We start from the raw sequence: 288358 nt of genomic DNA on the forward strand, positions 1-288358 counted from the left end.
TTCCAATCACCAGACTTCCTCAGACAGAGGCTGGAAAGCTTTCTTAAAGCTTTTTTCGGTTATAACCCCCTTTGGTGATTTGCTGAAGCCTATGGGCACCATCTTAGAATAATGTTTTTAAAAGTATAAAAATACATAGGATCACTAAGGAAACCAATTATGTTGAAATACCATTATCAGAATATATATTAAAGACACACACACAAGTTCATGGAGGAGAGGTTAAGAACCCTTGGCCACACACTTCTTAGTGATGTCTTCCTATTTAGATATGAGTTGGATTACTGGATGAACTTCTGAGGTTCCTTCCAAAATAGAGATTTTATGATTGAAGGCACTGGAGGTTTTTGAATAGTAGAGTGACATATGATCAGAAGCTAAGCTTTAGGAAGATTAATCTGGCTGCCATGTGCAGGATGAATTGTGGAGACTGATGGCAGAGAGACTGGTTGGGCGTGGCTCCCCACAAAGTTAAGTCAAAGAATAAAAATAGGATCGAACAGTTTCTGTGAAAGTCTGAGAACAAAGGTATTATAATGGTGTGACGTGATAAGTCTCAACTAGGGTAGTGGCATTGTAGGAATGGGAAGTTAGGAATGCATATGATTTTTTTCAAAGGAAGAATCTGGTGGAGGATTAGGGAGATTAATGAATAAAATGTATATTCTGCCTTTTGTTAGTGAGTGGATTTGAAATGAAGATGCTGAAACATATTTTAGACATTAACATTAACAAATATTTATTAGGTGCCTACTATTATGAAAGGCACTGTGCTAGGAAGACAAAAAAGAAATAGTCCGTATTTTCAAAGAGCATACATTCTTCCAGAGGGACACACGTATGAATAATAACTCTAAGACTAAACAATTAGAGGAAGGAGAACATCTTAGCAACTAGAAAGAAGGCTTCATGGAGGAGGTATTATCTAACCTGAGACTTGAAGGAAGACAAGGGTTTTGAGAGGTGAAGATGAAGATGAGATAAGGAAGTAAGTGCTTCTGGGTGCAGAGCCACCAAAGTGGGAGATGGAATATTGGGTTCAGGGAAGAGCTTGTAGCCAGCGTGACTAGACAGTAGAGTGAGAAAAGCTATGAGAATTAGGGCTAAACTGAAGTATAGGTTGTAACCAGTTAATGGTGGGCCTTAAATGCTCTGTCAAAGGGTTTATATTTTATCAGGGATATGATGGGAAACCTCTGAAGATGAGAAATATTGAACTCAAGGTAATGGGAACTTCTAGGTGGAAACAATATACAGGAGGGAATCTAGGACTAGAGCTGTGAGAGGGGAGGACAAGGCTGGTGTAGGTACACATTTGGGAGTCATTGGCAAAGGGGCTAAGTATTGAGATCTATCATTACAATAATACTTCACTTACTTTGAGGTTATACTTCCGGCAATCTCTATCATTCAAAACATAGTTGAGGATCCAGAAATAAGTTTTTTTTAAAAAGCTTCTCAGCAATTAAAATAGCTACCCCAAACCTGGTGCACTAGATTTCCCATGCTTGATTTCCACAGGAAGGCCCTCAGGCCCCCCTTGATTTTCAGAGAATTCACTGACTCATTTTACACAGAATTTTCATAGTATTGTGAAATATTGGTTCCTCAATCCCCATTAGACTAGAATAGAAGCAAAAAATTAGAAGCGTGAAGGCTGCTAGAAGCAGGCAGGCACACTTTTAATGAACATGACCTATCCGGAAGGAGGAGACATAAAAAGTATGTAAGCATTGGTTACTAAAGGCTGTATTGGTATTATGCCAAAAGAACCAGTTGATTTAGTCAATTGTACCAAGTGAACTGGTCAATTAAGTGAAAAATCAGTCAAAATGGTTAATCAGACACTACATATTGGCAGACATTATAGCAACTTACACTTAAATGTACAGCACTTTTGTGGCATATGCAAAGCACTTTCCTCTAAACAATCTTGTGCAGAAGGTGAAATGGATTTAAAGGCAGACTTGCCTTGCTGTCCTGTCTCTGTCGATTACTAGCTAGCTGTATGCCTGATCACGGGAAAGTCACTTGGGTTCTCTGAAATTCAGTCTCTTCATCTGTAAAATGGGACAGTAATACTTATAATACCTACCTCACAGCGTCGTTATGGGGAAAGTTCCTCATTTACCTTAATATGCTATGTATATATGAAATATTATTATCTGCATTTTACAGAGAGGGAAACCGAGGCTCATGAAGGTGAAGACCTGTCCGTGTTCACACAGCCAGTAGTCCAGGACCCAACATCAAATCTTCAGATATCACATCCACTACTCTTTGCATTATCATATTAAGAAGAGGCTAGTGGTAAAAATTGATCCTTAAATCCCTTTAAAAAAAAGAATTGCTTTGAATATGAATTTCTGGGAGAGGCCATTTTTTGGGGTGTGTGTGGGGGGGCAGTGTGTGTGTGTTTCCCTCAGTATGAGTTAGCTGATATATTTAGTTCATTTTCAAGGATTATATGAATACTTTATGGTTATGATTCCATAATAGCAAAACAAATGTTTGAAAACAACTCTCAGCCAATTAATTGGTTGTTTGTTCTCAAACATAGCACCCAAACAGCTGGTCTAATGTTTTTTTTTTTTCCCCCAGGTCAGCAAGGATATATGGCCCATGTCTTCTCCCTCCCTCCCCCATCAATGGGACAAGCAATAGCCATTCTGATAACCCCATAAAGCTAATGGACAAATGAAAACAAACTGGGTTCCCAGTTAAAAACAGTTGTGCATATAAGTCAATACCATTTAATAAAAACAATTCATTCTAGGCCTTCCTTTTTGCTAAATGTCAATGATCTCTTTTCCCTTTGATATAAAATTCAAGGCTGAAATGATGATTCCTAAGCTGACAAACCATCCAAGGCCTCAAAAAGCCATCCCTCACGGAGACTTGGCTGTATTTTTAGAATTCAGCATCCCGAACGAAAGCAGCATGAAAATTCAGATGGATACCGCACCTCATTAGATAACCAAAGTTGTGGTTATCAGAGATCCTTCTCCGTGACTGTAAATAGCCACAGACCTGACAAGCTTGTCTTTAGCGGGTTTTTGAATCATGATAGTAGTTCACTTGTGCAGGCAGACAACTATCTAGCACTTGGAAGATGAATAAAAAACCTTTCTGACCTGAGATTTAGTTAATTAGACTGTGCAATGTTATTCAGCAGGAGAATCATTTTGACACCAACGTTGGAGAGAAATGATTATAGGCAGTAGAGGCCTTGTTCACTTAATCTCAAGGCTGTAAAACGGTAAACACAAACCAGGGTATCATTTCTGTCGGAGAGGTGAAGAGTAGAAAACTATGGCATATATTAAATTATTAGAATGTAATAGAAAGAACCAACTAAATACAAATGTATTTTTTCTCTCCTTTTCTCTTTGTCTCTCTCCTCCTTTTCTGCCCAGCTCTCTAAAACACAGTGACAAGTCTCCTGGAGTTTTTACAGATAGAAAATCTATCCTCTTCTCACCTAGAAATAGACACCTCAAGAGCTACCAGGAAACATAGTTCCCCTCACAGCTTGTCAAGTGCATAGAACTCTCAAAGCTGTGCTAAAGTTGGTATGGCAAGGCTGATATTGCATGATTAGAAGACTAGCTAATTATGGGCACCCCTTCGGTCTTGTTCCAGGCTACACCCTCATACTGTGCTAAACTTTATTGAACCACACTCACGTGTGCTGAAGCACTCATCAAGTGGGGAGACATTCTTTCCCCCTGAGTAAACTTGAAGAGGATTTTCCATTTCCAGGTTTGAGATATTTCTCTGCCCTGTGGGTTTGAGATTTCAGCTCATTGTATGCATGTACACACATACCTCACAATACCCCTATTATTATAACACACCTCTGCTCACCTTTTATAGCTGGGAACTGGGGATGGTTGAGTGATTTGTGGAAAGGTCATGGGAGGATTAAGTTGAAGAACTTCAGTGTATCAGTACATTGAGAGATCACTGTCTTCCCTGTCCTCCAAGGAGTTCTCAAAGTCTATAGCAGTTAAAGGGTAAGCTCTGGAAGGTCCTCCCAAGCTGGAACAGCTTCAGGCATAGGTTCAGGGATGGAGTACATGTCTGGAGTTTGGACCAGCAGAGATGAATTTGGAGAGGTCCTCGCTAGATTGGCTAGAGATAGGTTGCATTTTTCAACCCTGGTAATTCTTGGAAACCATTCACTAAATTCTGGAGGGTTGTGATCTGTATCAGTGGTAGTCACAATGATGCAATTACAGGGTTTTGCCATTTGGCCCAACTCAAATCACTGTAAACATCAAATGAGGTAAATGATGTGAAAGTATACCCTTTGTCTGAATAGGACTAGGGATTTTCTTGAATTGGGAAACTCCCAGGGAGAGATCACTGCCCACCAATATAGATTAGCACATTCTCTCCAATTTGTAACCTTAGAGTTTCCTAAGACACAGAGAAGGTCACTTAGCCAATATGTGCCAGAGCTAAAACTTGAATGCAAGTCTTCTTGAGGCCACTCTTCATCTATTATGCTACACTGCCTCAAAAATATTCTGAAAAACTACAAAGTAAAAATGCAAGAAATATAGCAAGTACATAGGAATAAGGTGCTTCTGGACAAGAACAAAAAGAAGATAGTAACTTTGGAAATGGTAGTAGAGCATTATTGTTAGAGATATGAATATTTGACTTTAAAAATACCCATTTATGAGATAATATACGTACATCACATAGTAGTTACTTAATAAATGCTTGTTGAATTGATTTGAATATTTTTAAAGTGATGAATGGGAAAATTAAAGTCAAACATTATTTCTTGAAGAATGGATGTTTGACCCTGAGAACTAGAACATATTAAGATTATGAAACATGTAGCTAGATTCTCATATTGCATAATCCTGTGGGAAATGAGTCGACTTCTCCCACTGAGTTTAACATGATGAGAAGTCAATTCATTCTATCTTAGCACAGAAATAACAGAGGAAAAAACTGAAAAAGTAGAGAATAATTACATAATGGGGTAGGAGGATGATGTTTTGTGGGGGCAGTCAGGAAGGATTATTCTCTGGTTAAAGAAATTCTACTTTAACGAATATTACCTTTAGTCTCATCAAATCAAAAACAATTTTCTCTGATCCTAGAGACACAGAAATAACATTTTCAAAGCAGCAAATGATAGTCCTTGACTAATAAAGCAGCATTTTCACATCTGATACCTTTTAAATTTGCTTCTTGATAAAATCTTGAGAGAAAGAAAGACTATTTTCTTTTCCATATCAAGATTTCAAAGGTAGATATTGAAATCTAATATGTGGGAGCTGATTCATTCTACTCCTATGAATAGAGTCATGCTTTTTTTTAAAAAAAAAAAAAGGTAAATACTATACCGGAGGAAATAGATTTCACCTTCTCGATTTCACCACAGTCTACTCAAATCCTAGAAATATATTTAGCAGCATCTAATGGTTAATTTCCTTATTTTAAAAATAGTAATCTTTGTGAAGTGTACAATAAAGAAAACAAAAGGTAGTATAAGGCTTTTTTATTTTGAAGATCATCTTTTTAAGTGTTGAATGCTCTTATACACATAATCTGGAATATCCCATATAACATTCTTTATAATCATGTTTATAATCTGTATAGAATTAATCTTGTACCAAAAAATCAAAACATATCATTTTATCAGATTCTCATGGATAATGATCATTAGTTATGCTGCTGTATTCTTAGATATAAACTCATTCATAGCATGTAATTCATTTCCTAGGAATGTCAGTAGACCATAAAAGATTTCCTGAAGACCAGTGGTGTTTTATGAGGTCTAATCCTGGAGCTCTGCACTATGCAGAAATACAAAGACTATGTAATCTGGCCCTCTGTAAGGAGGAAGAAAATGCCTTGCTTAAGAGAAAATTATGTATTGAGAGGTGAGCATGGTATATTACTGTAGAAAGCGTGCTTGGAGGCAGCAAGAGAGATCAGGGTTTGAATCACGAGACTAAGCACTTACAAAACGTGATGTGCCAAGAACTTGGCTAAGCCCTGGAGAAAAATAAAGAGAAACAAAAGACAGTCCCTACAACATGCAAACAAATAGGTACAAAGCTAGATACATATAGGATAAATCAGAGATAATCGACAGAGAGAAGGCACTGGAATTAAGGGGGCTTGGGAAAGGCTTCTTGCATAAGGTGGGATTTTAGCAAGATTTGAAAGAAACTATGGAAGCCATGAATCCCGACTCTGATCCTTATTCACTACATGACTTTAAGTGAGTAGGTCACTTAACTTACTTCTTAACTTTTTTGAGGTTAGATTTCCTCATCTGCAAAATGAGGATAATAGTGCTTGCGATATCTTATTTCATGGTTATTATAAGTAATGGGCTATACAACTGCGAGTTATTATTTTTAAATAGAAAACAGTAGGAACATAATATTTCCCCAGTGGATTTTTCACATCCGTGAGACAACATTGACAAAAAAAGTCATAATACAACTAATACGTGAGGATCGGGAATGTGGGAGAACAGATGTAGGCCTTAGCGGAAGAACAAGTAACTAAGGCCATGAAATACCTTTTCAGTTGCTGTCAGAGTAGTTACCCAGTTCACACTGTCCTAACCATGTTTCTGGGTAACCGTGTTTCTGGGTAGACCATGCAAGTGGGTATCTCTGCAGTCTTATTTCACATCATTTCCCCTTCACGTGCCTTACAGTTCAATAATAAAACTGCCCTGCTAGCTATTTTTGCACATGACATTCCATTTCGTGCCTCTTTTGCATAAGGTATCCCACATCTGGAATGCACTCTTAGAATTCTAGCTTCTTTTAAGGCTTATCTCAGTTTCCACCTCCCACCTAAGGCCTTTTTCTGATCTCCCAAGTTATTAACAATTTTTTCTTCTTAGAATTACTTTATATTTTCTCTCTTGAGTACATGATATATACCACAAGAAGAATCTAAGCTCCTTGAGGGTAGTCACCCCACCTCTTCCCCCCCCTCTCAAAATCTCTGTCATATCCCCAGTGATAGGCTGAGTATCTTTCTAGTAGGTGCTTAGTGAATGTTTGTTTAATTTATTAGGCAGATATGATGTTTATTTTGGAGGAGAGGATTTTTAAAATTATCTTCTCTTAAAATGTAAAACTTGATCACCTCAAAAACTGATTGTCATGAAGAGTGATGCAGGACAACAATGTTGTTAAAGCAAACAATTTTGAAAGCTGTGCAAACTCTGATCAAAGGCAATGACCAACCCCGATTCCAGAAGAATGATGGTAAAACATGTTATCTACTTCCTGACAGAGAAGAGAAGAACTTAGGATTCAGAATGAGAAATAAGTTTTTTGGACATGGCCAATGTGAAAATTTGTTTTAAGTGTGCACAACTGTTGCAAGGATATTATTTTTAAAACTGTTCCATGGTAGGGGGTGTGTAGGAAGGACAGAAAAATCAATTTTGTCACTGAAAAATTTTTATTTTAAAAAATGGTAAAAAAAAAAAAAGTGATATGGCTTGCTATTTCAAGACTCACAAGTATTGAAGACCCTTTGAATGAATGAATAATATAGCAATAACCTTGAATTTTAAAAAGCATATTGGCAGAGCATAAGCTCTGGTAAGGATCTACCTTAGACTACAGGTCCGCTTACAGGCTGCATGTCTGCTGTCTAAGAACTAGCCTATCTAATTGTGGAAGCAGCACTGGCAGCAAGTTTGTCCTCAGGTGACAAATTCTTAGCCATGGTGACTAGTAAAATAGTGGCCCTCGGTTGGTTCTGAGTGGCTCCCTAAAGCTTCTCTAGTGATGGTGGCAGAATAGTAAAAAAGGAGGCATAGTGTACTAAGAATTGTGAATTTTTGACTATTCAAAAACATTGCCTTAACTGTTGGCACTCTAAATGTGAGGTCTTTGTTCAACAAAATGTAAGATAGTGGAAGTAAGTTAGTGGAAGAAATGAATTGTTTCTAAATTGACATTCTCCCTATAAATGAAATCAAAAGATATAAAGAAGTTACAGATAAATGGAAGGATTAAGCAATGAAAGAGACCAAAGGCTTATAGATTATTCTGAAATCTCATACCTAGATATTTTGAATATTTTCCTCAAGAATAAAAACACAGAAAGCAATGGGTATGTCGAGTACTGAATTACAATACACACATACACATACATGTGCACATGCACCCACTCACACACTCATGCATGAAAAGAAAAAGTTTACTTTATCTTGACAGAAAATACCTGATTATTGATGTGGGAATCTCTTCATAACATCTTTCTGTGTTCAAGCAAATAGCAAACAAAAAAGTGAAGATTAAGATCAAGGCAAATTGGAAGAAAAGATAAAGAAAATAAGCTATTGATTCTGAGAACAGCTGAAATGGGAAGTGGATAAAATTTAAGATATTCATTCTAATTATCACCATTTTAAGTGATAAAGTGAAATAATAATAACTGGCTTTATATAGTGATTTACACACATAATCACATCTGAGTTGCACAATTACCCTGGGGCGAGGTAGTGACTATGGATACTATCGTTCCTCTTATTTCTATTAGACAGTTTAAGTGACTTGTCTATGGTCACAAAGCTGATAAATATGAGGTATAGGATGTGAACCCAGGTATTCCTGATTCCAATTCTAGCATTTGATCTACTACCCAATATTATTTCAGTGAGGAGACCAAAAAGATCAGAAAACACTTCAATCAGCAAATACTTAGTCTCCTGCCCACACTAGAGCATCAAACACAGTGCCAATGCGGAGTATGACCTCCTTGGCAAACATTATCCAGGAGTACGATAGAAGACTTCAAGCAATATCACTTCCGCCAAACATCTCAAGAAGTTGTGGAGAGGAAAATGATCCTAAGACATTTGGTGTAAGAACCAACTAAGCCATCTAGGGAGCAAACAGAAAAGGCCAGCCAACAAACAGACAGGAAATGGAACAAATCAGTCAAGTTTCTACAGTCATCAATTTTTACCATAGTGACTTTCACAACTTAGTTCTTAATGTGAGAAAAAGAAAATGACATTTAGGAAAATGAAGCTAGACCTGATATAGAAGAAATCTCCGCTGGATGCGAAACAATTTAAAAGTCATTCAGAGAACATTTTTCAATACATTTTAAAAAGTGGATTGCACTTAGGAAATTTCACAATGCATGAAATAATCTAGTATCGAGAGTTATTTCTTGACCTCAGGTCCTAGAGCTGTTTTCCGACACATAAAGCCATCATTTCAACAGCAGTAATCTCTTGGTGATAAGATGTTGCCATGAATCACGAAACACTCTTAATCTCATAAGCATCCAAATTGTAGGTAATCCAAAGAGTAAGGGAGAAATGAATGGCAGCTATAAAATTGGAATAATAATAACCTCTACCTCCCAGGGATAAAATGACTTAGTGTTTGTAAAGCACTTTGCCAACTTTAAAATGCTATATAAATGCAGGCAGCTAGGTGGCACAGAGGAGAGAGCTCTAGGCCTGGAGTCAGGGAGACTCATCTTCCTGAGTTCAAATTTAGCTTCGGACACTTACTAGCTCTGTGACCCTGGGCAAGTCACTTCACCCCATTTGCCTTAGGCAAACCACTCCACATCTTTGCCAAGGAAACACCAAATAGGGTCACAAAGAGATGGACACAACCACAACAAAAATAGCACATGCTCCGACATGACTTATATGTAAAAAGCAGCATTAAGATATTATCAAGGGGCTAGCATGGTAGGAAAAGGAATAAAAGAAAATAGAAGGATATCCAGAGTATTGTACTGGTATGTACTAAATATCAAAGACACGATGATGATGATGATGACGACAGCATTCATACAGTGCTTTAGGGTTTCCTGAGCATTTCAAAAATATTATCTTATCTGATTTTCACAACAACCCTGGGAGGTAAGTGTTATTATTAGCCTCATTTTACAGAGAAGAAAATTGAGATGGAGCTTAAGTGACTTACTCAGGGACACGGAGTCAGTAAGTGTCTGAGATAGGATCTGAATTCAGTTGACTCCAGGACCAGCGCTCTATCTAATGTACCACCTAGTTACCTTTTCAGAAGACCTTCAAAACATTGGGAACGTGGGATATCTCTTCTGGGGAAGGATAGAGATAGAGATTGAACCTATAATTTCACTGGTAAAAGGAACTCTTAGATAAAGAAGCCTTCCTTGCTAATATAGGTCAGTAATATCTCTGCAACTAATACTCTTAGAGAGCTGCTTAGAGCACTGAGAGGTTAAGTTGCTTGTTCAAGGTCAAAAAGCAGGATCCATCAGAGGTAGGTCTTGGACTCTTGGCTTCCTGGCCCCACAACCAGATCTCTGCCTACTGTTCCACATGGACAAGTATCGCCCAGCAAGAGAAAGCACAGAAAGGTCGTGAGCTGCACTGTTGGAAGAAGTTCTCACAGCAATGATCCATCAAAGTATGGAAGAAATGAGGTAATGAGTAGAAATTTTAAAATCTAAAACAGATTTGCCACATGTATTCTGTTTAATAAAAGATAGCTTCTTTGGGTTAATTGTTAAAGGATGGTTACGGAATCCGTTGGATTCATTGAATGTCAGGGTGGGAAGAGTTCTCAGAGACCATAGAATGTTCAAACTCCTCATTTTACAAGGAGTAAACTACAGACCAAAGAGTGTAAATGACTTTCCCAGGGTCATATCATGAGATAAAGCCAAGTCAGGATTATAAATCTCCTGATGTTCTCTAGGGCAGTCAGCCATGGCTTACCTACTAAATGGCATTTAACCTTTGCAGAAAATGTGGTTAGAGTGAATCCACTGCTTGACAAGTATTTATTAAGCACCTACTATGTATGCAGTACTGGGGATAGAAAGACAAGATTAGAAATAGTTTCTTCTCTCTGGGAGTTTAGAAGTGGACAGATATTTAACTTTTATAGATAAATAAAAACAAGGTATCTTGAGGAGGGCAAGCGTATTAACAACTAGGGGTATCAGGAAAGGCTTCGCATGGGAGGAGGTGCTGCCTGAGGGACTTCTTAAAGAAGGTAAACTTCTGAGAGGTGGAACTGAGGAAGGGTGTGACATTTCAGATGTGATGGAAAGGCACTAAGGTGGGTGACGGAGTGCTAAGTTTAGGAAATAGAAAGCAGGCCAGTTTGGCTAGAACACAGAGTTCATGAAGGGGAGTTATGTGAACCATGTCTGGAAGGGTCTACTGGAGCCAGACTATAATGGATGCCATTTACTTCCATTTTACCAAATGCAACATCTGACTTTTATCAGAGCTGAGGTTCCACCGAAGTCTCATTTAACTGAAAGAAGCCTCTGGTGACTCTGAAGTAAGTTACGCCTTGTCCATGTGACACAGACACTTCATGTCTATGTCTATGCTGAAATTCCTGCTCCCACTATGAGTATAGGAAAACACAGCATGGTTATTTAGAAAAGGCTCCTCTTACATGTTGTGATGGAAGGAGGGTTAGATTTGGAGCCAGAAGACCTGGGTTGGGATCCCAGCTCTGCCACTTACTACTACCTAGGTGATCTTGGATAAGTCCACTTACCGATTTGTCTGTTAGTGACTGCTTTCACTTAAATCAGTCTTGGGTGGGGCCTCTATGGTGATAAAAGTCAGATGTTGCATTTGGTTAAAATGGAAGTAAATGTCATCCATTATGGTCTGGCTCTAACAAACCTTTCCAGATTTAGTTTACATGACTCCCCTTCACATGTACTCTGTGTTTCAACCAAAGTGGTCTGTTTTCTATTCTCTGAACTCGGCATTCCATCTTCTACCTCTAGTGACTTTCCATGATGTCTGGCAAACACCTCTTCCTCACTTCCACTCTTCAGTTTTCTCAACTATAAAATAAAGAGTTTGGACAGATGACCTCTAGGGTCTCTTCCAGCTCTGAATCTATGCTCCTTACTAGAGTATATGTTTGAAGTAATACAAATGTCTGCAGTAATTCATGTCTTTCCCTAGCCCATCTCTGGGTTGACCTCCTTTTATGGCTCTGAATTATATTTGGGCTTCCTATTTAACCCCTGATTGTATTATGGGAAGTAACAAGAATATGGGTCAATCTAGCACAGTTTTAGTAAATAAGAAAAGTACATTTCGCGGTCACCACCACCACTACAAATATTGAACTCCAGTCAAGGACACTTCCTTTTTCCTGTTTCACTCTGTACCGTGTGCCAATATGTACTAACAGTGGCCTCTTCAGTCGGCCTGAAATATTGCATCTCCCTTCACACAAAAATACACCAAGCAGCTGTGTGCCAAGAGGCCTGGAAGGCCTGTGGAGGAACCCAAACAGACATTGACTATGACAGTCCTCACTTTTTAAAACAGCAAGAAAGAATCAGCATCAAAACTGAAGTTAGCCAAGGATGTCATGGATGACAAGGAAAGAAAAGAATTAGAGTCATTCTCAAAGTCTTTTTTTTTTAGTTATATGGGAATTTGAGTTAGCTGCCTACCACATTCATCAGGTTTACATGTGCAGAAAAATTGCTCTCTGCCACCCTTCACTGATCTTTCCTACTCTCATGTTGCTCTCTCTAATTACTTCTATAGAAATGGACTTGCTTCTTTCTAGTTTTCTGCTTGCCTGCTTTCCTATTCATTTCCCCTGATGGAAACAGAGCACCAAAAGGCAGTGTGAATTTCAACAGCTAAAAAACCAGGGACTTTAGTGGGCACAAATTCTACCTCCCAATATGCAAAAATTACAATATGAGAGCCTGCTATTATACGGTGGATCACCAAATGCTGACCTTTTTAGAGATTAAACTGCAACAGAAAAACATTTGTTATTTCAAGGGTAAAAATTGTAGCTGGCTCTCTCTCTGAATTTATGTTAGATGAGAAAACAAAACTTTATCCTGTGGTAGGAGAAACATTGGGGCACTATGGCATAGTCAGTCCTTAAACATTAAGTACCTACTATGTGCCAGGCACTGTGCTAAGTGCTGAGGATATAGAGATAAATCAAAGACATTCCCCCTTGTAAGTATAATCTCATTTAGGAGACAACTTGAAGATAAGTACATAGGAACAAACGATGTGTGGCAAAAATAGGGAATAATCAACAGAAGGATAGCACTAAAACTAGGAAGGATTAGAGAAGACATAGTAGTAGAGGACTGCTTTCTGAGCCAGGAAGGCTTGGTTTCAGTTCTGCCTCTGACACATATTGACTCTGTGACTCGGGGCAAGTCACTTACCCTGGGCAATTCTCTGAGACTGGAGGCTGTAGAGAAAATGCTGACCTATGTGGGTAAAGGGAATTCACTATGTCCATAAAATCACAGGTCTAGTCCCAAGCTCTATAGTCAGCCCAGAAGTCAGTCAATAAGCTTTTATGAAGCACCTACTACTGCTAGGCACTAGGGCCTTTGGGTTTTTCTTGGCAAAGATACTGGAATGATTTGCCATTTCCTTTCCCAACTCATTTTACAGATGAGGAAACTGAGGCAAAAAGGGCTAAGTGACTTGTCCAGGGTCACAGAGCTAGTAAGCCCTGAGCGAGGAAAATATGTTGAACATAAACAAAACAAATCAACAAGAATCTACTACATATGAGGCACTAGGGGCACAAAGAGCAAAATAATAGTCTCTTTATTAAGGGAGATTATGTTCTATTAGGGGAGGGAAATGCACCCGTGTGTGTGTGTGTGTGTGTGTGTGTGTGTGTGTGTGTGTGTGTATTTGGAAATGATGTAATTGGTGGGGAGAGAACTAGCAGCCTGGGAGAAAATCGGGAAGGTCTTTGAATAGAAGGTAGGACTTGATCTGAGCTTAGAAGGATACTAGGGATTTTAATAGATACTGGTAAGGAGGAAGTGCATTCCTGGCATGGAGGACAGCCAACGCAAAAGCAGGGAGATCTGGATTCAAATCTTCTCCCAGGAAAGTCACATGAGATCAAGATTGATTGCCAGTAGAATCCATGAAGGTGAGTCATTTATAATAAGGCTGGAAATACCTTATAACAAGGTTGGAGCCAGTAAGTGAAGAGCTTTAAATGCCAAAAAGGAGTGTGTACCTGAGCCTAGATGAATCAAATTTTTATGTAGTCAAAAAAAGAGAGATGAAATCACATTCATATGCTAGTTGTCTAGTTAAAATGATTAGTTTTCTAAAAGCAACATGTTGCTGATTCAGGTGCATTCCTCAGTCACTTCTAAGATGAAGCATGATTTTATTATTTTTATTTATTTTGTTTTTTGTCAAGGTAAATGCACTTTGCACACTCAGATATGGGTAGATATTTCAACAAGAGAAATGAAGTGCTCAACATTTTCATTACGGAATGGTTTACTACTTAGAGGAATGTATTCAACTTTAAGGAAGTTAGTAGAAGCTCACATTTACATAGACTGTTAAGCTTTAGAAAAGACTTTTCCCACAACAATCCTGAGAGATAGGTATTGAGGTCTTACATCCATTTTACAGATGAAGAAATAAAGGCTCTGGGAGCAGAAAGTGATGCAGCTACTAAATGATGATGCTGAAATCCAAAGGGGCTAACGCAGAGGTGTCAAATACTTGGCCTGGGGTTGCTGGCAACACTCATGAGTTGGGCTAGAACCAGGTTAAAATATAATTGGGAAATACTGAACAAAATAAATAAAATACAATAGAACATACGTAATGTTAACATGTAGTTTTTCTAAGTCAATATGCAACCAGCAGATATACTTAAGAACCATTTTTCAGTCGTGTCCAACTCTTTGTGACCCCATTTGGGGTTTTTTTGGCAAGGATACTGCAGGGGTTTGCTATTTCCTTCTCTAGCTCATTGGATAGATGAGGAAACTGAGGCAAACAGGGTTAAGTGACTTGCCCAGTGTCACACAACTAGTAAGTATCTGAGGCCAGATTTGAATTCAGGAAGATAAGTCTTCCTGACTCCAGGCCCAGTACTCTATCCACTGTGCCACCTAGCTTCCCCCGCTTTTTTTTAAAGTATCTGAGAGGAAATAGGGATAAAGGTCTTCCATTGTTTGGTTCCTATTTTTTGAACACTGGTCAGTTAAGTCGGGAAAAAGCAGCATTGTGCTGTTTTCTTTTTGCCTTCCTTGCACTTCAAGCCATTCTAGCATGAATGCCTCTAGGTGTGGAATAAAGACTTGGATTCAAATTTTGCCTCAGGCAATTCCTTAAGACTTACACTTATCAAGCAAGATTCAATCACAGATCCTTTGAGCATTTCTGACGTTCATTTTGCAAGATCATGTCAAAACCAGCATTTAAAGATATTTCACAATATTTTCCAAAAACTAAGATTTAAAGGTATATACCAGATGATTCAAGTGCTGTATCAATTTTTACCAGATTATGTAAAAACTAAAATTAAAGGTATACACCCCCTCTACCTTCTCCTAAAACACCCAAAGAACCCAAACTCATTAATTCTATCTTTTTGATTGTGAAACTTTCTTAGATAAAAATTTATACTCAAACTTATCTCAAAGTACTATGACATCATGGAATCATATGTTTTCCTCATAAGTGCTAACTTTTGTATAGACATCCATGCTCACATAAACATATGTGCTATACCTATGTCCTATGCTTAATGTGTCTCTCCATATGCCAATAGATATATCCCTGTTAGTTAGCGGGACACCTAGGTAGTGCAGTGGATAGAGTGCCAAGTCTGGAGTCAGGAATACTCCTCTTCCTGAGTTGAAATCTGGCCTTGGATACATACGATACATACTACCTTGCAACCCTAGGCATATGACTTAAGCCTGTTTGCCTCAGTTTCCTCATCTATAAAATGAGATAGAGAAGGAAGTGGCAAACCACTCCAGTATCTCTGCCAAGAAAACCCCAAATGGGGTCACTGAGAGTTGGACATGACTGAACAAGGATTGACCAACCACACAGACAATCCATCAGTAGGAGCCCTGTTCTAAGAATTTTTTTAGTAATAATCATAATTTTACATGAAGCCATTCATACTTCTTGATCTATTCCATAGAGGAAAAAGTGTCAAATGTCATCATGCTAAGGGGTAGAGATTAAAGTTATGAAAGAGTTTTTTTTCACTGTGTGAAGCTAATAACTTCCTTTAATGTGGATCAAAATCCACTGCCTTGCTCTTGTCAGCATCCTGTGCTAAGCAAATGCTCAACTCAGAGTAAGAGATTAGTGTATATACTAATGCTTCTGGCTAGGCAGTTCACCAGCATGGTAGTAGAAGGAAGATGAAAAAGGGGAGAAAAAGGTGAGTAATGGTCATTAGGATCCAGTGCGAACAAAATCATGGATCCTTGGAACATAGACGCATTGAAGAAGAATTCATAACTTCTTTCCATTAATAATTCATCAATATGCACTTTCAGTATTTAATGACATGCAAACTATGCATAGCTCCTCTAAGGTACAAACTTATCTAAAACAAAAGTATAAGCACATGTCAGAACAGACTTACCAGCTCTCTCCTTGAGCTGTTTGTCAGGCAGCACCTGCAAGAAGAAAATCACGGTTTGATTATCTCAAAAATCATACCCCACCCCCAATCATAAATGCCATTAATGGACAACAAAGAAAAAAATCCAAACAAGATTTAATACTCCCAGTCAAATGGCACCCAGAATTTTAAGATTAAGGCCTTCCAAGGGCAGGAGGAGGTCATGACTCTCATGAGTTAAAATCTGATATTATTATCCCAATGGCCCTGGGTAATAGCAGCAGAGTACTCAGTTATAGGGAAGATTGGTCAATGCAATGCAGTGGTGAGGTGACAAGGGATTGCCACCCATGGTTGTAACTGGAAGCATCTGCAAAAAAGACTCATGTGAAAATCCAAGTATGATTTTCTGAAGAAAAGGGGAGATAAACAATAGAAGCCTATTCTTTGGTACAGTCTTCAAAAGTATAGAATATTCTAGATACTTACAATACTGGGTCCAGAGTCAGTAATAGAAGAAATAGTGAACCAAGTGAAATTTGCCTTTGGTGACTCCATTTTTGACACACTTTCCCTCTTTTCTGCCCATCCTTTAAGCTTGCATCTACACACCAACTACAAGTTCCTTTTTGAAGGACAGAATAGTGTCAAGTAAAGGGAAATCAAGTCAAGTCAAGAAGTATGTACCAGATATTAATAATGATGATGATGACAATAACAATAATAATAATAGCTAGCATTTACATTGCACTTTAAGGTTAGCACAACAGCCCTGAGGTAGGAGGTGCTATTACCATTTTACAGATAAGAAAACTGAGGCAGGAAGCAGTCAAGTGGCTTGCTTAGATCACACAGCTAATAAGTGTCTGAGGTGATATTTGAACTCAGGTCTTCATGATTCCAGCACTCTATATCCTGTGCCATCTGGCTACCTAACTAATTAATATAAAGGTTAATTAGTGCTGATGGTTGATAATTCCATTGCATCTAGAGACAACTCAGGAAATTCAAAGAAAGTTGTTTATAAGGATAGTGAAGGATCAGGCCATAAATGGCCACTATATGACCCCATTTATCCCCAGGGGAAGATGGAAGTTTCCCAAAGCCATCTATGGTTCTCCTCTTGGGATCATTTCCTTTTCTTGTCCAGATGGTCAAGAGAAGGGAAGTCAACTATGTTGGGGCTTCAGGTATTTGGGCACTGTTAATAATAGCCATAGGCTCACAAGTATATCTTATGAGGTACAAGCAGCTCTGTAATAATTAAACATTTGAGTTCCCCAAAAGCACTGCGTGCTATGCGAAACCACATAATGAAAACCACAGAGCTTATGGGAAAAATGGGGTTGGGGCACAAAGTTAAAAAACTTCATCAGTAACATATTTAAAAAAATAGGTACATAATAAAAATGACAGTACAGTTTTATATATGTTAAATGGTTAAGAAATACACAGATACTTCAGTAAATAGTGGGCAGCTAGATGGCATTGTGGGTAGAGCACCTGGCCTGGAGTCAGGATGACTTGAGTTCTAATCTAGCCTTAGACACTAGCTGTGTGACCCTGGGCAAGTCACCTAGCCCTGTTTGCCTCAGTTTCCTCATCTGTAAAATGAGCTAGAAGAAGGAAATGGCAAAGTACTCCAGCATCCTTGCCAAGAAAGTCCCAAATGGGGTCATGAAGAGTCAGACACAATGGAAATAGCTGAACAATAACAATAAAACAATAAATTGTGGCCATATTTGGGGCATTGGGCAGACTGTACAAACATGTTGGTCAGGCCATAACTACAAGCTTCCAGAAGAAGCCATGGCTTAAAGAGCTAAAGGGAAGGAGGGGATGGTATGGACCAGAGACAATTAATTTTACCTTGACCTTGACAAAGACCTGAAATTTGCTTGTGGAAGTGGGCATCGGAGTTAGAGATGCAGCTATTGTGAAGTAGTGCATTTTTATGCATTCTCGCTGTTTCTCAAGGAAAAAATTGGGCAAAAGAAAACATGAAATTTGAGTTATGTTCAAAATGTTCCCTAATATATCAACAGCATTGGAACAAATTTACATCTTCAAAATATGCATCATAGCAGAATGTACTGTACTTCTAAGAACACTTAAAAAACAAACAAACCTGATTTCTCTGATTGTTCCCTGGGTTGCTGTCATGACCAAAAGAACAAATCACCTATGATGGCCAGCCTATTGGTGATGAATATCTCCATATTTAGCTAAGCTGGTCCTCTTATATCAGACAGTCTGTCACTAACATAGCCTTTGAGAACTCAGAGTCATCTCAATCAACCAACCAACAAGCATTTATTGAGTGCCTTCAATGTACCAGGCAATGTTCTAAGCAGTGAGGCCCAGAGTAGGACTTTAATGGATGTTCCCCAGCACAGTCTCCAGAATGTTGGGTGGACCTTCAGTGAAGGATTATGGAGCAATACGGACAAAAATTACATAGGATGAGAAGGGGTGGATTGGTTGTGTTCTGAACTCTTAAAAGGTGATCTCACTCACCCACATCAAAGAAATTAGTGATCCATTGAAGTAGGAAAGTACAAGTTGTCTGGTTAAGAGGAAAAGACATGGATCTGTCTAGCAACTCTTATAACCTTGTAATTTCTCTAGTACCATAATAACTGTGAACTTACTGGTTGTCCCCATTTGTCTGAGGATAACACCATTTAGGGAAAGCTACTTTACCAAAGTGCTGTGTAAAGGATGTAACTGTATTTGGGAATAGCTACTTTGGGCAAGGCAGTAACACCAGTTAAGAGGCATGAATGGAATAAGCTCAACATCTGAGTGTATTTTCCTGGGAAGTCTCATCGTTTGAGGCAGCCCAATGATCAATGAAGTGAGTGAAAGCATGAATGACTTTTGACCAAGTCTCAGCAAAAAGCTGTTTCAACACCTGCCAGTCTTGAACTACAAAGAAACCGTTTGTTCATCGCCCAAAGTAGTAAACCATTCTAACAAGAAACAGCAAATAAAACCCCAAGGCAAATAAACTAGATGATAAAGGAGTAATTCATTTTACTATTGGCTATTTGCTTTGCACAATTTCCACCTGCTTGTTTCAAACACAGAGATATATTCAGTAGAGGCCTGAATTCCAATATAATAGCCCATGAAACAGGGAATAAGGCCCAAGTAGAAATGAAGGGGTTATAGTTTTGCCAGGGCAGGGCAAACATAGCTACCAATAAGAGTACATTTCTTTGATGAGAACAAGATATATGAGCATTAAACATATGTAGTGAATCTGGTTCATAATTACAGTCTTGGTCTTTTTATTTTATAACCACATTATTTGACTCAATCCATTTGGAAAAAATTTTTTTACCTAAGAACAGGTGTACATTATGGGTGAATATGTAGACAAAAGGGAAAGATTTAAAATCACTGTAACCTGCAGTTGTAGAATCCAAGGATCCCAGGCTTGAGGAAAAATAAAACAAACCAGTCCAACCGTGGTATCCTCTGCCATTGGAAACTGATCAAGTGACATGAGAGACAACTCATCATCGAATTCATTAACTACTCTCACGAAATTCTCATCATTGACTGAATTTGCCTTGGATTCAAAATTTATATACAGTCTTGCAAAAATTTTAAAAATTGATATCACTGCAAAGACTACATATGTTCTATACTGCCTACATTTTCTACATTGGCTAAAGAGAAGACAATTATCTTTTAGTAGCAAAACTAAAAGTTTCCCTGTTTTCAGTTTCCCTGAAAACAGATAGCTTTATAAAAAGCAAGCCAAGAAAAAAAAAGAATTTTTAAAAAACCCTCAGAATTACTTAAAAACAATCATAGTCTTGTTTCTATTGGCTCTACTCTGATTTCTTTTAGGCCCAAGTTTCATGAAGCAGTGTTTATTTTCATGGCTCAATTGGTATTAATAGTTAAATTCAAATCTATTTGTTCTGACTTGAAAATGTTTGAATTACACCTCTATTTTGAGTGATCATGATTCTAGAAATGTGAGCATACTCTCTACCAACATGGATTATCATTGATCCATGCCTAATCATCCTGATGTCCATATTTTAGCATGGATCATTCAAAGAGTGGGTTCTTGCTCTTCCTGCATCGCAGGGCACCCAAGATAGCAGTCAGTGTAGCTTCCCATCCTTCTGCTCCCTGAATATAGGTCACAACTGCAGCATATTCACATCCACCTTAACCATCTTTCTCTAGTCTTTTGACTATGGAGTTTGGAATGTTTGGAAATCCTTGCCTTCTATGTTTCACTAATACTTTCTACAATGTTGCGGTTGAAGTAGTGGGTTCTTGCAGTTTCCCAAATAAGATTTAGCTCAATCTCCACCTCTGTTCTGGGTCTAGCTCTTTATCCATTCATAGGCTTGTCCAAGGTGCAATTTAATTTAGTAATAATAGTTTTCATCTATGTAGTGTTTTAAGGCTTGGGAAGTACTTTACATACATTATTTCATTCGATCCTCACAGCAATCTTATAAAACAGGTGCTATTATTATCATCCCTCTTTCAGCTATGCAGAAAGAGAGGGACAGAGAGCCTAAGTGACTTGCCCAGGGCCACAAAACCAATAATAAGGTCAGAGAAAAGATTAGAACTCAGCTCTTCCTGCCTATTGACATACTTAATATTATATTTATGAAGTACCTACTATGTTCTAAGAACTGCATTGTGCTAGGAACTATGTACGTAAAGGTAAAAACAAGCACAGTCCTACTTGTCCTTAAAAATCTTAGAGTTTATTAAGGGAGTGAGACACACAAATCGAATACAGGTTATTATAATGACGAAAGTGCCCAGGAACAGAAGCATGACAGACTGGGGAGGGAAGTCCTCATAGAATAAGCGGAACCGAGGGCTGGACCTTGATGTGATCAAAAGTTTTCCAGAGTCCAAGATATGGAGCAAGTCCAATCCAGGCATGTGAGATGATACACATAAATCCACAAAGGCGGGCAGGGAATGACTATTGGTCTGGTTTGTCTGCAATATAGAGTAAGTAAAGGTCATTTAAGCTCTCTGTGCTTCAGTTTCTGTATCTGTAAAATGGGGACAATAATAACGCCTATTTTACATGGCTGCTGGATCAAATGTACTGATACATACAAAGTTCTTTGCAAACCTTAAAGCACTATAAAAATATCAGCTATTATCATTAATATGAATTATAGCTAGAAATCAAGTTGAAGCCAGGCCATGGAAGGCCTTGGAAATAAGGAGACTGTATTTTACACTTTTTTATTATGGGCAGCCCCTGAAGGCTTTTGAGCAGGAGAACAGCAGGATTAGACTTGAGCACTCAGAGAATTACTTTGGCAGTGGTACAAAGGGGAGATCAAAGAGGGGAGAGACCAGAAGGAGGGAGACCACATAGGTCTTTCTAGGTGAGAGTTGAATAAGGAACTGAAAAAAGTGGCAGCAGATGGCAGTGGGTTGCAGAAGAGAAGGAAGGGAGGTAAGAGACAACATCAAGGTAAAACTGACAGGACTTCCTTGGTAACTTAGTGAATGTGAAAGGTAAGGTGTAGATTAGACATCTGCCTCAAAGATAACTCTAAGGTTTAAAGCCTAAGCGACTGGAAGAATGGTGATGTCATCTATTCAAATAGCATTAGGAGAAGAGGGCAGGTTTTAGGGGAAAATGAATTCAGTTTTGGACATGTTAAGTCTTAGTAGTTGACGAAATATCTTATACAATGGCAAAAGGAGGAATCTGAAATAGACATTTTAAGGTGTAAGAGAAGAACCAGGAAGGAGAAGCATTATAGAAGCCAGGGAGGATAGAGTATCAAGAAAGAGAGAGTAATCAGCAGTATCATATGCTGCAGAAAGGTCCAATCTCAAGTTTCCCTCTGCCTTCTCTACATCTCCACCTGGATACCCATAACAACAACAGCAATACTTAGACCTGGAAAGTACCTTAAAATGTCACTGAGTAAAGGCCATTGATTTGGAAAATTAAAAAATCACTGATGACATGGTAGAGTAGTTTACTTAGTAGACTGCAGGGAATGTAGGCCAGGTTGCTAAGGTTTGAGAAGTTAGTGGTGAGAAAATGGAGTGAATGTAGATGACTTTCACTAGGAGTTTGAAAATGAAAGACAGAATCTCAGAATTAAGAAGCAATTTTGGGAGCCACATAGTCCAACCTTTACTTGAACAAGAGTCCCGTCTGCAGTGTTCTGAGTGGTTATTCAATCATTGCTGTAAGTTCTCTAGTAAGGGGGAACCCACTATTTCTAGACATAATGCATTCAACTTTAGGTCACTAATTGTTAGGAGATGTTTCCTTAAACTGAACTGAAATCTGCCTTTCTGCAGCCTTCACTTATTTCTCTTTGTAATGTTCCCTAAGGCCAAGCTGAACAAATTCCAGTTCTCACTTATAAGACAGCACTTCAAATATTTGTAGACATCTATCATATCCATCCTAAGTCTTCTCTTCTCTAGGACAAAAACTCCAAGCTCTTTCAACCAGATCCTCTCACTGCAGTCTCTTAAAGCCCTACTATCCCGGCTATCCCTCATTAGACATACTCTGACTACTGGTGCTTTCCATAAAATACATTTGCCAGAACTGAACGTAGTGCTCAAGATGTGTCTGAGTAGGGCAGACTTTTGTAGGACTCTTTCTTTACTCTTTCTTGTTGTTTGGTTTTGTTGCTCATCCTTCATTCTCGAAGAGGACCAATGACATCAAGAGGGCAATGTCTTGACTTGTATGTGAGCTGGATTTAAGAGAGGCAGAGAGCTGTGCAAAGAAAGGCTTTCTTAATTAAACCTAAGATGACAGTAGTTTTGGGGGGGCTTCCATATTTGCCCTGATTAGTCACATTGAACTTGTAGTTCACTAAAACCCCCTGACTTTTTTTTCCAGATGAACAACTATCTAGCTAGGTTGCCCTCACCTTGTTCCGTGAAGTTGATGTTTTGAACCTAAGTATAAAATTTATTCCTAATATACTTCATCTTCATAGATTTGGCCCAATTTTGAGAACTCTTAACATTTTTTCAGATCTTGACCATTCCGCATTATCATTTGGAAATATGATTAACAAGTCATCTATGTCTTTTCCCCAAGTCATCAATAATGATGTTAATTATTAATTAGCACACAGAGAAGCATAGATCACTGAGACTTTTCATTCCATCTTCCTTGCCAGTTGACAATGACTACACTTTGGACCAGACCATGCTATTAGTGTTGAATCCATATAATAGCATTACTGCCTAGCCCACATCTCTTCATATTTTCCACAAAAATATCATGAAAGATTTTGTCAAATTCTTTGCAAAGATGCACATAAATTGTAACTAACATATTCCCCAAATTTGCCAAATTCTGTCAAAAAAGGAAATGGGGTTAGCATGGTACTACTTTTTCTTGATAAAGCCATTTTGGCTCTTTGTGTTTACTGCTTCTTTTTTCCCATTAAATGTAGTCTTGAGAAAATTTAACATTGTGGATCAATACAAGCAACTAAATTATTTAACTAATTTTAAATGCTCTGAGTATCATAATTTTTCATACACATCCTGTGGTTTCTCACTGGGATGCTACTGCTTCCAAAAAAAAGATCTTCACTATTTCTCTAGTAACACATTCTAAAATCTTGCAAGAAATTGAAATCAAATTCACTGATCTGTAGTTGGGAGTCTCTGCTCCTTTCCCTCTTTTGAAAATTAGCCTACTATTTGCCCTTCTCCAATGCTGTGTCATTCCTTCCAGACTCAAAGATCTTTGTAACAACACTGATGATGAGGGGCAGCTAGGTGGTGCAATGAGTAGAGCACTGGTCCTGGAGTCAGGAGGATCTGAATTCAAATCCGGCCTCAGACCCTTGACACATTTACTAGCTGTGTGACCTTGGACAAGTCACTTAACCCCAATTGCCCCAGACTTCCCCCTTCCAAAAAAAATTAACACAAAGAACACTGATAATGGCTTAGCAAGCACACCTGTCAGCTCCTTTGGAACCCTGTTGATATTCACACTGCTCTTGGTGACTTGAATTCCTTAAGGTCAGCTAGGTACTCATACTATCTCTCTGTTTATCTTGGGTTTCAATTCATCATCAGCTTTGTTCTGTCCTTTCCATTTTAAACATCATTCATCTCGGCAAAGGAAACAAAAGTGAAATTAGACTTGAGTAGTTCTGCCTTCTCTTTGTAACCCATCAATCTTTCTGTAACCCAGAAATCCTATCACTGCTTTGAACCTTTTTTCCTCAATATACCTAAAATGTCTTTTTTTGTTATCCTTAGTATTCCTTACCAACTTCTGCTCATCCTGAATATTTGCATTCCTGACACTAATCTTTCAAGATCATGTCACACATTTACATTTGTCATCCAATAGCTATGCTAACTTCCATCCTGTGAACATGTTTTTTTAAAAATCTCAAATGATTGGTGATATCCCTCTGCACAGACAACATGTCTCTTTTTCTCCTTGTCAGAACGGCTTCTCTTTCTCTAGAATCTCATCCTCGAGAGCTTCTCATCCCTTGTGGGTTATTTCTCCCTCTGGAATTTTTAGGCAATGGGACTTTATTCATCTTTTTTTTGAACTCTCTGCAATCAGCTCTCTTCAAAAGTATAGGTGTGACAGAGTATGCCCAGTTTTTGTCTCCTTCTTAATCATAGATTATGAGATGGACTAGTCACTTCCCTCTAAGGTTTGTTTCCCTCATTTCCACTCCAGCAACCAGTTCCTCTTTGTTGTTTAGAATCAGGTTCACAATAGAAATTCCATTGCTTGCGTCATTTTTTAAAGGGAGTAGTAAAGCATGAGGTATGATTCTAGGGGCTTCTAATGCAATAAACCTCAGAAGTATAGTGAATGAGTCTAAAATGATTTTATTTGATAAGCTATGGCATTTTAATAAGCTCACAACATCTGGGGCTAATAAAAAGATTTTTATATTTTAGAGTTCATCAGTAAAGAAAACATAAAATTCTATAATCCTATAGTGTAACGTAGATTACAGATGGCATGTGATATATTTGGGTGGCTCCATTTCCTTCCTGATTAGTAGATATAAAAAGGGACCACTTTCCCCCCCCCCCCGCTTTTGCTTCTGTTTATATGGTATTGTGAAAACTAAGAAAGCACATTGAAGGAAAACTAAATATTAACTAAACTTAATAATATTCCTTACTATTTTATTTTTTGGCTTCAGTTCAGTCATATCTAATATGACAGAGATCATTCTAAAATAATGACATGAGGAATTTAGCTTCTAGATCAGTATTTTAAGTAACAGCTTTACAAAGCTGCTAAAAGCACAAGGACTTGGGAAACTCATCTCCTCATACATGCCCCAGTAGAGCTATAACTAGGATTTCTGAAAGCTATGGCAAATTCAGTTGGGGTTGGGCAGGGTGGGGGAGTCAAAGATATGACCACTCCCAGGGGTGTGTATGGTTGAAGAAGACTGGAGACAGAGGTCATGGGAGCTGAGGATGTTGAGAAATTGGGAGATCAGGGTGTTCAAAGTAGGGCACTGGTGGGTGTGGGGTGAAGATTATAAGTGGGAACTGAACTTCTTTGAGAGGATGGTTTATAGGTGACGTTCTAAAGGACCTTGATAGGATTGAGCAACTCTAAAGGAGAGGTGGTTGCTGGGTACTGGTGGCTAAGGAAGGATCTGAAAATATCGGTGTAGAACAAGGATTATGCCAGCTCGTTGTGTGTGTTAGAAGCTGTGAGAAAAAGGAGCAACCAGGTTTAAAGCGATGTCATTGAGCACCAGAAGGTAAAAAGAACGTGAGAAGAAGAGAGCTGGGATTACAGTTCGAGAACTGGGTGAAGAGACTTAGGGCCAGAGACATAATATGACTGGTCCCAAGTCATAGTGAATGGTAGAAACAGGTTTCCAATTCAGGTCCTCAACTCTACAACCAGAAGTCTTTCCACTATCTCACAACAAATAAAGACTCAAAATGGCACTCTGACCAAAAACAAACAAACCCTAAACCAAACAAAACCAAAAACTCCCCCAAAATGGGCAACTAGGTGGCATTATGGATGGAGCACCAGTGCGAGAGTCAGGAGGGCCTGAATTCAAACCTGAACTCAGACACTAGCTGTTTGACCCTGGGCAAATCACTTAACCCCTGATTGTCTCCAAAAAAAACCAAAACAAAACAAAAGGGGCACTCAGGAAAAGGAAAGCAGGAGAAGCTAATCAATGGGGAAAGACTAGGGCTAAATGGAATATGCAGCATTACCAGCCAACCCTAACCACCTTTGAAGCTGGTTTCATTGATCATAGACTTAGGACTGGAAGGTTCCTTAAAAATCACCTAGTCTAATTCCCTCATTTTACAGGGAAGGCCTAGAGAGTTGAAATGACATGCCCAATATCATACAAGTAGTGAGTAGCAGAGGCAGGATGCAAATCCAGGTCCTTAAGTATCAAAAACTTGAGCAGAAGTAGACATGCCCAGCAGTTAAGGCCTTCATGTAAGGTGCACCCAGGCATTTTAGAAACCCTGGTATATTAGTGATTTGCCTTCTCTAGTTTCCCTTTCTTCTGCCTTTGTGACTGCCTCTACCATTGCTTCTGGTAGTGCTGTTGATTCTGACCTTCTTGTGTCCCTACATTTAATTTCTGTTTGTCATATTTTCTTCATCCTAGATCCCAGTCTTTGTATTTCTGTTTTCCTTCTGTAAACTTGACCTTGCACTATTCACTGACTCTGATTAGCCCTGTCATATACTGGCTTAACAAGAAGGGTTGGAGCCCCAATCTGAAAGAACTTTTTTTTTCCTATCAGTGTATGCAGTCACTTTGGGCTACCACAATATTTCATAAATGTAGATTGATAATAATAGCTGACACATAGCATGTTAAGATTTGCAAAGCACTTTGCAAACATTATCTTACTTGATCTAAACAACTGTCCTGTAAGGTAAACATTTTTATTACCCTATTTATAAAAAAACTAAGTCTTAGTTTTAGGGGCAGCTTGGTGGCACAGTAGATAGAGTTCTGAGGCTGAAGTCAGGAAGACTCATCTTCCTGATTTCAAATCTGACCTGAGACACTTTTTAGCTATGTGACTCTGAACAAATCACATAACCCTGTTTGCCTCAGCTTCCTCATCTGTAACATAAGCTGGAGAAGGAAATTGGCAAAACCACTCCAGTATCTCTGCTCAGAAAACCCCAGATGGGTCATGAAGAGTCTGACACAACTGAAAGGACTAACCAACAACAAGCCTTAGAGAAATTAAATGACTTGCCCATGGTCACTCAACTAGTAAGCATAGGAGAGTACACACACACACACACACACACACCATTTAAGAGATCTCTTTTTGGAAAGATTGAATATGTTCATGATACAATACAAGGCATAATATACAAAATTATACGGTATAAACCATAAATGCTATAAAAGTTTAGAGAGAAAAAAGTTGATTGGCTCGAGCTTCTTATAAAACATAAATCCTTGCCTTGAAGTTTTCTGTATCAGTGAAATTACAGGTTCAATTCCCATCTATATTTCTTAAGAACCTTAAGAATTTCTTAAAACTGCCGAGTTTTTAGCAGTGTGTGATAAGAATAAATGAAAGGTTCTTCAGTAATCTTTTTGTCTCTGAGAAACATCGATTTATCTTTCTCTTTTCTAAATTCCTATTTTATTTCTATTCAGTTATCACTTAGTGTGTATCAATGATCTGGAGTCAGGAAGACCTGAATTCAAATACTACTTCACATTCTTACCATCCCTCTGACTGCAGGTAAGTTACTTCCCTCAGTTATCTCATTGTGATATAAGGATAAAAATAGCACCTACCTCACAGAGATGTTGTGAGGGTGTCCCAAAAGTCTTGGTGTATAGTGGTATGCTTTACTAGCTTACCACTGAGTTAAGTGAGATAAGGATACCTTATCTATCTATCTTTATGATATATATATATATATATATATGTGTGTGTGTATATTTATATGTATACATACATATATTTGAAATAGTGCTCTGAAAATCTTAAAATGAGGCAGCTAGATGGCTCAGTGGATATAGTGCCAGGCCTGGAGTCAGGAAGAGCTGAGTTCAAATCTGGCCTCAGGCTTCATAGCTGTGTGACCCTGGGCAAGTCACTTAACCCTATTTGCCTCAGTTTCCTCATCTCTAAAAGGAGCTAGAGAAGGAAATGGTAAACTACTCCAGTATCTTTGCCAAGAAAACTCCAAATGGGGCCATAAAGAGTCAGACATACCTGAAATGACTGAACAACAATGACGATACACAATAAAGTGCCATACAAACAGTGCTTGTTAAATTGTTGTTATCTGACTTCAGATTCCACTACTTAGCCAAAAGTACTTTCTCCAAAGATATCACAGGTCTCTTAGCTGCTAAAGCCATCAGTCTACTTCCCTAACAGGGGTCAGGTCACCTAGGACAGTACCCTGGACCTTGTTTTCTTTCCACTCCCTCACTTATGTTGATCTGACCAAATAGCCAGTATGCATCTCAAACTGAGCACGTCCAAAACAGAATTAACGATATTCCACTTTAAATCTTCACTTCCTCCAAACCTCCCTATTTCTTCGGAAATTTAAGAGTCCATCTGTTCTGCCTCCATGCCAGTGCACTGGTTCTCCTTGCCCAGAATGTGCTCCCTCTTCACCTCCACCTCTTAAAATCCTTTGTTTTCTTCAAGGTTCAGCTCAAGTATCACCTTAAACAGATTTTCGTGACCTTCCCAGCTGCTAGTGCCTTCCTTGCTAAAATTTGCTTGTATTTTTAAAATATATCTTTTGTATATATTTATATGTGTACATGTTTTCTCCCTTAATGGAATGTAAATTCCTTGCGGTCAAGAATTGATTCACTTCTGTCTTTTTATTCTTAGCACTCAGCACAAAACCTGACATGTAATTAGTAGGTGCTTAATATAGCTAGGTCGCAACTAGTGTGAGTCTGAATAAGGCTAAATTCAATTCTGTGCAAATTATAAAATACCAGGTCACATTTGATGTGAGTCAAGATTCAAAATTCATTTAATGCAATGTGTATGAGCTAGTGTGGTCAGTCTGTCATAGCCTATTATTATGTCACATGGGCGTGATGTATAGCTGTGTATCATATTACCAACAGTTGTATTAATTTTTTTAAAAAGGAATCTTTGACAAAATAGACAAAAGGAAGAATATTTCAGATGGAAACACTGACAGCACAAAAAAGAAGAGGCTTCTTGTTACATTAGAACAAAAATTTAATGTAATTGAATGACATGACAGTGATCACAGTAACCTTAAAACAGTATGAGACATTGACATACCTGACTCCATGATTTGGAATATTATAAATCATGCAGGTGAAATAAAAGCAAAAGGCAAACTTGCATCAGTTTTTTTGTGGTTTACAAACAAATACAAGGAATAGATTACTAGAATGATAGAAATGAAGAGTCTGTTAGCTATATGGATTGCAATTAAAAATACATTCCTCTTACCAGAGCAGCCATTCAGACAGACAAAGCTTCCAGTTTATTTAAGGCAGTGAAAGAAAATGGAAATGAAGTAGATAGTAAAGAAAGTTTTAATGCAACGATTAGTTGGTTTAATATCTTTAAAAATTGGATTCAAATGCATAATGCTAAAATTACCAGAGGAAGCAACTAGTGAACATGAAGATACAGCATCTATCCTGATATATCCTGATGTCTTGAAGAAAATAATTGAAGAAGGTGGATATACTCATCAACAGATTTTTCATGTGGATGAAACAGCTTTATTATAGAAAAAAATGCCTTCCAGAACTTACATTTCTAAGGAGGAAAGAACTCAACCTGTATTTAAAGTGTCTAAAGATCACCACACACTTTCATTGGGAGGTGATGCAGAAGGGGATTTTAAATGAAAACCAAAGCTTATTTATTGGTTTAGAAATGCTTATGTCTGAGAGGCTATAACCATTGATTACTTCCAGTTCTTTGGCAGTCAAATAAAAGAGCATGGATGACAAAAGCTTTTTTCAAAGACTAGTTTTCAAGTTATTTTAGTCCAGCTATTAACACATATTGCAAGGACAACAATATCACATTTAAAGCATTACTGATTTTAAATAATGACCCAGGTCATTGTATTAGCAATTTTGATTTAAAGAGCTTTCCCATCCATTAATAGGCCATGTGACCTGCTTACGTCACAGGAAGCCTAAGACATATGTGGTAGGAGGAGGTTCCTGACAGGAAAAGGAAGTTATGTCACAGAAATGCTGAGAGAGAGAAAGACAATATGGCTACTGGTGGCTGCTAGTGGCTGCCCTCATGATTGTTAGAACTGAACAGGCTGACTTAGCTGTACAGTGAGTTTGTTTTGGGGAAGACCCCAGTAGGGGGTCTGAGAGGTTTTGGGATGTTGAGGCTCCATGTTGTGATTTTCTGTATTGAATGTTTTGGGTTCCTTGCTGTTATTATGAAGTGGACTGACTTGCTGGGGGAGCTGAGCATTTGGTTATGGAATGTGGTTCTCTGGTGTCTGAATAAATGGTTTACTTCTTCTGCCTTCTACGTGGAGAGTCTTATATACTTTGCGATGCAGAACTACATAGGCATTTTGACAATTATCATCTACGTTGTTATTATTGCCTTACTGTTTCAGTCATCCAACTACACTTGGTTCACTGTGTGAGAATGTGAACATGCAAATTTGTGGAGCCGTGGATAAAGCTCTCCGCATTTACCAAAGTAAGGATGAAGATTTAAAGAAAGAGAAACAGCAATAACTGTATTTCCATCATATCATCAATATAGGGTTATTTAAAGTTTTTTTTTAATTTTGCTTCCTATTACTTTGTGATAAACTTGAATCAGAACTACATATTTCTTACCCTTTATTGTTATATTATTTTAATTATAGATACAAATTATTTTTTAAAAAATTCATTGCATGTTTCAACTGAGTAGGAATAAATGAACAACATATAGTAATAACTTCAAATAGTATGAATTCAAATAACGTGACCACTTCCCAGGATTCAATATTTGCACTAGTTGGGACTTGGCCATAAATGTTTGTTCAATGACTGATTCAGAGGACCACCTTCATTTTAGTCACCCTGGTTCAAAACCTTCAAATTATTCTTGATCACTTCCTTTCCCTAACTGCCCCCCATATTTGGTCAGTTGCAAAGTCCTGTAGAGTCTACCCCATAATACATCACCCATTTGTCCTCTCTTCTGTATTCACATGGCTACTACCTCATAACCTCTCATGTAATAGTCTCTTAATTAGACTCCTTTCTACTTTTTTCTCTCTTTGATCTATCCCACACACATCTGCCCAAATAGGCTTCCTAAAGCATAAATCTGAAGCTGTATCATTCCCTTGCCACTTTCACTGGCTTCATATTACCTCTAGAATAAAATACAAACTCTTCAGTGTAGCATTTAAAGTCCCTTACAACCTACCTCTAATTTACCTTTCCAGACTGACTTTATATTACTCCTTCTAATGTACTCACTGTTCCAGCTGAGCTGGTCCATTTGCTGTTACCTAAACTCTCTAAGACTTGGCAACTGATCAGATATGGGGGGAGGGGTGGTAGTGTTGACAAAGGTGAGTCGGAGATGACACCAGTGTTGCAAACCTGGGTGACTGGAAAGATAGCAATCCCCTAGAAATAACTAGAGAGTTTAGAGGAGTAGCAGGTTAAGGCAAGGGTGGGGAGGGGGCAAGAAGAGATAAGTCTTGTTATGAGCCCTTTGAGTTGCCTGAGGGATGATGGATGGGGGCAAATATTCAGAAATAGTTGGAAATGAGAATGATTAGGGTTGGATATAGAGATCTATAAGTCAACCAGGTAGAGATAGTCATTGAAAAGAGGATAGATGAGATTGGAGAGAGAGGGTATAGAGAAAAGAGCAAAGGGCTAGGATAAGATGTTTAATGTTTCACTGATATATTGGGTTATTTTTTCCCCTCACAAAGCACTACTTTCAAAGTTATTTAAAACCTTGGGCCATTTATTTAAGGCCTCATTCCTTCTGTAAATTCCACTTTTGGTATTAACCCTCATGCCTTAGGCTTGAACTGAATTGGCCTAATACAGGGGAAAGGAAAAGAATCAGGTTACTAAGTTATTTCTGCACAGCTGTGGCAAATATGAGAAGCTGAATGGTCCAAATTCTCAGTCTAGCTCCAGCTCAAATAATTTATATTAGATAAAAAGCTAATCTAGGAAAGAGCCCAAGGTTCCCTAAGAAAGCAAATTGTTCAGAAAGGATTCTTCCCTCACCCAGTGTGCTAAGAAATATTGAAAAGAGTATTTTAAAGGTGATTAAGGCATTGATAGAGAATAATTTTCAATTCTAGTCTGGAAGCCCCAGAAAAGACAGAAAAGGCTAGTGAAGGAGGAAGTAGATAAATAACAATAATCTTCCAAATTTTTTTTTATTATTATTATTGTTGGCAATTGGGAGTTCAGGAGTAATATGGGTCATTGAGAGTCACTGACCACCTTCCTCTTTAAATTCTTTCATCACTAAATTTGAAATCGATTGCCTGCCAACATCTGTTTCAATGTCCTTTTTGTGGAATGAATTACATAAAACTTTGCTATGCAAAAACTTTTGCCCAAAAAGGAGGAAAAAGCGTCCTCCAAAGAAATAGAAGGGAGAAAATTAGGTTAACCAGAGACATTGACTTACAGTAAAAATGTGTTCTTTATGTTCATAGTGTTCTATAGTTTAGAGATAGAAGGTAACTTAGGAGCCATCATCCAAGGGTATGCTGCGTAAATGTTGAACAACTGGCTCTCCAAAACAGCAATGATAACAAAACACTTTTAAGTTTAATATGTATTACTTAACTAATTTAATTAATATTTAATCTTCATTATTAACATTTTCTTCATCATTTTCTTAAGCCTACACAATGAAACAACACAACACAACTACAACAACAAATCCAACCCTGATTTATAGTCATTTGCTGATTTCTGAGCTCACACTGAAAATTAACAATTGGCTCTTTCTAATGCACACCCATGGGTTCATGCCATTTAGTTTTCTAGAAGGGGAAAAACTCCCCTGCCCCTGACCTCCTTCAAGAGAAGGGGACAGGGACTGGATAGGGACTAGAACTGTAACTTAGATGAGATAGGGAACTACCAGGAACTCCTGAGGAAACTCCTTCTACCAACATAGGTCAACATCTTCTTAGCAACTTAATCTCTTAGAGTTGTCTAGAGCAGAGAGGTTATGTATGTGCTTTGCCTGAGGATATGCTCCAGTTTACCAAAGGCAGAACTTGAATCCACCCAGGTCCTTCTGGTTTTGAGGCCAATCCTATGTCCGAGAAAACATGAGGTCTCTTTCATGGAGATGCTGATATATAGTGAAAGGACCAAAGGAGGAACAATCCAGAAAGGAAGAAAAACAAACACGACTGCATATTCACAAAATTAAAGTCATTCCCTGAGTAACTGAAAGAAAGCCATACTTTGGATTTATTTAGTATCCTATCACCTAAGAACTCAATGGATTTTCATACCTATGAACATATTCGTCAACCCTGTATATTCCTGTGCATATTACAGCATTTACAGAGGGAAAAATGGAAGTGGAGAGTGTTTTACAAAACTGACAGAGAGCACACAGTGAATCAGGGGACTGGGGTCTTCCAAATCTTTCGATCATTTCTCAAATTTATCAACACCTTTCTCAAATTAGCAAAGATCAAATTTGACAAGCACTTGTCGGGTATGTTATAATGGGGATTCCTTTTGTGTATGGATTGGATTAGATGGATGCTGAGGTCCCTTCCAGTTCTCAAGTTCTGTGATTCTCTAATCCTTGAAGGTAATGTATGAACTATTTTCTTTTTCAAATCTGGGAGTCATTAGTCAAATAATTTCTTCAGTAGCCACCAATCCCATTCATTCCACTAATACTTTTTGAGTGCCTATTCCCAGAGAGGTACAATAGCTGTTATACTAAGCTTTGGCCCCTACTGCTAGAGTCTTCTTTCTGGGATTACTATACATTATCAGTGTATGTAACTTGTACATACATAGTTGTTTGCATGTTGTCTCTCCCTCATCAGACTGTAAATTTCTTGAAGGCAGAGAACCTGTTTTTTTGCCTTTGCATTCCTGGGGCTTAGCACAGTCTCTGGTACCTACTAAGTGTATAATAAATTCTTGTTGATTAATGGACTGCCCTCAAGGAACTTACATCCTAATAGCTGAGACATACGAGTAATGCAAATTAGAATATAAAATGTGAATGAGAGAAGGACAAAGTGTTAGGAGAGTTCAGAAGAGAGCAAAGTTGCTTTGTCTGGGGGAACCAAGAAAGATTTCCTGGAGAAGGTAGTTAGTACTCTAGTATTTTATTACTCTTCCTTCAAACCAACCAATTGGGCATATTAGCAGTCCCTGTGTTCAGCAAAAACAAAGACTGCAAATCTGACAACCTGGCTGATTTAAATCTAGTCCAAGTAACGTGGTATATATTAATCAATAAATCAACATTTATTCAGCACCTATTATGGGTCAGGCACTGAGCTAAGTTCTAAGGTTACAAAAAGAAGCAAAAGACAGTTCCATCTTCAGCAAGCTTACAACTTAATGGAGGAGAAAACATGCAAACAAACATATACAAAGCAAGCTATATACAGGGTAAATAGGAGACAATTAATGGAGGGAAAGGCACTAGAATTTAGAGGGGTTGGGGCATTTCCTATATCCTGTAGTTTTCAGCTATTGGGATTCCTAAATGACATTTGAACAATTATGGTTGTGACAAGCTTTTACTTATTACAGAGTTTGATAGCTCTAAAATGTTAATTTACACTTTAGAATTTGTTCATGGTGTGATTTTACAGGGTTTAACAGGTTGAGGTGAAATGGAGGTTCCTTAGATTCTGTTTTATTATTTTGCTGTATTTTGTACTTGTTGATTCATTTAAAAACATTCACTGTGTGCTTTCTATTTACAAGCCACTACGCATCCTAAGGGATACAAAGATGAAGGAGCCAGAGTCTTACAAAGAGGCAGAGTAGGTTACAAAAGTATATTTGAAGGGAAAAACTCTTCTTTTATACCTCTATCGCTCTGTTCCTATCTGTCTCTGTCTATCTTTCTCTCTCTCTCCCTGAAATTTCATCAATTTAAGATTCTTTTGGGCTAGCAAGGAATGCCCCTAGAAAAACAGAGAGGGGAAGGGACTATCAATTCTTCAGGCTTTAGGAGTCTGTTTTCCTAGTACTTAACCAAAGCAGGGAAGAGGAGGGTGGGAGGAAGGGGTAGAGAGAGAGACAGACAGAGAGAGAGAGAGAGAAAGAGAGAGAGAGAGAGAGAGAGAGAGAGAGAGAGAGAGAGAGAGAGAGAAAGAGAGAGACTGAGAGTGTGTTTTGAAGAATCAAAGATAGCGAAAAGTGATTCTGGAGTATGGGACACCTTGATAGATGATAGACTTGGGTGGGACTTTGCAGTGTTGAATTTCTAGAGGGTAGCATTAGTGCCCTTGGGAATTAGGAGTAATCAGAAATGGAGGTCACCAAAGAAACTTCCACATCAAAATTTTGCTTAGAACGTGCCCTGACCTCAGGGCCTTAACTCAAAGGGTGAGGTAAGTCTATGGTATGTTTTGTCATATATATAGTCACATGACTATAGACTGTACCTGTGATTTAGCTTTGAATTCTGCCCTTGACATTAACTAGATGTGTGACTATGGTGGCTCATCCCATCCAAGCTAGAAAAGTATCACAAGCATCCAGTTGTGTGCTGTAAGTCTGTGGTTCAAGACAAGTTTAACTACGTTGGGAAGCATTCGTCACCAGGATGCCTAATTTTTCACTTACAGAAACTCTTAAAGACAACCTACCAAGGCACAGAGTGATTGTGAATTGCGAAAGTTGAAATAGGTCATCGAAATCTTGTCGAATTTTGTATCACAGCTGTAGGAATAGTAACTTCTCTTCTCCTAGAAGTCTGTGAACTCCCTAAAGACAGGAATGCTGTTTTACCCATCCATCCACACACACACAACTCCAAAACTTCCATCTTCTTTTCATCCAAGATTTCATAAAATCACAAGACTTGAAGGAAATCTGTTTCCAGTCAGTCCTGCAGTTAAGCCTTCAGAAAAGCCCCCAGGTACTCAACTGTGGTGGAGTCTTATATGACTCCTACATAACAACTTTAGATGTTTTTAGTATGCTTTAAAGCTCAACAGAATCTACAACAAAGAAATGGATAAATGGTACATTATAATATTTAGACCTATTACCTTTTTTAGGCGTCCTGAAATTACTCTAGTCCTGAACTGACTCATTCTAACTGCAGTTAAATCTTGTAATGAGGCATATTATCATAGTTAGGGATAACATAGCTCAGCTTTGGAAGAAGCAAAGTGTTGGGGTGTTCTGGGTTAAATCTGGCCAAAGGATGCTATAACTTCTAATAGATTTGTCTACTGCCTTTCTTGACATACTCCATCATTGTTCCATCTGACACAGATGTCTCCTCCTCATTTGGGACACATTAGGCTGTGAGGTTATATTTGTAGGTGATCCTAAGAAAAGCTTTAGGATAAATGCTTAACCATGAGACATTCTCTTGGCAGGTGGTTGCCAGGTATTCTAAATTCCCACTTGGCTTCCCAAGAGTAGATAGGCAAAGCACATGAATTGAAAAAGTAGAGAGAATGTTTGCCAAGGCCAATTTTTATTCCTTCCCTTTCCATTTACCCAATCAATATGTAACCCTTTTAACCTAACTTTTATATATGACACACATGTGCATTTACATATGTATATATACACATATATTTATGCAGGTATGTATTTATAATTTCTGAATAGAATTTGAATGAGAACCTCAGTGAATAAAATCAGAGTAAACTAACATAATATTTTCCAATTATTTGGAAACAAAAAGTGCAATGTGAATGGTAAGGAAATTCTATGAAAACAGAGAAAAAGGTCTCTGTGAATGCAAAGAGATATTTTTAAGTCCCAAATTCAAGAAGCTTAGCAACAAACCAGAAAGAAAAGATATATTTATGTCCACTGATCCCGAGACTAGAATGGCCAAAAAAATCCTCCAACCCAACATTTTTTTTTCATGAAATAAACTAAATAGTAGACATGGTGATGGGGGCAACAAGTGTCTGCTATTTTCTTTGAGAGAAAATATTTTGAGGGTATGTTTCCTTTAAACCAGGACTGTATCTTTTACTACACTGAGGGGGTAAGAGTAGTTCTTTCCTGAAAAGTGTGTTTGCTATTCTTTAGGCCTTCTAATTCTTCTGTTCATATGCCCCATTAGAAAAAAAAATGTGAGAATGCACATCTATAGACAACCAAAATGGTCCTATGGCTAGGCAGTAGAGAGAGGCAGAAAGCAGACACAAGAAGCATAGATAGGTCTTCTCATTTCAGACCAGATTTGGGGAACTTCCTGAATCCATCTCCAAGTTCAGGGCCAATGTCACTGTAGTAGTTATAGGCTCTACAGGTGAATGTGTTGGTGATTTGCCCTAGCCCTGTCAGTCAAACTCCAATCTAGTCCAATCCAATCCAACAACAATTTGTTAAGTGCCTGCTGATGTGCAAAGCATTGTGCTAGCTACTAGGGAAACAAAGACTCATGAAAAGCAGTCCCCATTCCAAGCTGCTACATTATTTAATGTAATTAGTCCCTGTGGTTGATTCAGGGCTCTTCCTTGAATTGTTACCAGAATCAAGACTATGATTAACTGGGCTTTTGCATTCTTCCTTCTGATGGTCCTTGGGAGAGAAGTGATGAGTCGGTTTGGGAAGTTTGGTAAAGCTGACGAAGGGGTTACCATTTCCCACCCAACTCCCTGAAGGTCAAGGGGGATGGAAAGTCTACTTAAGGAGTTACATGTCAGATTGGCTATAGTGAGTGACTCTCATGGTGATGTTCTCAACAGAATATAACACATGCTTCTCATTTTTCCTAGATTTTTAAACCTAGGAGGGACCTTCTTGAATTCAGGGAATCTAGTATAACTCAGAGGCAGCTAAGTGGTACAGCGGGTAGAGTGCTGGACCTGGAGTCAGAAGGACTTATCTTCTTAAGTTCAAATCTGGCTTCAGATACTACGTGACCCTGGGCAAGTCACTTAACCCTGTATGCCTCAGTTTCCTCAACTATAAAATGAGCTGGAGAAGAAATGGCAAACCACTCCAACATCTGTGCCAAGAAAATCCTAAAGGGGTCATGATGAGTCAGATATGACTAAACAACAAGAAGAATAACTTCTCCATTTCACCAATGAAGGCACTGAGGACCAGAAAAGTCGACAGAATATAAAGGTTCCCAAAGCAGTTTACTGACCTTTATCTTATAAAGCAGGATCATAGGATTTAGACCTAGGAGGGATCTTAAAGGTCATCTATTACAAGCTCCACATTTATACATGAGGTAACTGAGGGTCATGGGGCTAAAGTAATCTGCTAAAAGTCATGATCACAGTTCAGAACTAAAGCATGGGTTGACTGTAACAAAATCAAGTGTTCCTAAGAACCATAGTTCAAATTCTACGGAAAACTCCGTTTTTCAGGGCTCTTGAGGTCCATTTTTTCAACCTGGCTAGTCAAATCACAATACATTGCTCAGAGTAGGTGCTTAACAAACATATATGGATTTAAAATGTCTAGTTAATAAGGGCTCCCTTTCAATCTTCTTCAGTTCCCATGGCTATTAACTTAGTTCCAATCCTCAACATTTCTTTTTTGGATTATTTAGATATTCTTCTTACTGGTCTCCATGGCTCTATTCTTTCCCTTCTCTAATTTATGTCTCACAATTTTAACCAATCAATCTTCCTAATGTAGAAGTCTGATCATGTCACCACTCACACTCCCATTCAAAAATTTTCATTGACTCCCCATTGTTTAGTGAATAAAATAGCCCGACATTTAAGCTTCTATACAATTTGGCTCCAAACTAGATTTCTAACCTTACCATATACTACTTGACATACCACAAAGGCAGTGTGACATAGCGGATGGAGTATAAAATGACCAGGATTCAAATCCTACCTTGGGTGCATTGTTGTTCACTCACTTTTAGTCATGGGCAACTCTTTGACCCCTTTGGGAGTTTTCTGGGCAGAGATACTAGAATGGTTTGCCATTTCCTTCTCCAGCTCATTTTACAGATGAGAAACTGAGGCAAACAGGGTTAAGTGCCTCGACCAGGGTCACACAGCTAGTAAGAGTCTGAGGCCGGATTTGAACTCAGGGAGAGGAGTTTTCCTGATTCCAAGCCCAGTGCTCTATTCAGTGTGCCCTCAAGCTGCAGGTGCATTAGCTTCGTGTTTTGGGCAAATTGCTTAACCTATCCTGGACCTCCTTTTCCTCATTTGCAAAATTCTTATCACGATAACTTCTAAAAAAGTCCTTGCGAAGATAAGATGCGGAGAGTTTTGCAAATCTTAAAGTGCTCCATAAATGTGAATTGTTATCATTTATTATTATTTCCCTTGTGCACTCCGCTTGCCATTTCCACACCCCGCCCTAACTTTTGCTGCCTCTGTGACTTTGCTCACGTGTTGTTCTTTGTGCCAGGACTTGTTTCTCCTCAGTGCGCTACTGAAATTCTTTTCTTTCTACGAGGCCTAGCTCAGGGGCTACCTCCATCATGAAGGCTCCCCAATCTACCAGACTAAAAATTACCTTACGCTTTTCAAATTTCTCATACTACTCTGCTTAGACCTTATCCATGCACATATCATACCGTGTATTATTGTTATTTATAGATTTGTCTTTCCTCTTTAGGAGATCAGACTCTGGAGAGTTCAAATCCCACCTCTGACAAGACTTTGGGCAAGTCATTTAACCCCCTTCCACTTCAGTTTCCTCATCTCTACAATGGAGGTGTTAGGCCTGGTGACCTTTAAGGTCTCTTCCGGCTCTCCATCTTTGCATTTCAAAAGCATAACACATTTCATTTTATATATAGCCAGGTGGTACATTGGATAGAGTGTGGGCCCTGGAGTCAGGAGGACCTGAGTTTAAATCCAGCTTCAGACACTTATTAGCTGTGTGACCTTGAGAAATTTGCTTAACTTCTGCCTGTCTCAGTTTCCTCATCCGTAAAATGGGGATAATAATAGCACCTCCCTCCCCATGTTATTGAGAGGATCAAATGCACGGTGCCTACAATATAGTAGGCCTTATGTAAATTGTATTATTATTATTGTTATCATGTGCTAGGTGCTTAATACATATTTATTGAACTGAATAGCACCAGAGCATCTTGGCAGAGGATAACAATACTGCCACATCGTGCTAACTTGAATTTAGATAATGCTTCACAATGTTCAAAGCACTTTCACATATAGTAAGTGCTATGTCAATGACAGCTATTATTACTCTTCTTACTATTTTTATATCATTTTAATATGCTTAATAACCCTGAGAAATCTTTAGGGAAGTTGTAATCATCCCCACTTCAGAGGGGAGGAAACTGAGGTGGAGAGGCTAAGTTATCTATGCAAGGCCATTCAGTAGGGTGCAGGGAGAACCTCAAACAAAACACAGGCTCCCCCTTGATCATCGTTCCATTCATCTTTCTGCTAGAATACACATCTCCTGAATCCACCTCACAGATGTTGAGGATTAGAAGAAGGAAAGGAACAGTGGTAATAATAACTATCCTTTACGAGGCGTTCTAAAGTTTGTAAGATACTTTGCATATATGATCTCATTTGAGGGAAAGTCTAAAAAACACTCTTGCTTTGAAGCTCTCTCTTCTCTCCGGTGGAATGAATGCCCCGAGACTGGCTTTTCATCAAAGTCATTCCCAGTGGGGCTTGTGAAACAGAACTGCAATATTTGGCCCAACATCTCCTCTTTGTCCTAGGACACCATGCTGTGTCATAGAACATTCAACGCCCTGATAGCCCAAGGTCTGCTAGGAGAGTACTTTCTCTAAAGGCTGGCCTGCATAACCCAAGACAAAAGGCAGCAAAGCTGAGGGAAGAGCCAGCACCTGACTTTTCTGAATGCTTTGCAAGGGCATGTCTGAATCCCAATCTTTCCTGAGATCCTCAGTGCACTCATCCAATTTAAATAAACCTTCCAGCCTTTTCTGTTTGCTGGGCATACACTGCAAATTTGCTTCTAGAGTCAGATGGAAAACTGAATATTCCCTGTGAGGGCCCTTTCCTTCTTTACCTCGGTCATGTGCATGGCTCTGTTTCAGATGCAACTGATGGCCATCGTGTATATATTCACAATATGGTCACATTATCTCACTGCCTTTTGGCTCCTTGGGGGGAAAGCCATGTGATCAACTGATTTTATGCTTATCCGCAATGCAGACAAACATATCATTTTCATTTTTTTTTTCCTGAGCAAGCAAAATGACCTTCCTAGAAACATTCAAGGATTCTTTTGGAGGGCACACTTAAATTCTTCCTGCAGCATTTCTTTTCCAAGGTACTGTGAGACACTTCTAACAGAAAATTGCTATTTTCTGGATGATTGAATTAGTAAACTAAAGATAAAAGACAGAAAGAAAATCTTTTCATTTTAAAGGCTTTTCATAATGAGAGTTATTCAGAGACTGATACATTAAGTGTGCATATGAACTCATTGGTAAATCTACAGACTACAGAAGGAAATTACAAAGTTTAATTACCTTGCCTTTAAGCAAATTATAAAACAAATGGTCCCTTTCCTTCTTTTCTTCCGGTAACCTCTTCTGAATGGTTAATGAAAGTCATTTGAGTGGATGGTCTGAGTTAAGCATGGTTCTTTTGTTAACGTTTGCTTTTTATTCCAGTCAAAGTGTCCACTTTCATTTAGGGCTTCCTTTGCCTTTAGTTCCTAATGGTTTATTTTTCCAAAATTCAACTGAAAGAAGGAGGGTGGGGTGGGGAGCATTTGCTCACAATGACATGCAAGCTCAATGTTTTTCTTGTTGTTGTTGTTGTTTTTTAAATATTGAACCAACCTAAATCCTAAATCACCGAACAATCTATAACAATGGGAAAAGTACACCTGGGCAATTCCTTCAGTGAGTTGTTTTTCTTTCTAATCGATGATAATATAGTCTGATGTGGATGTACCGAAGGGACAGGTGATCACAGACCTGCATGGGAAGGCCAGGTCTGATTTGGAAGAGAAAGTACCTAATACAAATGACCACTGATCCCACGTATCATCTTTCTGCTTCTGAAGTCCAATTGTTCAAAGGTGGGGATGATATATAATTTTATTAAAGGATGTCTTTGGTTCATGGTCTCAAGGTCTGTGGGGATATCAGGTCAGTTCTGCTCTAGTCCTGGGGGTCTCAGGTGAATTTGGGGTAGGACTGAAGTAGCTTTAGGAAACTCTTCTGCGTGTGTCTACATGACTAGAGGGTGTATGGGGTGTGTACAGGAAGGACTAGTATTTTTGGTGTGAGAGCTGTTGAGTCCTCTTCAGGGCTGCTCATCCACTTTTGGTGTCCATCTGGCATTCAACTCTCACCTCTGGCTCCCAGAAGCTGTAGAATGTGCAGTGACCACACCCTGGCAAACTGTGTCTGCAGATGGGCTAAACAGGTTTAGGGTGATTGACAGGTCTCAAACCTGTTGGTGAGTTGGGGGATGTCTACCCAAAGCATGTGAAAACTTTCCCCAGTGGAATGGGCAGAAGAGAACAATTTGTTCCAATGGCCATGAAGGGAGCTGACGCAGGTGCTGTGGAATGCTTAGAACTTGGTCAGACATAGAAGACGCCAAGGTCATCCACTACATACTGGCCAACTGTTGGTTGTTGTAAGTTTTGTCTTGGAAGACTTTTGTCTTGATTGTAGACTTGGAAGCGAGAGTGAGGCTGACAACTTTGGGCAACTCTGCCTTACTTAAATTCAGTTCATGTACAAATAAAGGCATCATCTATGATATTCTTGGTCCTCTTTGAAAATGAAAGACAAATAACAATAACATGACTAGACTTTAAAACAGAAACATAAGGCTCCTAAAATGAAAAATGAGAACCTATAAGGCTAATTATGTCCTTGTGATAAGGGCACAGTCTCTGGGAACCCCTTGAACCCTTGAACTCTCCTTGAATCTTGCCACTCGACCTGGCCTTAGCCTGAGGCTATAACCTTTAAGCCCAAATGCCTACCTTGCCCAGTCCTATTGTCCAGCTGTTTCCCACCCTTAATCCTGTTTCCCATCCTTAATCCTGATCAAAATATCTATACCCTAGCTCCACTAGCCAGCCCTTGATGGGTTGTCATTTCCATATAGCCTTCAGCTATTTCCCCCACCCGGGAGTATGACCTCATCCTTAAGTCCCTCCCTAGACCCCTCCTCTGGTCACCCCAGACCACCCCTCAATCCCTCCCACAACCTTTGTGTATATAATCTCCATCTTGCCTCCATGAAGGCGGTCAGATCCAATCTAGCTCAGACTGATCTGGCCCTTTTTTCTTTACAGGCGCCGCAAGGGGTGGGATCTCTCGGGGCAGGCTTATTTGGCTAACTCTTAATAAACTTTATCTTTCCCTTGGCTGAGAAAGCTTGAGTTGAATTCTTTCAGCAGGACCCGGCGTGTCTGTACTTTGGGGTGTCGAGCACCTCTCACCCCAAACCCTCATCACTTGAACTTAACTTATTGCTAAAAAATTCCCAGGTTCATTCATTTCTTAACTCATTGCACTGAGCCTTATGCAACTCACATTCTAGTTTCAGCAAACTTCCCTTTATCTGCAAACTTTTTAACCAGCACTACTTCTTTGAAATGAAATATGCCCCCACATCTGAAGATGATACATCTATTGCCCCATTCTCCATTGGAGGCCACTCCTCTGACTGCCTACCAGGCTAGTAGGAAGGATGGGTATATTCCTTACTTTAATTGCCTCTTAGAGGCCATTTCCTTTACCATTACCCCTTTTCATGATACCTTCCCTCTCCCAGAACTCTACTGAAAAACAAACTGCTTTCTCAAGGACCCCTGATGACTTACTAATCACCAAAACCAATACTTTTTTCTTTCATTTTTCCTCTTGCATTCTTTCCTTGACCTTCCCTATCAATGACCCAGTCCTCTACACTCTAACCGTGCACTAGCTCTCACATCTGTCTATCCCTTTTTCTCTATTCCCACTGCCTGTACAAGACCTCATTATCACTTGCCTGGATGATTCCAATACTCCACCAAGGGCTATTTCTTCCTCTTCTCTCTTGTCTTTTACCTACCCTTCTTAGCACTGACAGAACAATCTTCCTTAAGCACTGACATATCATGTCACTCTTCTTCACATGATGAATTCCCATGTATCCGATAAAGTCCAATTCAAATCCTATCTTCTCCAAGGATCCTTCCCAAATTTCCCACACTGGTAACAATCTTCTCTAATCTCACATGGAATTCTGTTTGTACCTTTCTATTGCACTTATCAACTAACATTGTTTGTTATAATTACATGTAAGGGTGTGAAACTGGCTCACAAGAACTGATTGTCAAATTTTCAGTGTGAGAATTTACGCTTAGGAAATCAGTGAATGATACAAATCAGAACTTGATTTGTTGTTTTGTTGATTGTCTAGACTTAAGAAAGTGGCAGTGAAAATGTTAATAATACATTTTAAACTTTTAAAAATATGTGCTGTGTACATTCCCCCAACCCTCCCAGGAGAGCAGGTCGTTAAAACATTTACCAGCACACCTTATAGATATGTGTTGTACCATTCTGTTAGACTCTAATTTCCATACACACAAAAGTAAGTGTATCTTTCGTAGCATCTAGCACAGTGATCTCTGTATATAGCAAATGCTGAGTAAATATTGGTTGAATAAATGAATGAATCAAATTTCCCAGGCAAATAAGTTATTTAGTAGATGGCACAGTGGGTAAGAGGGCTAGACTTGGAGTCATGAAGATATGACTGTATTTAAATCCTAACTCAGACACTTATAAACTATGTGACCCTGGGCAAGTCACTTAAATGCCTTTGGCCTCATTTTCCTAATCTGTACAATGGGGCTGATACCTCTTACTTCACAGAGTCATTGTGAAGATAAAATGAAATAACATGAAATAACATATAAGGTTTGCTTCGCAAACCTTAAAGTGCTATATAAATGCTAATTATTGTTATCAAAGTAATTTCTGAATTAATTTTAATTCAATGAAATGTATATAATATATACATATCTATATCTATATCTTGTGTAATAAATGTGTCCCCTATCTCATTTCTAAAAGAAAAAAGTATGTGTGTGTGTGTGTGTGTGTGTGTGTGTGTGTGTTTATAATTCTTTAGGTCCAATTGCCAAGATTCACTATTGCCAAAGTCAAAAAGTTTATGCATTTACTAGCCTCATTCTACAGAACATAGGGAATCATCTTCAAACCACTTTTTTTTTTCTTTTTTTGTTTATTAATTGTGTGAACAGGGGTCTAATACCTTTCCAGAGCTGGATGTTCTGATTTATGTGAATCTGGATCACACTTAAAGCTTTCTGAATAATAAATTCTCTCGCTCTGGCTCATATCCCATGGCCAGGATTTCCCCTGGGTACATCCCATTTTGAATGTGTTGAGGTCCCCAGGAAAAAAGGAAAATGACCCTCAGCTTCCATTCAGGAACTCAGACTAAGAAAACAACTATAGGACAGGCTTTATTTAACTGGTCAAAAATGCAAAGGATTAATGGAGTGCATTCTTTGCCAAAAGAATGATACCTAATAATTTCTTGACTTTCCTTACCAATAATTTCCTCCTTCAAAAGAAAGGAATCCACAATAGGAGATTTTATTTTAGATCTGATTCTCACCATCAAGAAGGAATTGATGGCTAGGGTAGAAACAATGAGAACTTTGGGCAAAAGTGATCTCTCCAACTTAGGATTTGCATTAAAAAAGGAGAAGAATAAAACCTGGGACAAGTCTGTCACATAGCTTAGATTTTGAGAGAGCATATTTAAAGGGTCCAAGGAAAGGCTAATGCAGAAACCAAAATTGTATAAGTCAAGTGAGGCCAGTAGAGGAAGAAAGTTCTAAGGAATAGAATTCAGAAGACCACACCATTGAGAAAGAAAAGCAGGTATTATTTATAGAGACCTATGTACACACCCAGGGATCTCAAGGACCAACTTCAGTTTTAAAAGAAAATATACAGAAGATGGCAGTAAGGACAAGTGACAGAAAATGAATACAGAAACAAGGCATAGTACTATAATAACTCTGACAGCACTGCTAAGCTGATGAAGAAATCTTAAGACATCAAAAAAGTGTTCTTAAAAAAATATGCATTGAGGGCAGCTAGGTGGCTCAGTGAGTAGAGCACCAGCCCTGGAGTCAGGAGGACCTGAGTTCAAATCCAGGCTCAGATACTTGACACATGTACTAGCTGTGTGACCTTGGGCAAGTCACTTAACCCCAATTGCCCTGCCAAAAAGCAAAAAAAAAATATACGCATTGGAGAGAAGCAACATGGTACATTCAGTGGATGGAGAGTTGACCTCAAAGTTAGCAAGCCTTGGATTCAAGACTAGTCTCTAATATATATTGGCTGTGAAATCCTGGGTAAGTCAATTAATCTCTCAATGCCCTAGGGAACCCCCAAAGACTACAACTGGCAGAAATTGCCCAATTGGATTGGTAGAAGGAGTGTCTTCATAGTCAGTTACCTATGTCAATGAAGTTATAGATCTGAGCCATCAAGTGGACCATTGCATTAGGCTAGGGCTAGACAACCTTTCTTTGGTGGGAAGTGGTCAGGGTAGGGTAGGGACTCTTTTTGGGGAATTGTGGGTAATCTTGTACTAGGTGACCATTAGATTGGCAGTATATTATTCATTTGAAATGTGCTGGTCAATACTAGTTGGTAGATGGGGTTGCTAGTTGGAGGCAGATAGGTGGCAAAGTGGACAAAGCACTAGAACTGGAGTCAGTAAGACAACCTTGAGTTCAAAATCTGGCCTCAGAGACTTACTAGCAGTGTGACCCTGGGCAAGTCACTTATTCTCTATCTGCCTTAATCCACTGAAGAAGGAAATGGCAAACTACTCTGGTATCTTGCCAAGAAAACCGCTAGACAGTATTGGCATGCTATGCTTCATGGGGTCACAAAGAGTCAGACACAAGCGAACGACTGAACAACAACTAGTTGCTAGATGGTTCCCAGTGACCCTGAATTTCTGAGAAATCTTGGACTATATTAGGGTTCAAGACAGGGACTTGAACAAGGAAGAGTATATTACAGGGAACCAACAAAGTAGGATTTGGGATGAGTCAGATCTTTAGGACATACTTTCTTCTGCAGCTAGTCTAAGGTAGCAAGGGGCCATCTCTAGTCATCCTGATCTATATCTTGCCACTGGACCCAGATAGCTCTGGAGGAGAAAGGCTGGCGCTTTTGCACAGTCCTCCCTCACTTAAATCCAATTCACTTGCAAATCATGGCATCACTTTCCTGATACTATGGTCCTCTTTGAGAACAAAGGACAAACAACAACAAGGCAGCAAGGTGGTACAGTAGATAGGATGTCAGACTTGGAGTCAAGATGACCCAAGTCCAAATCTTGCCTCAGACACTTGTTAGCTGTGTGACTCTCAACTTCAAGCAATCAAATTCAACTTCCTATCAATCAAATGGGGATAGTAATTGCATTTGCTTTACAGAGTCACTGTGCAGACTGAATGAGATAACATGTACAGCACTTTGTAAACCTCAGTGCTCTGCAACTCCTAACTATTATTAACTCCAGTGAAGTGATTCAGCTATAGGATTTTGACTGGCATGGGGTGAAAGGGCTTGTGGATGGTCTACCTGGAACCATAAAACTCTGGAACTTTCTTTAGCTAATTCCCTGTTTTGGAGGGACCTCATAGTTTCCCTGCTCTATCAGAGTGTCTTCTGGGTTGAGAATTGGTGGAGCTGAGAGAAGATGCCTGTGGATCATTAAGGACCAACTTGGTCCTAACTTATACCTGAAGCTTGGCTTCAGGGACCTCTGAGGTTCTAAAGCAGTACTGGAATCCAGAGGTTTTTCTGGATTGGGGTAGGGGTGGGGCAGGAAGATATGGTTTCAGTGCATGCAGCTCTTTGGGTATTCTCCTCTGCATTACATGAGAATCCCAGCCCCCAGATGCCTCCCTGAGACTAATGAAATTATGTTCTACTTTGACTAAGGAAACCCATTTACTAAATCCCACTAACAATTCAGATGTTCATATATTCAGTCATAATTGGTTATTTTCAAAGTATATTTGGGTAGGTGTATGCACCCACTCATGAAATCAACCTTTTTTTTTCTTTCCAAGCTAACTTTTATAAGTCAAGGATGGTTGATTTTAAATACTAAATATTTCTGAAAAAAGGAAGATACAGACAGTTGGTGTTAGAGATTATGAATTCATTATTATAAGGACTAAATTAAAATAGAGTATGACAAGTGCATTAAGTGCCATGAAAATATAATCTGGGCATAAAGGAACCTAGTGAGTAAGCAGTGGTGGGGAGGAAGGCTGGGGCCTAAAAAATAATTGATAATTAATTTTGAGCAGACTACAAGATACCTGAAAATTGTTACAGTCCACAATTTATGCCAACCCAAGTCATATTTACTTCTTATCTAGGAGGGATGGCTGCACTGTGCTGTTTACTTAAAGGAAGTACATTCCAGCAGTCTTATTAGATACCAGTAATTTCTATCATTAAACATCAGTGGGTAAGAATTATATGATGCAAAATTTTCAATGGAAATTTGCAAGTCTCCCTTCCTCACTGTGCCGAACACTTCCTCAAAGGTTACCATGGGATCCATGGAGAATGGCTTAGTACTCCATGAAATAAGCACCCACTCTTAGCATTTCTGAACCTCAGAAATAAGTTTGAGGGGAGAAGATGTTATTTAAATTCTGTTTTCCTTCCCTTCTTGGAGGGAAGTTGGATACTGGCAGGGAGTATTCTTAACAATCAACCAATCAACACACATTTACCAAGCATCTACTATGGGCCAGGCACTGCAAGGTACAAAGACAAAAAGGAAATAGTACCTGCCCTCGAGGAGCTCAACTTCTCTAAATTCTTGTATTCCAATCTTTACTTTTTTTATTTTTTTGCATGTATGTAGAAATCTTCCATGGGTAGCCAGGCAATCCTGCACAAATCATATGGGACCATTCAAAACCTTTAAAATGAACAGCCTTGATTAGAGGAGTTTATTGGCTCTATCGCATTTCCTATAATGGTTGTTTTGAAAGTTCTCTTCTTTCTTCCTATATGTTTTCCTTACTCCCTCTTTAAGCAGAAAATAAGGTATCTTACTTTACTAAGGTGATTTAAGTCCTCTCGTTTTCTTTTTTCTACTTTACTATTCTTTTCTACATCCTTCCCTCCCTTTCCTCTGGTCTCAGGGGAAGGGATGGTTCTTCTAGACAAAACTAACCTCTGCACCTGTGTCCTCAAACTTGTCCCACAGGACCATGTTTCACCATCCTCCTCCTCTCTCTCCCAAGCATCTTCCATTTCTTCCTTTCTGCTAGATCTTTCCCTTAGCCTACAAACATGATCATTTATCCTCTCGTTAACCTTCCCTTCACTATGCCAGCTTCTCAAGCTATCTTCCTATCTCTTGCTTCCCCTTTATTGCCAAACTTTTAGAAGGAGTAGTCTATTTTTGTTTCCTACATTCCCTCATCATCCGTTCTTCAACTACTTGCAATATGACTTCCATCCCCTTTCTCTAATAATCTGTTTTTGCTTAAGTCCTATTTGGGTGGTGGATTCAGTAAGGCATCAGAGTTGCAGTGGGGGTAGAAGAAATATCTTAACACCACCACTCCTCCTCCCTCCTCCCCCCAAAGAAGGTTAGGCTGGTTTTTCCTTGAAAGTTAATGAGGCCATCCTCAACTTAATTGGATTAGAGAACTAAAGACTGGGGCAGTTGACACTAGGTCACTAAAGTGACACTAAGTCACTTTAGTAAAAATAGCCATGAGGGCTTGAGCTTGGCTCTGAGGCTTAGCTGGTAGACCACAATGGGCAGCTCAGAGGCAGGAAAGATTTCCTAGGCCATAGAGGCAGCTGGTGGCCCAGTATAATGCTGGACCTCGAGTTAGAAAGACCTGACTCTGGGTAAGTCTGGTCTCAGACACCTCCTAGCTGTGTGACCCTGGGCAAGTCATTTAATGTCTATTTGCTCCAGTTTTCTCAACTGTAAAATGGGGATAATAATAGTACCTACATCCCAGGGTTGTTATAAGATCAAATGAAATAACGTTTGTAAAAAAAAGTGCTTAGCACAGTGTATGGCACATGGTAGATGGTATATAAATGCCTATTGCTTTCTCCTGCCCTTCCCTTAAGTTGAATCAATATGAAGTGAACGCTGTTTAATAACCTATAAGTGTCTCATTTCATTCCAATAACAAACCTAAAATACTAGGGTCAGGCTTCCCCTATTATCAGGATTCTCATTTTTTTTTATTCTTCCACAGCATTTAACTGCATGTACCAACTTCTTCTTAGTATTTTCTTACATTGGCTTGCATTGTACTACATTTTAATGGTTTTCCTCCTATCCATCTGACTTTTCCTTCTCTGTCTTCTTTGCTAATTTCTCATGTTCTTTCTATTCTTTAACTATAAGTGTCTCCAAATCTGCCAAGGCTTGACTTGTCATCTCTATGTAAATGACTCCCAAATCTATATCTGGACTCCTGAACTTTCTCCAGCACTTCTATACCATGATGAATATCTCCACCAGGCTGTTCCATTGGAAACTTGATACCAGTTGTTTAGAAGAGGCCCTTTCCTCTCAAAGAGAGGGTGGAAGGAGGCATATAGACAGAAAACACTAGAAGGACTGCCAAGTTCATAAATGCATCTGCTAACAGCAAAGGAAACCAACTCAATTTATCCTTATCTAGCTTATTCATGATTGGTATATTCAGAGGGGCTGAGGCCTATACTAGATTGGCATAGTTGTAAAAATGTCCAGGTTCCTTCATTCTCATGAGGAAATAACACTACCTATCTTAACCATCTCTAGATGATCAAAATTAATCAGTACTTCTGGGAAGGGTCATGTTCATTGGGACCATCCTTTAAGCTACTTCATCTCTTGGCAGTGTATGGACCACTGTAACCCTAGACACTTTTGTGTGTTTACTACAGACAACTTTGTAAGCCCCTCACTTGGCAGTTAAGTTAGCCTTGAAGAAAGGGACTTGAAGAAAGTAATGGAAGCTGGGGCTGAGGGCGGGCCAAGATGGAGAAAGTCCATTTAAGGCAAGGGGGTGGGGTACAGAAATATGGAAGAGGACAATATAAGACAAAGGCTGGAAAAGTAGGTAGGAATATTTGTCTCATGTGTATCATGGGTATTTGTGTACATATCTTCCCCACCCTTAGGTTCCATGAGAGCACTATCTGTGTCTCAAAGAGTACAATCTATTTGTATCTCAGGCATTTCAGGTAACTGCTTTACACATAGCAAATAGTTAGCAAATGTTTGTTGAACTAAAGTAGAATGAGAACAGAATCTTTTCTGAATAGGACCTGTCTCCCCCTTCCCCCTCCCGCCCCCCGCCCCGCCACTCACCTCTCCCCCCAAGCTGTTGTCGTGTGTTTGTCCTTTCTCGAAGAGGACCATGACATCAGGGAGATGCTGACGTGACTTACCAATTGACCTCTATTTGAGTGAGGGAGGGCTGTGCAAGGTCACCAGCCTCACTTTCTCCCCCAGAGCCATCTGGGTCTAGTGGCCTGATATTCACCAGGAAGACTGGAGATGGCCCAGGATGCATTAGGAGACCCTCACCCTGCCAGGCTAAGGTCTTTTCAGGTTCTCAGTTTGAGTGAGGTAATGCCAATTCAGTGAATAGGCCTCTTTGAGAAGTTAAATCAAGGGATGGCCCCTTTAATCAAGAACTCAAAAAAGAGAAAAAAGAAAAATCAAACTGGGAGGGGAAGACCCTTAGGGTTCCTGCCAGATGGCCTAGTAGATAAAATGCTGGGCCCAGAGTCAGGAAGACTGACTTGACTTCCTGAGTTCAAATCTGGCTTCAATCACTTACTAGCCATGTGACCCTGGGCAAGTGACTTAACCCTGTTTGCCTCAGTTTTCCCCCAAGCACTATATACTGGAAGGAGCACTGAATTTGGTGTCAGAAGACCTGGGTTTGATTCCTGGTTCTGCCATTATGTGTCATCAGGTAAGCCACTAGACTTCTTTGGGAATCATTTTCATTATCTGCAAAATGAAGGTGAGGGTGAGTGTGTGTGTAGACTAAATGATGTCTATAACCTTTTCGAACTCCAAGTCTATGATTAAGTAATTTAATTAAAAAGCAATAAGCATCTACTATGTGCAAAGAACCATAGAATCAAGATAAGAAGAAAAAAAAAGAAACAATCATTGTCCTCAAGAAGCCTCTGTTAACCTTATAGAACAAGTAAAAGTAAGGAGAGAGTACTGGTAAAGTATCAAGCTCTCAAAGCCTAAAGTTTGATGCATTACGTTAAATTTTACAAAGGTAAAATAGTGAATGCCCAAATTCCATGATTTTATGTCAATTACAGTAAACCAAGGCTTAGAACTTTCCCCCAAAGCTCCTATTTTGGTAAATTTCCAGTGCATCTCATAAAAAAATTCCTTAAGATTGACTTAAGTGAATGTCCCAAATAAGTAGATGACTAATAATCTTATTACTCTTCAGTTACCTCCAAACTCAAAAGCATTTTAAATGACCAAAGTGAAATAATCCATTATGTCACAAAATATTTTAAGTGAATCGTTTAAAATTCAAAGCAAAAACTACGCTTTTTAAACATATAAGATATTTGAATGCTTTATGCTATTTTTGACTTTCAAAACATGTTTCAGGAAATGAGCAAATTATGCCAGTATGAGTTATATATCCATCGATACCCAGACCAGAAACTTTTAAAAAATCCCCAATAGCTGACCTAGTTGCATAAATTCATTTATAGAGGGAAAATCAGAATTAATTTTTATGAAGGTGGAATGACTTGCATTATAATGTAATCTCCATCCCTGGAAAATTTCCTGTGTCATGTAAGAGCTCTGTGGAAATGGCGGCCTTCCAAGTAATTTCCTGAAAAAAAGTTCAGAAAATGTCCCTTTCTGGGCCATGACTACCATAATTCTCTTTGTCATGCATCAAATGAGATAATGGAAATGGAAGCATTCTGGAAAGCATAAAGCACTATATCCCTGTGAGACATTATGTTTTATTATTATTACTGCTATTGTTGACAAACTACCCTTCTATTTCAAATGGTGCGGGAGCAAGGAACAGCCTAGCAGAGATGTAAGGAAAAGAGGAAGAGAGTCAAAGCAGGCTGATATATGAACTTGCTAATATGTGAACTGTAAATATATGTAAATATAGTTTAAACTAGATAACTGGAGAGTAATTAGGTAAACTGGAGGCAGCTGAACTGCAGAGACTAGAAAGGGAGTTAGTGCTAAAGAAAAATAATTTATTCCAAGCCCAGACCACAATGATACAAATCAGAATTAAAATATTTTTAGAGGTTTCCTCTAGGTCTTTGGGACCAACTAAGACTTAGAGAGGTTCCTGGGGACCACTACAATTTAGAGTACTTTTCTAGGATGGCTTCAGGAGTTAGGATAGCTCCCTAAAGGTCTAACTAAGAAGGGTGTATGTTGTATATACTAAACAGCCAAAACACCACTGATAAGCAAAACAAGAAAACAGATGAGGAGTCTGGCGGCTAGACAGAGGAAAACTGGGAGTTTCTGGTTTGAAAGCCTTGAATTCTGCCTTTAACCTGAGCAGGACAGGAAACCCAGGCTACTATCATATTATGAATGCCTTTTCCAGTAATGTCTGTATGTGGCTTTATACATAAGCCTTCTGCATCAGTCAACACTTATTAGGTATTTACCATGTACCAGTGCTTACTATGTACGCACCACTGTGCTCAGTGCTGGGGATACAAAAAAAGGGGGGAAACAGCTCCCACCCTCAAGGAGCTCACAGTCTACAAGGAGACTCAACATGAAAATAACTTGTGAATATAAGATGCATGGAGGGTAAACTGAAAGTAATCTTAGAGAGAAGGCCCTAGCATTAAGGGGGAATCAGGAAAAGTAAAAGGTGGAATTTTTTAACTGGGATCTGAACAAGTCAGGGAAGCCAGGAGATGGAGAGGAGCACAATGAGTGTCCCAGGCATGGAGGGAGGCCAGTGAAAATGTGGCTGGCCTTGTGTGACAATCATTTGTGAAACCAACAGCATTTTGGAAGATAGGAATGACAATAGCTGACATCTGTACAGCACTTTAAGGTTTGCAAGGCACTGTATGTATGTAATACCCCTGGCAAGTGGGTGCTATTACTATTCCTATTTAATAAATGAGGAAAGTTCAATTATTTGCCCAGGGTCAAACAAGTAGTAAATATCTGAGGTAGTGTTTGAACTCAGGGATTCCTGCTGCCAAGTCCAACACTCCATCCACAAGGCAACCTCACTATGTGCCCATACACAGTCTAATATGTTTTTGGAGAGGTGGATTTGTTTCATGTCTCTGTGTTAGGTTAGTCTGATTACCATAGTGGTCTACAAGAAATAAATCTCAAACTTTAAAAAACATCTAGGCCGAAGGAGATCTAAAGTCCAAATAGTATGATTCTACAAATCAACTTTATGAACATACTGTCCAAAGCAGATGGAAGACATAGTACCAGACAATTAAAGGACTGAGTCATACTCCTCAGGCATGGGAAAAATGTCTGTGGTCTTCTGTGAGGAAAAATGTTCAGGGGCTATGACTTCTACTACACATTAACTGCTGGTGTACTAAAACCCCCAGAAGACCATGGAATTTGTCATCATCTTAATTCCTTCTCGCCAACAATTTATTCTTAGTTTATTGTTGTTTATTTCACCTGCGTGGGTGGAGTGAGGGGAAGGGAAGATGTTGATTTGTAAGCACCATATCCCTATACCAATGAGGCAGCTGGGTGGTGCAGTGGACAGAGAGCCCAGCCTGAAGTCAGGAAGACTCATCTTCCTGAGTTCAAATGTGGCCTCAAGACACTTACTAGCTATGTGACCCTGGGCAAGTCACTTAACCTAGTTTACCTCAGTTTTCTCACCTGCAAAATGAGCTGGAGAAGGAAATGGAAAACCATTTTAGTATCTCTGTCAAGAAAACCCCAAATGGGTTCATGAAGAGTTGGAAATGACTGAATAACAAAATCCCTAAACCCATCATAAAAACTTAATCTCCCTTTTTAGAATATGTCCTTCCATGGAAGAATTCATCCATAATACCCCCTCACACCTCTGAAATAAGACTTCCCTATTTCTTTCTCCCTGTTTCGATCCCTCCCTTTCCCTCTTTACCATTATACTGTGGACACTCTTCTTCCTGAAAAACTATAAGAATTATTTTTCCTTCACTATTAGCCTTTGATTTTATTAAGGTACATTAAATATCCTGCTTTCTTCCTCCCCTTCTCTTTTTTTATACATCCTCCTGTTCTGTTATTTAGCTTGACAATCACTGATTTACCAGTAGAGTGGGGGTGGGGGGAAGGGGAGGTTTAGTCCAGAATGTTTCAGGCCTGTTTCTCCACCATCACCTCTTTATAATATCTTAATGATTTCTCTGTAGCTATTTTCCTGTTATTGTCATCCTTGGTTGCTGTATCTGTTTACCCTTCTTTTACATCTATTGTCTGGGAGAGCTGAGAAATAATAAGTAATTTCTTCAGGTCCAGCTTTCTTTCTTGGAATGTTTCCAATGCCTTTTTTTATTGAATGCCTCTTTTTCATTAATGGTTAGGCTCAAATTTGCTGGGTAGGTCACCTTGGGTTGCATCTTGACTGCCTTTGCTCTTTGGAACACATCACTCTGTTCCCTCCTGCAGTTTCTCATTTAGGTTCTTGGTGTCCTTTATCAGGGAGACAGCTGAAATTGCTTTATTGCTTGCACATAATTACTATTTTGGAGAGGTTTGAGAGGTCATAAGTATTAGAGAAAACATCTAGTCCTCCATCTTGGTCACGTGACTAGGAATATTGATTTCACTCTACAGAAACAGTTCTATTCTATAATAATAACCGACATTTACATACGTTTTAAGATTTGCAAAGCACTCTCCTCACAACATGCCTGCAAGAAGCTGTTTTTAGCCCAAATTTACAGATAAAGAAACGGAAAGATCTGGGAAGTTGAGGGACTGGCCCATGGTCTAATTAGTAAATGACTAAAGCAGGATAAAAACCAGGTCCCTGATTCCAAATCTGGCACTCTATCTACTATTTTACTTTGGGGGAGGGGGTCATCTCCAATCCTCCTGATCTATATCTTGCCACTGGACCCAGACAGCTCTGGAGGACAGAGTGGGACTGGACACTTTGCACAACCCTACCTCACTAAAATCCAAGTCACTTGCAAGTCAAGACATCACCTTCCTAATGTCATGGTCCTCTTCTAGAATGAAGGACAAATGACAACAACAAAACAACTTTGGGGGAAATTGAATAACAAATATTAATTGATTGGAATGGATTGCCAAGATTTTGTGGCATTTTTAGATCTTCTGTCAGTGTTTTAAGGAAGAAAAATCTATGAGCCTTACTTTTTCCCTCTAATTTACCAACTTTTAAACTTCTTGCTATGTTTCTTTGGTGACAAACTCTTAGACTACCATGTACAGTAAAAAATATCAGATGATAATGAATTATTCCTTCTCATTCAAAAACACTTTTGGAATTGTTTAAAATGTTCCAGTCTTGGTTTAGAAGTACATATATCAAGTGGATCTTATACACATAATTCACCTCAATCTTTTTTTAAAATTAATTTATTTTTAGTTTTCAACGTTCACTTTCATAAGAATTTGAATTTCAAATTTTCTCCCCTTCTCCAAGACGGCATGCAGTCTAATATAGCACATTAGTCATGATGTAAAGAAGAATTAGAATTAATGGGAGGAACAAAAGGAAAGAAGATCAAATAGTATGCTTCCATCTACATTCAAACTCCAAAGTTCTTTCTCTGGATGTGGATAGCATTTTCTGTCATGAGTCCTTTGGAGTTGTCTTAGATCCTTGCATTGCTGAGAAGAGCTAAGTCTATCAAAGTCCATCATTGCACAATGTGGCTGTCACTGTGCACAATTCTTCTGGTTCTGCTCATTTCACTCAGCACCAGTTCATATAAGTCCTTACAGGTCTTTCTGAAGTCTACCTGCTCATCATTTCTTATAGCACAATAGTATTCTATTACATTCATATACCACAACTTGTCCAACTATGCCCCAGTTGATGGACATCCTCTCAATTTCCAATTCTTTGCCACCACAGAATATTTTTTGTTTCTGCAGGTCCTTTTCCTGTTTTTATGATGTCTTTGGGATATAGACCTAGAAGTGGAATTGCTGGATCAAGAGTATGCACAGTTTTATAGTCCTTTGGGCATAATTCTAAATTGCTCTCCAGAATGGTTGGAACAGTTCACAACTCCACCAACAAAGCATTAGTGTTCCAATTTTCCCACATCTGTCCAGCATTTATCATTTCCCTATTTTTGTCATGTTAGCCAATCTGGCAGGTGTGATGTGGCACCTCAGAGTTGTTTTGATTTGCATCTCTCTAATCAATAGAGGTTGAGAGCATTTTGGCACGACTATAGATAGCTTTAATTTCTTCATCTGAAAACTGCCTGTTCATATCCTTTGACCATTTATCAATTAGAGAATGATTTGCTTTCTTACAAATTTGACTCAGTTTTCTCTATATTTTAGAAATGAGGTCTTTATCAAAGACATTGGTTATAAAAATTCTTTCCCAGTTTTCTGCTTCTCTCCTAATTTTGGTTTTGTTGGCTTTGTTTGTGCAAAAACTTTTCAATTTAATGTAATCAAATCAATTTTGCATTTCATAATATTCTCTATCTCTTGTTTGGTCACAAATTCTTCCATTGTCTATAGACCTGACAGATAAACTATCCCTTGCTCTCCCAGTTTGCTTATAGTATCATCCTTTCTATCTAAATCGTTTTGACCTTTATATCTACCCATTTCGACTTTATTTTGGTATACGGTGTAAGATGTTGGTCTATGCCTAGTTTCTGCCATACTATTTTCCAATTTTCCCAGCAGTTTTTGTCAAATAGTGAGTTCGTATCCCAGAAACTGTAGTCTTTGGGTTTATAAACAGCAGATTACTATAGTCAGAGTACTGTCTTATGTACCTAACCTATTCCACTTATCCACCACTCTATTTCTTAACCTGTACCAAGAAGTTTTGATGATTGCTGCTTTATAATACAATTTAAGATCTGGTATAACTAGGCCAGCTTCTCTTGCATTTCTTTTCATTAACTCCCTTGACATTCTGGACCTTTTGTTTTTCCAGATAAATCACCTCAATCTTTCACTCATCTTACATTAACAATCTCTCCTTGGGGTCTTTCCCCACAACTGGATTTTGCAAATCATTGGTCTTGTGCTTTAACGTAATCTGGAACATCAAAAGCTAACTAAAAGCTAAATTAGTAGCTTAAGATAGTTACTATTGAGGCTATTTTCCACAAAAGTAAAGAGGGTGTCAAATATGACTGTCTATTTTCTTTCCTTCATCAATTTTCAATAAATTCTTTTAAAATCTCAAATCTCACTCACATGTGTTTCAATTCAAAATAATTCAAACCATTAAGATAGACTAAATTCAGGGGGAAGAAACCATTTACAAAGTGAAAGTGTCCCCATCATGCTTCCTTTGTAAAGTGTTTAAATTGTTCTTTAGTTGAAGATACTCAGTAATTTACTTATTCAGCCACTTTTTAGAACCCAAATTGAATATGCTAATTTTATTCATCTGAACAATGGAACAGTGTATAAAGCCTGGAAAAACAGCAAAGGGTCATGAGGCTAATCACTTCCACTCATTTTTCTTTTCTTTACTCTTTCTGCCTATTTTCTCTGCTCTTATTGTTGAAAAGAGAACTCAGAGAATTAGCAGGCCTCGAATTTGACCTAGCTTTTTCCTTTCCTTCTTAGATGCAAATCCTTTTGGAAGCCATTTTCTAATGTTCTTTTCAAAAGGACCAATAATGTGGAGCTTAATTCAAAACTTTATAATAAGGTATGAATAGATGCTATACAGAGTGGGGGTGTGGCTATTGTTCATTAGAAAATATATGCAAGATATAATACATATGCATATATGTGTATATGTACATGAATACATACAGTGTGTCCTGTTTTAAACGAACGATTTTAATAATCATGAAGACCACCTGCATTTTTATCTCACTGGTAGTCCTGCTCACACCCCCAGTTTGAAAATTTACAAATATTATATATGTATATTTCACTTAGAGATATTATCATCAGATTCTCCACCCCCATAAAGGACTATCAGAAATGCCCAGCAGTCCTCGAGATCAGCATGAGGAATATTACCAGATCAGAAAAGCTGTTTGAAAAATTACTGGGACAAAATATAAATGCAATGCATATTGAATTAGTAGATGCCTCAAAGCTGAGAGAGATAGCTAACACACTAGATAAAATAATTAGGGTCTGAAAGATCTCAGCTGACAGGAATGATGGGCCAAGTTTAATAAGATGAAATATGATTCTTTAAAACTTGGGGGAAAAAAATCCATGATTTCATCACCAGTACAGAAAGAAATTCCTTTGTTAGCACAGAGCAAATGGCTCAAGTGGAGAGACTCCACAGGGGACAGATCAATGGAGATATTGATCAAACATTCAAAGATTTAAAGCTTCAAGAGACCTTGGAAGCCGTCTGGTCTAGCCCCTCACTTTACAAGTAAGGAAACTCAGGCTCAGTGAGGTAGTGACCTACCCAAAATGACAGGTAATAATGATACTGAAAATGACAGCTGACATTGGTACACAATGCTTTAATCATCTTACCATAACATTTGAGCCTTATGACATTCCTATGAGCTAGATACTATTATGATACTCTTCTTTATAAATCAGGGAACTGAGGCCCAGAAAGGTTAAGAGAATTGTCCAGCGTCACCTAGCTGGTGTTTAGCCTTTGAACCTAGGTCTTCCATACTCCACGCCCAGCACTCTAACCAACCCAGCTCCTCTGGTTCCAGTTCCAGTGTTCTTTCCACTAAACCACAAAATGAATCTCAAGAGTTTTGCTTATAACTGGGCTGCAGAAGGGAGAGTAGACTGTGGATAGGCTGAAGAAAAACACTGATAACTTTATTTGAAAAATAAATGTTATTTTTATTGATGCCCTTTGTTTTCATGTTATGCTAATTCTAGTCCGACAAGTCACAGGAAGATTCATCCTACAATGCTCTGTAGCATTGTAAGTAAGAACAATTAAGTAGTGAACATGGTAGTGAACATGGATGGAGTAGGCATTTATTAAGCACCTACTGTGTGAAAGGTACTGTACAAGGACTTTACAATTATTATTTTACAATTTATTATTTTATTTAATCCTCACAACTCTGTCAGGTAGGTGCTACTAAAACCCCCTTTTTACAGTTGAGGAAACTAAGGGAAACTGAGGTTAAGTGACTTGCCCAGCATCACAAAGCTAGTAAATTCTTGAGGCCAGATTCGAACTCAAGTTTTCCTTACTCCAGGTCCAGTGTTCTATCCAACGTGCCACCTAACAGCCTCATGGCAAGAGATTATAGTGTATGTAGTTCAGGGTAATAACAGGGTTAAGGAAAGGTTTTGTTTGTTTTTTTAGTTTTGTTTTTAGAATTTGGAGCATATGAGATCATTTGTAGGCAAAAGAGAAGGAATCAATCAAGAAGAAATTAAAAATACAAGAGGAGGGACAATTGATAGAGTGAAATTTTGGAGGAAGTAAGAAGATAACATAATGAGAATAAAGGAAGAGGGACTAGTTTCAGCAAGGTGGTGGGATACTTCATACAGAAGTGGTAATGCTCATTCTAATCAATGAACTTCTTGGGAACATTCCAACCAATAAACTTCTAGCCTTCTGATATATAGTTCCACCTTGTGAAAAGTTAGTATCCTCCTCGGGGAGTGGGTCATTAGATTTGGACTGAATATCTAATAGCAAATTTAGACACTTCAAATATCACTGTCAGCTCCCTGACTTGCCAAAGCCTCAGCCATTTAAAGCCCTGAGAGAGATTGGTCCCTTCCTGTCCACAGGTCCATTACCTGGGATATGTGGGTGCAGTTAGGACAGCTCTGGGGCAGTAGAATTGTGAGCAAACTCCAGTCAACAAGCCTTGCTCTTTCTGTGATTTCTTCTTGGTTTCTGACTTTAGACTATTTTTTTTTCTAATTTTTGTGGGTCCAGGGACTCATATTAAAAACCTATTGGATTGGTTTTTGGATTAAGCCATTCAGGCCTTTGTGTCAAGAATGACACTTTGGTTAATTCCTATACCCTTTTTGGCTAACCTAGTCAGAAAAATCACACAAAAGCACAGGATGGACAGTTGTCCTTAATTGTTTAACTGCTGTTTACCTAGCTTCTCTTTGACTTTTCCACTCAGACCCTGCAGCTCCAGAACCCTCTTGTTTTATGCAACTCAGCTTTGTTTGTTATGACTTAGCCACCATTTCCTGTACCACAACTCAGAGGCATATCTAGTAGTGTTCCTATCTACCCCTGAGAGTTGGTGATTCGGTTCTTCTTCTCCCATACCAACCTGCAACCTTCTCATTGACAGCCAAAGCATCAACATCTTCTTGGATGCTGCATTGCTGGTCTAGCCCAGTTGCTGCTGGTCTTTGCTGGCTAAGCCAAAGTCCCTGGTTCTTGTTTAGCCCATTGACTCCTGGTTTTCTGACTTAAAGCATGATGCTTTCTCAGGCTTGAGGGGTCACATATTAGGCATTATAAGCCTTGGGCATGGCTCATCAAGGAAGAATGCTGTATAGATTCTTCTCCTACCATTATTACTTGGTAACCTCTGCTCCTTTGAGATCCATATAATACACTTCTACTACCCAATTAAAATCCAGTTAAGTCTTGTCTATAGACCTGATGAGGGCCCAGTCTCTGGGAACCCCCTTGAATCTGGAATACAGTCTCTGGGAGCCTCCTTGAACCATCCTTGAATCTTCCAATTAGATCTGGCCTTCCCCTAAGGCCACAAGCCTCACATTATCATTAGGCCCAAATCTCTACCTAGCCTCGCCCTTTGTTGTTCAGCTACTTCCCACCCTTAATCCCATTACCTCACCTTGCCCTCCTTGGACTTCCCCTCAAGACCCTCCCTAAACCCCTCCTCTGGTCACCCCAGACCACCCCTCAATCCCTCCTACAGTCTCTGTGTATATAATCTCCATCTTGCCTCCATGAAGGTGCTCAGATTCAATCTAATTCAGTAGGTTGAATCTGGCCCCCTTGTGGAAACAGGCGTCACAAGGTGGGGGGGATTTCTTAAGACAGCCCATTGTGGTGAATCCCTAATAAACTTTGTCTTTTCCCTTGGCTGAGAAGGCTTGAGTCGAATTCTTTCGGCAGGACCCGGTGCGTCAATATTTTGGGGTGTCGAGCACCCCTCCACCTTTCACCTCTTCAGACCTACAGGATAATCCCCTTCTTTCCTCAATGAGTTCAGTACCTGGCTCATATCTTTCCTCTTGTACTTCTGTCCTCATCATAGGGAACTTCAACATACATAGTGATACTACCTCAAACAACCCAACCTCCCAATTCTTCAGCCTACTCATTTCTCATGACCTCCTCCTCCCACTTCAGTCATATACAAAGACAGTTATACCCACAAATGTACCACCTCTATGATCATGAACTCTAAAATTTCCTTATCTGATTACAGTCTATTGCCTTTCCATTTCTTACCCTGGCATCTAAAATCAAACCCTTCTCTTTTTTCCCCACCATGTTCCCTTGACCCCTAGTTCTCTCCCAGATCATTATCCCTGCACTAGCCACACTCTCCTTCTTTCTCCATGTTGATCCCTTGGTAAACCAGGTGAACGCTGTCCTCTTGAGTCTCTTGCCCCCTTAACATATTGCTGATTATGCTCTTCCCAGTCTCAACTTTAGATTACTCCCACCATCTGATGCCTTTGCTTCTATAAATGTGTTGCCAAATAAAGGTAAAGAAAATCAAGCAACTGTGTTGACTTGGTCTAATACTAATTTATGTCCTATTATATTAACTGAGTCCTCACTGCTACCAGATAATCCTTCTATATCTTCTCAATTAACACACTTTCTCATTGACTATAGCAGTTCTTCCAACCCTTTTCACTCTTCAAACATGAAACCTCCCGAGGCTTCCCGTACCCCTACCTTCTGAGCTAAGAACCTTGTCTCATATTTTACTAAAAAAAATTGAGCCCATTTGCCAAAAGGGCCCATTCCTCCTTGTTCTATATCCTCTATATCAGATGCCTTCTATCACCATCTCCTCCTTCACCCCTATCTCACACAAAGAGGTAGCCCTTCTCTTTGCCAAGGCAAACCCTTCTACCTGCAAAAGTGATCCCATTCTATCCTGTTTGCTCCAGCAGATTGCCTCCTCTCTCATCTGTACTCTCTCAATTATATTCAATCTCTCCCTACACACTGGCTGTTTTTCTATTGCCTACAAACATGCACTTGATGCTCCCCCCACTCGCCCATTCTCAAAAACCCCTCACTTGATCCATCCATTCCCACTAACTCTCACCCCTTATCTCTTCTGCCTTTTATGGCTAAATTCTTTGAGAAGGCCATCTACAACGTGTCTCCACTTTGTGTCCTGTCATTCTCTTCTTAACCCCTTGCAATTTGGCTGCGGACCTCATCTGACCTCAAAACTACTCTTTTAAAAGGTACCAATGACCTCTTAATTGAAAAATCCAATGGCCTTTTCTCAGTCCTCTTTCTTTTCATCCTCTCTGCAGCTTTTGACACTGTTGACCACCCTCTTCTTCTTACTGCTCTCTTCTCCCTAGGTTTTTAGGACTCTACTGCCCCTATTTGACTGCTTCTTCTCATGCTTTTTTTTTGCTGGATCTTTATCCAGGTCACATCCATTAAGCATGGGTGTACCACATGGCTCTGTCTTGGGTCCTCCTCTTCTCCCTCTATACTATTTTACTTGATGATCTCATCAGCTCCCATGGATTATATCATCTTCTCTAAGCTGATGATTCTCAAATCTACTTACTTAGCCCTAACTTATCTGCTGATCTCCAGCATCTCTAATGGACCATTTGACATCTTGAACTGGATGCCCTGTAGACACGTCCAAAACTGAATCTTTCCTCTCCAAACCTCCCCTCTTCCAAACATCCCTATTACTGTCACCATCCTCTCAGTCCCCCAGGCTCACTCCCTATGTGTCATCCTTGACTCTTCACTATCACTCATCCCCCATATCTAATCTGTTGCAGGGTTTGTTGATTTTGCCTTCATAATATCTCTTATGTTAACTCTTTTCTCTCCTCTGATACTTCCACTATGCTGGTGCAGGCAGGTCCTCATCCCCTCACACGTAGACTACTGCAATAGCCTACTGGCTATTTTGCCTACCATGAGTCTTTCCCCACTCCAGACTATCCTTTATTCAGCTACCAAAGTGATTTTCTTTTTTTTAATTTTTAAATAATTTTTATTTATTTCATTAAGTATTTCCCAGTTACATGTAAAATTGTTTAAACTTTGTTTTTAAATTTTGAGTTCTGAATTTTTCCCTCTCTCCCAACCCTCCCCCCTCTTGAGAAGGCAAGCAATTTGATATAGGTTATACATGTAACTATATGCAAAACATATTTCCATATTAGCCATGTTATGAAGAAAATGCAAACAAAATAAAAAATGAAAATGAAGAAAGTAAAAAAAATAGTATGCTTCACCTGTCTCTGGAAGTAGATAGAATTTCATCATGAGTCCTTTGGAATTGGCTTAGCTCACCGTCTTGATCAAAGTAGCTAAGTCTTTCACAGTCAATCATCCTTAAAATACTGCTGTTACTGTGTACAATGATCTCTAGGTTCTGCTCACTGCACTTTGCGTGAGTCCGTATAAGTCTTCCCAGGTTTTTTTGAAATCATCCTGCTCATCCTTTCTTACACTACAATAGCATCCCATCACAATCCTATACAACTTGTTCAGCCATTCCCTAATTGATGGGCATCCCCTCAATTTCCAATTCTTTGCTACCACAAAAAGAATTGCTATAAATATTTTTGTACAACTAGGTTCTTTCAGTGGGATTTTCTTAAATCACAGGTTTGACCCTCTACTCAGTAAACTCCAGTGACTCCCTATCACCTCTAGGATAAAATACAAAATCCTCTATTTGACAGTCAAAGCCCTTTATAACCTCTCTCTTCCCCATGCCCCCTCCAACCTTTCTAGTCTTTTTACACCCTCGTACCTACTACATACTCTGTGATCCAGTAACACTGACCTCCTCGCTGTTGTGCAAACAAGATGCTCCATATAATGGCTCTAAGCCTTTTCATTGGCTGTCCCTCATGCCTGGAATACTCTCCCTCCTCATCTCTGACTCTTGGCTTTTCTGACTACCTTCAAGTCAAAGCTGAAATTATTCTACAGGAGGCCTTTCCCAAGCCTCTTAATTCCAGTGCTTTCCTCTGTTGATTACTTCTCATTTATCATTGATACAGCTTGTTTATACATAGTTGTTTGTGCGGTATTTCCCCTATTAGACTGTGAGCTCCTTTAAGAGGAGGGACTCTCTTTTTGCCTTTGGATTCCCAGCACTTCACACAAGCCTGGCACATAGTAGGCATGTAATAAATGTTTTTTGACTGAGTGCCAGTTTTCATCCTTCCCACCTGTTTTCTCTGAGGTAGTCTTGCCACTTTTTCCATGGCTTCATGTGCTTAGGGGATAGTAAAGTGGAAAACAAGGGTGATGGAACCACAGGAAAAGTGTGAAGAGAGAGGAGACCTGGGGCAGAATGAGATCAGTTTTTGAGGTCTCAGAGCATACCTATGGCTAGGCTTATCCATGTATTTGTTCTAGCACCTGGAGGTACTTCTAGGATGTGTATGTGGGGAGTGTTTTCCTGTAGATGTCTGGGGTGCCAAGGCTGCTGCCTGAATGACATGTGGCTTGTGCAAATTAGGTGGGCATAATGAAAACTTGGCCAGTACAACTATTATTCAAAGCTATAAATAAAGGCCTGCATATTATAAATGTTTATTCAAAGCAGTGTCCAAAATCATCTATATTTCTCTCAGATGATGAAATCTGTTTAAGCAGAAGCCTATGAACTTTTAAAAATATATGTATTTTGATAACTGTATTTCAGTATATTGGTTTCCTTTGCAATTCTGTATATTTATCTATGGCCTTCACCAGGCTAAAGGGGCCTGTGATATGCAAAAAAGGTTAAGAACTCTCAGTTTGTATATATATATATATATATATATATATATTATATATATATATATGTTTTAGGACTGTTAAGAGTTTGGAACTAGAAGTGAGACAGAACATGAGACATGAGCAACATTTGCTCAAATTGTGTTCTCTAAACTTCTATGATAATTAAGTTCATGTGTGAAGTAGGGTTATTTCTCAATGGAAAAAAAATGAACTCAAGTTGTTCTTGTAGTAGAGAGGCAGCAAAGTTTAATGGAAAGAATGGGATATTTAGAATCAAGAGAACCAGGTTCAACGCTCACTCAAAAATGTACTATTCTCTGAATGTCGGGCAGAATTAATAGCCTCTCTAGGCTTCAGTTTCTTTATCCAATCTAATCAGCATTTTAAGGGCCTGCTCTGTGCAATGTGGCATCATTATAGATGCTACCCATATAGCGAGATACAGAGACAAAATGAAAACCATCCTTGTCCTCAAGGCGCTTCCCTAAAGGATGCATGTATAAGGAGTGGACTGGACTGCTTTAAATCCTATTACCTCATCAAATACAGGTAGCTCAATATTCAATGGAGAAATTATGAAGTTGGGGTCTCTACCACTAAAGGGAACATTCCCATGCATCACCCAGTAGAACTAACTCTGCTGACGCCTTGCTCCCCATTCACCTTCTTCATCATCACCTCTCCCTTTTAAAATCCCTTTTATGTGTTGTTTTCCCCCACTAGAATGAATGCTTCTTGTAGATAGGAACTTTCTCTTTGCTTGTATTTATATTGCCCATGCTTTGCACAGTGCCAGGAACATACTAAGCACTTAATATAAATGCTTTGTCTAATCTAATTTGCCCAGGCTCCCCCTCATTGGAGGTCTTCGAGCAAAGCCTGGATTACCTCTTAGCAGGCATGTTATAGATCCTTTTTTAGGTTTGGGTGGGCCCGGGTGGACCTCTGAGGATCCTTTTATCTCTGCAATTCTGTGACCCCATTGTTTAGGTAGCACATGTACTAATACAGAGAGTTGACATACACACAGACTCCCAAGAGGCCACTACGGCAATGCTTCTTGAATATAGTGCAGGAAGGAGTAATTAGCTAAAACCACTTAAACACACCAGGAAACATACTTACAAATACACACCAAAAAGGTCAGGACTGTACTGGGGTTCCCACGCCAAATCTTCCAAAATCAACAGTATGGCTTGGCTGAGTGTTATCAAAAATGAGTATCTGCACATTCCCTTGCCATGACTCAATGACTCTGTTTCCTGCGCACACTTCCCCTGGCTCTCTGACCCCACATCGGCTTTGGCTTTCACTAGAAGTGATGTCAGACGTTTCAGTTCAGCCTTGTATGGACCATAAATAGTGGTCAGAAAACATGTAAGACTATAACTAAAACTTTAGACCAATTTGTTTTATAACTTTCACTCTTTAGAAATTGTAATAATAGCTTTCATTTTTATATCACCTTCATTTCTGAATATGTCCCTCCCCCTTCCCCTGCCCAGAGAGCTATTCTTTGGAACAAAGATCTAATAAAAAAAAAAAAAAGGAAAAAGGAGTTCAGCAAAACTAGTCAACACATGAACTGAAACTGATCGTAGATGCCATCTCTGCAAAGAAGAAAGATGGATTGATTTTCTCAACTTTTTCCTGGATGACTCCAATTCGTCTTAAAATGATATTGACTAAAGAATAAGGAGAGCTTTATTCTTGCATATTATTTTCTAACATCTATGCCATTAGCATTAATTAAACTTTGTTAGAGTCCTTTGAATCTCAAGTTACACATTATGTGGAATGTCCACTCAAGAATATTGACTAAAGGTTCTCATACATGTGGATACTAAATCTACACTACCAGTCTAGGGCAAAAGGTAGAAAAGTGAAGTTTAAACTAAAGCACAGCAGTATTTAGTGATGGAAATAAACCACAACAGAGAGGAATGGACAAGACTGACAAAAGGTTTCCAAGAGTTGGTGCCATTGAACTTTTCAGGAGAGCAAAGAAGGCAACTACTAGGATGTCGGAAACTTAGGAGAGAAACTTTGATAGGGAAGGGTATTTCTCTCCTAAGGCTCAAGAGCCAGGAGTTCTAGGAGGTCTGGAGCACAGGAAACCTTCAGAGAAGATTTAGGAAACATCTCTCATGCTCTTGGAGGATGGTCTGAAGCCTAGGGGAGAAATCTGTGGAGAAAAAGACATACAAGTAATGCTTCAAAAAAATGCTTCTCCTGTCAGGGGTCTCACACTCAGAGCCAAGTTTGGGAAGGCTAAGATACCTAGCAGCCTTCCCAGACTGGATCTGTCTCTATTAAATACCCCAGAGTATTTCCTTCCTTCCACATAGGATCAGGCCACTGGACTCTGGAGACAAGAACTGGGAGTAATTCAATTAGGCAGAAGAGGGAAGATTAGAATAGGATCAAAGGACCATAGAAATTAAAGTCAGAAAGGGCTTTGTGATTGTTAGTCTAATACCTCCCCATCTCTAAATAAGAAAACTATAAGCCCGAAGATGTGGTTTTCTTGGCTCATAGCATTTAGAACTAGAAGGCATATTAGAAAATACTGAGTAATGACCCATTAATTTTCTAGAAGAAACTGAGACTCAGTGACAGGAAGAGAATGAAATATTGTGTTATTGTTGTTTTTCATCCTTTTTTTTTAAGAGGACCAATGACATCACAGGTGATGCCTTGATTTGAACATGATTTGGATTTGAGTGAGGCAGAGTTGCGAAGAGTCATTGGCCTTACTCTCTTTTCCAGAGTCATCCAAGTCCAGTGGCAGGACAAAAGTCAAGACAACCAATGATGGCACAAGAAACAGTGGATGCCCTTGGCATCTTCAATGCTGACCAAGCTCTAAATGTTCCACAGTGTCTGCTTCAGCCTCCCTCATGGCCTTCGGAATAAAGTGTTATTCTGCCCATGCCCTGTAGGGAGTCTTCACATGCTTGGGGTAGATACGCCCCTAATTCATGGAGTGAGAGGGAGTAAACAAGTCCTGAACTTAGAGTCAAGGGGCTTCAGGTTGAATTCTGTCTCTTCCTGTGTGACCTGAGAAGCAACACTGTGCAATGGCAAGACCACTGGCTCTGGACCTAGAGGTCCTGGGTTCAAGTCCTACCTTTGTTGCTTACTACCTATAAATTCCCTGGTCCTCTGTTTCCTCATCTGGACTAGAACCGAGGGGCTAAATAAGATCCTTCCTTCCCCTCTCCAGGTCTCATTTTCCTCATCTGTAACATGACACCTTGGAACTAGCTGATGTCCCAAAGTCCCTTTAAGCTCACTAAAGCCTATGAAGTGATTTCCCCAAGTCAGAACTATTAAGGTTCACATAGCTTGTCCTTTGTTAGAGGACTTGTAAAATGGTCAGACCCTGAGGGTTAAATCCCACTGGCAGCCTCCCTGTGCTAGTGAGCTAAAAATGATTTTTACAATTTTGTATTTAAAAATGTAAAAAAACATTTTTAGTTCACCTACCATACAAAAATAGAGAGCAGACCAGATTTGGCCTATGGGTGCACATTTGTCAACCCTTGTTTTAAATGTGACTTTGTAATGATTAATGTTAAAATATATATACATACCCCTAAAGAAAATGAGTATGTTGATTTTGTGAAAAAGGGCAGGCAAGGAGAGGGAAAAAGTCCTATACCTTCTCTGTAGGCAAAGCTATTTGGTGAGGAACCTAGATCAAGGAGAGACATGGTGGCTAGCAGATGCCAGTAAGGGGAGCCAGAGAGTCAAACACTGGGTTCGCTCGTGGAAGAGATGTGGGTGGCTAAGGGTGCCATAGGCTTGTGGCACCAAAGGGTGAAATGGAGGAAGGGCAAGGTATATATGGGATGCCTTTTGAATTGCTTAGTGACATTCATTCTATAGCGCCTACCTCTAATATTTCCCAATTTTAAAAAAAAGTTCTAGGCCCCTCCTCTAATATAGGAATATTTCAAATTGACTACATCCTCAGGTGGTGGAAACCAACTCTGTTCAGTTAAGTCTGAGTGGGAGATGGAAGATATAGAGAAGGTTCAGCATTCCTTGGAGCAAGTTCATTATAGTATAATAACTACCATCCCACTTAATTCCATGCTTTGTATTTTTTCCTAAAAATAATTTAAAATAATTAGTTCCTACAACTTTTGTGGTTGTAATCCCTGTTAGCCCCACACTATCAAAATATGTAAATCCTACAAGCTTCCTAATTCAGCACATCTCAATATGTAATTACCTTCTGCTTGTACCCGATGCTAAAGGTGCTTATCAATGTACTTATTCAAGGCAATTACTTGCTCAGTATTAGTTCCTTTTTCTGAACTTCCTTTATATCTGCATATATCAGCACTGTCAAAACATCAATATTTTAAAGACGAATAATTTTAAAAGACTTAAGAACTCCAATCAAAGATACAATCAACCACGATTCCAGAGAACAAATGAAGAACATTGCCCATCTTATTATGGGGAGATGATGGGCTAATAAGCAGAAAGAGAAACACATTTTTGGATGTTGCCAATGTGGAAATTTCTTTTGCTTGATTAGACTCATATAATACAAAGTTTCCTTCTTCCTTCCCTCCCTTCCTCTGTTACTCTCTCCCTCCCTCCCATCCTCCCTCCCTTCCTTTCTTCCTTCCTTCCTTTTCAGTAGGTTTAGTGAGGTAGGAGGGAGGAAAAAAAGTTTGAAAAAATTTTATATATATATATATATAAATATATATACACATACGTATGTGTATTTTAAAAGGATAAAAACATATCAAAATTAAAAGATGTTAAAATTCCCAGTGGCTTAATCCAAGCATGGCAACTCACTCTCTGCCGCACGCAGCACAATGACACACACAAAGAAGTGGTTTTTCAGTAACAGTATGATAAAGATGCTCTAGCAATCTCATCATTGTCCCCATTGATAAATGAACAAAGAAGGCTAGTCTTCTATTTCAAAGGCAAAAAAGGGTTCAATTCTTTGTTCCCATCCTTATTAATGATGATGATGATGATAACAATGACACTTAAGCAGCACTTCATAAACTCCCTTGAAGCTCACAACAAGCCTGTGATTTGGGCACCACAAACATCCTTACCCTTATTTTCCAGATGAGCAAACCAAGGCTCAGAGAAGTCATTGTGCTCACACAGCTACTAAAGAATCATGGTGGGGGGAGGGGCAGTTAGGTGGCACAGTGAATAGAGCACCGGCCCTGGAGTCAGGAGGAACTGAGTTCAAATCTGGCTTCAGACACTTGACACTAGCTCTGTGACCTTGGGCAAGTCACTTAACCCTAATTGCCCTGCCTTCCCCCCCTCCAAAAAATAAAAGAATCAGGTAGGATTCCAAAGTAGGCCAAGCCTGGAGTCCAACACTCTCTCCACTATGCTGTATTGTCTCTTGTATGTTATAAGTCCCGATTTCAGGATAGATTTTGGTTATGGGATGGCACAATCTTTGAGAGGACTTTATTCTCCATTTTGTTGCTGTTTTCCCACAAGCATCAATTTTCCTTACCAAACCCCAAATATATGAGAAACAGATGTCTTCTAAGAGAAAACTGGTCTGGTTTGTTTTAATATGTGGTTCTTCTTTTAAGGGAAGAAAAACAGATCTAAGTTCATATTTACAAATTTAAAGAATACAGACCACATCCCCCTGCTAGATAGGCTGGTCTCAAGTGAGTTTCATCATAACCCAATACTTTCCTCTTTTCTAAGACATTATTGGAATGGCTGTGCTCCCCAAGGTGGACCTGTCACCTGTCACTCATTTTCAATACCTAGGTTGCTAGACGTGCAGATGTGATCAAAGAAACTCAAGAAACTTGTGCACTGTCTGCTTTCACTCCCCACAGAGGAGATGTGCAGTTTGTTCTTTGAATAATAAACGACAGGCACCTTGAGAGCTGCCAGGCTTCAAGACTCATTATGATCCCTGGCCCTAACTTTCTAGCTCCCTGTGAGTGTGACAGGTTTGCCAGCACAAGGAAAAAGTAGCTTCTCAGAGGCTATGCTGAATTACAATCATGTAAAAAATATATCCCATCTTCACTCCAATAGTCAGTGTAAGCTGAGATATTATTATCCCAAGTCCTGGTCAGGAAATTGAGGCATGGGGAAATTTTCGAGAACACAAATGGAGACAGCATGAGTTAGTGGCTGAGTGTTAGATCTGGAGTGAGAGGACCTAGATCTGCCACATAGGACCTGGGTGTCATTTAACCTTTCTAGGTCTCAACTTCCTTATCTGTGAAATGAGGCAATAGGACCAGACTGGACACGAGTTTATACAGTGAAAAGAGACTGGCATTGGGAGTCAGTATGTTACACTTCCTAACTCTCAGTTAACTCACTGGGTCTCTCTGTCTTTCTATTGATTTTCAGTTAATGTACATTGCCTTCCTAATCTATGTGATGTGACCATACGGTCATCAGTTACCATTTCCTCCCTGGATGATCTGCTCCATGGGCCATGCGATTCTTTCCCTCTCAATGGACAAGCTAGGTGTGTCCTGTTCATTTGGAAGGAGGCTAGAATTGAAAATAGATAGATCTGAAAGTGTCAATTTTTCTGAGTGAGTATCTGATTATGAAACTCCCTGTTCCAAAGCAAAACTTCAATTATTTGGAGATGAATGAAGAGACAAGTAATTGGTCTTGATTTTCCTTCACTGGTATAGTTCTGTTGTTAATCCAGTCTGTGAAGACTGCTGAAATAGGTCTATTCACAGTGTGTATGCAGATTTCACTATCCTAATATAACAACGTGCTTTAAAAAATTGGTCAATAAAAGACAACTATGACTCATACTTATTTCAAGGAGAGACATTAGAATAATCCAGCTACTGTCACATTGAAACTCAAGTTTTTTAAGCACTCAATTCTTGCAAAGAGTCAAAAATAGACATTTCCTCTTGAGCCTTAAGGCAATATAAAATATTTACAAGTAATTGGTGATTCTCTGTTGCTGTAAGAATTTCAAATTGTGCTGATAAATTTGAACTCTTTTAGGTATATCTCAATATTTCTGTCAAGGATTGTAATGGAAATGATCCTGGTGAGAGCAAATGTATAAAATTCAAATGTCCTTAATCATTTTACATTCAGTTTTTCAACCACCTTTTTTCTCCAGGCTGAACTCTTCTGAAGAATGCAACATTTTGAAAAATTAACTTTCTCTGCATAGCATCCTGAAGAAGCCATTATGATGCCTTTGGCCAATAAGACCGATAGGGTTATGAGAAAGAAATCCTAGATCAATATGAGCTATAAAAATAAATAACCATGTAGGACAAACCAAAATCCTTTTGTTGAAGGCTTCCAGTGATATTATTTATGGTCATCTAATATTTTATGCAATATCCTGTCAAGGTCAGGAATAGATAGTCACCTTCATTTTATAAAAATGAAATATACAAACTTTAGAATTCTGAAAAAGTTGCAGAGAGAGCATGGCATGAAGATGATAAAGTAGAACGTAAGATCCCAGCACAATGCCTGGTATGTAGGAAGTGCTAAATAGATGCTTTTTGAATAAATGAATCAACAAATGGGTTCTTTGCCTAACAAACATTTTATGCTAAATATATCAGTATACAAGTATATATTTTTAAACAGCAATAAATAGAAGCAAGGAATCAAGATGAGCTGGGGAAATGAAGCCAAAAAAATTCCCTTCCCTTTTCTATGGGTCCACATAGATGAACATTTATTTTCTTACAGCTTCAAGTGTTCACCATGCACAATCTCTAATCTTTGTGCCTTTTAAAAAAAAGCACAAACATTAACAGTTGTATATGTCATCAAAGAAAACTAGCTCACCAAAAAGATTCATATTGTGTGATTCTCTATTTATTACTCCTTTAGATCCAATCAGTAACTGCCTATGTAAGTTCATTCTGCTTTACACCATTGCCACCTCCCCTTTAAAGGTTTTTCTCATATAGTTGAGATAAGGCTACACCGGTGGCTGGCCAAAAACTGATCAATGGCTGCCAAATTTTCACAAAGTGGAGTTAATCATAGCAGACATTCCATCCCTTGCTGGATTATATAGTAGGATAGTAATTCCAGGGGGTATCCTAATCCTAACTCTGGTTCTTAAGCCCATGGGACTTGGGCAGTAAATGTCATTCCTCTGTTCCTTCATTTGTACAGTAAAGACAGTCATATTTTCTGAAGGACAATCAAAGTGACACATCAAGCATGTGGCAGTTTTTAAATACTAACAGTGCCAGACAAGATTTCCTGTCCATTATTAGAGATGGGAAGGACTATTCTAACCTCCCCCCTCAAAGAAAGTGAGAGAGAGAGAGAGAGAGAGTGAGAGAGAGAGAGAGAGAGAGAGAGAGAGAGAGAGAGAGAGAGAGAGAGAGAGAGAGAATTAAAGAAAAAACAACATTCTACAACTTTTTTATACCCCAAGAAGATTTTTTGGCCTTCACATCTCTTTCCACTCTAATAACACCTTCTAGATATGTGTGGGAAAGTAGAAGGAGCACTAGTTATGGAATGACAGGCTACAGGTTCCAATCCTGACTCTGATTCATACTGCCTATGGCGTCTTTGGCAAATCACTTAATTTCCATGGCCTCACGTTCCTTGTCAGTTAAATGAGGATGTCAGACTAAATGGTCTCTGAAGACCCTTTCAGCTCTTGATGGATGAGACTATGAGGTCACTTCCAATTCTGAGCACTGAACATCTTAATAATAATACTTGACATTTATGTCACACTTCAAGGTTTATAAACTGCTTTCTTTATGTTATCTCATTTGATTCAGGAGGTATGGTACTAGGGGTAAGATTATACTTTACAGATGAGGAAACTGGCTCAGAGAGATTAAAGTGAGTTGCCCATAGTAGCAAACTGGTATCAGAAGTGGGCTTTTAAAGCCACGTCTCTCCTGACTACAAGTGCAGTGCTGTTTTCTGCTACTACACTGCCTCTCATCTGACATGGGACTTAACAAACCCATTATTTCATTAGGGGCCCCAGCAATGTTCCTTACTTTATTCTCCAGCCTGCTCTATCTCCCCACCAGCTACCTTGCCCACCTCAGGATGACTCTGCCTGCTTTCCTGTTTAGTGAGTTAATGGCCCTGATTGCCATTTTTTTTGGAAGGGGGAAAGCAAGGCAATCTGGGTTAAGTGACTTACCCAAGATCACACAGCTAGTAAGTGTCAAGCATCTGAAGGCCGCATTTGAACTCAGGTCCTCCTGACTCCAGGGTCGGTGCTCTACTCACTGTGCCACCTAGCTGCCCCACGATTGTCATTTCTTGAGGGACCCCAGGCATGCTACTCACTTCACTCTCAGCTCAACTCACTCTTCAGACTGTGTCAGCTCTGCCTTGTCCCTCCTCCATTATCTCCTTTATGGAGGCACCTAAGTGGCTCAGTGGACAGAGTGCCTGGCCTGGAGTCAGGGAGACTCATCTTCCTGAGTTCAAATCTGGCCTCAGACATTAGCTATGTGACCCTGGGCAAGTGACTTAACCCTCTTTGCCTCAGTTTCCTCATCTGTAAAATAACCTGGAGAAGGAAATGGAAAAAAACACTCCAGTATCTTTACCAAAAGGGGTCACAAAGAGTCAGACAGAACTGAAATGAGTGAACAACAACAACATTAGAGAATAAGGACTTCCCTTTGAGAGTAGGTTTAGAGTAGTCTTGGTTCCTTATACTTGCCACACTCAGTTGACCTCCACCAGGTGACACTACTCATATGAGGAAGTTGGCAAGGTCTGTTCTGAAACATGTTAAGTTTCTAATTCTAGGGGAAAAGGGCCTGTGCTGTGACCAGAGAAAGTACCCACCTGCCCCCCCCCCCGAAAAAAAAGAAGAAAGAAAGAAAGAAAGAAAGAAAGAAAGAAAGAAAGAAAGAAAGAAAGAAAGAAAGAAAGAAAGAAAAACAAAAACCTTAGAATGAGGAAGGTCTTCCCCACTACTCTCTTGGGAGGCCCACTCAGCCACTGTTTTTGCAGCTTTTGGATCTTCTCATTGCACTTGGAAACTCTAGCCAGGCTTCTGAGCTAGTTTCATGTCATGGGTCCCACTGGCAGTCTGGTGAAGCCTGCAGACCCCTTCTCAGAATTATCTTTTTAAAAGCATAAAATAAAGTATAAAAGATTACAAAGAAAATCAATGCATTGAAATATAGTGATAGGTAGATAGATAAAACATATGTGTGTTTTATTTATCTATCCATCCATCCATCCATCCATCCATCTAGCTAGCTATATTTTCTAAAGTTCCATGGACCCAAGATTAAGAACCACTGCTTTAAAGGTGGGCTGGAGAGAACTATAGAATCCCAGATTCTCCGAGTTTGAAGGGACCTCAGAAGCATTCTCGTTCAACCTGTACCTGAAAATCTCCATCTATAACACACTGGACAAGTAGACATCCAGTCTCCACTGCAGGATAGCAGTCAGCAGGGACCTACTCCTTTTCCCATGGCTTCCTATTCTATCTTTCGGTAGCTCTCATTATGAGGAAATTTCCTTACATCAAACCTAAATTTAACTCTTTGCATCTTTCACTTGCTATTCTGACCTCTGGGGTTAAACAGAGTAAATCTAGTTCTGCTTCAATTCACAAGCATTCATTAAATGCATACTGCATTCTGGGCAATGTAACCTTAATACTACTAATAAAAATATTATTACTATTACTTATTATACTTATTATTAGTATTACTTAATACTACTAATAAAAAATACTTCCCTATTCTACACCTCAGTTTCCTTGTCTATAAAAATATTCAATTCTCTCAGAATCTAGGTCCCTTCCTTCCAGCTATGAGCCTATAAACCCATAGGTGCTGGTCATAGAAAGATTAAAAAAATAGAATTATCCTTGGTGTTAAGGAGTTTATAGTCTACTAGGTAGAGGGGGAAAGAGAAACAGGGAATAACGAGTACATAGTCAAAGAAGTGCAAAATATATACAAAATAAATACAAAGTAATTTGGGGGATAGGGACAATACTAACAACTACTGGGGTGAAGTATCAGGAGAGTCTTTGTGTAAGAGAGCGCAAGGTTTCTTGTAAAAAACTCTAAATGCTTCATGATGGCTAGCTTTCCCTATTTTTTTTTCACTGTGCTAGACTACCCTATTTCCTTTAACTTACTTTCATATGACATGACCTTGAGGTCCTTCATATTCTTGGTTGTCCTCTCCTGGACTTGATCCAGTTAATAATGATAATAGTAATGATAGCTAGTATTCATACATGGTTTGCAAAGCACTTTATAAATCTTATCCTTCTTTATCCTCACAACAGCAGTCCTGGGAGATAGGTATTCCCACCTTACAGATGAGGAAACTGAGGCAAACAGAGGTCAAGTGACTTGACAAGGTAACACAGACAGTAAGCATGTGAGACCACATTCGAACTCAAGTCTTCCTGACTCTAGGTCCAGGGCTCTATCCACTGCACCTTGATGCCTAGGAGCAGTATCTTTCCTTGTACGTAGCCCTCAGAACTGAACAATGTATTCCAGATATAGCCTGAGTAGGCTCAGATGATTGCCCCACTTCAAAGCTTCTACTTCCAGACTCAAATTCTGGTCACACAGTATTAGGCAAAGTAGAAATAAGAGACAAGGCACACTACTAGCCTATGAAAACAGATAACCTATCAATCAACAATATAGTGGAGAAAGTACTCCCAACTGTAACAGGCTTCTGAAATCACCAAGGGTGAGGCAATTTATGAGGGTGTGGCTGAATACTATTGTAGGCAGAAATGCAGATTTTACAAATTTACATGGTAGAGTGGATTTAAAGTCAGAAGCTTTGAGTTCAAATATTGGCCCTGCTATTTATTACTTTGTGACAATACTTTCCTACTCTGTGCCTCAGTTTCCTCATCTGTCCATTTCTCAGGATCTTGGTCTCTCCCTTCTAGCTATGAGCCTATAAGCATTTGCGGCCTTGGGAAGGTGTCATTGTTTTCTTACCTGCCATCTAGTTGCTTTCCATGAACGGCTGTGAATGCCTCCAAGTCTTGTAGACTCTTCCTTCTCTTTACTTCTTTTTCTAGTAGTTGATGGAGCCATGGATTTTCAGGCACATATGCCATGAAAAGCCATAGAGAGGGTGATAAATGGTATACGAAGTGGACCCTACTTTCAACTGACTATACCCTCTGCTCTCCAACTACAGTGATTAATGAGAGCAATATATTGAACTATACACAGTATTTCTAATTACAAAAATGAGCTTATGTTAGAAGCAGCAAGGGACATGTTTTATACGCCATCTCAGCATGCTTGAAGACTTATTTACATCTGCCACACAGCTGTTGATAGAACCATAGAATGCTAGAACTAGAAGGGGCCTCTGAGATCATCTTGGGTTAAGGACATAGCTATAACCAATGATGATTTGTTCCCATATCTTGCATAAAGAATGAAAAATACAAATCAAGCCAATTTACGAAAGCATAGCTGGATATTCTAACCAGCAGAAATGTGGGTTTTCTGAATTAATTCTTTCTTATCTTTTGAGGCAAATTTAAGTCTCCCAAGAAGAATTCTTTTGTCACACAAAGAAATTGTTCTACAGTTTTGCAAAGGCATTTAAAAATAACAAGTAATAATGCTCAATTACTCAAGCAAAAAAGAATTTAAAATGAGAAAAGAAACCAATTTTCTTAATCTTTTTGGCAAGCAAGTATACAAAGGATCAATAGTTTTTAAGCTAACCATTTATCCTGAAAAAATAGATTTTTACTTATCCTGAAAAAAATTGATTTTTTCCTGCTCACAGATGAAAATAGAGAATCACTATTTTTCAAAACCTAGCTCAGCACACAGTGTCCTAATGACAAAATGGCATGATAAAAGCCAAAATACTACAAATAGTGCAAAAGCTCATGATTCCCCTTTCCCGGCAGTACCAGGCATAAGGGATGGAGGAGGAGAACCTTGATAAGGTAACATTTAGAGTACTTCAGTGAATATTCACTTGTAGAAACAGATGAAATATGTTCAGCTATTATTTAAATATAGTTAGGCATGCACATACCATATTTGTCCAGGAATATACAATTCAGTACTGGAAGAAACCTTAAAAATCACCTAGCCTATCTCATTTTACAGAGGTAATTGGGGGTTGACACCATCTTCTGCAAAGAATAGCAAGATGCACAAAGAAGAGACTGAGCTAGCAGCAAGGAGTAGGAAAAGATTAGAAAAAAAAATTCTTTGAGAAACGAAAGGTGATATTTTGTCATAATTGCTAAAGGCTGTTACTTTGTAGTCTTCCCCAACCTCTCCAATCCTCCTCCTCCTAACATACACATATGTTGCTTGAGTCTAAGTTCCAGTCTTTTGGTATTTAATTTTTTTCAATCTATTTAGGATCACAGAACTATGCTGGAAGGGACCTTGGAGATCATTTACTCCAATTTCTCATCTTACAGATGAGGAAACTGAAGCTGGTGAGACCTAACAGACGTGTGTAAGGTCACACTGGCAGTAAGCACCAGCAGCAGATTCAAATATAGGTGCTTTGACTTTGGGGCCAGAGTTCTTTCCATTGTACCGTGACAAATCCTTAAATTTTACAGATAAGGAAACTGAGATCAAGAGAGATTAGGTAATTTGCCTGTCTCTATTTTGAGTATAGGAACAAAAAAGAATAGATGATAGCACAGAACTCAGTGACTAATCAGATAGAACACTGTATACACTGGCAAACAAGGTTTGTGTACGGGATGTTTTTTCTTATGTGTTTTTGTCAGATGAACGGGGTTGATCTAGAAGTGGAAAATGATTATGATATAAAGACAAAAAGAATTAACATAATGTATTTTTCTAAAAAGGACAGAAGAAGGTTTGAAGGAAGAAAAAAAGTTTTAAATTTGTTATTTCTTAGTCAACATCTGTTCAGTGACTAATATATGTAAAGCACAGTATTAGGTATCATGGGGAATGGAAAAAAAAATGAGTAAACAATTGATGGAAAACCTCGAAGGCCAGGTAGAAAAATCTGAATTTGATACATTAGGCCATTATAATAGGGTCTGAAGTGGGTGAAGCTATAAGACTGTTCAAGGAAGATTAATTCAGTTTAATTCAACAAATGTTTATTGAACACATACCATGGGTGACACTGTACAGTAAAACATGCCATGGCCTCAAGGAGGTTCCATTTTACTGTGGTATACAACCCACACCTAACTAAGCACAATACAATGTCTACTGAGGAAGGTGAGAGTACTTACTACCAATGGGTCAGAGGAATTCTTCACAGAGATTCTGAGAGGCAGAGATAAGGAGGTGTGAATGTATAGAGACAGAAGAGGGAAGGACAAGTTCAGAAAATAGTGAACAGTTCAGCTGTAGGATGGAGTGGAAGTTTCAGGAGAAACTGAAGTTAGAGAAACTACTTAGGACATTACCACCTACTGTGGTAATAGTACAGACATATGGCATGGGGCTCTGGACTCTACTGCCATGTTGGGAATAGAAAGGAAGCATACTGCTAACTGTGTGTTACCGATTTCCTGAGCAGAGATTTAAAGAACACACTGGCAAATAAGTTACCTGTCATCTACTGGAAAATAATGTTTTTATGACCTCCTGAATCTTTGTCCAAGAAAGCCTTTCTTTTGTTGTTGGTCTTCATGAGATTTCATTTCAGCATACTCCAGAGGTTTCTGTGAGGTTTGAGCTCTGGAAAGAGATTACGTGTGTGTGGAGGGGATAGGGGGTGGGTAGGAGGCCACTCAAGGGCCACTCTCAGGTGGGTAGAAGGGAGAAACCACTGGGAAATACAGCTGGCTCATGCCACAGAACAAGAAGAAAGTGGGGGTGAGTCAGTGGAGAGGGGTAGTAAAGCCTTTTGGTCAGTGGAAAGCGGAGACCATAAAAACTTGACATTAATGTTTCCCAAATTACATGAGAGACTGTGAATGTTGTTGTCAGTGGTGCGATTCCCCTACTGGGAAATCTTAACTTTAAATTGCCTGCCAATCTCTATTTGGTGTGTCCAAGAGGAATCATTTATCACTTTTATGAAGCCACTGAAAGCAAAAGGAGAGAAAACAACTAATTATCAAGAGAGGGAATTGCCCTCATGCTAAATATATAATGAAGAATGCAACAGATTGAAGGCCTGAGGTGCAAAATACAGGTTCTGATGAAATAAATCCAAGACAAGCCCTGGATAGAACATTTTTGTTTGTCTTCCCTCACGAGGGGTAGTGTGTCTTTCCTAAAGACAGCCCCTACTGACACAATGGCTTTTTGCCTGTACTTCTCTAGTGGCAGCCCTTTCCCATCAAGGGCATTTTCAGGACAGTCCACTCATATTCAGGTTAGAATAAAAACAAATAAACAAACAAAATCTATTCCAGCTGGTGTAGATCTACGGGTACCATTATAGACAGGTAGGCAATCATATGTTCTATGCTAATAATGACTTGTTTGCTTTGTGTTTTGTACACTTTAAAGCACTATCTCAATGTGACAGTATTAGGACAGTTTCTTCATCTGTAAAATGGGTAACCCCCTCGCATTGCTGTTTGGAGGTCAGGTGTAAAAACAATAATAATAACTGTCATTTACATAGTGATCTAAAGTTTCAAAAGCATTTCACAGATGTTAGCTCATCTTTTGATCTTCCCAACAACACGGTGAGAGAAACTAGCACTGTCATCAGACAAGGAAACCGTGGCTAAGTCAAATGATTGGCTCAGAGGCACACAGCTGGTAAGTATCGAAGGTGGTTCTTAAAACCCACGTCATTCTGACTCCCGGCACAGAACTCTGTCTACTCTGTGGCACCATGCTGTCTCTCTTAAATGCAACTGCGTGCTTTGAAAATCTCAAAGTGCTATGGAAATGGTTGTTATTATTATGAGTTTTGCTACTTGTAGTTTGGCACAGGTTAACAGGTAAATCAGGCTTTTACAGCTACCTCCAGTTTTTGCTTCCCATTTCTCTTTAATACCCTCTAATCTAATGGCAGAGTTATTTCTCTAAGTATATTTGGTCATCAAGAATTTAAGGTCACAGAATGCTTCATTTACACTTCTCTTACATACTTACTAATTTGTATTATCATTATTTGTGCAGATGTTAGATTCCTAACTAGAATTTTAAGTTTCTTGAGGTGAGTGACTATCTCCTTTCTAAATTTCATATCTTCCTCAGGTGATAACATAGTGCTCTCTAAACAGTAGGTGCTTAATAAATGTTGGTTGACTTGAACTAAATTGAACAAGATGTCTTTTCTGTATGGACCTCGAATACATGCTAAGGTTCTGTGCCAAAAATTCAAAACTTGAATGCACCTGATTCCTAATCTAGAGGTTTTTCTACATGGCAGCCCAATCACAGGAATCTCCCTGGACTAGCCTCTGAATTCCTTCTTGTCTCATTCTCTCCAGCTTTCCTATTTTTTATACTCACAGTTTCTTTATCGGGTCTACCAATCTTCCATTCTGGGTCCCTCCTCTGGAAGCTATTTCTCCCATGTCTATTATCACTAATCATTAAAAAATGTGAATATGAAATTTCACATCTCTAAAACACAATTGCATTTGAATATACTTGTTTCCATCATATTAGAGGTTCTTATTCCATTTATGTTTGGGGATAGGTTTCTTTTTCTATTTTCTTGATTCACAGATACCCAATAAACACCCCCTGGTGCTATCTACTGGGAGTAACCAATTTGCTTTTCTTATTGCTATAAGAATGTCTTATAACTAAAGAAAATGAGCAACTCAGACTGACAGAATAGTTGCAGGCATGCTATTTGTCTCAGAGAAAACAGTTGACTTTGAGGGAAACTGCATCCAACAGGAGTTGGTGCTAGAGGGAGAGAAACAAATGTGGTCCTTATATTCCACAGAGTGCAGTTGAGGTCCCCCAAGAGAATGTAAGGCTAATAAAGGAGATAGTAAAAATCAGTTGTGTTTTTCTTGAAGGAAGTTCATAGTAGGTGTCAATTTAACCCAAGGGAGCAATGGTACTGATTATTTTCCAGAGGCTTGACAGAGACCAATGTCTAAGCATATTTTCTGAAGTGTGGTTTATTTTCCAAGTCACTTAACCTCCCTAGGCCTCATTTGCAAAAAAATGTGTGGGGACAAGTGAAAATAATCTTAAAGGTGCATTCTAGCTCAGTATTCTGTGGTTCATTTTTATACATTTGATTTGTTAAGGACAAATCATTCAACATGCTATACTTACTTTAATGGGTCCCATGACTTAAAATGAACCTTTGGAACACAACCAGTTTTTACTCTGAAGACTCCTTGTATATAAAAATGAAGTCCTGAATTAGAGTAAAAGGGGGAGGAGCCAACACGATGGCTTGAAAGCAGGGAGCTCCCCGCCGAGTCCCTCCAAAAACCTATAAAAAAAAGGCTCTGAACCAATTCTAGAACTGCAGAGCACATAAAATAGCAGAGGAAAGCAGGCTCCAGCCCAGGACAGCCTGGATGGTCTCCAGGTGAGGTCTATCCTGCACGGAGCTGGGAGGGAAGCAGAGTGGAGCAGAGCAGAGCCCAGCGTGGGCGGTGGGACCAACCAGACCAGGAGCCGGGCGGAGCATGCCCTAGCGCCCTGAATCAGTGAGCTGCAGCAGTTACCAGACTTCTCAACCCACAAACACCAAAGACAACAGAGAAGGTTAATGGGAAAAGCTGTGGGAGTAAAAGGAGTTCTTGGTTCGGCTACCAAACTGGGGGGCAGCTGAGGTGGGGCAGCTACAGAAGTACAGCTGCAGTTGCTTTTGGCCCCAGGCCCACCTGGTGGGAGGAATTAAGTGGGAGATCAGAGCAGGAATGAAGAGCCTGCTGAAGATTTAAGCCCAGTCTGGGTTGGGGGTTCTTGGGGAAGGAGGAGTGCTGGTGTGGCAGAACTGGCACATCCCCCCAAGCTTGGAATATAGTTCTCTTAACTCTACAAGCAGTCATACCCCACTGAAAAACTCAAGGGTCAAGTTAGTTGGCTGGGAATACGGCCAGGCAGCGAAAACACTCCCAGATTCAGTCTCAGACTTTGGAATCTTTCTTTGGTGACAAAGAAGACCAAAACATACAGACAGAAGAAGTCAACAAAGTCAAAGAGACTACAACAAAAGCCTCCAAGAAAAACATGAACTGGTCTCAGGCCATGGAAGAGCTACAAAAAGAGTTGGAAAAGCAAGTTAGAGAAGTAGAGGAAAAATTGGGAAGAGAAATGAGAAGGATGTGCGAAAACCATGAAAAACAAGTCAATGACTTGCTAAAGGAGACCCAAAAAAATACTGAAAAATATACTGAAGAAAACAACACCTTAAAAAATAGACTAACTCAAATGGCAAAAGAGCTCCAAAAAGCCAATGAAGAGAAGAATGCCTTGAAAGGCAGAATTAGCCAAATGGAAAAGGAGGTCCAAAAGACCACTGAAGAAAATATTACCTTAAAAATTAGATTGGAGCAAGTGGAAGCTAGTGATTTGATGAGAAATCAAGATATTATAAAACAGAAACAAAGGAATGAAAAAATGGAAGACAATGTGAAATATCTCATTGGAAAAACCATTGACCTGGAAAATAGATCTAGGAGAGATAATTTAAAAATGATTGGACTACCTGAAAGCCATGATCAAAAAAAGAGCCTAGATATCATCTTCCAAGAAATTATCAAGGAGAATTGCCCTGATATTTTAGAGCCACAGGGCAAAACAGAAATTGAAAGAATCCACCAATTGCTTCCTGAAAAATATCCCAAAAAGAAATCTCCTAGGAATATTGTCACCAAATTCCAGAGCTCCCAGGTCAAGGAGAAAATACTGCAAGCAGCCAGAAAGAAACAATTTGAGTATTGTGGAAACACAATCAGAATAATCCAAGATCTAGCAGCTTCTACATTAAGGGACCGAAGGGTTTGGAATATGATATTCCGGAGGTCAATGGAGCTAGGATTAAAACCAAGAATCACCTACCCAGCAAAACTGAGTATCATGTTCCAAGGCAAAATATGGATTTTCAATAAAATAGAGGGCTTTCAAGCTTTCTCAGTGAAAAGACCAGAGCTGAATAGAAAATTTGACTTTCAAAGACAAGAATCAAGAGAAGCATGAAAAGGTAATCAAGAAAAAGAAATTGCAAGGGACTTACTAAAGTAGAACTTTTTGTTTACATTCCTACATGGAAAGATGATGTGTATGATTCATGAGACCTCAGTATTAGGATAGCTGAAGGGAATATTCATATATATATGTTTATGTATATATATGTATATGTGAGTGTGTATGTATGTATATATGTATGTGTGTACATACATACATACATACATATATATATATATATATATATAGAGAGAGAGAGAGAGAGAGAGAGAGAGAGAGAGAGAGAGAGAGAGAGAGGGCGAGAGGGCACAGGGTGAGTTGAAGATGAAGGGAAGATATCTAAAAGAAATAAAATCAAACTAAGGGATGAGAGAGGAATATATCGAGAGAGGGAGACAGGGAGAGATAGAATGGGGTAAATTATCTCGCATAAAAGTGGTAAGAAAAAGCAGTTCTGTAGGAAGAGAAGAGAAGGCAGGTGAGGGGGAATGAGTGAATCTTGCTCTCATCAGATTTGACCTGAGGAGGGAATACCATACATACTCAATTGGGTATCTTACCCCACAGGAAAAAAAGGAGGAAGAAGATAGAAAAAAAGGGGGGATGATAGAAGGGAGGGCAGATGGGGGTGGAGGTAATCAAAAACAAACATGTTCGAAAGGGGACAGGGTCAAGGGAGAAAATTCAATAAAGGGGGATAGGTTAGGAAGGAGCAAAATATAGTTAGTCTTTCACAACATGAGTATCGTGGAAGGGTTATACATAATGATACGCATGTGGCCTATGTTGAATTGCTTGACTTCTTAGGGAGGGTGGGTGGGAAGGGAAGAGGGGAGAGAATTTGAAACTCAAAGTTTTTAAAACAGATGTTCAAAAACAACAAAAAAAAAGTTTTTGCATGCAACTAGAAAATAAGATACACAGGCAATGGGGCATAGAAATTTATCTTGCCCTACAAGAAAGGAAGGGAAAAGGGGATGGGCGGGGAGTGGGGTGACAGAAGGGAGGGCTGAATGGGGAACAGGGCAACAAGAATATATGCCATTTTGGAGTGGGGGGGAGGGTAGAAACGGGGAGAAAATTTGTAATTCAAACTCTTGTGAAAATCAATGCTTGAAAACTAAATATATTAAATAAAAAAAAAAATGAAGTCCTGGAAGAGTACATGATATTGAGAGAATTTCTTTTTCTTTTTGGCCTAGAATGAGAAGTTGAAAGTATCCATTCAGGTGTTATCAGTCTTTGGTCATGGCATGGTTGAGGAATGGGGATGAAGTAGAGTGCAGGGGTAGTATTTGCCAAATTCTCCCCTTCCCTTCTTATCTCTCTCTTATCCTCCAATAATTCCTGAGCAAAAATTCTGGAGGAGTTATGACATTATGATACTGTCTTTCGGGATTCTTAATGCACTAGTTAGTATCTCTTTGGTTTGACACTTGGTCTGGATGACTCTTATAGAGAGTGTGCCCAGGCAGAGATTTTTCAATATAACAAGGTTATAGGACAAGACCTTTGTTTTCATTTTAAAGATATTTTTCCTCTTGAAAGTATAGATAGTACCCCGGTACCATTTTTGGGACTTTGATTATGTCTCCTTCATGGGCTGTAAACCTGCCCTGAATGCTTATCTTTCACCACGTGGAGGATTACTGTATACCATTCTGGCATTTGGGGATGACTATTTGAATTCTGGTTTATATAACACTGAACCCTTGGACTTAACCTTTTAAAGTAGCAGAAGAGAAACAGAGAGAGCTGAGAATGCATAAGGAAAGGAAGAGCCAAGAATAGAAGAAGTTGGGGGAGGGGAGAGAGAAGAGAAAGATGCTATTCACAGATAACAGATTGGGGGAACAGGGGAGGAAAGAAGAGGGTCTTGCTTATTTACATGGCCTTCCCCAGGCAGAAAGAGAACTAGGAATTCTGGAACCTGGGGCAAAGTTGGTGGCAAGGTAGAGGGGAGTGTAGAGGACAGTACAAATTTTTCTTCAGAGGTCCTTTATTGAATATAATTTTGTTGCATTGTGGTCCATAAAATATATGCTTAATAGTTCTGCTTTTCTACATTGTGAGGTTTTTATGCCCTGATACATAATCAATTTTGGTAGAGGTGCTATGCACAGGTTATAGATACATACATACATATATGTGTTTTTATGTGTGTATTTATATACGTATGTATGTATGTATTCCTTTCTACTTCCATTCAATAATCATTAATGTCTATTATATCTAATATTTATAAAATTCTATTTGGGTCCTTAACTTCTTCTTTGTTTATTTTTGGTTAGATTTGTCTAAGTTTGAAATGAGTACATTGAGGTCCCCTGCTATTATCGTTTTAATGTCCTTTTCTCTCTGTAAATCATTTAATTTTTCCTTCAAGTATTTATATGCTATGCCATTTGGTGGAGATATTTAGTATTGATATTTATTGTTTATGTGTTTCTCAGTATGATGTCATTTCCCTACTTATCTCTTTTAATTAAGTCTGTTTTTGCTATTCCCTTGTCTGAGATAATGATTGCTACTCTTGCCTTCTTTACTTTAGCTGAAGCTTTAACAGATTCTAATCTAACCCCTTATTTTACTCTATGGGAATCTTCATGTTTCAAACATGCTTCTTATTGGATTGTGCTTTCCAAACCCTTCTGCTATCCTCTTCCATTTATAGAGGTCTTCACCTTATCCACACTCCCAGTTATGACTGTTAATGCTGTATTTCTTTCCCTTCTATTGTACTTTTTAATTATCTTTCTTTCCTACTCTTCTCTTTACAAACAATGTACTCAGCATCAGTTCTTAAGGTTTAATGCAATTTGTTTCTGCCCCCTTCTCTTTCTCTTGCCCAGAGCCCAATCGCAAGTTTTTATCTCCCCCCCTTTCCTTTTAAACCACCTTTTCCAAACTACTCTCTATGGTTAAAGTATGTTTTGATTATGACTAATCCCCCTCTGAATGGACCCTCCCTCTTATTCTTCCCTTTCCCTCCTGTTTCTCTGTTGAGTGAAAAGTATTTCTGTACTCCAACATGTATATGTCTTCTTCCCTCCTTTGACCAGAATAAAGTGAGGTTCAAGCATTACCCATTCCTCCCCTATTGCAACTCCGCATTCCTTATTTTATAGATGAGGAAAATGACACCCAAAGAGCTTAAGTGATTTGCTCAGGGCCCCGCAGCTAGTAGGTGTCTGAGGCAGAATTTCAACTCAAGGCTTCCTGATTCTGAGAAAAGGGATTGTGATCTATCCATTACACCATGCTGTATCTTATGATACAGATAAGTAAACATGTTCTCTGACTCCAAATACAGCACTCATCACTAAAAGCTTAGTCAATGTAGTCAGTCCTCTTATCTCTGGGTAACACTTTTTAATCTTCTTTCAAAAGGACACAGAAATATTTTCTACTCTCGCAAGGGGAATACACTAATAACATTTTTAAACAACCCTTCCACATAACGAGCAACACTTATTATAGAGTTCTATGTCCAGGGTGCTCAAGAAATAATCATATGCTATCTACCATTTATTCAAATAGCTTTGAAAAGCATTGCAAAATGGTCATCCTGCTTTAGTTGTAAACTTGTTGTTTTTTTTTTTTTCACACCATCTCCCCCCAAAATACTGAATCATTTTTAGTTGTCATCTGGCGCATAACTCTGGCCCCAGCATCTGTGACTCCAAGGTCTTCAGGATTAGGGAATTTATTACAACAGCTGATGCCAGCCAGCCGTTGGAGAGAGAGACAGAGGGAGCTAGTGTAACAAGGAGTGGCTACATGACAAACCAAGAAAAAAAATGGAAACTTCAGGTTTTAGAGCTATGCCCAGGTCAAAAATAGTTTTAAATAATTCAGAGAAATATGCTTGATCAGTAGCTGGGGTGACTTCATGGTCAGACACATCTAGCTATTCAGCCAAGGAATGCAGCTGCTGGCTTGCTGCTGGTTGCTGCATTTTTTTTTTCTCATCCAAACAAACACTGGGGCCATGATGCTGAGCCAGATGCTCTTACACGCACTCCTGGTTCTGTATTGAATTTGCTTTGGCAAATTCTCCCTCTTGCTGTTGAGGAACAAAACTGGACTTAAGTGCTAAGTGTTCAGAACTCTTTATCAAAACATCTATCTTGATCAGTTACTGTTGTGTAAAGATGTGTTGACTGCTGTCTTCTCCCTTCTTTTCCATCCCCATTCCTATTATCTGAGGTCCCATGCTAAATGTATATGACATGGCTGTGGTTCTGTAGGATCTTGTATTTTTACGTGATTAGCATTGTATTTTTCTATATTGTCTTCTCTATAGGATTATGGTTTTGTGTTCCAAGTCCTTCTTTTTATAGATGAGGAAATTAACCTCCGAGAGGTTAACTGATTTGGCTCAAAGTCCCATGGGTAGTAAGTGACAAATAGGGCCAAGATTCAAACCCTGGAGTCCCTACTACACAGCTAGTGCTCTTTTCACTGTATAATCTTTCTGTTGGGGGAAATGATGCATGAAGACTTGAATAAAATATTTAAATAATAGTTCAAGAGAACAACAAAAGATGTCACTGGGCAATGGCAAACTTCCTTGTAGAGTAGAGAGGATAGAGTGCTACAAAATTGGCATGCTCCATATGTGAATACCAGGACACCAAGAGTTTTCTTGCCTTTGATTATTTTATTTTATGGAATTTGACACTAGATGAAAGGTAATGACATAATATCAATAAACAATTATATTTCTGAATGTTTGAGTCAACAAAGAAGATTGATAGCTCTAGGAAAAATCTTGTTAGAAAAGTAGAGTCATGCTTGTGTGATACATGATAGAAAGTGAACAGTTTTCTTTTGGTCTGGACCTGGCCTGTGATTTCGTCCCTCACCTGTGTTGGTTCACAATTTATCAGAAACTTATTGCCTTAGTGAGTTGCCTAGGGGCACCAAAAGCTAAAGATTAGAGTTCCAACCCTAACCCTGTCTAGAATTGCTAATGGTCACAGAGTTTGTATGAGCCACAGGTAAGACTCAAAACCCAATTCTTCTGGACTCCAATACTAGCCATCTACCCACTACCTTATGCTTCCTCTCAAAAGCCCTTCTTATTTGCAAGCACTATCAGTAAATGACACATGTTAAGAATAATAATCTTCAGAAACAAATGTCAGTCAATAAGCATTTACTTATTGTACTTACCTACTATGTACCAGGAAATGTGCTAAGTGATGAGGGCACAGTCTCTGGGAACCCCTCGAACCCTTGAACTCTCCTTGAATCTTCCCACTCTACTTGGCCTTGGCCTGAGGCTATAACCATTAAGCCCAAATGCCTACCTTGCCCAGTCCTCTATTGTCCAGCTGTTTCCCACCCTTAATCTTGTCTTCCCAACGACCTCCTGCCCTTAATCCTGTTTCCCATCCTTAAACCTGATCAAAATATCTATACCCTAGCTCCTGCTACCCCAGCCCTTTATGGGTCGTCATTTCCATATAGCCTTCAGCTATTTCCCCCACCCAGGAGTCTGACCTGATCCCAGTCCTTTCAGGCTCCTCCTTAGACTCCTCCTTAAGTCCTTCCCTAGACCCCTCCTCTGGCCACCCCACACCACCCCTCAATCCCTCCCACAACCTTTGTGTATATAATCTCCATCTTGCCTCCATGAAGGTGGTCAGATCCAATCTAGCTCAGATTGGTCTGGCCCGCTTTCCTTACAGGCGTCGCAAGGGGTGGGATGTCTTGGGGCAGGCCTATTTGGCTAACTCTTAAATAAACTTTATCTTTTCCCTTGGCTGAGAAAGCTTGAGTCGAATTCTTTCGGCAGGACCCGGTGTGTCGGTACTTTGGGGTGTCGAGCACCTCTCACCCCAAACGCTCATTACTAAGTTCTCAGTATATAAAGAAAACAAGACAGTTTCTGCCCTGGAAGAGCTCACAATCTAATGGTGGAGATAAAATGCAAACTACTATGTACAAACAAGTTGGAAACAGTTTGGATAAGAAATGATCAACAGAGGGAAAGTACTAGAATTAAGAATTGTGAAAGGCTTCCTGTAGAAGGTGGAATTTTTGCTGGAACTTAAGGAAGCAGAGATAAAAGAGGGAGAGCATTCTAGGCATGGAGGGAGAGCATTCTAGGCATGGAGAGAGCCAATGCTCAGAGCAGAAAAGTAGCATGTCTTGTTTGAGGTACAGCAAGGAGGCCAAAGTTATTGGATTAAAGATTACATAGCTGGGGATAAGGTGTAAGAAGACTGAACAACTGGGGGGTGGGGGGAGGTGGGGCTAAAGCTTCTGGCATCACAAACATGTCACAAGAAACCTATGCAAACCAGGCTTTCCCTTGAGGCAAGGAGATCATCAAAGACTCCTCCTAATTTAATCAAAGAAACAAAGGCTGGACTAATCAAGGGCACTTGATTAAATAAGTGCTAAAAGAGAAAACAGTAAAAGAAAGTCCCACCTTAATTACCAATACAAGGGTTCCTTGGGGCATTACTTCTAACTTCTGTCCATAAAAGTCATAAATTAAGAGTCCTCGTTTATTTTAGGGACAATGTAGTGACTTTATGTGTATATAGCCCCACTTTTATTCTGAATAATATTGAACTTTGAAGTCTTTAGATGAATTAGTTTCTAGTTTTTTCCCTTTCTGTTATTACAGCTTGGCAGCACGGTGTAAACATGATGATTCTATTGAGTATTATGGAGATTGGGTAAAGGACATTTAATGGAAGGATGTTGCTAATTCATATTTTCCCAGAAGATGATAACAACAAGTAAGACAACTGAGGGCAAATCATTGTCTCCCCAAGAATTTCCATTCATGCCTACTACTGTGTCTTGGGTAGTGCTGTTCCCCTGCTTGGGATGTCTTCACCCTTTCTTTGAGCCTAGTTAAATACTACATATGAACTTCAGCTGAAGTCCCATATCCTTTATGAGCCTTTCCTGATCACTCGAGATAATTCATTCATTCAGAGCCCATTGAGTGCAAATCATTGTGTTTGGAGCTGGGGAAGACACAAAGGCAATCAATAGATAGTCCTGATACTCAAGGAGAATACAATCCAACAGGAGGGATCAGACACACAGAAGTATTAAAGACAACACAGTAAAAATACAACTAAACAACTACACAGCTAGTATGATGTGATTAGAGAAAGGCAAGAGCAAAAGAGGCACAAAGCAATATGGGAGCCCTCATATCAATGTCTCCTTCTTCTGAGAGTCTATATCCCTTGTGTCTTTAACACTTGTTTCACTCTGTCCTATATTGTTATTCCAACCATCCAAACATCCACTCATCCATCAATTAATTCAACAGACATTTCATTAAGTGCTTGGTATTTGCCATATACACTGCTAGATACTATGGGAGATATAGTCTCTGTCCTCAATGAGCTTCCACTCTACAACAGAGGGATGACATAGACATATAGACAATACAAGCCAAAATATAACTGCATTAGATGAGCCTAAGTACTAGGAGAACTGATGAGGGAGAGATCACTTCCAATTGGGGGAATCAGGGAAGACACCTTGAAAAAAGTGGAAGAAGTTAGATGAGCAGGATATCAATAGAGAGAGATTGGGACAAGGGAAGCATTCCTGGCAATGTAGAACAATGTGAACAAAGGCATGGGAACAGTAAGTAATTCCATTTGAGTGGTCTATTGTAACAGGTGAAGCATGTGCAGAGAGCCTCTCTCCCCATTTGGAGGGGCTAAGAAACCAGCTTCTAGGAAAGGCATAAGGAAGGGCTATGGGAAGGCATGGGAGCATTTCAGACATTCTGCAACTGGTTCTGGTCTAGTAACTATGGGGTTAGGAGATTTTTTAAATGGATGACTAACTGAGGGTACCTTCAAAAATGTATGTTTGAGCAGAACCTCAGTCTTCTTTTCTCTTTTTTGGTGGGGGTAGGGAGGTGCTTTTTGGTCATGTCTTTGGTTGACTTCTTGAACTTTTGTTGATAGTGTCTGGTGAGAGGAAATGTTGTAAGTGACAGGCCTTGGACCCTTCCCACCAAGGCCAATATGTGGCCTCAAAATGTAGGGGTGGAGCTGGGTGGGGGGCAGGGAGGGCATGGACCTAGGTGCAATCTGAAAGCTGGCCAGGGAAGTTCCTTCTCCTGGAGAATGTGCACACACAGCATCTTGGTGAAAACACTCAGGGGCAAAAGCACAAGTGAAGACAAGACAAATATAAACTCTTACAGTTTGTCTTTTAATAGTCTCCCAGTAGATTAATTTTTATTCTTGATGAATAACATGTACAGAACAATCAATTAACAAATCAATCAATAAAGATCTATTAAGTGACTACTATGTGCCAATCATGGTGCTAAGTGGTAGAACCATATGTGTGTGTAGCTATGACAGACACTGCAAAGGGACAATAAAGTGGGCTCATAATTGAAAAGGGGGAAGAAAGAGGGGAAGGCCAAATTGCTTCTGGGAAGTTGCAGAGCTCTTTTATGGACCTCACACTTGCTCTGAAACAGAGGCTCATTTTTTTTAATACCAACAAGTCTCCCACTATTGTTGTGTGGCAGTGAGGTATAGAACCCCACTACCTCCCAAGAACTGAAAATGAGTTATCACCTCTAGGGTAATAGAAAGGCTCTATGGTGGTAATGAGTAGGCTACAGCACATTAAAAACCAGGAATGAGAAAGAAGAGCTGGATAAAAGGATGCAATGAAATACGTGATTGTGAAAGAAAATGGGCTGGTCACTCCTTTTAAGCAAGGAATAACCAATGGATAGCCTGTGTGTTACTCTGGAACCCCTGGATCCTTGTAATGTCTAGAGAAAATGAAGGAAAGTCCCCTGAACATTGGATAGAATTCTTTCCACCCCTTGCAAACTCATGGGCAAATGTGGACAATAGTCACATGGGATGGGCAGCCATGGATGGGTACAATCTGTATCATTGAGGGATACCCACATCAATGAAATTAAATAGGTACATTTTAGTATTTGACTGCTGGACGCTAATATAGTGTTGACTCTCTCTAAATGGTGCTACATAAGCCCCTTCAAGGCTGAGTTCATTATTCCTCTTGTAAGCCTAAAAGGCGTTCCAAGAATTATATTTTCCTTGGAATGCTCTGGGGCCATTGCACAACTCAGCCAATTTGATGGCAATCTTGTGTTAGCCTGAGTATGAAAAACACTCTTCTACTCATCCTCTTCCTGAATCCTATCCAGATAGTAGCACCTTCCCATCTTTCCAAACCCCAACCTTTCACTTCCACCTTCAAATAAGTCTAAACTGATGAACAGTTAATGGAATACTGAGTTGTGAGCAGGCCTGGCTAAGTACTGAACCAAGTTTCAATCCGAAAGCATTGGTGCCTGAATACTAGTAGGATCTTGACAATCTCTATTTGGGTTATTTATCCTGTTTGTCTTTGTTCAATCCCCTTCAGTCCTGGTTGATGAAGACTCATTTGATCTAAGGGATGTCCTAGCCAGGTCTCTGAAAGTATGAGCACATTTTTCCATTATGTCCTCTAGCTAGCATTTCTGCTCCTACACATCATCAAAGTCTTGCTGAACTGCTGAATGAATTCTTCCCAAAAGATTGGCAGGGAGATATTCTCAGTAAGTTGGCCCATGCCCAGCAGGTCCAAGTAATATATATGTAAATTGGTAATGGCTCCCTGGGTCCAGTTTGTCTGGAACACCTTCAGTTTTAGGTCTATATAAAAAAATTGGTTTACCCCAGAAATCTGGCTGGAAAACATAACTCATTAAATTTACTGAAGGTAACTGGATGATTTCTACCTATTCTCAATACCATTTTTTCCCTCCTAGAAGGAGGCAATCATTTTCCAAAGTATGATGCTCTTCTTCATGACTTTGGTGCCTTCACTTATGTACTGGGTCAACTGGTACCATTTTGATTCCACAAAAGAGCCTCTCACGTTTCAGGGAAAATAGGGTCCCTTTCTAGAGGTTGTATTCACATTGAGAGTAAGAGGGATGGCTATTGGAAAGAGGCAGGATTGTACTATCCTATGCTGTAGGTTTGGATCAGTCTCAGCAAGTCCCCTCAGCGTCTATCTAGCATTTGGGGGTGATAGGTTAATTAGGAACTGATGGATTGACTTCTTGGGCATATATAAGATATTGGGGATAAGAAGGTTGGAGGGAATCACCAAGTACTGTCTGAATACTGGCTAGGGAAGTTCCTGCCCTTGAGGAAAACAATCAGAATGGCAGAAGATATTCAGAGGCAAAATTACAAATGCATGCTAGGATATGGAAAAATTAAGTTCTGGGAAAGTTCACAGAAGTAAGGGTAAGGAACAAACAGAGTAAGTCCAGGGAATCTCATCAGTGGATTTGACTGAATGGTTGTCTGGTCAATTATGGTGCCTATTTGTACCAGCTGTTCATTTCCATCCCCAATTCCATCTTGCCCACCTCCCACTCCCCAAACTTTCTGTCCCAATCATTGCTGAAAGGAAGGATGTTTCATCAGTAACTGACACTGTCAGGAGAAAGGTGAAGGCTAGTTATGTAGCCTTGAGTGTTGTTTACTTAGAGATGTTCATCAAAGCCGCTGAAGTAGATTCTTCATACTGTTCTCCAGACTGCCTTCAGTTTGGAATCAGAGAACCTGGATTTGAATCCTACTTCTGTACCTGACTACCTGTGTGATCTTGGGTAGATTACTTAAATTATACAGGCCCATTTTCTTTATGTGTAGAATGAGGAAGTTGGACTCAATGGTCTCTAAGAGTACTTGTTTTCTATTCTAAATCTGTGACCCTATGATCTTATGAAATGTAGTTAGAGAGAAAAGATATAAGCCAAACACAGAGCCTTGGGATATGCCCATGATAAGGGGTTAGGAATAGAAAGAGGAGCCTGAGAAAAGGACAGAGAAGGGATATCTTAGAGAAGTAAGATGTGACCAAGAAGAGTGAAATGTCTTAGAAGCTAAAGGAGATGAAAGCATCAACAGAGAGGTGGTTGTCCACGTCAGATGTTGCAGGCCAAGGACTGAGAAAAGATCACCAGAACCTTAGAAAGAGAAGTTTCAGTTGAATTGTTGCTATTGAACAGGTTTGTATAAGTTATTTCATGACAGGGGCCTGAGCAGATTGTGAGCAAGCAGTATGCACTCAGGGAATATTGGCTAAAATGAATGGAACAGGAAAATGATGGCATAATTCCTTTATGTTTCAAGTCTCATTTAGTGAATGAATATTCCCTTTTAGATGTCTACATATAAGGAACTTAAAAATTAGAACTTCTCAATCCACCAAGAAAATCTAGAAGCACCACCATTTTTTGTCTTGGGGATTAGAGACGAGAATGGTAAATAAACTTGAGTGAAGAATGATGCCCATCTGTGACAAGTAGCAAATGCAAAAAAACAAACAAAACCAACCTCATTTGTGCCTTCAGAGGGTACATTGTTGATATGAGTTTAGAGGAGCTGGCCACAGAGAGCCATGTTCTTTAGCAATCACTCTCAGAATACATATAGAGCACGAGAGTGAGCTCTGAGCCCTTATATTAGATTGTTCACACATCTGCAGCTCCAGAGAGGGAAATAAAATGTTCTGCTTGTCCAATTGGTTATGTTCCAGTCCTGTAATGGCTTGGTTTATATTGTTTGGGGTATTTTGTTTCTATCAGATCAGTTGTTAGCAGAAATACATCTTGACAGCTAGTGCCTCCAGTACATGCTAGTGGTGACAGAGCACTTTAAAAAGCTGTGTATGTTGTGATATCAGCATCTAAAGTCAAATACTTCTCTTCTACCTCATTTCCCCTTACATCAGTTCCTGTCTTAGATGGCACTTTTGTTTTGAATAATGGCAATGTCCAATATGCCCAAATTGCCTTTTACAGTCAGCCTACTTCAGAATGGACTGATCTGCAAATTAGATTGTGTACTCTAGGATAATTAAGAGCTCCCCACAAAACAGAGTCATAAGACTTTACAACACCATTAGAACAGTAGCTAAAATAGGTCCCAAATGCCTCTTAAATAAATTATGGTCCCTTAAGATGCAATGAGTATGGGGCTAGGATATCAAAGGTAAAGATAATGACATTTTTTCCTTTTAAACTTTTATTGTTAATCTTAAAAAAAATCAATAGAAATGGGTCCTCCCACCCCCACTTCTCCTTACACTGAGGAGTGCTCTGGAAGTCTATGCTAGGAGTTTGCTGCTATCCTTCAGTCATCCCTCCTCATCCTTACAGAGCTAAACTGTCAGTTTCTATTAGCTGTCATTAGAAAGGCAGTGTGGTATAGTGGTTAGAGAGCCAGCCTTGGAGCTATGAAGATCTGAGTACAAGCCTTGCCTCTGACACATAAGTGACTGTCATTTGACACCTCAGTGCTTTAGAATGGGGCTTCTTAAACTTTTTCCACTCTGGACCCCTTTTCCTGTTTAGGCAGAGGTTGTTGGTGTTGCATGGCCTAAGGGTATGTGCAGTGCAAAGTGTGCTTGCTTTGTGTTCAGAACCAAGACTGCAGTGAAACTGCTAGATGCAAGACAAGCGAGCACCGCCAGAAACACCTTGGATTCATTACATATTTGATTTTAAATTAATTTTTGGTCATTGATTATTCAGAAACCTTTTACTATTACTAAATTTTTGGCAACCCCATATGTTTAAGAAGCACTGCTTTAGACAGCTCTTTAAAAGACTACAGTTGGAGAAAAGGTGCCAACATGCATCAATATAAGGAGCTTCTTCATCTGAGAGTTCCTTATACTAGTCAAATCAGAGGTCCATTCCCTACCTACCCTTACATGCTACCATCCCTACTCTCAAAATATATACACTCCTTTTCTCTTTATTAGAAAGCAATGAAAGACCCTGTCTGTCTGTTTTTAGAACCCAAGTCAGATTTACTTAAGATGTTTGCCCTTGGGGCTTAATCTCAAAATTCTTTCAGCAAAAATGAGACTCAATGAGGCCAAGATGTCATAAAACCTAACTAAATTTGTAACATTTTCATTTTGAACATGAACAATCTGTCTTGTTGCTGCTCATTAGCTACACAGGCAGTCTTTATAAGAATAGCATAAGACTACAGGAAAGCTAAGCTGTGGCTGCTTTTCCTTTTTTAAATTATGGAATTTGGAAAGTAAGTGGTTTGGAACCTCTAAACACTTAAACCATTTAATATTTTTTAGTGGAATGAGTTCCAAAGGAGGCTTAAGCAAGTTTCTAACAAAACTTCATATCCTGGGCATATTCTGAATCATAATAATCAGGTGAGAAATATTTTGAAAATGAGGTTGTATGGGCTAAGAAGCCTAGTGGATGGTAAATGTGATGTGGGTAGATGTGGTGAAGGAGAAAAAGATGAATTTATGTCTTGATCTTGGTATTTATAAGTAGCTTTGACATCTGGAGGAGAGAGAGGAAACTTCTATTGCTTGTGTGTGTGTATGTGTGTGTGTGTGTGTGTGTGTGTGTGTGTGAGTATGTGATATGATTTTCCATAAGTATTTTATTTTTAGTTTAGGAACATCTTGACCAAATAGATGAGATCAGACAGAAGTGAATTTTTATGCCCATCTCAGAGATACCAACTTGATATAACTGCAAATATCATCAAGAAACCAAAGTAGTGTCTGTTGTTAAGTCAGTGCCAAACACAAGTGGCACTTTTTTTTGTCTGCCCAGTTCCTTGACTTGTAACTCTCATTGGCTTTTCTTTTAAGAGTTTGTATAAGTCTAAAGATGTACAAACTCAAGTAGAAGAAAGTGTATAGAAAAAAATGTGCTATCTTTGGATCATAGGAACGTCAGCTCATGTGGAGCCCTAGCTGGAAGGGGCCTCAGAAGCAATCCACTTCACTCCCTCACTTTACATTTGATGGAACTGAAGCCTAAAGTCACACATGGAGTTAAACTAATGTCAATACAACTGATGAACTAAAGACCCTTTAGATGAGACAAAAAAGACAAATGCAACAACTAAGTTAGTGTCAGCATATGGCAAGAGCTTGGGGCTGTAGAAGGTCTGAGAAAATGTACCTCCCTCCTTCTGTTGGGGACATGGGTTCAAACATATGTTTTCAAAAATGGTCACTTTGTCAGTTGGTTTTGCTTAACTGTTCTTTGTTACAAAAGAAGGAGCATTGAGGGTGGGGTAAGGAGAGGAAGTCTATTCTAAAATGATCAGGATATTTAAATAAATGCATTCAAAACTTTTTTTAAAAAAATTAAGACATAAAGGAAATCAGATAAGTAGAGAGAAAAATACATTGAGTACAAGTGAAAAACAAACAAAACTTTCAATGATATTCTTCCCACAAGTCAGTTTATCTAATGGAAATAAAAAGATGGCGATTAAGTCTTCATATGACATTACCTTAACTAAGTTTGCTAACACCTCAATCAAAGAATAAGTACTTATTAAATGTGTTCTAAGTGCCAAGCACAATGCTAAGCAAAACAGTCCCTGCCCACAAGGAACTTACATTCTATCAGAATATCTAAGAATTCAGGAATTAAGCTCCATTTCATGAAAAATTACTGAATTTGCAGACAAGAGAAAATTCAATAGAGAAAAATGTTAGGGACTTATGCACTGATGTCTAGGAGACAGGATGGGAATGACTGGTCAGGTACAAATATAAAAGAAAAATCTAAGGGTTTTTAGCAGACCACGATTTTAATATTGGTCAATAATAAAATATTAATCTTTAAAGCTAATATAATATTGAAAGGAACTGATAAAAGAATGCCTCAGGGGATCCCCCAAATGGTTCTATTAAATCATTATTTCACAAAGCAAGCTTCTCTCTATAACCCAAACTGGTTCAAACATACAAGGTTCTACATACTTAGGGGCTCCATAAGCAGCAAGGGTTGTAAGGCACTTAGAATGGATTTAGTGATTTCAGTCGTCACAGAAATGACTACAAGTTTGGAAAATTAGATGGATAAGGATGGTTCCAATACAATGCTCTTCAATCCTTATTAAGTAGCATGTAAATAAGATAAAACAATGGGAATGATTTCATTTGGAAAAGAGAAGGCAGAGGGTAATACAAATATATAAAATTTCTATGCAGCAGATGGTGGCTGGTGGATCTGGTTTCTCTCATACCAGATGTCTCTTTCTTGGGACTTTGAGCAGTGTGGATTGTGCCATTCAACTGTAGAAAATCCAGAGGGACAGCTGTGGAGAGTTTGGGACTACTGGATGGACTCGGGATAATTGCTGAGAGTCAAGAGTTAACTGGTTACATACAGCAGCTGATACCTCTCCCTTCACTATAACAGACTAGCCACTGTATCACGAATAAGACAATCACACACTGTACTTTTCCCCCTTCTATCTTTGTGTTAAGAATTAGTTTTTCTTTACACATACCCACATATGCATGCCATGACGAAAAAACACTGTCAGGGCCTGTGATATAGTTAATTGAAAGCAACACTAATGAAGCATACACAGTGTTATTTCTCCCTTATGATAAATAACATTGCTTTTGTGGTGCTCAGTACATTAGAAAGAATATTCTGTAATACAGCCACTTACTTTCATCTTTGGTCGCGCTCCAGTTGGCATTAGGTTTGGCACAAAATCTAGATCCTGGGCACTTTCCTCCTTATTTCTACAAATTCCCTTGTTCTGATGATCTTTATTAAGGATGCTTTCCACTTTTTTGGAACTCTGTTCAGGGAGAGAGAGAAATAAAGAAATATTGAAAGCATTTTTGTTAAATATCTTCCATTACAGTCCTACTCCTAATAGTGTCCAGGAGATGATCCTGCCTTGTTGAAAACAGGTCCTACAAAGCTAGAAAGACTTTGAGTGTGGAGGCAGCAACTAAGAGTGAATGTCATCCCGAGATCAGTCTAACAAAGGTGGGAGAGGCTCATGGCTTCAACCACAGAAATACCTACTAAGTTACTGAGAGGTTGCAGCCTGTATTGGTGAAGGTGTAGTTACACTAGTGAAATCAGAGCTCCTTTAAGTATTGAAAAATATCAGTTAAGATACAGACATCAAAACTTATAAGACCCATGATTTTTTTAATTCAATTTAATTCAACAAGCACTTATTAGGCAACTACTATGCAATGGACATTGTGCTTGGTGAGCATACAAAGACACAGAGGAAATAGTTCTTTCCTTCAGAGACGGCAGCTAAGTAGCAAAGTGGATAAAGGGTCAGGCTTGGATTCAGGAAAACCTGCTGTTTGTTATGAGGATTATTATTTGTTACGAGGATCTAATGAGATAATAATTGTAAAGAACTTAGCACAGTACCTTACATATAATGTAAACTATTTTATATATGTAGATATGTATAAGGTAAATTCAAAGCTAACTTTTGGGAGCAGTAATAGTAATAATGGCTGGCATTTATATAACACTTAAAGGTTTCAAAACATTTTACATGTGATTTCATTTGGTCCTCTCAATAATTCTGTGAGGTAGGTGATATTAATATCCCTACTTTTTGGGTGATAAAATTGAGACTAAGAGAAGTTAATGACCTGACCAGGGTCATAGAGCTAGTAAGTGTCTGAGGCAGGATTTGAACTCAAGTCTTCTTGACTCCAAGTCCAACATTCTGGCCTCATGTACGAAGTGGCACTTGAAACTCAAAAGAAGTTAAGGATTCCAAGAGGCAGAAGTGAGGAGGGGCATGGCAAAGGCATGGTGGCAGGAAATGAGATGTGTAGAGGGAATAGATGACAGGTCATTTTGGCTGAAATGTACAGTATATGCATGCAGTGGTATAAATTTGAATATGGATATTTCCTCCACCAATGCAGATAACAACTTATCTACGTTTAAGAAGAAATTCTCCTCTCCTTGCATTGCTCTGATTGACAGCAATTAGAGACATCAGAACTCTGCTAGACTAGTCTTCAGATGACGGACGTACAATCAATCATCCCACCTCTGACACTAACTAGCTATGTAACCTAGGGCTCCATGGAATTCAGTTTCCTCACATGTGAAGGAAAGGGAAGGGGGGAGGGAATAAGCATTTATATAGTGCCTTCTAGGTGTCAGGCACTGTGCTTAGTGCTTTACAAATAGCATTTGATTTATCCACTCCAGAGCACTCAGGTTCAACACACACTCTATGATGAAGCACTTTTGGAAAATTTTTCTGGAAGGTCAAATATAGAGTTGTTTTTAGCTAATTCAATTAGACAAATATTTATTAGTGAAGAGGGATGTTCATGAATCATTTCTATGCTATGCAGGGACTGTGAAAAGTGATAGGGACACAAAGTTTAACAATGACATTGAATAAGTTTGGAAAATGCCGACAAACTAATAAGGCTATAATATGTACACAAATAAGAATGATTCATGATAATAACAATAATGGTTATAGCTATAATTTACATAGTAGTTTGATGTTGGAAAAGCCCTTTACATAGCTAGGATGTGTTAAGGGAAAAGGAAAAAACCTGACAAAGTACTGTGGATAATTTAAGAAGGGAGAGATCATTTTCATGTAGAGGAATCAGGGAAGACTTCCTGGAAAAGGAGGCACTTGAGCTGGACCTTGAAAAATGTAGGATGCATCAAAACTCAAAAGCAACTAATTGCAATTAATTCAATTTAAATTGTTGGGACTAATGTTTTACAAAATATTATTAGCATAATCTGAATGGAATAAAAGAATATTGACTTTCAGTATCTTCATATTTTGCTTTAAAAAGTTTATCTTAAAAATGACAAGCAAGATGATTTCAGAAAAACCTGGAAAGACTTACATGAACTGATGCATAGCGAAGTGAACAAAACTAGAACGTTGTACACAGTAACAGCAATACTGTATGATGAAGAACAGTGAAAGACTTACCTGTTCTCAGCAATATAACAATCCAAGACAATCCCAAAGAACTCATGATCAAAAATACTAACCGTCTGCAGAGAAAGAACTGATATTGTCTGAATACAGACTGAAGCGTACTATTTTTCACTTTCTTTCTTTCTTACTTTTCTCTTGTTCAAGTCTTCTTACACCAAATGACTAATATGGAAATGTTTTTACATGATTGTATATGTATTAGTTATATCAGATTGCTTACTGTCTTAGGGAGAGGGGAAAGAGGGAGCGAAGGAGGAATAGAATTTGGAACTCAAAACTTAAAAAAAAGAATGTTGAAAATTATTTTTATATGGAATTGGGAAAAATAAAATATTCTTAAAATTAAAAAGATTCCACATTAAAAAAATAACTCTATAAGTAAATATAACGAACGAAAGAACAATTTTAAAAATAAAAGTATTTGTATTGTAGATAATACAAAGGTAAATAAAATACTGATGTTGTGTTAAAAATAATTTTATCTTAAAATTAATGGAATCATCTCTACTATAGGCTGATAGCCAGGTCCTCAAATATAAAAAAAATTAAAAGCTATTGACAAAATAAGAGATGTAAACCAAAGGTATGATCAGATTCTTTAATGTGCATCTATCTCTCAAATAATATATTAAAAATCTCAATCAAAACTCTTTAAGTTGAAAATAGAAGTTTAGTACAGATAAGGTTTTCAATTTTTAAAAATAGTTTATTTTTTCCAATTACATGTAAAATGTTTTTAATATTTTTTAAAATTTTGAGTTCCAAAGTCTCTCCCTCCTCCTTGCCCCTTTTCTCTCTTTGAGAAGGTAAACAGCTTGATATAGGTTATGCATGTGCAGTCATGCAAAATGTATTTCAGTATTAGTCATGTTGAGAAAGAAAATACAGTCTCAGGGGAAAAGCTCCAAGAAAAATAAAGAAAAATTTTAAAAGTATGCTTCTATCTCCTTTCAGATTCCTTCAGTTCCTTCTTTGAAGGTGGATAGCATTTTTTATCATAAGTCCTTCAGAACTGTCTTGGATCACTATATTGCAGAGAATAACTAAGTTATTCATTGTTGATCATTGTACAAAGTTGCTGTCACTATGTACACTGTTCTCTTGGTTCTGTCCATTTCACTTTGTATCAGCTAATGTCTTTCCAGGTTTTTCCGAAAGCTTTCTACTTGTCATTTCTTACAGCACAATAGTTCCATCATACTATAACTTGTTCAGCCATTTCCAAGTTGATGGGCATTCTCTTAGTTTTCAGTTCTTTGCTACCACAAAAAGAGCTGCTATAAATATTTTTGTACATGTATGTCTTTTCTTTTGATCTCTTTGAGATACAGATCTAGTAGTGGTATTGCTGGGTCAAAGGCTATGCATAGTTTTATAGTCTTTTGAATATAGTTTCAAATTGCTCTCCAGAATGGTTGGATCAGTTCACAACTCCACCAACAGTGCATTAGTGTCATAATTTTCCCACATGCCCTCCAACATTTGTCATTTTCCTTTTCTTTCCTTTTCTGTCAATTAGCCAATCTGATAAGTGTGAGGTGGTACCTCGGAGTTGTTTTAATTTACATGTCTCTAATCAGTGGTGATTTAGAGCATTTTTTTCATACGACTATAGCTTGATTTTTTTGTCTGAAAACTGCCTGTCCACATCCTTTGACTTGTATTCGCATATATTTGACTCAGTTTTCTACATATTTGAGAAATGAGGCCTTTATCAGAGAAACTTGATGTAAAAGTTTTTTCAGTTATGATTACCATATATTTCCCCCCATCTTATATTTTCCCCTCTTTTATCTTTCTCATTGCACCCTGTCCCTCCTCGAAAGTGTTTTGATTCTGACCACTGTCTCTCTCAATCTGCCTTTCCTTCTATCAGCTCACCTTCCTTCTCTTAATACATTCCCCTACTACTTCCCTGTAGGGTAAGGTAGATTTCTAAATACAACTGAGTGTGTATATTATTTCCTTTTTGAGCCAAATGCAATGAGAGTATGGTTCAAGTGTTATCTGTCCACCCCCGTCTTCCCCTCTACTATATAAGCTCTTTTATGCCTCTTTTATGTGAGATAATTTATCCCATTCTACCTCTCCCTTCCTCCTTCTTCCAGTGGATCCCTCTTTCTCACCCCGTAATTTTATTGTTTTAGATATCATCCCATCATAGTCAACTCACACCCATGCCCTCTGTCTATGCATATTTCTTTTAATTGACCTAATACTGAGAAAGTTCTTCGGAGTTACAAGTATCATTTTGCTATGTAGGAATGTAAATAGTTTAACCTTATTGAATCCCTTACAATTCCTCTTTCTTGTTTACCTTTTTATGCTTTTCTTTAGTCTTGTATTTGAAGGTCAAATTTTCTTTTAAGCTTTGGTCTTTTCATCAGGAATACTTGAAAAACCTCTGCTTAATTAAATATACATTCTCCCCCTCCCCAAGGATTATATATAAAGGTATGTACATCCAGTTTTGCTGGGTAGGTGATTCTTGGTTGTAATCCTAGATCCTCTGCCTTCTGAAATATCATATTCCAAACCCTCTGATCTTTTAATGTGGAGGATACTAAATCTTGCGTTATCCTCACTGTGGTTCCATGATATTTTAATTATTTCTTTTTGGCTGCTTGCGATATTTTCTCCTTGACTTGGGAGTGCTGGAATTTGGCTATAATATTTTTGGGAGTTTTCATTTTGAGGTCTCTTTCAAGAGGTAATCAGTGTATTCGTTCAATTTCCATTTTATTCTGTAGAACATCAGGGCAGTTTTCCTTGATAATGTCTTGAAATATGATGTCTAGGTTGTTTTATTTTTGTTTTTTTTTTGGGGGGGGGATCATGTCTTTTAAGTAGTACAATAATTCTTAAGTTATTTATCTTCAATCTATTTTCCAGGTCAATTGTTTTTCCAATGAGTTAGTTCACATTTTCTTCTATTTTTTTCATTCTTTTGTTTTATTGTTTCTTGATGTCTCACGGAGTCATTAGCTTCCACTTGCCCAATTCTAATTTCTAAGCAATTATTTTCTTCAGTGAGCTTTTGTACCTCCTTTTCCATTCTACTTTTTAAGGAGTTCTCTTCTTCAATGAATTTTTGTACATCCTTTTCCATTTGGTCAATTCTGCTTTTTGAGAAGTTATTCTCTTCATTGGATTTTTGGGCTTTTTTTTTTTTAACTATTTAGCCTATTCTGCTGTTTTTTTTTTAAGGTATTATTTTCTTCAGCATTTTTTGCGCCTTCTTTACTGAACTGTTGACTCTTTTTTTCATTATTTTCTTGCATCACTGTCATTTCTTTTTCCCATTTTTCCTCTACCTTTCTTACTTTTTAAAATCTTTTTGAACTCTTCTAGGAATTCTTGCGGGGGTGGGTCTGAGACCAATTTACATTTTTCTTTTGAGGCTTTGCATATAGCTATTTTGCTTCTGTTGTCTTCTTCTGAGTTTGTGTTTTGACTTTCCCTGTCATCATAGTAACTTTCTATGGCCAGGCTCTTTTTTTTTTTCATTTTCTCATATTCCCAGCCTATCTCTTGACTTTTAACTTTATGCTAAAGTTTGGCTCTGTTCCCAGAGTAGAGGGGTTACTGTCCCAAGCTTTAGGTTTTTTGTAAAGCTGTTTTCAGAACTAGTTCTGGGAGTCTGTAAGTTTTTAGTTCTTCTGAGGTAGTATGATCTAAGGAGAGGTATAGTCATTGCTTTCCTGAACTATGCTCTGTCAGTTGAGCAACCACAAGCATTCTTTTCTGCCCTGGAACTGTGACCAGGGTCTCCACTCCCCTGTGGTTGCATGCTATAGTGTGTTAGTGCTTCTCTTTGGCCTGAGACTGTGATGTAGAACTTCATTTAAGCAATAAAACAGAGTCCTGCTTCTAGTGCCAGCAAAAGATCCCCTGTAATCTCCTTCTGACAGTTTTCTGACCCCCTTACTGTGGATGGGCTGAGAGCTCCGGAAATCACAGCTGCTAATTCAGTTACCTCCAACAACTGTTGCTGGCTTGCCAGGGCACAGCCTGCACTAGACTATGCTCCACTCTCACCCTGGTGAAACACACATTTCTTGCTGACCTTCTAAGCTGTCTTAGGCTAGAAAATTGTTTCACCCCATCCTTTTGTTGATTCTGCTACTCCAGAATTTGTTTTGAGGCATTATTTTAAAGTTGTTTAGAGAATTTGGAAGAGCTCGGGCAAATCACTGCCTTTATACTGTCATCTTGGCTCCTTCCTCTCAGCTTTCAACTTTTTAAAAAAATCAGAACAAATGATATTTTAAGAAGCAGATCCCCAAGATAATAGTTTGGCTCCAACAGCACCATATATCTCTTTCTAAGTCAAGCGAAAACTTATACTAGTGGGGAGCATAACTGTATAATCACCACATTGTTGTCTATATATAGAAGCTGAGTGCCATAAAATATAGAGCGTAAAGAGAGCCCTACTTTTTTTTAGGTTCAACAAAAGGTTTATTATCTAGTCTTTGTGTCAGCTGTCTATTATTTTATCCATCAATGTTTAACCACCAAGTGGTTCTGTGAGCCATCATCCTGATCATATTCATCAGGAAAGCTCCAATCCTAGGATTCCCATACTGCTCATTCTGCGAGGTATGGGCAACCACTCTGCTAGGTGGAACTCCTGAGCTTTCTATAGATCTCAGGGAATCAACTTTCTATCCTTCAGCTCTATCGCCTTGGGAAGAGAGGATGCCAGCTTCTTTTCTAGTAGTATGGATCACTACAGATTTATCCAATGAGAAGTCAGTTCATATGCCCCCACCTATGGCAAACCCTGCCCTGTCCCTGAACCTACAATGTTTCCTGAATCCTAGTCACATGAATTGTCTGAAATTCAAAGGTTAAGTGATTTGCCTATGGACACATAGCTAGTTTCAGAGGCAAAATTCGAACTTAAAAACTTTCTGATTCCATGTCCAACATCATCACTCAACAGCAATGTGCTGAGTTCCATCCACTATATTATACTGCCTCTTTTCCTTGTATCTTTATTGTCTATTACATGGAGCAAATATACGTGGAATTGAGGTAGATTATATTTTCCTTCAGCAGCCTTGCTCTCTTTTTTGGGAAGTCTAGCTTTACCTGCACATCTATTTCCTTGGCTCTTCAGGGGCCCCAGCTTTGGTGTGTTATCTAGACTTGCTGTCTTAGTAGAGCTTTCAAGGTGCCTAGCATATTAGAGTAGAAGTAGATATTGTTTACTAAACATTTCAGTCAGCTAAGAGTTAATTCATACATCCTCAGGCAGTCTCCCTCCAACCTATAAAGAATAGTATGTGTTATATGTAGTACACAGAATAATATGGAACTTTTATAAACTGTAAGAATATTAATACCAAAGATCCACATATAGACCAATTTCCTCAAACTTAACCCTATCAACACATATCTTGTCACATGACCAATTCAGAACCATAGTGTGTGTGTATGTGTATGTGTGTGTGTGTATGTGTGTGTGTGTGTGTATGTGTATGTGTGTGTGTGTGAAATCAAGTCAACAGACATTTTTTAAGCACTTATTATATGCCAGACATTGTATTAAATGCCAGACATTCCCAAGTACTGGGAATACAAATGCAAGCAGTAAGACAGTCCCTACCCTCAAGGAGTTTATACTATAATGGGGAAAATAAGACATAAAAGGAAGTTGAAAAGGCAGGAAGTGACAGAGAGAAGGAACTACGGTAAAAAAAAAAAAAGCCCAGAGAGTCATCAAGGGAGCCTAGAGAGGAATGAAAATATGACTGGACTGGGTTCTTTCCTTAAAATGGAGGTTTTGGGAGGAACCAATCATTGTAGTTCCTTGAGGGTAGGCACGGCCTTTTGCCTCTTTTTTATGTCCCCATTGCTTAACACAGTGCCCGGCACATAACAGAAGCCTAATAAATGTTTAGCGACTGACTGAATCAAAGGGGCAGGGTGGTGGTGATTTTTCAAAATAACTTTTATTTTCTCATTACTTCCATTTCTGAATATATTCCTTCCCCTCCTCTCCCTAGTGAGACATTCTTCTTAATAAATAATTTAAAAAGAAAGAGAACAAAAGCAGTTTGGCAAAACTAACAAATACATCAAGTGAGACTGACAGAGTATGTAGTATTCTACCCCTTAGTTCTCCACTTTTGTAAAGAAGAAAGGCAGGCTCTTTTTCTCATCCCTTCTCAAGTCCAATCTTCTTGATTATTATAATTATATAGTATTCAATTTCATTTTTGTGTTCTTTCCATTTACACTGTTGTAGCTACACACACACATATATAAAAATATATAAATAAATATGCATTTATTTTCCTGGTGTAGCTTCACACTGCATAAGTTTCCCTATCCTTCTCTAATTATTAATATATTCTTATGGTTCCACAGTTTGTTTAGCTACTCCCAAGGGATAGGACCCTACTTTGTTTTAGTTCTTGGCTACCATCAAGGGATGATATGAATATTTTGTTACATATATAAATATATACATAAATATATACATATGTATATATGTATATATAGGACCTTTCTTTCTGTCTTTGAACCCCTTGGGGCATATGCCTAGCAGTGAGACCCCTTAGTAAAAGGGGATGAATATTTTAATCACATTTTCTAAAAACAGAATTCCAAACTACTTTCTGGAATTATTTGACCAATTGACATCTCCTCCAACAGGGCATCAATATGTCAATCATTCTGAAAATCGTTCCTACATTGATTATTTCCACTTTTTGTTATCTTTACCAACTGGCTACGTATAAAGTAAATGCTAAAAATTGTTTTGATTTGCATTCTCTTCCTTATTAGTGATTTGGAGAAAGTTTTCATATGGTTGTTAAGAGCTTACAATTCTTATTTTGAGAACCCTTTGTGGGTATCCTCTGACTTTTTATCTATTGCTGAATGGCACTGCCATATTTTATAAGATTTCATTCATCCATGTCAGTTTAAAAAGTCTGTAAGCAAATTAGCATAATCACATAGAAACGTGCCAATGAGTCAAGGTAAAATAATTACAGTTTAAAAGGTACTTTTGGGTTACTGTTATCTTAACCTAAAGGTGTGACCATAATGGTAATGATTTTTGACACACTGGAAAGTCCTCCAGTGATTGAGCTGCACTGGGAAAGGGAAACTTGTCAGCACTGTAATGAGTTGCTATTTGCCTTGCTTCCAAGTAGGGCTTTATTTGTTTATTTGGTTATAAATTGGATCAACTAAGGCACATATCGCACTTAATTAAAAACCCAAAGTTTATTTCTAGAATTAAGTAATAACTTGGCATATGAAATTCTGTTTCTTCTTGTGCTTAATTCTGTCCCTGTCAGAGAAGAGTTTGTTTTCAGAATTATTTATATAAGAAGGAGACTATCATTAATGGCTACAAAATAAGCCCAGAGCATTACAGAAAGATCAATAAGTTAGTTGAGAAATGAAAAAAAAAGTGCCCTATGTGAAAATAGCCCAATTTAATAAAGAGGACATTGCAGAGTTGATGCTATGAAAAAGTAATGTTTTATTACAGAATTTTTTCTTTTCATTTTTTCTTTTATCAAATCTTAAGAGATACACCTTTCCTATTGCTTTTCCTGTCAATGTATTTAATGAAATGAATTTGCTTTCTTTTTCTTGAGCTGCTGTCAACTGCTGTCAGTCAACAAACATTCATTAATCATCTACTGTGCACCAGCACAAAAAATATGGGAATAAAAAGCAAAAACATCCCTGTTCTCAAAGGGCTCATATTCTAATGGGGGCAAACAAAATGGAAATAACTAGGAATATACAAGATATATAGAGAGCAGATAGAAGGCAGCCACAGAGAGGATAGCACTAATAGCTGGGGAAACAAGAAAAGGACTCATACAAAAGGTAAGATTTAATCTGAGTCTTGAAGAAAATCTGGAAATCTAAGGGGGAGAGATAATGAGGAAGAGCATCACAGGAATGGAGAACAGCTGTGGACAGGTATGGAGCCGGGGCAAGAACTGTGTAAAGAAGAGCAAGTTGATTAGGCTAGCTGGATGGTGGAGTAAAGCATAATGCAAGTGTAAAGGTAGGAAGAGATCAGGTTATAAATAGCTTTAAATGCAAAAAACCAGAAGGCATTTCATTTGATCCTGGAGAGAACTGAAAACTATAGAGATCACAGAGTGCAGGTGGTGAGTAGGAATGGAAGTAGAGGATGACACGGTCAGACTTCTGTTTTAGAAAAATCACTGTGGTAATACAGTGGAGGATGGATTGGAGAGAGGGGAAGAGACTTAAGGCAGGGAGACTATCTGGAAAATTACTGCCAAAGTCCAGGTAAGAAGAGATGAGGGCCTATACTCAGGCGGTGGCTTTGTGAGTAGAGAGAAGGAGAACTGAGATGTTGTGAAGGTATAGATAACAAGCTAATGAGGAGGAAAATAGTGAGTTCTGTTTTGGATATGTTGAATTTGAGATGACTATGAGATGTCATGTTTGAGTTTTCTAAAAGGCAGTTGGTAGTATAGGAGCATCACTCTGCAGAAAGACTAGGGTTGGACTTATAGAGCTGGTAACCAACCACATAGAAATGGTAACTGAATTCATCAAAGCTGATGAGATTACCAAGTGGAGAGAACAGAGATTAAAGGGAAGAGGACCCAAGACCTAGCCTTACAGAACATCTCCATTTATTGAGTGTGAAATGGATGAAGACCCAGGCAAAGGATACCAAAGAATGGCCAAACAGGTGGGAGGAGAAAGGAGAGAGAGCAGTTTCATGAAAGTCCAGAGAGGAAAGAGTATTTAGAAGGTGACTGCCTGGGTCAAATGCTGCAGAGAGGTTAAGAAGAACCAGGATTGAAAAAAGACCATTAATTTGACAATTAAGAGATCACTGGTAACTTTGAAGAGAACATTTTCAGTTGAAGATGAAGTCAGAAACTAGATTGTAAATGGTTTAAAGGAGTGAGAAGAGAGGAAATGGAGGTGCTATTTTAAAAAATCTTTTTAAAAAGAAACGTTTTTTAATTCAATTTTTTTCAATGAACAAAAATATTTTGTCTCCCTTGAAACCTCCTCTTCCTACTGAAAAATAAAGGAAAAACATTTGTAACAAATATGCATAGTCAAGCAAAACAAGTTTCTGCATTGGCCATGTCTCAATTTGTACCCTGAGGCCAACACTCTCTGTCAGGAGATGGGTAGCATGTTTCGTGTAGATGAGTTTCTCAAAGGGTTTAGCCAAAAAGGGAGAAGAGTTATAGGAAGATAGCCAGTATTGATGGCAGTAGGATCAAATAAAGGTTTTTAAGGAGCCGGGGCGGGGGCGGTGAGTCATGGGCATGTTTGTAGGCAGCAAGGGAGAAGCCAGTAGCCAGGGAGAGATTAAGGAAAAGAAAATAGAAATATAGTGGGCACAATCTGTTGGAAAATACTGATGGGGTAGGGATCAAAGGTACATGTAGAGAGATTGACCTCAGCAAGGAAAAGAGCCACCTCTATCCAAGACAGGAGTGAAGGAGGAGATGGTGATGGAACATGTATGAGTGTGGTGAGATGAGGAGAAGGGGAAGCTCTAGCTGAATGGCCTCAATATTTTCCAAAACATGTTGAGGCAAGATCTTCAGCTGAGAGGGTAGGAGACCTGAGGAGAGCTGAAGAAGTATCAATCACATGATGTGAAGAGTGGGCTAGTGAATCAATCAGGGAGGACCAGAATGATTGCTTTGCTGCAGTGAGGGCCCAGGTGAGATTGGTTAGCATAAATTTGCAGTGAACCCAGTCAGCAAATTTTCATGATTTCTTTCAGCTCTGTTCAGCAGCAGGTGAATAGGACTAAAGAAGGATGGTGAGAATAGTCAATGATAGAGATTTGTCAAGGAGTGATCCATGATAGAACAAGGGTGCAAGGAATTTGAAAGCAGAATATAGTATAGAATTGAATTGGTGTTAAGACATGGAAGAGAGAAAAACATAGCCAGTACAATGGTGAAGAATTAGGGAAAAAAACTTAATGGTAAAGGGAATAGAGGTCATGATGAGAACAAGGTTGGGGTCCTAAAGTAAAGGGAAAAATGGAATGATAAAGGATAATGGTGAGGAAAAAAACAGTGGAGATCATGAACGTGGAAGTCAGACACTTATGGTTGATGGTAAAATTAAGTGTATGAACATCTCTGTGTGGATATCTGAGATAATGTGGAGAAATGGGTCATGGGAATTGAGTACATCAAGTACCTAGATCAGGGCTGTCTGCAGTGTGATAGATTTTATGTGGCCTGCCTGTGGGTTTTAATTTTCACCAGTGAAAAAATAAAATGATAATTTGCAAGGAATGCATATTAGATTTTTTAATTCTATCACTAATAAATAATCTCATTGATGTTAATTTTCTTTGGTGTTTTTAAGCAGTATTACAGATGGGACATATCACGCAGAATTTTTGATTGATCTGTGGGATGCATTCTGTTTGTACGATGCAGACTATGCAACTACCTTTATACTGTTGTGCTGTCACTTTGTTGCTTTGTGTTTGCTTTTGCGCTTCATGCCTTCGCCTGTTGTATTGATGACACATGTTCCCCCACTTTCTATTAGTGTACTGTATTTTTTATTCCGGGTGCGGCCCTCGAATAATTATTTTATTTTAATGCAGCCCTAACGTGACCTAAGGTTGGACAGCCCTGACCTAGATAGGGTATTTGAGAAGGCATCAATATTTATGTTGAGGTCCCTTAGTATGAGGGAAGGAGCTAAGGGGGAGAGAAAGACTGAGCCAGGCACTGAACTCATCATGGAAAAAAGGAGGATGCCTTGGAAATCAATAGACGATGAGCACCAGGATCTTGACTTGGTGAAAAATTAGGATACTGTGAACCTCAAAGGAGGAGAGGTTGTTTGAGTGATAGTGGTGGCGATAGAGGCTGGGAGTGGAAATGGAGAGCATGGAGTATTCCAAGCTCCCCCAGTGTGACTAATGAGTCATGAATATAAGAGAAAGTGTAGCTAGTACTGGGTTCTGAGGCACGTAGTGTCATTGGAATGGAGCTAGTTCTCCTTGGGTCAAGTGAATTCAACAAGCACTTATTAAGTGTTTACTATGTACCAGGCATTGTGCTAAGTGTGGAGGATACAAAGAAAGAGGGGAAAAAATCCCAGCTGTCAATGTATTTACTTGCAAACAACTATGGACAAACAAAAACTATCTAGGATAAAGTGGAGATAATCTCAGAGAAAAGGAACTATTATTAAGGAGGATTAAGAAAGATTTCTTGAAGAAGATTAGACTTTAGCTGAAACCTAAAGGAAGGCAAGAAAGCCAGGAGGCAAAACTGAGAAAGGAGTTCCAGACATGGAAGATAGCCAAGGAAAATGCCCTGAGTCAAGAGATGGAGTGTTGCATGCAAATACCAGTACTGAGACCAGTGTCTCTGGATTAAAGAGTATATGGCAGGGAGTGGGAAGGAGCGTAAGGTATAAGAAAAGACGGGAAATGTAGGAAGGTTTGAGTGAGTAACAAAGGATGAAAGGAGGAAGAAATTTAAGATGAAAGAGTTTGTTAATTGTGGAACAGGAATTTCATAGGGCACAGAGGAAGGGGTGGACATATCTGAAGTAGGATATTGGTGGGGGTTAGGGTTGAGGTAAAAAAGAGTAAGGGAGTAGGCAAGTGGGATTGGGGAACAGGGTTTGTACCTTCTTAGTCAGGGATTCAGAATTACTGGGATGGGTTAAGTATCATTATTGAAGAGTGAGTCTAGGCATAATAAAGTTTGGAGAAAGATCTAAGCATGAGTTTGGACTGTTTGAGGTCTAACCTTGAAGTTCACCCTCCTGGCAGATAGGGATATTGCATCCTGTAAAACCCAAAAAAGACTGCTTCTTAATAGGCAGAAACAGACAGAGATATATGCATGGTGGGCTGAAGCCAGATTGAACAGAGAGCAAATTGTTAAACTTTAGTGTGTGCATCAGCAGACTCTATAAATCAGCATTTGAGTTATTGTTTTCTTAATTACCTAAACTTGAGAAATCGATGGAGATAATAATTAAGAATGCAAATCAAACTTAAAGTAGGCTGTAGTCATCTTCCTACCCCTACTCCCCAGCCCAATGCTGGGTATAAGACCCTGGTCAGAAGGCCAGGGGTCTTGCTTGTCTTGGAGAAAGTTATGAGTGAATGGGAGAAGGCAATGATAACCCCCTAACCCTCACACATACCTCTTACTTCCCTGCCCCTGATCCTCACCCAAATTGTGAGGCAGCAGCAGGTCTGGGAATTGAGCAGAGACGCCAGGAGTCACTCAGGAACCGCTGTATTGGCAATCAAGATGGGCTCTTAGCACTTATTCAACCAAGTGCCCTTGAAGAGTTTTGGCCTTTATCTCCTTGATTAAATTAGGTAACTAAGGTGGGGCTCAAGGTGGGGCCCATGAAGGGAGGTCTGATTATATCTTTGCCCCCAAGTAGGCCCAAAACCCCTAGCTATTAGGTGCTAAGTCGATGTGGGCATGAAGCCCTCAAGGTCATAGGGGCAGGTGCTAACTCCAGAGCCAATAGTAAGACCTTAAGTTCTGGTCACTCAGATGACATTTGATGACGGCTAAAGAGTGCATAAAAAGAGAAGACAGAGCTATTTGCTTAGGGCTCTCACTCTTGGCAGTGCGCTAATGTAGAAACTCCGGGCAGCTGTAGTTAAGAGCCCTCCAGCTTGTAAACTCAGATGTTGGGACTTTGTTAAACTCTGGTAACAATGCATTAAGATTTGAATCAGACAAGGTCTGTCTGTTGATGTTTGTAATTTGTTTGTATCTGCTCTGAAGTTCAGGGTGCTGGCTTTATCCCCTGAACTAAGAGAATGATATTTGTATGTTGGATTAAAGTAAGATTGTTAACCCCTTGACGTTGCTTTCTTTAGTAAAGCAGATCAAAAGAACCTGGGCGTGCAGCATTCTGTGAGCTGGTTGTTGTTGGTTTTACACCCCCACAGCAGCTGCTAGCCGGATTGCTGCAACACCCACCTAAAAGAAACAGCAGTGGAGCTAGGAGTCTTGCCCCCTTGGTGTGCACTGCATCCTGAGGCTGGAAGTGGTCCTGGCTCAGGGACAAAAGGTAAGATGCAGATACTGATGTATTAGAGCAGTAAATTTGGCATCCAGAAGACCTCAGTTTAATTATGTCTCAAACATTTACTACCTATGTGATTCTAGACAGGTCACTTAAGCATCTCACCTCCAGCTTCCTCGTCTAAAAAATTGGATTATAATAGCATCTACCTTACAGGGATGCTGTGAGGGTCAAACAAAATCATATGTGTAAAACATTTTATAAACTTTAAGTCATTGTGTAAATGTTACCTATTATTATTGCTGCTATTACAATAGTAATGATAACTTTTAATAATTATTATCATCTGTAGCCATTTGCACTTCCGTGTGCGCCAGCATTTCTATCCATACCAAAGCTGTATTTACCTGGGATATCTAAGTATAAGAGGTGGTCCACTAAATTAGATCATGAGTTCCTTGAAGGTGGAGACTGTCTTTTGACTTTCTTTGCATCCTCAGTACTTAGTATAGTGCTTAGTAATGTGGTAGATAGTGCTTAATAAATACCTATTAACTGATGCAATCCTTGTTGGTTTATGTAATATTAGCCTCTTAAAATTCTGTTGAAGCAACATGGGATAAGAGAGAGAACAGAACTTTAGTTGTGGCAGGGCAGTGCAGCTGTGGTACTCTGGATCCATGGGGTTCAGGACTCTGTGTTCTGCCAAAGAGCTGCACCTTTAGGGGAAAAACAGCATGTGGATTGTTTGTTTCACCTCAAGGCATCTCATGTGTCTGTGATATAGGTGATACGAAGCTTCAAGATCTGTGCATTGTTATCCTCATTTATGAGTAATGTGTGATAATTCTGTGACTTCATGTTCAATGCTATGAATATTACACAGAGGAAGAAGAGAAGGCCCATTGAACATCAGGGGCTATACAAGATATTTGTTATTCTTCACACTGCATACAGCTGGATTCTGAAAGAGAACCAGGTTCTCGTGCTCCAAGGGAAGATAATGATGATTCAACTAGAGTCAGAAGATGAAAATATGAGCCCTGGTGTGAGGAGGCTCCTTCAAGAGGGGTTGGGTTGTGAAATAGTCATATGTCAAGCTGATGTGGGATTCCAGCTATATTCCCAGGGCATGTATCTGGGACATGTTAGAGAGTCTTCCTAGAACACACTTTTGGTGATCCAAGTGGTATTGATAGATACTGTCAAAATAAACCCAGAAAATACTGCTAAGAATTATAGTCATAGGCAAGAAACTTAAGACCTTAGGGCCACATGTAGTGCTTTCAGTATTCTTTATGAATTAATTCGGGACGTTCAGGGACAGAAAGGTAGATTTGGTAATGAAATAGATTGTTAAGAAAATGGCATTTGAGAGATTCAGATTTGGGGACCACGACTTAAGATAAATGAATGACAAGTTTTTGAACAAGGAGGGAATACATTTAGTAAGGGCCAGTAAACTACACTTGTAGTGTATACTATTTTGGTATATAGTAAGAGAGGCAATAAAACAATGAAGGCAAGAAGGGAGCGTATGCGGTTACTTACACCAGAGGAGTGGCTTCTACTGGACCATATAGCTCTTCACTGAAAAAATACTTCAGATGTGGTGGATCAGGCACAGTCCAGAAGGACTGATAGGTGAATGCTCTGTCTCAATTAATGAATCCTAATTTTGCACAGGCATTTTTGCCTCTAGTCATACTGTTGACTCATATTGTACTTGCAGTCTACTAAAACCTCCAAATTTTTTTCTCATGAACTATTGATCTTGATGGGACTCCTATGTTGTGATAGGTCACAGCTAAGCCTGTATAAATTGAACAGGCCTTGTGACATAGAAATTCAAGAGGGAAGTCCCTAGACTATAGAGTAGAGGTTACCAGTGGTTTGGGATTTAGGAGATGTTTCTGTCCTATAGTTTCTGCCACAGAGACAGCTACCAGGTTTCTCTGCCTCATGCATAATGGAAGCTTTTGCACTGGTGAGATGGTCCCTGGCATCTCTCTGACTCCATTAAAAATATCCACTTTCTCAGACTTTCTTTCTCTTTTCACAGAGAAAAAGAGGTATAAGAGGAGATATTGGTACTCAACTCACCTGCACCAGAAGCAGAAACAGGACTTCTGACATGTATTCTGGCCCTGTGTATGACAATTGTAGCCTTATAAGGTCAGCAAATTTTGTTTATTTGGGTTGATTAAGTCTTTATATCACCTCAGTACTTGAGGTTAATATATTTCCCAGCAGTTGCCTATTACAACATATATTTGTAAAGTTGATTTAAAAAAAAATTGTAGGATTTTATACTTACCTCTATTAAATTTAATCTTTTGTAATTCTGCCTATGGTTCTATCCTGTTAAAGTGTTTTTAGATGCTGACTCTGTTATCCATGATAACTATCTCTCCAAGCTGTAGGTCATCTACAAATTTGATAAGGATGATATCTATGTCTTCATCTAAGTCATTGATAAAAAAATTCATCTTCATTATTGTTCTCTTTTCAAAATGAGGGGCAATAATAAAATTAATGGTCTCAGATACCACATAAAATGTAAAATTCTAGATAACAAGATATCTTAATGGAGGAAATAACTGGAAGGATGTGATTTATGACTTGAATATAATATTTATAGAAGGACATACCTTATTTAAAAGGAACAAATAGATAAAAGGAGTAGCAGAGTAACACTGTATAGCAAAAATATATATGCACAAGAAACACATGCACTGGGGGTAGAGCCAAGATGGTGGAGTAAAAGCAGGGACTTGCTTGAGCTCTCTCCCCAAAACCTCTCCAAATACCTGTAAAAAATGATTCTAAACAAATTATAGAGCAGCAGAACACACAAAATGACAGAGTGAAACAAATTTCCAGCCCAAGACAACTGGAAGGTCAACAGGAATGTTCAGTTGCACCAGTCTGAGAGAGGAGCATATTCCAGTGCAAAACACGCTAGCACAGACAACAGCTTGCTAAAGGAGATCCCAAAAATACTGAAGAAAATAACACCTTAAAAAAAGACTAACCCAAATAGCAAAAGAGGTCCAAAAAGCCAGTGAGGAGAAGAATGTCTTAAAAAGAAGAATTGGACAAATGGAAAAGGAGGTCCAAAAGCTCACTGAAGAAAATAATCCCTTAAAAATTAGAATGGAGCAAATAGAAGCTAATGACTCTATAAGAAATCTCGAAATTATAAGACAGAACCAGAAGAATGAAAAAATAGAAGACAATGTGAAATATCTCACTGGAAAACCAACTGACCTGCAAAAGAGATCCAGGGGAGATAATTAAAAAATTATTGAACTACCTGAAAGCCATGATCAAAACAAGAGGCCAGACATCATCTTTCAAGAAATTATCAAGGAAAACTGCCCTGATATTCTAGAACCAGAGGGTAAAATAGAAATTGAAAGAATCCACCGACCACCTCCAGAAAGCAATCCCAAAAGGAAAATTCCTAGGAATATTGTAGCCAAATTCCAGAGTTCCCAGGTCAAGGAGAAAATATTGCAAGCAGCCAGAAAGAAATGATTCAAATATCATGGAGCCACAGTCAGGAAAAGAAAAGAGTTAGCAGCTTCTACATTAAGGGATCAGAGGGCTTGGAATATGATATTCTGGAGGTCCAAGGAGCTAGGATTAAAACCAGCAATCACCTACCCAGCAAAATTGAGTATAATCCTTCAGGGGGAAAAATGGGCATTCAATGAAATAGGACTTTCAAGCATTCTTGATGAAATGTCCAGAGCTGAATAGAAAATCTGACTACTTTCAAATACAAGACTAAAGAGAAGCATGAAAAGGTAAACAGAAAAGAAAAATCATAAGGGACTTATTAAAGTTGAGCTGTTTACATTTGTACATGGAAAATTGATATTTGTAATTCATGACACCTTTCTTAGTATTAGAGTAATTGGAGGAAACACATATATAGATAGATAGATAGATAGATAGATAGATAGAGGGTACAGAGTGAGTTGAATATGAGGATGATATCTAAAAAAATAAAGTTAAGGGGTTAGAGAGGAATGTGCTGGGAGAAGGAGAAAGGGAGAGATAGAATGGGGCAAATTATCTCACATAAAAGAGGCAAGAAAAAGCTTTTACAGTGGAGGGGAAGAGGAGGGAAGTGAGAGGGAATGAGTGAACCTTACTCTCATCGTATTTAGCTTAAGGAGGGAATAATATACATGCTCAATTAGGTGTAGAAATCTAACCCTACAGGAAAGTAGCGGGGAAGGGGATAGGAGAAGGGGGGGGGTGTTAATAGAAGGGAAGTTACATTGGGGGAGGGGGTAATCAGAAGCAAACACTTTTGAGGAGGGACAGGGTCAAAGGAGAGAACAGAATAAATAGGGGGCGAGATAGGATGGAGTGCAATATAGTTAGTCTTTCACAGCATGACTATTATGAAAATGTTTTGCATGACTACACATGTATAACCTCTATTGAACTGCTTGCCCTCTCAATGAGGGTGGATGGGGAGGGGGAAGGGAGAGAATTTGGAACTCAAAGTTTTAAAAACCAATGTTAAAATTTTTTTACATGCAGGTGGTAAATAAGATATACAGGCATTGGGGTGTAGAAATCTATCTTGCCCTACAGGAAAAGAGAAAGGAAGGAGATAAGAGAATGGTGGGGGGGTGGGGTGTGACAGAAGGAAGGGCAGATTGGGGGAAGGGGTAATCAGAATGCATGTCCATCTTGTGGTGGGGGAATGGAGAAAATTTCAAACTCAAAATCTTGTGAAAGTGAACGTTGAAAACTAAAAATAAATTAATTAATAAAAAGATAAAAAAAGAAATGACTAAAGGGCTGGTTTCAGGAAAAAAAAAGGCAAGACCTCTATGAACTGATGCAGAGTGAAGTGAGAAGAACTTGGAGATCATTGTGCACAATAACAGCAACACTGTGATAATTATCAACTGTGGAACACTTGGCTACTCTGATCAATACAATGATCTAAGACAGTTCCAAAGAACTCATGATGAAAAATGCTATCTACTTCCAGAGAGAGTATAATGGACTCAAGTACAAATTGAAGTATCATTTTCTCACTTTATTTTCTTTTTACTGTTTTTATAAATGGCTAATACAGAAATATGTTTTACATGATTTCACATGTAAAAATGAATGCTAAAAACTGTTTTTACATGTAACTGGGGAAAAATAAGATACTAAATAAAAATTTGGGAAAAAAATCATGCACTGCCCTGGGAAAGTATATTGGACAGTACTTGGATAAAAACAAATATGGAGAGAGAAACAAAAGGTGTATTATAGTGTGAGTCTACTACAGATATTCTAGCCAGAAGGAGCAAAGGAACAATGAGTCTGAAAGAGATTATAAATGAAACATAAGGGCAGGAGTTAGTAGTAATGGAGGAACTCAAATATCTGGACACCCAGTAGAGCTCTCTTTAAAAGAAAAAAAGACTTATAATAAATCCTTGAGTTGACTTAATGGTAAATGCATTTTTCAAAAGGCAGAAGAAGTAGCAGAATGAACTTATTTTTTAAATCTGATTATGATTGAGTAGGTGGAACTGGTAACTAAAGAAGAAATAACAGGAACCCTGGGAGAAAAGTGGCCATTCCATCATTGGAATATGCCTTCTGCTTTCCGTTTCCTCATAAGGCTTAGTGGAGATGGTTCTTTCTTTTATCTATTGAGATTGAGTGATTAGTGAAGACTGACTCCTCTTTCTTTGTATCCCTGGCACAGAACAATTACTGGCACATATGTAGGTAATTAATAAATGCATCTTGAGTGAATGAATTCCCAACATGTTGTATCTATTTCCCCAAATTCTGTTTAGTTAGTGTTCATGTGAAGTTAGGTCAAGAAGAAAAGCCCAATCTAAGAATCTGGCTCAGATTCTTTACCATATTAAGCATAATATTTGAAAGCAACAAAACCTCTAACTTTTGTGCTGTATTATAGCCATAGAGAAACCTGTACTATACTCACATCCCTATACTCACATACTGCGAATTAAGCAGTGCAAGCCTTATGATCCCAAATTTGCAGATGATGAAAGTGATGCTCAGAGATTTTGTGACATATTTATAGTCACTAATAGTGAGAGGTAGGCCACCCCTATTTCCTAATTTAAACCTGGCCCTACAGGCTCACTTTACTGTGTTCCCACTAAAACACTGCCTTCCTCAGATGTTTCTTAAGATATGGACTCTTCTCCCTCACTTAGTAGGACTAGTTCACGAGGCAAATGAGGTAGGGAGTTTTCAAGACTAAATTCAGAAAATTAGAGAGTGAAAGTAAGAGGCAAGGAAGGAAAAATCACAAACAGAATGGCAAGGCTTACACTTGCTGAGGAGAAAAAAAAATTGCCTCTATTCTAATGCCACAGGGTACTGGTGACAATAAAAACAAAAGACAACAACAACAAACCCAACCCAGCCTTCCATGAATATTACTCATGACTTCCTTTGCTAGCAGGCTCCCTTACCACTTAACTTTCTGGGCCATCACTGCCAAATGACCCTCTCCTGTTCTAATTAATATACTACTTTGTTCAACTAGTACTTTCTTTGTTAATGTTGGAAAGGCTATGGGAAGACAGGGACAGTAATATAATGTAGCTGAAGCTGTGAACTGGCCCAACTATTCCGTAAAACAGTTCGGAATTCTGCAAGAAAAGTCATGAAACTATTTATGTCCTTTGACTCAATAACCACTAAGCCTATATTCCAAGGAAGTCAAAGAAAGATAAGAAGGTCCTTTAAGTAACACACATATTGAGTCCTTTGACTCAATAACCACTAAGCCTATATTCCAAGGAAGTCAAAGAAAGATAAGAAGGTCCTTTAAGTAACACAATATTCATAGAAATATTTTTTTTGTGATAACAAAAAACAGGATAAGAGGCAGGGAGCCCATTTATGGGGGAATATCAAATGTAGCTAAAATTAGAAGTGAACCTGGTAAATGGGAAAAAAAACTGTAGCAAGTTTCTGTGATGAAGGTCTCATATCATATATATACATGTATATGCATATATATGAGACCAATTCAAATTTATAAAACTAAGAGCCATTCCCCAATAGATAAGAGGTCAAAGGATATGAACATGCAGTTTTCAAAGGAAGACCCAGGCACTGGGTCAAAAACCATATGAAAAAATGATCTACATTACTATTAATTAGAGAAATGAAAATTAAAGTAATTTGCACATTAGATTGTAACAGATAACAAAAGAGGAAAATGACAGGTTGGAAGGGCTTCGGGAAAATAGGCACACTAGTACACTGTTGGTAGTGGTGATTTGTTCTGTGAAGTCTGGATTCAGTCAAAGGGCAGCACTAGAGGACTGAGAGGGCCATATGTGGCCTTGAGGATGCAGGTTACCCACTCCTAGGACTCTAGCTGTTTTAGAAATTCCATAATTTGGAACTATGCCCCCACAGTTACTAAACTGTGTATGAGGTGATCCCACTATACCACTATTAGGCTAATATCCCAAAGAGATGAAAGAAAGAAGAAAATAGAAAAATATGTATAGCAGCTCTTTTTAGTAGCCAAAATTTGGAAACTAAGGTGGTGTCCTTCCTCTGGAGAATGGCTAAACAAACTGTGGTATATCAGTGTAACAGAATATTACTGCATCCTACAAAATGATGAAATAGACAATGTCAGATGAAACTGGGAAGGCCTTTATGAACTGAGGCAGACTAAACTGCATAAAACTGGGATAACAAGTTATACAGTAAAAACAACACTATTAAGAAAAATAACTTTGAATGACTGTAATAGTAATATAAATTTGAAGGTCTTCCCCATCCATTAATAGGCCCATGTTACCTACTTATGTCACAGGAAGCCCAAGTCACATGTGTTGGGAGGAGCTTGCTGAATGAGTGGAACAGGAAAGGATAGAGCAGGAAGGAAGTTGGTCAGAGCGGTCAGAGCAGTTAGAGCTGAGGTAGAGGAGGTGAGCTAGCTGTGCTGTGAGTGTGTTTGTGGGAAGGCCGCAGCATGGGGGGGAAGGCTATGGAATATTGCTGCTCTCTGCTGTGATAATGTATATTAACTTCTTTGATGCCTGGATGGATTAGACTTACTGCTTTTGGGACTGGGTTTTCTAGTGTCTGAATAAATGTTTTGCTTCTGTTTTCTATATGGAGAGTCTGTTATATTTTGCCAGCATACTCATAACAATAGCATCTGTTGTGAATATTGCCTTGGTGATACGATGACTTATCACTGAAATAATAAACAAGTCTAGAATCCTGAAGACGAAACACACTACTTACCTACTGCCAGAGATGAGATGAACATAAAATGGAGGGAGATGCATATATTTTCTGGTGTGGCCAATGTGGAAATTTTGTTTTGCTCAACTATGTGTGTTTATGATAAAATAATTCTTTTTTCAAAACTATTGTTGTTTGATGGGGTAATGGAAAGGACAGACTGTAAATGCATGCAAAAGTAAGTTAAAAGTTTATTATTTTAGAAAAAGAAATGTGTGTGAATGGGGGCAGAGTAGATATGAATATGTAATGTTGCATAAGCTATTGAATACTGTTGTATTGTCCACCAGTTTTGTTTAACTGTTTCCTTCTATTGTAAAAGAAAGTTCAGTGGAGGAAGGTATAGATCGCAGAATATCAGGAAAAGGCATGAATAAAATTTAAATAATTTTGGTTGCAATTATTTAAATTTAAACAAATGAATTTTAACACATTAACATCGTAACAGCTTCTCAGTTATTTTGTTCAAGTCTTATCGAGTTTCATTGTGTGTTCATTCAATTCCATTTAATTTTCTTTTTGTATAGCAATAGGTAGTATATACTTCATTCTTTTGTTTGCATTTTTGCTCTTTGCATTATTCTAAAAGGAACTCAACATTTCTTTACATTTTTATATGTCAATCTTAATTGCATTATTCTATTCTATTACATTAATTTACCGGAATTTTTAGTCATTCATACCAATAATTAATCTCAATTTCTAAATATTATTTTCTTAGTACTCATCTTGTATGTCTTTTTGAAGATAACGCATCAAAAATTTATTAAGTACCTACTGTGTGCCAGGTACTGTGCTAAGTGCTAAATTTTTTCTACAGTTTTTGACCATTGACCACCCTCTCATCCTGAATACATTCTTTCCCTAATTATCTCCCAAGACCATGTTTTCTCTTTATGAAATATAGTTATCAAAATATTTTTTAAAACAGGTTCACAAACCCCAGGTTCGGAATCTTCTTCAGACTTCTGCCACCCTAGAAGAGGGCAATTTTATATACAAACATTAAACATCATCATTCTTATCATCACTTTATTCTCATCTAGCTTCATTTTGCTCAAGTCTTCAACATCACTTCTCCTGAATGTTCCTCCCTGTGGATGAATAAAGCATTTATAAATTAAGGTTGCCTAAGAATGCCATGAAATCTTGCTTTTCCTCTCTTGCAGCTAAGGCCATGGCCATTTAGGATGGCGATGGTCCAGTGGTAGCTTCCTTCTTGGTAGCTGGGACTTGCTGTGGATATGCTGGGGTAGTGGGATCCCTGCTGGCAGGTGTCTACAAAGGAATTCATTTCCCTGCTTCAAAATCATAAGTCCTGTATTCAGGTGGTATTAATTGATGCTCAGGCACCGGGTCTTGAATGAATTGTTTTCATAATCTCAGCAAGCTCCACAGGCATTCTCCTTAGTTCTGATGAATGCTGAAATGTTTTTCTTGATTACATGCCCTGTATCTCTCCATGTTGCAGCTTCAAAATGCTCCTGTTGTGTTGTTTCTTCTGTGGCAGGGCTACTTATTATTTAATGTAGAGTCAGAGAGGTAGAATTGATATTTAATGATTCCTTGAAATAATATGAAATGGAAGGTAACATTTAACATTCTATTCTTATATTTTTAAACTTGACTTGATACTAGAGATACTCTTAATATGCTTTCCCTTGTCTCTCTAATCAAAGAACATAGATCTCAAACCTAATTACATGCACTAGGTAGTTCTAGGATGTTTACTTATTCATGCTTTTATTGGATGTATCCATTTCCAATAGCTTTTGGGTGTCATTATAGATGAAATAACCCCTAGGTGTTAGTAAATTGCTGCTTTATGCTTAGGCTCATACTGCTTCTGGATATAATGTATTCCCTGAACTAATCCACAATCATTTTGGCCACATAAACTAACCTAGGTAGATTAAGACCTTAAGGCATTGCCCATTTCTGGAAGTTTTAAAAAAATATTTCCTTTTAACCTAAGTGCTTTGGTTAAAATGGTATGACATTATTTGGCTTATAATATAAGAACTAGGTCTGCCCAATGCATTAATCATTCACTATACGCAGCTAACTGGTGACCAACTAGTAGGCTACTGATGCTCCCCTGGGGAAGTCAGGAAGTGCCAACATATTTAAAATAACTTTATCAACACTTCTAAGTCTCTTGTCTGGAGACAATGGAGTTCCATTGAGTAAGTGAATTTTATTTGTCTTTTCCTGTCCTCCCATTTCTTTTTTTTTTCTGAGTCTGGCTTCAGACCTTATCATCCAACTGAAACTGCTCTCTCCAAAGTTACTAAATGATCTAATTGTCAAATCCAACAGCTTTTTCTTAATCTTCATTCTTCTTGACCTCTCTGCAGGCTTGGACACTGCTGACCACCCTCTTCTCCTTTATACTCTCTTCTCTCTAGGTTTTCATAATAGCATTCTCTCCTGGTTCTCCTCCTATTTATCTGACTGTTCCTTCTCAGTTTAATTTGCTGGGTCTTCATCCACATCATGCCTGCTAACCATAAATGTCCCACATGTTTCTGTCCTGGGTCTTCTTTTCTCTCTCTATACCATTTTGCTTACTGCATATCAATTACAATGGATTCAACTATCTCTATACTGATGCTTCTCAAATTTATCTATCTGATTTTAATTTCTCTGCTGACTTCTAATCTCACATCTCCAGCTATCCATTAGACATCTTGAACTGGAGGTCATATAGGCATCTTAAATCCACAATGTTTGAAACAGAGCCTCACACCCTTCTATCTTCTTAACTTCCATATTACTGTTGAGGTCATCATCATTCTCCCACTCTCCCAGGCTCACAGCTTAAGTATCATAGTTGACTCCTCACAGTCTCTCAACCCCCATATCAAATCTGTTGCCAATGTCTGTCAATTTTCTCTTCCTAGCACCTCATATATACCACCCTGCTACAGGCCCAACAGCCTACTGGTTGGCATACTTGCCACAAGTCTCTCCCTACTCCAATCCATTCTCCACTCAGTTGTCAAAGTGGTTTTCCTAAAGCAAGACTCTGACCATGTCATCCCCCCCCACACACACATACACACATTTAATCTCAGAATTTGATTGTGAGCTCATATAGAACTACATTTTACATTTCTTTATATCTCAGAGCTTAGTACAGTGCCTGGCACACAGGACGCACTTAAATCATGTTTACTGGCTGACTGATTTGTCTTCATGCTAATTTCTTCCTCTAAATGGTGGAAGAACCAACAAGGAGAAGCTATTTTGGGTCTGATGCTCACTAACAAGAAAAAAACTGGGTTCTAGGGTGGGAATAATAGGAACCCTGGAGGGCAGTAACCACTTCCTCTTAGACTTTGCATAGCCTGACATGCCACTTAGATTTTTGGAAAGCAAATTTCAAAGGTTTTAGAGGAAGGACAGGGGGAGAAAATACAAAACAACCATGTACAAACAAAGATTTATACAGGGTAAACCAACAGATAATCAACGGAGGGAGAGCATTAAGCTTAAGGAGGACCAGGAAAGGTTTCTTGCAGAAGTTGGGATATTAGCTGAGACTTGAAAAGAGCTGAAGACGCCAGGAGATAAGGAGGAGTAGCATTCTAGGCATGGGAGACAACCAGTGAAGATGGCTGAAGCTGGGAAATGGAATGTTGGATAATGAATTGTCAAACTGAATCTTTGACTTCTTTTGCTCCCTCTCTTCTCATATTAAACAAATTACAAGGTCCTGTTAATTCAATCTCCATCTTATCTCTCAAACTCATCCCCTGCTTTCTATTTCCACATTTGTTACACTTGAACCAGCCCTTTTTGTTTGTTTCATATCTCTTCTAGGCTGACTGAAGCTGCTCCTCAAGGACAGGGACTGTATCTGATCTAAATAACCTTTGATTGCATCTTGAACCTCTCCACACAGTTAAGCATACAGTAGGCGCTTAACAAAAGTTTGCTTTTGTGTCATATTATAAAATCTTCATCTAATGGCCTTATGGAAAAATGTTGCCAAAACCTTTTCATACTCTGTTGAATTTTCACAACCCTAGGTATAAATTACATACCACTGAGTTTGTCCAAAAGTTTCATGAATTAAGTTAAAATGTTGTTCTGGTTTTGGAACTTGGAGTTTCCTTTGCCTTAACTCCCTTCTTTGCAAAGCAGTATATATAGCATTTCAGTGAAAAAAAAAATTGGACTGTGAGATTTTGAAACATTTAATAAAATATTTTGGATGCTAATTCATTCAACTTTAGAAAAAAAAGCTCTCTGGATCCTACTTCTTCAAAGTAATGCAAATATTTTACCTATTTTGTTATGTCTCCCGAAAGAAGACATTACTTTACTTGCCAGTTGCTCTGTCTAAGAAGTTTTCTGATTCACCAAATCTCCCATTACAAAATCTAATCATGCATCTCCCAATTTCTTTTTCACCCAACAAGCACAAAATATCTGAGATCCTAACCCAAATCAAAGTTCTTTTCTGGGGTGATTTACATTCACCATGCAATAGTTCTTAGACTATAAGCTTGTTGAGGACAGGGACTATGTTATTTTTCATCTTTGTAGTTCTAGCATCCTTTGGTGCAATGTCTCCTATGTAGTATTTATTTAATTTACCTTTGTTGAATTGAACAGACCATATTTAATAAGACCAAGATAGTCTTACCTGCTGTTTTCGCCTCTTGAAAGAAGGAGTATGAGAAGGGGAAGGGCCAGCACTGAGAGCTTCTTCAATATCTAAATTTAGCTGCTCTAACTTCTTCATGACACAGGCCATAGAGTCTGACCATTCTGAGCCCTTGGGTTGTGTCTAGAGGCAAGGAAAACCAGAGAGAATATATGAAACCTAAAAATATTAACTCTACTGTAAAGTTAAAGTTTGTTTCAAATGCATTTCTGGAGGAGAGAGAAAGAACACTATTGAACCAAAAACCAAAGATCTTCATTGCACCAAGTAACATTTTTCTGGTTTTTTTTTTAAACCAAGAAATTGCTTGATTATCTTGGGTCAAAATATGAAATTATGATTTATTTCTAGCTCTAGAATATCTAAGATGCATTATTATCATAACAATATTGATTTTCTACAAAAAGCAATTGCTAAGATGAATATTGTATGAGGCTTGGTTTCAAAATTATCCCCCTCCTCTGGCTGTATTTGCTGAAAACCATCTTCTTATCCTAATAAAGATACAATTTGGCTTCACCGTATGCTTCCTTTCTTCATGGGCATGCAACCCCTATGAAAGTCAATGTAAATTCTGCCAAAGCAAGAAATACAGGATCTAGGTCCCACATTTTATGAAGCTATTTATATTATCATCTCTTCATATATAAGTTTTAGTCAGCTAATTCTTTTTCACTAAACATATGTTATGCACTCTAGAACATTCCAAAATTTCATGTGAGAGTTATTTCTGTGAATGGTTTTGGTTGTGTCTTACAACTTCAAAATCATGACATCTGAGAAAGCTAAATATATCATTTTACGTAACGAATATTTGACATTTCAAAGCGTCCATGGCTTTTGCATGCACAAGACCTTAATTTGCATTTGCAAAGTAGGCAAGTATGCATTCAGTTGTCAGATGTGTGTACACACAAATAGGCCTCAGCTATACCAATTCTGGTAGTGCAGAAAATATGACCTTAAATATATTAATATAAATCACCACATCAAATAGAATGAAGAGAAGAAAGACATAGCTAGAAAAGCAAAGATGCTCTCTTCCAACTCTTTGAGATGACAGTATTTTGGACACTTTTTGAAAGCATCTCTTCACATTTATTTTGGGTGGTATTTCACATAGTATTTTTAATTCTGGGGAACAAATGGTAAACACTGTACTTATTCTTAGGGCTAGTTTTTAGAAATCAAATATCACCAGTGAATAATGAGCATATGATGGGTTTGGAAGGGGTTAATCAATCTTTTGTTATTTACTGACTGCCTACTATGTATCTCACAAAAAGCGAGGCATTGTAGAAGATCCAAAGTGAGACATAAGATATAGTTTCTGCCTTCACTGTTGTTCCAGATTCTCTTTAGGGAGATGAACCTCAAAGGAGGTAAAGACTATGCAGTCAGACACATAATGGAGGTGTTGGCTCTTCTACAATGCCTGCTTCTCCCCAAAGTCTCTCTCCCTTCAGGGTTCTCTCTCTGAAGAGAATTTGGAACAATGTGTTTTCTTCCTTGAAGCTGGAAGCTAAAATATCAATATCTCCGCTCTTCCAACTTTGCCCCTTAAGCAGACTTGCACTACTGAGTAATTAATCTCTACCAGTAAGGAAAGTCTTATGCTAATTGGTTTTGAACATCTGGTTCACCACCATCAACATAACATACATGATAGCTGGTTTTACACAGCACTTAAAGATTTTCAAAATACTTTATATACATTCTCTCATTTGGATCTCACAGAAGTTCTATGAGGTTGGTACTATGTCTGTCATTACGTCCACTTTTACAGAGGAGGAAACTGACCCCTTAAAAGAAGTGAGGTGATTTGCCTATGGTCACACATGAGCAAGTGCCCGGGATGGGATATGAATCCAGGTTTTCCTGAGTCCAGATCCACAACCATCTCCATTAGATCCCACTATCTGTTAAGAAGCTTGTGATCTATTTGGGGAGATAAATTTAGCAAGTGAAACATTAAGGTCACAATTAAGTGATAAATTGCAAGACAATTATTATAAGTCATTAAGTGATAGGTTCTAAGAGACTCTGTGCACTAAAATAGTCAGTGAATGTTTCATGGAGGAAGTAGCACTCAATTTGGATTTTGAAGAATTATTGTGATATAATTGGGCAAAGAGGGAAGGCATGGAAGAGGTAAGCAATTTCAGGTGAAGCAAACACATGAGCAAAAGCTCAGAAGGGGCAATGTTTGGAGTATATAATGGGAATTAGGTTCAATACACAATAATCTCTTACTATATCACAAGTCTTGAAAGGTTAAATTCATCCGAAAGATAGAGATAAATATGATTTAGTAGATGGAGAACTCACCTGATTTGAACCACATTAAAAACCCATAAGCTATAATAATCAAGGTTAGTCTTGGAAAAGTGGATTGTTCATCAAAAAAATGTTTAATGTTCAATGTGATATGTAGTTTCATGATGAAAAATTAAAGAGTAGGTGTCTCAATGCCAAGTCATGTAAAACAAGTGATTGTAACCAAAGAAGGACATACTGCACATTGAAATTTTTTTAAAGATGTAAAAATGTATAAGGTTTACTGTATACATCAATTAAATTTATATCATCTCATTAAATACTTCTGCTTTGAACTAATTTTCTTCTCTGGCTATTAAAGGTAAACACATCAATGGGGGCTCATGGGCAATGGCAGGCCAAGCGAGTACTATAAACCTGGGATATTTTTTTGCAGGGGGAAAGGGAGGGCAATTGGGGTTAAGTGCCTTGCCCAAGGTCACACAGCTAGTAAGTGTGTCAAGTGTCTGAGGCCGGATTTGAGCTCAGGTCCTCCTGACTTCAGGGCCAGTGCTCTACTCACTGAGCCACCTAGCTGCCCCAATCTGGGATATCTTAATCCCTTAATCTTAGGAACCTTCTCTGTAAATTTGGGAGAATACCCTCATAATGAGGAATTACACTTATACTACTTTCCTTATGAGGTAATTTTGAGCATCAAATGATATGATGTATATAAGGATTTTGTAAATCATAAAGTACCACATATTTGTGCATTATTATTGATACAATACACCCCCTTGCTCTGCTCTACCTCTTCCTTATAACAAGAATAGGGAAGTGGAAAGGAAAAAAGGAAGAGAGACCTAGCTTCAGGATAGGCCCAAATGAAAAACTTTGTCAAAGTTTTTTGACAATTAAGGAAAATTATGGAAAGAGCCAAAGAGTGAGGGGAGTTTGAATTGATGGCAAATGGCAATGCAGGTGAAATGATGCAGGATATGAACCTAACTAGGGAAATTTTCATTTCACTCTGCAGCCCAGTCAGTGAGCAAAGCTTAGGTGCAGTTAGGGGGAGGGGAGGGAGGACTGTAGTGGAATTCAAGCTCCCCGCCAATGTTAGAGCAGCAAATGAGAAAAAGAACTGGGAAATGTCTCAGGGTAGGATCCAGCTGAGAACTTCAGGCCTTAGAAGTACTTTTCTTCCTGTGGCGAGAGGTTATGGCATAGGGGTGGTATGCTTCTATTCAGGTAATCACCTGGACTGTGTTTCTTTGAACTACCTGCTTTTTGGTTTGCTTGCAGGATAAAAGGGAGGGGTGAATCTGAGCTCCTATTGTCTTTGAGCTCTTGGGTTTGGTTTGCTTAGAGAGAAAGGATTTGGGGCTGTGCGGTATTGGAGAAGTTGCCAGTGCCCAGTTCTTGTAGTGGCTAATAGGATCACAGAATCATAAATTTAGAGCTTGAAGTAACTTTAGAGGTAATTCAGTCCAATATCCTCATTTTCAGACAAGGAAACTAAGGCAGAGGGAGGGGAAATAAATGTCTTGCTCACAGTCACACAAGCAGGAAGTGGTAGAACTGGGATTTGAAACCGGATTTCTTGGACTCTAAATCCAATGCTCTTTCCACCACACCATGCACCGTCTTGTATTTGCTGTTTTTTTCTTCATGATTAAAGAACTATGTACAGGTATGCCATCCTTGTGTGATGAAGCTCCATTAAAACGAAGCACAGAAGACAAAGGGATGGATTTTTTCCAATATCTGAGTACTGAGCCAGACTCTTCATACACACTAAAACCCCTAGACTAGTAAAGACAGCACTATCAATCACAAAAAGAGTGAATCAAAAGGAGAGAGGCAGTCAGCTTTCTGAGAGGCATAGAGAGCTGGGTGTTGCTCCAGAGTGTCCTCTGGTTCTGGGTGAAGCACATAATCACTGGAATGAAAATGGGATTGATATTTCTTGACCCATCACTGACTAGGTTTTGATATTTAGTCAGTAGTACCTCCTGGTGATTATAATATCTTTACTATCACTAACTTCTAACTATTGGAAGAAAAATATTCAGTTCAAATATACAAAAATTAAATTCTGAAAGTTTACCCTCCTTATTCCACTTGACTAAGCTTGTATCCTCATTAACTTTTCATTCTTATTTTAAACTTTTGTAAGAAAGATGTTAGACACTTTCAACCACAATTAAGGTATCTAACAAGATTCTCTAAGCCCTGATAGCTTTATTAGGTGAGAATTAAATATTTAAACTATGAACAACCAGGAACCTCTATTGAATCAATTATTAACAATCAAATGTGTAAATAAGTGTGAGGAGTAAAGTATTTTGAGCCACTGGATGAAATCAGATGAAGAAACTGTCTTTTAGGAAGGAGCCCAGCCATATTCCACCTCTCTAACCTGGACTCTATCTCCCCTTTGGCTGACTTTGGCTACCCTTCCACAGTGAGTACTTTTCTCCTCACTAATTGTCAGCATTCCTACCTGCCCCCCCCCCCCATTAGAATATAAGCTCTTTGAAAGCAGAGAATGTTCTATTTGCTTGTGTTTATATCCCTAGCACTTATAGTCTCTGTCACATAGAAAGTGCATAATAAAGTGTCTCTCTCTCTCTCCCTCTCTGACAGGCATTCCAGTAAGGACATTCTAACTGCTTTGGGAGTCAAGCTTCTGGATCATTTTTCAAAAAGCAGAGTTTCTCCTGTAGCAGAGGGTAGCAAGGTAGGGGTTGGGAGAAGCCCAGAAAGAAGATCATATCTCCCTCTCCCATTGACCTGGTGAGTTTCTCGACTCATTAGACTGTGAGCTCCTGAGAGCAGGGACTGAGTTTTACTTTTCTTTGTATCTCCAGTGCTTAGCACATACAGTAGGAGCTCCTTAGTGTTTTGGGTCCTATGTTCATAGCTATCACTCTGATTTTTGTGCTATGAGTGTCCAGTGGTGGGAATAAGATCTCTTACCAGTAGCATACTACAAGTTAATATGTGAGCCATGGCTGCGAAATTCTTGGTTAATCTAGACTAAAGTCAATTTTGGAAGGTTCTCACAGATTCATAGACTCAGTTTTGTTGGTTCACGTCCCCACCTAGCATTCCTCCTGAAAAAATCAGAATTTGGCTTGCATTTTGGTTTCTACAAAAAAGGTAAAAGCCCTCAGCTCTCATGCAAGTACTTGGGCTAACAAGAAGTTGAATGTAGAACAAACTTTATTTAATTTGAAAAAAGATTTTTAAAAATTTGCCTAGGCCTATAAACAAAAAGGCAGTTCTTTTTTTCTCTTCTCAGTGAGTTTCTTGCCTTCCCCTAAGACCTATATAGTCCTTCAGATGATAGTATTACCCTAGGATTAGAACTGCTCCCCTGTATAAAAGGAAAATTGATTCTTCCCTACCTGCCTGCCTAGATGTTCAGAATTCATGTAACTCATAATGCCAATGAAGGGCAAAGTCCAGTTAGATTTCTTCATATCTCTCCCTTGTGTTCCTTGGCTCTATCTCCTGATTGGTGCAGCAACTCTTCTACCAATCTATCAATGCTACTCCATTGCTACTGGTTAATATCCCTGCAGCCCCTGGCTAGGCCTAAGAAATCCTCTTAGCTCAACTCTTTTTTTTTTTTTTTGCCTGCTGCCACCTCTTAGGCTGAGTGACTTCTTTCTTTCTTGAAGACCACATGGCTCCATGTACACCTAGTTCCCCTGGTGTAAATAGCTCTCTGGAGGAGCCAGGTGGTATCCTATAGGAACTAAATGGATCTGCAGGCTTCTCTTGAGGGAACTGAGTGCCAAGTTTCTATGTAGCTCCTCTCTTTCCCTAGTCTATTTCAGCTCTGTCTCTGTCTGTTCATACTCTCCCTTTTATTGGCTAGGTTCAAGATTATAGCCCAGATGTCTGGACTGCATCAATGTTTATCCTTAATGTGATATTAAAAAGACAAGACGATGATGATGATGATGATGATCCAAAATACCATTTCTATAGTGCTCTAAGGCTTATAAAATACTTTACATATATCATCTCCCTTGATCCTTGTAACAACTCTGAGGTAGTGCTTTTATTACAGATGAAGAAACTGAGGCTAAGAGGTTAAGTTAGTTACTTAGGGTCACATAGTTAATAAGTATATGAGACAGGATTTGAACCTGACTCCAAGTCCAGTACTTCATCCACTAAGATGCCTAGCTGCCAGAGTAGTACCCAGAATCAGGCTAATTCACACTCTGCCAAAGAATTTTATCATCATATTTAGGACTCAGAGGAATTTAGGAGGGCCTTATCAGGCTTCTCCTCTGTACACCTCTCTGAATATATAAGAAATACAATTTAAAAAAAAATTATAAGGGTTACATCATAAGCCAAGAATGTCTTTAAATTGAATGTGTGAGGCATTATAATTCTATAAATATTTCATTTTTCTACTATTATCCAATAACTTAACAAATAAAAAAGCCAATAACTGGCATTTTACCACAGGTATTATTGTCCCCATATAATAGAAGAGAACAGAGAGGACCAGAGATATTATATGACTCATCCATAGTACTCAGCTAGTATTCTGAAGTGGGTTCAAACTTAGGTCTCCCCAACTCTAAGTCTAACATTCTACTTACCACCAAGGAACCACAAGATTACCCCCAATTCCAATAATTTGTCAGAGATTTCATATGTAATTTATACTCAATGCTATAAGAAGGTAAACTTTGAAAATACCTCTAATTTTCTTTATTATTTGATAAGCTTTTCTAATCTAATAAGTTTCTGAAACTGCATTCAATAGTTGATAAAGAAAATTGATAAAGAAAATGAGGTTTTATTATCTTATAACATATAGCTTAATGGGCCATCTTAATAAACCAACCTTAACTAATTGTGATTTTGGCCCCAAATCATCATTTGACAATGCTTATAGGTTTTTAGAAGCATTATGTTAAATTATCATTAGATTATAAGGTTTTAATATTAACATTCAGCAAAAGGAGATTTTGTGCATTTGGGATTTGTTCCAGAGAGGTAAAAGGAATTTCAACAATTAATTGAAGAAAAATGATAAATTACTAAATTTCAAATCACAGAATGCTTTAAGTATTTGCCAGTAATTAAAAAAGTTCAGGAAACCAATGACTAGTTGGGGAAATAGGTCGATTGGAATAGTTTTTTTTAAAAAAAATACAAACCAGCTTGCTTACATTGAATGGGCAACATCAATGTATTGCATCCAATGAGAAAAACTCTAAAAAGTCTGTAGTTAGGGTTTTCCCCCCATGTGTATGCAAACTTCATCTCTGGACATTAAACACTGTAGCTTGTTTGAATTGAACTAATTTAAATATGTGAAATATACATGTACTTGTTCTTCTATCTGATAAAGCCGAAGTAAATACATTCCAGGCCTTCAATATGATTATTTGTGCCTTGGGGATAAAAGGAATTTTGCACACTGGTTTACAGCTTCTTATTTTTCAACAATAATCGTATTCAGTACAGTCAAAGGCACATTTGTTTCAATGATGTGCCTGGGAGTGCATTGCAGTAGGGGAGATGGCTGCCAGACATCTATACTTAAATCTGTTGGAATGCTGCAGAAAGCACTAAGTACTTAGAGAACACCCAGAGGTCAGAGTTACCACTGCAGCCAGATCACATCATGCTCTGCAATTAGAAAGCTTGGTGATTTTTTGAGTCATAAATACATTGGGGTTATGGGAAAGCTACCCTTAGTTTGACATCTTTTTTTTTTTTTTTTCAAAAATGAATTCAATACATGCTGTTATTTTCAAGGAGGAATACTGTAACACTTCAGGTTTAAAGAGAGCTAGGTGGCACAGTAGATAGAGTGATGGGCCTTGAAGTCAAGAAGACTCACTCATCTTCCTGAGTTCAAATTTGGCCTCAGATACTTACGAGCTGTGTGACCCCGGGCAAGTCACTTAGCCCTGTTTGCCTTAGTATCTTATCTGTAAAATAAGCTGGAGAAGGAAATGTCAAACCACTCCAGTATCTTTGCCCAAAAAAACCCAAATGAGGTCACAAAGAGTTGGTAGCAACTGAAGAGACTCAACGACAAATGTGCCAGGCACTATACAAAGCAATGGAACTATAAATAGCAGCAAGATTATTTATCCACAGGGAGCTTACCTTCTGATAGGGAACATAAAGGTGTTGAAAAGCAGGGAAGATGACCGCTACCTATGGCAGGTGAGGAAAAGGTGGAGTCTAGAGAAAGTCAAGTTAAGAGGGATGTAAAGTATGGCTGGGTCCTTCCTGAAACAGAGGCCCCAAGGAAGGAGTCACCAATGGGGAGGGGGACCCTTGGGAGGTTTCCTTGGGTGGCAATGAGGCCAGTCAGGAGAAACTAAACTTCCGAGAGAGTCCAGACATCTATGTTTACTTTTTCCATTCGTGCAGAGCCCTTACAAGATTATGTACTAAATTTGAGATCATTACCTAAAGCGGTGTGCCTTGAAAGCCAACTGCGTCACCATATTCCTAATGTAGGGAAATTATTTATGAAATATTTGAGGGATTATTTAGTGTTTACTACTTACTTACTAGAAGTGCTATAAGATATTTACAATAATTTTCTAACACCTTCCCTACTCCACAGAGATGGAGGTCTATGGGTGAAGAATACTGCATATAACATCAATATTTTTGATGTGTTGATCAGTTTTGTTGAATTTTTTTTCTTATTCCTCTTTTTTAAAAAAATTCTTTGTTATAGGGATGACTCTGAGAGAGGGAGGAAGGCAGGGAACTCTAGGCAATACAAAAAATGTAAAAATCCATAAAGAATGTCATTAAAACATTTTTAAAAAGTTGTCTACATCTTCTTAAGATGACAAAATGTATACACGGTAAAATGAATGACAACAAAGTGTCATATATGATCAACTTGTAAAATGTGCAATACACATGACAAATGCAACAGGAGTTTTAGAAGGAAAAGATCAGTCTGGGTTAAAGTTTTCAAAAGGGTCTTCATAGAGAAGGTGAGACAAGCAGGGCCTTCAAAGATGGGTTTGATTTGGATAGCTGTATACAAAAATGAGGTCATTGCAGGTAGGGAGTGCACAAGGAACACAAAGGCATGACAGTTTAGAGGAAAGAATATTGGACTAGTATTCAACTATATAAAAATGAAGGAGCTGTACTACATTACTTCTAAAGCCTCTTTCAACTTGGAAATTCTGTGATTCTGGGAGTCAAGAGGGGGCCATTAGGGTCTCTTAATCCCATTTCTACTGCTAACTAGCTAAGTCATTTTTCATTTGAGTCTCAGTTTGAGATCCTAAATGTTGCTTGCTGATAGGCAACATAAACCGTCTATTAGAAGAATGAATGTTTCTAGTAGAGTACAATAGACTTAATTGGCATTAATGTTAATGGAAACCCTTCGGGCATTCTTTAATTTTGCGAATAGTCACGTTAACATGATGTATCGATGCAAAGAGTACCTGTTTGAATTATGTCCTAAAGGCAACCTGAGTATACCTCTAGTTCTTACAGCAGATAAGTACTACATTTCAGGTAAAAAAGCATAAAGCTGTGAATTTCTAGATCTAGTTTGAGCTATAAATTAATGCTCCACTTGTTGAGCCATGTAGTTATAAAAACTTATTTTCCTAATAGAAGAGGTATATATTACCCATCAGCAAACAATATTTTGAAATAAGCATAATAAAATGCTTTATCATTTGTGGTACAGGAACACAAAGAATTGTTTTAAATAGCTGGAAAGAATATTAATTGAATCTTAGATCAGGAAGGGGGAGAGGTAGCCTAATCCAACCTCACTTTGTAGATGAGGAAACTGAGACTCAAGAGTGAAGTCATTCAACTAGTTAGTAGTAAAGGGAGGATTAGAATTCCCAATGTGTACCACCATTCCCAGAATAATGGAATTTTCAAGATGGAAGACAGAACCTAGTCCACTATACATACACACATATACATGCTTGAACGCTAGTACAGAGCTCTTCTATGCTGTGCTGCCTTTCTGCTCATTTGTAACAGGACACACACAGAGCTAATCTGGCAGACTATGTGTGTTAGTTCAGCGCCTGGGCACTTTGGGAATAACAGAATCTCTCAATGCTTTAACTGGCCAGGTGTGACTAGGTGCTGAAGGACTCCGGAGCTTTCACACTGACAAAGTAAACCCCCTTAGTAGCCACCAAGCAGCAAGAGCTGATGACTCAATCAGCTGTTAGAAAGGAGGGAAGTTCAACCTCAGGAGAGTAGAGAAGGTAGTTGGCAAAAGGAGGCAAGATAAGTGAAGCAATTAAAATATAAGGCAAAGAGATGATAAGTAGATCGGTGGATGAGGCAAAATTGATGAAACCAGAGGTTGGTTTCATTCACCTAGACAGCTAGGTGGAGCAGTGGATAGAATGCAGGGCCTGGAGTCAGGAAGACCTGAGTTCAAATTTGACCTCAGACACTTACTAGCTGTGTGACCCTGGGCAAGTCACTTAACCCTGTTTGCCTCAGTTTCCTTACCTGTAAAATGAGCTACAGAAATAGCAAATCACTCCAGTGTCTTTGCCAAGAAAACCCCAAATGGAGTCACAGAGAATTGGATACAAGGAGGTTGGTACCTGGCAGAAGGGGAGTTGGTGAGGTTGCTGTTGAAGAAAAGGAAAGGAAGTTGAGTAGCTTGTCCTTCTTAAGAGGTAATAATTTGCTATAAAAGTTTTAATCTTTGAGTTGAGCTATAAATAACCCAATGTAATTTTTAAAAATAAGGCTGAAAATGGAGATTTTGCCATATTGCCATGACTGTCTTGCGTTAAAAGTATAAACTGATATCCTTGCTAGAGAAGGAGAAAGAATTTAAAGAATACTTCTATGCATTCCAGGTTGTTAGGAGAATAAAGTGTTTCTAAATGAAATATCAGTCAAGGAGCATTTTTAAGAAATTACTATATACTAGGCACTGTTCTAAGTGCAAGGAATAAAAACACAAGTAGAAAAGTCAGCCCCTTGCTGACCTCAAGGAACTTACATTCTAACTGGGAAAGACAACAAAAGGGTGCTAAAAAGGATAGGAAAAGTTGAAAGTATAAGTGACGGTGTATAGTAGACAAAGTCCAGAGAGTCAGGAACAGAGCCTAGAGTGGAATGAAGGCATGGCTGACCTAGGTGCTCTTCTTAAAAAGGAGGTCCCGGGAGGAACCAGTCAATTAAAGGAAGAAATTGCAGAGGCAGAAAGAGGCTTAAATGGAGGAAAAAAAAACAAACAAAAAAAAACGGATCTGAGGTAAAGGAAGGGAAATATAACACTTGTCCTAATTTTGGAGAATGGAAAAGTGTTACACAGAGAAAGGAAATGAAAAAGGGCAGTTACATAATTAGACTTACAGATTTGAGGTTCTTCCTGAAGAGGGAGTTTGGTGCTCTGAAGAAGCCGCTGCTTGTTCTCCAAAGAATGATACACAAGAGCTATAGAGGCTCTCAGGTAAGAAAAATCACGAATAGAGTTATTAAGAATGGAGTTTTCAGGATACAAAGGGAAACAATTCCAGTGAACATGAAAAATGAAATTTGTCTAAAGAGGTCAAATGTGAATGCGTAGGGCAATCACTAACACACTTATGTTAAAAAAAAAAGAGATGAAGGCAAGGCCAAAATAACTAAGGACGGACACCAAAGCACGTCACAGTCCTATTAAAACAGTGGTAAGAGCTAACAGGACATGCCAAGGAGAACTAAGGTTTGGGATTTTTTTTTTTAGCTTTATTAGTAGAAAAAGGAGTATCAAAGAAAGGATGGGACCTTTACTTGGAGTGAATGAGGAAAAGATAACAAGCCCCAGAGAGAATGCAAAGCTGCTAATTCTTATGTTGCTTCTATTTTCTCTGATAAACAGAGTAATCTGCACTGGAAGTGAGAGGACAAAAATGACTGACAGGAAGTAGATAGCAAAGATAAATAAGGCGAGAGCAAGAGAGCATCAAGGTCCCCAGAAGGCAGCAAGGTGGCACAGTGAATAGGTAACAGGTCAGTCAGGAAAATCTGAGTTCAAATCCTACGTGACATTCCCTATCTGTGTACCCTAAGTAAATCATGTGACTGCTCTATGTCTCAGCTTCATCCTATGTAGAATGGGGATAATAACTTTGTGAACCTTAAAGTACTATACTTAGCTATTAACTACTATTATTATTAGCTATAATTAGTATTGATAAATTCAAATCACCTAACCCAGATGAACTACATCTCTGGGATCTCCAAGAACTGGTAGATTTGCATCTACCAGTTGCTGGATCACTATCAGGAACATTTGAAAGAACATGGAAAACGGAAGAGAAGCAAGAGAAATGTTCTGATTTTCCTAAAGAGAAGAAAACAGAATGTGCACACTATAGGCCAGTAAGCTTGACTTCTGTTCTTGTGAAAATTCTAAAATGGATCTTTAAGAAAATGGTTGGTGGATATTTAGAAAGGGAGGCAATTATAGAGCTAAGCTTGATGTCATCAAGAACAAATTATCTCAGAATAACTTCATTTTCTTTTTTGACAGGATTATTAAACTAGTAGATCAGTAGTAGAATTCATCACCGGGAAACTCATCATCATAAATGGCATCAGCTTTCGTACCTACACTCCCTCAGTTGTGTCTGCTTCTCTAATTAGAGGACTGGAGAATGAAGTAAAAAAACACTCCTCATTCTGAGCCCCCATTTAGAGGACTCAGAAGCCCAACAACTCTTTTATTTCCCACAAGCTGCACTGCTAGGATTTGACTCCACCATTATCATGCTGGGTACCTTCTCCCCTTTATAGCTTCCTTTGTGTTGATTCCTCCCATTAGATTGTAAGCTCTTTAAGGGCAGGGACTTTTTCTTATTAGTATTCTCAGAGTTTAACACAAAGCCTGTTTTCTTGTAGGCATTTTACATGTTTATTGTATCGTATGGTTTACCTAGATTTTAGCAAGGCTTTTGCTAAGCTACCTTCTAGTAGGCTTGTGTATAAGATGGAGATGTGGACTAGATGATACTACAATTACAGGGACTCAATGGGTTAGAGAGCTGGACTCGAGAGATATTAGTGGTTCAATGCCAATGTGGCAGATGATTTCCAATGGAATATCTAAGGATCTATGCTTGGCCCTGTACTGTTTAACATTCTTTCAGTAACTTGGATAAAGGGATAGATTGTAAACTCATTAAATTTGCAGATGACAGAAAGCTGGGAAGGATAGCTAATACACTAAACAAGATCCAAAAAGATCTTGACCAGGGGTGGGGAACCTGTGGCCTCAAAGCCACAGGTGGCCCTCTAGGTCCTCAAATGAAGCCCTTGGACTGAAAGAGGGCCACATGTGGCCTTGAGGCTGCAGGGTCCCTAACCTTAGTGTATCCAGCTGAATCTAATACACAATTGAAAAGGGATAAATGGCTTACCAAACTTTAGACTTGAAGGCAAACTCACTATTAGTCATAAATGTGATCTTTAGTTGCACTAAGAGAGACATTGCATCCAGGAATAGGAAAGTGATAATATCATTGTATTCTACCCTTGCCAGCTTTTCTTGGGTACTGTGTTTAGTTCTTGGGGTGCCATAGTTTAAGGAGTTGATAAACTGAAAAGTTAATGCCATAAGAGGATTGGTTGAAAGAATTGGAAATGTTTAGCTTAGAGAAGATGAAGATTCAGGATAGATGTGACTGATGTTTTTAAATATTTAAGGAGTTGTCAGGTGGAGAAGGGATTAGACTTGTTCCTTCTGGCCACAGAGAGCACATGGAAGAGTAATGGGTGCAAGTTGGGAAGAGGCAAATTCAGGTTAGATGTCAGGAAAAACTTCATGTAATGAGTTGCCTAAATACCTTTCCTTAGAAGTCTTCAACCAGAGTCTGGATGCCACTTGTGTGGTATGTTATAGTGGAGACCCTTTTCTATTTGAGTTTGACTAAGAGGCTGTTTGGTTCCTTCCAAACCTCAAATTCTGTGACTCTGAACATATTCTAGGCATGGGGACAGATTGCATAATTGTAGTAGCTGAGGAGGCCAAGGCAAGATTGGAGTACAATTCATTTTGTCCAATGTGAAGTGTGTGAAAGGAGGAGCATGAAATAAAGCTGAGAACGTATATTGAACATAGACTATGTGGTTCTTTAAGTACCAGGATAAGGAATATACAAAAGGCAATTTGAAGGCACATTTACAATCCCTTATAGCTCTAAATGCTACGATCCTAAGGATTTTGAGCACAGAATGAAATGGATATCCCCAAGGATTAGGAAAATTCATGTGACAGCTCTATGTATGGGTGTGAAGGATAGACTAGATAAAGATACCAGTCATAAGGCCAATACAGTTGTCCAAGTGAGAAGTGGGTCAGAACTACAGTTGTGGCAGTGTGAACGGAGATGAGAAAGATATAAGAAATAATGTGGAAGTAGACTGGACTTGGCAACTAACTGAATGTAGGAAGTGAGACAAGAAAACAGCATGGTGTAGCAGAATGAATGCTGGATTTTAATTCTGCCTCATGACTTCAGACAAGCTACTTCGCCTTTTTGGCCCTCATTTTTTTTTTTCATTTATAAAATGAGGGGATTAGAACTATATTGCCTCTTAGGTCCCTTCCAACTCTTAAATTCTCTTCCAACTCTAAACTTTAATTAATCCTATGAAAAAGTTTGCAAACTGAGTCTTGGTGCCCTTAACAAAAAATGGAAATTGGGAAGGACAGATTTAGGGAAAAAATTAGTTCAGTTTTACACATGCTGAATTTGAAAAACAAGTGGGACCTGCAGGAAATCTTTCTGGGCTTGAATTTCCCTCTCTCTAAAAAAAAGGTGTTTTAACTTCTGAAGTTCCATCCAATTCAAAATGTTTATGCTTCTCTCACCATGGCCTTCAACCCTATTCTGTTTGTACCACATGTCTAGCACACTTAAATTTCTCCTGATTTAACATCAGAGGTGGCAATAATAACTGGTAATTATGTAACACTTCTTAAGATATGCCAAGAGTTTTACATAGATTTTAATTTGCCTGTCAGAACAACCCTGTGAAGTATGCAGGTATTACTCCTATTGCCATCCACATTTTACAACTGAGGCTTACAGCAGCTCAGCAATTTCCAGTCATACAATTTGTGTCTTAAGTAGAGTTTGAACCCAAGTCTTTCCTGACTTCCAAGGCTAGCACTCTTTACCGTATCTCATCCTATATCTTATCTAATTCACTAAACTTTCGATTTTCATTACTTTGCTTTACAAGGTACTAAGAACCACAAAGCAGAACTTAACCATTTGAAAGATTATCATTGCTTTAAAATTTCTGGGTTTTGTTTCCTGTGTCTTTGGGTCTAGCTTTATCACCAGCATATAAACGATGATAAACTAAGGCACAGGGGTTTCATCTGAATTGCAAAATGCCGTATGTACACTAAACAAAATATTTTGATGATTAACAAATAGCTGTGTGAACCTCTAATTTCCTAAAGTAAATATGCCATAAAGATATACCCCCTCAAAGTACTTTGCAGTTCTTGGAATTAAACAAATCGAGGGCATTTTATTGCAAAACTGCAAGTGAATGTTTTTCATGGAAGCAGAGAACTCATTAAGACCCAGGAATAAGAAATCTCATTCGTCTGATGCAATCCTCTTAAAGTACACTTAACCTTTACCTCCATAGCCAATGCCAAAAGAAAAATTAAGGACGCCGCTGGAGGCCCATTTTAAGAATTATGTCCTGAAACCCATCTCCACAGTTGGGAGTGTACAATAGACCAGCTTTTATTCAAATGAGGGAAGCTCGAGGTCCCAGCCCATCTGCTGACAATGGCCTCCTTGTAAAGATCCAAACCCGGGGAGGATCACAATTTAGGAATGCGACTGTACCAAGGAAGGGGCCCTCTTTGAGGGAGCTGCGGCCTTCACAGGCCAGAACTGACGCCACGGGCTGCATCTTAAATGATTCATTTGAGCAGCTTGGTCATTGCGCCAAACAACCATTGGGGGGTGGGGGTGTGAGACGCGGGTTAGTCATGGGCAACAATTCTCAACAGTTTAATTTAACCCGCTTTTTCCCCTCATAAAATCGCGGCTGGCACCGCCCCCGCCCAACAACAAAGTCCTCTCTTTCCCGGCTCCACACGCCACCGTGGTTGTTTTTGGCCCATTCCCTCAGCCTTCCCCTTCCGCCCTTAAGGGAGGGGGCAGGCGCCCGCCCCAAGGCCGAGGCCCAGTCCCGAGAAGCCTCGCCCCTGCCACCGCTCACGCGGGACGTGTGGGCGCCAGAATGGGCCGAGCCTAAGGTTCCTGCCAGGGACGCCAAGAGGCTCAAGGACTGCAAAGGCGTCTGGGGACGGAGCAGGCGTCAGTCACAAGCTCTGGGCCACTCCGGGCCAAGGTAATGTGCCTGTCCCGCCCCGCCCCCACCTTGGGTGCGCGCGCAGCCCTTCCCCGCCACGTCCTCCCTCACCCCCACCCCCACCCCCACCCCTCCTCGCGCCAACCGCTCGCGCGCAAAAACAGTGGTTGCCCCTAAGTTCCGGTTACAGCCCCAGCCGCGTCCCCTTGTGGTAACCCACTTGAGGCCCATGCCCTAGAGACTGGCGCCTGCGCGCTGCAAAATGGGGTGGGAGCGAAGAGAAGGTTCCGGCACCACCCTTCTCAGCTGTCCTTGCGTCTTGTGCTCGGGCTACCAAGTGCTGCAGCGCCATCTGGTGTTGGATGTTCCACGGTTGGCTGCGGAACGCGCGCGTGCGCGCGCCTTTGCCTCCACCCTTTCCTCAGAACGTTCCAGAGAAGCCGCGGCCCTAGCGCAAAACCCTCCTTTCCCTTCCGCCCCGCCCCCGCCCTGCAGGAGGAGGCGGAGCCTAGAGTCCCCCACCCCTCTAGCGTCGAATCGCCTGGCCTGGCGTTGGAGGGGCTTTGTGGTTCCCGCGCATTGCGGGCCTGGCAGTTGGGTGTGGTGGAGGGGGGCTGAGCCGAGTCCGTCACGCTTCCTCAGGCCCCAGAGTAGCCTTCCGGCAATCTCCCCATTTTCTCCTCCCCACCGCGCGGCACCTCCCACGCTCCCGCCCCCCTCCCTTCTTCCGGGTGGAGCAGGTTTTCCGGAACTCGACCCCCTTTTGTGCCCGCCCTTAGCGAGAGCATCTTCTACGCCGCCTTTGTCCGTGGTCTGCGTGGACCCCGTCCCCCTGTCTGAGCTGGCCCAGCAGAGGCCGCCTTTAAAATGGTTACTGGGAGATGAGCACAGTCTCTGAGGTTGAAGCCTAGAAAAAAATAAAGCCGGAAGGGACCTTCCTCTAATGCGACCCCCGTCTTTGGCCGAGGATCCCGTAGGGTGGGGGCGGGGCGCGAGGCGCGTTCCCGCCGGAACCAAGGCTCCCTCGTCCGCTTTGCAGGACTGTTCTATTACGGCCAGGTGTCCTGCCAGTGGACAGGTGTCCTAAAAGTTCTGGAGCACCTGAAAACTATTAAAGCTTGAAACTGCACCAAGACTTTTGGTGCACCCTGTACGAGGAGTGTTTTGTCCTTCTCCCCATAGTTTTAAGCAAAAGCTGCCCTTTGAAAAATTGAATCTTGATAACAGCACCCGGGGGAGGGGGTTGTGGTGGGGGAGGGAATCCTAAGACTTTTTGAAGTCACTGCTAGGAAGGCCATGGGTAAAGTGGGGAAGCAGGACTGCCCAGGGAGGAGCTGGTATGGGTTTAGAATGACCATCTGGTAGCATCTTAGCTTAGCTACTTAACCTTGATAACTAAGAGCTCAGTTCGGTTATTTCTAGCTGAAGGACCAACCTCCAGATTTTGATGCCCCTTTTAATAGAACGCTTCTACCCAGGAAATGAATGCACCTGCTTCCTTCTCTGACAATCGACATTAGGGCCCTATTACAGCAGACGGAGAGGAAATTTTCCTGGGGCGTGGCACATGCACAAGTCCCTTTCCCCCTTCCTAGTTCCACAGGATGAGAATCTTCTGACGGCTCATGACACGGACACACAAACAGACCACTATTAAGACAATTGTTATTTATGAACCAATATCCACTGTAGAGATTGGAGAGATACGGAAATTTCTCTCAAGAACCTGATGGGAATCTCCGAACTAAGTAACACGTTTTAATACTCAGTTGTTAAAGACAACACTAGTTTAGAGTAAAAACTCATTTGTTTCACAAAACAATAAATTCATCAAGATAAAAATAAGCCCGCAGAGGTTAATTGAATCGAGAGAGGCCAGATCATTTTGAGAGCATTTGTAGGTGAAACCAAAAGGATAACAGATGTGAGAAAGATCATAATTAACCGGTACAATTGGACTGCACCACGGCATTATAAAGAAATTAATGGAGTGTAATAGTCTTGACAAAATACAGAAATCTGCTGGAGGCGACACAATTGTAATCAGTTTGATTTTTCACATATTTCAAAGGGAGAAAGTTTCCAAGGAATAGAAAAGCTCACAGACCGTACCATTACCAAAGAAAGGCCGCAAAAAGACACCTGCAGCTACCAATCCCAATGGGTGTTGCCGTCCCCTGTAACAAGGTAAACGGTTTGAAGGTAGCGACTTTTGTCCAGACTGTTCTATATCTATTTCTAATGCCTAATTGGAACATAATAAATGCTTCTTTATTCATATGCACATTGAAAATAATAAAGTAGGAAGGATTTCGCAGATAATTTTATGGTCATATTGAGAAGTGTCTCAGAGAATATTATATCCTATTATGTTGTTTACAGATTTTTTTAAAGAAGCATTTGACTTGATAGATTAAATGTAGGTTTGAAGGCTATATTCAAGCAAGCTATCTAACTCCCGTGTATACTTTAATAAAAGGCTGATGGAGGAAGAACATTTTAGGTGTGGGAAAACCACAGAGTATGGTATATGAAGAACTAGCAAGAAAGTCAGTTTGGCTAATTGTAGAGGGCATGAAGGTAGAAATCTTGGAAAGTTAGATGGGAACCAAGTTATAAGGAGCTTTACATGCCCAACAGAGGAACCTATTTGATTCTAGAGGTAATAGGGATCCACTGGAATTTTTTGAGTAAGGGAGCGATATGGTCAAATTTGTGCTTTTGGAATGTCACCTTGGCAGCTTTGTGGAAGGTAGAGTAGAAAAGGGGGAGACTGCCAGCTGGGAGGAAAGTTAGGAGGCTATTATTATACTCTATAATATTATAGAGTATAATTATAGGCTATTATGATACTCTAGATGAGAAGTGATGAAGGTTTCAACTAGGGTGGTGACCATGAAAGTTGAAGGAAGAAGAGAGAGGTGTGGAGGAGGAATTGACAAGACTTGGTAATTTGGATGTGAGGGTAAGGGAGAATGAGGAGCTTTAAGAGGTCAAGAAGGGCAAGGATTAGGAAAAGGCCATTATATTTAGTAATTAAGAGAACACTTTTGTCCAGACTTTTCTACCATGGGTCAGCTGTCTTTTCCCTCCGTCCCTGCAGCCCCCATTCACCCCTTGGTGAATTTCCCCCAGAGTCTCCATTCTAAGGAAGGGCCCAGACCAGTCATGCTTCACTCTCTGGACTTTGCCACCATGGTTCAGCTGTCTTGTGGCAACTAGGTGCCACAGTGGATAGAGTTCTGGGCCTGGAGTCAGGATGACTTGAATTCAGAGTCAAATACTACCTGTGTAACTCTGGGCAAGTTATTTAACATCAGTTAAATGGGATAACATGTAAAGTGATTAGTATAATGCTTGGCAATACATATAGAAAGTACTTAATAAATGAATTTACTTTTTCCTTCCCTTCTTCCTTCCCCTTCCTTCCTTTTCCCCAAACCCCTGTATTTGCAGCCCCCTTCTCCTACTGGTGTTCCTCTCAGAACCTCCATTTTGAGGACCCAGACCCACCATCCTTCATTCTCCAGACTTTGCCACTACATTCCTTCACAGGTACCCTTTTCAGCTTAGCTCTCTTTTATGTGTTGTCTTCCACTGTTAGAATGTAAGCTGTTTGAGGAGAGGACCATCTTTGGGTTTTGCTTGTATTTGTATTTCTGCTGCTTAGTACAGTGCCTGCCTAATAATTATTTATAAATACTCATTGATAACTTCAGAGAAAACTTTGGAAAGAGCAGTTTCAGTTGAGTGGTGAAGTCAGAAAACATACTGCAAAGTATAGAGAAGCAAGTAAGAGGAGAGGAAGGGCCACAAGTATAGAGATATCACAAAGTTAAATGGGGGGTAAAGTTTGAAATTATAGTTTTGGGCCATATCACGTTACTGTCATGTATATATGATGTGGGTAGGTTGGCCTATAGGTGCTATTCCTTGGAATATGTAGAGATACTCTCTACTACCTGTCAACTGGGGGTGGGGAGTAGGGAAGAACTGTTGAGGCTGGTTTCTGGACCTGTCTAATTTGTTGCTAAAGGGCTTGCACTAAAATGAAATGAAGGAGAATTCTCTTATTGACTGCCAAACCAGAAGAGCTTATGACTCTAGGGGCTGTGCAAAAGTAAGATATGGGCCTCTTCAGGGGTTTCCTGTCTATACTGTGCAGAGTTGAGTTGGGCAGAGTTGGAGGTGCCTGCTGCGTCTCCCCTTGGCTTCCGTGAAGTCATGAACACATGGTCACTTCTGACTCTTTGTATTTGTTCTTTCCTGTTTTTAGGTGATTGAATATGCTGTGGCGGTTTGTTCTTGATCGGACTGGTGGTAAGCTTGTGAAAAGCCCGAAGATCTTTTGTCTTTGCCGTGGCAGTGGCTGAATCAGAGAGAGAAGTCACCGCAAAGATCAAGCTTGGCCGTTTGAAAAGATAGTGCCAAGGTGAAATGTGAAATACCTAATTAGCATTTTTGCTCAGCTGTTTTACTTTTAAGTCTATGATGAGGCTTGAAATATTAGTTTCCTGACCGACTATAACTGTAGTTATGAGTTAAATTTCTTAATGCTGTTCTAATCATTCTGTGAATGTATACTACAATTCTTTCTATGATTAGGATATCTCTGTATGCATATGTCTATGTGTAGACCTAGTTAGATACAGATTGATATGTTAAAAAGACATACATAATACATACTTATACTTATATTTATACATATATATGGTCTTTTTTAGTATATCATTTGCCAAAGTGTGCTTATTGACTTCTCAGACATTCTTTAACGATACAATCTATTCATGTATAAATAATTTTTCATAAAGATTTTATAAATATGGAAAATTAAACATGACCTGACAATTCAATGTCGTGGTATTATAACCAATTTAAATTGTCATTAGCTAGCTTGCTATTGACCTGTTGGCCAGGTGGCAATAGCATTTCCAAAAACATTACCATCTCTCTTTTATAGATGTTTAAATTGTTCATTCTCCTTCTCTTATCTCTTAGGCTTTCTTATAACATTCTCTTTTATTTAAGTCTATTTTCCTTCTACTTCATACCATTTATCGAGTTGGAATATATAATTCATTTATGAAGTTACAACTTGCGTGGTTTATTTTAAATATTAGAATTCGTCCTTTTACAATGTTACCCTTGGAAGAAAACAAAATATGTTTTTCAACTTAAAAATATTCTGGCCATATCTTGATACAATGAATTTATATATTCTTAGTTTAATGCACCAGAAATTTTGTTAAACCCCAGACTATATGATAAGATATTTTTGTGCTTATCAATCAGAATGCAAATATTTTATTAGCCATATTTCTCATTACATTTGTACCTGAAGAGATTCCTCCCATTCATTGAAACTATCAGTAATAATATAGAATGTCTGCTTGAAATATTATAATAGCCACCCATATGTACAAAAATATTTATAGCAGCTTTTTTTGTGGTGGTAAAGAATTGAAAATCAAGGGGATGCCCATCAGTTGGGTAATGGCTTAACAAGTTATGGAATATGAATGTAATGGAATACTATTGTGCTATAAGAAATGAGGAGTAGATGGACTTCATAATAACCTGGAAGGACTTATATGAACCGATGCTGAGTGAGAGGAGCAGAACCAGGAGAACATTTATACACAATTACAGACATATCGTATCTAGGATGGCTAACTTTGATAGACTTGGCTCTTCTCAGCAAAGCAAGGTTCTAAGACAACTCCAAAAGACTCATGATGGAAAAAGTGATCCACATCCAGAGAATTGCTGAAGTTTGAATTACAGAGAATTACAGAGTCTGAATGCAGATTGAAGCAAACTATTTGCTTTATCTCTCTTTTTTTTGTTTCTGTTTTGTTTCTTTCTCGTGGTTCATTCCATTGTTTATAATTCATCTTTACAATTTAACTATTGTGCAAATATGTTTAGTGTGAAGGTATATGTGGAACCCATATTGGATTGCGTGCCATCTTGGGTTGGGAGGAGGGAGGAGAGAAAGGGGGAGAAAATTTGAAATTCAAAGACTTGTGGAACTGAATGTTGTAAACTAAAAATAAATAAATTTAAAAGAAAAAAAGAAAAGAAATAATAGCCACTATCATAGAAATGAATTGAAATACAGTATATGTTGATATTGACTTGATTTAGTTTTGTTCCAAATACATGCTTCTAAAGGTCAATGAAAACTAAGAAAATAGAAATTTTGTACTTTTTTAAAAATTTAAAATTATAATTATAATTCCAAATGAAATTTTGGCAGATTGGTTGAATTACAGAAGATATGATTGGAGAGTAGGGAAAATGTGTTTATGATATAGAAAATTTAAGTTGTTCTTTATCCTGGTTACTTACTGGATCAAAACAAATGCTGTCAGTTTTACTCTGTGCAAAATATAAAAGCTGAATATAAAATGGTACTTCTACTCATAGAAATGCCTTTTTAAAATGAAAGGTCTCCTTCAAGTGGCATTTCAATAACATAAAACCAATTTCAAATTGATTTTAATCAGCCTACACTTGTTAAAGGAAAATTACAAGGCAAAGATATGTAGATTAGCCGCTGTTGAAGGAACTGTGGGTACATTTCCCTCTGATTTAAGAGAAGAAGAAAATATCATGAAAGAACCACTTAAATAATTTCTAGCTTTAAAGTACATAATTATAAAGCAAAAGAGAGTAGAAATGCCTGAGGCATATACATATGATGAGACTATACCTTGGCCTTCCCAGCTGGAGGACAAATAAGATATGACAGTTTTTAATATATTTTTATTTTACATTTCCTAGTCTGAAGTTGCATATGAATTAAAAACAGTAGTTTGAAATATAGTTCATGCCATTTAGTAATAACATTTAGTCAACATTCCTTTTTCTCCAAACTGAAAAGACTTAGCTCTATTGTTGCTCCACTAGACGTGTAATCTTAAGTAAACTATTTAACCTCTCAGAACTATAGTTTACTCTTCTATAAAATAAGAATAGTAATATATGTCCTTCCGACTCCAGAATTAAGAGCTAAAATTAACAATTTTTGCAGAAGGGCAAGTGACATCATGTGCACTCTCAAATCAATTTCTTAAATTCACTTGGGTTTGGAGACCCTGGGACACTGCCCTGTGCCCTGAGGACTTGAGGAATCCTCAGAGCAGCACTTGAGAGCTTCCTATCTTAAGTCTTGATTCTTGCTAAGTAGTTACAAAGCTTAGTTGTTTGTACACAGCTGAAGGACCCAGATTCTATCAGGGCCCCGTAAATTTTGACAGTATGGCTGGAACTGACCCCTGATTTCTTCTACCCTCATTATAGGTGAGTGAGATAATTCATGTGAAAAAAAAAAACCACCAAAAAACTTTTACAACTGTGAAGTGCTACAAAAGTATATTATCGTTCATACTTATATCACTTGAAAGTAACAAAGATATACTTTGTAAAAAATTTCATAATTCTGATTTTTTCCTATGTCAAATGAGTGAGCTGTTACACAGCAAAGGGAATTTTGTAAATACCAATGTTATAAAATAATGCTGAAAATTATATTACAAAGGAAAATACTTACAGAAACATTTCTAATCACCTTAAGCAATTTAGAAGTACTATTTACACATAAACAATTGATAAGCTGACTACAAATTATTATTTATTAAATCAGATTATCTAGGAAAATGTACTAGGCAATGTTTTGTAAGCTTAATTTGAGTTACTATTTGTACCTGAAATTAAATCACATTTCTAGAAAAATATTTAAGAATTCACATTTTTCACTACTTAAGCCTAGTCTTTCCCCAATTACTTAAATAGGTAGGTTTGTGTATATGAGCTTTTACTGTATATAGGTACTCATTTGATGAGATAAGTCACCCAACATCACTTGTCCTTTATTTTCTCACCAATGAAATGAAGGGATTTTACTAGCCAGAGGCAGCATGGATATAGTGTGGCAAACATACCCAAATGTTACTCAGGCCAAGGTTCTAATCCCTACTGTGGTAAATCCCTCTTAGGTAAATTTGGGCAAGTCTACATCTAAAAACCATTTTCCTCATCTGTAAAATCAGTCTAGAATTTTAGGACCTAGCATAGCTTGCCACAATACTGTTATACTTTTGAGAACACAGGTTCTAAGTCTTTGCCACAATGGATCATCAGAATAAATCTGTAGAGATATCTTTATACACATATAATTTCATATTCAATATTTTAGAGGGAAAATCCTTCTAACATTGACGTTTTTCTTTTGTAAGAATTACTTCTAGTCTCTGGAACATATAGGTTCAGTTGACATAGTTTGGGTAAATGCTAGACTAAGTGACCTTGAAAGCCCCTTATATCTCAAACATTTTATGATTCTGTTCCTTTTGTTCAGAGCTCTGTGATAAATGAGAGAATGTTGAGAATGTTAGCAAAGATGTAGCTATCACTTCCCTTGGGAAATAGAGTTTTCATTGCTCAAACCATTTGTTGTTCTCTTTACCTAAATCCTCAGGAAGCTTATAGCACAGCCCATGCAGAAAACTTCCCCCAAGACACATAACCTGGGGGAGGGGGGAACACAGAAACACTTGGGCAGGGTCGTTCAGGAATACTACATCTCTACAGCTACACCATTCATCCATGAGGAGATGTCGCTTGCCTTCCTTCCTCCCTGCCTTCCCTCCTTCCTTCATTCCTTTCCCATTCCCTCCCTCCCTATTTCTACAGTCATCCTATACTGGGACTGCCTATAGTGAATCTGAACCAAAGATTCTAATAATAATTTTAATAATCCATGCTTATTTCTGCAACAAATAGACAACATCAGAGTAGAGGCAGGGCTGTGTCCTTGTTAATGATATCTCTAGTAACTTTATCCCCTACCTCCCTATAATAAACTGCTTTGACTCTTTGATTGTGGTAATGCATTTTTTAATGTCTTATTTGCTCCCATTAGACTTTATATTTCATCAGGGAAAGGAATGTGGTTTTTATTCCTATTGTGTCCCTGCACATGTCCTCAGTCTGCACCAATAAGCAATAAATTCAGTTTGCTGATCAACCACTTGAACCTATGGAATAAAATCACTTAACTAAAATATAGTTCATATTTTATCATCTTTGGAATGAATACAGAATAAAAAGGATGACATGCTATACAGCAAAACCCATAATCAAAATATAGAGTCAATCAGTTATATGTTGATAGTATATTAAATGTTATCTTATTTTGCTGAATGCAGTTGGTAACTAATTCTACAATTCCTCAAGGTGTATAACTAATATTATAAGACTCTCTTAGCAGTTATAACTGTGTGGTACAATGAAAAAATAACAGTGTTGCATGAAATATTATTGTATTTTATTTTCAAATAATGATTCATGGGGTTTGGTATGTTTATTAGATTAGGGCCGCATGATGGCAGCCTTGCTTTCAACTGTATTTCCTATTATTACAAATTGCCTTTTAGAATCGTTCTATGAATTTTTCTTTCCTTTTATTTTTCAGTAACAAATATCCACGGATAAGAATATGTAATGAATTCTATCTTATATGGTTAGAAACAAACTGATACATCCAAGTATATGAAATTTTTGCCTAGCAGGTACCTTACCAACTCTACATCCCCCTTTATCAATGTGACATTTCTACTGCAATGGGTAGGCCTGTGACTACTTTTCTTTTTCATCTAATACTTATTATATTCACGTGTTGAGTCAATTTTGGAAAGATTTTTCTACTTTTTGTTTGCTGTCAGCGTGTAATTTTTATTTCTATCGGCTATTGAATAGAGTGCTATGTAGTCTTTTTAGAAAAAAATACTGGTTTTTTTGCAATGTTTGAGCTACATTTATCACATATATGCATATATACACACATGAATAGACAGATATGTAAAACTTTATGCAGAATAAATATAAAGAGAATAAATATAAATAAATCCCAAATAGCTAAATATAAGGTACTTTGAGAGGAAGGGAACTAGCAATTGGAGGAATCAGGAAAAGCTTAAGAAACAAAGTGGTTCTTAAACTGCATCTTGAAGAAAGAGGGAGATTCTATGAAGCACTGGTGAGGAAGGAGAGCCAGTGCACCATTACAGAGATGGAAGATTGAGCATCACATGAAGAAAAGAGGGAAGAGGCTGGTTTAGGGGACACTATTCGTCCAGTGAGGCTGTAATTGACAGGCCTTACTTGGACTGGTGTACTGTTATGTTTAAGTTCAATATTAGATGAAGATGAAACATTTGTAGGTCACTCAACCCAGAAAAGATTAAGAAGAGGTGGTTTATTTAGCAATTGCATAGAAAGGATATTCACAAGGATGCCCTAGCACTTGGCTTGTAGAGACATTGTGCCCACCCTAACTTCCATATGGAAATGGTTTTCATAAGCAGGTCAGAGTATGGTGATTCACTTGGTCTTGGGACATTCACCAAATCTGAATAGCCTAGACTCCACGGGGGTGCCTCCATCCCTTTATTCCCTTAGGTCACCAGAAAGGCACATCAGTATAGCCAGAGGCCACTAGGAAGCAGTTATCAATGGAGACCCATTTGAGACTTAGCTCCCTGGGCCAATCAAGCCCCAGGGACAACTTCTTCGCCTTTTAGAGAGATAACTTGCCTAACCTACCTGACAACAAGGGAGTAAGGAAAGGGGTAAGGAAGGACCTTGGCAGATAGTGATTTTTTCACAATGCTAGAAAAATAGATTGGGCCATGTTGTAGGAGTTGGAAAAGCTAAACAGAGGAGTTTGTTTGATCCTAGGAGGCTATGAGGAGATCATTGGAATCTGTTGAGGAAAATCACTCTGGCAGCAGTGTGATGGGGAGAGATTTGAGGCAGAGAGGCCAATTAGGAGGCTGTTACAATAACTCAGGTGAGAGATGAAGAGGGCCTGAACCAAGGTGATTACTACATGAGTAGAGAGGAAGAGTCAAATGTGAGAAGTGTGGAGGCAGAAACAACAAGATTTGTCAGTTGATTGGATATGTGAGATAAGGGAGAGTGAATAGTTAAGGAAAGTGATGAGATTATGAACCTGGAAGATTGGTGGTACCTTCAACAGAAATAGGGAAGTTTGGAAGAGAGGTGGGTAATGGGGAAGAAAGATAATGAGTTGTGTTTTGGGCATGTTGAGTTTGAGATGTTTCTGGGATGGTGTAGTTGGAGTGAGGAAGACCTGAGTTTGAATCCCATTTGACACCTGATAGTGTGTGATTAGGCCTCCCCAGTATCCCCAGCAATATCATAATTAACAGGCTAGATGAATGGGGAAGAATTATGTTCTTCCTGACCTTGGCTCCAATTAGCTTCAGTGATCTCATTTAATCACAGAATTGAGGAGGTAACTTCCTATTATACTCTGAGGTTAGCTTGACCTCTCTTTAGTAATTCTATCTTTTGGCTAGTGATAAGAACAGTTATTTTTGTGTTTTCCATGTTACCCAATAGTTTTATATACAGCTACAGTAGGTAGATAATAGAGAATGTTATAGTAATAATAAATGATATGTCTAAGGACCTCTCCATGAAGGCCCTTACTCCAGAGACTCCAGAGACCAAAAGGGAAATTTATTTGGAAAGCAGAATAATGTGGTAAAAAGAGGAGTTGAATCTAGGGGGTCCAAGTCTAAGAATGAGACCTAGGTTTGCAGCTTAGTTCTGCCACTAACTTCTTAGTTCCTTCAATAGAAAATAATCTTGAAGGCAGGAATTGTTTTTGTCTTTGTATACACAGATCCTAGCATAGTACCTGTCAAATAGTGGGTGATTAATAAATGCTTCTTGATTGATTGAAGACCCAGCTCATATCCTACCTCCTCTAGATGGAAATCATCCATCTCTTCATTAAACTCTTACAGTACTTATTGCCTATAAAGGTTTTTTCCCCCAGTTAATCAGGTAAAGCAAAACCTTAAATTCATAGAGACCAGCTTTCTGGTACCCTTAAGGGTCCATAATGTCTCTAAACTTGTACATGGGGTAGAAAAGACACTAAAAACAACAGAGAATAACTAAAGATCAGAATGTTAATGTAAATTGCCAACTTAGCTCTTTGCCTCCAATCTCTGTTGTGGGGCCACTTAACCTCTACCCCAGGAATGCAGGATCCATCAAGCTCATAAGTCACTGAATGTTCACAGCCGACCATAGCTTGCTGTCAATTTAACTTTGCCTCTCATCTCATACTGACTTTATACTTCACTTAAAGTCATTGGGTAACACTTACTTACTGGGATTAAGCTCTCACCTGGTATTTAAGTTCCCTACTGATTGGCTTCCTGTTTTGTTTCCCTGTGTCTGAGTCTCTGCTTTAGTTCCTATCCTGGCATCCCAATTCCTTCAGGACTTCCTCAGCCCTCCCAGAACTAGAGTTATATCCCCTGAATCCAGTTTTCATTAATTATGTCCACACTGTTGTCTGATGCCACCTTACCTGGACCTCTGCTCATTACCAACTGATGGATTCCCCTGTTACCATTCATTGCCTCCTTGTTAGGCCAGCTATCTGTTGGACCTCCATAGCCTACCACATGTATACCTATATTTCCTAAATGCTGCTGAGATCTTCCTCAACAATCCATCCCTGCCCTTCGAGTGTATCTAGACTCTGCTCCCTAGCCACACCTGTCTGGGTATCAAATCAACTTGATTTTAATAATTATGCCTGATAGATTAAAGAAAAAAAAGATAAGAATACTTAGAATGACTGGCCTTGTGAAAACCTGAGAATCTGGGGAAGAGTAAGTGGAATAGGAGACAAAAAAGATGAGGAAAGAGAATAATGGCTATAAGGAATTTGTCAATGGGGTAATAGAGATTGCAATGATATGGGACTTATCAAAAGTCAAGTTTATTGACATATAACAAGTCTTACATGTATGTTTGTCTTTAAAAGAAACCTGGCTGAAATCACTTGTTTTACATAACTTGGCATTGAGTTCATAAGATTTTTGCACCTATTTTTTAATTTATCATGAAATTACAATCACATTAAATATTAAAGATTTCTTTGAAGAAGTCTAGTCTTGATTATAGCTCATAGGTTTTCCATAGAGTTTAAGTCAAGTGAGATCCTAGGACCTCTGAAACATGTTTATCTTCGTCTCTTTGATAACTTTGTTATTCTGTCATGACTTGTGACATGATAAAGAATATGTTGTAGTATTCCAACTCTATCTGGGAATTTCTATACTTCCAGAACAGGTTTGCCTGTCATTATTTCAACAGTTTGTTCAACAGTTTCCTCAATAGAGACAACCTTTCCAGGCCAAGAGGAAGTAAAAAATCTCCGAACCAGTTCTGGGTGAATGTTTTAAAATCTGATGAAGTTGCCCAGGTCTTGAATGCTGACCTGGCCTTCTAACATCAGTTTTGGTATAACCTTGAATAAAATGGTGAATTTCATCAGTAAAAATTACCTTTTTCAAATCTTCAACATTCTAGATTTGTTCTTCATAACAGTGGTTAGCAGCTATTTTTTAATGGGTTTCTCTCTGTTCTTCCAATCTTAAGGAACCTCCACTGCCATGTCTCTTTGAACTTTTTTTGCTTATTTCCTAGGAAATAATTAGGCTATTTTAGAGCAAGAATTTGATGTTTTTCACTTTTGGTTGAACTTTCCTTTGCACTTTAGTGTGATTGATCCTGTTTTATTGTGGACTTAATGATCCTTGAAAAAATGTGACTTCCCTACACTAATTGCATGGCAATATCTCTAATAGTCATTGAAATGTATACTTTAAGAATGATATTTACACATTTCCTTGCAGTAATATTAATTCCCCAAAATGATAGAATTAAAAACATAACAAAAGAGCAATAAAACAGCACAAACTCTGGTACTCAGCTGTCAGAAAACTAACTAAAGGTAGGGAAACCAGCTCAATTAGATTTAATCTGGTTAAGGTCACACGTCCAGAGTCAGCCTAGCGTTAATAGAAGTGGACGCATACACACACACAAACAAAACCATTGCTGTTGCAAAATGCGACTATATCAAAAGTACTGATTGCCCCATTTTGGATCATTGTAGACATGGGAATTGAAGCAGCAAGCATAAGACAATAGGAGAGAAGATACCCAGTAATGAAGAGACACCAAAAAAACCCTCAACATTTCAGTCTGAGAGAGGGTGAGAAAGGAAGAATGACAATCTATACCTCAGCAGCCTTTGAAGGAAGAAGGACAAGAATCCTGCACTTCTTGGCATATGCTTTGGAGAAAGTGTGTGATATAGCCACTGTGATCTAATAGCATCAGCATATCTCACTTAAAGTATAATAACTTATGTTTAGAGTTTTTTTTGGTTATGAAGTGCTTTTTACATGTTGTCTATCACATGTATACCACTGACCTACATGATACTCCCCTTCTTTCCTGAAGTAGTTCAGTACCCTGGCTCACAGTATTTCTCTCTTCTCCAATTCCTGGCTTCATATTAGGGAACTTGAACATAAATATTGATACTCCCTCAAATACCCTAACCTTCCTAGTCCTACACATTTCCTGTGATCTACTCTTCTACTTGACCTTAGCCATATACAAAGATAGTTATATCTTTGCTCATACCGTCATCCACAAATGCACTACTTCCATCTCAGTTCAAAGTTAATACAGGAGTGCCAGGATTGCTCTTCAGGCTGCCATTCTATCCAGTGTTCAAATACTTGCCGGCCTCCAGCAATATTTCCCAACATCTCCTCCATATAAGTTTATTTGTACCAGAACTGGTTGACTCGGAGAAGAGTTGTGATGGCCCTATCCCAGATATTTCAAGCATGATTTACTTGGCGATTCTTCATTTCCATTTCTGCGTATTTTAGCCAGAGAGTGATATTTCGATAGTTGACATCTAAGACATGCTTGTATATAGAATGCAGCCCTTTGAATTTCTTTTAGACTCTCTTCCCATTGTACATATTTTATCCAGTTACTATTCACAGTTCTATTCTTCCTCATTTTATCCTCAAAAGTCTTTCTTTTTCTTAGTTTATAATCATTTAATTCTTCATCTGTGATCTGTTGAGGAGGTGGTGCCAGAAGCTCAAACTCTTTCTTTAGCTTCCCTCAAAAGCTGCTCTGCTGTGATCTGCACTTCAGTAGGGGCTTTGTTTTTCACCTTAGCTACTTTGGGGATCTGCTGCTTTCCAGCCGCAGTAGAGGCTGCCATGTTTGTGTGCCATGAATCCAGAAATTCTCTTATTGAGTCACAATCTATTGCCATTTTACCTTTCCCTTTGCCTTATAACCTCAAATCCTATCCTTCATCCATACCATAACCTCCAATCCCTTGAACCCTCAGTCTTCTAGGTCTATCACCCTTGCACTAGCCACACTCTCCTCCTTTCCCTTGGTGAACCAGTTCAACTCTACAATTTCTTCTTCTCTTGAATCCCTTGCCCTTTTACCATATAGGCATTTGTGTTCTACCAGGCCTTTGTCTTGGATCACTCCCACCTTCTGCTGCCTTCTCTCCTATACATATGCTGCTGAATGAAGTTGGAGAAAATTGCAAAACTATGCTTAATGGTTTAACTACCAATTTATATTATAAAAATAAATGGGTCCCTAAATGGGCCCTCACTACTGCTGCAAGGCAATTTTTAAATTCTCTCTAACTCACTCACTATCCCACTCACCACAATGGATCTTCCAAACCTTTTCATCCTTCCTCAAGCCTCCCATTGATCCCCCTCTGCCCTCCCCTTTCAGCTGAGAATCTTGTCTTATATTTTACTAAAAAATATTTAGGTCATTTGCAGAGAGCTGCCTCTCTTTCTCTTCTCTTCATCTCACATCACCCAGATGCCTTCTTTCACTATTTTCTCTACCCATCTGTCATGGAATGAGGTGATCCTTCTCCTTGTCAAGACAAACCCCTCTCTCTATATCTCTATATAAGTGATCCCATCCCTTCCCTTCCCTTCCCTCTTCCTTCCCTTCCCATCTCCCTTCCCTTCCCTTCCCATCTCCCTTCCCTTCCCTTCTCGTCCCTTCCCTCTCATCAGAGTTAAGTGACTTGTCTGGGGTCACACAGCTAGTAAGTGTCTAAAGCCATATTTGAATTCAGGTCCCCCTGACTCCAGGGTTGGTGCTGTATCCACTGTACCTCCTAGCTGCCCCCCATCCCATCTTCTCTAGCAGATTGCCCCTCTGTCACCTCAACTTTCTTTTTTCATTTTCCTTCTGTCTCCTGGCTGCTTCCCTGCTACCTGCAAACAAGTTCATGTCTCCCCCATTCTCACAAAAACCTTCCTTTAATCCATTCATCCCTGGTAGCTATTATCCCACGTCTCTCCTCCCTTTGGGGCTAAACCCCTTGAGAAGGCCACCTGCAATAGGTTCCTCCAATACTTTTCCTCTGATTCTCTTACTAACTCTCCTACAGCTTGGCTTCTGACCTCATCATTCAACCAAATGCTCTCTCCAAAGTTACTAATGATCTTTTAACTGCCAAATCTAATGGCCTTTTCTACGTCCTCATCCCCCTTGACCTCTCTGCAGTCTTTCACACCATCAGTCACCCTCTTCTCCTTGATGCTCTCTTCTCTCTAACTTTTTGTGACACTTCTCTCTCCTGATCCTCTTCCTACCTGCCTATCTGCCTATTGGTTATCTCAAACTAGATGTCAGGTAGAAATCTTAAACTCATCATGTACAAAACTGAACTTATTATCTTTCCCTCTAAATTCTCCTCACCTTCAGACTTCTCTATTTTGTATGTAGTTATTTGTTATCCCCTCCATTCGACTGTGAGCTCCTTGAGGATTTTAAAAACATGAAGATATTTGAGAGTATTGCCCCATTTGGAGATTCCCCACATCCTATCCAGTTCCCCAATAGCTATTTCTGGGTTCTCATTAAGCCAAAATCTCTGTATATCACTCTCACTCTACACCTTAATTAGAGTGTTTTTGTTGCTGTCAGTTGTGTTTGACTTTTCATGACCCCAATTGAGGTTTTCTTGGCAGAGATACTCTAGTAGTTTGCTGTTTCCTTCTCTAGCTCATTTCACAGATAAAAAAACTGAGGCAAACAGGGCTAAGTGATGTGTACAGAGCAATTATTCAATAAATATTGTTTGAACAAGGTTTTCTTCAACTGAATATTCCATTTCAGCCTTCCTCTACCTTAGAAGAGAAAAAATCTTATTTATGCAGCATGAGCTGTATTTATTTTGCTGCTCCTTTACCTCCCCCCCCTCCCTCCCCCCTCCAATGCTCTAAAGTATTCCATCAAAGTTATTCTTTTTCTCTTGATCTAGACCAAATTTTTGGCAACTAAATGCAAAGAAAAAACTTTCATTTTTCAGAGTGGCAATGACTCTGAAATGCTTCAGTTTCCATCTAAGACCAAGTCAATTCAAAACAAATGAAATACATAAAATTGATTTGATCTTTAGTTTTCCAATCGTAATTAAAATAAAATAAGGTTTAATATGAAGCTTTGACAACCATACCATTTTCATTGTTGTTGTTTGCCTTCTTCTCTCTATTTGATTGTAATGTGGTATGTAGTAGTCATCCTTGACTCTTTATTCTCACTTACCTGGACTCATCTTCAATCAGTTGACAAGTCTTAATGATTCATCACACACAGCATCTCTTTTATACATCCCTTTTCCTGCACTCACATAGCCCCTGTTTTGATTCAGGGCTTCATTATCTCTCACCTTGAGTACTGTAGTAGTCTCTTAACTAATGTCTCTGTTTCCAGTCTCTCTAGTCTGTTCTCCACATAGCTGCCAAATTGGTATTCCTGAATCACAGGTCTTATGATGTCACTCTTCTGTTCAGGAAGTTTGAGTGGCTTACACTATTGATTCCAGGATAAAGTCCTAGTTCCTTTGTTTGGCATTTAATGACCTTCATAATAATGGCTGAGTGGATTGCCTTCTGGGGAAGCTAGGTGGCTCAGTGGATAGAGCACTGAGCCTGGAGTCAGGAAGACCTTTTTCATGCTATATGGGATAAAAAAATAATCCCATTGTTCCCAAAGACAGGACCATCCTTGTGTACTGCAGAGAGACATCAAAGATACAACTATGAACTATGGGACTTCAACATTTTTTATACTCTTCAGTGGGTCTGGCAACAATGGGCAAAAAAGCAGGAACTTTAGCATTAAACTTTAGCTAAAGTTTAGCACTACTTCGTTTTCTGTTGGGGCCCTAATCTTTGCAGATTCATGGTCCTGAAGACTGTGATTTAATGGACTTTTAATTGTCTTTTTTTGTGAAATCTATATTTCAATAATTAAACAGACTCATCACTTCATCGGTATGGGTTTTCTGTACTCACTGAGGCTGCAGCTCTCTGTGCCTTATATAAAACTGCTTCATGAGCTGCTGTGGTAAAAAAAAAAACACAATAATAATTAATTGGAGGCCAACTTCATGGTGATGAGGGGGCTGGCCGGTCCTTCCTTGGCAGGTGTAATGGTAGTGTAAATTTGAAGATCTTTCCCATCCATTGATAGGCCCATGTGGCCTGCTTACATCAAAGGAAGCCTAAGTCACATGTGGTGAGAGGATCTTGCTAGGGGAGTGGAACTGGAAGGGTGGAGCAGGGAATGCTCGGAGCAGTTAGAGCTAAGGGAGAGAGAGGAGGTGGGCTCGTTGTGCTGAGTGAGTTTGTGGGAAGGCCCCAGCAGGAGGAGGGTTATGGCATGGAGCTGCTCTCTGCTGTGATATTGCATATTAACCTCTATGCCACTTGGATAGATTGGACTTACTGGTTTGGGGATTGGCTTCTCTGGTGTCTGAATAAATGTTTTGCTTCTTCCGTCTTCTATATGGAGAGTCTGTTATATTTTGCGATATAGCACCATGCCGGCATACTCACAACAATCACAACTGTTGTGAATATTGACTTGGCGATATAGCAGGCTATTGCTGGGCCTGCTGGACCTCAAAGGCTGTCAGGTTTGGTGAGATCTGCCTATGCTTGTGTTCTGCTGATCTAGCCTTTGGCAATCATAAGTGCTGTGACAAGCAATTACAGTAAGACTTTATTGGAGGAGGAACAATGTAACACCCTGAAAAATGTAAATTACAAAATAAAGATGATGTCTAGCACCATCATAGAACTTGAATAGCAATAGGGTAGAAGCAGCCTTCTGATTTACAAGCAATTTTAATTGCCTAGCACTTTTAGTTCTCATAATCCTAGTCTCGTACTAGTAGATAATTTCAGAGCTCTGAAAGAATCACACTAAACACTTTACATTCATGGGAACATGCCAGATTCTTCCCCTTGCCTAAGTCCCTTTCTGGTAGCAAATTAAGGGCTTAGGGATACATCACTATTTTTTTCAGGTTACTTGATTGTGATTTAATGTACCGTGTCAGACATTTGGCAATTTGAGAAGAGGGTCACTAGTGTGAAAACAGCAGCAGCAGTTTCAGATGAAATATATAATTAATGAATATAATGAAATCAGTATATATCCAAGTCAGGCCAGTGGTGGCTATTACTTTGCACACACAATTTAAAATGCTTTAAGGGTGAAGTGGATCAACATAGGTTCATCGATTAAGAGCTGGACAGGACTCTAAAGGCCAGCAAATACAACTCCATCATTTTACATATGAGGCACTTAGGTTTAAAAAAGGCAACTGACAGGCCCAAGATGACACAAGTAGCTTGTAGCAGAGCTGGGATCTGAACCAGGGTTCTCTCCAAATCCAGTACAATTTCCACTTTATGTCCTTTAAGCAATTATATAGGGATGGGTATCAAAACAGGTTTCTTTTTTTTTCAAATGAGATCATTTATAGCTACTTTTTGCAAGATTAATAAGCACAAATTTAAAAAAAAACCCAATTCTAACCTGGCTCATAATGAGTCCTGAATCATACATGCTAAATGATCACTTTCAGAGAAGCACTGATTTCAAAATGACAAAACAACCTTGTCCAGGTTTAGAGAAAATTTGTTTAGCTTCAGTATGATATTTTGCAAATGCGTGGAAAATCTTTGCCCAGATATGGACTAGGTTACCAAAACTCTCTTACTGCCAGCTAGCAGTGAACCTGGGGTTTCTGTGGTATGGCTCCAGGTTCACAACCTTGGAGTCATCCTCAACCTCTCACTCTCCTTCACCTCACATATCTAATTAATTGCCAAGCATTTTCAATTCTGTCTCCACAACATCTCTCCACATCGGTCCACTTCTCTCCACTCGTACTACCAGACTATTATATTTGCCCCTATTTGGTCTCTTTGCCTTAAATTTCTCCCCTCTCCAATTCCATCCTCTGTATAATTGTCAAAGTGATATTCCTAAAGCACAAGTTTGCCAATGGCACTTTCCTACTTGGTATACACCAGTAACTCTTTATTACCTCTGAATATTTTCAGTTTCTGTTAGATGCATATAAAGTTCTAGTCTTCTAGAATTAAACTTTTTGGGCATTTGAAGTTCTTCACAACTTCACAACTTGGTTTCAACCAAGTTGTAGCTTCATAAATGCTCTAGAGTCTAGCCAAACTGACTTTCTTTTTATTCTTCACACATGGTATTCTGTCTCTTGTTTCTATGCCTTTGCAGAGGGTATTCCTCAGGCCTGGAATTCACTTTCTCCACATCTGTCTTTTAGAATGCCTAATTTCCTTCAGAGTTAGCTCAAACACCATTCCCTGCATTAGCCATTTGTGATCCTTTCAGTTTATAGTGCCTTCACCTGCCACCCTCAGTTATTTTATTTTTGTTTTGTATATATCATACAGTTAGGGGCATTCATGATGGAAGGGTCCTTTCAACCACGAGAAGGAAATGCATATAGCCTCTGACCATATAAAAATGGGATAGGACCATCACTGGTCATCAACTCTCCAAACATTTCATCTTTTCTTAAAGACTCATTTTGAAGCAAATTTATGTAATGTTTCCCTTATATAGTGCTTCCCTGATTTAAAAACATTATTTGATTTAGCACATTGTTTATGTTTTTGGTTGTTTTTTTTGAAACTGGAAATGTAGCAGGTGGGTAAAAAAGAATAGTATTAAGGTTTTCTTCAAGGAAGATTAAAATTTTTGACCTTGTTATTTAGTCAATGGTATGCTGGTTCTCCTATTCTGCCATTCACTCTATTAATGTACTCTCTTTTGACCTGAAACAATGTCTGATAATAAATGCAATAAAAGGTGAGTACATTTAATGGTTCAGGATTTTTGCTATTAAACCCAGTAATGTGATGGATTACTACTCTTTGTTCTACAGTAATTTAAAACTACTGCTGGTGTCAAACACAGGGTTTGTTCCTTGTGAAGGATTTTTCTTACATCTTAGCTGACAAGAATCTTCACTTTCACTTCAGCCATCCCTTCAAACATAAAAATTATGTTGATTCCTTGCGTTGGTCACCTGGGAATTGGCTCATTTTCCAAGGTCTGAAGAAGTTATAAAATGCTACAATAATCACCCTCTCTCTCATGTATTGTACAATTCAGTACAACAATCATTTATTAAGCACATCGCCTCTTGACTCTATCAGGCACCATCCTAGGCCATGAGGATGTTAATACAAAAATGGGAAAGAGTTCCTGTACTCAAGAAACTTACATTTATGTCATGATATGTGCATTCTCTCTAGGAGCTTACATATGATACCCACGTTGATAGATAAAGGTCTACGAGATCTGCCTTTTAAATTCCTATTTTCTTTTAGAAAGTAATATTTATGCTAAGCTGTAGCAAGGATATTGCATCTACTTATACCATTTGTGTACCTGTAGAATTGAAGGATAAGCTTTTAAAATATTTCTGTAGCCTAATGACTTCAGAAATTCCATCAGGATAGATGTATGACTGGAAAGAAAGGTAGGCTGGTCATATGGTGAGAGTGAGGGATACCTCAACATTGGCTCTGTTGGAATCCATCAACTGTCAGGAGATGCAGAGGAAGGAATCCTAGCCATTGAGTGGACCTGCTGCGGAGAATTTCTGAGAACACATAGACACAGGATGAGAGGGCATAGATGGATTGTAATTTGTGCCTTGCAATGTAGGGAGTACTTACACTGATGATATCATAGATGCATTGAAGTGTAACCTAAATCGCTATGTTAGTCTTACGTGTGATGAGGGACTTTTTAAAATAGCCCAAGTTTGTAATAATCCTGCCCTTGGAGGCAGAGTTTTAAAAAAGCTTGTGATTGTATACCAAGTTAGAGACTCTTAACAATGGGCTGGGGGTTGAGATCCTAGCCTTATTGTTAGGAAAGGTTTCTTTCTTCTGTTGGACTTGCAGAGCTGTCCCACATCTTTATGCTGTGAACAATGGCACCAAGGAAATGCAAGACAGGGTCAACCAAAGGTGTTTATAAGAAATAATGTTGGGTCAGTTAGCTGCATCTTTAACAGAATAAAAGGACACAATTAAGAACTGGGTATCCATCACTCTCATCTGAAGTCAGGGGGTTTGGGTACAGACCAGTATAGTTTTTCAACATGCTGTACTCACCCGAGTAACTGCCTGCAATATTTAAAAAATATATGCAATCTTACACTTCCAATTATCTCTTTAACTTTTACATCTTGTGGTCTCCCATAGAGGCTTTATTTTGTTGAAGACAATTACTAGCTACTGCTAATATTCCGTGTGTTGTCCTTCTCCTTGCCTTCCCTCTCTTCTGTCTGTCTGTCCCTCCCTCTTTCTTACCCCTCTTCTCCCCTAGAGCACTAGGCCTGGAGTCAGGAAGACCTGAGTTCAAATCCAAACTCAAGACGCTTACTAGCTGTATGACCCTGGCCAAATCACTTAACCTCTGTGTGCCTCAGTTTCTTCAACTGCAAAATGGGAGTAGTAATAGAACCTACTTGGCAGGGTTGTTATAAGAATCAAATGAGCCATTTGTAAAACATTCAGCACAGTGCCTGGCACATAATAGGCTCTATATAAATGTTTATTCCCTCTCCCTGCCTCTTCTTTTCCCCCTCTCTCCCCCTTCCCTCCAAAGCACCCACCTAGTAGGGGGGATGTCCTAATCTCATATTAGCTTCCCTTCCTCCCAAGCTGGGAAGAAATACAATTCCTAGGGTTTTTGCAGCCCACTAAAGCCTTGACAAAGAGCTGTTAAATTATGGACTTGTAGCACTGGAAGGAAGCTGAGAGTTCATCTAGTCCTTTTATAGTTGAACAAACAGAAACCCAGAAAGATTAATGACTTACTCTGGTCCCAAAACTAAGATATGGCAAATTGAGGTGAGAAACTAGCCTTCCTGAGTTCCAGACTAGTGCTATCACAGACTGGCTTTTGCAAGGTGACTTTTGTGTTTTACAGCTCCTTCTGTCTTTTAAAGTGCTAAATATTTTATTTCAGGAAAGAAGTCCTACCCAGAGCACAAATCAAGAAATTTAGAAGTACAACTTGGTGTTGAAAGGATTTTTATGCTGTTAGAAAGCAGAATAGTTGGGAAAGGAAGAAGCTGAGGCCTCATAGCTTTACTACATATATATGTATATACATTCATATACATATATATGTATATATACATATTTTTATATTATATACAGACATTTAGGGGCTCTAGAAGAAGACATAATCTAATGAAACTATGGGAAGGGTCCAGAGGTCAGGTAGCTGCTTGTGGTGGAACTTCTAAGAAACTTCGAAGATTGACATCTTGTACTTTAAACAAGATACTTATAGGTAAGGAGAGTCCTTAAGATCTTCTAGAGAATGGTTCTGTCACTTGAATGACTTTAGGGCTAGTGCTGCTCAATCCTAACCTTGGGGATGCAAGCATCCTAACATAGGCCTCACTAAGGGAGTGAAAGAAAAACTAAAACAGAAATTTAGCAAAAACAGAACAATGTAACAATCACCTGAAGGAGTGACTGAAAATTGGAGAATGAAGACCCACAACTTTCAACCCCTACATTGTAAGTACTGAGTCTGGAATCTAAACTATCTGGACCATGTGGTGAATGGTGCCAAATCTATGCAGTTTACAGTGGGTCTCTTAATGAAGAAGGTGACCATGAGTAGGAACAGCACCAGAAACATGAAAGATCCAGCAAAGATAATGATACAAAGATAATGCACAGTTACTCATCTCAGGTTGGGGAGAATTGCCTATACTATTGCCCGTTTAGATTTCTCAGGCCCACCAGCCAGAACCACCCCTTTTCAGGGGCACCCTTTTGGTGGGGGATTAGGGGGAATAGCTAATACTTGTCCTATTCGAGTCTGCTGAAAGATTGTCCTCCTTCCTCAGGGATCTAGAATATAGTAATCATATCATAAATGTTTGCTGACTTGTTGACCTGACTTGACTGGGTAAGCACTTTGACCTCTTCCTTATTGCCAGAAAACAAGCTCCTTCTCAACAACACCATCCCTTGGTCCTCCAAGCCCTCCCTTTGAAGGAGTTGCTCTGTGGCCATTGGGTGTTATACTGGCAGCAGTATGTACGAAGGTGGGCAGTCAGTAAGAAGAGATCTATACTGGGCCTCCCATTACCATGTTTGTGCTAGAATCCACTCTGCTGGGTCTGAGTCTGCCCACTTTGCTGCTTCTAGCACCTGCTCCCACTGCTCCATTTGCTAAGGTCAAATGCTTCTTCCCTGGGGCCTGATACTGCCACCTCTCCACTGCACCAGGGCAGGATACTGCCTGCCACTACTTGGGTCTAACTCTGTCCCCCATGCCAAAGTTGGAGAGCTATTGTGCTGCTCAATGCTAGAGCCTGACTTTGCTTCTATATTCCCAAACACCTTTATGAGTCGCAGTAGGCTTGAACACTATTGTGATGAGATTGCTGGAGCCTGACTCCATTCCCCTACTCGCCCACTCCTTCATGGTCCTGACTCTTTCCCTTTATGTCATACCTCCCTGGTCGCTTGACTACAAGTAGATACGAGGAGTTCTGTCTTCACTCTGATGCTTGGCTGGCAGAACACACTGAACAGCTCAGAAGAAGAATGCCCTTGTTGTACGTACTTGTTGAATATCCTTCCCTTGCCATGGTTAAGGAGATTTACTCCTGCACTAATTGTTGAATGACTTGTGAATGTCCTGTTTTGTAATGATATCAGGTCTAAACTACCAGGGAACTGGCTGGAGCCAGGCCCGGTAGGGAACAATTGGTATTGTTAGTAAGATACTCAGTAAAAAAGCTAGCCCAACTTTCGTGGGAGAAGGGTGGTCAGGATCTTGCTTTCACCATGGCAGAGTCCTCAGACTCAGTCCTGATGGAGGCCCATGCGTAGACAGACTGTTGTGTTTGATCCGAATTAAGTGATCTGAAGAAAGTGCTTAGAATATTATTTTAAAGGAGAAAAAGAATGCTTCATGACCCAATGAAAAAGGTTCTAAATCATAATTCCTTAACACAGTCACCTCAAACAAGATAAAGGAGAAAATATATCGAAGTATGAGAGAAGTAAACATTCCTGAAAACCGATGTTCTCAATGAAAGAGCCTTTTAAAACATAGTAAAAAGGGGTGCAAGAGGCATTGAACTAGATCCTAGATTAAGAAGACTACGGGCTTTTCACCAGATGATGTGTCCCAAATATTTTATTATTGCATGTTGATGATGATAGTAATACTAGCTATCATTTATACGGAGCCTACTATGTGCCAGGCACTGTGCTAAATGATTTACAAATATTATCTCATTTGAACTTCACAACCCTGGGAGGTAAGTGCTATTATTATCTTCATTTTTTAGTTGAGGAAACTAAGGCAGATAGAGGTTAAGTGACTTGCCCAAAGTCACACAGCCAGTAAGCATCTGAGGCTGGATTTGAATTCAGGTCCTGACTCCAGGCCCAACTCTCTATCTACTATGCTACCTACTTGCACATTTTATTGAAATCAAACATTTAGCCAGAAGTATCAGTAATATTTTCACTGTTGTCTTCTTGGATAGACAGACTATAAGTAATGGCAAAAATTCATTCAGAAACCAAGGGTCGTTAACATAAAACAAACCGTCCCACAGAGTTAATCCTCAAATTAGAATTGGTTTGGGTTCTTAGAATCTTCCTATTTTTCCCTCTCTCTATTGACTACCTGCCACATTTATACTCTTGTGATGATGGCCCTTTTAAAAAGTCCTTTCAGAATAAGGATTATAGGCTTTAGGAAAGGATCTACCTTCCCTTGATCCCACTGCTGTCAGCATTCAGCTTTTTAAAAATATGTATAATGAGATATATATCTTATGGCAGTAACTTCCCTCACTTGTGTTATCCCTTTTTTTACCAACTTGTTCTGAAAAAATCTGGGATTTTTCACAGAGGCTCATAACCTTGGAAGAAAATTTTACCCCTCTGTTTTGAGTCTGACAGATACTAACTTAACGGGAAATGGATTTAAATTGTTGACTTTTTTCTCCTAAAATACTTAAGGGGCTTCAAGTTTAAATTCTTGCCAAAGAGACTGAGTATAGTTCCTACCACCCCCAACAGTGATAAAAAGCAGATTTTACAACTATTTACTCCAAACATTTATACTTTCTCTAAACAGGATCATGTTATTTATTATCCAGAATTATTGCTAAAAACATTCCATCTTTTGACTGTTTTATAATTACACAGCAATAAATAGTACTTTCCTCCCATTATGTCACCTGTCTTCAATTACATGTCTTTGTGAGGACAGGATCTTTCGGTGAGCTACATCCTTGTGACATTCACAAATTGGATTTTAGACATCTCTACCATCTCTGACTGACTGAAAGATTTCACAGCCTGCCGCTGAGGTACACAGGTTAATACCAAGAACATCCATTAACCTTCCATACCTCTTTATTTTCAGTACCACCAAATTAGCTGCTTTACTGAATTACTTCCTTAATCCTTCTGCAACTCAGACATAAAAATGGAGTAATGTCTTTTGGATAGTGAAGGGATAATTTATAGTATCTGGTCCAACAGCTTTGTGAGGTATTATTAAGCAACAGCCCCAACCTAGAGTTACTCCATTCCTTAGCATAATCTTTCTTCTTGTCATCCCTTTTAATTAATCACAAGTACAAGTTGGAAAGAACTTGTCTTATCCTTCATTTTTCTCAGCTAAAGGAAAAAAAAACAACACCACAGTGGGTCATCTTTTCAACTGTAGTGGGTTATAATAATCCAAGATTTTCAAAATATTCATAGAGTTGAGGTAATTGATTTTTCAGGAGCCTGGAGAGTTGTAAAGGCTATGAGACCTCAAGTGGCCTCTTCTGCTATGAACCTCTTACCTAATGTAAATGGTAACACCACCTGAGAAACTTGCAAGATCTGAACAGCCTGAAATATTGGCTCAACTTCTTTTATGAGTTGGATTCAAGAGACTAGATGACTCAAGTTTAGTAAAACAAAACCAAAGTGTCATTTGGGAGTTCTTCGTTTTCTGTTTGTTTGTGCATTTAATTGACTATATAAGTCAAATCTTAAAATGGAATAAAGCAGAGTGACCATGTTCAAATTAGCAAAAATTGCAAAGTACAAGATATTATAAAGATGTGAAATTATGATTTTCAAATAAAAGTTGGCAATCTGGTGTTTCCTCTCAGTGGGATAGTCAGGCTTCATTATGTTACACCTTTGATATGATTTTCTTGCTGATTTCTACAAATTCTGCTTATTTCTCATAGGCTAAAAGAGTTCTTTAGAAGGCCTAAGAGAGCTCTGTAGAAATTTTTTTCCAGTCATAAGTGAGTATTTGCAACAGTGCTATCACCTTCTTAGTCCTGTATTACCAATGCCACCTCTTAATGTAGCCTAAGATCGCATTCAGCTTTTTTAGCAGCCATGTGACAATGTTGACTTAATCTATATTGATTTGTAAACCACTGAAATCCCAGATATTTTTCAGAAGACTGATATCTAGTCATATCTACCCATATTCAACTTCTGACATTGATTTTTTTGAATCTGAACTTATCCTATAGACTTAAAACATTCCAGTGTTTCCCTTTTGCCTACAAGTAAAGTTCACATTCCTTTCATCTCCAAAAGCTGGTATAACTTTACTTTTCCAACTTGATTTTATGCTGTTCCTTACCCTCCAATATTCTTTGCTCCAGATACATTAGATGATTAGCTATCTTCCTATGTTGGACCTAATGTCAGGAAGACCAAAGTTTGAATCTAAATTCCAACGCTTACTATCTCTGTTACCATGAACAAGTCACTTAACCTCTCATTAAGTCTCAGTTTCCTCATCTAGAAAATAGGGTTGTTGTGAGAATCAGATAAGATGATATGTATATGGAGCTTGTAAGGACACTCATATAGTACTTTAAGCATTAAAGTACTATATAAGTATGATCTATTATTTTTTTTTCTCCTCAATTGATTTTTGCCCATTTTCTTTTGAATGGAAAATACCATAAGGCTACCTCAGTGAAATCCATAATAATGTAAAAGAAATCAGTCTAACATAGCTTTCGACACTGGAAAAATATACATTGTTGTCATGATTATGTGATATTGGAAAACCAACCCATCAAATGATGTCATCAATATTCATGTGTCTTAGACAAGCATTATAGATAGAAAGTAAGCGGGACCTAAAATTGAGTAGGAAATCCAGATAGATTGTATTTGAGAAGTTGTACTTTCAGTGATCATGACCTGCTTGCTGCACCAAAAACCTGTATAAATACCAACCTCACCAGTCTCCTTATTCATACTGCTTACGGAGATGTCCCTTCACAAATCTATGGACTTCCACAAGTGGACATATCCTCTTCATGTACAATGCAACTCACATAAAGGGAAATTATATTTGATTAATCTGTTATAATTCTTCAAAGATACAAAACGCAGAATCAGTGTATACAATATATTTAGGCTTTAAACTTTTGCCAAAGTTCAGTTGAAGCTAGAGTCTTTTTAAAAAACGGAACCACCCATGGGATTCAAGAGAACTGGCTGAAAGAGAAAATGTAAATGGAGAACTTTTTATATGGAATACTGCAATCGATCACTTTTCTTGGGATTTGGTGCAATGATGAAATGACTATTTAACAATTTTTATAAATAACCTGGGGTAGGGACTTTTATATTCAAATGTGGCATCCAGGTTTGATGTTTCTCTTGTTTTGTTCTTCTAGAAGGATTGGCATTACTGTAAATAACTATGGGTATTTGCTATCCCAAGGGACTAAGAGATTTTCTTTATAATGGGAAACTTTGTTGTCTCTAAGCAGAACAATTAAAAAAAAACCTGTTCAAGTGTGGTATTTTTTCCTAGAATATTGCAATAATAACTCTCACTGTCTCACCTTCACTCACTTCCCTATTTTGTACCACCCCCTCCCAAGTAATTATATACTAATTCCATTTTATTTTTTGTCTGTGCAAAGGTTATGAGAGTTCAGCCTTGTACCAACTCAGGGAGGAATTTCTTTATAGTAAAACATTCTGTGTCTATGTTTGACTTTCTTCTTCCTTAATAGCCATAAGTGATTAAAAAAATTCTTGGCCAACCAAAAATGCAGAGTTCTGAATTAATTTTCAACACAAGTTAAAACACTTCTGGATTATGGGGAATTAAACTGATGGAAGTAAGGTGCAAAAACACCTATGAATGTGATATTGTAGGATGATGTGCTGGTACTTAGAGGAGCCCAGATCCTTTACAAGTATCCCAGTAAAGCACATACATGAGAAAAAAAAATAAACAGAATAAGCTATAAACTACTCCACCCAGCCTAGTGCTACAGACTGCCAGAATCCTACAGAAACCCAGGAATGTAGATAAGCCAGGCAGAAGAGGCTACATAAAATACCTCTACAACAATGGGAGAAAAGTTCCAAGAAGAACCTAGGGGGGAAGGGGACCCTAGATCCCATGGAAGCAGGAGAAAAAGCTTCAGGAACAGGAAAACTCCCAAGCCCTGGGAGGGTTTGAGCCTCAAGGAGGAGATAATGTGCTTAATTTGAGACGTGTTGACTTTAAGAAGTCTATGGGACATCTAATTTGAGATGTCTAATAGGCAATTGGAGATGTGAATCTGGAGCTTTGGAGAGAGGTTAGGGTTGGATAATTAGGTCTTAGAATCATCAGCAGATATAAAATCATTGAATCAATGGCTGCTGATGAGATCACCACATGAAATAGTGTAGAGAAGAAAAGAGAAGAGGGCCCAGGATAGAGTTCTGGGGGACACCTATGGTTAGCAGGTGTGACCTGGATGAAGATCCAGCAAAGAAGACTGAGAAGTTTGACAAGTAGAGGGAGAACCAAGATAGAGCAGTGTCAAGGAAACCTAGAGAGAAGAGAACATCAAGAAGAAGAGGGTGATCAACCATGTCAACGGCTGCAGGGAAGTTAAGAAGGATGAGGATTGAAAAATTGTAGCTATCCCCAAAACCAAACACTGAAGAAATCTCAAGAAAAGCTGTTCTTTACAGTAATGCCAAGAACTCTAGAAACACACCAAAACAAGAGATACTTCAAACCTGGATGCCACATTTGAATATGTAAGTCCCTCCTCCATGTCATTTATAAAAATGCTAAATAGGATGGGTCATTGCACCAAATCCCAAGAAAATCTACTGTTTACAGTACTCTATATAAAACTATGGACAGAGGTTCACTGTATTGTATGGGAGGCAGCAATGAAAAAAATGCCAAAGAAGAAGAAGCACAAGAAAGCAACGTGGCTGTCTGATGAGGCTTTACAAATAGCTAAGGAAAAAAGGGAAGCAGAAGGTAGGGGAAAAAGGAAAAAATATATCCAACCAAATGCAGAATTCCAGAGAATTGCAAGGAGAGATAAGAGGGGTTTTCTTAAATGAGCAGTGCAAAGAAATAGAAGAAAACAATAGAATGGGAAAGACAGGACATCTCTTCAAGAAAATTAGAGATATCAAGGGAATGTTTCATGAAAAAAAATTGCATGATAAAAACCAAAAATGGCAGGGATTTAACAGAAGCAGAAGAGATTAAGAAGAGATGACAAGAATACACAAAAGAACTATGCAAAAAGGATCTTAACATCACCGATAGCCATGATGGTGTGGTTACTAATCTAGAGCCAGACAACTTAGAGAATGAAGTCAAGTGGGCCTAAAAAAGCATTGCTAACAATAAGACTAGTGGAGGGGATAGAATTCAAAATGAGCTATTTAAAATCCTAAAAGATGATGCTGTTAAAGTACTGCGCTCAATATACCAGCAGATTTGGAAAACTCAGTAGTGGCCACTGGATTGGAAAAGATCAGTTTCTATCCCAGTCTTAAAGAAAGGTTTACCAAACAATTGCACTTATTTCAGACTCTAGCAAGATTCTGCAAGTTAGGCTTCAGCAATTTGTGAACCAAGAATTACTACAAGAGCAGACTGGTTTTCGAAAAGGCAGAGAAACTAGAGACCAAATTGCCAACATTCGCTGGATTGTGGAGAAAGCAAGGGAGTTCCAGAAAAGCATCGACTTTTGCTTCATTGACTACAATAAAGGCTTTGACTATGTAGATCACAACATCATGAGGCAAGTCTTCAAAGAGATGGGAGTACCAGATCATCCTACTTGTCTCCTGAAGAATAGGTATACAGCTCAAGAGCAACAGTTAGAACTGAACATAGAACAACTAATTGGTTTAAGGTTGGAAAAAGAGTAAGACAAGGATGTATGTTATCACCTTATTTATTTTACTTATATGCAGAGAACATAATGTAAAATTCCAGGCTGGATGAATCAAAAGCTGGAAGTAAGATTTCTGGGACAACTATCAATAATCTCAGATATACCACTTGGATGGAAAAAAGTGAAGAAGAATTAAGAAGTCTTTTGATAAGGGTGAAAGAGGAGGGTGTAAAAGCTGTCTTGAGACTTAACATAAAAAAACAGCAACTAAGGTCCTGGCAACTGGTTCCATTACTTCCTCCCAAATAGATGGAGAAGAAATGGAAGCAGTGTCAGATTTTGTATTCTTTTTTTTGGCAGGGCAATTGGGGGTAAGTGACTTGCCCAAGGTCACACAGCTAGTACATGTGTCAAGTGTCTGAGGTTGGATTTGAACTCAGGTCCTCCTGACTCCAGGGCCAGTGCTCTACTCACTGTGCCACCTAGCTGCCCCAGATTTTATATTCTTGGCCTCAAAGATCACTGCCGATTATGACTGTAGCCATGAAATGAAAATTTTTTTTTTTTCCTTTACTGGGTAGTTTCTTAGGAGAGTTGGGCTCAGCATTAACTTCTCAATTCTGTCTTGATCACTAAAAGGCCTTTTCATACTTATGCTTTTAGACATTTTAGTTAACATAAACAAGCATTGTATTTTGTCAAAAGTCTTTTCTTCATCTCTTGATATGTGATTTGTGTTTTTTATGTGAATAATTATATCAATATCTTTCCTGAAATTCAAATATCTTTGCATTCCTGTTATAAACCCGTCTTGGCCATACTGCATATTTTGAATGTGTAGCTATAGCTTCTTTGCTAAAATTTTATTTTAGTTTCTTCTTTTAATTTTTATTTGTTATACTGATTTATATATTTCTTTACATGTTTCATCCTGGTTTTGGTAACAGTACCATATTTGTCACATGCAAAAAAATTTGGTAGAGCTCTTCCTTTCTTGTTATCGAGAATAATCCATGTAATATTGGAATCAATTGTTCTTTAGCTGTTTAGTAGAATTCATTTGTAAATCTCTAGCACCTGGATCAGGTTTTTTGTTTTTTGTTGTATCTTTAGCCGTTCATTTAGGCTTGTCCAGTTTCTTTTCTGAGATTGGGTTTTTATGATCTCTTTTGCCTATTTTTTTTCCTGAGTTTCTAGAACCACCTTTTAGGAAACAGTCATTTGTCTTCTCCAGTACTCTTACTTCTAATTCTGATTCAGTATTACATCGATCTATGTCTGAGCAATTTAAGCCTCCTGTTATTACTATCTGGCCTAATTTTATAGCTTCCCCAATCTCATTTAACATTCCTATCCCAGTCTAATTATCCTGGTTGATACTGTCATTTTTTTCATCACATAGAGTCTCCATAAAGTCCTGTGTGCACTTTCAAACTTCAATAATTTATGATGTAGGCATGGCAGAGCCTAGCTCTAAGTAGAATCTATAAACAAATTTATTAAAGCTTATGACAACTACATTACACAATTTTACATAATACAGTCATTTCAGATCTTGTGACAAATGAAACATGGCCCAGTGAGAGAGAAGATGAACTGTTTCTGGTGGATAGGAAAATTGAAGTCCATATCAGTTGTAAGAAGGAATTCAATCTGCTTTTAAATGCCATGTGCAGATTGTTTCTATCATCTGTACAACCTTAGTTATTAAAATGTCAAAGTTACATGTTTCAAACTCGTGTAAAGGCATATGTTCCTCCACATACAAACCCATTTTATGTAGGTAACTGCTTCAAGGATCTGTGATTCCATTAGTGTGGGTACATATTCCATCAATCCAGATTAAAATTCCCTTAAACCTCAGAAGATGATTTTTGTGTGTTGTGGCTGAAAAAAAATTATCACGTGGTGTCCAGTCTTTGGTTGATAAGTCTCTCTGAATTTAGCTAGGCTCTTCCTTAGCAGACAGATATTCAGTCTTATCTCTCTGCCTGTACTTGAAACCTTTGTCGCTTGGTTAGGTCTTATGTCTGACATTTTATTGGCATCACCTTTGAGAACCCAGTGTCACCTTCACATCATGATGAGGTATCAAAGGGAGACTTTAATGGAGGATACATTAGTTAAAATGATCATAAAAGATAGCCCTGAAGGGAAAAAGTCATAAAAGGACAAAATGTAGCTCAAAGGGTTTTTGAAAGGAGACAAGGGATATAAATGAGGAAGAATTATGGCTGCTGAGCATCCAGCTCCACTCCCTTAGTGACAGTCAAAGGTTTTCAGTATGTTACCATCTCATGCTTTTTTCTTTTTATTACCAGATGGTGGAATCACCTTTTTCTCCCCCATCTGTTGCCTCCCAAAGTCAGTACCCATCTTACTTGGTTCCTAAAACTTGGACCTGAAGTGATTTATCTTTGTAACATGTTTTATATATACCCCTTCTCTCCTTTGACATTGCCACCATCCTGGTGTGGGCCCTGCCTGGATCATGGTCATAGTCTGCTGATCTGTCTCCCTGCCCCAAGTCTCTCCCCACTCCAATCCATCCTCCACTCAGCTGTCAAATTGATCTTCCTAAAGCACAGGTCTGACCCTGTCACCCTCCTATTCAATAAACTCCAGTGACTCCCTGTTACACCTAGAATCATAAATAAAATCTTCTGTTTGGCTTTTAAAGCACTTCATAACCTGGCTCCTTTCTGTCTTTACAATCTTCTCACAATTTACTCCTCTCCATGCACTCTACAATCTGATGACATCGGACTCCTTGCTGTTCTTCACACAAGACACTTCCTAATTCCATGCTTTTCACTCATTGTCTCCCCATTCCTGGCATTATCTCTTTCCTCATCTCTGCCTTTTAAATTCCCTGGCTTCCTTCAGGTCTCACTAAAATCCCTCCTTTTCCAAGAAGCCTTTTCCAGCCCCCCTCAATCTTACTGCCTTCCCTCTGTTCATTCTCTTCAATTTTTCCTGTATATATCTTGTTTATACATAATAGTTTTCATGTTTTCTCCCACATTAGAGTCAGCTCCTCAAGAGCAGGGACCATGTTTTGCCTTTCTTGGCATCCCCAGGATTTATGTTATCTGGCACATGACAGACACTTAATACATGCTTGTTAGTCAACTGAGTCCTGCAGCTGGCCATACTTTGGGACTAGTTTCAACTGCATAAGGATTTTAGAAGTGTGGACTATCCATCCACAGAGGTTTTTCACTTTTTAGTATTTATCTTTCTTTCTTGTACAAGACTATGCCCCCTTTCTTGGCCTGTTTCTGTCCTTATGAAGTTTATAGCTCGGAAGCCCAGGATGACATTGGTTATCCTGCTCCCACTCAGTCTCTTAGAGAGTTGACAAGATAGATACCAGCTCTAACAAGGTCCTCACTTGGATGCCAACCTGATGTAATATTTAGGTTTCTAACATGGATATGGAGCATGGCTTTTAACTGGGGTTCATTTACTATGTTGAAAACTGTATTTCATCATTAGTTAGTTTCATTTGAAATCCTATGCATAAAAAATCATTCTGAGAAGGGACCCATAGACTTTACTAGACTGCCAAAGAATTCCATGACACAAAAACTATTAAGAACTCCTGATATAGAGGCATTCATGTATTCTGACTTAGCTTGTGGGCCCCTTCCAACCTAGCATTTGCCAAATTTAATGATCAATTGTTTATTAACTGACAGTTTGTTTACTCTAAGCTTGTTTGAGACTTTTATCCCAGACAACCTAGCAGGACCTTGATTAATCCATGTTTTTCCTACACGCGTTGTCTTTCTCCTAGTTTTTTAGCTTAAGCATCACTCTACCTCTTTTTGCATTTTTAAGATTGATGATTCCTCTTGTTGCTGCCCCTAATGCTTTAGAGGCTTTCTTAACGGTTGCTACTAGTTACTGGAGATAACTGTAGTATTAGACATCCTTTTTTTTGATGTCACACATCTACTGATTTCTGAGTGGATGCCAGGCAAAATGTTGAGATTAAAGTGAGAGGAGGAATTATTAGATGACTTCTCTACAAATTTTGCCTTTACTTGATACTCTTAGCAACTAGCCCCTCACACTAATGGATATTAAAGTGGCTAAGTATTTGGGTAGCTAATTGAAGGTATGTAGTTAAAGAGGAATGAATAATGAATAGTTTAATATTATCCTGGAAGGAGCAGAGGGTGTCATTGACGGAAAGCTATAGGGTTAAGTCCTTGTTTCTGTTTTGTTCGATATTTATCAGTGACTTGGATAAAAGACTCAGATGGCATGATTATCAAATCTGCACATGAGAGACTAAATAAATTGTTCCTACAAGCCACTGCCTATCTTTATATATTTGTGTATGTATAGGTGTATATATATATATGTGTGTGTGTGTGATTTCCTTCTTTGGTACTCATGGGGCAGGGAATAGTACCTGGCTGTTATATTCATGTTGAAATGTTTACACATGCTCCACAAAATTCAACTGGGCAATGCCCCCAAATAGCCATAATATTGTTACTTTCATGAGATGCATAGGTATGAATTACACATTGCTGAAATACTTAACCCTCCTCAACAGAGTGGTGAGGAATAATCTTGGCAAAAAATACCTTAACATACTATTGCTTTAAATGGGAGCGATAATAATGTATTCTGACATATTGAAATTTTCTCAAATACAGATTGTTTGTTTTTAAAAGGTCAAACACCAAGCAATCTGTAAATGAAAAAATGATTTAGGGTTTTCTTGGGGCAGATGTGGATGATGAATAATAACACACCACAACACTTTATAGTGTTTCTTTTCCTTCTCAGGAAATTAACAGATTATTTCAAAAGATATCCAAGACAAGACAAATTACATTGCAAGATACCTAAAAGAACTTATAAATGTGGTTATGAAATGGCTCTCAATAAACTTTGAAGGATCCTGGAGAAAGCACTGGAAGACTGAAAATGGACAATTTTCCAAAAGGATATATTGTGAAAATTACAGTCCAGTGAACTCTGACTCCCAGGAAAATTCTAAAATGGATTATTAGTTACCTTAGTTCTATTTAGAAAGGGGAATAGTGATTATTAGGACTCAGCTTAAATTCACTAAGAAGTTATGACAAATTAACTTTATTTTTTATAAAACCATTAAACTGCTCAATAAGGAGAATGCTTTAGACACTCTGTATCTGAATTTTAGCAAGGACAAAGGAGGGCTGGATAAACAATAGTTAGGTACATAGGTAGCCAATTGAAGGACTACAATTAAAGTGTATTGAATAATGAATAGCTTAATATCCCAGAAAGAGGAGAGGGAGTCATTGGTGGAAAGCTATAGGGCAGAGTCCCTGGCTCTGCTTTGTTCAGAATTTTTATCAATGACTTGGTTAAAAGACTCAGATAGCATGATGATCAAATCTGCAGATGACACAGAACTGGGAGTTAGTACATTAGATAACAGTTAAGATTCAGAAAGATCTCAGTGGGCTAGAGGGGTATGCTGAAGCTCACAAAGTCAAATTGAATAAAAATATATGTCTTGTAATTAGAGATTATAGACTAGAGTTATATAATAAGACATACATTTTCAGGCATGACTGGTGTGCTGAATTGGTCTGCTTGATTATACTTATTTTATTACTACTCTGTTAAATTTAATATACATCAAAAAAACTATACAACAGAAGTTTCATATGAAATCCTCTTTTTTTAGCCATCTGAGCACAGTGAAATATTCATGTTTGTTATGATTAAGTTTATAATATAAAAAAATGAAAAACAATCAAGGATTCAGAAAACGTGACAATTCTTTTCCTACAAAAACCCTAAGGAGTTCACTTTACTATAATTTCACTAGGAGTTGAGTGTGATGTGGCTACCAACAAAAGGTGATGCCATCTTATACTTCAGTAATTCAGTAAATACATGGTCTCATCACCATCTCTCTCCACTGGTGTAGATAGCAAACCATGTGTGATTTTTTTATACCGTGTAATTCATCTTAGTCCTTCTATGAATGCTGCCTGGATGGTCTTTCCCATTTGCTAGAGGGCTTTCTTTATGTCTTTTTTAAGCTACTGGAGAGCTACTTCTCAAGGGTGGACTATGGAAGATCACAGTCTGGGCTACATTACCTCTACTGCAATCTTAGACTTCATTAAGAGAAACAAAGTGTCAGTACAAGGAAGGTTAGGCACCAATCTATTCATCGATCAGACAATATCTGGAGCATTTGCTTCAGTTCTGGATTCCATAGTTTGAAAGGTACACAGAAAAATTGTATTATAATATAACAATTTATTGTATACCCAAAGGAGTATGATTAGGATGGTCACAAGGGATCTTACAGCTGTGTTGTGTTTGGCATAGTTAAAAGAAATGGGGATTTTTAATCTAGAAAAGAGAAGATTTGGGAACATTGGGTGAGCGCCTTCCCATATTTAAAAGCACTGTAAGATAGAAGGCCATCTGCCCCTCCATTTCTCTCAAAGGTCCACTGGACCTTATAATTTGCTATGCCCTTTATACTCTAAGGACCACATCGACTTTACATGTGTCCTAAAGCCAAATGGTCCTCTCCCTCTCTCTCTCTCTCTCTCTCTTTTCTCTCTCTCTCTCTCTCTCTCTCTCTCTCTCTCTCTCTCTCTCTCTTTCTCTCTCTCTCTCTCTTTCTCTCTCTCTCTCTCTTTCCCTTCCCTTCCCCCCCTCCATATATATATATATATGTATGTATGTATATATGTACACATATATGTGTGTGTATGTGTGTGTGTTGTTGTTGTCTTCTTTAATCAAAATGTGAATTCCTTGAGAGCAGGGACTATCTCATTTTTCAGTTTTTAATCCCTTGTGTTTGAGCATAATACTTGGTACATAGTAAGCGCTTAATAAATGATTTTCCATTAGATCCCAGGTGGCAAAACTAAGACCAATGGTTAGGTATCAGTCATAGAGAAATAGAATCATTAGTGAATCACCATAGAAAAGATCTTGTCCAACTCCCCCCTTTTTACAAGTAAGGGAATGGAAGTGTAGAGAAATTAAATGGATTTAACCGAGGTTGCTTAACTAGTTACTATTACAAAGAGGGAGATTTTGACTCACTAAAAGTGAGAGTTTTTTTCTTTAAAAGAGTTGTCCAAAAATGGAATGGGTTGACTTTGTGAGGTAGTGAGATCCTCATCATTGGAAATGTTCGTGTGGACATTACTGAACAGCTGCTTACCATGGATGTTTTGTAGTGGATTTCTACATGGTGTGTGTCATTGGAAGGTAACTTCCTACTTCAAGATTTTATGAGGTTATTATCAATCTTTTGATTTATTTTGCTTCTTTATTTCGATTTTTTTTTAAAAAGAGGAATACACTATCTGTGTTAGAATAAGATTTTAAATGAGGTAAAATCTGGCAAGTAAAATAACATTCCCTCAACTCATCAATCCTCTTGCCACCTTACCCTGAGCAAAGTCAGTTTTGATTGTCTCTAATGCTTCTACTACATGACCCCTTTATTAAGATAATTTTTTCTATGGCACCTCTCAATTTACCACTTTGGTACTCATTGGAAATCAACACAAAAATGAGAATTAGCAGCCTGGTGTTGAGGGGACAACAGTAAATTGTTACTAGAGTCGCAGCATGAATATCTGGTACCACCACTGACTAGCTGGGGTGGGGAACCGGTGGCCTCGAGGCCACATGTGGCCCTCTAAGTCCTCAAGTGCAGCCCTTCGACTGATTCTGAACTTCACAGAACAGGTCTTCTCAAGTGTGGCCCTTTGGCTGAATCTCTTAGATTCTGTCAAAGGGCCACATTTGAGGACCCAGAGGACCACATGTGGCCTTGAGGCCGCAGGTTCCCTACCCCTGACTAGCTAGGTAATCTAACTGTTGCAAAGATGGTAAAGCCTATCCAATATACATCTTACCACTGTAACATGCAGTTTACAATATTTTCTGTAAAATGTCCTGCATTGTTAACACAATTTGTTAAATAAAGGTAGAAGACTGTAAGTTCAAAACTTTTCTTGAATATTCCTGACCTGCGGGAGAAGAAAAAGCAGGTTTTTTTTTAGAGGGCTGTACCATGGTATCAATGAAGGATCATCAATTTCAATTTTATTGTGATCTAATCCAGACTTGGTTGAGAGATTTTTCTCTGTTGGTTCAGTGTTGCTACCTGTCAGTCAGTGCTCATGATTTGAACAGGAGCTAGTTTCTAGAGCCACTGGATGAATCAGAAAGAGCTAAGATACAAATCATGAAAGTGAATAGTGAATGCAATAAATGTAGCAAGATGTCTATTTGGCATATTTTATAGGGTCTCCCATGATTTACTGAATTTAAATTTAGCTCTTTTTCACCCTGGTGAGATTTGGTAACTTATATTCCAGAAAGATTTATTAACCATATAATTCAAATTCAGAGCAGCTTGAATGAAAAATACATTTGAGCCTTATTTTTGTCCAGAATTATTCTAATGATATGTTAAGCCAGGGAATTCAGGGTTCCTGTAAATCTGTCTTATACATTTTTATGACTACTAATAACCACTATCCCCTCCAGAGAAATAGGTTTTATGAATCTGAGTATGGATATTCTAGTCCAAGAACAACCCTGTGTGCAGATTAGGTACTTCCTAATTGGTTGAATGAAGATGGAGTTTATTTGGCCCTTAGCATAGAAAACTCACAGAATGAAGGTAGGGAGAATATTAATAATACACATGCACACTTTTGCCTTCCCTTTCTGTGCCTTAGATATTAAATGACTAGTTCAAAGCTGTATAAGTGCCTTAAAGGAAGAATTACTTCAGTATCTATCAGGATTTTAATGTCATTTAAAAAATATTAAGTATCACACATTCAGAACTGCAAGGGATCTTCGAGGTCAAATGGTGAAAAACCATCATTTTAGAGATGAGGAAACTGAGTCTTATAAGGGACTTTACCTGAGGTCACCTTGGTAGTAAGTGGCAGAATCAGGATTTGGATCCAGGTATTCTGATTTCAGATTCAGCACCCTTCCCACTATACATGTTGCCTACATGGTGGAGAATAAATAAACTAATATTCAGGGTAATGAGTGTAAATTTTAGTATTTCCAACAAAAGCAAGAGTTGTCAAACCTTGTTGTTTCTACCTTTACAACCCATATATCCTGAATACATCTGCTTCTCTCCATTCACACAGCAACCACCCTAGGCCATCAACTCTACCCTGGACTGTTGCAATAGTGTTCTCAAGGTTATCTTTGCCTCGTGTTTCTAGCTTCCAATCTTGCCTCTACTCAGTAGTCTAGGTCATTTTTCCAAAGTGTAGGTCTGACCATGAACAACTTTCCTCCCTTCTCCTCTCTCACTATTCAATAAACTCTAATTATTTCATATTACTTCCATGATCAAATATAAAAACCTTTGGCATTTAAAGCCCTTCATACCCTGGCCCATTCCTACTTTTCCATTCTTCTTATACTTTTGTTGGGCAGTTGTTTTTCCTTTTTGTCTGCCTCTTCATGACCTCATTCAGTATTTTTTGGCAAAAGTACTGGAATGGTTTGCCATTTCCTTCTCCAGCTTATTTTATAGACGAAGAAACTGAGGCAAGCAGGGGTTGGATGACTTGCCCAGGGTCACACAGCTAGTTAAGTGTTTGAGGCCAGATTTGAACTCATGAAGATGAGTTTTCCTGACTCCAGGCCTGCTACTCTATCCACTGCACCACCTAGCTGCCCCTTCTCGTACTTTATTTTCTTTCAAACACTAGTATCTAGCTATTCTGTCCTTGTTGTTCCACACACACAGAACTCCATCTTCTGCTCCATGGCTTTGTACTGATTCTTCCTCATGCCAAGAATGCCTTTTGTCCTTCTCACCACCTTGTAACTTTCTCAGCTTTCTTCAAGATTCAGTTCAAATCCCTCTTTCTGGAAGACCTCTTTTCCCATCCCCCCAGCTGCTAGTGGCTTACAATCACAATTTATATGTCATATGTGTACAGTTGTTTTCATGTTGTCTTCTTTCACTAGAATGTGAACTTGAGAACAAAGACTAGGGTTTTTTTGGGGGGGGGGTTCTTTCTTTGTTTCTCTGGCATGTAACAGAGTAAATACTTATGGTCAGACTGGTTGACTGTTGCTCAGTTTCTCCTTTGCATTTGTCCTGAGCACTGGCTGTTATCACTGTGCCCCTCAGGTACAGATCATAGAACCCTATAGTTGGTTGTTCAGAACTGATCCAATTCTAATGATCCCTTGTAAGTCATTTCATGTCTCAGGGTATCAGTTTCCTTGTCTGTAAAATGAGGGTGTTGCAGAAGATAACCCCTTAGGTCCCTAACCATTCTGTGATACTCTGAATCCCTATAGTATTTTGCTTCTGTCTTAAAACGCACAGTTTTTTTGTTGTTGTCCTATAGTTATTTGTATACATGTCACTGTGTGAAATATTGCCATTTCATATAACCTTGTATTTTATAGCTATTTGTGCTGGTATCTCATCCCCCTGCTAAGCTGTGAGCTCCTTCTTATCTGGTAATGAAATGATATATTGAATGATGTACATAAATAATGTACATAAAACTCCCTGTGGGGGTGTCTCATTCCCCCACTAGACTGTAACTTCTTTCTTATTTATCAATGAGATGATATGTCAAACCAGATAATGTAAAACACTTCAGAGCCTTTAAAGTATGATATAAACGTAAGCTACTATTATCTAGCCTTTTATTTCCTCTTTCCCATTCAGTGCCTAGCACAAATGCTCTACCTACAGTAGGCACTTAATAAAGATTTGTTGTATTATATAAGATTGTAACATTTTTGAATGCTAGATCCAAGTCTTATTTATCTTTATATATCTTGCAGCATTTAGCACTGTGTCCTTACACATAGTAGATACTCAAAAATGTCAAATGAATGAATGAAATCTTTCATCTCTGCTTGTGGCAGCAGCAAGTCAGGGGGAGTATTCACCCTTGGTATTTATACAGACTGACTATTGGATTCACAATAAAGATTCAAGTAGTGTTTCTGCTAGATATCGATATTCACTTCTATAATGATACCTGATAAGGAGACACAGCAAAATCCATCAGGGAACGCTGATATTCTGACTTCTGCTAGCTACTTCCTTTTGCATGCCAATGAGCTGCAGAGCACCGGTGATACTGTCTGATGTGGTATATATCTTTCAATGCTCTGAACAAGTTAAAGATAAAATTATACACCTCTCATTGTAAGTCTTATAGAAACTAACATCTGTCTTTGAATAGAAAGGATGTATGACACGTAGACCACAGGCACAAGTTAGTTTTCCCCATGAGGGGTAGTGTGGTGTAGTGGATAGCATGAGGGACTTAAAGTGAGGAAGACATAGGTTCAAATCCAGCCTCAGATAACTTATTAGTTATGTGAACCTAAGCAAGTTACTTAACAGCTGTAAAATGGGGTATAATAAAAGCACCTACTTCACAAAATTTTTGTGAGAATCCCATGAGAATGTATATAAAACCCTAATGTCCCACATAAATGTGGATTCTTCTTTTTCGTATCCCCCCATATTTCTAACTCTACTGGAAATCTTTATTTCAGTGTCCTGCTTAGGCTTGACATATCCAACAGTGAACCTATCATCTTCTCTTCCAAAGCAGTTCTCATTCCCAATTATTGTGCACTGTTCTGTAGAACCATTTTTCCAGTCTCTAGAATAGAAATCTTGGGATTACCTTTGAGTCTTTACTTCATGTCACATACAAGATTTGCTCCCAAGTTCTAATATTTCTTTTTTTAAAAAAACACTTGTCTATTAAAAATAAAGTAAAACTGCCTATTGAATTTACTCTTTCTTCTCCATTCTCCTTGCCAACACTCGCTGCATTGGTCCTCATCTCCTTATACTGAAATTATGTTAATAACTTTCTCTGTGATCTATCTGACTCTACTCTCTCTTATCCGTTCTACAATCCACTGCCCCCCTAATTTTACTAGTGGCTCAGAAAACACATGTTGAATAAAGATTATTCTCTTGTCCGAGATCTCACTTCCTCCCACATAAAATCCAGACTACTCTCCCTCTTTTTCTAGACCACACCCCAAATCTGGCCATATGCTACTGATCCAAATTTACCTTCCATTACTCCTCCCAAAACCCCTTCCTTTCTAATCAGATCACCTGTCTCACTGATACCCACACATGCTGTGTTCATGCCCATCACTGTGCCTTGGTTTATACTATTCTCTTCAGTCTGAATGCCTCCCCACCTGCCCAAATGAATGAATGAGCAAGCATTTATTAAGTGTCTGTTACGTGCCAAATATTGTGCTAAGTACTGGGGGATACAAAATGAAGGTAAGACAGCCCTTATCCATAAAGAGCTTATTGTTCTACCAGGAGGAGACAACAAGAGGGACTTTGGAGGTGGGAAGTCAGCAGTCATGATTAGAGCTAAAGGAGCAAAGATTGTCATTGTCATACCTTTTCCAGTAGCAATAGTATTATTAATATGCTTATTCCTAGAGCAAAAAGTAGAAAGTTGGAGGGCGAGGGAAGCTGTGTGCATGGAGCAGCGTGATGGTAAAATGTCCAGGGTCTATGTGAAGCATAGTCAAGAGCTGTCTAGATAATAATAGTAACATTCATGTTAAAGACCTCTCTAACACCCTGACCACACAATTCTTCAACCTCCTCAAGCTCCAATGATATTTTTCTTTACTTCAACCACAAACTGACAAACTAATACCTTTAGCTTCACTATTTATATAAATTCAATAAATATTTATCAAGTAGCTTCAATGTATATGGTACTGGGCTCAGCGCAGGACATACAAAGATTAAAAATGATGGCCTCTCCACTCAGGAAGCTTATAATACTAGTAGAGATGTGACATGTACACAGATAGGTATAATACAAAGTAAAATGTATGAAGATAAAGGAGAGATGTATCTAAAACACTTTAGGAAAATCTAAGGAAACAATACTTTTATCTGGGGAAATCATGGAAGGTTTCATAGAAGTAGGATGGGAACCAATTCTTGAAGATAATGAAAGATTTTGCCAGGAGAAAATGAAAGTGAAGTTCATTCCAACCCTACAAGACAACCTATAAAAATGCACAGAGGCAGGAGATGGCACAGAAACTGTGGAAAATGGCTTGCAGTGCACTCTGATCAGAATGTAAAACGCACGAAGACAGCAATATGAAATGAAGCTGGAAAAAGTTTGTTATTATTCACTTGCTTTTCTGTCCTGTCTGACTCTTTGGTTGGGGATAAAAGTGGAGAGAAATGCCAAGAGGAGGAATCTGTGTTTTATCTATAGGGCCAAAAGTTTGGGAAACAGGAAATCACTGATGTTTTTGGAATAGCTGAGTGATATAGTCAGACCTGTATATTAAGAACATTGCTTTGACAGTTGTGAGAAGAAAAGGGGAGAAATTGCAGGCAGGGAGACCAATTAGGATGTTGTCATAAAAGTCCAACTGAAAAGTAACAAGAAGCTGACAGTTGGTGTTAAGTGAACAAAAACAGAATTATGTGAAGGATGTGATGATAAAATTAACATCTGATTGTTTTAGCTGGGGAGATTGAGGGGTCAGAGTTCAAGATGACTGAGATGTCAAACCTATGGGAGTATGGAGGTGCCACAAAGGGAATTTGTAAGGAAAGGCAGACTTAGAGGGAAATAAAGAATTCAGCTTGGGATATTTTGAATTTGAGGTGCTTTTGGGCATCTAGGTGGAGAAGTCCAAGAAGCAGTTGGAGATCAAGGACTGGAGCTCAAGGGAAAGATTCATGGAACTGTACTCCATCCAATATCAATTTAACTCTTTAACCACCATTGTCAATCCTTCCACCTCCCTCTCTCTCACCATTCCCATTCATGCTAAGCCTCCTCTTCCTTGCCACCATGATGTCTGGTCCTCTGGCCTCCTCTTAATCTCCTAGTCCATCTTATCTACTATCTTTATTTATTTATTTCTATTGTCAACCTTGAGTCCATCAACTACTACTTAAATGATTTACTAGCTACTTTACCTTAGCTGAATCTTCCATCTTTCCTGGTCTGTTAATCATCAATCTTTGGTGACCTCTGCCATTTGATTGCCCTGCTCCTCTCAGAATGCTGAGAATATCATGGAATCAAGATGATTTCACCCTCTATAAATTCATCAGGTATGACCTTGGCTATGGTTCCCTCCTTATGGTTCAACAATCTTTTGACTTCCAATTCAAGAAACATTTTCACTTGATTGAGTTGTTATTTAATTTTCCTGCACATAGTAGGTACATAAAAGAATTTTTAACTAAATGGATTATGTGTTATTATCATTACCTGAAAGTTAATCAACCATTTTTATTCTTTATGCAATAGTAAAAGATTAAACAATAAACTGTTTTCATTCCCCACCTTGTGCTATACGATGAAGCTCAAATGCATCTGAACTTGGGTATAAAACAAAACAAAATTGTAAAATCAGCTAAATAATTGTGACAATCATTGCTATTATGATGAGGCATCAATTCAACTTACCACTTTGCTGATTGCTTTTTCTTTGTTTTCCTCCTTGTTTGGTACTCTCCCCAAATGTTCATAGGAATTACCTTCATTAAAGGCATGTTTCTCCTCCATAAATCCAAGTGCCTTTTGTTTGTCATGGGGGACTTCTCTTGTCTGAATGTCTTTAAAAAATGGCTCAAAGAGTGGCAGCTGTGGGAAAGTTTCATCATCCCCCTCCTCTACTTCCTCCACAGATTCATATGAAGAAGTTTCTGTATCAATGATTCCACAGATGTGGAGGTCACTGTCAATGGCAGGGGTTAAACATTCATTGTTGGAAAAAGTGATTGTGCTGGGTTTTTGTTTAATGACGTATATTTCAGGAACGATTTCTGGTTTACCATCAGATCTCTCATTTGGAAGATATAATGAGGGGCATATCTTGAGAGGGAAAAGATAATCTTCAGCTTTAGTTGAAGTAGGATATAGTGAATCCCTAAAGAAATTTTGATTTTTAGGCTCATTAGTAATACTCAGGTAGCCAGGCACCTGAACATATGTTGAAGGTGATTCATTTTGCTTTGGTATCTGTTGAATAGAGCAAAGGTCCTTTGGGTGAGATTTAGATCCCCAGGGAATGATAGGTACCCCAACGTGGCTGTCTGATCCTCCATTCTTTGTATCTTTTGATGTCCCTGTATTTTTGGCAAGCACAGAAAAAGAGGGTACCTGCTTCTCTTCAACAAAGTTAGTTTCCATTCCAATGAATTTCATCCATTAGATCTTGGCACCTTGGACAGTCCTTATTCCTGGTTGGCTTGGCAATTGTAGTTATCCATATTATGTCCTATCACCATTACCAAATCCTGGATCTTCTTGCACGATAAAAAATGTTCTTTCCTTCTCTGAAATTAAAAATCACACATTTAATTTATTTTAAGGTTATTGTAGTTTTGAAGGTAATATTGTTAATATTTGTGATTCAAAATTAATTGTAATAAAGATTAGAATTAGTTACAATGCCCACATTTTCTGTATAATTTGAAGCAGGTAAAAACTACTAATTGTGTAACTCAAGATTTGGATTCTAGCTTTGTAATGTGGACATAAACCTTCTGACCTTGACCTTTTTCTACAAGGCTATAAACTTGACTTCATTTCTCCCCAATAGTTTCTCAGCATCCAAAATCAACAAGAGGCACAACAAACCCTAATCTCAGTTGTCTTATCAAAATTCCATTCTACAAGTTTTTAAGAAACAGACTGTTGTGTGTCTACTTTGTACCTTATATAGACATGGACTACACAGCCAAGAAATGAGATGTGTCCTGACCTGTACTTTGGCTACACTGGAGAGCAGCTTGTCCCAGCAAAACTATGACAATTCTTCAATACAAAAGTCAATCTGGAGCTATATTTTCTATGTGGGGAAATTATGATCATTCACAATCATACCTTTAACATTAACCTATATTGACAGTATGTTGTCTGCTGAAACGTAAGAATGCCAGGACTGTTGGCAATATGGCTAAATGAGTGTTCTAAGCCCAGCTCTCCTTTATAACTTCAAAACAGCAAGAAATGTGCTAAATAAAGGATCAACATCAAAAAGAAGGGAAAGTTTTTAAAAACCAATTAAAAGGAAAACCTTGCAGAAAAACCAGTAAGTGCTTAAGAAATAAATGAGAACAACAGAGGCCCCAGTGTAATAATAGCTAGCACTTATATAGCATGTGAAGGTTTGCAAAATGCTTTACAAGTATTATCTCATTTTATCCCCATGACAGCCTGGAAGGTAGGTGCTATTATTATCCCTGTTTTACAGTTGAGGAACCTGAGGTAGACAGGGGACATAACCCACAAATGTCTGAGGTCAGATTTGAACTTGGGTCTTCTGGATTCCAGGCCCAGTGCTCTACACACTGCATACCTAGCTGCATTCCTTTTAATGAATAAGTACTACAAGAAAAGAGAAAGCAAAGAGACTGGACTGGTTTGCCATTTCCTTCTCCAGCTCATTTTACAGATGAGGAAACTGAGGCAAACAGAGTTAAGTGACTTAATCAGTGTCACATAGCTAGTAAGTGTCTGAGACCAGATTTCAACTCAAAAAGATGAGTCTTCCTGATTCCAAGCCCAATGCTCTATCCACTTGTGCCACCTAGCCACCCCAATTGAAGGTTTAGGACAACAGAAAACCTGTGAAGGGTTTTTAAGCAATAGATTGCTGGAAAAAGAGAATGGCAGAGTCCAAACACAAGAATGCAGAGTTGAAACAAAAAAAAATATGTTATCATGAAATAAAAAGAGAGCTCAGTTGGAAGAAAACTTGAAGTTTCTACAAACTAAAGTAGAGGACCTTAAAGGCAAAGCTCAGTCAAACCATCTAAACATTACTGACCACCTTGAAAAGCCTAATGAAATAAAAATCTTGAATAACATATTTTAGGAAATTTACAAGAAAATTTCCCAGAAGCACTGGTGACAGAAGACTAAGTACAGACTGGTAGAATCCACAAGACACCATCAAAGAACATCGTAGTTTAATTCACTCAGATATAGGATGGGCCAGAGATGGATGGAAACTCAGAGATCAAATAGATCAGGAAAATAAGGGACAAGAAGGTTAAGTTACTTGCTTAAGGTCACATAAATAGTAAGCACCAGAAGAGGGATGGAGTGTCCAAGTTCCAGAACTTCCTTATTGAAGAAAAAAACTTCTAAGTAGCCAGTAGTAGACAAATTCACATTAGCAAATGGCAGTTTGAATCACAAAAGTTTACTGGTGCACAATTAGAAATAAAAGACAAGGGTGGAATGGAATATCCCAAAAAGCAAAGGAAATCACCTTGAACACCAAAACAGCATATCCTGAAAAGCTGAGCATATTTTCCTCCATGAGAAATATAGCATACTTTTAAAGCCTTCTTACTAAGAAAACCAAGTATGTGTGGCTCCTTTGATATGCAGACTCAGAGATATTACAAAGAAAACCCAAGTCAATATAACATTAAATTGACACATGAAAAATTAATATTTACAGGCTACAAGGAGGATATAAGGCTATTATTTTGAACCATGCTATTATCTGGGCTGGTCACGAGGGAATTATGAAAAAGAGTATAACAGTAAAAGTAGAATCAAGGGGTCTGCCTATAAGCCATGTGGTGTATATTAGAAAAAGAGAAAGAGAAAGTAGAGGTAGGAGGAGTGAATTGTTTCAAGCATCTAGATACCTAGTTCTGATATATTTTTAAAAGGAAATATCCAGGGATCTGGGGTGGGCAGAGTAGAGAGTGGTATCTCTAAATCAAGGTGGAAACTTGGATGATATTCTTTCAAGCAGAATAAGCTATAAGTATCTTATTCTGCCTTTCCATTTAAAAAGTAATATAATGAGATTTTACCAGGGGAAAATAAACTTAGGAATTATAGCTTTGAATGTAATTGGGTTCAACTTGACTACAAAATGAGAGCAAATTGCAAAACAGACTAGAAAATAAAACTAAAAAATTTGCTGCATATAAGCATCATGCTTAAAAAAAATTAAGGAAAAAAAACAAAGTGAGGGGCTGAAATAAAATTTATTAAACGTCCGAGGAATGCCAAAACAAGTAAGAATTGCAATCATGATTTTGGATATGACAACATTAAAATATTTACTTAAGAGAGACAAATGGGGGAGCATATTATGAGTAAAGGCCCTATAGAGAATATATAATATATAATAGTATCAAATCTTTATGCACCAAATATTATAGCATCTAAATATTCACAGGAAAAGTTAAACGAAATGCAAAAGATAATAAAACAATAATTGTTGCTTTATTTCTCCAGAACTTAAGAAATTTAGTAGAAGAAAAACTAGATACAATGTCCTATTGAAATTTTTCAACAGAAATCTTAAAGAATACACTTTTATCATACAATACCTTTACATATATTGATTATGTTCTAGAGCAAATAAATAAATGTAGGAAGGTATAAATTTTAAGACCATGCTTATTTTTTGCTTTGTCTCAAGGATCTGTGATTTCTGTCCATCTTCTTAGCTAGTTATTAATTTTCTATATACTACTTTCTCTATACCTTTACCTGGAAGAACAGAAAAACAAAACCAACTGTTCCCTTAAGTCCTTCAGTTTCTTGCTCATGCCATCACAATCCCTAAGGATTCTTTATAGTTTTTTTTTTCTTGGTGGTATTTTTATTCTTAGATGAATCACCAACTGAGGTTTCTGAAGCTTGACAGGTATCAGGATTACTTCCTTCTCAATCTTAATATATACCTCAGGAAGATAGCACATTCTCCAATTATGTATATTCAATCAATATATGTCAGACTCTGTACCTCTCATTGAGTAGTCATAACACCAGGAAACATCTCTACTTGGTGCCATTGCCCCTTATCTTTCAGTCCCTGGCACATAGTAAGTTCTTAATAGATGCTGTTAATAGTTGTTGACTTGACTTACTTAGTATTACGTGCCAGATAGAGTTCTAGGTGCTGGAGAGAGGAAAATAAAAAAAAATAAATAGTCTCTGCCTTCAAGGAGTTTACATTCTATGCTGGTTGGTGAGAAGAGACAGAATGTACACAGATAAATAAATACAAAGCATTTTCCAAGGGTGAACACTAATAAGCTAGGGCAGTAGGAAGGGTCTCTTGTGGTGCTTGAGGTGAGATTTAAAGATTTAAAGGGAGCTAGGGACTCAAAAGACAAAGGTAAGAAGTTGTTCCCTTTTTTGATCTTCACTCATTCAACAATCATTTATTAATTATCTAATATTTGTTGGTATCATGTTAGGGGGTATGTGCTGGGAATTCAGAGACAAAAAAGAAATAATCTCTGCCCTCAAAGAATTTGCATGAACACATATTAGCAAATATAAAATATAAATACAGAGTAAATACAAGTAATTTCAAAGAGCACTAGCACTGGGGGATCAAGAAAGACCTCATTTGGGAAGTGGTACTTTTATAGAGCTTTGAAGGAAGCTAGAGATTCTAAGATGTGGAGGTGAGGAGGGATTGCTTTCTAGGCACTGTAAAAAGTCTGTACAAAGGCATGCAATTGGGAAATGGAATGTCATATGCAAGGAATAACAAATAGGACATTTTTTCCCTTACTTTCAAGGTCCTGATCCTCATAAATCTGATTTAGTGTTTTTTAAGAGTTTTTTTTTCTTATTTTCTTTCAAGGTCTTTTCTTCTATCTTCCAGGGTTACACTTTATCATCCTTGATATGTTGGAGAATAGAGAGGTATTCCTTCACCCTATATGTCTTCTCTTCTCTATGTAAGTTATACTTAGTATATGTATATAGATAGAGATATGTAAAGATAAAATCAATTCTTGGTTGCCTGTGGTAGACACGCAAGCATAGTCCAATCTGTTCACTAGAGCAGTTCCTTCATCCTCCATACTTGCTGAAATGGAAGTCCTCTGTTGTTGGTGTCTGTCCCTAGCTACCCCTGCTGCCAAATGCAGTAGCAGACTGCTTGTTTGTTCAGCCTCTTCCTGTTCTTGTGGGTTTGACTGTTCTGCCTTCTGTGTCTGTTAAGACCCTTATTTAGTACCCTGCTGTGCAGTAACAAAGGCTGGAGAGTTTTAAATGAATTGAAGATTAAAAACAAACCTACTGAATTGTACAGCAGGGCACAAGTAATAAACTTATAATTATTCAGTCCATCACAAGTCCTCTTTCTTCTGTCTGGAAAGTAACCACAATCTTAAGTTTGTAAATGGACTCCTGCTTGGTCAAATATTCCCAGGCATTTCCATTTGGTACTTTTATTATTTTTTAACAAAAGCTTACCCTTAAAAAATAGGTCAGGGTTATAAAATACTTCTCAAGGCTCAGTCTTTTAATAAGCCAAGCAAGTAGGAGAAAATGTTCATTTTCTACTGGATAGTCTAACTTGATAATAAGATTTAAAGGCACAGGCACGATGGTTCCTCCCCTCAAGTCATAATACTCCCATCCTAATCAGAGGCAAAACTCTAGTTATAGGATACTGGAATATGACAATCTTAGCCTCAAAATTGCAGAGAAGTCTGTATTTTACATTCACTGGAAGAAGAAAAAAATAAGCTGAGGTCCTCAGCTGTAAAAATTTAGAGATGTTCAACATAGCCATAATTTATATTTTGAAAAAAAAAGGATGTTAATATGTATTCTCATCCAAGCTGCTACATATTATTGGAAAATAGATGTTCTACATATCTATCTACATTGGATTGAAATTTTAGACAATAGGTTATTAGGTAAATACAAAATTACATTGCACAAATTGTGCCTTTAATAGACCCTAAAAGCACTTAATGCTGTTACATTCTACTAGGTAAATAACAAAGTATTACTGGAGTTAGTACACATTTCAGATGATGGATTTTTAATGGCCTTTTGAAAAATTTCTGTGCATTTCCCTGGGGATCCCCGCCCCCCAACTTCTCTAATGGGAAGACAACAAAGAAAAGGCATGTATGAAATTCCTGTTTCAATTAGCAATTATGGGCAACCATCAAATCACAATGCTAAATGAAACCTAAACTTTGTTCTTAGTCTATTTTATGGTCAATGTGTTTGGAATTCTACACACAGGTGAAACAGAAAGCCTGAGACAGAGGCTGAGACTAAAATGATTACTTAAGACTTTCTCAGCAGCCGTAGCACTCTATACAACCTATAAAAATATGCCTTTGGGGAATTTGCATGCCAGAAAGGTAAAGCAACAAATATAACTAAATTCTAAGATTGGTTTTTGTGCCAGTATGAAGTTGATCATTGGGGTCAAAGTTTTAGGTGACCTTCCTAATGGAAATAAGTAATTTACTTTAACCAATGGCCCAGTTATCTAAAATTCTAAAGGATAAATTCAGCTACATGAGCTTGTGGCCACAGGAGGTCTTGAACCAGAAGGAATTCAGGGAATTGGGGAGTAGGAGTGCTGGGCTGTCCATAGAACAGCTTAAAAAATTGCATGTGCCCATAGGCCTATGTTAGTTTGGACAACTGAAACTCTCCATGTCTAGCTCAATGCTCTATTGTTTACCTAGTTAATAGATCCTTGATTTATTAATCTTGGACCTTATCTTTTACTAGCCTCCCTGGATTTGGTTGTGTTTTTATTTCTGACCTGTTTGGACAATGTTACTGCCTCTGGCCCATTCATCTTTATGATTGGCAACTCTAGCCTCTGATCTTGGCTTCCACTCCCGACAGGTCCACTGCCTGGCTCTTTTAGTTCCAAAATCTATATCTATAACCATTGAGCTCTGCCTCTTTATACCTATAATTCTGTCTCTACTTTTGTCACAAATAATTAACAAAAACATCTAATTATTTAAGAATGCTTATACTGATATACATAATTCTTTATAATTGCAGTATATTTTCACATACATTATATACTTTGATCCTTACCACAACTCTATTAAGTAGATATAAGCATTATCATCCTTATTTTACAAATGAGGAACTGTGATATTAATGTGATTAAAGATCTTCCCCATTTAATAGGCTCAGATGGAGATAGTTAAGGGAAGTTTGATTAAGGGAGACTTGTTTGTAGGAAGGCCCATACTCTTTTGCTAACTAGGTACTAAGCTCCAGATCCACACCATTTTGCTGATTAGGTACAAAGCCCTCAGGCCCTAAGAAAGGTATCTATATCCTGAGGGTAGCCCTTAAGCTCAGAGGAGAGAGACAGAGAGAGAGAGAGAGACAGAGAGAGATAACTGGATAGAGAGAACTGCAGGAAGGAGAGAGAACTGCGAGAGAGACAGAGAACTGGAAGAGATGGAGAGATGGAAAGACAGAGAGAGAACTAGAAGGGCTAAGAAAGAGAGATGGAGAGACAGAGAGACACAGAGATGGAGAGAGCAAGAGAACTGCAACGGCTCTGAGAACTGCAAGGGCTTTCAGAACTACAAGCTCTCAGAACTGCAGGAGGAGAGGGCACAGGCAAGCAGACAGGATTTGTGAGTGTTTACAAGAAGGCCCTAGCAGAGAGGAAGGTTACAGGATGGCTAGGCTCCTTGTTGAGATATTGTGTTTTAATTTCCTTGCTGTTACATTGAAGTGTACTTGCTGGTTTTGGGATACGATTACTGCTATATCGAATTGGAATTATTGGTTTTGGGATTTGATCCTCTGGTGTCTGAATACATGTTTTACTTCTTCTGCCTTCTCCATAGAGAGTCTTATATTTTGTGATTCCGAACTATACAGGCATATTCATGGTTACCATCAGTATCGTGAATCTTGCCTTACTGATACAGTAACTGAGGCTCAGAAACTTTAAATGATTTGCTTGTAGTTAAACAACCAATTAGTGAAAGTGCCATACTTAAACCTAGATCTTCTTACTCCAAATCTCATATACTTTCACTAATGACTAAAAAGTTGTGAAACTGAAATTTAGCTGAAATAGCAGAGACTGATCTAAATGAGTTCATTTAAATCTGAAAGAGGAGTCAAGTGACCTTGATCACTGGGTGCCTATAGGATAATGAGAATACTTTCTCTACCACAAGTTATGGAATTTGTGTTCAAGCTGGAGAAGTCTTTCATTTTTGGTGAGACATTGCTCAAAATAGTTTTGAACATGACTTTTGGAACTGCTTTCAAAACCGTAGGCTCATTGAATTCTATATGAGCTAGAAGGGACTTATACAAGCCTTCACGTCCAATTTTTTCATTTTACAGTTGAACTGGGACCCAGAGAATTAAGTGTCTTTCCCAAGGTCACCCAGATCATAAGTAGCAGGGATCAGATTTGAAGCCAGGCACTCTGACTTTAAATCCAGTGTAGGTCTGCAGCATGTTCTTTCTGGAGTGACTAATCTTTGTTCTTTCAAACTTGGACTTGAATTTTAAAAAGCAAAACAAAACAATGACAACTTTGATGAATAAATGGGTAGACAAAATAGTAATGCTATTTTTGGTTCAAAATTATTTCATAGAAAATACATCATAGATCAAGGAACATGAATCAATAATTTGAAAAAGAAGAAATTAAAACTCTCAGTAACCATATGAAAGATGGTGCCAAATCTATAAATAAGGGAAACACAAATCATGACACTTCTTAGATTTCACCTTATACCTTTTGAAGTGGCAAAGTTGATAGATTGAGAACTAGAAGAGACTTTTGTGACTAATGATGTTAAAAGACAGGAATAGTGTTATAGGGGATGTGGGAACATAGACACATCAATGTAATGTTGATGAAGCTGTAAATTGATCTGGAAAAGTCTGGGATTCTGCATGAAAATCTACTTAGCTGATACTCTCACTGCTAGATATATACATATTATATATATATATATATATATATATATATATATACATATACACACATATATATATATCTCAAGTCAAAAGCAAATAGAAAGATACTTTTCATATGGCACATAAAAATAATTCATCACAGCCCTTCTTGTATAGCAAAAAGAAGAAAACAAAATGGATGCCTATCAATTGGGAAATGGCTAACAAATTGTGACATATTAATACAATATAATAACATTCTGATTTAAGATAAGAACAAATATTATTAGCAGCATGGGAATACTTGTATGAGGTGATGCAGAACAAATTAAGCAAATCCAGGAAAGCAATAAACACAATGCCTATAATAATATGAACAAAACACAACACTAAAAAGCAATTGAATGCTGATTCATGATTATGACTAACTAATCTTTGTTCCAGAGAAGAGATGATAAAATGTCTCCCTCTTCAGTAAAGAAATGTGGCACTACAGGTGTGGAATGTGGCATATGCTATCAGAAATTGTGCTTGTTGGTTTTGCTGAACTACTTTTCTTTGTTACAAGGAATGATTAAATAATGGAATGATACATTGATAAATGACTTATGCAAAAACATAAGGCATCAAAAAAAACCTTTTAGCAAAAAGAAAGTAGATACTATGAACTGGAGCACTGGCATGGTAAACAGTACCCTTCCTGGGTCACAGTTTATCTCTTTTGTGTTATATAGATCTTTTCCAATGCTTCAATAATTCTGCATATTAAGATTAATATTTTGATTTTGTGGGGTGAATTCTGCTTAAACAACACCACTGATGTCAAAGAAGCATCAACAGTATTGTTAAATCATATTCTTTACCTTCTCAATGAGTGGGAGAGGTGGTTGAGGGAGGTAGAGAATTTGGAACTGAAAATAAAAATGAAAAACAAAAAATCTAGTATTGCCATACATTTTTCACATATATACTTTTTTGGAGTCACAGGGGCTTTGAGTGTTCCTTCTTCAGATGTTGATGATAGTTTTAGGGTCATGCTGAAAGCACCATATTTCATAATTCATTATTATTCATTTCAAAAACACATTTTTCCAGTTTACTTTGAAAGATTAATATAAATATAAGACTCAGCATTCTATTCATCAAAAAAAAAATACAGGGCTTTATCCCTAAAATTAATCATCTCTTTGAGCAAATCATAACTCTGATCTTTTCAACTTTTCATATACTCTCTGGGTGACTGGATAATTACTTTAGTTATTTAGTCATTCACATCTTTTCTAGCTTCATTAGACTTCTTGGCATTATGAGGTTTTTTTTTTTCTTTTTAGATTTGTAAAATGGATATTAGATTGGATTGATCTGTTTATAAGATCCCTTTCCATCTCCGTTCTTTGAATCTCTTCTTGCTCTTGACATTTTTCATTCTTATAGCTTCTTTAACTATATCAAACATCTCAGTGGTGTGTTTCTTTGCTCTTCTACAAAATTTGATATCAAATCTTTGCTTTAAATAACTAATACACACTAATTTTCCCACCTGCATGTAACTAAAAGCATTTACCACAACTGCCATCTCTGGCTGACATATTCTTGGTACTTTCACTTCTCTGCTTCCATAGACAAATTTGTTTTCATTACTTCCTGGGTCCAGCTCATGTGTCCCTTCACAGGGCCTAACACAGCACTAGATATGTAGGAAGCATTCAGGAAATACTTGCAAATTGACGTATTCATATTTGTGTGTACATATGCATATATATATATGTACACACATATAAGTGTGTGTATATTATATTTCTAAATGTATATTTTGAGCTAAGTAATATCCTCTGGTTTAGAAGTTCTTGCCTTATAAAAACATGGCCTATGGAACTATTTTGCTATAATGACTGTACTGAGGTCAGTTTCAGATATAGTATGATTAAAAATTTAAATATTTGAATTTACCTGAAATAACCATTTGAGGCCAAGGATTTACTTTATACATACATATCAACATATATATGCATACATAAAAGTACATAGTACATTAGGTACAATATTATGTATATTACATATATATATATATAGTGTATATAAACATATACCATACACATACACATATGCTTTGCTTCAATTTTAGACTTTACATTGCCAATCAGTGTACACTTGTTTTTATCCTGCATCCTCTTCTTGGCTTTATAGCTAAGGACACGAGAGGGCCATGAAAAATTATGTATCTTAACAGAGTCTGGTTGCTGTAAAACAGGGGAAAGGTCTCCTTCTGCCTAGAATCATACAATGGGAGGCAATGTGGTACAATGGAAAGGATGGTGAACTTGAAGTCAAAGGCTGTGGGTTTGAATTCTGGTTCTGACATTTACTGTCTGTTATAAGCCAAAGTTTCTCCCTGAAACAATGGTCAATCTTTTAAACACCAGTATTCATTTAATGATATCATATGCTTGTGTTTCATGGAATACCACAGTCCATAAAGAAGTAAAGTTGAAGGTGACCCAAAGGGCAATGGTTCTCTTCCAAACAGTGGGCATGACTAGATTACGGAACATTGCCAATAAAGTTTTGCATAGGAGAAAGAGTATAAAGGACACCCTTGGGAAGGTAGATGTCTTAAAGAAGATGGGTTAGTCAGATAGCAAGAGCAAGGGATGCTTGATAAATGGCCAGTGTTTTCCACTGACATTCATGCAATGTAATGAAATTTGAAAGAATGCCCCTCTCATTGCATGGAGGCAGTAGGGGAAAATACAGACAAGAGCTGCATGGGATGAAAAGGCATGGACAGGTTGCAATCTGTATCAATGAAGAGAATATCTACATTGATGAAATTTCTGAATCATCAAATTGCTGAATTAAATAATAGTAGTTTTAGTTTTCCTTGAGGTTTTCAAAATATGTGATATAAAATCAAAATATTTATATTTTAGTTGAAGACGAAAAGGCTTAGAAACTTCTAGCTTAACCTTTCCATTTTTAGAGATAAGAAAAATGACAGAGAAGTTAAGTAACTTGCTCAAGATGATGAGAAACAAAAATTGCATTTTTCTCTATAACAAGCATATACCATGAATTATTAAACACCCATCTTTTTGGACTTCAGGTGACATTATTTCAGAAAGTAATGAAATATTTCATTAATCCTTTATTATTTTTATTATTTAATTATTTATTGTTTTAAGTTTTTACATCTGAATGATTACTTCACCCAAGGAATAACAACTCTTTTCTCACAATATCCCAGACCATGGAATTGTGCCCAAAGAGTTATTAAATTGCCTATACCCTTTGACCCAGCAATACTGCTACTACATTTATTTCTGAAAATGACTAGGGAAAAAGGAAAAGAATCTACATATTCTAAAATATTTATAGCAGCTATTTGTGGTGACAAAGGACTAGAAATTGTGGGGATGCCCATCAATTGAGGAAGGGCTGAATAAGTTGTGGTATATGCTTATGATGGGGTACTACTGTGCTATAAGAAATGATGACTCAATGATCTTAGAAAAACATGGATAGACTTACATGAAATAATGAAGAGTGAAATGAAGAGTGAAATGAATTAGTGAAATAAGCAATAAAGTCCAAATGCTTAAAGGAAGTATAACCTAAGCAGGAAACAACCCCCAGAGTGTGAATTATTAGCCATAGTGTCAGTTCCCTAACTGTGGACTCTGGCTAAGCCATTTACCTTCTATGGTTTTCCAAGATACAAACAACAGTGTTTTTTGTACCTACTTCCACAATGATTTTACAGATTGTGAGATGTTCTTGAAGATCCTTAGATGAAAATAAACACATTCTTCTTCCCCTTATGAGAAATATGGAGATGTCCCTTATTAAGTTCACCAAAGGAATGACTAGGAATCTCATTTCGGGCTGGATACTGAATTATCCAAGTAGAAAATCTATTTTGTGAATGCATTTGTTTAAATTTTGCTACTTTTTTCTCCAGAAATCCTTCAAATCACTTTACTTTTCTGAAAACATTTACACTTTATACTAAGCTGACAGATGTCCTGATTTGACTAGAGACAGCTCAGTTGTTGTTTTTTTTTTTTGATAGTCATTCTGAGAAATGGCCCAGGGAGCAAAGGCTTTTTATCTGAGGAACCCTGTGGATAATCTTGAAGGTCTATCAATTACCATATTTAAAATAAGCTGATGATATGGCGGTTTACCAAGGGATTCCCAGTTCTTAGAAGTTTGTCAAAAACTTATCAATTCAGACCTCTTTTTCAGGAGCTCATGTTTCATCATGGAAGTAAAGATTCAAGGAACATTTTACTTTAAAGCAGTTAATTACTCCCTGGGCAGGCATTTTCCATTGTCTAGATCTTCCTGCTATTATAGCCCTGGGGTCTAGCTGGGCATCTAGTACATGCCCAAGAAGAGTAGATTTCATTTAACTTCTTATACCTTCCTGTCTTGTCCCCTGGCCCCAACTTCTTTCCCTATAGTGGCTACTGGAAAAATGAAGCTCCCTTATGTAGGGTATGATGCTAATGATTTGTCTCATAGGCTCTACCTAAGAAACCTGGAATGAGTTCAAAGCAGTTTAAAATAAAGGAACAAAGTGATGGCCATATTACACCCAAGACAAGACAGTTTGGTGTAATACACCAATCTCTCATAAGAAAAGTGATTTTTAAAAGTCAATAGTAAACAAAAAAGGAAAAACCCATAGATAATCTCATATGGGGGACTTTGGTCTCATTTTCTCCTGAGAAACTTTGGCCCTGGGTAGACTATTTATAATCATTATCAGACTGAAGGTATTTCCAAAGCAGGCCAAGGATCAGGAGGATTGTAAAAGAATGACAAAATGGAGGACAAAAAGGTAGGTGGCAAATAATGGAAGGAATATTTTCATGCTAATTCGACTTGTTTAATAAATAGAGATTCTGGTGCTGGCCTAAAACCAAGTTTCTTGTGTTTTTAAAGTAGTTTGACCATGACTTAATCTAACCCTTTGCTTACATAATGCAAGCAGAAATTTGGCTGGTAAGAAACAAGATGCTGCTAAGGGTGGAAGATCATGCTCTCCTTGGCAAACATAATTCATTTTAAACTACACTTAATATAAATTCCTCATAAAGCTTCATTTTCTTTCTTCACATGTTTATATATGTATACATATAAGATTGTCCACTCATTTTCTTCATATAGAGAAACTAAATTCTAAAAATATTTTTATTATTCACAGGATCATCTAGTCCAACCTCGAGAAAGCTATCAAAATACCAAGGAAATCAAAACACTAAATTATGATACATAATGGATTATTACCATAATTCTTTCTACATTGTTATTTATGTGTCCCAATTCCTTTTACTCATATAGAAAAGGAGACTGGTCCCCAACAACTGAATAATACAGTTGCTTTGAATAATATTTTATTTGTTAGAAATTATTTGAAAATATACATCTTTAACAGTAAATTACCTTAGCAATTATTTGGTTTTTCTTTTGATAATAGCAACTATCAGGGTGATTGTTTACATGATTCCATCAAAATATATTTGTTGTCATTTACTTTTGCTCTTTTATATGGATCTAATAAGTGGCTTACACTTAATGAATGGTAACATTAGAGTTTTATAGAATTGTTCTGCTTCTAAAAGGGCCTGCTTGGTGGCATAGTGGATAGAGTGCTGGGCCTGGAGTCAGGAAGAGTCAGAGTTCAAATCTAGCTTCAGATTTGCTGGCTGTGTGACCCTGGGCAAATCACTTAACTTGTATACCTCAGTTTCCTCATCTGTAAAATGAGCTGGAGAAGGAAATGGCAAACTACTCCAGTATCTCTGCCAAGAAAACCCCAAAATAGGGTCGTGGAGAGTTGAACACAACTAGAAAACGACTGAACAGCAACAATTGACTTCTCACAGCACTTCTGCTTAATTCTTTCTTCAGTATTAATCAATACCAGTTGAAACAAACAGCTTAAAACAGTAAAAGGCATGAAAATCTAGAATGAAATAGCCTAAACAGCCTGCAAAATACTGCTTCCAAACCCTGTCTTTTCCTACTTCGATCTAGCCTATTTTAAAGGTACCCTCTTCTAGGACTCCTATTGCCTAGTACACTATAAATGTTTCTATGGTAGTATAAGTCATTGCCCTTTAAGTTGTAAGCAGTCTGATTGTTGCCAAGGGCAGAAAATGAACTTTTTCATAAAGAAAAAGAAATATGTTAACTCATGAAGGATGAAAAGTAATAAGCCTTTCATAGGCAAACAGTGTGGAAGTTGAAAGGGGCGAGAAAGGAACTTTTATTTAATAAAAACTGCTAAAATACATATACGAAAAATACTTTTCCCTCCCAGAAAAGCTGTGAACAGTGTGTTTGCCAGAAGGAGAATAAAAAGAATCATAGCCTAAATAAAAAAGGGTGAAATCATCATACAAAGTATATAAGGTGATCCCCCTTTTGTATGTAAACAGCTTATTGATTGGCAGGGGGCAGGAAAAGAAATTTCTTAAAAAAGAAAACATAAAATATAAATAGAAGAAACGAAGTTTTCAAAGACAGACTAGGAAGAAGACTGTTTTGAGCAGTGTGGAATAACTGAAGGATTGCTGAGGATTGAAGTCCCTGAACTCAATTGATGGTAACTGTTTTTAAGACTGAGGAAGAAGTTAATATTCACAAAATGATGAATCAGACAACTCTTTGGAGACCATGGGATGATTAAAAGGGACTGTTGATTTCATAAGGGAAAATTCATGGGTTTTTACCTCATAAGGGAAAGGCGAGTCAATGGTTACTAGGAGAAACTCCTCTGTTAGAGCTGTGTGAAGAAACCAGCATCAGTCAAGCTCATTCTCAGAAAGCTTCCTGTCAAGCTCCTGCTCTTTAGTCATTCAGTCAGTCAAGAAACATTTCTTAAGTGTTTACCATATGCTGGGCACAGTGCTGTTGTTTGTCCTTCCTTCTCAAAGAGGACCAGTGACATCAGAAAGGTGATGTGTTGACTTGCAAGTGAATTGGACTTAAGTGAGGCAAGGTTGTGCAAAGTCATCAGCCTCCCTCTCTCCTCCAGGGTCACCTGAGTCCATGCTCAAGATATAGATCAGAATGACTGGAGGTGGCCCCAGATGCAGTAGGAGACCTTGGCCTTTTTAAGTTAAGGTCTTTCCCAGCTCTCAGTTTGTTTGAAGCAATGCCCATTCAGTGATTAAGGCTAGGTAAGAAATGAAGCAAAAGTGACCTCAGCATAGACACTGTGCTAAGGCTACAAAGAAAGAAAGAAAGACAAAAATAGCCCTTGCCTTTGAAGCCTTTCAGAAATAGTTGTTGCTCTCTGCTGATATCTCTAGTATGAAGGGGAAAAGCAGAGAGTGAAAGACCAGTGTTGGAGCTACTTTACTGTATAGGACGAGATGTTGAAATCTAATCACAGACAATTCCCACCTTATGTAAGTGGATTGTTCTGAGGACTTTTATGTAAAGCAATTTTTATGTAATGCTAATTTGCTTCTACCCACACACTTCACTTAGCCTATATAACAAAGGCATACATAAAATAATACCTTTATATGAGTCATAAAATATACTAAAATGCAAATGTATTAAATTCTATACAGAATTATGAAATAAAAGTAAAGTTAATGATAAAGTATGCACAGTACTGTACAATAAAGTTAGCATAGATGTGCAGATGTTGCCCCTTCCCCACCCACTGTGTCATTCAGTCATTTCCATTATGTCCAACTCTCCGTGACTCCATTTGGGGTTTTCTTGGTGGAGATACTGGAGTGGTTTTGCCATTTCCTTTTCTTTTTACATAAGAAAACTGAGGCAAACAGGTTTAAGTGGCTGGCCCAAGGTCACAGAGCTAGTAAGTGAGGCTGGATTTGAACTCAGGTCTTTCTGATTTGATGCCTGGTGCTCTATCCACGGCACTACCTAGCAGCCCATTATGAAGCTATCGAGAGATGTTTGGACATTGGCTATCTTTTTTTCCCTCATATACCTGATGACAGTGAGGGGGATGGTGAAACCCTCTCATGGAATGTGGATCTTGGCCTTTCTGTGAGTTGAGTGGAATGAATGGGGGTGGGGACTTTTCAGGGTGGCTCAGGGCTTATGATTGTCAGCTAGGCCTAAGTTTTGAATCACCTGACCCATAGGAATCCAAAACTTAGAACAGCCTGAACCACGCCCCTCCACCCCCCCCCCCACCCCCCGCCCCAGCACAAACCTCGCCAAATAAGGGTAAAAGTGTTTTTAAGAATTTGGCATTGGCTAAATTGTACCTGGGGTAGTAGATTTCTGCATTTAGATTGTAAGCCTAAACTGCACCAATGAGAGTAAAAGGCCAGGGGTGGGGTGGGGGTTGTTTGCATTACGGTATAAAGCTAAAGTTCTGCCCTCTGGGTGCCGCCTCTCCCTACCTATTGTCTATCTGTTCAGAGACAGCCCTTTCCCACGGGATTGTAATAAAATTCATTTCTACTTTCTACTTGAGAAGCCTCTGAGTTTAATTTTGGGTGAAGTTGCTGTCCCACACAATGGCAAGCAATATTATCCTCAACTAGTCTTTGAGCTTTTAAAAATCTTGAAGTATTAGGATTCTTCTTTTCAATACAAGAAAAAAATTCACTCAAATGTTCAAATCCTTCTGCTACCTGTTTTGTTGTGAAACTTTTTGGTTTGACCTCAAGTTGCAAAGCTTCCCTTTCTTCTTCTGCAATCTTTGCAGCTTGCAGCTCAATCAGATCTTCATTTGACAGATCTCCATGAGACTCAGTTAACTCCTCCACATCATTCTCATTTGTTTCTAGGTCTAATTCTTGTGCTAATTTTACAATCTTCTTATTCACATCTGTGAATGTTACATCTTTGTCAAATCCATGAAAATCAGGAAAGAAATATGAGCATACTTTTCCCCAAACTCTCTTCATGCATATTTCTATTACATCTTCCCATACCTTTCAGAATTTCTTTATGTAAAGTCAAATTTGTGTAATGAAAATTTACATAAAGCAAGAACTATCTGCCAATGATTCAGAATCCTGGTGAGTGAAGAGCTGGCTGTGCTTTCCTGATTACATAGAGAGGGCCTGCCTGAGGAGCTTTGCAGTACAGCTCTCTGGCTTCAAGGGAATTGCTAGCCAGTTCAATAGCATAATGATTTTTCTGTAATTTTTTAAGGACAATTGTAAGTTGAAAGAACTGTCAATACTTCATTGCTTTAAGGATTGAACGAAGAGGATTTGTCCAGCAGGAGAGCAGTGGAGATAAGAAGGAGAACACTTAGCAGAGAAGCAGCTTAGTGAGGTATGGATGTTCCTGACTGGGTCAGCACAGTCCAGAGTTGTGAGATATCCCAAGCTAGTCATCTACCTTGTATTTAACAACTTTGTATTTATGCTCTTGATATTTATTCTGTAAATACTTATATGTGTACTTATTGTCTACCCTGTTAAAATGTAAGTGCTTTTGCATATGGATTTTTCCCCCATTCTTTTGGCACTAATGACTATAGAAATCAGCAAAAGCATATGAAGGAAGTGGCACTTACTAGAGAGTTGAAGGGGAGTTCCAAAAGACAGATATGAGAGGAGAGAACAGGTTAGGCAGGAGGATAGTCTACAATGGCACAGAGGTGGGAGAAGGAATTTTATGTACAAGGAATAGGAAATATTTCAATTTCAGAGGATTTCAGAGAGGACTTGTTAGGGAATAATGTATAGTTAGCCTGGAAAGATAAGACAGGAATAACTAGATTAACAGAATAAGAAATAGAGAATTTAAATAATACAATCTCAGAGAAAAAAAATTGAACAAATCATAAATGAACTCTCAGTGAAAAAAATACCAGGCTCAGGTGGATTTACAAATGAATTTTATGGAACATAGAACTATTAACTTCAACATTATGTAAATTGCTTTCAAAAACAGAGCAAGAAGATGTACTTTAAGATTAACTTATTCTACAAAATGAATATGGTGTCGAGGCAGCTAGGTGGTGTAGTAAGTAGAACACCGGCCCTGGAGTCAGGAGGACCTGAGTTCAAATCCAGCTCAGACACTTGACACACTAGCTGTGTGACTTTGGGCAAGTCACCTAACCCCAATGCCCTGCCTTCCCCCCTCAAAAAAAAGCACCAAAAATGAATAGGGTCTTGATAACCAAACTAGGGAGAAATAAGGCAGAGAAGGAAAACTAAAGACCACTATCTGTAATGAATATGCATGCAAATATATTGAAAAAACAATTACCAGAAAAGCTACAGGAACATGTTAAAAGATTATATACTATGACTAGCTTGGGTTTATACCAGAAATGTAGATTTGGTTCACTATTAGGAAAACTACAAATAAAAATGATCATATTAATATAAAAAGTAATTGAAAAGTACATAATTATACCAATAGCATAATTACATAATTATACCAATAGCATAATTATACTAATATACAGAAAAAGCTTTTGACAAAATACATTGTCATTTATATTAAAAACATTAAGGAGCCCTTAGAGGGGGGAAGGCAAGAAATAGGAGGGCAGGGTGGTTGGTGGAGGAGGTGGGGTAGGCAAGTAATAGGAAGGCGATGTAGCGGGCAGAAGTAAAGTAGAGGAGGCAGGAAGGATAGGAAACAAAAGATATGTACAAACATAAAAAACAAAGATCAGGAGTAGATTATGTTTGGGAAAGTATATGTCTACATACGTATGTATATATGTATAAGTGTATGTATATATCTGTATGTGTATGTAGATATCAAGAAATATCTAAATTATATTGTACCCTTCTGGGGAATGGGGGGAGGGGAAGAAAGAACAAAGTTTAAAAATGCACAGCAGAGAACAAAAGAAAACACAAGGAAGCAAAGAGAAGATGGACAATTCTCAACACAAGGTGTATTATTTATCATACAGGATTTCGAACATCTGCTTTTAAAACTTTGAGTTCCAAATTCTCTCCCCTCTTCCCTCCCCACCTGTCTTCCTTAAGAAGGCAAGCGATTCAACATAGGCCACCTGTGTATCATTAAATACAAGCTTTCTTGAAATGAAAATGTATTGTTACATATTTTGAATCCTCTCCTATATTCTGCTGTGCACAACATGCTTTTTTTTCTTTCTTACTTTAAGTTTCAATATTTAAGTTTATGATATGTTTTTGTTTCTTTTCTCTATTTTGTATTTGTGTTCTGGTAAAATAAAATAAAAAACTGTTTAAAAAAATTAAAGAGCAAAGTAACAAGTGAATCTTTCTATGATGTGGTAAACAGTATATCTTATAAATGAGAACTACTATTATTTGTATTGAAGAAATGCTAGAAGCCTTTCCAATAAGAGCTGAGATAAGTAAGGATGACCACTGTTGACACTACTACTTAATGTAGTTTGAGAAATGCTAGATATTTCCATAAGAAAAGATACATGTAGGAAATAGGCACAGACAAAAGAAGAAACAAAATTATCTTTTTTTTTCAGGCAATAGAAAGAATCATAGGAAGTCAACTAAAAATTGACAATAACTTCAGTAAAGTGGTAAGACACAAAATAAATCCACAAAACCTTCACCCCTTCTGTATATTACCAAAAATACCCAATAGAAAGAGCTAAAGAAATAAATCCAATTCAGAATAACTATGGGACATAAAAAATAACACAAAGTCTGTCTACCAATATTTACATAGGAATTATATGACTACAAAAATATGGACTACAAAAATCTCTTTAACAAAAATAAAGACTTAAGTAGAGAACTATTATTTGCTCATATTTTGGCCCATGCTAATACAGTGAATATGACAATTCTACTTAAATTGTTTTCGTGCCATTCCAAACTACAAAAGGGTTATTTATAGAACTAGACAAAGTTCTTATTTAAAGAACTAGAACAACACTCACCTGGGGAAAAAAATAAGTCATGAATCTCAAGAAAAATAATGAAAAATAGTAGGAATAAAGGGGGTCTAGAAGTACCAAACCTCAAACTATACAAAGCAATAATCATCACTATTATTTGTTATTAGTCAAAAAAATATAAAAGTTGATCATTGAAACAAATTACATAAACAGGACCTATCAAACAAACTATCAGACATAGTAGCATAATGTTTGATAAACACAAAGACACCAACTATGAGGGTAGTTACAGACCAGAAGAAATTAGGTTTAGAATAATGTTTTGTACCGAATACCACAACAAACCCCAAATAGGTACATGATGTACTGCAAATATAAGAGGTAAGATTAAAAACAAATTAGAGTAAAAGGGAAGCTGATAGCTTTCAAAGCAATGGATGGGGGAAATGTCCTGGCCAAATAGATAAAGAGAACCATAAAAGATAAAATGCACAATTTTGATTGCATAAAATTGAAAAGCTTTTGCACAAAAAAAATCAATACAGTTAGAATTAGAAAGAAAATAGTTGACTAGGAAAAATCTTCATGTGATATTTCTCTGATAAAGATCTGATGTCCAAGCTATAGAGAAAATTGATACAAGTATATAAGAACAAGGGCAAATAGATTAATGGTTAAAGGATATAGCAGTCAGTTTTCAAAATGGAAAAGAAAATGCAAGCTATTAAGAACAATATGAAAAAAGCTCTAATCACTAGTAATAAGAAACACAAATTACAATAATTCTGAGGTTCTACCTCATACTCATCAGACTGGCAAAGATGATGAAAAGGAAAATTGCAATTATTGGGGAGGAAGGTGCTATGAGAAGACAAGCACAATGATGCTCCATTGGTAGTGCATTGAATTGGTTCAACCATTTTGGAAAGCTCTTTGTAACTATACTCCCAAAGTCAGTAACTGTTCATACCCTTTGACTCAACAATGCTACCTTTAGACACATTAAGCAGAGAGGTAAAAGATAAAAAGAAAGGCTTCATACATATAAAAATATTTATAGCAGCACTTTTTCTTTTAGCAAAGAACTAGAAACAAAGTAGGTGCCTAAAAATGGGGGAGTGGATATAAAAACTATGTTATGGTAATATATTAGAATATTTTTGTGCCATATATGTTCAAAGGAATGGATTTGAAGAACTTGGGAAGATTTTTATGAACTGATACAGAATGAAATGAGCAGAATCAGGAGAACAATTTTCTTTTTTTCCCCTTTTAGTGTGGGTGTCTTTTTAAAAAAACAACACAACAATTAAACACATTAAGAAAACAACTATTCTATGGCCTATCAACAGATGTCTACCATTTCATCCAAGAGCAACTTTTTAAAAAGTCAGTTACTAATATCACTTTGAAATAAGAAAATGAATTGGAAATTGTATTGAAACCTATTGTAGTTTATTGAATTGTTATTTATTTATTATGACCATTTATTTTTTAAAAAAATTAGTTCCAAATTCTCTCCCTTACTCCATCCCCTCCCCCACCAACTGAGAAGGCAAGCAATACAACATCAATTACACATGTGAAATCATGCAAAACATTTTCATATTAGTCATGTTGCAAGAAAAGTAAAAGTGAAAAAATTTACTTCGATTTGCACTGAGAGTTCATCAGTTTTCTCTCTGGAGGTGGATAGCATTCTTCATCATGAGTCCTTTGGAATTGTCTTGGATCATCGTACTTGTCTTTCATAGCTGATCATCCTTACAGTATTGCTATTACTGTGTGCAATGATCTTCTGGTTCTGCTCACTTTGCACCTATTCATAGATAGGTCTTTCCAGGTTTTTCTGAAACCATCTCCATCACCATTTCTTATATGATATCACCAATCATATACCACAATTTGGCCATTCTCCAATTGATAGACATACCCTCAATGACCAATTCTTTGCTACCACAAAAAGAATTGCTATAAATATTTTTTTGTGTATCTACATGCATCTAGGTAGCATCTAGGATATAGATATGTAGTTGTGTACATATGTCTAGATCTTTTGCTATATCAGTCTCTCCATAGATAGATCTTTTATTTTCTTTGATCTCTTTAGGAAACAGATCTAGTAGTTTTTCTGGTCAAAGGGTTTGCACCGTTTTAAAGCCCTTTGGTCATAGTTCCAAATTGTTCTCCAGAATGGTTGGACCAGTTCACAACTCCATCAACATTGCATTAGTGTATCTATTTTTCTACATCCCATATAAGATTATTTGAGATTTGGGATTGGAGCTTAGCACTAGGTCTATATTTAGTAGTCGAATCTTCTGTGTGGGGGGAGGGGGAATGTTGAAATTGTGGAAGTGAATACGATTGCCGGGGTACAGTGTGCACAAAATGCTGACCAAAGAGTCAAAAACATAATGTTGGGAAAGAAAGGAGGAGAGCAGGAAGAAGAAACAAGGAAGGAGATAGAAAAGGAATAATTAGAGAGATAAATGGAAGACCAGGTTTTATGGACATCAAGAGAAGAGAGTTTTGTTTTTTTTAAGAATGAGTTTTTGACTCAAAAAATATGAAAAAGGATGAGTATTAAAAAGGGTTACTGTTAGTGATTAGGTTACTGTTCGATTTAATCTATCTCAGTAGATTGAATCTGGCCCGCTTGTGAAAACAGGTGTCACAAAGGGTGGGTTTTCTTAAGACGACCCATTATGGTGAATCCTTAATAAACTTTGTCATTTCCCTTGGGAAAAAAAATGTTATTGTTCTCTTTTGATCAGAATTTTAAAAAACATAGGATCCCATTAGAAAAGTAAGAAATTAATATAGAAGGTCAGTTGTAACAGTACAGAAAGATACACTTCAATGACACTGTGCATCTACGTCCAATTCCGAAACCTTAATAAGAAAATGGGAAACTTGAAAAAGATTAAGAGGAAAATCATGAAGATGATTATGTCAATACATCAGGAACCTGTGATTTCTTTGGTGAAATACTGACCCAGATCATAAACCAACTATAACTTAGTAGCTACATCATGGAGAGTTGGCTGGGGATCAGAGTAGTTAAGTGACTTGCCCATGGTTGGACAGCTAGCGAGTATAGGAGGCAGGATTTAATACCTAATCTAGCACTCATATAGTGCTTTAAGGCTTGAAACTAGGTGGCTTGGTGGATAGAGTGCAGGCCCTGGAGTCAGGAAGACTCCTGTTCTTGATTTCAAATCTGGCCTCAGACACGTAATAGCCGTATGACTCTGAGCAAGTTTCTTCGCCCTATTTGCTTCAGTTTCCTCGTCTTGTAAAATAATCTGGAGAAGGAAATGGTGAACCACTTCAGTATCTTTGTCAAGAAAACTCCGAATGGGGTCATGAAGAGTTAGATATGATTGAAACAACTGAACAATTAAGCTTTAAAAAATGCTTTACAAAAATTATCCTTATAGCAACCCTGAGTGGTAGGTGCTTCTATTATTCCCATTTTATCAATGAAGAAACTGAGATAGACTTGCCAAAATCACACAGCTAATGTCTGAGGCTGAATTTGGACGCAGGGCTTCCTAACTCTGGGACTAGCATTCTTTCTACTACACGACCGCATGTCCTATTTAAATCTAGGTTTTCTAGATCCTAAGTCCACCATGTTAGCCAATATGTCATGCATGATTAAGGGTTAAATAAAGGTATCTACAATGAAAAGTTTAAAACTGAATCTAGTATGGTGTCAAAAGTATGCTTGTATTTATATACGCTCACCAATTTAAGCCATTTTAAGTTTAATCCATTATTTTTGGTGATGATTTTGTGATAAATGTATAATCATCCAACTCTTCCGTAGTCATTCTAATGACTGAAAACACAAGATCAGTCATATCTGGAGCTGATCATTTTTAACAGGTAAACAAAGTCTCTGAAGAGTCTTCAAGCATTTTATGGTTATTGGATTGATTCTAATGACCAAACGGTCTTCATCTCCTCCAAAGATAGGGCAAGGCAATGTAGCATGAGCAGTTCCATTTAGATATATAGTAATAAAAATGTCCTGAGAGCCAATATTACCAAACACTAGAATTGCTCACTAATGGATATTGTGGATAGGAAATTACTCCATGTAGGGCTACCCAGGATAGAGTGTCATCTGACTTAATGATTTAAGGAAACCAATTGCCTGGAAGCACTTGAATGAACTGACCTTTATGAAATTCTTTCTCGTATTGCATTTGGATGATAATGATGATGATGATGATGATGATGATATTATACATAAACCCTATCACAGTAGAATACGCATAGAAAAAATCAGATTTTTAAAATACATTTTCTTTTTAGTTATAAATTTTATAATAAAAATGTCAATTGTTACAGAGTTCTGGAGTTAAATAAATCAAGAGTCCTATCGGTTCTAAAGAGTAAAGAAGAATATAAATTACCAACATTGCTAAGAAGCTAAATCTGAGAAGGAAGTAGAGACTACTATTGATGATTGAATAGATCCAGCTGTAGCAGTCAGCATAGGTGAGAAGAGAAAAAAGGGGGTGGACTGGGAGCAAATAAGACTGGCTTAACTTGGTTTAAGACTGACCCAGACAAATTCAAATGAGGGAAGGGAAACAGCACTCATATAGCGATGTGCCAGGCATGGTGCTAAGCTTTTTTTTTTTTTTAAACAAATATTACCTCATTTAATCCTCACAACATAAAAGTCTGTGTCAGCATTCCAGTTTGTCATACTTTCATAAGGATTTAAGAATGGAAAACACAAACTCACATCCTTATTACATACTTCTTCCTGATCTCTCAGAAGCAGTCATAGTTGCTGAACTTCATGTAGTGAATCAATATTCTTAGAAATTCATTCATTATAGTCGCACTACCATACAGATTTATGATACTCTCACCAATAACAACAACAAAAAAAGTCAGTCGTGAGGGTCTCAAACACATCATATTAACAGCCTAATGTTTAATTCAGAACATGCTAACAGAGCTTGAATAAGTAGAATTTGATTTATTAAATGCATCAAAAACACAATGAGATATTTTCCTGGACAATTAGTTTTAAAATTAGCCTTTCCCTCATGTCCCTTCTTGCCGTAATTTAGCTATTGTGAACAGAAGGTTGGTTGTCAGGATACTTTGGTGTTCCGTATTTATTAATCCTTCATTAGAAACCATGGGCCTTTAATGAGGATGGTTGCAAATTACTTGCCCTGCAGCCAGCCATCTCAAACCTGGATGTTGAAATAGCCTTAAACTTCCTAGCACAAAAATCACATAAAATATTTCCAAATGACAGTTGAATTCAATGTCATTTCAAATCAATGTATTTTCCAGTGGGGTGAGCATCCAGGAGTTGTAGCATCACAGTCTCTCTGATCAATTTCAGTCATTACTTTCTGAAGAGAGTGGTCACACTAAATACAGTAAATACCCTTGGCATTAAAATATATACTGAATAGTAATATCCTTTCGAATCCACTCAGCAGAAAAATCTGAGAGATTCTGTACCATGGGCATCTTTTCTGTACTGCAGTATAGAAATGCAATTTCATCCTTGTAGTTCTCAACCTAGGTACATCTGACATATAGCACTTCAACTTTAGAGAAGTTATCAAGTTAGGGAGCTCATTCCTTTTCGTAAATATGTTGGATGACTGAGCTTTCTTCTATTTTGGAACTCCTGAGGTTCTAGGGGGAATCATGCTTTATTATACATATTTAAAAGAAATGATTTTTGTTCTAATTTACCATTCCCCAATACCCTTTTTTCTTGCTTTTTTTTTTTGAAGATTGACCATTTTTATGGATGCCTCTTATTTTTCATTACAATAATTTCTAATATATCCCTTCCTTCTAGTCTACTCACCCAGCTCTACTCTGTAACAAAGTATTAAGAAAAGAAAGAGAAAAAAGCAGTTTTACAAAAGCAATCGACGGAGTTGAAGGTGGAGAGACCACTTTTTAAGAGCTGGGTGGAGATAGTGGTTTGTTTTTGGCAACTTTTAAAGAATTCAACAATTGTTAATTAAGCACTAGCTATGTGCATCATGTTGTGATAGGTTTTGAGGTTGAAGACAAAAAGAAAAGAAAAGAAAAGTTGCTGCCCACAAAGAGCTGAAGTCTTTTTTTAAAAAGCTTATTCCCAATTTCACAGTTTAAAAAAAAAAAGGAGGGAACAAAGGAAAAAAAAACCCAACCCAATTCCATTCCATTCCATTCCAGTCTATTCAATCAGCAAATACTTATTAAGTATACGTTATGGGCAAAACATTATGCTAGATGCTAAGAAGCAGTCTCTGACCTTGAGGCTCTTACTGTCTTCCGGAAGAATGGAGAATATAATATGTATACCGATAAGTAAAATACACACAAAGTTAATTTCAAAAAGGAAGTGAGTGCTAAAAAACATCAGGAAAGGAAATGTATAGGAGATATTTGGTACTTTCCAGAAAACTAGGATTCCTACAAAGCAGAATTGAGGAGAAAATATATTTCAAAAATAGAAACACACACTTTGCTAAGGCATGAAAGCAGGAGATACAATATTATTCTGTCTCTATGTCTCTCTGTCAATGAACAGGGAATACTTAGTAGTCCAGTTTGTCTGCATGGGGAGTGTGTGATGGGGAACAATCATGAAATAAATCTGAAAATGTAGGTACAGACCAAATTGTGGTGAGCCTTATATGCTAGCCCATAGATTTTGCCTTATAGACTAAAGACAATAGGGAGTTATTGATGATTTTCCTTAGGGACGGGGGTATATAGTTAGATCTGCATTTTATGAGTATCTGTCTGCATGTCTACAACTGTGTGGAGAATTGGTTGGAAGCAGGGAAAGCAATTAGAATAGTATTAGAATAATTCAAGGGAGAGGTAGCAGGGGCCTGAACTTATGGCATAGGCTAGTGGAGAGAACCACTTAGCTACTGTTAGATTAGAAAATCAATTCTCATAAGAAGAGTTCAACCTAAACCTCTCAAACATTTGGAAGTAATTTTTGGGTGGATTACATACTGTGTAAAATTTCACCTTCTTCAAAAGGCCAGGGTCCAGTTTTACCTCTGGAGCCACATAGAATGAACCATTCTACTACCACTTGACTACCCATCAGATACTTGAAGCCAATTATTCTGTCAGCTCCAAGTCTTCTCTTCCCCAGGCTAAATAGTCCCAGGTCCTGCAATTATTTTTTGAATTATGTGGTTTTCACAACTCTTATCATGCTGGTCACCTTCCTTCGGTCATTTTCAAACTCAAAAACACCCCTGTCCCCCACCCCCAATGCTAATGTCTTCCCTCTTCCCTCTGATCCCTCAAAGATATTGTAAGTTTTTAAAAGTGGTTATTTATTTATTTTTAACATTTTTTAAAATTTTAGTTTCAAATTCTCCCCCTCTCTCTAACATCTTTCCCCACCAATTGAGAAGGCAAGCAATATGATATCAATTATATATATGAAATCATGCAAAATATACATCCATATTAGCCATGTTGCAAAAAGAAAAAAAAAAGGCAGATCTACTCTGGCTGCAGACATTTACTAGCTATGTGACCCAGGGCATGTCACTTAACCTCCGTCTGTCTTAGTTTTGTTATTTATAAAATGGGGATAATAATAAAACTTATTCCACAGTTTTTGGGAGGTTCAAATAAGATATCTGTAAAACATTTAGCACAGTACTTGGTACATTTTTGTTGTTCAGTCATCTTAGTTGTGTTTGATTCTTCATGACCCCATGTGGGGTTTTCTTGGCAAAGATACTGGAGTGGTTGACCACTTCCTTCTCCAGCTCATTTTACAGATGAGGAAACTGAGGCATACGAATTTAAGTGATTTGTCCAGGGTCACACAGCTAGTAAGTGTCTGGGGCTGGATTTGAACTAAGGAAGATGAGTCTTACTGACTCTAGGCCTGTCATTCTAGTTATCCGCACCTAGTATGTAGCAGGTGTTAAATAAATGCTTGTTTCCTTCCCCCTTCCTGGTGGAAGATCTCAATAATAGATAAGAAGCACTGTGGAATTTTCTTCTAAACAATTTTTAGGAGTCTCATAGGTTTCTATCTAATATTTTCAATAGATTGTTATGATCTTTTTCGCCTTAGTTTTTCTGCAGAACTCTGTTCAGGTTCCTTTCGTTTCTGTGATTCTAAATGATTACAGCCTATTCTTTGAGTAATATTTAATACTTTTGATTAACAGTGCCTGGGGAACAGGAATATCTCTGCTCATCCAACAAAAACATCAGTGTGCTTCCAATGCTCCATTAATTTCAGTTTGGATGATATTCTCAGGTACAATGAAACTGTGGGGGGAAAAATCAAGTCTGTCTTATGTTTGACAGAATCTTACTTAGTTAAAGGGCCAGATGTTGGTAGAACAGTGTCCAGTCACCTGAGCTTTAAGCCCCACAAATTCCTTGTAAAACCAGACACTTGCACATCTGAGCTTTACCTTTAGATAGGTTATGCAGAAAGGGTGCCTGTGACTATGGATCATTAAATCCTAATGTCCACCTGAGCAACTTTGGTTTGGTCTCTTTTTCCCTTTGGCTAACCACATGGTGCACTCTGATAGACATTGGAACTCCTATTAACACCAGAACCTGTTCTGAGCAATGACAACAGGTTCAGAACCTTAAGGCAATTTTTAGTCTCCCGTGCCCTGGTCACAGTTTCAGGCTCATTACACACATCATTACACTTTGCCTAGCTATCATGAACTACTAATGTTAGAATGTTTCCAAGTTTCTTTGGAAAATGTAGAAAAAAACCACATTTTCCATTGTCTACAGTGCTTTTGCTATTCTATTATGGTTTCTTGCCACCAGATTAATCCTTGTAAAATATTGCTCTTAAAGATAGGAGGATTATGGGAAACATGGGAAGATTTATATGAACTGATGCAGAATAAAATAAGTAAAGCCAAAGAGCAACAACAGAAATAAAACAAAATCACCATAAGTGAAAAATGAACGATGGTCCTGGAGACCATATGATGAAACATACCTCCCACTACAGGTGAGAGTTGGGGGGATACTAGGGCAGAATGATAGGTGCCCTGTCAGATTCAGTAACAATTGGGGTTTTTTCTTTAATTTATTTTCTTTATTGCAAGAAAATATGCAAAGTGAAAGGGAGAAGGGATTTCTCCCTCTCCACCCTCAGTGATTGTGATGTAAAGATAAAAGTCATAAAAAGACATTAAAAATAAACTAAAATACTGCTGTTGTGTCATTGCTTGGCAAGGTTCTTTCTTGGGTGAAGGAACGTCTGTCTGTCTGTCTCTCTGGTTTGTGGTTGGAGTTTTAGGGGGTATCTTTCTTTCTAGGTGGAACCTCACCTTCTTTTCCCCATCTCTAAAACTTTTTCGGTGTCTCTTTCTTTCTCTTCTACAATCTTGCTCTTCTTCTGTGTCTCTTAGGTTCCTTGAAGTAACAAGGATCTCAGCATGCCTCAAACTTCATCTGGTCTAGCGGAACTTAGAACAATCTATCTATCACCTTTCTTATAGGAACCCTTTTCTGTAAATGTTGAATTAATTAGAGCTAAGTTTTCCATTTAAGACACTCATCTAGTGGATGGGGATATTTGTTTTGGGCTGAAGTTTCTCTAAAGAAATAAATGTGTCTTCTATTGAATTAATCATGTAATCGCAAGACCTCATCTTATAGAGGAGGAAACTGAAGCCCAGAGTTGTACCTGCAGGCTAAGTCTCAGATGGTCTGGGCCCAGAAGCAAAGCAAATCTAGAAGGCAGGAGGCAGCTTGCTAATTAATAAACGTTTGTTGATGGATTACTTTCTAAGTCCAAGTTTCTTAACATTGTACTCCCATGTTCAAAACCTTCAATGGATGTTGATACTTGTTTGTTTCTTTTTACTTTTCTGTTTGTCATTTGTATGGGTTCATTTTCTAATTTTTTAAACATTCATGTTCAAAAATGTGAGTACCAAATTCTCTCCCTCCCTCTAGCCCCTCCTCTACCCATTGAGAAGGCAAGCAATGTGATACCCATTATACATGTGAAGTCATGCAAAATATATGTCTGTAGTAGTCATGCTGTGAAAGGGAGCAAGAAAGAAAAAGAAAGCTAGAAAGAAAAAAGGAAGGAAAGAAAGGAAGAAGGAAAATAAAGTGAAAAATCTGTATTCAGAGGTCATCAGTTCTCTCTCTGGAAGTAGATGGCATTTTTATCATGAATCTTTTGGAATTGTTTTGGGTCTTTGTATTGATTGAGTAGCTAAGTCTTTCATAGTTGATCATCATTATAATATTGCTGCTACTGTGTACAATGTTCTCCTGGTTCTGATTACTTCACTTTGCATCAAGTCATATCAGTCTTCAACAGGTTTTTTTTGAAATGATTCCCCTCATCATTTCTTATAGCAGAACAGTATTCCATCATAATCATATACCACAATTTATTCAGCCATTCTCCATTTGATGGGCATCCCCTCAATTTCCAATTCTTTGCTACCACAAAAAGAATTGCTATAAATATTTTTCCACATATCAGTCCTTTTCCCTTTTCTTTGATCTCTTTAGGATACATACCTTGTATGGGGTATTGCTGGGTCAAAGGGTATGCACAGTTTTATAGCCCTTTGGGCAGACTCCCAAATTGTTTTCCGGAATGGTTAGACCAATACACAACCCTACCAATGATATATTAGTGTACCTATATTTCCACATCCCCTCTGGGATGCTAGTACTTGTAAGAGCAAGTTCAAAGTTGCATCAGGGGTCAGTCTACCTTTTCAACTCTTATTTTCTAGTCCTCTCCAAAATGGATGCTCTGTTTCAAAATGGCTTCTATATTCACTGTATCCTAAGAGTGTCTTGAGCATTCCCACATCTATAAGCTTTTGTTCACTCCAGAACACCCTGCTCCCTCTGTTTTGCTTATCATATATTTCAGGTCCTAGATTTACAATCCTAAGGAATATCTCAGTTTTCTTTTCTGTAAAATGGGGAAAATAATATTTGTATTCTTTATTTCAGAGGATTGTTATTAGGTAAATGCTTTCCAAACCTCAAAATGCTCTATCAATGTGAGTTGTTATTGTAACTTGTCAACTAGACCATTGTAGTAGTTTTTGGGAAGGGAAGGGTATCCCTTCCTCTAGCCTCACCTCCCTTCACTCCATCATCCACATAGCTGCCAAAATAATTGACATTGGTCTGATCAGACCATCTCCCTACTGCCTTCAGTAGATTCATATTGCCTCCAGGATCAATTCCATTTGGCAATTTTAATCGAACACCTGCTATATACAAATTATTGTGCCAGGGGCTGGACATATAGGCAAACATATCCATCCTGATCATAACTATTTACATTTTACTGGGAGTAGACAAAATGTACACAGGTAAAATACAATAAATATCAGGTCATTTGAAAAGGGAGAGATTATTTAACAAATGGGAGGATAATGGAAGACAGTGCAGGGATTCTTAACCTGGGGTCCATTAACTTGTTTTATAAAAATATTTTAATAACTGTAATTCAATAAAACTGGTTTTCTTTGTAGTTCTATGTATTTTGTTATATGCATTTAAAAACATTATTCTGCGAAGGGGTCTATAGGTATCCCGAGACTGCTAATGGGGTGCAAAAAACTTTAAGAACTTGTGGCTTAGTAGAATTTAAACTGAGACTTGAGAGAAGATAAGAATTTGAAGTTGAGGGGAAGGAGAAGAGGGTTAGGAGTTGATCACAGATATAAGGGGCAGCCTATGTAAAGGCAAAGAGAAAAGATATGGAGCATAAATTTAGGTAATAGTTAATAGACCAGTTTGGCATGAAGGACAGTAATAGGAAATGCATCTGGAATAGGTAGAATGTAGTCAGAGGGTGGAGGGCTTTCAATGCCAGGCTGAGTTTATGCTTTATCTTAGGACCTATAGGGATCTGCTGAAGATTCCTGACTAGAGGAATTACATAATCAGATCTGTGCTTTAACAATTTCAACATGACAATGACTATGGAAGATAGATTGGAAGAAAGAGAAATTGGAGGCAGTAAGGCCAAATAGGAGGTCATTGCAGTAGTCCAGATGTAGGGTGGTGCCAGCCTGAATTAGGGTAGTGGCTATGTGACTGGACAGAAGGAAACAGATGGGAGAAATGTTTTGGAAGTATAATTGGTGAGACTTGGCAACTGTTTGGGTAAGAAGGAGAAGGAGAAATTAAAGATGACTGAGATTTTAAGTTAGAGTAACTTGAAGGATGGGCAGTACCTTCCACAGAAACAGAGTGGTTTTATGGGGGGGGGAGGCGCGGTGGCAGTGAAGATAATGAGTTCTGTATTGGAGATATTGAGTTTGATATGCCTACGGGACATATATGTAAAGATGTTGGGCAGGCAGTGGGAGATGCAGGACTGGACCAGAATGTACAAGCTTTAGGAGACTTATAATAGCTAACATTTACATAGAGCTTTAAGGTTTGTACTTAATACTTCATTTTATCCTCACAATGACCCTGTGAATTATGTGCTATTTTTTAATCTCCTTTTTATAGACAGGGAAACTGAGAGTGACAGGGGTTACATGACTTTTCCAGGGTTATACAAGCTAGTGAGTGTCTGAGACTGGATTTCTTTGTCTGAGTTTAGCACTGTGTCCACTGTGGCACTTAACTGTTCCAACAGACACATGCATAGAAATAACTGAACTTATGGTCACACATGAGGGAGAGAGGGAAGAGAAACAGGTAGACAGAGACCAAAGAAAAGGCACAGAGAGACAGAGATAGAGACAGAGACAAACAAAGAGACAGAGACCAAGAGAAACAGAGAGAGGAAGATGAGACAGGAAGAAGGAGAAAGAGATAGTGGGGAGAGAGACAGAGAGAAAGAGACTGGGAGAGGGGAGAGATACAGAGAAACACAGAAACAGTGAGAGAGACAAGAGGAGAGAGCTCGATCTTGGTGGTGGTGGTGGTGGTGGTGGTGATGATGATGATGATGATGACCTAAAATTTGAGGACAGGAAATATATGATTCAGCGAAGGAGACTAAGAAGCAGCAGTCAGGCAGGAGGTAGGAATAGAACCAGTCAAGAATAATATATCACAGGAGCAAAAAAGAGGAGACCATATCCACAAAGAGGAGTGATAAACACTGTCAAAACTTGCAAAGATGTCAAGTAGAATAAGGACTGAGAAAAAGTTATATTTGGTAGTTTAGAGAGCCTTGGTAATCAGTTGGAAGTCATATTGCAAAGTAATTAAAATTAAATTTAAATTCAATTAAAAAATAATTGGAAGGTGAGAAAGTGGGGCAGTGAGTGTGGATGACTTTTTTTAGGAGCTTGTTGGGAGAGGTAGCTGGCATTGTGGATAGAAACTTGGTCTTAAGGATCAGGAAGACCTGATTCAAGACCAAGATTCAAGTACTGCCCTTAAGCAGCTCTTAACACAGTGAATTATAGTTGTAAGTTGCACTGATAAAGGGCTTCCTCTTGTGGGAGCTGTCTATATGGACGATATCAAAAGTCCACTCTCTCTTCCTATTCTTACTTGTGAAAGGGAGAAGATATGTAGGACATTGGGGATACCTCAATAGCCCTCTATGTCACCTCTTATTTTTTCCTCCTTTGTTCTATTCTTTAAAGAAAAGTCAACCCTTCTCCTTGTCAGTGTCAACCCACTATTTGTGTCCTCAGTCCCATCCTATCCTAGCTTTTTCTAGAGCTTCATCTTCAATCATTCCATTTCTCTTTGTCTTCAATCTCTCTACATTTGCTGGCTTCTTTCCTGCTGCCTACAAACATTCCTAAGCAACCCCCATTCAACAAAACAAAAACAACCTTCACTTGAACCTGCCTCCATTACTAACTGCATTAGACTGCTCTCTTCTATGCTCAGAGAATGCAAAAATAATTTAAATTTGTCAAATCAAAGCATAATTAGGAAGGTAAAGTACTGTAAAAATAGTCATATAATGCATTCCCCAAATAAATATAAAAAAGGCATTTGAGTTAACTGCACCACTTGCTTTTATCCTTTAGTGAGTTTAATTAAAAGTTGATTGTTAAGCAGAATTACTTAAGGAAAATGGGCCCTTCTCTTTGAATTTGTTGTTGTAGATTAGTCATGTCTGACTCTTCATGACCCCATCTGGGGTTTTCTTGGCAGAGATACTGGAGTAGTTTGCCATTTCCTTCTCTAGTTCCTTTTACACATGAGGAAACTGAGGCAGAATTAAGTGACTTGCCCAGGGGTGTCTGAGACTGGATTTGAATTCAGGAATATGAGTCTTTCTAACTTCAAGCTGGGCACTCTATTCATTGTGACACCTGGCTGCTCTCCTTTCAAAACAGCTGACAAATAGTGAAGCACTGGATTCCAGAAGGCCCTAGGCTAGGCCCAAGAAAACACATGTCACCTCCAAAGATCCCTAGGAAGAAAAGATTATGAAGTAATTTAACTTCCTACCAGGTTCTAAGGATCCACCAAACATCTATATAGGACAAGTTTGATGGCTTCTTTGGGACCTTGCGATATCTGAGTAAACTACCCAAATCTGACTTCTTATTCTTTTGATTTGCTATATGAAACACACTTCCATGGGTGATTTTGTCTCAGGAGAGCCAAAGGATCCATTGTTGATAATGTGATCACCCTTCCAAACTGAACTGCACCCACCAGCCTCAAGTTCTTACTGTAGCCACTCCAGGGCACTATTACTCTGGCCAAGAAAATGCAGTATTCTAAGAGGAAGCATTTACATTAAAAGTTTACTGAAATATCTGTAGCAGCTTCTAGGGAATAGGTGGCTTTGAGCTACATTTCTATGCTGTTTGAAGAATGCAAATTAAGCCTTTTCTAAATGGAACACAGTTAATTTCTGAGAAAACTTGCCATATATTTGTTATCAAACCCGCAGCATTTGCATGAGACTCTTCTAATTGGTGGAGAGAATGTTGGTAGTACACTGTGTGAGGGGTGGAATTAGAGCTTTGGAGAGATGTTCTCTATTTTTTCTTTGAGAAAGGCACACATGGTTCCAGATATTTCTAAGGGACTGACCCCAGGGAAGAGAAAGGGAAAGACTCTTGATAGACATGAAGGGGAAGCTGACTCTTCAACATGTTCCTGATTGCTTTCATAAAGACTTTGGAGGACTTCCCTTGGGTGAGATTAGAGCCTCTCTCTTAGTTGAATGGAGATATCTGTCTCCCAGAGGGTTAGTTTATTTGTATATTTTTTGGCATATTGCAATCTATATAACTTTGCCAATTTCTGTTTACTCTTTGCTTGGAAACATTAGTTTACTAATTATTAATCATTTGTGATGATCTTTGGGGTAAACAGTATTTGGTGTGTGTAAGTAAGCTTGAGGGACCATCCCCCTTTAAGTGATAGTGGCCCCAGATAGTGATAGTCCCCAGAGCAGCAATATTTAGGAGGGCAATTGTACTCTGTTACCCCTGTTTCAGAACAGAACAGAGTGGCCAGCCTCCTGGCTACTTCCTCCTGGCTACTGCTCCCTCAAGGTGGAATTTCAGGCTACCTTGGATAAGGGGAGTCAAGATTCCAGAGATATCTCATGCCTACCTGTGAACTACTTTTCTATATATTTAGGCATCCCAAGTGAAATATATATATATTCTACCTATGTAATATACTCCTTGCATCTTGACAAGGTAGGACACATAAGTGCATTGAGCTGTATTTACTTAATACAATTTATATAGTGCTTTACAATGCTCAATTTATTCACCCATACAATACCCTGAAGTGAAGTTGGTGGAGACTTCTTAAAGGGAGAAAAGGACTTCCAAGTCCAGGAGTCATGAAGTCCTCTCCAGCTTCAAGGATATTTGCTACATGTCTACATGTCTGACTACCCGTATGCTTTAAGATTGAGCCCACTCTTTCCAGGATCCTCATATACATAAGGGGAACATTTATCTCAGGTTTGGAAGGATGTTACTATAACTTTTGTCTTTGCTATACTTTCACAGTGTGTTGAGGGAAGCACATCAGATGGGGGCTCAAGAGCAATAATGTTAAAAACCCAAGCTGCTAAGGGTTACTAGCTCTGAAGGGAGAAGTCCTCTGAAGACCAGTCCCACCAGTGCTAATGGGCATTGGGAAGTAGCCTAGAGAAGAAGCTACATATAGATAAAGCCAGGAAGTTACTTTGTCCAAACTCACACAGGTAGCAAGGGGCAGAGCCAGGATCTTTTAACTCCCAAGCTAGTGTTATTTCTACCATACCACTGTTCTTCAAGTTTAGGACCTGTACCTCAGCAAATACATTTCCACCAAGAAAAATAAGTTCCTTCTTCTTGCTTATTGGCTTACTTAACTTCCCAGCTTAGGTTTGGTGGTATGTGTTCCCTGTGGCTAGATAGGACTGCAGAGGATGGTCATTAATCCAGTGATGACATCTAAACATGGGCAAAATTAATTAATTCCTTCCCCTGAGATATGGAAAAAAAAACCCCACCAAAACGCATTATTTGGGCAGTTTTAAGACCTGACCTATATGGGAAGTGCTAATGTAAGGACTATGTTTATTCATTAACTGAAATCTCTTTTATATGCATATTAGGTACCCTTGATTATATGCTATTATTCCTGCTAGCAAGAAGGCCAGGAATTAAAGGTCTATCAGAAAATCCTGTTTTCTGAGTTTAAGTCACAGGAGGCTGAAACCCCAACATATAATTCATTACAGAGCCTGAATTTTAAGTCCAAACTAATCAAAATCAGTTAAGCTCTTTTTAGTTAAAAAGCAACAAAACGAGTTGATTTTTCATTTGACAGTTTCATTAGCTTTGAGGCCAAGAAAATAGATTTTAAAAAAGTTTTGCTTTTAAAGATGAATTTGAAGTGTTATTCATGCATGAGAATTAAATCACCTTTTGCAACCTGAAAATAAAAATTATAACTTGCTTTTGTTTTTTAAGCTCTCATTTTCCAAGGTGCTTTTGTATCATATCTTGCTTAGTCTGCTAGTTTCAGCAGCAGCTGTTCAAAGGAGGCTGTGGGAGTCATAAGAGGATTAGAGAAGAGGTACCATATTGTTTAGGGAATTGGCAATAGGATCTAATCTATTTTCTAGAGCAATGTCATCTTTTCCAAGATCCTGAGATTGTGGTATCCCTGATAGGAGAATGGGTCAAGAGTTAAGGGGGCAGTTACAAAAAATAGTTCAGACATCCAGGACACAGTTAAAAAAAAAATTCATGCCCCATTTCAGGATTTTGGAGCACAAGTTAGAAGATCTCCCTTACTTTCTCTCCCTATCTCAGTCAGGTAGTCAACAATCATTTATAAACACTTAGTATTTTGCAGGCTCTGTGTTAAGTGCTAGGGACACAAAAAGGGTAAAAAAAAAATCCCTTTTATCAAGGAGCTCTCATTCCAACATGAGAGGCATTGTGCAAATAGTAGGTACATAAAAGATTCAAAGTATATGGAAGGTAATCATAGAGGGAAAAGTCCTAGCAGCTATCTCCCTAATTATTTATGAGATGATGTATTGTTCTCCATTAGTATTTTTGGAAGCTCATTATTAAATATGGACCTTGCATATAGCCCTGCCCTCTATTGGATATGAAAATGGTATGTTCCAGTGTATAGACAGTGAGGGCTCAGCCTACCAGGTGCTCTTTGCTTCTCCCCTCATAGCTTGATTGGAGGCAGATGTGAATAAAGATAAAGATAATAGAGCCTGGAATGGTGTGAGGGAGACTTGGAACTCAAGGCCCTCAAGAAGGGTCCAGGAGTGACAATGAAGAGCCTGGGATGGCAGTGGAGAAGATGACCAGAGACAGATATGAAAGTAGGTACATATTTGTTGTTGTTGTTTAGTTGTTCAGTTGTGTTTGAATCTTTGTGACCCATAGCACTCCAGGCCCTTCTGTCTTCCACTGTCTCCTGAAGTCTGTCCAAGCTCATGTTCATTGCTTCCATAACACTATCCATCTGTCTCATCCCCTGCCATCCCCTTTTCCTTTGGCTTCAATCTTTCCCAACATCAGGGTCTTTCCCGATGAATAATGCCTTCTCATTAGGTAGCCAAAGTATTTAAGCTTCAGCTTCAGCATTGGACCAGCAACACAAATCGAAAGCATTTATTCTGGTGGTACTCAGCTTTCCATGGGTACGTATAGGCAGCAGTAACTGGTTGGTGCTAAGAACTAGAGTCAGATCAGATACGCTGGTGTGGCACCCTTCTGGCAGATTTGCCAAGGACTGTGGAACTTTAGCCAAAATTGTGGAAATAGAAGTATCTTTGGTATAATAGAAAAGAGCCCTAGGTTTAGAGTCAGAAGACATAGTTTAGGTCCTGGCTCTGTGTAACCTTATATGAGTTGCTTTACCTCTCTAGATGAGTTGACCTCTGAAGTCCCTTTTCTTGCTAAATCTCTGGAACTTTATTGTTAAGGAGACATTAGAGAATAGTAGGAAGTCTACTGAATGGCATATAATGGAGAGGCACAGGTCAGAGGAACTATGTTTGAATCCTGACTACTCATTTGACATTTGTGGACTTTGGTTTTCTCATCTATAAAATAAGAGAATTGGTTGGATTATGCCATAGAGCTGGAAAGGACTTTAAAGGTCATCTAGTTTCAACTTCCTCATTTTATAGATGAAGAAACTGAGTCCTATCGAGGTTAAATGACTTGCCCAAGGTCAGAGATAGTTAAGGATGACCAGGAATGGAAACCAGATTCTCCAAGTCCAAACTTAATGTTTTCTCCCACCATACAGTGTTGACAGATGAGTGCTAGACTTGAAGTCAAGCATATCTGGGTTCAAATCTTGCCCCAGACCCCAGTTATGTGACCCTAAACAAATCATTTAACTGTCTGAGTCAAAGTTTCCTCCTCTGTAAAATGGGAGAAATAATAGTACCTCTCTTAGAATATTGTTTTGTGAGGATTTAATGTGATAATGTATATAGAAATGCTTTGCCGATCTTTAAAAAGGATGTAAATGTTGTTATTGTTGTTGGTGGTGGTCCTATGAAGGTATATTTTACCAAAGCATTAGCCTTTGGAATACAACTTCCACCATACTCATTCATGGTTAATTTTTCTTTTTCCATTTGGGTTTTTTTGTTGTTGTTGTTATTTATTAAAATTCACCTTACATCTGCGTACATTTGGATGTGCAAGTAAAATAGACTGAAACCTGTGTGTACTGATGGGGGATTGCAAGAGAGTGCTTTTTTATCCCCAGCATCACTTAGAGAATTCAGAAGTGTCCATATTTATTCAAGCACAAGATCGGGGGAGCAATTTAAGAAGCAGGGGCCCTAAAATGTGATCAATAAGCATTACACCCGAGTACCATCAAGACTACCTGCTAGCTAGTCAGTCCCTTAAAAGACTTTCTGGTTCTCTCATCATCTCAGTCAAAATGTTTTGGGTAGAGATCTTAAAAGTTGAAAATAAATGAATCCCTTGGTTTAAATAGCTACTTAGAAGGAAACCTTTAAATTATAATCAGAGGCTGAGATTTATAAGTCCTAGAGGGGTAATATAGGAAATTGTTAATGTCATCTAAAAAGTTACTCTTAATTTCAATTAGACCTTGATCCTTCTGAATACATAATAAAAGCCATCAATCTGAAAATAAATCAGACTTGCATATCCAGACCAACTTCAATTTAACCAAGCGAACTTTATATGTCCCATAAAGAACAGATTTATTCAGTAGAATTGGGTGTTCAGTTACAGTTTTATTACAGGTTCACAAATTAGTGTTTTGATAAACTGTTGTTCTGTTACTGGGAAGGAGTCCAGGGTTCCATGGTTTTTAACAGTAGAGAAGAAGGCAAATCCAAAGTGGTAAAGATTGAATCATGCCTTCCTAGCCTAGATTGTAAAGTCCCTCCTGGTAGGAACCGTGTCTTAATTGTCTTTGCATTGTATTTCAGAGGCTCATAATAAATTACTAAATAAATGAAAATTTGTCAGACGCCAATTTTTCTTGTTGAAATCCTATAAGGTATGTTGAAATAGTATTCTGTTCTATCATTGGATGGGCTGCCAACTACATTTATGTTTTATTACCTTTTGGGACCTGAGAACATATAATAAAGCCAAGTCAATAGGCATTTATAAAGTGCTTGCTATATTCCAGGCATTGTGCTTAATAGGCACTTGCAGCATAACTTGAATTCCAAAAGTGCTGCCTTCCTAGGTATATATGGCACAACCAAAGTCCTCCCATGAGTTAAGGTACAGCAAATTTATAAGCTATACCTTTATTGACATTTTGTTCTCAATTGAATTATTTATTTAAAGAATGTCTTTGGGAAGGACTGCTAGTATGTCAAAAAGATTTATGTTGAGCCTGGCAAAGTGTATTAATACTGACTCTGTAATTCCCAAAGTTAACTTAAAAAAAAAAGCCCTCAAATAAGAACAGTTGAATGAGAACAGTGGCATCAAACTCAAATAGAAAAGACAGGGAGGGGGAACCAATCCAATTATAAGGATCCCTGGGCCACATATTGACTTTCTTTTAAAATGTAATATTATCTATGGTTTATTATATTTTGATTTATTTTGTTAAATATTTCCCAGTTATATTTTATTCTTTAATCTTTACACTAGGGAGAGTTGTGGGACACAGGTGACCCGTCATCCGTGTGTTCAACACCCTGAATTAGAAGACTCCAGTGAAACCCAATTAAAGAGTGCCTTGTTGTATCATGGCTTCAGTTACTTGGGGGTTTGTCATAGATAGACCAATAGATAGATCGATAGATAGATATGTATGTGTATATATACATACATATACACATATCGGGTGTATGTGTATATATGTGTGTACATATACATGTACGTGTATACATGTGCATGTAGTTATATCTCATGTGTGATCATATGGATCATGTAATATACAAGGAAATTCCACACATAGTGATGCAGAAAGTTTCACATGGGTAAATCATAATATGCTGACATCCTTATCCCTATCTAATATCACAATGGACTAGAATAATGGTTGATCACATTTACATGAGTGTTTTAAGGTTTGCAAAGCTCCTGATATGTATTATTTGTAGCATGGAGAAGCAATGTAGTTCAGTAGGAAAAGCATTGGATTTGCAGACAGAAAGCCTGGGTGCAAATCTTGACTCTTCTGCTTACTACCTGTGTGACCCTGCGCAAGTAACTCAACCTCTCTGGGCCTCAGTTTCTTCAACTATAAAATGAGGTGGTTAGATTAGATGTGCTTTGAGGTTCCTTCCAGTTCTGATTGGAGTGCTGATCCTTATAGCCACCCTCAGAAGTAGAGTATTAGAAATAAAGAAACTGAGGCTCAGAAAGGGTAAGCCACTACCACGTGTGAGTAAGTAGCTGAAGCAGGATTCGATTCTTCCTGACTCTTAGGTGGTTGCTCTCTACCTGACACCATTTTGTCTCTCAATAACATGCATGTAGCATCTGCTAAATGTGAATTTCCCCTGGCCTCTGTGGAGCTGTCCTATTGGCCGTTTTTTCAGTTTCTACTAGGAAGCAGCCCCATTCTAAGCACACTGTGCTTGGCTTTCCCATGGAACACCAAACCCAAGCCAAGTTCATTTGTTTGCACTGGGAAGTTTACTTTGGAAAGCAGAAGACCAAGGAAACTACCAGAGTCCAATGTGTTGCCTTTCCCAAATGCCATGAACTCCTTTTGTCTGGAACAGGAAATGTTACCTCTGAACTATTATCTCAGATGTAAGCAGTGCCTTTATTTTGGGCAACTCAAACATTGCCTAAGCACAGGGCAGATTTCTCACCTGGGGGGGTGGGGGGGTCAAAGGGAATATCTGAGGAAACCTTGGAGATGGGTATTTCAGGACTTAGTTTAGTTATTTAATAACAACACCAATCTTCAAACTTTTTTAAGGCTTCATTCTTCCTTTTCCTTTGTCCAGTACCTCTCATTATTAATAATCAGTCAACAGCATTTCAGGGAGTTTCAGAGCTGGAAGGGCCCTTAGTGACCAACTATTCCAAACCATATCTTTCAGTCCCACTATAGCGTATGTGTCAAATGGTCATCCAGGTTTTGTTGGAAAGCCTCAAGTGGAGGGAAATCATTTCTTCTAAGGGCAGCTCATTCCACCCTTAGATAGCAATACTCATTAGGAAATTTTTCTTTACATCAATTCTAAATTAGACTCTTTGCCTCTTATACTGAATGTTCCTAGTTCTGTCCTCTGGGGCCGTGGTGAGAATGTTTAATCTCTCTTCCACAGGACAGGCCTACAGTCATAGTATCACAAGATCATAGGTTTAGAGATGGAAGGGATCTTAGAGGTCATGGAGTCCAATTTCCTTATTTTGTAGATGAGGAAACTGAGCTCACAGAGGAAAAGTGACTTGCCCAGAGTCAAAGAGCTTGTACATGTCTGAGGCATGATTTGAACTCAAGTCTTCCTATCTCCTATTCCTAACTCAATCTAATATTCCAAGTGTTCTAATGTTTAGCAAAGTGACTCAACCTTTCTCACTCAAGTCAAAAATTATCTCCTCCTTCCTTCCTTTCTTCCTTCTCAATGGGTGGGGTGAGGTAGGAAGGAGAAAAAAGTAAATGCTTGATAATTTGAAAAAAATAAACATTTAAAAAAGAACATATGATTTCTATGCAAACAAAATATATTGCTCTCAAAGATGGGATACATAGAGGCAGCTTAAAAATTATAGATTTCCCAGATGAACAAGACAAAACAACCTGAGCATGACAACTAGAATTTATATAGTACCTTAAGATTTGCAAAGCACTTTACCAATGTCATCTCATTTCATCCTCACACTAACCCTAGGAGGCAGGAGCTGTCATTCCCGTTTTATACGTGAGAAAACTGAAGGAAGCAGAGATCAATTGTCTTGCTCAGGGTCACGCAGCTAGTAAGTATCTGAGGTAGGATTTGAACTTAGGTCTTCCTGAGTGCTCTATCTACTGTGTCACCCAGGTACCAAAAATACGTATATATAATACAAGATATATAATATACATATATATATAAAATGATATATATTATAATAATATGAGAAAATTGTCCAAAACATATGAATGCAGAAAACAAAGTATCAATTGAAAGAACCCACAGAGAAGGACCAGAATTCTGGTATCTGTGATCCTTCCTAACTCTGTTACAGGAATGGGTGAGGCAGGGCAGTTAAGGGTCAGGGCAGGGCAGGGCTTTCTTTTTTCCAAAGAAAGAATGGGAGGGTACCTTAGAGGTATGCCTCAGTTTACTAGATTCCAAAAGTAATTTCCTTTGACACTCAACAAAAGTCACTAGATTGCCTTATCTTGTTAGCTGAATGATTAGGATTGCTTCCTGGATGCCTGAAGTTTACTTTGGGAATATGCTCCTTTTTAACTGACCTTTACCTAAACTGAACCTGCTTTGCAAGTTTCCTGCTTTTTTGTTCTCACTGCTCCTGGGGGGATTAGGTTGGGGAAAAGGATGGAAAGGCATTCAGGGGCTTAGCTTTATACTCCCCTATCTATTGGGCTTTTGACTGAAAGCCAAGAATTAGGCTGCTGGTCATTTGATTTCCCATCTTAAAGAAAAAGAGCAACTTCTCTCATGCATGCTGCTAAGACCTCAGAAATAGATGATCAGTGTTATTTTCTTATGTGCCAAAGACTGTCTTACAAGGGCTTAGTCTCAGCTGGGACCTGCAGACTTGGCTGCCATAATGAGCCAGGGCTCTGTTGCTAGGAGGCCTGAAAGGTTTGTTTCTGTCTGGGGAAAAACCATGTTTAATGTAGTTGCTTCAGCTGAGATATTTTACTTTGCCATCATGGTGATGTCAAATGGAGGAGAGGGGCATGCCTAGGCCTCTACAGAGCAGATCCGCTGATTCTCCAGAATGCAAATGCAAATGTCACATCAATGATGGAATTCTGGTATTGCTGTTGCCGTGGCTACCTCCTGAATTCTTAGTTCTGGTGCCCAAGAGTTCTAATGTCAAATCCCATTGGGGGAGCTAGGTGGCACAGTGAATAGAGCACCAGACTTGAAGTCAAGATGATTCATCTTCCTGAGTTCAAATCCAGACTCATTTACTAGCTGTTGTGACCCTTGGAAAGTTACTTAACCCTGTTTACCTCAGTTTTCTCATGTGCAAAATGAGCTGGAGAAGAAATGGCAAACAACTCTAATATCTTTGCCAAGAAAATCCCAAATGGGGTCATGAAGAGTCACATTGCCTGTCTCTATTCTCCCAAAGTAAGAGGGCTATGTACCTTCAGTTACTATTGACTTACAAAGCTAGAGAAACAAACACTGGTCAGCCAATGTGTTGTAGGTGAACCGAAGAATGGCGAAGAGACTCACCATGTCATCAAAATGTATGAAATGTTAGACTGCAGTTATGATCATTCACATTTTTCTTGATGTGCCATGAGTGAAAGATCAAAGAATGCATAATGTTAGTCAGTGGTTTCCTACTGTCTCTAGGATAAAACATATAAAATCCTTGCTCAATTTTGACATTCAAAGCCTTCTAGATCCTAGCTCCCACCTACTGTTCTTTATACATTCACTGTCCCAGTCAAACTGATACTACCTCTTTGGCCCATAGAAGATATCCCACCACCTCAGTCCAAGTCTTTGCTTCCTTGTAAGCACAATTCAAGCACTACTTCCTTCATGAGAACTTCCTGACCCCTCTAACTGGTAGTGCTTTCTCCTCCCCTCTTGAAATTACTTTGCATTACTTTCTATATGCTTTGTGTGTCTTTATCTGTCAGTATATAGGTCATGTCCCATAAAGAATTAAGCCGATTGAGGACAGGGAGTCTTTTGCTTTGGTCATCGTAAGTAATGATGGCTAGCTCAATGCCTTGCACATAACAGATACCAATGAATGCTTCTTGAGTTGAATTAAATTGAATTGAAATGCTGAAGTTATCACTTACTAATAGGGGAAAGTATTTATATTTAATATAATTTATATGCTTTCAACTTAAATCAGAAGATCCATGTTATACCACATAACCCTCTTCTTTTCTGCATGGAGACTTGTTGGTTTGGCCAGGGTTAATTTCAGGCAGGTTTCCTGAGAATTTAATTCACTTTATAATGGAGTACAGAGGCAGCCAAAATACCAACAAACTTTTTCCTTATCCTCCAAGGCATGTGTCAAATAGGACACAGATTAAGAAATGGTACTGATTACCAGGAAAGCTCAAGAAATCTCGCTGAAGCAAAAACAAAATCTACAGAATATCTTCCAATGCTTGAACAAAAAGGCATTTTTAAGGACTTGGATTTATGCAGCTACTTCTCCAGCTTCTGCCAGGCTTTCAATCCTCCGACTTTTTGTACTGTAATCACCTAAATAAATTATAAATACTCTAGATCTTGCCAGCAACAGGTTCACATTGTGCAAGGCCTCTCTAGGTTATAGATCCTGCTGAATGTGAAAAAGCATGGATTCAGGTTTTGGCACATTAACATGAATTAGGAACTATAATTGCTGGCAAAATTGCCATTGAAATTGCATAATGTGACAGAAAGCCATTTGTATGAAAGGAGGAAAAGTTTGTCTTTAGATTTCTGTATATCCTTTCATGGAACTTGGTACTTCTGTGTTTCATGCCCAGAAGTGGCTTTCAATAATAAATGATCTTTGACTCACTTTGTCAAATGTGCCTTCTAAGCTCCTCTCAGCTGCTGCCTTCTCCATGAAGCCTTTATATATCCCCAAGTGTTAGTGCTCTGTCACTTCTCAAATAGTTTTACGTGTTGTATTCCCAACTGGAATGTAAACTTCTTGAGGGTAGGGACAATTTTGGTTTTGTCTTTATATCTCAGTACCTAGCACAGTACCCAAAATTTAATAATTGTTGAATTCAACTGAATTCTATTACAGGTTTTGTACCTAGAAGGGGTCTGTGTTCAATGGATCATTAAGACATGCCAATACAATGACATCCAATCACCAGAAGTCAATCAACATAATGTTTATGTCTTCATAGTGGTTTATGAAGTTGGGCTGCTTGGGTGCATGTACTTGGATCCCAGCTCCAAGATCACATTTGTCCTTAGTCTCAAAACACTATCCCTGACAGTTTTCTCCCCATTCCAAGGACACTATGTTTAGCAATAACTCATGAGTGGGCCCCAGTAAGACAAACTACCTTTCCCCACAATTACTCATGAGCGGCCCCAATAAAATAGACTATCTTTCCCCATCACAAGAACAAGCTGACCTCTGAAGAAATTCTCTTGCAAAAACAGGACTATCTTGTAACCACAGAATTATCATGTATTGATTCCCAAAGTTGTCATGCTCAATCCAGAGGTCAAGCTATGGACATCAATTCTCAGCGATCTTGCTACAGATGTAACAGACCAAAAGTACACCCCTGAGAAACCCCTTCCCTAGTTTACAGTAGTGAATGATGCCAGTGACAAAGGTTGTAAGTTATCACCTAATTAGCATATCTGCCAAATAATCCACTACTTTTCATATATAAGCTGTAGCATTATTCCTGTTAAGTTGCAAAGTTCCTTAAGGAATGCAAGTTCCCTAAGGAGCTCTGCCTACTATATTGGCATTACAATAAACCTTTGCCACTTTGACTCTGTGAATTCATTCCAGAGGAACCTCTCCTATACTTCAGTCTTTGAGGGGTCCCTGAAACCCTCCTCAAACCTCATCACTAGGGATATATGAAAACTTCAGAAAGTATATACGTGTGTGTATGTTTGTGTGTGTGTGTGTGTGTGTGTGTATGTGTGTGTGTGTGTGTATGTGTGTGTATAATCTTATTTGAGATAGGCGCCACACATACTATTATGCCATTCTTGCAGACGGGGAAACTGAGACTCAGAGATGTTTGGTGACTTAACTTATGATCACACAGCTAGGAAATATTAGAGGCAGCAAATCTTGCATCTCCAAATAGTTAATCAAAAACACTTGAGTTCCTACTACATGCCCAGCATTTTCATGAAGTCATAGATCAAAGGCAATAGACTTATTCCACTAGCTAATGCTTGTTACTCCACTATGTGATGCTTCTTATATTGAAGATGCCTACATTGAGCCAGAACAGAGCTGTGCATCTGAAGAGGAGAATATGTTTGAACATTCACCTGTTGTTTAAAGGAGCCCTCAATGAGCTACTTGCTTCTATTTCCCCCAGATCTTTGGCATAAATCTGTAGTTTAACAAAAGTACCAAATGTCCAACCTTGATTGAGCTTCTAGGAATAATTGTGCTCTTGTAGATACTATCAATATTGTCAGTCAGCTAAGGCCAAATACCTTTCCACCACTCTTTAGCAGAGATACAAAGAAGCCTTTCAATCTTATGGCAAGCCCTAATGGCAGGTGATGCCACCTCCCTGGGGAGCAGAAGTTCATCAGGAAATTAAAATCATATTACGGGTACAAACACTTTCTCTCCAGGACCTCCATTTGCTTACATATCTTTGGAGTTAAGGTGGCAAGTTGCCGGTGTTTGTTTAAATCGTCTCACTTTGGTGACAGTACAGTCACTTAATTCCCAGTCATGGTTAGATTGAGGAGAATCTTTCTAGTTTTGATTACACTGAAGGTGGGACAAGGAATGCTGCCCTCCTGTACAACAGACCAATTGGCTTGCTTTCCTGTGGTGTATACAGATAACAATGATATCTCTTATTTCAAATGTGCTTTAAAGTTTCCAAAGCATTTTCCTTGTGACAGTCCAGTGAAGTAAAAAACCACAAGTATTAATCCTTTTACAGATAAGGAAACTGAAGGTCAAAGTGACCCTGGTCTCCTTAAGTGATTCAAACCCTGGTTTCCTGCTTAAAAAATGGATTGGTGAGACCTGGAGGGCTAATAGATTATACTATCCTTTTGCTCTTCCTTTCCACTTATTTACCTCTGGTGTTGTATTTGTCTCATAGAAATTCAGACTGAGTGAACCTTAAGTAATACCTATTCCTTTGCTCATCCCTTCATGTAACATTTATTAAGTTCTCACAATATATAATATTCACATGCCAGTAGGATGTATGCTTTATTAGGCAATATGTGTAAGATATTGCGTTAGACATGATAGGGATACATATTCCATAGAAAAGTGCCCTGACTGGGGAAGGTAGGTGGTGTAATAGATAGAACACTGGCCCTGGAGTCAGGAGGACCTGAGTTCAAATCTTGGTCTTCAATCTTAGACACTTACTAACTGTGTGACCCTGGGTAAGTCACTTAACCCTCTTTGCCTCAGTTCCTCCTCTGTCAAATGAGCTGGAGAAGGAAACGGTCAACCACTCCAGCATCTCTGCCAAGAAAGCCCCGCTGAACAACGAAACAAGCGTCTCGACTGGTCACTCATTTTCTGTATTCCGTTTTCAAAGGGAATTCTCTTTCTACTATAGCAGAACTGATGAGGGCACAGTCTCTAGGAACCCCTTGAACCCTTGAACTCTCCTTGAATCTTGCCACTCGACCTGGCCTTGGCCTGAGGCTATAACCATTAAGCCCAAATGCCTACCTTGCCCAGTCCTCTATTGTCCAGCTGTTTCCCACCCTTAATCCTGTTTCCCATCCTTAATCCTGATCAAAATATCTATACCCTAGCTCTGCTACCCCAGCCCTTGATGGGTTGTCATTTCCATATAGCCTTCAGCTATTTCCCCCACCCAGGAGTCTGACCTCATCCTTAAGTCCCTCCCTAGACCCCTCTTCTGGTCACCCCAGACCACCCCTCAATCCCTCCCACAACCTTTGTGTATATAATCTCCATCTTGCCTCCATGAGGTTGGTCAGAACCAATCTAGCTCAGATGGGTCTGACCCTTTTTCCTTACAGGCATCGCAAGGGGTGGGATCTCTCGGGGCAGGCTTATTTGGCTAACTCTTAATAAACTTTATCCCTTCCCTTGGCTGAGAAGGCTTGAGTCGAATTCTTTCAGCAGGACCCTGCGTGTCGGTACTTTGGGGTGTCGAGCACCTCTCACCCCAAACCCTCATCAGAACCACAACAACCGAGATAAGAAAAGAGAGGGTAAGAATGTCTAGAGGCAACTAGGGAGCAAGACGAGTAAGGCCTAAGTTTAAATCCTTTCTTAGACTTCTAGCTGGGTGACCTGAGGGGAGTCACTCAACCTCTCTCTGCTTCAGTTTTCTCATCTGTAAAATGGGCATGATACTAGCACCTGCCTCACAGGGCCCTTGTGAGAATAAAATGAGTTAACGTACAGAAAGCACTTTGCATTAGTGAAAAGTGTTCGATAAAGGCTATTATTAGGTGTCTTTGATGAATGCAAGTGACCTGGCCCAGATAAACTACATTCTCCGGTACTGAGAGAACTGGGAGATGTGATTACTAAGCCGCCGTAGGTAGTCTTTGAAAGATCATGGAAAATGGGACAGGGGCACAAGAATGGACAAAGGCAAATTCCCAAATTTTAAGAGAAATGAGTCTGCCAACTAAAGGCCGTGAACTTGACTTAAATTTCTTATGAAGTCCTAGAGTAGGTCCCTAAAGAGATAGCTGGTGAACCTCTGGAAAAGGGGGCCGTGATTACAAAGAGCAGCATGGCTTTGATGCGGTGAGGGGACCTGGACCCCATGTCTTTGAAAGCAACCTGGTCCCTGAATGTTCCCATACGTTTCAGCAGCCCAGATCACAGGCCTCCTCCTAAGGCAAGTGGCCCACCCCAGCCCATCTAGATCACCTATTTAGCTTATTTGACCTTCCTTTCACTGCTTCCCTTGGCCCACCCCAGACTACTTGAATATAGGACCACTCCTTAATCCCACCTAGATCACTTAATTAACTTACTGCACACACCTGGCCCACCCCAAACTACTTAATCCCATCCAGACTCTTTTCACTGTCCTTTTTCTATGTAAGTATTAGTTTCAGTCTCAACCCCACCCCCACGAAGTAGCAGGTTCACTAGGAACCCTGCCTGCTACTATTGCTGTTCCAATAAACCTTGTCACTTGACTGGAAGAAGGTTTAAGTTCATGAATTCACTACAGGCAGACACCTCCTGTACCCTGACATTTCAGGGTTCCCAACAATCCCAAACCGCATCAGCTCCATCAAGAACAGTTCATGCCAAAAGAACTCTATTTCACATTTATATAGGGTTAAGGAACTGGTAAATTTAGAGGAATGCTGTAGATGAAGTTTGTTTGTATGTTAGTGAAGCATTTGATAAAGAATATCCTGCTATTCTTGTGGAGAAGATGGTAGAGACGTGGACTACACAATAATACAATAAGATGTAATTACAACTGTGTAGATGCTGGATTCAAAGAGTAGTAGTTAGTGTTTCAATGTCAGTGTGACAGGAAGCCTCTAGTAGAGTATCACCAAGGATCTGCACTTGGCCCTATGCTATTTATATTTTTATTAATGATTTGGATAAAGGTATAGATGTTAAGTTGTCACATTTGTAGACGACACAAAACTATCGCATTGAATGACAGAGCCGATATCCAAAACAGATCCTGACCGGCTAGAACATTGGGTTGCATCTAATTAGATGAAATTAAACAAGAAAAAATGTAAAGTATTATACTTGTAGTAAACAAAAAAAATCATTTCATGATGAAGAAAATTAATTTTAATGCTGTATCATTTGATTATTAATATTAATCTGTATCGTTCCCTTTTCTGTTAAAACTTCTCTCTTAGCTCAAAAGAGACCTCTCCCATTCTAGCTAAGGAATGTAATTACTCCCAGGCCCCAGGGCATTTGCCTGGGCAGGGACCCTCAATTTGTTTATCTCATAAATAAAAGCCAACCAAAGCTAGTTGCAACTAAGAAATGACTCTTGGTGTCCTTGGTTTCTAATCAAAGTTGGGTCAACTTTGCCTACAAAGAAGAAAGCAAGCCAGAGAGCTCCTGAGTGGTTTGGTTTTCCTTGCCCAGATTGCTGAGGGATGCTGAATCTTGTAACAAGCCTAAATTGGTATGCCGCCTTCCTTCCCCCTGCCCCACCAAGATGAAGTAATCAGGAAGAGTAGAGAGCTCTTAGCCCACTTCCTTGTTAAGTATCCACCAATCAGAGTTGCCTTTTGAATCTAAGGGGACATCCCAATATTATGTGGTCAGGAAGACAAACTGGGGTTTAAGGTGGCCTTAGACACTCCCTTGACATCCTTGGTCACTAAGAGAGATCATTGACCTTGACTTGATCATTTGCCAGCCTCATTAATAAATTGATTAATCATACCAGGGACTCTGCCTTTCAGAATTTTATATGCCACAATGAGTAAAAGCTGGACAAGACATAGTTAGGCACCAGTATGTCTTGAGTTTTAGTGGAGAGCAAGCTCAATATAGGTCACAATTGTGATTTAGCAGCTAAAAAACTAATATGAAAAAAAAAAACTAATGTCAACTTGGGTTGCATCAGCAGAGGTATGGTTTCCAGAGATAATATTACATTCTATCTCTATTCTGCCCCTGTCCTCATCATGTGGAGTATTGCATTCAATTTTAAGCATCACAATTTAAGGACATTGATAAACTGGAAAAAGTCAACCAAAATGCAAAGGGACTTAAGTTTATGTCAGGAGGCAAAGTTAAAGGAAATAGTGTTGTTTTACCAAGAGAAGAGTAAACTTAGTAACTGTCTTCAAGTATATGAAGGTCTGTTAGGTCAACAATCTTGTATATATCTTGTATGCATATTGTTTGTTTGCATGTTGTCTCCCACATTAGACTGTGAACTCCTTGCGTATAGACTGTTGGTGTCTTTCTGTGTATCCCTGGCATTTAGCACAGTAACTGGGACAAGTAAGTTGGAGGTAATCTCACCTACAGGTGAAAAATGCAATAACAGCTTGCCTCAAGAGGTAGTGGGCTCTTCCTGCTTGGAGGTCTTCAGGAGAACCTGAATAACCACTTGTTGGGCATTAGCAGTGAGAGAGATTGGGAAAGGCTTCCGGCAGAAAGAAGGTGGGTGTTTATCTAGTACTTGAAGAAAGCCAGGAGGCAGAAGTGAGGAGAGAAAGAATTCCAGGCATGGAAGACAGACATTAATAGAGAGGTTGGGAAGAGAGGAGGGTTTGGGGGGGAAGATAATAAGTTCAGCTTTGGACATGTTGAGGTTAAGATGTCTATGGGACATGTACTTTGAGATATCCTCTTAAAGAGGGTTTAGATTTGCTCATTTGACTTCAGAGGATGGAACCAGGAGCAATTGATAAAAGTTGCACAGAGGCATCTCACGGGGAAAGTTTCTTAACATTTAGAGCTGGTCAAAAGGGGGCAACTAGGTGGCACAGTGAGTAGAGCACTGGCCCTGGATTCAGGAGGACTTGAATTCAAATCCAGCCTCAAGACACTTGACATACTTACTAGCTGTGTGACCTTGGGCAAGTCACTTAACCCAATAGCTCTTCCTTCCCCCCTCCAAAAGAAAAAAAAAAGTGGTCAAAAGCTATTGCTTTTCGCAAAAGTAGTGAGTTCTCTCTCCTTGGAGGACTTCAGTAGAACCCAAATAAACCTCTCGTTGGATATATTATAGTGGTCAGGCATACTGTAATGGAGATTTCTTTTGGGGATGGATTGGACTAGGTGAATTAAAAGGTCCCTTCCAACTCTCTGATTCTGCAGTTCTTTGATTCTTTAAGTATAGGGAAGTAGTAGAAGATGGGGCTGTAAAGGTAGGCTGTGACTAAATTGTGGAGGGCCTTGAATGCCAGACTAGGGAGTTCAATAAGTCTGATTACAATCTTGCCTTAGTAAACGGTATTTTGTGAGTTTATATGGGCAAAAGTTTCAGCAGCTAGTGACCAATATTCTTGTGTCCTCCTATCCATGTTTATAATCTTACCCGCATAGTTTAGTCATAAGTTGGCATGGTAACTGCCCAGATTCCTACTTGGATTGTGGCCTTCCAAAGCTCTTAACCCAGATCACCCCTTGGTTTAGAGTTGCCTGGATTCTGGTCCAAATTTTTCCCTCCTTTTCCTCCTTTTCCCAGTAGGGATTCCCCCCATCAATCCTAGAGGGGCCTGATCACTGGCATGTGTGCACCCACTGAAAGCATTACAACAGTATCATAACGATATTGTCCAATATCGTCTGTCTTTACTAAACAGATTGTCTACAGCTGAAAGTTTGGAGCCATTCATTAACTCTGTGAGCTCTCAGCAAGTAGATCACAGGATCATAGAGCTGACAGAGCAGACCTCTGAGCAACTGGCTACTCTCCCAAACCTACCGGTGGGAAGCAAGCTCCCCATTCAGGCAGCTATTAGAATCAGCAGTACTGGCCCTTGGCAGCACATTGACTCCCTTAGTCTATTCCATCAAGCAGGTAAAAGACACGCCAGGGTTCCGGGCCAAACGCAAGGTAGTGATGGACCTCCATCACTGGGGATGCGCACAATTATAAGATCACATTCAACCCCCTTATTTTATAGATGAAGTAATTGAGGCCCAAAGTGCTCCATTAATAATAATAATAATAATAATAATAATAATAACTTTTACATAAAGCCTTTATATATGCTGGTCACTGTACCTTTACAAATGTGCCTTACAAATATCATCTCATTTGATCCTCACAAAAACCTTGGGAGGTAGGTCCTATTATTATCCTCATTTCACAGATGAGAAAACTGAGGCAAGTAGAGATTAAGTGACTTGTCCATGGTCACATAACTAGCAAGTGTCTGAGGCCAGATTTGAACTCAGCTCTTCTTGACTAAACTCTACCCACTGTGCCGCTACATGTCAAGTGACTTGGCCAAAGGAACACACAGTATGGCCTGGACCAGGCATGGGGAACCCTTGGCCTCAAGGGCACATGTGGCCCTCTAGGTCCTCAAGTGTGGCCCTTTAACTGAATCCAAACTTCACAGAACAAATCTCCTTAATAAAAGGATTTGGACTCAGTCAGAAGGCTGCACCCAAGTTCCTAGACAGCCACATGTGGCTTCAAGACCACAGGTTCTCCACCCCTGCTAGACACTTACTAGCTGTGTCCTGGACCAAAATGGCTTACATGGTATTCTGTATGGAATGGGGGAGGGCAACCCCCTGAACCACACCTGATTCGCCAAAAAAATATCCCAATGGGAAAGTGGAGGTGGCTTCCTTCAGGAGCTCAAAGGGGCTTTCCACATCTCTGACTGGGGCCAAGTTTGCTAACTAGCAGACTCATCAGCAGGTCAAAGAACTGCAGGAGAATATGGTAGCTCCTTCTGAAGCTAAGTCAGGACATGGTATAGATATGGTATGTAATATTTCTGTTTTGATAAATCAACTGTGTGAGGGTTTGGCTGTGCTCATCCCCCAAAATTATCCTGTCTAAATGGACATGGTCAAGGTAGTCAGTTACCTGGTAATGTATGTGCATTGAGTGCTACCTTTGGTCAAGGCCCAAAGTGTGATAGATCCTCTAGTTCTCTCTTATCAAATGAGAGATATTTATAAGCACTTAGCACAGTGCTTGGCATATATACTTATTCCCTTCTCCCTTCCTAAGGCCCCCAGGAACTGGGTCTGTGGGATTGGGGGAGGGTACAGAGGTTCAAATGAGGGGGTATAGGTCCAGCTCAGAACACCCTCTCCCCAACCAAGAGACAGATGAAGGCTTATATATTCTGTCTTTCCCACAAATGTATCAGGCAATTTCCTTTTTTTTGTGTGCCCTAAAGGTAGTTGTCATATCTCATGACAACCCTATCTAACTAGCTAAATTGATTTGGGTTAAAATGTGCAGTATATAATTCATCAACATATTATTCTTTGCCAAAATATCAGTGAGTAGACATTTCTTCCCATGATTAATACATCAATATTGCCTTGCAGACCACTTTAGAAGGCTGTCTTGAGTTGAGTTGTTCTATAAAGGTTTAAAGATGATTGAAGGTGTTAGCATGGCCTTGTGACAAAAGTCTCTAAGGCAAACACAAGAATAAAGGTTTGTATTTGGTAAGTACTTTGTAAAGGTTGGCATTTTTCGTCTACCCCACTCCAAATTCACCCTAATTGCCAAGAGTTTCTAGATTATAACTCAATAAGCCCCAAGGGCAGGATGTTGAGTAAAACAAACTACCTTTTCGAAATGTGGAGTTTCTCAAAGACTTGAGCAACTGGGAAAAAGAGTAAATGGAAAGAAGAAAAACACTATGACCACATTTCCCAAAAAATACTGATTTTGTGCAATAATTTAGTAATAAGCCATTTCCAAATAAACCTCTTGTTTTCAAATATTCATGCTAAATAAAATTAAATTTCCTGCACTGGTTTGGTTGCTTTGGTAGTAAAGAGACTTTGCCAATTTTTGAAGCCCAACTAAGGATTCTCTAAAATAGCAAATGAGGGTTTTAAAAATGCTACTTTCTAGGCCATGTGTTTTTGAATTTAAATGGTTCAGCAGTGTTTTTATGGAGGAAAATAAAAGAGAGGCAAATAACAGCTATATAGGTTTCCATGAAACTTATACTAGTGAATGGTGTTTGCCTGCCACGTACAATGATGAAAAATAACACAACACTCAACATTTACATTTTATGATCCTAAAAAATGGGCATAGGAGAAGTCTATTCTAGTGCCTAGAACATCAATGCTAGAGTGGGAAGCCCTGCCTCTGACGTATAATGTTGGGTGACCATGAGCTAATCGCAACTCTCTAAAATTACTAGTTACAGAAAAATGGTGACTTATGTGAATGGAGGGAATTTCCATTCAGGAATTCCCAATGCTAATGAAATTACAGATCTGGACAACCCCTTCCAGAGAGAGAGAGAGAGACAAAGACAGAGAGAGAGAGAGAGAGAGAGAGAGAGAGAGAGAGAGAGAGAGAGAGAGAGAGAGAGATTGTTACTGTTGTTACTAACATTAACTATCCAGTGAAAGATGCTTTAAAGAGTTAATTTTACCTGAAAAGATTTAAATTAACTGATGCGAAGTAAAGTGAGCAGAACCAGGAGAACATTGTATGCAGTAACAGCAATGTTGTATGATGATCAGCTGTGAATGACTTATTCTCAGCAATACAATGATTCAAGACAATTCGAAAGGACACATGATGAAAAATGCTATCCACTTCCAGAGAAAGATGGAGCCTTAATGCATGATCGAAGCATACTATTTTTCATAATTTTTTATTTTTCTCATAGTGGATTTTTTTTGGTCTGTTTTTTTTTACCCACAAAATGACTAATGTGGAAATATGTTTTGCATGATTACACATGTGTAACCTATGTCAAATTGCTTATTGTCTCAGGGAGAAGGGAGAAGAGGGAAGGAGGAAGAGAATTTGGAACTTAAAAATGTTAAAATTGTTTTTACATGTGATTGGGAAAAAACAAAGTGTTTTTCTAAATAAAGAGTTAATTTTAGAATTTTGATTTACTCATGTAAAATGTAACTAAGTTGTGTTTTTCTCTCAAATTTGTCAATAAAATCAAACATTTGTCAACTAAATGTTAGTTTGTTTGAGAATTTTATTTTAGGGACAAGAGATAGTGAGTGATGAGATTTCCTCAGTAGTCTGGAGCCTTGCATAGTCTCATGTGTATTGGTAATATTTACTGATCATCATGGAAGAAATTCTTATGTTTAAGAACTCCAGGAGGAATTCTCTGGATGCAGCTTGTATAGCACTGTGCCTGCAGTCACAAATACTAGACTTCAAATCTGGCCTCAGACACCTACTAGCTGTGTGACCATGGACAAGTCACTTAATCTTTCTCTGCCTTGGTCTCCTCATCTGTAAAATGGGGATAATAATAGCATCTACCTCCCAGGGTTGTTGTAAGGACCAAATGAGATAATATCTAAAGTGTATAACACAGTGTCTGGCACACAGTTGGTGCCATGTAAATGTTAACTATTATTATCATTATTATTATATCAAAGAAGGATTAGTATGGCAGTGATGATGATGGTTGAATCAGAGGGGGAGAGAATAGAGGAAGAAAAACCTATTTAGAGGCTATAAAAATAAATGAGATAAAATTTATGAAGTGCTTAGCATAGTGCCTGGCACATAGTAGGTGCTTAATAAATGCTTGGTTCCTTCTTTCCTTTAACATCACTCGTCTTCTCTGGACAGCTACCAGCATGTATTTCTTCTATAGCTCACCTGAAGGTAAATGATCCTTTTTTTTTTTTTTTTTTTTTTACTATTAGGGGAATTGTCTGTATTAATACCGCAAATGAAAAATATTTTTCTGCTATGACATTGGATCCTAGAATGGATCACACCCCTGGAAGCAAGGGTAATCGGGAATTGTAAGGAGTGTTATAAAACAATAACTTTAGGATTAGGGATAACTGGCATCATTTATTGAATCCAGGACTTGTCTGTCATCTTAGCTCTGCACTTAAGCTGGGATCCAGGCACATCCTATTGTCCTAGCAAAGCATAGGAATTTAGCAAGAGGTCACAGAATCTCAGAGTTGGAAAGGACCTCAAAATGTTTTACATGATTGCACATGTACAATCTATATCAAATTGCTCACTGTCTCAGGGAAGGGGGAGGGGATAGGAGGTAGGTAGGTGTAGAATTTGGAACTCAAAACTTTAAAAAAGTTTAAAAATAGTTTTAAGATATATAATGGGGGGGGAGGGGGAGAATAAAGTATATATATTTTTAAAAGGACCTGCCATTGAGTTCAACCCAAGGAAGAATCTTCACAATGGCATTTCTGACAGATAATGATTCAGATTTCACTTGAGGATTGCTAGTGAGTCCATTATCATATGAAGCAACCCAATTTTTAATTGCTCTCAATTTTGGGGGAAAAAAATTCCTTACATTAAACCAAGAAAGTACCTGTTTGCAACATTTTATTATTTCTTATAGTTCCCTTCATCAACAAGTGAGAGAGACTTACAAATACTTGGAGACAGCTATCATTCTTCTCCAGGCTAAATAAATTCAATTTATTCAATCATTCTTCATAAAGCATGGTCCCTCATTATGTAGGTATCATCCTCTGGAGAATCTACAGGTTAATAATGTGTTTTCTAAAAGGTGGTACCCCTGACTAGTTTAAACTCCATGGAAATCTGTGGATCACTATTTGTCTTTCCAGATGTGGTATGACCAGGTCAGAGTACTAGGAGACTATCATCATTCCAGTCTGAGATACTATACTCCTTTGAGTATAGTATCAACCCAAGGAAGAATCTTCACAATGGCATTTCTAACAGATAATGATTCAGATTTCAGACTGTCTTCCTGTTTTGGGCTTTTCTTTTTCCTTTTTCCTTTTCCTTTTCTTTTCCTTTTCTCTTTTTGGCTGACACCTGGTTGGCTCACACTAAGCTGGCAGTCTGCCAAAACCCCCCAGATCTTTTTTTCAGAAGAACTGCTATCTAGCCATTTTGTGTCTCATGTTGTGCTCAGGAAAGGTTTATTTTTGAAATATAGTTGTAAGACTTTTAAAATCTAAGTGTAAGGCATGTCTGTTAATTTTTTTTTCCAATTTAGATTCTCACCAGTATTCTAGCTTATTTATGCAGTAAGTAGGTAAACTGAGTTTGTCACTACTCAGCATCTATCACTCCCATTCTCATGCTATTGTACTTGTCCTGTTCAGTTTGGACAAAGGGGAAATTCTGCCGAGGCATTAACTGATCTTGAGCCTGCTTTATGGGCCAGGGACTACAACTAGAAGGTCACTCAGAAGACTGAGTGGCATTTTCTGCAAGAGCAAGTTGAACTGGGCTAACAAATGGGCAAATGGCAGCGTTTGAAAGAACAGACTGGGTGTTGCAATGGTCTCTAGGAGAATAACAGAAATTTGACTTCACTAAACGGGCAGCTACGTGACATAGTAGATAGAGCGCTGGGCCTGGAGTCAAGAAGACCTGAGTTTAAATCCAGCCTCAGACACTTACTAGCTGTGTGACCTTACTTGTCAGTGACCTGACACTAGCCAAGTGACTAGGCAAATCACTTAATTCTCTTCTACCTCAGTTTCCTCAACTTTATGATGGGAATAATAACAGCATTACCTCCCAGGGTTGCTGTGAGGATCAGATGAGATAATATTTGTAAAGCACTTAGTGCAGTGCCTGGCACATAGCAGTAGGCATGAAATAAAGGTTGTTGCTGTTACTACGTGACCACATGGGCTTGTTTTAATAGGAGTCATATATAAATACATGTATTTAGGATCGTAGGATCATTGATTCAAAACTAGACAGGATCTCAGGGGCCATTCAGTCTAATCTAGAAGTGGGGAACCTACAATCTCAAGGCCAAGTGTGGCTCTCTAGGTCCTCAAGTTTGGTCCTTTGACAGAATCCAGACTTCGCAGAACACATTTGAAGTTTGCATTCAAAGAGCACCACTTGAGGACCAAGAGAGCCACATGTGACCTGGAAGCCGCAGGTTCCCCGTCCCTGGACCCTAATCCCTTAATTTTATAATGGAAGAAACTGAGGTCCAGGGAGGTTAAGTAATTTTCCCGAGTTCACACAGGTAGCAAGAAGCATCAGAGGGTGGATTTCAACCCAAGTCTTCTGACTTCTTTTTTCTACTTTACCACCCTACCTCCAGTTATAAGGAATCTGGGGGAAAAAAAAAGTACGTATTTTGACTCCTTAATAAATGCTTTTGGTATTTAAGGATGTAATTGCTTATCATTATTTTTAACATTAGAAACCTAAATTAGTTTATAAATGGAGATCCTTATTGAGACCTTTTTGGATCCTGTCATCCAGTACATTAATTGTCTTTCCTGGATGTATATTATCTATAAATTTGGTGAAAATGTTACCTATGTATTTATCCAAGACACTGGTAAAATTATATAGATAATTTGTTCTTTGAAACAAGAAAAAAGGTCCTCAATGGATATAGACATTGAATAAAAGAATAAATAAATATTTTATTGTGATATATCACTTAGCACAGTGCCTGGCACTTAGTAGGTATTTACTAAATATTAATTGACTGACTGATTTGAAAGCATAGATAAAATCTACCTTGTACTCCATTTTTATCAATATCCCTCTAATCTGGGAGTTCTTTATGGGGGAGAGAGGGAGAAGACTCTGTGGATTTGTTTTTTGAAAAAATATTTCGGTAACTATATTTCAAAATAATTTGTTTCCATTTTAACTCTATGTATTTTATGCATTTAAAAAAACAATTCTGAGGGGGAAGGAGGGAATAAGCATTTATATAATGTCTACTATGTGCCAGGCACTCTGATAAAAGCCTTACAAATATCTCATTTAATCATGGATTTCATAATTAATTCATAGGTTTCACCAGACTGCCAAAGGGGTCCATGAAACACAAAAAGAGAAGGAACCCCTACCCCTTGAATCAACATAAGTGATATTGAAGGATATCAGGCGATCATAAACATCTTGGATTAAACTTTATATATTCTTCCCCTTTATCTGATTGATTGATTCGAAGAGAATCTAAAAAAGGAAATGCTTCTGATTTTGAAACTCGTGTTTGCCAAATGAGTGAAATCTTCCTCTTTTTCTGGTTACCTTGGCAGACTCATTAGTGGAAGTGGCCTGAATGTAACAGACTTTTAAGAATTTAAGGACTATGAGCAATTTAAACAATACTCAAGCCTGGTTTTGAGTATTTGAACTTCTAAGTATTCAGATGACACTTCAGCTTGATTCTCTTTGCACCCAGAAGAGACAAAGAACAGATTCTCATCAAGGTACAGAGAGTTCAGCACAATCTGGTACAGCTGGGGCCTGGTGGAAGGAGAAGCTATACAGGGGGAGATTCTGCTGTTCCCATAGCAACTGCTAGAGTGGTCCCTGAGTACAGTGTGGTTGTACCAGCTGTGGGGTGGAGGGCGGAAGGCATAACCACATTGCTTTTCCGACAGCTGTGTAGGATGGTATCCTAGACAGTGAACAGAGGAGGAAGCTAGAATTATTTTATCTTCTTCATGCCTCAGAGAATGTACCAAATCACTCATATAATGAAAAAAGTGGGGAAATTATGTTTATACTTAACTCCAGATGTTATGTTAGTGATTTGCTTGACCCTGCCATGACATAATATTTTAAAATTAAAAGTTGTGCATCGGTTTCTACATACTCAGTTAAATGAAAAGGACTTTGAAGAACTTGCCATGAATGTTGGTTCTGTTAGATTTCAAGTTATTTTACATATCTAGCAATGCAAGAGGAATCTTTGTGTTTATTCTACTGTATTTTCTAAATCCATTTTGACCTGTTCTGTTCTGATTGGGGCTTCTTATGGTCAACAGTTATGGAACTGAAATCCAGGAGGTCCTTGGCATTGATCTAGAGGGGCTCCAAGGAACTGGATGGAAGGGGGTCAGCAGCACTGCAGAATCCAGTGCAAAAGTTGTCAACTCAACCAGGCTGCTTCCAGTTGTGCAAAGGCCTCTTGGAGACTATTGTAAGCTAGCGGAAGGGTAATTTGTATGGTGCTGACACTACCTTCCAGGGACACGTCAGAGGTTGAAAGGATTTTGTTTCATGCCGACTTAAATAGCAAGAGAGCCTTAAGGAATCCTGTTTGGAGGAGCTGGAAAGGTGGTTGGGGGAAAAAAAGTTCTTAACCCTGGGAGCTCTTTTCGGGGCAGGGCCAAATGTGGCTATGGGCCTGACTAACAAAAAAGTAGAAAATGAATTGGTTAGCTCTGGAAAGTCTCACAAAAGAACAGTAACGGCTTTACTTAAGAAGCCTCAGCGGCAATAAATCAACAACCAATCAATAAACATTTATTAAGCACCTACTAGGTGCCCTGCACTGTGCTAAGCAGCAGAGGTCAGACTTAGCAAATGGCAGCAAAACTCAGCAGACTGATTGCAACAGCAGCTTTGTAAAGAAGCAAATAGCAGCTTCAGGATCATAACCCATCAACATAAAATTGAGCCACTATGAGAGAGGGAAATGGAATGGTGAGAAGAATTCTAGAAATAGAGAACAGGGAGAAGTATTCTAGATAGGGTAGAACCCTAAGAGCATGAGCTGTATGAAAAATATTACTTCTTCTACTGGTGGCATGGGAATTTGTATGCAGGAGATTGTACCCTTTTGTATGAGGGGAATTTCCTCGTTTTATTTACTTTCATGTTCTCAATTAAGAGCTTTGCTAGCTGATTTATGGCTCCAAGACTATTGATAGAGAATGCACTAGATAGGGGTTTGAGTTGTGTTTGGATGACTATGATCACCAAAATCATTGCAAATTGATTCTCTTGTAGCATGGGGCCCCAGAGTCTCATGGGACCAGTATTACATGAAAATACATCCACCATGGAGAATCCAAGAGTATCCATAATAATGAAATGTTTTGGAGTTGAAGGTTGTGGGAAACAAAAGAAGGAATTCTGTGTCCACAGGATTAAAACTACTCCCAGTTTTGTAGGGGTGATAACAGAAGTGATAACAGGATGTAGGTCAGAGGTGACTAGTTCTAATCAGAGCTATGGCCTAGCAGAACCAGGCTTCTGATCAGGTAAAAGTTCAGAAGCTTGTATTTATGCTTAACCAGCTGTTGTCAAGTAATAGAACATGAAGTGGATGGTTCAGGAAGTTGCATCTAACCAATGGAGACCAAGGGGGAAAATTTGAACTGGGAACAGCATAAAAGGACATGCATTTGTCTGAGCAAGCATACTCCATTCAGGAGTTACCCATTCATTTGGAATGAACGTAAAATAAAATGAGAACTTTCCTGGTTTCACAAAGAGTATTGTTCTTTCTAGAGTGAGCATGTTTCTCACAAGGCCTTCTGAAGTCACTTGGCTTTTCTAGCCCCAACCCCCACCAAGAGAGTGGTTTAAGAATTAATTGCTCAGGAGTATATATTCCCATACAATCAATCGCCCTAATCTTCAGCTTGGCAAGAGCTCTGGACCCTATGGGGCAATGTCAGAGGAGAGAAGGGACAATTCAGGTGAAATCTTATGAAGGTAAAATTGACCAGGCTTGGCGACAGATCGCATATGGGGAGTGAGACACAGTGAGGCTTCAAGAATGACACTTGGTTGTTAGGAGGATGGTGGTATACATTGTAGTACTAGGGAAGTTAAAGACAGGCTTTTTAGGGGAAAGAAAATAAGTTCAGTTTTAGACATGTTGAGTTTAAGATGTTTACGAGACATCATGGTTGAGATATCCAATAAGCAGTTGGAGATGGGAGACTAGAGATCAAAGGAATGGTGGAGCCCCACAAATAGATCTGAGAATAAGCAGTATAGAGATGATAACTAAATCCATGGTTGCTGATGGATCACCAAATGAAATAGCAGATAGATGGAGAGAGCAGGATCCAAGACAGAGCTTTAAGAGACACCTGTGGTTTGTAGGTCTGGATAAAGATCCAGCAAAGGAAACTGAGGAGTATTAAGAGTTAAGAGGGAGATTAAGTCATAGCTAGTGTCTGATGCCGTATTTGAACTCGGCACAGTGGAGACAGTGCCTGGCCTGGAGTTAGGAAGACTCATCTTCCTGAGTTCAAATCTGGCCTTAGACACTTACTAGCTCTGTGACCCTGGGCAAGTCACTTAACCCTGTTTGCCTCAGTTTCCTCATCTATAAAATGAGCTGGAGAAGGAAATGGCAAACCCCTTCAGTATCTTTGCCAAGAAAACCTCAAATGGGGTCACAAAGAGTCAGAAACAACTGAACAATGACACCTTCCTGGCTCTAGTTCCAGTACTATACCCACTGTACCACATAGCTGTCAATTATAAGGAAATATATACTGAGCCATAGACAAAACAATAATAACTTATGGGTAACTAGGTGGTGCAGTGGATGAAGTTCTGGGCCTGGAGTCAGGAAGACTTGAGTTCAAATCCAGCCTCAGATACTTGCTGTGTGACTGGGGCAAATCACTTAACCCTATTTGCCTCAGTTTCTTCATCTGTAAAATGCTCTGGAGAAGGAAATGGTAAACCACTCTTGAAGAGTCAGACATCCCCTTTAGATTTCTATGATTGTTCATTTACAAGTAATTATGTAAACTTTTAAAAATTATTGTTATTATATGGTTAAAACCAAGGTGAATCTAGAGTCATAACCTAGAGCTGGAAGGTATCTCAAAGACCATCAATTTTTACTCCCTTATTTTACAGATGCCAAGGGAGGCTGTTGGGATCATAAGATCATATGAATATAGATGTAAAGGTATAAGGCACCTCAGAGGCCATGTCAACCAACCCACCTCATTATACCAATGAGACACCAGAGGATCAAATCCCAAAACCAATAATCCCAATTCAACATAGCAGCAATTGTATCCCCAAACCAGTAAGTCCACTTCATTATAACAGCAAGGAAATTAAAACACAACATGTCAGCAGGGAGCCAAGCCATCCTGTAACCTTCCCCCCTGCTGGTACCTTCCTGTAAACACTCACTCACAAATCCTAGTTGTCTGCTTGCCTTCGTCCTCCCTTCCCGAAGTTCTGGAAGCCCATGCAGTTCTGATAGCTTAGCAGCTACCCTCAGTATACACATACACACACACACACACACACACAGCTACCCTCAGTGTACACACACACTTTTTAGGGCCTGAGGGCTTCTCACCTCTCCTGACCTAATTAGCAAAAGGATGTGGGCCTTCCTACAAACAAGCCTCCCCTAATCAAGCTTCTCTTAACTAGCTCCACCTGTGGCCTATTAAGGGGATTAATGGTCAGGGGAAGATCTTTAATCACATTAACACCACACCCCATTTCAGGCTTTCTTGGGAAAGATACAGGAGTGGTTTGCCATTTCCTTCTCCAGCTCACTTTACAGATGAGGAAACTGAGGCAAACAGTTTTAAGTGACTTGCCCAGTATCACACAACTAGTAAGTGAGGCTGGATTTGAGCTCATGAAGATGAGTTTTCCTGACTCCAGGCCTAGCACTCTATCCACTGTGCCACCCAGCTGCCTCTAGCTGACAGTACAGTATTCCATTATACTGAAACATAGAATACATCCAAAATAATTCAGTTCACACTTATCAAGTACTACCTTGTACAAAGCTTTGTGTTAAGGGCTGGAGGAAGATAAAAAAAATTTACATAAAGCATAATCATTACTCTTAAGAAACAGTGCACCAGGGCAAGTCACTTAACCCTAACTGCCTCAAAACCAAACAAAAACAAACAAACAAACCAAAAGAGACAGTTCAGTTGGGGGATAAAACTCTAAAAAACAGATAATTGATTCTGGAATAGTACATAATAGGTCAATTAGAAAGTTGTAAAACAAAGCTATGTGAAGACTGAATGGGAATGCCATTACCAACCCATGTAATGAGAGAGAGTTCAAGGAGTATGTGTCTTTGGAGCTGAACTTTAAAGGATGGGTAGAAAATCAACCAGCAAAGATAGAGATGGAGGGCAATCCAAGTAGAGGGAAAGGCCTAAACAAAGTTGGAGGTGGGAGAACATAGCATATATAGAATTGAATAGGTTGGGGTATAGAGCCCATGAATGGAAATAACATGAGATAAAACTGAAGAGGTAGAAGAGAATTGTATAGAAGGTTGTACAGAGCCTTGAATGCTAAGCAAAGGAGTTTGAACTTTTCTTGGTAGACAAAAGGGAATCAATGATTTTTGAACACAGTATGTCATGACTAAGTCTATATTTAGGCAGCTAGGTGTCACACTGGATAGAACACTAGTCCTAGAGTCAAGATGGTCTGAGTCCAAGTCAGGGTGAAAAGAAAGAAAAGCAGATGCAATATCTATTGTTGAGGTGGAATGGACGAAAGCTGGTAACTGATTGGCATGAGAAGAAAGAGTCAAGATAACATCAATATCATGATTAGGTGAATGGTGGTGCCATAAACCGAACTGGTAAAGTCATGAGGAATAACTGGATTAGGAAGAGAGATATTGAACTTGGTTTTGGACAGGTTGAGTTTGAGATATGGGTGGGACAGCCAGTCTGGGGTTTCCTGTGCAGACAGTTGGAAATGCATGCCTGAAGCTCAAATACCATAATATGTTTAGCCGTTCTCAGATTGTTGGAGATTTAGATTGCTTCCAGTTTTCCTCCATTATAAATAAGATAGCAATAAACACCTCCATGCAGATGGTACTTTTCTTCTTTTTAATTACTTACCAACACCTCCATGCAGATAGTACAGGGTCAAAGGATAAGATCCATTTTATGACACTTGCCAGGTACTGAGAGATAGTCCTGTCCCACCTGGCACAAACAAGAGGCCAGATGTGGACTGGAACAGGGGCCCAGCATGCTATCAAGGGCTAGAATTATCTGCCAGGGGCTGAAGGCAAGAAGTCCAAAGGGAAACCCCAGATCTCACTACCATATAAACAAACAGTCCATAAACAGTCCCCTAACAAGATCACAGGCTTATCAGTATGCTTGCAAAGGTGTCATAAATCTGATTAGGCAAACAGGGTGGGAAGAGAGGTGCCCATGGTTGTCAGGGAAATGGAGCCTTGAACCTTCCTCTGTGGCTAACAGTGGGGCAGAGATGTGGACCAGAGAAGAAGCGAGGATATGTGCTTCAGAAAGAGAAACTATGGTAGAAATGACAGTCAGAACAGCAATTCAAGTTGCTTATCTGTAAAAAGCCCCTTATGCCCTGATTGGTGCTGTCCACAGCCACACAGACACAGCTGCTTCCACTGGGAAATGCCCTCAGAGGTCAGAAGCTGTTGGTAGATGAAGCTTATTCAGACCAACAAGGAGTACAGAGGCAGGATGCCAAAGAAGCAGAAGAGCATAGGTTTAGAGCAGGAAAGGACCTCAGAGGTCATCTAGTAAACCTAACTTTACCTATGGTAAAAACCTGAGACTCAAAGTAACTTGCCCAAGGGCACACAGAGGCTGAATTCAAACCCAGGTCCTCTGACTCCAAATCAGTGGATCAGCATTAATTAAATACTTTTTGTGTGCCAGGAACTGTGCTGAGTGGTAAGAATGCACATACAAAGAAGGAAACAAGCCCTACTTGCAAGGTGAAGCCCTTGTAAATCTAGGCCTCAAGGATGTGACGTACTCACTGTGGTGATGAGTGAGTCAAATTGCAACCAATCTCAAATATGTCTGGATGTTGGGTTTCTCAATCCACTACCTAACCTTTGATCCTAGTTTGTTGGCCCCTTGGAACCACAGACCCTGCATTTGCTGACCTGTTTCTTCAAATACCATGATCATTTGCTGCCCCTGAATCCCTGGTTCCTTGGTGATTGATAGCTAACCCTTTTGCACTCAGTGACCCGTTTCTTACATCTGGACCCTTACTAACAGAGACAGCAGTCACAGACTGTCCCATAGAAACCATGCCATCTAGGCAACCCTGTGATCTTTAGCATGGAGGTCTTTAGGTGGTAGACTTTAGCTTAAATTTTTTATTTTTTTTCCAATTAACAAGTATTTATTTTTTTCTCTTTTCCCCCTCCCCCCACCCTCTCATGGTAGTGATGGTGGAAAGTGTGGAGATGAAAACAAAACAAAACAAAAATCCCCAAATCTTTGTAACAAATAAGCGTAGCCAAGCAAAACAAATCCCTGCATTAGCCATAGCCAAAAATGTATGTCTCATTCTGCACCTTAAATACATCACCTCTCTGTCAGAATTGGGTAGCATGTTTTAATGCAAGCTAAATATAAGTCATAGATGATAAATATGAGCAACAGCAAAGGTTCCCCCCTGCAAAAAAAAAAAAGCTAATATAATTGTAGGTTGCATTGAGAGGCATGAGATTTAGAACAGAGGATAGGATGACCCTGTTTGACTCTGCCCTAGCCAGACCACATCTAAGGTACCGAGTTCAGTTCCGGGTGCCACATTTTAAGAAGGATATTGTATCAATTAGCTGGAGCACATATGAAGGAAGGCAATCATGATGGTGAAGGCCTGGAATTCATTCTGTTTGAGGACACTTGCAAGGCTTCTGAAACTTTTCCTACTGGTGCCCCTTTTCAAGCCCCTCTTCCCATTTAGGCAGCAGTTGGCTTTGTGTGGCCTGAGGGCATGCTCAGTGCAAAGTGCGCATGCTTTGTGTTTAGAATCAAGGCTGAAGTGAAATTGCCTGCTGCCAGAAACACCTCAGATTCATTACGAGTTTGATTTTTAATTGATTTTTGGTTGTTTTGGGTTTAGAGACCTTTTAGTTTAAGAAGTGCCTCACTAAAGGACCCAGGGATATTTAGTTTGGAAAAGAATCCATGTAGGGCGGATATAATATTTGTCTCCAATGAAGTATTGTCACATGGAAAAGGGATTCAATTTTTTTTTCTTGCTTGGCCACAGAGGGCCAGAACTAGGAAAAAAGGATAGAAATTTCAAAGAAGCCTAATTTAATTTTATGTAAAAAAAGTTCCTAACAACCAGAGCTATTCAAAACTTAAATGGGCTACCTTGGGAAGTAGTTTCCCCCCTTTAGTAAGGGGGGTAAAGGTCTTTAACTGGCTCGATGTATTGTTACATTCCATTTAAAAAAAAGATTTTACTTAGTATTTGTGAATACTCAGTCTCCCTGCCAGTCTTATCCCTCTCTATCCCATTATCTACATAATTGTCAAAATAATCAGCGTAAGATAAGTCTGATCATGTTGCTTCTGCTCAAAAGCCTTCAATGACTCCCTAATTCCTCTAGGATAAAAATACAGCCTTCTCAACCTGTGGTTTAAGGCTCTCCACAATCTGGCTCCAACCTGCCTTTTTAGTTTCATAGGTTCTATGATCTATCCAAAAAGGACACAAACTGTACATTCCATCTCCCACCTCCTTGTTTGTATTTGCATTAACATTTGCACAATATGTGGGATTTAGACAAAGATTTGAATCAAGGTAAACTGGTAGCCCAAGAACCCAAGTTAATTATATGTAATGGGCTGGTTCCAAATCTAACTGTTTCTTCACTGCAGAGGCTTCACCTTGTTTTGAAACCATATCCTAAAAAACCAAAATTTTACAAGAAGAATCATGGTGTAGTAGATAGAGTGGGGGACCTAGGGTCAGGAAGGCCAAATTTCAAATCCAACCTTAGATATATATATATATATATATATATATATATATATATATATATATATATATATATATATATATATATATATATATATATATATATATATTAACTCTGTTATAACCCTGGCAAGTCACTTAGCCACTGTAAGTCTCAATTTCCTTGTCTGTAAAGTTGGGGTAACAATAGCATTTACTTCCCAGGGTTGTTGTGAGAATCAAATGAGATAATATATATGAAGCACTTCACAAACCCTAACGGTTATATACATACTAATTATTATGATTATTGTTATTGCTATTAAATCTCCATCAAAGTACTCATTAAGCACCAATGAGTTTAAAAAAAACCCCAGTGACCTGCCAATATTAAACAACAAACATTTAAATTAGCATCTTTTAACCGTTACCACTTCAAAAATTTTAGAATATGTGAGACTCAGTGGGAAGTGGCACAGGCCAGGTTTTGGATTGTTTGGGGGCAGCAGAGAGCCACCAAGGTGGGACAAGTGATCAGGAAGGGCCCAGGACAGATAGATAGAATGTCTATATACAGACTAGAGAGACTATATAGCAGCAAGTCTTCGGGGAGTGGCTAGGCAAGTTGAAAGCTGGTATTGAGGAGGTCCAGGGGGGTTATTGGATAGGCAAACTGGAAGGCATTTTAGTCTTCATTTAGTCTAACCCTCTCTCTTACAAAGTGAAGTGACTTGCTCAGGGTCACATAATTAATAAGTGACTGAGGTCAGGATTTGGACCCAGGCCCCTTGAGACCAAATCTAGTACTTTTTCCACTCTACCACAATGCCTCTCTTGAGGGAAGGCAAGAGATGTCCAGATAGGCAGGAGGAGCAACTGCAACTGAGTAGAGATGCCAAAGTCAGAGGGCATTGAATTTAGAGGGTTATGATGCCACTTGCATTCCTTTAGCAGTGTAGGAATAATAACATTTAGCACCTGGTTAGCAAGAATAATTAGTCAAAGTAGGTCACTATCTTCCTTATACTGCCCCCTCTCCCTCCCCATGGTCTTATGCTGGTACTCCAAATTCTGTATTTTCCCACAGGGCATTCTTGTGCCCCAGCTCTTTCCCCCACCTAAGGATACTATTTGTACTACTTACCTGGGTATAGCCTGAAGTTCTTGTTCTGGATGCAAAAATTCCTAGTTATGTCTCTGTCCAAGGGCCTCTGTTAGGCTATGTTTGTAGGTGAGTGTTGTATGCCCAACTTATGGGATAAGGCAGCGGGGACCCTGGTTGGCGACTGGAATTACAGATGTTTTTCACTTTAAACTAATAACCAGATTTTCTATATCTGCTCTTTCCTAGGGATGCAATTTCATGGGGACTTGTTTAGAAGGGAAAATAGAGCTTCTTAAAACAAAGACAGTCCTATTTAGGGTCAAGTTTAGAGCATAGCTACAATAATTTAAATAGTACTTTGTGCCTTTTAAGATAGGAGTTTACTCTGCAAAAGCCTAGAAATGAACTAATGCATATCCTGAGGGAATCCTGTTGTTTCTCGCTTCTATCTACTTTAAATTTTACAACAGACAGGCAAGTAGCAAGATGAAGTTGGGTCTATAATAAAAATGTAGTGAGGAGTCAATTTTCCTAATGCTCTCCAACTCATAAAAAGGACAGAAATGAAGCAGAAAAAAGGAAATGCAGCTACCTTTTTAAAATGGCTTTCTGAGCCCTGAAGAATGAGGGAATTGCAGTTGAAAAATCAATACTGTCTCATTGCCTCTGTCATTGGCCCCATTCTTTCAGAAATGTTATCTTACTCTGTAAATCTTTAACTTGCCTTTAATGTGGCAACAAGCTTGGGAGTCTTTGCAAAGGCTCTCAGATAACTAATACAGGATCGATCTCACTTGGTTGTAAAGGGATATGAAGAGAAGTTACAAACCGGGCCTCAGAAAATGAAAGTCTTTTGTTTTATTGTATAGGCCTGAAATTGGACCCTTGTTTATCCTTCCCCATTTATACAACTGCTGGGTGTTTGCAATAGACTTCATGGTAGCTTTTATTAGCTATTTCTCCCTGCAGCTCCAGGAGGCAAGTTCTTACTGTCTGCTTCTAAGGAGTGGCTCTGGGAGAGCAGAGGAATGAAGTGACTTTTCCAGAGTCCCACAAGTGTGTGCCGCAGCTGCAGATCCAAGTTGAAAATTTTAGACCCTGAATCCCTAACCCATTAGTCTTTGAGTCACACATCTTCTTCCTTACTGTCCTCAAACTCTGCTTATTCCTACTTGCTTTAATGAGACCTCAGAGACTTGTCCCACTTGGCAAGCATTCACCCTCATCTTCTTTTTCTTTCTTCTCCTTCAAATTTTGCCTCCTCTCCTCTGCTCTCCTCTCCTCTCGTTCCTTCTTCCCTCCCCTGATTTCCTCTTGAGCTTAGAGAAAGGTGAATTTGCTGACACATTACAAAATACAGCATATTCAATCCCACCCCTCCCTAACCCCAACCATCCCCTATGATCCTTCAGCAAAGATTCAGACTAGCCACTCAACAAGATTTCATCATTTTGTTTTGGACAGTTCTTTAATACTTTGATCTACAATCTACCCACCCTTTTGTGACCTGTCGCATGCCATTCCATATTTGTCCAAGGACCCTTTCTCAAAGGTCAAGGGGAAAAAAAGGGAAAGTGATATTTTTGGGGGGAGTGGGAGAAGGGAGTCAAGAATGTGGAATTTTCTCCCACCTACCATGATCTAAGATGGGCTTTAGCCTATATAGAAACGTGCTAAAACAGATTCTACAACTCTCCTTTACACCCAAGCAACCCCCACCAAGAATCTAAGAACGCTACAGCCCCAGTCATTCTCCACCCTCTCTCACAGGCCTCATTTGGCTGGTGTACAGCAGATGCAGGAGAGGAATGTCTCTACTTTATTAAACCTTCCTCGATTTGTTTCACTGCTGAGGCAGTACAATGCCAGGCTCCCTTTCCTAGCAGAGATAGGCAATTTGCTTGGCTTTCATCATGAATCAGTTGAGATTCGAACATGCATATTTGTTTATATTTTTTCCTTGGCCTTGTCTAGGAGAGTCAAAGCCGCTGCTGCCATGCCAGCACACTCCATGAAGACATCAGTACAGTGGGTGTGCGTATCAAACAAATAACAGCCTTTATGAAATTAGAAGGATGAAGCTGTTTTTATTCACTTCTCAGAATGGGTGTTTGAGAGATGCAATCCTACATGCGTTTCTGGTAGTCCCCTAGGACATTTTAGCGTTCTTGGAAAGAAAGGTTGCAAGAGCTCTCAACATAAAGTGGCAAGACCTAGGTTAGTCTCAGTTCTGATGCCCACTAACTTCAAGAACTCAGGAAAGTCATTCAGTCACTGTGTTTCTCAGTTTCCTTATCTGCAAAACGGGAGCAGGTACTTACACTTTCTGCTTTCACAGGGTTGTCATGAAATAAAATAATTTATTTAAAGTGCTTTGTAACCATAGATCCCTATATAAACTGACCTTTAAATAGTCCTACAGCTTTCACACAGCGCTTGATATATAAAATTTGAGCTTTACAGCCGGCCCATGAAGTAGGTCTGACAGACATTATTATCCCTATTTTGCAGGTGAAGTAACTGAAGCTCAGAGAGGTTAAGGAGTTTGCCCACGGTTACACAGCTGTCTCACTGAGGAGGAGCAGGGAAAAAATGGGACCAGAGGCAGAAGAAGATAGATGATGGCCTGGCCATGATAAAAAGTACTGCCTCCTCCTCTAAAAGTAAAGCAAAGGAAGAGGGCATAAGGGATGATGGTAAGGGGATCTCAGATGTAAAAATGAGGAGAAAAGGGCATTTGACAAAGGGCCTCAACATTTCAGGTAAGGTATAAAGCCGAATCTTCTACTGTGAAGGAAGGAGAGAATTAATGTAAGTACACACTTAAAGAGAGTAAAGTTGGTTTGGAAAGGATGCTGTGGGGAGTTCAATGAAGAATCAGAGACAAGTACAACAATTGGTGTGGTGCAGTGAGGGCCAACTGAGATTAGGTAACAGATTCGGAATACACTCAGTCAACAGGGTAGCTAGGTGATTCAGTGGAGAGAGTGCCGGCCCTGAAGTCAAGAAGACTCATCTTCCTGAATTCAAATCTGACCTCAGACACTTTCTAGCTATGTGATCCTCTGCAAGTCACTTAATCCTGTTTGCCTCAGTTTCCTCATCTGTAAAGGGAGTTGGAGAAGGAAATGGCAAACCAGTCCTATATCCTTGCCAAGAAAACTCCAAGTAGGGTCACAGAGAGTTGGACACAACTAAAATGACTGAACATAGTCAATACAGTGGCATGACTTCCTCTGGTATCGTTCAGCAGGATGTAATATGGAGCAGAGGAAGAGTAAAGTAGGAGTAATCTAGAGTTGGAATTTGAATTGTGTGCAATTTGAATTTCTTTTCTTATTTTGTATTTAAGTTTAAAATAAATTAATTTTTAAAAGTGTATGAAGGAGCATCAAGCACAGTATTTTGAAGTCTCTAAGTATAAGAGCTAGATTTTCAGGTGGAGAGAAGATGGTAAATTAGGCCTACTAAACTCCTTGTGAAAGAAAAAGAATGATCTGAGATGGATGGAAGATGGAGGGGAGGGGAGTGGAGCGCAAGAGAAAACTGCCACCAGAATTATGTATACAGAGAAAAAAGAACTTCAAAGGAAGAGAAATTGCTGGATGACGATGGTAGAACATAGTCTAAAAGGGGCAGCAAAAACCAAGGAGCACACCCCCTCCTGGCTTGTGTAAGGAACATGGCAAAGGGTAGAGATGGTACCAGTAAAGGTCCCTAGAGATGAAATGTTTTCTGCAGGGGGCCAGTTTTTCCTGATTTTGATGAGATAGAAAGAAAAAGGTTAATGCGGAAGTCAATTTATTAGCAATAGAATGGCCATTGAAGGAAATACAATCAAGCCAGAAATTACAAGAATCTCATATAGAAATTTTCTGAATCAACATGTTGCTCACTCGCTCTGAAATATATCTGTGCAGAGTATGGCCATATACAGTTTGTCCACAATGCTTTACCCAGCTCAAGCTATGTATTACCCACTCTCTCCATTCCCTTTCCTTCATAAAATTCTTAAATTATCACCTTCACTTCCTTACCACTTTTGCAGGAATTCAGATTTCTGTTACCACTATTAAAGAGACAGTAGATGAACAATAGTCCTGGTGACAGAAGACTGTCAAATTTCATCTCTGACTATTACCACTTAGGTGACGTTGAACAAGTCATTTAAATTCCCTAGGAGTTTCCTCATCTACAAAATGAAGAGGTTAGACTAGATAGTGTCTGAGTTCCCTTCCAGCTATATGTGTGGTGTGTGTGTGTGTGTGTGTGTGTGTGTGTGTGTGTGTGTGTAAAATCCCATTCTATTTGAATAGCTCTAAAGATATTCCAAATCTCCTATTTACCATGTCTAATTGTCTCTCCAAATCCTCCATCCTGCCTGTCCTCTGTAGCTTTTACTATTGGGCACCCCTTTCTTGAAATTTTCTTTTCCTTTCATTTCGGTGGCACTGTATATATTTCAGTTTTCATGCTGAGTCTCTGTCACTTTCTTCTCTTTCATTTTATAGTATTCCTTTTTCCCCACCCCCTCCCCAAAATGTGTACAATTACCCTCTCCCCCAAGTTTCTGGCCTCACCCCTATTGTCTCTATATTCTTCTCCCTTATATCATCCAGTCCCATGTCTTTAATGGTAACCTATATGAGGATGATTCTCAAACCTCTCTCCAGCCCTGACTTCTCCCTGGCCTCTGGTCTCACATTTCCAGTTCCACCTTTGCTGTCTCCTCAGCATTTCAAGCTCTACACTTCTAAAACTGTACCTATCATCTTTCCCCACTGAAAGTTACTCCATTTCCTAATTTCTCTATGTCTATTTATGGCATCACTAATTCTTCCTATTACTCAGGCTCAAAATCTGGGAGTTGTAATTGTTTTTTTTTCCTTTTTTTAGGGAAGATATAGGCAAACTGATGGTAAGTGCCAAAGGTACAATTTAACCCATTTCTTCCTAACTCTGAGCCCAGCTCTCTAACCACTCTACCCCCCCTCCCCCTGGCCAAATTGCTCCCTATATCTATGCTGATTTTACATCCATGTTCTCTCTCAACTCCATCCCCTTCTCCCACAGCCACCATCACCAGATTTCAGGTGCTAATTACTACTCATCTTCACTACTGTGATAATATTCTAAATAGTATAGTACTATATTATTTTAAAACCTCAAGTGGTTCCCCACTGCCTACAGAAAACATTTTCCGAACTGCTTAACTGGCCCTGAAGACCTTTCCAAATCTGGCTCCCACATACCTTTTTAAGCTAATTCTTCCCACTATGTACTGGGGGAAAAATGAATACTCTCTGTTCTCCAGTCTCATCTCGACCTTCCCAATCTCCTTGCCTTTGCTTACAGTATTAATGGTAACTGGATCAGCCCCTCCCCCCCACACCCCCAGTCACATCATTCTCACCTGCTGAAATCCTTCCCTCCCTTCAAGATTCTGTTTATATGCTTCATAGTTTCTTAAGTTCCAATCCAAAGGTAAGCTGTCTTTCTTCAAAAGCCAGGGCATTTTGTATCTCACCAAACACATTTGTATGTCATGTTGTATTACATTTCTTTGTGTCCCATATTATCTCTCCTGTTAGATTTTAAGCTCTTTGAGGGCAGGGACTGTTGTCATTTAAACTTATGTCCCTGGCACTTAGGAGAATGCCCTGCAGATAACTGGCACTCAAACATGTTTACTGTTGTTTCTTGATCTAGTGCCCACTGTGTGTAGAAATCAATGCTTGGTCCTAGGGGCAATGGAAAAGGAAAACACAGTTTCTGTCCTCTGAAAGCTTATTTCTATTTCAAGTTAGTCACACAGCTCTGGAGTTAGGAGGGAACATGAGCAACACAGACACACAGACACACAGACACACAGACACACACACATACACACACACCTTTATTGTGGGAAGTACAGTTGACATTGATTGGTTAGGAATGAACTGGATTTTTAATGGTCCCAAAACATCAACATATGCTTAAATGAGCATCAAATGTCAAAGAGCCATGAACTTGTAAAGGGCTAGTTAGTGTGGACAAGTCTGAAACTCTACTATTAACTCTGAAGCAAGCCTTACTATTTAGCCATTTTTATAGGATAGCAAATTGACGGAGGGGAATTCAGGGAACCTTTGTTTAGTTTAGAATTCTTTGTTTAGAATGCTTATGTTGTCTTCATTCAGGTTCAATTTTCCACTGGGGTGGCAGTGTGAGTGGATTTACATTTCAATGTTTCCTTCTCAATGCTAGGACACTCACAGTCACTTTTTGGGACAGAAGATATAAAAATATCCAAACATTTTCTTTCCTGACTTAGCCTCATCTGGACATATTCCAGAACATCTGTAGAGTATGTGTTGAAATAGAAACCTTTGGCCAACTCTACCATCACAAAGCCTGTTAGTTTAATCACTGAAGCTTGCCAGCATTGTATTTTGATGGGGGGAAAATTAGAGAAGTTTTAACTATTAAACATCTATAGAAAATAATCAATAAATCATTATCCTGTCTTCATTCATGGCTACATTTATTGAAGTAGGAATCCTATCAGTGTCTATATCAGGGCCAGAGACCCATTGAAAATCAATAACAGGAAAGTAGAGAAGGAGAATAGTGAACTATAAAGATTATTGGATATAGAATCAGAGGACTTATGATTGAATTCCAACCTTGTCTATGTCACCTTTGGAAAGTGACAGACTTTTTGGACATCAGCTTCCTCAACTATAAAATGAAACTATAAAATCAGATGACCTTAAAATTCCTTCTTGCTACTTTAGTAACTTACATGGGAAATATTTTATGTCCAGGATATCCATTATGATATCAAGGGTCCTCTTGAATTGCCATACATTTTATTTTTTGGTGATCTCACTCCCAAATTGTGCCTTGCAAAAAGAAACTTTTCTATGATAAAGGAAGATGAACACTTCTAGCACAAACTTTCTTTTCCTTCTCCTCTTCCTCCTCCTCCCCCTCCTTCTTCTCTGACTTTCTTGCCTTAATGTTGAGAGGGTGGTCCTATCAATAGTAAACACTAAAGACTAGAAGAGTTGGAAGGCTACAACATTCCTCGTGACAAGTACTAGACCTTATATCTTTTAACAGAATAAATTTGTCCTATTAATTTAAATTCTTTAAGCATTGTATCTTCCTGCCTGGATCCATGAAGCTATGTATAAAATAGTAATGAAAGTAGATTTGAAGGGAGCAGGAGATTAAGCCAACCATAGAAAGCATAAACAGCAGTTTTGATGCCTTTATTTGAAGTTTTCTTTATTGCCTTAATGAGAGGCAGTTGCTGCTTGAGACGAGTTATAGTATCCCCAGTGCTCAAAAAGTTGTGGTATACCCAACTCCCAAATGTAGTCAGGCCTTTTCCAAGTATAGATTAATGTCTCCAGGTATAGATTAGCTCCATAACCAGTACTACAGTCTACTTGGGGCAAGTGGAGGTTGTGGACTCATGAATGGAAAATTTGTGGAAGGATAAGAGAAACCTGACTGTGTCACAGACTTTTCTACTTAAAGTCACAATATTTCCTACCTGACCAAATGCTATTTCCTCGTATTGTAAATGTTTCTTCTCAACAAGAATGCAGTCCATCTATCTGGTAGAGAAATGATGGTAACCAGCTGTGGAATTGGATAATGACCAACAATGTAGTTCTCCTGACTGTTTAGAGTGTCCAGTTCACAAAAACTTCCTATTCTAAGAAGTTACCATTTTTCCATATAATAAGTACATTTCTGAGGCTTCCAATATGCTTCCAGTATCCAATGAAAAAGGAAATTATAGGCACTAATTCAAATAAACAATTGCCAAGAGGACCTAGGGAAATGTATCATTAGCACTGGACAATGTCAAATCATTCAATGGCCGTGTTGCTGAGTGTAAGTATAGAAGGTCACATAACACAGGTGCTAGGCAGTTACGTTTCATTGAATGTTCTGGGCTTGGCTTGAACATTCTCCAGATACTCAGTTTAGCTCCTATTAATAGCTGTGCACCGAATTGTAAATGACATGTATGATATACAATGCTTGATAATGTCAGTTCAATTGCACAACTTTTTCTTTCAGAGTTTTTAACTCTTTGGGGCATCCAGAAAGTCCTTGTCTTCCAGTTTCCTCTTGTCATAAAAAAGCTGCCTAATACTATTTGCCAAAATATTTATGTTTCCTTAGATCACGATACTCTCTTCCATATGGCATGTGGGTAGAACTCCCAGATGATGTTCAAGCTTTAGACAAACCTCTTTAAACAAATGGATAGGTTAAATGTCTTCTGACTTCAAAGGAGACCCAAGGCGCTGTAAAGATTACAAAGAGATGTAAAGAACAATGGTCCTATAAATGCAATGTATACTCCATTTTTAGGAATGATTTTAAAAATAATTTGAATTTATATAGCACATTAAGGCTTGTAATGTGCTTAAAACATTTCATTTTATCATCAGGACAGTTCTGAAAGATAGGTGTTATTATTATGTGCATTTTTTAGGTGAGGAAACTAAGGCAGATAGAGGTTAAGTGACTTGCCTAGGGTCATACAGCTAGAAAGTGTCTGAGGCCAGATTCAAATTCAGGTCTTCTTGATTCTAGGTTCAATGCTCTCTATCCAGATAGCTCGCCCTAAAAATAATGCTAGTATTTAAATAGAACTTTATAGTTTGCCAAGTGCTATACAAATGCTATCTCACTTGAGATAGCATAACATCCTCATAACAATCCTGTGACATAGGTGCTATTCTTATCCTCACTTTACAGATGAAGAAACTGAGGCTTCTGATACCTAGCTTAGTGTTCTTTCTTCTATAACATTCATTATAACATTTAGCTTACTCTAAGTCCCTACTCTCTTGGTGGCAAATTTCTATAATCAGAAGGTTTTGTAAATCTATTAAAATAATTGATTATGGAACATCTTAGATTACTCTAGGACTGGGACTAGTGTTAAGTTAGGATTTTTTTCTTGGAAATGGTATGGAGACAATTAGGTCAAGGGCTTGTGAGGATATTTTGTTATTTGGTTAATATCATACTTGTCTAAAGCTTTGTTACAATTAGTAATGTTAAAAGAAGAATGGCTTGTGGTTTATTTTGTAAATGCCATCAAAGAAACATGGCATGACTAAAAGTTTATGATGTTATATGCACTGTGTTAAGAATTGGTTATCTAATGTATTTATGTATGTGCTGGAGTCTGCTGTTAATTCCTTAGTGAAATATCATCCTCCTGGTGAGGAAATGTTAATGTAAAGTACGTTAAGTAAAGTATGTAAAGTGTTAATGTAAAGTATGAGGAACTGAGTTCTGATGTAAATTTCTTAAACATGACAATTGACCAAAGTTCCAATTTTGAATTTGTAAAAATGATCAGGGTATAAGGATTAGAAAATTGTGCCAAGGTAACTTTTGTAGGAGAATGGAAAGAAAGCTGGTTCCTACAAGAAGGCAAGAAGAAGATGCTGGAGATGGCTGGAACAAATACCAAGGACCAGAAGACTTCACTGATGTTCCCTGCCAGACAGCTTATGGGAAGAGACTTTTGAATCATAAAGGGACGGTTGCATTGTCATTTTCTTTTTGGGTCTCTGTATCTGTATTTACAAAGGGGACTGACCCCTTTGATTTGTCAATGCGTTGATCAATCCTTCCCATATTTAAGGGGGTGATGATTAAGGAGAAAAATTCAGATGAGAAAGAGAGTAAGGGAATATTAAAAATGTGGAAACAAAAATTTGAATAAAAGAAGAGGTGGAAATTGTAAGAAATGGGAGGAGGAGTTTTGTTTCTACAGAACTAAAGGTGTGCTTCCCCGCCCTCCCCCACCCCAGCTTTAGCAGAGACCAGGCCTCAAGGTCGGTCAGGTGAGAGGTCAGAGGCTTGTACGCATGTGCATACTTTTTGAGAAGACAGTCTAGGGAATTAGATAGGCCAAACCCACTTGAACCAGTTCAAGCTTATCTAGCGTCTGGTCTTGGTCAAGAATCCAGGCCTACTGATTTGCATAATTTGCATATGTTAAAGAGGGAAAGTAGGGGAAGTAAAAGAATTATAGTTTAATCCTAAACTAAGACAAGGAAAATCTAATTAACTTCACTTTTGCTTCTGTATCCTTATTATCCTATTTATATACTACTGTATAACCTAGGAAAACTATGTAAAAAACAAAGATTGTAAACTAACCATGACTCTAGCAGGAGTGGAGGGAATGGTTACCCCTGCTCCTGCAGCTCTATCATTGTGAGTGTTCCTGTGAGCACAACACTTGCGTAATAAAATGCCTTCCTTTGCCCACTCTGGTCTTTTGAGTTCTTTGGGTGAGAATGGGCAAATCACATGGATTTTCCTAAGGTCAAGTGAAGGAAAGCAACAGGTAGCAGAAGCTTGCTGGGCTTACTCCTGGATCTTGTCTTGGGGTGCCCTGTGATCCCCACAGATTAAGGGGTGGTTACTACTTGGTCTTCCTCTGGGAGTCCTGTGGTCTGTACTGCCTTCCCTAAGGATTATCATAGGGTTCTTCCTCAGGACTTTGGCCCTGCCTAAAGTCCAGTGATCCCCAAAACCACGTTTCTCATGCTGTCTTTCAATCCCTCCAAATTGTATATTAACTGTATAGAAACCAGTTATCGATGTCCTTGACTATTGAGGGCCTTGGTCTTAGTTTGTTTCTGCAACTACATGCATTGCTAAATAAATCACTGTCTGGAAAAAAAAATTCAGCTTATATGTTTGCTTGCTTCAGATCTGGATCTCCTGGTGTGGAAACTTCTTCCTCCTCTGACACAGACTGGCAACTACCCTGTAAAGTGGTTTTAGATGGATGCTTGGAGATCACTGGGAGGGTACATGATTTGCCCAGGGTTAGAGAGCCAGTATGTATCAAAGGCAGGACCTGAACCCAAGTTTTCCTGACTCTAATGCTGACACAGTTTTCCATTAGGTAACACTTTTTTTGGTGTGTTTATATTACTAAATATTACTATTTACATTTGATTATAACTTAATAATCAACCTGGGAGAGCCAGAATCATGAAAACTCTGCTGTTGAGTTTGTAGCAAGAGAAGACCAGAGAGTTCTTAGGGGGCACTCAATAGCCATCATCACCTATAAGAAGGATTCTTCTATGAAAGAAGGATTAGGCTTGTTCTGATTGGATTCAGGTAGCTGAACTTGAAGCAATGCATACAAATCACGAAGAGGGAAATTTAGGCTTAATATTAAAAAAAACAACCTTCCTGATAGTTAGACCTACCCCCACAGTTGAGGTGCCTGAGAATGTAGTGGGTTCTCTCAGCTTGAGCTCCTTAAAGGGAGGCTGATTGACCATGTTTTGGGCATGTTGTAGAAAGGCTCATCTTTCAGCTTGTGACTTCTGAGCTCCCTTTCAATTCTGAACTTCTGTAGTACTTCTTCACCCAAAGTCATGCAGAAACCCTAAGACAAATATGAAAATACTGGAGGACTCAACAGCCTTGCCCTGCAACCTACATACTATGAGGAAACAGGCCTAACCCTGTGTGCATCTCACTCTTCTTTAATGCACTTTCCTCAGGGTTTTGTCTAATCTTTACACACACAGCACCACAGAGAGATAATAACATTATGTCACAGAGAGATAATAACATTACACTTATTTTCTCCTTTCAGTCAGATGGATCCTAAAGATAGTCTAAACACAGGCTTTTTGTTCTATTGGGAGAACAAAACTACATTTGATGATCAAATGATAGTTTTAACGGATTGAAGAGTGTTTCCGTTAAAGGATGGCTACGATGTAAGCAGGGACTGTTTAAATAACTTGTTTCCCTCTCACCTTGTATCAGAGGGTTAGAATTCTACTGTAGCATATTCATGCTCCAACCTGATCATATCCCTGAGCTAAGATTCTGAGTGGCATCAATCCATGGCATCTGAGGGCTTTTGCCAAAGACATGTCAGAACTCCCCGAAAGTACAAATCACCCCATAAATTCTAGACTTACACAACACCTGTGACCTCATCGTTGAAATATGTCTTAATGATCCAGTGAGTAGAAGCCTTCAGTAAATGCACTGAATGTTTCACATTGTTATCAGGGGGTGTTCCCTAAAGTTTATGAGTAATGACAGCACCAGGCTAATTCTCAAGCAATCAGTATCAGCTAAATGAAGTTTTCAAAGTTTGAGTTATGAAATGAAATAACGACCTTAAAGATTTTCTGTTCCTGTGATCTGTTACAGAAGCTTTTTTTAAAAATGTGTCAAGATAAATTTGTGTTCTTTGAATCCTTGCCATGATTTTGTGTTTTTATTGTTCTTTCAGGCAGTCTTTTCTCTAGTATATGGAACTTCTGGTGTGGAAACTCTCTCAGCTATGAGAATCAAAAATTCCTCTGCAATTTAAAAGTCTTCAAGAGTTACCCGCAGCCCTGACAGGTGAAGTGACTTGGCCATTGTCAAACATGGGCAAGATTTAAGTTCAGGTCGTCCTAATCCCAATGGCAGTCCCCTATTCACTATGCTAAGTATGCTTCCCATTGATTTAAACACAATAATTAGTACAGTAATTTAACATGTTGAATTAAATAGCTGAAAATGATTCTTTTAAGTTGTTCTATCTTTCACATAGTGCGTATCTTTCCTTCTTCCTCTTTATCTTTGATATGGTTGGATCATCCTTTTGGTACTAGAGAGGATGCTGAGGGTCTGGACTTCTAGGAAAACAGAGTTGGTTATTGTTGTCCTTCATTCTCAAAGAGGACCAAAATGTCAACATTATGTTGGAGTCAAGGTACAGTGTGTACAGCTATAGCTGATCAGACCAATATGACCTCAGAAAGCTCTATGACAGGTGGGGCACAAATGGTCCACAAGAACATTTGGAGTGGAGATGTCTCTAAATTTGCATATCTCACTTTTCTTTTGAGCTAGTACAATTCTGCTTCATTCATAAAGCACAGGGCCTTCTTTGATTTGGCCATGCCATGCTGAGTGGTCTTTTGCCAGTGTTTCCCGTATCATGCAATCAATTCCAAAGTTCTTCAGAGAGACCTTGAGAGTTCTTGTCTCACGTATAGCTGCTGAGTTCCCTTGAAACGAGACCTGTTTGTCTTTCATATCTATCTTACTGTCCATAAGTGTGTGCACATTTCGTGTAACAGAATAACAGAAGTGGAAAGAACATGATCAAAGGGTAACGTCAGATGCACCTCTGTACTGACTATAAAGACCCTGGCCTTGATGTCTCCCTATGCCTTCCAGTATCAGAAAGAGAATGACTGTGGGGAAAAACCTACTCGGTTGTTTTGTTTTGTTTTGTTTTGGTAGGGGTGTGGGTGGGTATGGGGGAAGAGAAAGAGATAAGGTAACTATAGCAGCTGCTATTCTGGTCTGGAAAGATGAACTGTGTGAGGAAATCACATTAGAGACAATCATCTCCTGGGCATTTGGTTTTCAATTCACTGACAAAATCATAGAATCTTCATTCATCTATGCCTTTAAGAAAGGACATTGAAATGTTATCTAGTTCAATTCCTACCTCAGTCATAAATCTCCTCTATAATATCCCTAACAACCATTAGTTAGTCCAGCCTCCAGATTGAACACCTAGGGCTATAGGGAGCTGACTTATGCATGAGGCAGCCTATTCCATTGAAAATTTCACTGGCAAGCTCTGGTTGACAGAAAATGCTTCCTTATATTCATTCATCATTTTTCAAGCATATTATGTGGTACAAAATACTGTGTTGAAGAGAAATACAAAGCATTTTAAAAGATAATGGTGTAGGGGCCAGAATGATGGCCTTGGAGTTGCAGTTTGCAAGGAGAATGAGAGCTAACAGGGGAGGGGTCCTTTCTGAGCCTAGGTTTCTTCCTCCGTAAAATAATGGTTTTTGAGTGGATGATTTCTAAACTTCCTTCTTTCTATAAATCCTAAAACCCTATAGAGGATACCAGAATGAGGGTCAGTGTAAGGAACAGGGCCTTTTTAGCTTGAGGAAGACTAGAAGGCAGACACGATGAATGTCAAATAGTTGAAGAGCCAGCATAAGGAATAATTTTCTCAATTTAATTCAACATTTTAGATTACTGAATTTATTATTATTATTTCAAGCCTTGGAACTGCTAACATTATGACAAAGGCCCAAATTTTGCCTTTGATTTGGAAAGTATTTTTCCTGGGCACAAAAGAGAGAGCCTTCTCCATGGTTCCTTTCTGAGTTTTTAATTATCAACTCTATTCAGATAGATAACTCCTTTAATACCCTGATCATGTCATCTCTCAATTTCAATGTTCTTGTTCATGCCATTTCACCCAGACAGAGGTTATGGTCACACATCTTAAGGCCTAACAGTCTAAGGGAACTATATCAACTTTGAATTCCTGAGCTTTGAAATCTCAGTCTCTAAGCACAACCATTTATTCCTTCTCTCTCTCATAATAGGTCTTTTTTTTTTGTACTTATCTTGAACTATAGCCCCTTGACCCCTCCCATTCAACCTCCATGGCTTTGGCTTTACTTACCTCTCCCCTTAACCTTGACTACATGGTCTTCCACTTTAACTTTTGTTTTAACGTTACCTTCAATTCTGACTGTTGGGAAGGAGTATGGCACAGTAGAGACTGTTTAGTCTCTGAATTAGTAGTAGCAGAAACTGAATTCAGATCCTAGCTCTGCCACTTGTGTGACCTTAGGCAAGTAATGTTTCCTCTCTGGGCCCCAATTTTCTCATCTGTAGAATGAGAGGACTGGACTACACCTTTAGACTTCAACTCTAAATCTATGATCCTAGGATCCTTTCCTTTAGACTCCCATACTCAGTAAGTTAGTCTTGTGACCAATAATAATAATAATGATAAAATAAAATAATAATAATAATGATAGAAATGGGGAACAAAGGTAGTTGAGTAAAACTAAGCTTGACAATATTTACAATATTCCAAACTAATAGTCTCCCACCTCTACCAGTGAGAGAGGGAGGTATATTTTTCTTCAACTGTTCTCCAGGGCTAAGCTTGCTCATTATAATTACATAGAGTTCAATTTCAGAATTTTGGTGTTTTCGATTTACATCATTGCAGTCATTATATAGAATGTTTTCTGCCTATGCTTGCTTCTCCCTGCTCCAGTTCATCTAACTCTTTCCAGGCTTCTCTGAATCCTTCATATTCATTATGGCATGGTTATAGTCATGTACCACAATTTGTTTGGCTATTCCCCAATATGTACTTTGCTACCACAAAAAGTACTGCCTCCTTAAACTTCCCAAAACTCCCACCATCCATCCCCATCTTTCATTCGTGTCTCACATGAAGACGTGACTCTTTGCCAAGGCAAAACCCTCTGTATGCACAAGTAATCCCATTCCATCCCACCTTCTCCAGCAGATTATACCATCTGTCATCTCCAGTCTTTTATTTTTAATCACTTTGTATCTACTGGCTGCTTTCCATGTTTCCTCTATCCTCAAAAAATCATCACTTGATCCATCCATCCATCCCTATTAGCTGTCTTTCTATATCTTTCCCTGCCATGATGAGGTATCAGAGAAGGACTTTAGAATAGATAGTAAACTACATAGTATGTTTGGAGAGTTGGCTAGGATAACATTTGGATAGCCCATTTACTGAACTACCCATGAGATGTAGAAAGACCTATGTAGAATGAGACATGGCCAATGTGGGAATTTGTTTTTACTTTATTTGTTAGGGAATTTTGTTTTTATTGGGGGAGAGGGGGAATGGAAGGTAGAGAAGCTAAATGCTTATTAATTGAAAAAAAGTAATTTAAAATTTTGATTTAATTAAAAAATAAGAAGACCTAGAGTGAAGCATCCAGAATATTGGCTAGGTCCTCTATAGTGAATATATAGGAGAACATGAGTGAATGAATGAACATCAGAAATGTACCGGATAAAATGGAATGGACAAATTTTGCTACCCTGATATATTGGCATATATAAGAAGTATACTATGTAGTATGTAATCTATATTCTATTATATCAATAATATTCTTAGAGTAGGCTAATATACAATTCTTTAGCATGAGTTTCTTTTGTCTTTCTTTTTCACATTGGAGTCACCAACTAGTAGATAAAATTTTACCAGTACATCTTGAAGAATTGTCTGGTAGATTTCCAAATAGGAATATTTATATAGCGCTTAAAAGTGGAACTGGAACACAGCAGAACTTTAAAAATGCTCATTCCATTCTTCCCCTCAGCCTGTTCCTCTTCCATCATTGTGATACTCTATCCTCAATGTACCATCACTGGTTCTAGTCAAGTTTCTTCCTGAAGGAACACCCCTGGCCCCTTCCTCACCACTAAGGGGAGTTCAAGTCTTTGAAGACATTAAATTAGCTATTCTTTACCCAAAATTAGTTATTCTTCACTGTGCTAAGTTCTTTACAAATATTATCTCATTTGATCAAGTAGAACAAAAACTCTGATAAATCCTGCCATACTAGAAAGGCCTTGAGAGGGACTCCAATAAAGAATATTGTTCTATCATAAGGACCGTAAATTCACCCTGCCACAGGGTGATGAATTTTTTTAGCCATAGCAACTTATAGAAATTGAATTACAGCAGGGTAGTGATATATATGTTACTGGAAGGATTGTTCCTACCAATGAAATCAGGGAGGCTTGAACTATTATTAAGTATCCTCTAGCCCTGGGAATTTTAATTTATTTGTGTATGTGTTTTTTTTGTCCATAGTCGGGCAAGTTCTGTAGTAATTGTAATGATTTTGGAACATGCCTTACCATTAGGACAAATGTCTAAAGAAGATGGAGTTTGAGAATAGACTCTGCATTGCTGAGTCTGATTTCTGGAGGTTGTAGAGACACTCAGAAGTTGAAAGGACCAGAGAAGGGAAACTTTGTTTTACTGAAGAGAGAAGCAAGGCTGAGAAGAGCCAAAGACTTGCCCAAAGGGTCATAACTAAATGTAGAGAATTGTAATCCTTCTACATCCCCATGTACACCAACAGACTCATTCATGTCAGTCATTCCTGTCATTTTGATTTCTTAAATAGCGGAGCTGGCTTTCTTAAGCACCAAGGCTGGCAGCTCTCCTAGGATCAATGAGCATCCCAGCCTGCAGAGGAGCCCAGAATGCTGCCATGCTTTATTCTTCTAAAACCATAGCTCTCACTAGAAAACAAATGAGCTTTCTAAAAGCCTGTAATTAGAATATAAATGCAATATTCAAATAGCCTGTAATTAGAATGTAAATAGTCTTCTAATAGCCCATGCAAATGAGACTGTTCATGCAAAATAGCACCAATACCATCTCACTTCCCCCATTCATCTTGGGCCTGGTTGTACCCATTAAAATGTTAACAATTAATGCTAACTGCTTCCCCTCCTCCAACCCAGCACAAGGACCTGAAATCACTTCCACTTAATGATGAATTGGGCAGATGGTTTTTGTTATTCATCAAGTGAATATTCTTTTGTAAAGTGCTCCTGGGAAAGCTCTGGCCAAGCTCCTTTGCCTACAATCTCCAGTCAGCTCAATCCCCACTCAGGTTATGCAGATTTATAATTATTCACTAAAAAGCATGGGGAGGGGGGAGGGAGGCCCTTAAACCCACTTTCAAATGGAAAGCAAATCAAGTCTTATATCAGGATAGTCTAGAATCTCAAAGGAGGAACCTTTTTAAAGCTCTGAGCCTATTTTAAAAGATTTTTAAAATGCTTTTTTTTTTTGCTGTTTCATTTGCAGGTGGGAGGACAATTGTGCTCTCCTCCCTTCTTTCTCCTCCCTTTTTTGTTACCAAAGCCCTCTAAGTTGTCGTGGCACTCCCTGCCTCCAAGAAAACCAAAAAACAACACAAGTGCACACATGTATATACACACATGCCAGTATATGTAGATTAAGAACCCCTATATGTAGATTAGGGGCTCTTGACGCTCTTTTCTGTCATGAACCACTCTGGCAATCTTGGACACCTCAGAATGTTTTCAAGTGCATACGACGAAATGCAAAGGATTACAAATGAAACTAATTATATTGAAATAATTATAATTTAAAAAAAAATCATTGGCCCCAGGTAAAGAGCCCCTAGTATAGACTAGAATATTTTTTTTTTTTTTGCTATGCCAAATTTCTAACCAAAAAGGATAATATGTCACATCCAAGGGCAGGATATGAGAAGTACATCATGGGAATTTTTAGAACTGAAAGGAATCCTACAGATCATCTAATAAAAGTCTGTAAATTCTAATATATGAGGTATATTTATCAGGTAATGTAGAAGCAGTCCTCATTACTTTATAGCCACACTTGACACTCAGGCCAGCTGGGGATCCAGAAAGAGAGGCTATAAGAAAAGTGAGACTTTACCCATCCATGCAGTGAGGCAGAAATATGCAGATTTGGGGTATCTAGAAAACTGTAAGCTCATTCTTTGAATCTCAGATTTGATATGAATAAAAGGAAGAGGTTGGATTAGAAAATCTTAAGGACCTTTCCAGCTCCAAATCTATGCTTCTATTATTTCTGATCTGGTTGGAAAATTTCTCAGCCCAGAGATTCTAAGATCCTCTAGGAGAGTAATTCCTCCTACTTAAGTCTGTTTGACTCAAAGTCAATAAACCAAGAGGCAAGGCTAGAAGACAAAAATTTAAAGTTTAATTAACACCAGCTGATGGGCAGTTAGTTGCCAGGTGGCTAACAACTCTGAAGAACAGAGGGACAGACAGACAGACAGACAGACAGACACACACACACACACACACACACACACACACACACACACACAGGGTTTGACACAGCTTTAAGGCAAAGACAAAAGGAGACTATAAGGTGAGGCTGCTCAGCTACTTTCCTTATTCTGGCCTTCAGCTGGGACAGATTGTCACGTCATTTGGGACTTGGGGTGCATGTCTTAACTTTGGAAGAGCTTTGGTGTTGCCCAAGATTAAGTGTCTTCCAGTAGGGATGTTCTCTATCATTAATATCATCAGATCATCTTAGTAGGTGACTTAATCTCATCAGAATGTCTAGATGGGACTGGAATGGAGGCCTCCATTTTGAGTGAGACCCTGCAGGCTCCATTTCTTTGATCGTTAAGGTTAGTATTTCTGGGGAGATGTCTCCCTAAAACTCAGAGTAGACAGATTTTGTACGTTTCCTCCACAATTGTATGAACCAGTATGAATAACCAGAAATTCAACTAAAAAAAAGGAGGAGAGAAGTACCAAATGTGACCTCTCTTGTATTTCATGTGTTGTAAGTTCTGGTGATTCGATCATAAAAGGGGCCATCCCATGGAATGTACTCAGAATTGCCCTTTCTGGTACTGAGAGGCAAGTTCTGGCCAAATGATGACCTACTACTGAAAGAACTTGGAGTTTTGTATGATGTAGCAAACCCTGAGTGGTCTCTTGGTCCTCTACTGCCCCATGACAGTAGTGGTAGTGGGGTATGACTGTGTGCATATGTTAAGTCAATGAGATGAGCATGAACCTGAGCTCCTGGATGCCTTGTCTTCTTTTGCATTTCTTTTTAGGGAGATAACTATTTATCTTGAGATGGAGGAGTCCCTGACAACTACTTCAACACTCTTGGAGAGTATGGCTACTGTCAACAGAATTGGCCTAATCCTCACTCTTTGACTTGCTGTTTTGTTGATTGTCCTTTGTTTTCAAAGAGGACCAATGATGTGACGGGGTAATGTCTTGACTCCTGCACAAAGTCATCAGTGTCACTCTCTCTTCCAGAGTCATCAAAGTCCAATGGCCGGACAAAAGTAAGAATGACTGGTGATGGTCCAGGATGCAGTGGATGACCTTGGTGTCTTTGGTGTCTGACCAAGTTCTAAGCACTCCACAGAGCCACCTTCATGGCCTTTGGAACAAATTGTTCTCATTCACCCATTCCACTGGAGGAAGTCTTCACATGCTCGGGGTAAACACCTCCCTAATTCATTGATGGGTTTGAGGCCTTTCAGTTACCCTCAACCTGATTTAGCCCTTCTGCTGAGATGGTTTCCTGGGGTGTGGCTGCTCCACATGGTACAGCTTCTTGGAGCCACAGGTGAGAGTTGAGTGCCAGATGGACACCAAAGGTGGATAGGCAGCCCTGAAAAGGGCTTGGCAAGCCCTCACACCAGAGGTGCTAGTCCTCCTTGAATACCCCATACACTCCTACTTTGACATGTCTTGTATTGGGAGTCATTTGGAAAATGTAAAGCCAAGCTGAAGTGTAAAATGCCTAGTTCACAATCTTGATTTATGCCCCAATCATCTTCCCAGCAGATTGTAACAGTAGTTATAAATTTAGTTATGCATCCCAGTTTAAGTTTGTTTTTATCAACTGTGTGCTTCTAGGACTTTTATATTCAGCATTTCTTTTGCATGTAGCAATCAATTGTCTGTAGTCTACAGGATTTATATTGAACAGAGTACCTTTTCACTACCTCTTTTTGGGAAAGTCCTAGACATTTATAATATATCCCTGGTGTGCCACAGTCAGAATTTAAGCACTCAAGAGTATGAAAAAAGGGAGCCTAAATGCATTCATTGGAGTCCAGGTGGTGCAATGGATAGAGTGCCAGGCCCAGAATTAGGAAGACCTAAATTCAAATTCAGCCTCAGATACTTACTAGCTGTGTCACTCTGGATAAGTCACTTAACCTCTGCTTCTCTATAAGGTTAAGGGGGAAAAAGATCAATAGGCCTCATGTGGAGCCCATTAAGGGAAGCTTGCTTGCTTGTAGGAAGGCTTACACTCCTTTTGTTAATTTCTAATTAGGCACTGAGCCTATTAGTTGAAAGAGTACACATTGTGGGAGGTGAGCTTTTACTTGGGGGCTTGCTTATGAGAAAGATGCTATGATTCCCCAGTTGAGACTCTGAGTGGCTCTATGTTCAGAGCTCCCTGACTCCTCAGAGGTAAAGGCTCTCTCGGATGTAAAGCTTTGATTCAGGCAGCGGAGCCCTGTCTGTTGTTCTTTATTTCTCTGCTCTGTATTTCCTCTGTTTGTATTTTATGTGATTAAAGAAGATTGTTGACCCCTGAAATAGCTGTCTTTCCTAGTAAAGCAGATGAAAGAACCTGAACTAGCAGCCATCCTGGGTTGTTATTCGACTGCCTCAGTTTATGTAACTGAAAAATGGAGATAATAACCACCTACATCCCAGAGTTGTTGTGAGGCTCAAATAAGATAATATTCATGCATAGTGCCTGGCACGTAATAGGTACTTAGTAAGACCTTCCTTCCTGCTTTCCTTCTTTTCTTCCTTCCTAGGAGTAAACTTGGTCTAACCATAAGTCTGGGGGGTCCAAAGCAGAGGGACCCCTTAGTGGTGCAGAGTGGCACAGTATCACTGGCTTTGTGGACCTAGTTTCAATTCTTTAATGTCAACAGGGATTTATTAAGCCCTTATGTGCCAGGCACTATGCTAAGCACTGGGTATATACAAAGGGAAAACAAAAAACTACAAACTAGTCCCTGACCTCAAGGAACTCATAGTCTGATGGGAGAGACAACATGCAAAAAACACATACAAACAAGATACAGATAAAATAAATTGGGGAAGGTGCAATGAATAAAAACAGATTGGGAAAGAAATGATGAGAGTAGGAAGTCACTTTTTAAAAAAGGAAAAAAAATCCATTCTAAAAAAAAATCCTGAAAGGAAGGGACAGTTACCTTATGACAAAACAGTCATTCTGAGTGTATTCATGATACCTTTAATATTCAATCTCATCTCTCAAATGTTTAAGCATAAAGTTTTGCATGAATTATTTCTGAGCACACCTGCAAAGGAATTTCAATCTGTGCTTTTGCAACAGTAATAGCGTTTGAATGTTCCAATGAATCTTCTATGATGAAAGCATTAGAGTGATAGAAGACCTTTGCCATATTGGAGAACAAAGCCCATCATCAAGAAATACCAAGCTACAGAGCGTGAGCAGGTTTTATCTCTGTGTTTGTCACACAGCTTCATCACCTTTTCTTTGATATTGGTCCCATATCCCAATTTCTTTCTTCCTCTTCAGTAGTCTGACACTTGGGTCCTATCAGGGCCTATGAGGTTGCCCTTTGGGAAATCGTAAAAGTGACTTCTTGTTACCATAAAAAGGGTTTTGGATTCAAAGGCAAAATCCATTTGAAGATCAAGGACTGACCTTGAGGTTTGCTCTCATGGCTGAAGTGAGCAACCTTACATTCTAGTGGAAGCTCTTGTTCTTTCTTCTGCACTGACAACAGGACATGGAAAGCTCCTATATGCGTCTTCTCCTCCAGTTAGAACGTGAGCCCCTTGAGAGGAGGAACTGACATTTTAAAAATATGTATCCCCAGCTTTTAGAATAGTGCTTTGTTCATAGTAAATGTTTAATAAATGTTTTTTTTATTTATTCATTATCACACTCCATAATTGGTGAGGTAGCTGCAGTTCAGTGGATAGGGCACTGGGCCTAGAGTCGGGAAGACCTGAGTTCAAATCCAGCCTCAGACACTTCCTAGCTGTGTGGTCTTGGGGAAGTCACTTAACCTCTGATTGCCTGACAAAATGGATCCACTGGAGAAAGAAATGGCAAGCCACTCCAGTATCTTTGCCAAGAAAACCCCAAATGAGGTCATGAAGGGTCATATAAGACTGAAAAGCAACTAAACAACAACAAAGCAATCAGCAAACAGACAGAAAGGTCAGTGGTATCAAGGACCATTGCTCAAGCTCAGCTCTAACAGGGGTATTATAAGAGCAAGCATTTGTACAGAATTTTAAGATTTGCTAAAAATATTGTTTTATTTTATCCTCATACTATCCCTGTGAAGAAGGTACTATTATTATCCCCACTTCACTGATGAGAAAACTGAGACAAGGAGAAGTTAAGTACTTTCCCAGGGTCACATAATTCATGTTATATTTCATTTTGACTGACAAGCCATTGTGAGTGACCATAAAATGAAAGTCATTTAAATGTCGAAGCCAGCATTGTAAAGTGAATATAGTGCTGGACCTGCAAGTCCAGAAGACACTTAACTAGCCCTGTGACCAAGAGAAAGTCACTTAACCCCTTGAATCTCAGACAGCTAAGACTGGAGCAAGATTCCGTATGGATGAAATCATGGGTCTATGACATATTGACCTATCGCTGAGCACACTCAAGGGGAAAAGTCAGATCAGAGTTTTCTCTTTCTCTGCTTACAGCTTGACTTTGGAAGAAATGGAAATTTCTTGTTGAAATCAGTTTTTCCAGCATTACACAGAGTACCATTTGTAAAATAACTGATACCAGCTGTTGGGGGATAAATGGGAATAGCTTGGTAATTCTTTTTAATGTGGGTAAAAAAAATGTTTCATAACACATGGAAAATTAGTTAATCCCTTGTGACTTCCTTGCATACATCCTAAAGAGCCATGAACATCTTTGGGCACATTCGTCTGCCCATTGATTCCTATTCCTCCATGAATAACCACACCAAAACATAACTAGCCCATTTCCTTGCTAATTTCCTCCTCTCTCTTAAGAAAAGTCATTTCTTGGGATTTAATAGTGGAGGAAAGTAAAATTTGTGCACATGAGGATTATTAAAACCCTCACACCAAAGCAAACATCCTATTTCCTCATTTTTTTTCCCTCCATCTTTCAGTCAGTGGCAACCCAGCTGCACTGTCAGCTAGACACTGGGTACAACAGATGGAGGGAGCTGAGAGTGTAGTTAAGCACAAAGAGATTCAACATAAAAGAATCGGAGGGATGTCAAAAAGTTCTGCCACTCCCTTATGCTGGGCCTTCATTCTTAGCTCTTGTATGTGCATAGAGTGTTAATGTGAGCATCCTGCCCTTATCCCTATTCCAGTTAATAGGAAAAATGAAGGTCAGCCTTGATGACAATGACTGAAATGCTGAAGCACTGCGGTCCCCCTCTGGGCCAATTTTGACTTAAACCTTGGTATATAAGACGATAACGGCACTACAGCAGTTCCTATGTTGCCCTGAAACCCCACTGAGGCTCGATTGTTTCTAAAATAAAATTTAATCAACTACCGTACTTTCAGGGTGACTGTTAGTGGCAGGAAGAGACTCTCACCTTAGATGTTTCAAACAAAACATTACTTGTAAATGCTGTGAAAAGGCGGAAAAATTCAATTCAATTGAAGTATTTATTGAGACGTGTTGTGAAGCCCTGTACTCTAGAGTATGGGAGATACAAAGATGAATGACATGGTCTTTGCTTTTGAGGAACGTGTGTGTGTGTGTGTGTGTGTGCGCGCGCGCGCGTGTGTGTGTGTGTGTGCATGCCCACGTGCCAGCAAGCACAGGCAGGGATGGTGGTAGATTAAATGTGCAAATATGAGGTTTACTTTTTTTTATTCTTATTTTAATGGCTTAGTAATCTCATTGTTGTGGGTGTCCCACTCAAACCCTAGCCACAAGCTCTCATCTTATGCAATTCCAGTCTTTCCATAAATCCTCCACAGGGTTCTACCTATTGTGCTAGAATTCTCAATATCTTATTGCTATTTATTACTAATAGAATTCAGAGGGACCTCAACTGGTTGGGGACAAATGGAAAGCCGAAAGAAATAGATGCACTAGAAAGTTCCTGAAGCAAGTATGTGAGTTAAGAAAAGAAGCAATGTTTCCAAAAACATAAAGTACTCTATACACGTGAGCTGATGATACTATTTCATTAGCATTACTACTAGTTTGAGACATTGGTGATTTCATTAGTGAAATTCATTAGTGGTGATTTCATTGTCACCCCAGGCAGCTGGGTGGTGCAGTGGATCCAGTGCCAGGCTTGGAGTCAGGAAGACTCCTCTTCCTAAGTTCAGATCTTGGCTTCAGACATGTACCAGCTCTGTGATGCTCGGCAAGTCACTTAACCTCGTTTGCCTCAGTTTCCTCATCTGTAAAATGAGCTGGAGAAGGAAATGGCAAACCACTCCAGTATCTTTGCCAAGAAAAACACAAATGGGGTCATGAAGAGTCAGATATGACTGAAATGACTGAACAGCAACAACGAATAGTCACTCTCTCCTCTGACATAGATTGCGACACTTTAAGAGTCCCTATTGCC

At 38.6% G+C, this 288358-nt stretch overlaps 1 protein-coding gene across 1 annotated transcript; it reads right to left on the reverse strand.

Moving 5' to 3' along the window:
* Positions 1-12767: 12767 nt before the first annotated feature.
* On the reverse strand, positions 12768-193146 carry LOC118836889. The gene is made up of 6 exons (XM_036744007.1): positions 192280-193146; positions 129613-129756; positions 101343-101477; positions 16425-16458; positions 13207-13251; positions 12768-12772 (listed from the first exon to the last, which is right to left on the reverse strand). The coding sequence occupies exons 1-6, from the start codon at positions 193018-193020 to the stop codon at positions 12768-12770; spliced, it is 1104 nt and encodes a 367-aa protein (XP_036599902.1). The 5' UTR covers positions 193021-193146.
* Between the last annotated feature and the right edge of the window lie 95212 nt (positions 193147-288358).

The sequence above is a fragment of the Trichosurus vulpecula genome, chromosome 2 (genome assembly GCF_011100635.1).
Source record: "Trichosurus vulpecula isolate mTriVul1 chromosome 2, mTriVul1.pri, whole genome shotgun sequence".
Classification (NCBI taxonomy): domain Eukaryota; kingdom Metazoa; phylum Chordata; class Mammalia; order Diprotodontia; family Phalangeridae; genus Trichosurus; species Trichosurus vulpecula.

Bases quoted from the DNA above. Each gene is read 5' to 3' on its own strand.
- LOC118836889 (XM_036744007.1), bottom strand. From the start codon at position 193,020: ATGAAATTCATTGGAATGGAAACTAACTTTGTTGAAGAGAAGCAGGTA. The intron at 129,757-192,279 runs GTAAGTTGAATT...CCTTGCCTCTAG, and splicing joins AAAAAGCAATCAGCAAAGTG to ACACAACCCAAGGGCTCAGA. The intron at 101,478-129,612 runs GTAAGACTATCT...CTCCCTGAACAG, and splicing joins TCAAGAGGCGAAAACAGCAG to AGTTCCAAAAAAGTGGAAAG.